This window comes from Coregonus clupeaformis, chromosome 21 (assembly GCF_020615455.1).
Source record: "Coregonus clupeaformis isolate EN_2021a chromosome 21, ASM2061545v1, whole genome shotgun sequence".
Taxonomy (NCBI): domain Eukaryota; kingdom Metazoa; phylum Chordata; class Actinopteri; order Salmoniformes; family Salmonidae; genus Coregonus; species Coregonus clupeaformis.
Genome location: NC_059212.1, coordinates 51,983,757 through 52,262,329, shown reverse-complemented (window position 1 = coordinate 52,262,329; position 278,573 = coordinate 51,983,757). Strand labels below are relative to the sequence as shown.

Genomic DNA, 278,573 nt, shown 5'->3' with positions numbered 1-278,573 from the left:
TCTCTCTCCCTATCCCTTTCTCTCTCCCTATACCTTCTCTCTCTCTCTCTCTCCCTATGCCTTCTCTCTCTCTCTTCTCCTCTCCCTCTCTCTCTCTCTCTATCCTTCCCCCTCCCTATCCTTCTCTCTCTCTCCCTATGCCTTCTCTCTCTCTCTCCTCCCTAATACCTTCTCTCTCTCTCTCTCCTATGCCCTCTCTCTCTCTCTCTCCCTATACCTTCTCTCTCTCTCTCTACCCTCCTCTTCTCTCTCTCTCTCTCTCTATACCTTCTCTCTCTCTCTCCCTATGCCTTCTCTCTCTCTCTCTCCCTTCTCTCTTCTCTCTCATCCTTCTCTCTCTACTCTCCTATCCTTCTTTCTCTCTCCTTCTCTCTCTCTCTCTCCCTATGCCTTCTCTCTCTCTCTCTCTCTCTCTCCCTATCTCTCTCTCTCTCCCTTCCTCTCTCTCTCTCTCTCCCCTCTCATCCTTCTCTCTCTCATCTCTTCCCTATCCTTCTCTCTCTTTCTCTCTCCCTATGCCTTCTTCTCTCCTATGCTCTCTCTCTCCTATCCTTCTCTCTCTCTCTCTCTCTCCTACCCCCTATCTTCTCTCTCTTCTCTCTCTCTCTCCCTATGCCTTCTCTCTCTTTCTCCCTCTCTCCTGTTTTTCTCTCTCTCCATATCTTCTCTCTCTCTCTCTCTCTATTCCATTCTCTCTCTCTCTCTCTCTCTTCTCTCTATCCTTTCTATACTATCATCTCTCTCTCTCTCCCTATCCTTCTCTCTCTCCTCCCCTTCTCTCTCTCTCTCCCTATCCTTCCCCCCTATCCTTCTCTCTCTCTCTCCCCTATACTTTCTCTCTCTCTCCCCCTATCATTCTCTCTCTCTCTCCCCCTCTCCCTTCTCTCTCTCTCCCTATGCCTTCTCTCTCTCTCTCTATGCCTCTCTCTCTCCCTATCCTTCTCTCACTCTCTCTCTCCTTCTTTCCTCTCTCTCTCTCTCCCTATGCCTTCTCTCTCTCTCCCACCCCTATCCTTTTCTCCCCTTCTCTCTCCCCCCTCTCTCTCTCTCCCTCTAATACTTTCTCTCTCTCCCCCACCTCACTCTCTCTCTCTCTCTCTCTCTATGTTATTCTCTCTCTCTCTATACCTTCTCTCTCTCTCTCTCTCTCCCTATGCCTTCTCTCTCTCTCTCCCTATGCCTTCTCTCTCTCTCTCCCCCTCTCTCTCTCTCTCCCCCTCTCTCTCTCCCTCTCTCTCTCTCTCTATGCCTTCTCTCTCTCTCTCTCCCCCTATGCCTTCTCTCTCTCTCTCCCCCTATGCCTTCTCTCTCTCTCTCTCTCCCTATGCCTTCTCTCTCTCTCTCTATGCCTTCTCTCTCTCTCTCTCTCCCCTATCCTTCTCTCTCTCTCTCTCCCCTATTTCTCTCTCTCTCTCTCCTATGCCTTCTCTCTCGCTCTCTCTCTCACTCCCTATTCTCTCTCTCTCTCTCTCCCCCTATCCTTCTCTCTCTCTCTCCCTATCCTTCTCTCTCTCTCTCCTATGCCTTCTCTCTCTCTCTCCATTATATATTCTTTCTCTCCTATACCTTCTCTCTCCCTATCCTCACTCTCTCTCTCTCTCCCCCTATGCCTTCTCTCTCTCTCTCCCTATCCTTCTCTCCCCATCTCTCTCTCTCTCTCTATGCCTTCTCTCTCTACTCTCTCCTATCCTTCTCCTCTCTCTCTCTCTCCCTATCCTTCCCCCTTCTCTCTCCTATGCCTTCTCTCTCTCTCCTATCCTTCTCTCTCTCCCTATCATTTTCTCTCTCTATTTTATTCTCTCTCTTTCTCTCTCCTATCCTTCTCTCTCTTTCCCCCTCTCTCCCTATCCCTTCTTTCTCTCCCCTTCTTTCTCTCTCCTATGCCCTCTCTCTCTCTCTCCCTATGCCTTCTCTCTCTCCTCTCTCCTATCCTTCTCTCTCTCTCTCTCTTTCTCTCCTATCTTCTCTCTCTCCATATTCTTCTCTCTCTCTCTCTCTCTCTATGCCTTCTCTCTCTCTCCTATGCCATTCCCTCTCTCTCTCTCTCTCTCTCCTATGCCTTCTCTCTCTCTCTCTCTCTCCTATACCTTCTCTCTCTCTCTCTCCTATCCTTCTACTCTCTCTCTCTCTCTCCTATACCTGTTCTCTCTCTTTCTCTCTCTCTCTCTCTCTCCTATGCCTTCTCTCTCTCTCCCTCCTTCTCTCTCTCTCTCTCCCCTATTCTCTCTCTCTCTCTCCTCTATCCTTCTCTCTCTCTCTCCCTATGCCCTCTCTCTCTCTCTCTCCTCCCCTCTCTCTATCTCTCTCTCTCTCCCTACCCCTTTCTCTCTCTCTCTCCCCCCTCTATACCCTTTCTCTCTCTCTCCTATACCTTACTCTCTCTCTCTCTCTCCATGCCTTCTCTCTCTCTCTCTCCCTATGCCTTCTCTCTCTCTCCTATCCTTCTCTCTCTCCATACTCCCCCTATCCTTCTCTCTCTCTCCCTGTGCTTCTCTCCCCCCCTATCCTTCTCTCTCTCTCCTCCTAATCTCTCCCCTTCCTTCCCCCTCTCTCTCTCTCTCTCCCTATTTCTCTCTCTCCTTCTCTCTCTCTACTCCCCCTATGCCTTCTCTCTCTCTCTCTACTCTCTCTCTCCTTCTCTCTCTATCTCTCTCCCTATTGTCTTATCTTTCTCTCCCTATGCCTTCTCTCTCTCTCCCCCTATGCCTTCTCTCTCTCTCTCTCTCCCTTCTCTCTCCTTCCTTCTTCCTCTCTCTCTCTCTCCTATGCCTTCTCTCTCTCTTTTTATCTCTCCTATGCCTTTCTCCCCCTTCTCTCTCTCTCCTGCATCTATGCCTTCTTTTCTCTCACCTATAGCTCTTCTCTCTCTCCCTATCCTTCTCTCTCTCCTATTCCCCTAATGCCTTCTCTCTCTCTCTCTAATCCTTCTCTCTCTCTCTCTCTCTCTCTACCTATCTCTTTCTCTCCTAATACCTTCTCTCTCTCTCTCCTCCTTCTCTCTCTTTCTCTCTCTCTATCTCTTCTCTCTCTCTCTCTCTCTCTATGCCTTCTCTCTCTCTCTCTCTCCTATACCTTCTCTCTCTCTCTCCCTATGCCTTCTCTCTCTCTCTCTCTATCCTTCTCTCTCTCTCTCTCTCCCTATCCTTCCTCTCTCTCTCTCTCTCCCTATCCTTCTCTCTCCCCTATGCCTTCTCTCTCTCTCTCTCCCTATCCTTTTCCTCTCTCTCTCTCTCCCTATCCTTTTCTCTTCTCTCTCTCTCTCTCTCCTATGCCTTCTCTCTCTCTCTCTCTCTCCTTCCTTCTCTCTCTCTCCCTATGCCTTCTCTCTCTCTCTCTCTCTCCCTTTCCTCCCCCCCCTCCTTCTCTCTTCTCCTATTGCCCTCTCTCTCTCTCTCTCCCTCCCTCCCTATCCTTCTCTCTCTCTCTCCTTTTCTCTCTCCTATTTCTTTCTCTCTCTCTCTTACCTTCTCTCTCCTCCCTATGTCTTCTCCCTCTCTCTCTCTCTCTATGCCTTCTCTCTCAACTTTTCTCTCTCTTCTCCTATCCTTCTCTCTCTCTCTCTCTCTGATTACTCTCTCTCTCTCTCTCTTCCCTATTCTCCCTCTCTCTTTTCTCTCTCTCTCTCTCTCTCTCTCCCCCTATACCTTCTCTCTCTCTCTCTCTCCCCTATGCCTCTCTCTCTCTCTCCCTCCCTCTCTCTCTCTCTCTCTCCCTCCTCCTTTCTCTCTCCCCTATGCCTTCTCTCTCTCTCTCCCCCTATGTGCCTTCTCTCTCTCTCTCTCTCCTATGCTATTCTCCATTCTTTCTTCTCTCTCTCTCTCCTCTATTTCTCTTCTCCTCTCTTCTCTCTCTCTCTCTCTATGCCTCTCTCTCTCTCTCCCCTATGCCTTCTCTCTCTCTCTCCCTCTCTCTCTCTCTCTCTCTCTCTCTCTCCTATGCCTTCTCTCTCTCTCTAATCTCTCTTTCTCTCTATGCCATTCTCTCCTCTTCTCTCTTTCTTCTCTCTCTCTCTCTCTCCCCTATCCTTCTCTCTCTCTCCCCTATTCTATTTCTCTCTCTCCTTCTTCTCTCTCTCTCTCCTATACCTTCTCTCTCTCTCTCTCATACTCTCTCTCTCCTATATTCTTCCTCCCTAAAATATACCTTCCTATCTACTTTCCTTCTCATCCTCTCTCTCCCCCTTCTCTCTCTATTCTCCACTCTCTATGCCTTCTCTCATAAATCTCTCTCTCCCCTTATCTTTTCTCTCCCTCTCTCTCCTACCTTCTCTCTCTCTCTCCCTATGCCTTCTCTCTCTCTCCTATGCCTTCTCTCTCTCTCTCTCTCTATGTCTTCTCTCTCTTTCTCTCTCCTATCCTTCTCTCTCTCTCCTATACCTTACTCTCTCTCTCTCTCCCTATACCTTCTCTCTCTCTTCTCCTATGCCTTCTCTCTCTCTCTCTCTCCCTATGCCTTCTCTCTCTCTCTCTCCCTCTCTCTCTCTCTCTCTCTCCTATGCCTTCTCTCTCTCTCTCTCTCTCTCTCCCTATCCTTCTCTCTCTCTCTCTCTCCTCTATCCTCTCTCTCTCTCCCCCCTCTCCCCCTTCCTCTCTCTCTCTCTCTCCCTCCCTATGCCTTCTCTCTCTCTCTCTCTCTCTCTCCTATGCCTTTTCTCTCTCCATATGCCTTCTCTCTCTCCCTCTCTCTATGCCTTCTCCCTCTCTCTCTCTCTCTATGCCTTCTCTCTCTATGCCGTTTCTCTCTCTCTCCCTATGCCTTCTCTCTCTCTATCCCTATGCCTTCTCTCTCTCTCTCTCTCTCTCTCCTATGCCTTCTCTCTCTCTCCCTATGCCTTCTCTCTCTCTCTCATCTCTCTCTCTCCCTATCTCTCTCTCTCTCCCTATGCCTTCTCTCTCTCTCTCCCTCTTTTCTCTCTCTCTCTCTCTCCCCCCCCCCCCCCATCCTTCTCTCTCCCTCCTTCCTCTCTCTCTCTCCTATGCCTTCTCTCTCTCTCTCCCCTATGCCTTCTCTCTCTCTCTCCTCTCTCCCTTTTCTCTTTCTTTCTCTCTCTCCCTGTCCATTCTCTCTCTCTCCCCCTCTCCTCTCTCTTGCCTTCTCTCTCTCTCTCTCCTCCTATGCCTTCTCTCTCTCTATGCCTCTCTCTCTCTCCTATCCTTCTCTCTCTCTCTCTCCTTCCTTCTCTCTCTCTCTCCCTTTCTTCTCTCTCTCTTCTCTCTCTATAAATCCTCCTTTATTTATATTCCCTTATTATGTCTGTTATTCTCCTCCCTTCCTTTTATATATATATATATATATATTTGCTCCTGTGTGTTATATCCTTATGTTTCTCTTTATACTCTCTCCTCTATCTTTCTATCCTTCTCTCTCTCTCCTATCCTTCTCTCTCTCTCTCCCTATACCTTCTCTCTCTCTCTCTCTCTCCCTATGCCTTCTCTCTCTCTCTCTCTCCCTATGCTTCTCTCTCTATCTCTTCTTCTTCCTCCCTATCCTTCCTCTCTCTCTCTCTATGCCTTCTCTCTCTATGCCTTCTCTCTCTCTCTATACTCTCTCTCCTCCTTCTCTCTCTCTCTCCCTCCCTTCTCTTCTCATTCCTCCTTCTCCTCCTATCTTTCTCTCTCTCTCCTTCTCTCTCTCTCTCTCCCCTATACCTTCTCTCTCTCTCTTTCTCTCTCCCTCTATCTTCTCTCTCCCCTCTCTTGCCTTCTCTCTCTCTATCTCTCTCCTATGCCTTCTTTCTCTATCTCTCTCCTATACATTCTTTCTCCATCCCCTATCCTTCTCTCTCCTCCTATCCTTCTCTCTCTCCCTATGCCTTCTCTCTCTATCTACTCTCTCTCTCCTCTCCTATTTTCTGCCTCTCTCCTCTCTCTCCCTATACCTTCTCTCTCTCTCTCCCTCCTATTTCTCTTTCTCTCTCCATTTTTCTTTTCTTTCTCTCCTATACATCCTTCTCTCCCTATGCCTCTCTCTCTATCCTTTCTCTCTCTCTCTCTCTCTCTCCTATTTTCTCTCTCTTTCTCTCTATCCTTCTCTCTCTCTCTCTCCCTCTATTCTTCTCTCTCTTTCTCTCTCTCTATCTTTGTCTCTCTCTCTCTCCCTATGCCTTCTCTCTCTCTCTCTCTCTCTTACTATTCTCTCTCTCTCTCCTAATGCCTTCTCTCTCTCTCTATGCCATTCTCTCTCTCTCTCTCTCTTCCTTTCTCTCTCTCTCTCTCTCTCCTATGCCTTCATATCTCTCTCCCTATCACCTTCTCTCTCTCTCCTATGCCTTCTCTCTCTCTCCCTATGCCTTCTCTCTCTCTCTCTCTCCCTATCCTTCTCTCTCTCTCTCTCTCTCTCTCTCTTCTCTTCTTCTCTCTCTCCTCTCTCCCCCTATTCTCTCTCTCTCTCTCCCTACTCTCTCTCTCCCCTATCCTCTCTCTCTCTCTCCCTCTCTCTCTCTCTCTCTCCTCCTCTCTCTCTCTCTCTCCATCCTTCTCTCTCCCTTCTCTCTCTCTCCTCTCTCTTCTCTTCTCTCTCTCTCCCTTCTCTCCTTTTCTCTCTCTCTCCCTATCCTTCTCTCTCTCTCTATCCTTCCTCTCTCTCTCTCTCTCTCTATCCTTCTCTCTCTCCCTTGCCTTCTCTCTCTCTCTCTCCTCTCTATTTTCCCCCCTCTCTCCCTCTCTCTCTCTCTCTCCCTCTCATGCCTTCTCTCTCTCTCCCCTATATGCCTTCTCTCTCTCTCTCCCCCTATGCCTTCTAACTCTCTCTCTCCCCTATGCCTTCTGCTCTCCTCTCTCTCTCTCCCTTTTCTCTTCTATGCCTTTTCTCTCTCTCTCTCTCTCCCCCTATCCACTCCTCTCTCTCTCCCCTTCCTTCTCTCTCTCCCCCTATGCTTTCATCTCTCTCTCTCTATCCTCCTCTCTTTCATCTCTCTCTCTCTCCCCTATCCTCTCTCTCTCTCTCTCCCTTCTCTCTCTCTCCCCTATTTCTCTCTCTCTCTCCCTATCCTTCTTTCATCCTTCTCTCTCTCCTTCTCTCTCTCTCTCTCCCCCTATCCTTCTCTCTCTCTCTCCTATCTTCTCTCTCTCTCTCTCTTTTTTCCCTATCCTTCTCTCTCTCTCTCTCTCTCTCTCTATCCTTCTCTCTCTCTCTCTCTCTTTTTTCTCTCTCTCTCTCCTCTATCTCTTTCCCCTATGCTTCTCTCTCTCTCTCCCTATGCCTCTCTCTCTCTCTTTCTCTTATCTCTCTCTTTCTCTCTTCTCTTCTTCTCTCTCTCTCTCTTTTCCTACATTCTCTCTCTCTCTCTCTCTTCTTCTCTCTTTCCCTTCTCTCTCTCTCTCTCCTTTTCTCTCTCTCTCTCTCTTCTGCTTCTGCTCTCTCTCTCTCCCTATCTTCTCTCTCTCTCTCTCTCTCTTTACCTCTCTCTCTCTCTCCTCTTTCTCTCTCTCTCTTTCTTCTCTCTCTCTTCTCTCTCTCTCTCCTTTCTCTCTCTCTTCTCTCTCTCCCTATCCTTCTCTCCTCTCTCTCTTTCTCTCTCTCTCTTCTTTCTCTCTTTTTTCTCCCTATGCCCTCTCTCTCTCTCTCTCTCCCTATGCCTTCTCTCTCTCTCTCCTATCCCTCTCTCTCTCCTCTCTCTCTCTATGCCCTATGCCCTCTCTCTCTCTCCCTATCACTACCTTCTCTCTCTCTCCCTCCCTCCTATTCCCTTAAATTTCTCTCTCCATATGCTTCTCTCTCTCTCTTCTATGCTTTCTCTCTCTCTCTCTCTCTCTCTCTCCTCTTCCCTCTCTCTCTTCTCTTTTCTCTCTCTCCCTATCCTTACTCTCTCTATCTCTCTCTCGCTCTCTCTCTCTCTCCTATCCTTCTCTCTCTCTACTCCTATGCCTTCTCTCTCTCTCTCTCTCCCTCTCTCTCTCCTCCTTCTTCTCTCTCTCTCCTTTCTCTCTCTTCTCTTCTCTCCTTCTCTCCTTTCTCTCTCTCCTATCCTCCTCTCCTCCTCTCTCTCTCCTATGCCTTCTCTCTCTCTCTCCTCCTATGCCTATCTCCTTTCTCTCCTATCCTTCTCTCTCTCTCTATCCTTCTCTCTCTCTCTATTTTCTCCTTCTCTCTCTCTCTCTATTTTTCTCTCCTCTCCTTCTCTCTCTCCTCTCTCCTTTTCCTCCACTATTTCTCTCTCTCTCTCTTCTTTTTTTTTTCCCTCTCCCCCTATTTCTCTCCTTTCTCTCTCCTATCTCTCTCTCCTTCTCCTGTCCTTCTCCCTCTCCATTTATTCCTCTCTCTCCTATTTCTCTCTCTTCTCTCTCTCTCCTTATCCCTCTCTCTCCCCTAAATTCTCTCTCTCTCTCCTTATTCTTCTCTCTCTCTTTCCCCATGCATATTATTCTCTCTCTCTCTCTTCCCCCTATCCTTACTCTCTCTCTCTCTCTCCCCTATCTTCTCTCTCTCTCTCTCTTCCCTATTAACCTTACTCTCTCTCCTCTCTCTCTTCTCTTTTATGCCTTCTCTCTCTCTCTCTCTTCCCTGTTGCCTTCTCTCTCTCTCTCTCTCTCCTCTCCCTCTCTCTCTCTCTCCCCTATGCTTGTTCTCTCTCTCTCCCCTTTACTTCTCTCTCATTCCATTCTCTAGATCTTCTCTATGCTTCTCTCTCTCTCTCTTCTCTTCTCTCTCTCTCTCCCTATGCCTTTCCTCTCTCTCCTCCTTCCTATCACTTCTCTCTCTCCTGTTTTCTCTCTGCCCTATATTTCTCTCTCTCTCTCTCTCTCTCTCCCCTGTCTTCTCTCTCTCTCTCTCTCCCCTCCTCTTCTCCTATCTTCTCTCTCTCTCTCTCTCCTTGCCTTCCTCTCTCTCTCTCTCTCCCCCTATGCCTTCTCTCTCTCTCTCTCTCTCCCTTCTTTCTCTTCTCTCTCTTCCCTCCTTCTTCTCTCTCTCTCTCTCTATGTTCTCTCTCTCTCCTATCTCCCCCTCTCTCTCTCCCTATTTCTCTTTCATTCTTCTCTCTCCTTCCTCTCTCTCTCCCATGTCTCACTTCCCTCTCTCTCTCTCTTTTCTCTCTCCTCTCTTTTATCTCTCTCTCTCCTATTCTTCTCTCTTTCTCTCTCTCTTCTCTCTCCTTTCTCCTTTTTCCTCTCCTATTTTCCCTTTGCCTCCTCTCTCTCCTCTCTCTCCCTATGCTCTCTCTCTCTCTCTCTCTCTCCTATGCTTCTCTCTCTTCCTCTCTCTCCTATGCCTTCTCTCTCTCTCTCTCTCTCTCCTTATCCTTCTCTCTCCTCTCGTTCTCTCTCTCTCTCCTATCCTTCTCTCTCTCTCTTATCTTCTGTCTCTCTCTCTCCTCCTTCTCTCTCTCTCTCCTATTCTTCTCTCTCTCTCTCCCCCTCTCTCTCTCTCTCTCTCCCCCATGCCTTCTCTCTCTCTCTCCCCTATGCCTTCTCCTCTCTCTCCTATTCCTCTCTCCCCTTTGCCTTCTCTCTCCTATCCTCCTCTCTCTCTCTCCCTATGCCTTCTCTCTCTCTCTCCCCCTCTCTCTCTCTCTCTCTCTCTCCCCCATGCCTTCTCTCTCTCTCTCCCCCTATGCCTTCTCCCTCTCTCCCTATGCCTCCTCTCTCTCCCTTTGCCTCCTCTCTCTCCCTATGCCTCCTCTCTCTCTCTCCCTCTCCCTATGCCTTCTCTCTCTCTCTCTCCCTATGCCTCCTCTCTCTCGCTCTCTCTCCCTATGCCTTCTCTCTCTCTCTCTCTCTCCCTATGCCTCCTCTCTCTCGCTCTCTCTCCCTATGCCTTCTCTCTCTCTCGCTCTCTCTCCCTATGCCTTCTCTCTCTCTCATCTCTCTCCCTATGCCTTATCTCTCTCCCTATGCCTTCTCTCTCTCTCCCTATGCCTTCTTTCTCTCCCTATGCCTTCTTTCTCTCCCTATGCCTTCTCTCTCTCTCTCTCTCCCTATGCCTTCTCTCTCTCTCTCCCTATGCCTTCTCTCTCTCTATGCCTTCTCTCTCTCTCTATGCCTTCTCTATCTCTCTCTCTATCCTTCTCTCTCTCTCTCTCCCTTCCTTCTCTCTCTCTCTCATGTTCTTCTCTCTCTCTCCTATCCTTCTCTCTCTCTCTCTCCCTATCCTTCTCTCTCTCTCTCTCTCCTATCTCTCTCTCTCTCTCTCTCCTCTTCCTTCTCTCTCTCTCTCTCTCCTCCCTCCCTATGCCTTCTCTCTCTCTCTCTCCTATCCTTTCTCTCCTTCCTTCTCTCTCCCTCTCTCCCTTCTCTCTCTCCCTCTCTCTATGCCGTTTCTCTCTCTCTCTCTCCCTATGCCTTCTCTCTCTCTCTCTCTCTCTCTCTCCCTATGCCTTCTCTCTCTCTCTCTCTCTCTCTCTCTCTCTCTCTCTCTCCTATGCCTTCTCTCTCGCTCTCTTCTCTCTCTCTCCTATCCTTCTCTTCTCTCTCCCTATCTTCTCTCTCTCTCTCTCCCTTGCCTCCCCTCTCCCTCTTCTCTCTCTCTCTCTCTCTCCCTATCCTTCTCTCTCTCTCTCCCCCCATCCTTCTCTCTCTCTCTCTATCCTTCTCTCTCTCTCTCCCCCTACCTTCTCTCTCTCTCTCCCCCTATCCTTCTCCCTCTCTCCCTATCCTCCTCTCTCTCCCTTTGCCTCCTCTCTCTCCCTTTGCCTCCTCTCTCTCCCTCTGCCTCCTCTCTCTCTCTCCCTCTCCCTATGCCTTCTCTCTCTCTCTCTCTCCCTATACCTCCTCTCTCTCGCTCTCTCTCCCTATGCCTTCTCTCTCTCTCGTCTCTCCCCCCTTTCTTCTTTCTCTCCCTTCCTTTTTCTCTCCCTATGCTTCTCTCTCTCTCTCTCTCCCTATTTCTCTCTCTCTCTCCCTATCCTTCTCTCTCTCTCTCTCCTTCTCTCTCTCTGTCCTTCTCTCTCTCTCTCCCCCTCTCTCTCCCCCATGCCTTCTCTCTCTCTCTCTCCCCCTATCCTCTCTCTCTCCCCTTCCTTCTCTCTCCTTTCCTCCTCTCTCTCGCTCTCTCTCCTATCCTCCTCTCTCTCTCTCTCTCTCCCTATCCTCCTCTCTCTCCCTATTCTCTCTCTCCTCTCCTTCCTTCTCTCTCTCTCTCTCCCTTTTCCTCCTCTCTCTCCTCTCTCTCCTATACCTCCTCTCTCTCTCTCTCTCTCCCTATGCCTCCTCTCTCTCCTCTCTCTCCCTATGCCTTCTCTCTCTCTCGCGCTCTCTCCCTATGCCTTCTCTCTCTCTCGCGCTCTCTCCCTATGCCTTCTCTCTCTCTCGAGCTCTCTCCCTATGCCTTATCTCTCTCCCTATCCTTCTCTCTCTCTCTCTCCTCTCTCTCTCTCTCTGCCTTCTCTCTCTCTCTGCTCTCTCTCCTATGCCTTCTCCTGCTCTCTCTCTCTCTCCCCCCTCCTTCTCCTCTCTCTCTCCCCCCCATGCCTTTCGTCTCTCTCTCTCCCCCTATTCCTTCTCTCTCTCTCTCCCCCCCATTCCTTCTCTCTCTCTCTCTATCCTTCTCTCTCTTTCGCTCTCTCTCCCTATGCCTTCTCTGTCTCTCTCTCCCTATGCCTTCTCTGTCTCTCTCTCCCTATGCCTTCTCTCTCTCTCTCTCTCTCCCTATGCCTTCTCTCTCTCTCCCTATGCCTTCTCTCTCTCCCCCCACACTTTCCCACAGACCCCCTTTCTTGCAGTTAAAACTCACTCACAGCCAAGAAACTATTTTCTTCATTCATTCTGCCCTTATTTTTTTATTGTATTTCTGGCAAATAGCTAACTGCATTGCAGCAGTGCCAGCCAGGCAGGCAGTGTGGCTGAGGCATTAATATTAATGTCCACCCATTTCACCCAGCGTGGCAAGCCTGTCAATCTAGTCAGACTCATAGAGATGGAAAGAGGGAACACCTATCTTTGCTTTGATGCCTTCTGTGAAAACTCTGGATGGCGCTGCCCATGCAGTGTGCAAGTGCGTCCTCTATCCATCTCTATGGTCCGGCTTGTTGTTACTGGAGCGGCTCGCCTCTCTCGCTCCGCAGTACCACCTAGGAAACAGCAGAGGGCCGGTCTGCTGTCAGGCCCGAGTCACTATAGTGGGAGACTAGAGACACAAGCAGGGCTGTCATAGGTTAGGTTGTCTGTTGAGGGTATTTTTCAAACATCCTAACGGGTTCAAAAAGCTTTGCATGGGACGGTTGCAAGTGGGTCTGGTGAAAACTAGTAGTCATGTTGACTCTTAATGTCACGCTGTAGAAATATATTGGGTTGAGAACATTTGTCTTCTCTCTCAACTCAAATGTCAACACAATCCTGTGGAGTAGAAGTCAATACAGCAGGCAGATTCATTACTCAATTATAAGTTTACTAATTTTGTAAACATTTTGAGGGGAATGATTTGTGTCCCATGTGATCAAAAGATCTACCTAGCAACTACTGTACTATTTCGCAGTGACGTGTTTTGACTGTTTAGGAATGAGGTAGAACCAGAGTTGCAGCTGGTCACATTTAAGCTGCATGCAATGCAGGTGTACCTAAGACATAGCCGCTGTGCGGTGAAAGAGCGAGAGACTGGGGTTCAGTGTGTTCTGCAGCGCAGCACTGTAGTAGTACAGCAGCCAGCTCTGCTCTGTGCAGCTAGGAGGGTATTTTATTACTCTACAGAGAGTGGGAGAGAGAGACTGTGGGTTTATCAGAATCCACCCTGCAGCTAACCAGTACTCCAGAGAGCTCCACCCTGCAGCTAACCAGTACTCCAGAGAGCTCCACCCTGCAGCTAACCAGTACTCCAGAGAGCTCCACCCTGCAGCTAACCAGTACTCCAGAGAGCTCCACCCTGCAGCTAACCAGTACTCCAGAGAGCTCCACCCTGCAGCTAACCAGTACTCCAGAGAGCTCCACCCTGCAGCTAACCAGTGCTCCAGAGGCTCCACCCTGCAGCCTAACCAGTACTCCAGAGAGCTCCACCCTGCAGCTAACCAGTACTCCAGAGAGCTCCACCCTGCAGCTAACCAGTACTCCAGAGAGCTCCACCCTGCAGCTAACCAGTACTCCAGAGAGCTCTGAGCCCCAAAGCCTTCTCTACTCCCAGCGCATGTGTTTATGTGCGCGTCTCTCCTTTTTTTCTTGTTCTATCATTCCCTTTCTTTTTGTTTCACTACTACATGTGTATACGTGCCTAATATCTACCTAGCAACTACTGCACTCTTTTGGTGTGTGTGTGTGCTTGCTCCAGTGCCTTCCCAGAGCTGTTCAGCAGTGTCATAACCCTTGTGAAATTGGCGGCTGCTTTTCTGTCGCCGTTCAAAGATGCAACCTAGGGCTGGCTAAGGTGACAAGCCTCCCCACAGAAAGTCAGTAGACATTAACCTTGATATAGCTGTTTTTAGTCTTTTTTTACAATAGTGACCTGGTTGACTGTAGTAGGTAGGTTAGTGTTGCCTCACTACATGCGGTGGGTGTTGGGATGAGACCCACTGGACTGGTCAGGGGGCTGTTCACTTCTATCCCAGGCTGCTTACCCAGGGCTGGGCAGGGCAGGAGGAGAGGAGACGAGAGATAATGGATGAGTGTTGGGTTGCTGAGGAAGTTGCCATGATGGGACAGAATGGAAGACCCAGTCTGCTCAGCAGGGAGGTTGTTGCCTGCATGTCTTCTACCTCTCTACCCCTCTCTCTCCTTCTACCTCTCTACCCCTCTCTCTCCTTTTACCTCTCTACCCCTCTATCTCTCTCTCTTCTATCTCTCTCTCTTACCTCTCTTCCCCTCTCCTACCTCTCTTCCTCTCTCTCTCCTACCTCTCTTCCCCTCTCCTACCTCTCTTCCTCTCTCTCTCCTACCTCTCTTCCCCTCTCCTACCTCTCTTCCTCTCTCTCTCCTACCTCTCTTCCCCTCTCCTACCTCTCTTCCCCTCTCCTACCTCTCTTCCCCTCTCCTACCTCTCTTCCCCTCTCCTACCTCTCTTCCCCTCTCCTACCTCTCTTCCCCTCTCCTACCTCTCTTCCCCTCTCCTACCTCTCTTCCTCTCTCTCGCTCTCTCTCCTTTTACCTCTCTTTCTCTCTCCTTTTACCTCTTTCTCTCTCTCTCCCCTTTTACCTCTCTCTCTCTCTCTCCTTTTACCTCTCTTTCTCTCTCTCTCATTTTACATTTCTCTCTCTTCCCCTCTCTCTCTCCTTTTACCTCTCTTACCCTCGCTCTCTCTGTTTTCCTCTCCTTTTACCTCTCTTCTCTCTCTCCCTCCCTCCCCTTTGCCTCTCTTCCCCTCTCTCTCTCGCTCTCTCTCTCTTTTTACCTCTCTTACCCTCGCTCTCTCTCCTTTTTCCTCTCCTTTTACCTCTCTTCTCTCTCCCTCCCCTTTACCTCTCTTCCCCTCTCTCTCTCTCTCTCTCGCTCTCTCTCTCCTTTTACCTCTTACCCTCGCTCTCTCTCCTTTTTCCTCTCCTTTTACCTCTTCTCTCTCTCTCCCTCCCCCTTTACCTCTCTTCCTCTCTCTCGCTCACTCTCTCTCTCTCCTTTTACCTCTCTTCCCCTCTCTCCTTCTAACTCTCTACCCTTTCTCACTCTCTACCCCCTCACTCTCCTACCTGTCTCTCTCCCTCCCACGTTCAAATATGTTCTGCCCATATACTATATTGAGGGAGTTTTCCACGATCATTTTGCTCTCTCTGATGTTCTCTCTTTTCCATTGTGGTGTGGCATCATAGTCAGTCAGCTGTCCATTGCGAGTGCTGTGAAGATTGTCAATTAGTTGTATTCCAGTCCCGAGTCAGACACTCTACTCCTTGCCTTCTTCTCATGTCATACAGTTTCCCATGCAGCAGCCATCTCTATAAGGCACGTAGCCTCCAAATGACCTTCAAACAGGAACACAACTACTTGCTGCTGCCTCGCAACACACCACTCTTAAACAACCCTGTTTAAACAATATCACACACACACTTCATGAGAACTGACAATGCAGCTAACTGTGGTGTAATTACCAGTTTGCCTCTCGATAACGGGGGCTTTTGTGCTGCTTCACCAGGGGAAGACGTTCTCCTCTTTAAGTGGGTTTGACTTGAGGACGTGGGTTCTACAATTACACTCAACACTTGTATTTACATTTGACTTTTTAGTCATTTAGCAGACGCTCTTATCCAGAGCGACTTACAGTTAGTGAGTGCATACATTTTTCATACTGCGCCATGACCTTCCTTCCGTCCTAGGTTCCTGTTGTCATGCACCTGCAGTCACCTTCCACTCATCCCTCTCTCCCTCTGTTCCTCCCTCTCTGGGCAGTGCCATGCGTGTGTTGCTGTCCAAGCTGCCGCGGCCCTGGATCGTAGATGAGAAGAAAGATGACGGTTACACCGCCCTGCACCTAGCGGCGCTCAATAACCACGTAGAGGTGGCCGAGCTGCTGGTGCACCAGGTAGAACCCACTCACATTAAGCTAACCACTGACACCACTGGTTTCATACAGATGGTCCGTAGCAGCCCTAGTGTCTCCATCTTGGCTCGCACACACACAGTAAGTGCTGGCCTTATTCTTAATAGTCAATGCTGTATAGGTTTGTGCCAGTATAGGAGAGCAATAACTGCTTTTATTTTTTATTGAATCCATATTGTCCTTTGGGTCCCTAGTGGCTCACAAGCACTGTTAGCCTATAACCTGCTTCGTCATAGGATCATGCTCAGTCTATTTCCCATCTAAGATGACAGTATTGGTGCAGACCTCTCTATCTAACAGGGCCATAATGTAGTAAGTAGCATCCCACCAAGCAGAGCAGGAACTGGGCTAATGAGGCTGCTGTATGGCAACAGTGTGAGAGAAGAGATGTTATTGTAACATTCTAGAAACGTTGTGAGAATACAGGAGGAGGTGCACTGCAGAATGTGTGTTATAGACTACTGCAGAGTTCATACAGGAATATTTGAATGCCAACGCAGTCTCTCTTCTCTCTGTTTTCCCTCGCTTTCCCACTCTCAGGGCAGTGCCAGCCTGGACATCCAGAACGTCAACCAGCAGACAGCCCTGCACCTGGCCGTGGAGAGACAGCACACACAGATAGTCAGGGTCAGTCTCCTCTCCTCACTCCCTCTCTCCTTCCGCTAACTGAAGATGCTATCTGCAGTTATCTCCCCATCTGTCTCTCACTCCTGACAGTGCACTAAAGGCTGTTGAGAAGATGAAGACAGCAACCATGTATGATTTAAAATGGAGGATCTCCTGCAGTAGAATTAACCCGCTAGGGCCAAACTGACGTAGTGCCAAGGAAAGGAGAATGCTTTCTGGAAGAGAAACATGAGAGAAGTAATGGGTGTCCTATCAGGGAAAGGTTGTTACGCTGCCGCCATCTTGTGGAGTGGTGGAGAAGTGCAGCTTCAGAGTGGTGCAGGAACACAGTCAATATACATTTACATTTTAGTCATTTAGCAGACGCTCTTATCCAGAGCGACTTAGTTAGTGAGTGCATACATTTTCATACTGGCCCCCTGTGGGAAATGAACCCACAACGAACCCACAAACCTGGCGTTGCAAGCGCCATGCTCTACCAACTGAGCTACAGGGGACTACAATATGCAGGACCTCTAGCTGTGATGCCATGCTAGACTCATTTGGATGGTGATCGTTAAAAAAATTAAAAATAGTACTGGACTGTTCTGCAAATAAATTCTCATTTTAAATGATCTCTATGTTAATTTGGAATGCTCTGTGTCTGTCTGTCCCCAGCTGCTGGTGCGAGCAGAGGCAAAGCTGGACGTGCAGGACAAGGACGGGGACACTCCTCTCCACGAGGCGCTGCGTCACCACACGCTGTCCCAGCTCCGCCAGCTGCAGGACATGCAAGACGTCAGCAAGGTGGAGCCCTGGGAACCCTCCAAAAACACGGTAGAGAATACACCTTACATATACCTCTAAAACCATCCTAAATCAACTAATATACCTCTAGAACCCTCCACAAACACCTAACATACATACATACCGCTAGAACCCTCCACAAACACCTAACATACATACATACCGCTAGAACCCTCCACAAACACCTAACATACATACATACCTCTAGAACCCTCCACAAACACCTAACATACTGCATACCTCTGGAGACCCTCCACAAACACCTAACATACATACATACTGAGACCCTCCACAAACACCTAACATACATACATGCCGCTGAGACCCCTCCATACACACCTAACATCCATACGGTACCTCTGGAACCCTCCACAAACACCTAACATACATACATGCCGCTGGAGACCCTCCACAACACCTAACATACATACATACCTCTAGAACCCTCCACAAACACCCTAACATACATACATACCGCTAGAACCCTCCACAAACACCTAACATACATCATACTCTAGAGACCCTCACCACACACAATCTACATGCTGAACCCTCCACAAACACCTAACATACATACATACCTCTAGAACCCTCCACAAACACCTAACATACATACATACCGCTAGAACCCTCCACAAACACCTAACATACATACATACCGCTAGAACCCTCCACAAACACCTAACATACATACATACCTCTAGACCCTCCACAACACCTAACATACATACATACCTCTAGAACCCTCCACAAACACCTAACATACATACATACCGCTAGAACCCTCCACAAACACCTAACATACATACATACCTCTAGAACCCTCCACAAACACCTAACATACATACATACCTCTAGAACCCTCCACAAACACCTAACATACATACATACCTCTTGAACCCTCCAAAAACACAGTAGGGGATTAATCCCCCAGTAATTTATCCTGAAATGTCTGATACCCCTTCTAAGTGGTGGCTCTTACATCTGTGCTGAGGGCGGCTAATTCAATTGTCATTTTGTAAAGTGACACTATGGGAGAGTGAGCCAGCCTCAGCCTGTATAGCCCTACACTAAGGCTGGTCGATATAGCCTAAAACTCATATAGAAATATTTTCAAATTTATGGGTGATTCACAATACAGTGAGGGGAAAAAGTATTTGATACCCTGCTGATTTTGTACGTTTGCCCACTGACAAAGACATGATCAGTCTATAATTTTAATGGTAGGTTTATTTGAACAGTGAGAGACAGAATAACAACAACAAAATCCAGAAAAACGCATGTCAAAAAAATTATACATTGATTTGCATTTTAATGAGGGAAATACGTATTTGACCCCCTCTGCAAAACATGACTTAGTACTTGGTGGCAAAACCCCTTTTGTCCCACTCCTCTTTGCAGATCTTCTCCAAGTCATTAAGGTTTCGAGGCTGACGTTTGGCAACTTGAACCTTCAGCTCCCTCCACAGATGTGTTCTTGGGGTCATAGGCAGCATTCCTCCTCCTCCAAACACGGCATCTTTGATGCCAAAGAGCTCGATTTTGGTCTCACTTGACCACAACACTTTCACCCAGTTCTCCTCTGAATCATTCATATGTTCATTGGCAAACTTCAGACGGGCCTGTATATGTGCTTTCTTGAGCAGGGGGACCTTGCGGGCACTGCAGGATTTCAGTCCTTCACGGCGTAGTGTGTTACCAATTGTTTTCTTGGTGACTATGGTCCCAGCTGCCTTGAGATCATTGACAAGATCCTCCCGTGTAGTTCTGGGCTGATTCCTCACCGTTCTCATGATCATTGCAACTCCACGAGGTGAGATCTTGCATGGAGCCCCAGGCCGAGGGGAGATTGACAGTTATTTTGTGTTTCTTCCATTTGCGAATAATCGCACCAACTGTTGTCACCTTCTCACCAAGCTGCTTGGCGATGGTCTTGTAGCCCATTCCAGCCATGTGTAGGTCTACAATCTTGTCCCTGACATCCTTGGAGAGCTCTTTGGTCTTGGCCATTGTGGAGAGTTTGGAATCTGATTGATTGATTGCTTCTGTGGACAGGTGTCTTTTATACAGGTAACAAGTTGAGATTAGGAGCACTCCCTTTAAGAGTGTGCTCCTAATCTCAGCTCGTTACCTGTATAAAAGGCACCTGGGAGCCAGAAATCTTTCTGATTGAGAGGGGGTCAAATACTTATTTCCCTCATTAAAATGCAAATCAATGTATAATTTTTTTGACATGCTTTTTTCTGGATTTGTTGTTGTTGTCTCTCACTGTTCAAATAAACCTACCATTAAAATTATAGACTGATAATTTCTTTGTCAGTGGCAAACGTACAAAATCAGCAGGGGATCAAATACTTTTTTCCTTCACTGTGTGTGTATTATATATTATAATAATAATATTATGCCATTTAGCAGACGCTTTTATCCAAAGCGACTTACAGTCATGCGTGCATACATTTTTGTGTATGGGTGGTCCCGGGGATTGAACCCACTACCTTGGCGTTACAAGCGCCGTGCTCTACCAGCTGAGCTACAGAGGACCACAGTGTGTATATATATATATATATATATATATATATAATCAGTTTTCTCTGAATAAGCTTTGTTGCACAATTAAAGGTCAATTCACCAAATTTCAAACAGTCAGGAATAATCTAATGAATTCAGAGCTTGTGAAATTATACCTAGAATAAATATAAGCCTTACACAACCATAAAACCCACTAGTAATTAAATTATTTTATCAAAATAGTTTAACCTGCTTTTTTTTGCAACAATCACTGATAAGGCTTTCGTCTGTCTATCAAAATGCCCTTTTTGTTACACATTTAAACAGAACCATGCACAATGCACATCCACTAATAATGACCAACTTCTGGTAGCAGGCATTATAGAAATGTAACACCGGTCTCATAAACAATCTCTCAAGCCAAGCCCACGTGCTAGTGAGTAGCCAGCTTCACTTTATATTTCAAGTCTAGCCAACGTGGATCTATTTACTTGCTAACATTAGAACAGTTGAATGTTGAACTGTTATGAATACACCTTCCTGTCTGTCTCCAACTGTTTGAACAACACAGCCTGTTCACTTTGTTTAGATGTTGAAATCACGTGGCCTACCTGGATAAGATGCTTATTTCTCAGAATGAGAACCAGTTGTCAATTTCTTATTTAAATGTGTATTTTTATGCTCATTGCACATTTATTAAACAGACTATACAGCCAGCACATAAGTCTGTGGCTACCTCAAAGTCGTGCGTGACAACTGAGCATTAATTTTCCACAATCATGTTCATTGATACTCTGGTTTTAGGAGGGTCTGCTCTGTTCTTCATTTTGGGAGATGAGACATGAAAAGGGTATCGTTAGAAAGGTAAAACAATGTCTAAGTGTTTCGGTGTCCATGTGACCGATTCTGTTGGACCAAACCTCTAATGCAAATGGCGAGTTTAAACGGCTTGTTGTCAGGGAGGAAGAAGTTATCTTTCTTATTTTGTTGTTATAAGTGGCAAGGGTAGGGGCTTGGTGTCTGTGTACGAGTGGGAAGGTGCACAAAATGCGCGAAGGAGACTAGACCAATAAGACACAGAACGCTCATAAAAACAGGAAAAAAGTTAATCTTGATAAAGGCATTTGGAACATCGCACTAATCTAATGAATTCGATATATCGCCCTACCCTACCTCACACACTGCACACGTCCCAATTACACTGTATGCTCCGCTGCACTCTGCTCTCCTCTGTCTGGTGGAGCTGGGGGAAGAGGGAGAGACAGGGGGAAGAGGGAGAGACAGGGGGAAGAGGGAGAGACAGGGGGAAGAGGGAGAGACAGGGGGAAGAGGGAGAGAGAGAGAGAAAAGGAGACAGAAAGAGAAAGTGTTACTGACTCCTGTGTGTGTTGGTCCTCCACAGCTGATCATGGGCCTGGGCACCCAGGGAGCAGAGAAGAAGAGTGCAGCGTCCATCGCCTGCTTCCTGGCAGCTAACGGAGCAGACCTGACCATGCGCAACAAGAAGGGCCAGTCCCCTCTGGACCTCTGCCCCGACCCCAGCCTCTGTAAGGCCCTGGCCAAGTGCCACAAGGAGAAGAGCAGGTAAGAAACCCGGCCCCAGGTCTAGCCCTCAGCCCAGCCCCTAAACCCATACAATAGGACATGGTTTAGACTATTTTAGATTAATCAGCTGTTGAGCTTCAACTTGTTTTCTCCCCATCTTCCTTTATTATGTCCTTTCTTTTCTTTCTCACAAACTCCCTTTTCTCTCCCCATCCCTCTCTCTCTTCCAGTGGCCAGGTGGGCTCTCGTAGCCCGTCTCTGAACAGCAACAGTGAAACCCTGGAGGAGTGTATGGTCTGTTCTGACATGAAGAGAGACACCCTGTTCGGGCCCTGCGGACACATCGCCACCTGCTCTCTCTGCTCCCCGCGTGTCAAGAAGTGTCTCATCTGCAAGGACCAGGTCCAGTCCAGAACCAAGGTATTGTACCAAACCCAGCCTCGTTGGTTTAAATATAAACGTTTATGGACGGTTTCTCAGAAACAGATTAAATCTAGTCTTGGACTGAAAACTGATGACTCTCCATTGAAATAACTTATTAGTACAGGACTAAACTTAATCTGTGTCCGGTATTCTGATCTGCATGCTTTTCGATCAAGTCTCCCATTGATGTCAATGAATGATTTTAGGCCAACTGTTGTGGTGCCTCTGTAAGTATCAAGTTGTATAAGTTACTAATGAGTTAGTACATTGATAGATGCTTTCCATTGGTTTTGGGTGTAAAGACATCCTCCAATCAGAGGTAGGACTTTCTCTTCTCTTTCCCGTCACTGACATCACATGTTTGTCTCCATTCAGATCGAGGAGTGTGTCGTGTGTTCTGACAAGAAGGCTGCCGTGCTCTTCGAGCCCTGCGGTCACATGTGCGCTTGTGAGAGTAAGTACACAAAACCAACTAAGGTTGCTTCCTCATACGGTATGCCACCTGGCGCGTGCTCAGTAGGGAGAAAACGTTTTGAAGTGGGAAGGTAGCCTACTACCTTTTTTCTCTGTTGCAAAATGTTTTGCTACGGTGTGCCCTACCTACGACCCTGCCTCGTTGCAAGAACTGAACGATTCTCCAGAATCTTTGATGCGTTCTAGTGGGGCCATACTGACCTGTTATTCTGTCTGTGTGTGTTCCCTCCCTCCGTGCAGACTGTGCCGGCCTCATGAAGAAGTGCGTACAGTGCCGGGCTGTTGTGGAACGCCGCACACCCTTCGTCCTTTGTTGTGGAGGGAAAGGTATGGAGGGTGATGCCGCTGATGATGATGATGATGATGAGGATGATGATGAGGACCTTAGTGAGTGAATCTTCCACATGTTCCCTTTTAATTCCCTTTTTATCCTCCTTTCTCTCTCGTTGTCATGACTCCCCACCTCCTCCTTTCCCCCATGATGAACTTGTTGTGTTTTTGTTTGTTTGTGTCGGCTTTGGTTTGTTGATTCACAGCCGTCTTCCTCCTGCATTATTTGAATGTTAATGTTGTCATTGTTTTGTGTATTTCAGTTGAATGTGTCATTTTCCCAGACTTGGAAACAAACCACCCTAGTTGAGGTCATTAATGCAAAATGTATGATCTTTAACTTAATCAGACGAGAACTGGCTTACCTAGTGTGATGGAATGTGTTTTAATCATAACATGCAATTCAATGAAGTCAGTTTTATAACATTTCAGCAGCATGCACTGATTTGATTAACAGAAATTGACCTCCATAACCGGCTATTAATTCTCCCTTACCTGGCAAACTGATTTTAATATCGCCATCAGTCCATTGCTCGATCCAATTTCTCCATCCAATCTGTTAGCTAAGCAGTGATGGTACAATGTTGGGTATTTCAATGTGTGAATGTGTATTTTGGGTTACTTTTACCATCCCTAGTGTTGTCTTTAAGTTAGTCTTTTATCACGTTATTATCCATCCTTTATGACTGCACCTTACACGCACTTCCCTTTATTTAGTTTCCCTTATTATTTTATGTTGAGTTAAAAGGGAGACTGTTGTAAGTTCACTGATTTTATATTGATTTGCCAAAGATTCGCTTGTCGACAGATCTTTGTGTTTCAGTGTGTTGCCACACAAACGCACGCACACACACACACACAGATCTCTTCAAATACAAAGTACATTATGTCAATCACACACATTCCCCTATGTCCCTGGACATTTGGAGAGGGATTCCAGTGCCAACCTAGACGACTCTCCTAGCCCACTGTTAGCTAGTGTTTAGTGGGGAGCACTAATAGTTGTCAGGTTACCTGCTGAGTACTGCTGACCCAAACAGCTTTTGTCCTGGTAGCTTTCGTTCTAGTAATACTACTTAGTGTGAATGTTTTTAGACTTTGAAGGAAGCGGTTGCAGCCATCCACCTTACTCTACCTAGAAGAGACTCCTCTCCCCCACCTCCCACCTAACAACATCTGTTTTAGATCTAATAACCTCATTGTCCTTGCCCTCCTTTGTCTCCAGGCCTTTAGTAGTGAGTAGACTGCTCCTCCTCAGGCCTTGTCTTGTGGAGTTGTATCAGGGGCTCCTGTTATAACACTGTGACTGGTTATTCTCAGCAGGTAACTCTAACTCAGCTCTAATGGCAGGGGGGTCACTGGATCTGCTCCAGCCCAACAATCTGGCGCTAAGTTGGTGTAAGTATCTCATCCTCTTCCCTGGTTCAAAACTCCCCAATAATCCCCAGCGCTGTCTGCCCTGCCTGGCCTATGCCCTGCTGCAGCGATCCTTCGCCCACCCCTCAAAACCACACACAGAATCACACACATACAAATGACAGTGATTTTCACCATTCAGACAGGTTGTGCCCTCGAGCACGGGGCCTCAGACCAGTTTCAGCCAAACACTGCATGGTGTCGAACTCTGAAATCCCTGCTTGTTAAAAAAACGGACTGGGTTAAATGGCCCACATAGACGAGGCTGTATGATTGCTTGATTAGTTTGGCCTTTAGAGCAGCATGTCATTAAAATCTATTCCAATTTTATTGAACACATACACAGAATACAACAGTGAAAGGCTTACTAGTACATGCAATCGTAAAGAGAGGTTTGCATTGACATTGCCACCAACAGAGTGAAAGGCATCTCACCTTCTCTCTCCCACATGCTATCACACTAGGCCGCAATAAATCGGCCACTAGTTTGAGAACCTGCATTTGTTGGTTAGTTTCTCAACGTTGTGTGTGTTTCCCTTCTTCAGCCAGCGGTAACATCCCGGCCATGCAGAGAGACAAAGACAACACCAATGTCAATGCTGACGTTCAGAAACTGCAGCAGCAACTGCAGGACATCAAGGAGCAGGTAAGCATGGTGGTATGTACTAAAGACAACATGGTGGTATGTACTAAAGACAACATGGTGGTATGTACTAAAGACAACGTGGTGGTATGTACTAAAGACAACATGGTGGTATGTACTAAAGACAACATGGTGGTATGTACTAAAGACAACATGGTGGTATGTACTAAAGACAACGTGGTGGTATGTACTAAAGACAACGTGGTGGTATGTACTAAAGACGACGTGGTGGTATGTACTAAAGACGGCGTGGTGGTATGTACTAAAGACGGCGTGGTGGTCTGTACTAAAGACGGCGTGGTGGTATGTACTGAAGACGACGTGCTGGTATGTACTAAAGACGACGTGGTGGTATGTAACGTGGTGGTATGTACTAAAGACGACGTGGTGGTATGTACTAAAGATGACGTGGTGGTATGTACTAAAGACGACGTGGTGGTATGTACTAAAGACAGCGTGGTGGTATGTACTGAAGACGACGTGCTGGTATGTACTAAAGACGACGTGGTGGTATGTAACGTGGTGGTATGTACTAAAGACGACGTGGTGGTATGTACTAAAGACGACGTGGTGGTATGTACTAAAGACGACGTGGTGGTATGTACTAAAGACGACGTGGTGGTCTGTACTAAAGACGACGTGGTGGTATGTACTAAAGACGACGTGGTGGTATGTAACGTGGTGGTATGTACTAAAGACGACGTGGTGGTATGTACTAAAGACGACGTGGTGGTATGTACTAAAGACGACGTGGTGGTATGTAACGTGGTGGTATGTACTAAAGACGACGTGGTGGTATGTAACGTGCTGGTATGTACTAAAGACGACGTGGTGGTATGTACTAAAGACGACGTGGTGGTATGTACTAAAGACGACGTGGTGGTATGTAACGTGGTGGTATGTACTAAAGACGACGTGGTGGTATGTACTAAAGACAGCATGGTGGTATGTACTAAAGACAGCATGGTGGTATGTACTAAAGACAGCATCAAACACCATGCATCATTTGAGTTATATACTTAGTTCAGATTTGGTTGAATTGTAATAAATGTTAACCGTATGTGTGTGCTAGGCACATCCAATAAACATTGAAGATCCAATGCAGCCGTTTTTATCTAAATATCAAATCATTTCTGGGTAACAATTATGTACCTTACTGTGATTTGTTTTAAACTAAAATGGTCAAAAATAAACAAATATAGCTTGTTAGCAAAGAGCATATTCTCAAGCAATAATTGTATTAGGACTGTCTGGGAGTGGTCTGAGTGGGGAGGGTAAAAACAGAAAACTAGCTGTTATTGGCAGAGAGGTTTTTAACTCTTTCTTATTGGTCTATTAACTCATTTACCGCCTGGTGATTACACCATCCCACCAAAACAGGCTGAAATGTAATGCAGTATTTTCAAACTGCTCTTGCACTAAAAGGGCATTATCATAATTTTCACAGTATTATTCCAACCACTAGTGTAAAAATATGTATACAAAATATGTTTAGGAACATAGTGTGTGGATATGAGTCACCTTTTCCTTGCCCTGAGACATGCCTGTAGACTATTTTGGAATCTATAGCCATGTCTCAATCAATAATTTTTCCAATACAATGTGTTTATCAGAATTGGGATGAATCCACTAAGAGATGAGAACTAAGTGTTATTTTGTGTATCTCTCCAGACCATGTGTCCGGTGTGCCTGGACCGGCTAAAGAACATGATCTTCATATGTGGCCACGGCACCTGCCAGCTGTGTGGCGACCGCATGAGCGAGTGCCCCATCTGCCGCAAGGCCATCGAGAAGCGCATCCTTCTGTACTAGAGTCCCAGGCTTCAGTCTCAGCCTACAACACCCCCCATGTCAAGGCCATCGAGAGGCGCATCCTTCTGTACTAGAGTCCCAGGCTTCAGTCTCAGCCTACAACACCCCCCATGTCAAGGCCATCGAGAGGCGCATCCTTCTGTACTAGAGTCCCAGGCTTCAGTCTTGGCCTACTACAATCCCCACCCCCAATCTACAACCAACCACACCAGCTGCTGCTCTCCCATCTATCTCATCCTCACTGCTCCCATCTGTGTCTCTGCCAGCCCAGCCCAGCGTAGGGCGTCTTAACGTCTTACAACCAGAAAAACATAACATGCACTTCAGCATTACCAATGTGGCTTCTTTTAAAAACAGAAACCTTGTTATAGAACAATCAAACATTGTATTGAAAGAGATCCTTGGTGTTTGTAGCTCAGCTGAAAGCCTGTAGTCTCTTGATTCTTTGCTATGCTCCTCAGAATGCCCTTTCGCCTCTCTCTCGTATCTCTCTCTCGCTCTTCTCCTCCCCCTCCCCTCTCTCTCTCTGTTGTTTTCCTGTTTCTGGTGGGGGGGGGGGGCAGTCAGAGCCACTTAGTCCCATCTCCAGGGTCCTATTCATTAGGGCACACTGTAGCAAAATGTTTTGCAACATAAAACGTAACTGGACAAGTTGTGGTAGTCCCTCCCTGTTTCTGTCTGTTTTGTTCTGTTTTGGTGCCTAATAAACAGGACCCCGGTTCTGCTGTGTGTTGTGTACAGCCTGGGAGGTAGAGGGCGTTTGGCTTATCAGCCATCATGTAGTGTTCTCTTCTCCTCATCATCACACTCTCCTCCCCAACGCCTCTCCTGTTTGGAGGGCTGCCTCTCCTGTTTGGAGGGCTGCCTCTCCTGTTTGGAGGGCTGCCTCTCCTGTTTGGAGGGCTGCCTCTCCTGTTTGGAGGGCTGCCTCTCCTGTTTGGAGGGCTGCCTCTCCTGTTTGGAGGGCTGCCTCTCCTGTTGAAGGGCTGCCTCTCCTGTTGAAGGGCTGCCTCTCCTGTTGAACCTAAAGCCCATTTATCATTGATTCTATTATCTTTGTATTTCTTATGCAAACCTATTCGTAATGGAAGCTACTGACGTGGATATTCAGTACTTTTGGAGTTTACTCAACATTTCATGATGATAGCTACAATATGATGACATATTTGTAAACATACTAAAAATGCAATGTCCAGCACTTTTAATAGTTCAACCAGTCTTCTGCTACACGTGCATATTTGAGGTGGGTTGTCGTTGTGACATGTTGGGGATTTTGGCAATGAGGCCCTTTATCTATTTCCCCAGAGTCAGATGAACTCGTGGATACCATTTTTATGTCTCTGTGCAGTTTAAAGGAAGTTGCTAACTAGCGATAGCGCAATTGCTAACTATCGTTAGCGCAGTGACTTGAAGTCTGTGCGTAATCTGCTAGCGTGCTAGCAGATACCAATAGACTTCCAGTCATTGTGCTAACGCTAGTTAGCATTGGCTCGCTAAAACTACCTCTAACTTTCTTCATACTGGACACAGACATAAAAATAGTATCCACGAGTTCATCTGACTCTAGAGAAGTAAACAAAGGTCATCATTGCCAAAATCCCGAAGTATCCGTTTAAGACCTGCACAGGACAGGTTTGCACTAGTTAGCATGCTATCTAGGGAGAAAAACTGCTGATTGAACATAAAGCAAAAGTGCTGTTCTGTTTGTCAAGACTTTGGCTGTCCACCTCCACCTTAACTCTGACTGATAAGGTGGTGATACGGCTGCAGTCCAATCGCCAGCTAACACCTCATCACCTGTACCTTGTTTACCAACCTCTCTCTGGAGAAACACAGGCAGGCCAGGCAATACACGTTTAGCATTGCAACACCTTTGGTCTGCAACTGTTAACTCTTAAGTACAGTAGACCCACTATAGATGCAAGTCAAGACAGTGTTTCATTCAGCCTACTTCCTTCTAAGTGAATAGTATCTATCATGTACCTGCTGGACATTTCTGAGGATTAATTAACATTATTGAGCATTTGTCCAAACAGTATGTCATGTACGTCACAAGTTGCTTTGGAGCTGTTCCAAGACTACAGGTGGTATTACCTGTCTGATATACAACCATCCTATAATTCTTATAAGCATCGCTAATAACCATTGATTATTCCTGTGCCATTGCTTCCAAAAATGATTTGCCTGTTAAATGTTGTTTGGGGTTAAGGTGCTCTTAACCTGGTATTGCTTTAATTTAAATGTATTTGCTTACATTTTTTTATAAACACACATTTATTGAGCTAGAGTGTACAATCTAATAGAAAGCCAAGATGATAAAATGTAGAGTAAATTATTTTGTATTGCTGCCCACAAATAGGATTTAGAGGTATATCTCTTTAAAGCCTTACCTATAATGTAATGTAGCCTCCCACTCTCGCCCACAAATCCTGCTTCAATGTTGAAATGTGTCTTTTAGTTTGATAGACTTAAAGCAAAAAAACACTAAGCATTATTTTGTCTTGTTTTGTCTGCAAGTCAAACATGTTCAGAGTCAATAGTGAGATTGGTGATAAGGGAGACCTTTTTGTCAGGTTCTACATGTATTCTTCTACCAGTGTTTTGGGGATAGGAAAAAATGGTTCCACTGGTAAAGTTGACACTAATACAGCAAATCCCTCTGTGTGGAGCAAATGCTGTTCACCTCAGTATACGCTGACCAGCTTGACAATGTAAACAAGCAATTTTATAGGAAAGAAAGAAAAGTAGCTTCATACTTTTTTACTACTAGTTTTTATTTCACTGATTGCGTTAACATTCTAAAAGCACTAATATTGCTTTATGGTAGTATTGTCTTGTTAGTTGTTATAAAGGCCTATTTTGTACCTTATGTTCAAAACTTATACCTGTCAAGATTTAAAGGTTTCAGTAGTATTCTTTCCTTTTTTTAGGCATGAATGTTTGATGTATGACGTATCATGAAAGCTGGTCACTTAAAAGTGCTTTTAAAACAAACGTATAGCTGAAATAAAGTTCTAAATGAACCTTGGGACCTCTACCCACACCGTCTTGTTTTTATTCCTTTGTTTCTTGTGAATGTAAATTAACTGAAGGACGACATTTGTCAACTTGTTTGTTTATTTTAACATGTTTGGGCAATTAGCATGTTGACTTTCCCCTGCAGTGTAGGCTGGCATCGTTTTGACAAATGTACAAACATTTTAAAGTTATACGGCTGACCGAGCATACCAATATACAAAACAATCAGTCACAAAACAAAATTGAAGGGCTGCAAACTAAGGTACAGTGCCGGGAGACTTGAAAGTATTTCTTTCAAGTCTCCCGAGTGGCGCAGTGGTCTAAGGCACTGCATCGCAGTGCTAGCTGTGCCACTAGAGATCCTGGTTCGAATCCAGGCTCTGCTGTAGCCGGCCGCAACCGGGAGACCAATGGGGTGGCGCACAATTGGCCCAGCGTCGTCCAGGGTAGGGGAGGGAATGGCCGGCAGGGAGGTAGCTCAGTTGGTAGAGCATGGCGTTTGCAACGCCAGGGTTGTGGGTTCGATTCCCACGGGGGGCCAGTATGAAAATAAAAAAGAATAATGTATGCACTAACTGTAAGTCGCTCTGGATAAGAGCGTCTGCTAAATGACGTAAATGTAAATGTATTTGTAGTCCTTGGCTTTTATTCCACATTTTGTGTTACAGCCTGAATTCAATAATGTCATCTACACAATGCCCCATAATCACAGTGAAAACATGTTTTTTGACATTTTTGCTAATTTATTGAAAATGAAATACAGAAATGTCTCATTTACAGAAGTATTCACACCCCTGAGTAAATACATGTTAGAGTTACAGCAATTAGTATTTCTGGGTAAGAATGTAAGAGCTTTGCACACCTGGATTGTACAATATTTGCACATTCTTAAAAAAATTCTTTAAGCTCTCAAGTTGGGTGTTGATCATTGCTAGAAAGCCATTTTCAAGTCCTGCGATAGATTTTCAAGCCGATTTAAGTCAAAACTATACTAGGCCACTCCGGAACATTCAATGTTGTCTTGGTAACCAACTCCAGTGTATATTTGGACCTGTGTTTTAGGTTATTGTCCTGCTGAAAGGTGAATTTGTCTCCCAGTGTCTGTTGGAAAGCAGACTGATCCAGGTTTTCCTTTAGGATTTTGCCTGTGCTTAGCTCTATTCTGTTTCATTTTATCAACAACAAAAAAACTCCCTAGTCCTTGCCGATGACAAGCATACCCATAACATGATGCAGCCACAACTATGCATAAAAATATGAAGAGTGGTACTCTGTGATGGATTTGCCCCAAACCACGCTTTGTATTCAGGACATAAAGTTAATTTCTTCACCACAATTTTTCCAGTTTTACCTTTGTGCCTTATTGCAAACAGGATGCATGTTTTGGAATATTTTTTTATTCTGTACAAGCTTCCTTTTCACTCTGTCATTTAGGTTAGTATTGTGGAGTAACTACAATGTTGTTGATCCATCCTCAGTTTTCTATCACAGCCATTGAACTCTAACTGATTTAAACTTATCATTGGCCTCATGGTGAAATCCCTAAGCAGTTTGTATTTTTGCAGTGACTTGGTGTTTTGATACACCATCCAAAGTGTATTTAATAACTTCACCATACCCAAAGGGATATTTAAAGTCTGCTTTGTTTTATTTGTACCTACAGTATTTACCAATAGGTGCCCTTTGCGAGGCGTTGGAAAACCTCCCTGGTCTTTGTGGTTGAACTGCTCGACTGAGGGACCTTACAATTATCTGTATGTGTGGGGTACAGAGATGAGGTAGTCATTCAAAAATCATGTTAAACACTATTATTGCACACAGTCTGTGAGTCCATGCAACTTGTGACTTGTTAAGCAAATGTTTACTCCTGAACTTATTTATGCTTGCCATAACAATTATTGACTCAAGACATTTCATCTTTTCATTTTTAATTCATTTGTAAAAAAATATATTAAAAAAAACACAATTCCACTTTGACATTATGGGGTGTTATGTGTAGGCCAGTGACACAAAATCTCAGGCTATAAAACAACAAAATGTGGAAAAGGTCAAGGGGTGAGAATACTTTCTGAAGGCTCTGTAAATCATAAGACACTAGGGATGGCTCTATGATCTCCCTCACTGATCACAGCACAGTCTTGAGGGGTCAAAGACGAAGTCAGTGTCCTGGGGTGACACACGTCTCCATCCCTCTCCCCGGGCTGAACTGATGGGCTGCTGTCACTCACACCCAGCAGGGGTTAACTGACAAACTGACCGCCTAGTGGGGGAGCAACAGCCCCTAACCCCTCAAGGCCCAGTCAGCAAACAGCTCTCCCCAGGCAGCTTAGCCAGCCTCCCCAAGCCAGAGGAGATAGTGCTGTCTCCAGCACCCTGACGGGACAGCAGGGCTGCAGACAATCAGTCAGGGTGATGGATGTTGGAATGGACGACTGGGTCCGGCTGGGTCTGAACCATGGTAGGTGATCAGCAAACTGCCTGTCTGGGCCTATCTACTGCTGATCACCCACCCATGGCTCAGGGCAAGGACCAGGGGGGATACTACATAGCAAGATCAATGGCTTGGCCAGTTAACTTGCCTAAATATTATGATCTAATTGACAACAAGCAAAAACACATATCGAAGCTTAGCTTTCTTAATGAACCAGAAAATCAGTAGTTATTTCTGGTTGTTTATCAAAGTTAGCTGGCTCAGCTTGTGTTCAATCTCTCCCCACACTTCCTGAGAGGCAGGGGGATGTGTGGAGGGCGAGGAGCTGTTTCCCCAGTAACGTCAGAACCATCAGCCCCCCTGCTTTGTAGTATACACCTATGGCCGTCTAGGGCTTGCCACAGAACATACATACTGTATAACACAATAGAAACACCAAAGCTAGGTTTAAAGGGATAGGTAATCCAACTGTGAACTATCCCTTTAACCTCACGGTGGTCTGTTTTACCCGGCACAAAAAGGGTCTGTATATATAACTAACTGGTGTCTTTCCCTCCTATCGTCTATAACTAACTTTAGTGTTGTCTTCTTCTCTCATGGCACCCAACACTGAGCTGTCTGCTCTGATCGAGAAGCTGCAGAAGAATGCTGACACTGGTGGAGAAGAACCTCAATAAGGTACAGAACCTCATAGAACATTACAGCGCCTCACCGTTTCCCTTTAAGAAAATGTAGACATTTGGGTGAACTTAATTTTTTGTAAACTTAGATTTCCCTTTCAAGTTTGTGTAAGCAGCACGATGAAGGCTAACCAAGCTAAAATCATATCCTGAATATAATGTATTTTTTGGTTTTGTGTAGAAAATCATTATATTGAAGTTTTCAGTATCCCATCATTTTAAAATGTTGGATTCTATTTTTCTAAACTAAAGAAGGGTGAGAGGAACAATATACACTGAGTGTACAAAACATTAGGAACACCTTCCTAATATTGAGTTGCAGCCCCCCTATTGCCCTCAGAACAGCCTCAATTTGTGGGTTCGTGGACTCTACAAGGTGTCGAAAGCATTCCACAGGGAGGCTAGCCCATGTTGATTTCAATGCTTCCCACGGTTGTGTCAAGTTGGCTGGATGTCCTTTGGGTGGTGGACCATTCTTGATACACGGGAAACTGTTGAGCCTCAAAAACCCAGCAATGTTGCAGTTCTTAACACAAATCGGTGCGCCTGGCACCTACTACCATACCCCGTTCAAAGGCACTTAAATCTTTTGTCTTGCCCATTCACCCTCTGAATGGCACACAAACACAATCCATGTCTCAATTGTCTCAAGGCTTAAAAATCCTTCTTTAACCTGTCTCCTCCCCTTCATCTATACTGATTTAAATGGTTTTAACAAGTGACATCAATAAGGGATCATAGCTTTCACCTGGATTCACCTGGTCAGTCTATGTCATGGAAAGAGCAGGTGTTCTTAATGTTTTGTATCTTCAGTGTAGTTGATGTGCAAATTCCTGAACACACCACAAGGTGGCAGTATATCCAATGCCCAGTCAGTGTATTGGCCTCTTGGACAAAGCTTTCTGAGAGGCTACATGCATCTTGTCCTGCCAAAACATTATGAAGGGAAATCAATTGCAACCATCTTTGAAAATAGTATTTCCCCTAGATATGTTCAGAATAAGTGCTATTTATGTGTTAGTTTCAATTTATTCCTTGTTTTTTTTTTGGGATGTCGACCCATGTCATCCCAATTCCAGATAAGAGTAATGATTTTTTCATAACTGTGTATGTGTGTGTTCAGCAATTGGCAGTGTATGTGCCTGTCTTGAGTCTGAGTGCCGTGTTGGAGGCATTGATCACTCTCCGTCTGAAGGTCCTCTCACGTCATCCAGTTCAGAAGCAGAGCTGTATTTATGGTTGGGGTTTATGGTTGGCCGGGGCAAAGTGCACTCTGTCTGGACAGGTACATCTTGGATCATAGAGTGCCTTATACTGGGTTGGGTTGGGTTGGGTTGGGTTGGGTTGGGGGGGCTGTGTGTGTGTGTGTGCGCGTGTTCATGGAGTTTGGCCGCCCCACCTCCACAGTAAAGTCATAAAGGAGCTATACTGTCTTCCTCACCCCCTAACTGACACACTGATTGCTTTATTGATATTGATCAGGGCAAAGAGTCCTAGCCCTCTCATGTGGGAAACATTTTACACATGTAACATGGAGGGGGATCAAAGGACTGAACAACTCAATGATGTGGTGACTCCTGTTACTCAATTTGTTGTTCGAACGCTGAAGTAACATTTTATTAGCTTACACCTATGGTTGCATGTGCAAGGAGATCATTCAAGATTGATGTCGAAATGTCCTGAGGACATCAGGAAATGCCTTCAAAACCGGTCACTAGGGGCAACAGTGAGCACTATCACCATCAAGTAGGCTTGGGTTTTGCTAGGGCGTGGTGGATGGGCGTAATCCCATGACTCTGGATCAGAAAACTGCGTGTTTGATCCCAGTTGTGGATACATTTTTGTTTTTACCCTATCCCAAACCTTAACCCTTACCTTAACAATTCAGAATGAGTGCCTAAACTTCACCTTTAACTTAGAAATTTGACGTTTGGAGAAATGGAACGATACAGAGCAGCAGGAGCAACAAAAACACTTTGAAATTTGACGTATGGAGCAACTTCTAAATTTGACGTTTGGAGAACGTGGATGAACGTCTAATTCTGCACTGACTGTGAGAGCTTGTTGGCATGTGTCTCCATTGCACCACAATTTAAAAAGTGACGTTAACCTATACATGTACATCATTTAGCAGACGCTCTTATCAATAGCGACTTACAGGAGCAATTAGGGTTAAGTGCCTTGCTCAAGGGCACAGACAGATTTTTCACCTAGTCGGCTCAGGGATTCGAACCAGCAACCTTTCAGTTACTAGCCCAACGCTAACCGCTAGTCTACCTGCCGCCCACTGAATCACATATCTATTCATGCAATACTGCACAGTGTCTGTACAGTTTATATCATACTACAGTATTATTAATACTTATCTTTTGGGGGGAAAGATATCATTGCATTATATATTTATTCACGCTTTGTTATCAATGGCAGATAGCCTGTATTGTTGTCATAGTGTGTGTGTGAATTTCCCTATCGGAATCTTTCTATAGGTTTTTACATTTAATAATGACATCCCAGTAGCCCTCATGAAATGTTCATTATTCCCCATCTTTCAGAGAATACATAATTGGTAACTACCTGGAACCAAATGGTACATAGTGACGTTTGTGTCAATGAATCTCAAAGAACCAAAGTGTAATTACTATGCACTAATTAGGTAGTTACCGTTTTAACAAGTCATTTCGAAGTAACTGCCTGGTAAATACCAGGCTTTAAAATAAGGGTTACCTTTCTCACTTTTCTCTTCAATTTGTAATCCGTTTAAAAAATATATATTTTTACGTATAATATTTCTCACCTCATTATTAATATATTTTTTTGTAGAACTCATGTTGTGAGAGAAATTATATACATTTTGTGAGGAATTGACATAGAAAGTCCACATTGCACCACAAGCTCCCATGCAGCCTCCTCAGCTGTATATATAAGTCCCCACAAAAGGTTGTGTGATTTTTGACCTTATTGATGTGTAGGGCTGTGGCCCACTATATGCACCGTGCTTATCACCACCACAGCCTGATTGGAGCGCTGAGAGCCCAATGCAGGAGCCTGTAGGGTCACATTTACAGTGCAAATGTTATCATTCAGATGACACTTTAAACAGTCTTTATCAATATATAGTCATTCAAGGTTTATGAGCTTTGATAAAATGCCACTAGCACTAGCTAAGCGGGGTCATTACAAAGTGTGGATGGCAGAGGTTTTTACCGTGCCTCTATTGGGTACATTTCATACTCGACAGAAATCAAAACAAACACTCGACCTGAAAGAGGAGAGGACAGTATGGCCTCTGTGGAGAAACAATTGATTTTATTACAGGAAGGGAAATCAGTGTTATAGAGCAAACTACACTACAGTGGGACTTTGGCAGAACCTTATCATTGTATTATCTTTGAAACAGTGGGTTATCATAATTGCTTACTTAATAATTCTATAAAGCTCTAGAAGGGCAACCTTTGGCTGGGTAGTAAACTAAAGAGCCTCAAGTGTTTTTGATGCAGATAGAGATGGAAGAGAGACTTCTGGGAACACAGAGAGGCTGTAAATGCTGTACCACCATGTTATAAACATATTTATACACTGGGTGTACAAACATTAGGAAGACCTTCCTAATATTGAATTGCACACCCTTTTGCCCTCAGAACAGCCTCACTTCGTTGAAAGCTTTCCTCAGGGATACTGGCCCATGTTGACTCCAATGCTTCCCACAGTTGTGTCAACTTGTCTGGATGTATTTTGGGTGATGGACCATTCTTGATAAACACAGGAAACTGTTGAGTGTGAAGAACTCAGCAGCGTTGCAGTTCTTGGCATACTCAAACCGGTGCACCTAGCACCTACTACCATACTACCATATTTTGTCTTGCCCATTCACTCTCTGAATGGCACACATTCACAATCCATGTCTCAATTGTCTCAAGGCTTAAAAATCCTTCTTTAATTTGTCTCCTCCCCTTCATCTACACTGATTTAAGTGGATTTAACAGGTTACATTAATAAGGGATCATAGCTTTCACCTGGTCAGTCTGTCATGGAAAGAGCAGGTGTTCCTAATGTTTTGTACAAATGTTTATGTAAATAAGTATTAGAGAAAATATAATTTATTAAGAAAGGGAATGTAGTTCAATAAAAAAGGTTAAAGAAGTGGGTGTAGTAGGGGAAAATATATTTTCAACACTGCATTTCTCAGGCAAGAGCAGCAACAGAACACGCAGAGTACTGTTGGTAGAATACACATCCCACCTAGGGAAAACAACAAAATAAACTTTAAAATAATAATATTATATTGCAGAACATTTTAGCAAAATCACATTTTTCTGTCACAATGTAAATACAAGCCAGAACAAATAGCTGTGATGTAATCGGGTGATACTGAGACAGAGAGAGTAGCCATCACACAAACCTGTCTGCTCTATCTTTTCCATCGTGGTGATTAGGTCCACTCTGTTGAACAATGGAGGAGTTGTGACTAATCAACATTTGGCTTGAACCAATCATGATGTGCCTCTCAAACAACACATGAAATATACACATGCAGGTTATTAGCACAGTGGTGGTACCGGTACATTGTGTATGTACTTTTAACCCAGAGAAAAGCATTAGCAGGTTAGATAGAATGCACCACATTTTATGTAGCTATGGTCTGCACCAGTTGGATGCAAGATCCATAACTGCACTGTGTTACATCGCGAAACACTAAAACATTTTTGAGGGAGCATCTTTGCATTTATGATGTGTTTATTTTGTGTATTTTATCCCTATATATAACATAGGATGTTATTCATTTTACCATGTGTTTATCTTGTATATTTTACCTCCCAAAAAGTATAAATTATCATGATGTAAATGGCTTCAAATAAGCTTGCACACAATATATTGGAAACAATTCCTGCATTTTTAGCTGTCACCTCACTGCGGCGTCTTAATGTAAAAGTTTGTGTCCCCAGTCTGGCTGGCACAAGATGAGGGATGTCACCTCAACTAAGACCTATTACACCATTAACACAGTCCCTGGTCTGTGTTGGGTCCCTGTGCCCTGGGGATTTGGCTTCCTGATGTGCATTCACTGCCAGGGTATCTGACTGGGAACCAGCAAAGTCTGCTATCAGAGTGGTAATTAATAACCAAATAGATTTTGTTACAGTATTTAAAGGTCCAATGCAGCTGTTTTTGTCACAATATCAAATAATTTCAGGGCAACAACCTTACTGTGATTGTTTTCAATTAAAATGAAACCAAAATTGCTTCTTAGCAAAGAGCAGAACTGTCTGGGAGTGGTTTGAGTGGGGAGGGGAAAACTGAAAATTAGCTGTTGTTAGCAGAGAGGTTTGGAACTCTCTTTCTTATTGGTTAACTAATTTACTGCATGGTGATGTCACCATGGAAGGCCAAAACTCCCTCCTACCAAAACAGGCTGACATTTCAGGCGGTCTTTCCAAACAGCTCTTACACTAAAAGGGCATTATCATAATTTTCACAATTTTACAGTATTATTCCAACCTCATAGTGTGGAAATATATAGAAAACACAGGGGAATCCTTTTTTTTTGTTACTGTACTGGGCCTTTATTTTATAGAGTAAGCTCTGTGGACTATGAATATTTCAACAAATTTGAATCCAATGTTCATGCTTTAGCATTATATTTCACAATGAATAGTATCTATTTCACTGAATAATTTTTCAGTTGAAAACCTTTTAACAATTAAACGCAGCCTACACATGGTGTAATCATGATTCTACTGCATGCTTTGTCTTTCAGGGATTTCTGCCTTCTCTCTTTGAAAGAGAGTTAAACTGTCTGACCTCAATCTGCATTCACACTGTATCAGAGGCCTGTTCTACAAAAGCCTTTTTTTCCAGGTGGTTTAAGGCTGGGGAAATCTCAGGCTCTCGTCATCACCTACCTCTCTATCTCTCTGTCCAGAACACTGAACTCTGAGATATTTGTGCATCGTGTATTGATTCGGGGTACAACCCTTGGCTGTAAAAGAGAGATAAAGAAGTTAGACATTAACTTTATTTTTTCAGGGGTCACAGTGTGGTTTCACATAGACCTACCGACACACACACAAAAACCTGATTCCTCTGATGGACTCTGGAATATTGACTAGTCCTCTCTCCCGTCTCTCTCTCTCTCTCTCTCTCTCACCCACAGAAAAAAAGCCTTTGCGGTCAGTATTTCTCCTCTCAGATAGATAGCGCGGCCGGCAGGCAGCATTCCTGTCTATTCCCTTCAAGGTTACAGTGTGGTGGAGGGGAGAACTCTGAGCACCTGCTGCTGCAGCTGCCTGAGAGGAACTGTTGTTTTGTTTCACACTCAACTGACTGAGTGTCTTTGTTGCATTTGCTTTCTCCACTCTCTCCACTGTTCCTAAGACAACTGAAAGGGAAAACCATAGTGGTTGAGGCAGTTTGTCTCAAGCTCAGATGCCATTACACAGGGAAAAGAGACCATCAGAAGGAACCTGGTGATAACAGGATTGTTGTGTTAATCAATATAAATTAGGTTGTCAGGTGCTTGGAAGATTGTTTTAATATTTCAACTTAAGTGGCAGAAAATCTTACGGCCTCCACTGTCCGTGTGAAATGTAGAAAAGTGTATACAGTTCTATTTTCCAGCGCTGAAGGCCAGTTTGCCCCATACCCTGAGAATACAGCACCTGGTTTAGACAGCAGCACATGTCAGCTTTGCACATTTCCATTGGTGGAATATTTCACCCTTGGCACCGTATAGTTCAGGGGATATTTGGGGGGGAAATGATGGCCCCAAACAATCAAGCTAGGTGGCCCTTACTCGCTCCCCTTTCTCTCTGTCTGAACTGGCTTCCCAAATTGTAGTTAACCTGAGATACGTCACAATCTGTCTGCTAAACTGTATTTCTGTTTGTCAACCTCAAGATAAAAAAAAAACTATTTCTCTTCCAGATAGATACAGTGAGGGAAAAAAGTATTTGCTCCCCTGCTGATTTTGTATGTTTGCCCACTGACAAAGAAATGATCAGTCTATAATTTTAATGGTAGGTTTATTTGAACAGTGAGAGACAGAATAACAACAACAAAATCCAGAAAAACACATGTCAAAAATGTTATAAAATGATTTGCATTTTAATGAGGGAAATAAGTATTTGACCCCTCTACAAAACATGACTTAGTACTTGGTGGAAAAACCCTTGTTGGCAATCACAGAGGTCAGACGTTTCTTGAAGTTGGCCACCAGGTTTGTACACATCTCAGGAGGGATTTTGTCCCACTCCTCTTTGCAGATCTTCTCCAAGTCATTAAGGTTTCGAGGCTGATGTTTGGCAACTCGAACCCTCAGCTCCCTCCACAGATTTTCTATGGGATTAAGGTCTGGAGACTGGCTAGGCCACTCCAGGACCTTAATGTGCTTCTTCTTGAGCCACTCCTTTGTTGCCTTGGCCGTGTGTTTTGGGTCATTGTCATGCTGGAATACCCATCCACGACCCATTTTCAATGCCCTGGCTGAGGGAAGGAGGTTCTCACCCAAGATTTGATGGTACATGGCCCCGTCCATCGTCCCTTTGATGCGGTGAAGTTGTCCTGTCCCCTTAGCAGAAAAACACCCTCAAAGCATAATGATTCCACCTCCATGTTTGACGGTGGGGATGGTGTTCTTGGGGTCATAGGCAGCATTCCTCCTCCTGCAAACACGGCGAGTTGAGTTGATGCCAAAGAGCTCCATTTTGGTCTCATCTCACCACAACACTTTCACCCAGTTCTCCTCTGAATCATTCAGATGTTCATTGGCAAACTTCAGACAGGCATGTATATGTGCTTTCTTGAGCAGGGGGACCTTGCGGGCGCTGCAGGATTTCAGTCCTTCATGGCGTATTGTGTTACCAATTGTTTTCTTGGTGACTATGGTCCCAGCTGCCTTGAGATCATTGACAAGATCCTCCCGTGTAGTTCTGGGCTGATTCCTCACTGTTCTCATGATCATTGCAACTCCACGAGGTGAGATCTTGCATGGAGCCCCAGGCCGAGGGAGATTGACAGTTATTTTGTGTTTCTTCCATTTGTGAATAATCGCACCAACTGTTGTCACCTTCTCACCAAGCTGCTTGGCGATGGTCTTGTAGCCCATTCCAGCCTCATGTAGGTCTACAATCTTGTCCCTGACATCCTTGGAGAGCTCTTTGGTCTTGGCCATGGTCGAGAGTTTGGAATCTGATTGATTGATTGCTTCTGTGGACAGGTGTCTTTTATATAGGTAACAAACTGAGATTAGGAGCACTCCCTTTAAGAGTGTGCTCCTAATCTCAGCTCGTTACCTGTATAAAAGACACCTGGGAGCCAGAAATCTTTCTGATTGAGAGGGGGTCAAATACTTATTTCCCTCATTAAAATGCAAATCCATTTATAACATTTTTGACATGCGTTTTTCTGGATTTTTTTGTTGTTATTCTGTCTCACTGTTCAAATAAACCTACCATTAAAATTATAGACTGATCATTTCTTTGTCAGTGGGCAAACTTACAAAATCAGCAGGGGATCAAATACTTTTTTCCCTCACTGTAACTGGTTGACAACAAAGCTTTAGCTGCTTTAAAACAACTCTGAGAGAGAGAATGAGAATCCACTTAAAATAGGCATCCCCCACTGATAGGGCCTGGCTGTTATCTGTCCAGGTCGCCCTGCCCATCGGGTCCAGGAGACGGATGACGTGAGCCCCTGATAGGCTGTCTCCATGGAGGCGACGAGACGCCAGGCTAGGCTCAGACCAGGCCATGCTGGCTAGGACACAGAGCAGGCCAGGCTAGGGTCCTGGATGACTGGGGCTGGGTGACTGGCGGGGTGGGTCTCTGGCTAGTGCTGACTGGCTGGAACTGACTGGTGGAGGGGGCCCCTTCCCCTTACTGAACCCTGTCTGGGGGGGGGGCAAGACCCATGATGACCACAGACAGACAGCTCTCTGTTGGAAGTCACTATGACAGACAGTTTACTTTACACAAAGCCCCTGGATAGTACAGGCTAGGGGGGCAGCCAGGGGGCAGGGGAGAGTCCAGTCCGCTGCTCTTTAGTCTACAGTAATGCTTAGCATTAGGTCACTGTTTACTGGCATAACTCTAAACCTGCAGACCCACAGACAAAACATTTGCCTTTGGTAATAGTACTATTCCTATAATCTATATAATAATATTCATACTCCTGTAATTGTTATATACAGTGCCTTCAGAAAGTATTCACACCCCTTGACTTTTTCCACATTTAGTTGTGTTACAAAGTGTGATTAAAATGGATTGAATTGTCATTTTTTTGTCAACGATCTACACAAAATGCTCTATGGAATAAAAATTAATTTTGTAAAAAATATATATATATATAAAACACTAATATGCAGTGCATTCGGAAAGTATTCAGACCCTTTGACTTTTTCCCAAAAATAATTACGTTACAGCCTTATTGTAAAATGTATCAAATTAATATTTCCTCATCAATCTACACACAATACCCCATAATGACAACGCGAAAACAGGTTTTTAGTCATTTTAGCATATGTATTAAACATACAGTGGCTTGCAAAAGTATTCACCCCCCTTGGCATTTTTCCTATTTTGTTGCCTTACAACCTGGAATTAAAATGGATTTTTGGGGGGTTTGTATCATTTGATTTACACAACATGCTTACCACTTTGAAGATGCAAAATATTTTTTATTGGGAAACAAACAAGAAATAAGACAAAAAAACAGAAATCTTGAGCGTGCATAACTATTCACCCCACCCCCCCCAAAGTCAAAAGATTGTAGAGCCACCTTTTGCAGCAATTACAGCTGCAAGTCTCTTGGGGTATGTCTCTATAAGCTTGGCACATATAGTCACTGTGATTTTTGCCCATTCTTCAAGGCAAAACTTCTCCAGCTCCTTCAAGTTGGATGGGTTCCGCTGGTGTACAGCAATCTTTAAGTCATACCACAGATTTTCAATTGGATTGAGGTCTGGGCTTTGACTAGGCCATTCCAAGACATTTAAATGTTTCCCCTTAAACCACTCGAGTGTTGCTTTAGCAGTATGTTTAGGGTCATTGTCCTGCTGGAAGGTGAACCTCCATCCCAGTCTCAAATCTCTGGAAGACTGAAACAGGTTTCCCTCAAGAATGTCCCTGTATTTAGCACCATCGATCATTCCTTCAATTCTGACCAGTTTCCCTGTCCCTACCGATGAAAAACATCCCCACAGCATGATGCTGCCACCACCATGTTTCACTGTGAGGATGGTGTTCTCGGGGTGATGAGAGGTGTTGGGTTTGCGGCAGACATACAGTTTTCCTTGATGGCCAAAAAGCTCAATTGTAGTCTCATCTGACCAGAGTACCTTCTTCCATATGTTTGGGGAGTCTCCCACATGCCTTTTGGCTTTTTTCTGGCCACTCTTCCGTAAAGCCCAGCTCTGTGGCGTGTACGGCTTAAAGTGGTCCTATGGACATATACTCCAATCTCTGCTGTGGAGCTTTGCAGCTCCTTCAGGGTTATCTTTGGTCTCTTTGTTGCCTCTCTGATGAATGCCCTCCTTGCCTGGTCCGTGATTTTTGGTGGGCGGCCCTCTCTTGGCAGGTTTGTTGTGGTGCCATATTCTTTAAAATTTTTAAGAATGGATTTAATGGTGCTCCGTGGGATGTTTTTTATAACCCAACCCTGATCTGTACTTCTCCACAACTTTGTCCCTGACCTGTTTGGAGAGCTCCTTTGTCTTCATGGTGCCGCTTGCTTGGTGGTGCCCCTTGCTTAGTGGTGTTGCAGACTCTGGGTCCTTTCAGAACAGGTGTATATATACTGAGATCATGTGACAGATTATGTGACACTTAGATTGCACACAGGTGGACTTTATTTAACTAATTATGTGACTTCTGAAGGTAATTGGTTGCACCATATCTTATTTAGGGGCTTCATCGCAAAGGGGGTGAATACATATGCACGCACCACTTTTCTGTTATTTATTTAGTAATTTTTTTCAATTCACTTCACCAATTTTGACTATTTTGTATATGTCCATTACATGAAATCCAAATAAAAATCCATTTAAATTACAGGTTGTAATGCAACAAAATAGGAAAAACACCAAGGGGGATGAATACTTTTGCAAGGCACTGTAAAAAACAGAAATACCTTATTTACATAAGTATTCAGACCCTTTGCTATGAGACTTGAAATTGAGCTCAGGTGCATCCTGTTTCCATTGATCATCCTTGAGATGTTTCTACAACAAATTAAATTCATTGGACATGATTTGGAAAGGCACACCCCTGTCTATATAAGGTCCCACAGTTGACAGTGCATGTCAGGGCAAAAACTCCATCATTATTAAATGGAAGAAGTTTGGAACCACCAAGACTCTTCCTAGAGCTGGCCGCCCGGCCAAACTGAGGAATCGGGGGAGAAGGGCTTTGGTCAGGGAGCTGACCAAGAACCCAATGGTCACTCTGACAGAGCTCCAGAGTTCTTCTGTGGAGATGGGAGAAAGTTACAGAAGGACAACCATCTCTGCAGCACTCCACCAATCAGGCCTTTATGGTAGAGTGGCCAGACGGAAGCCACTCCTCAGTAAAAGGCACATGACAGCCTGCTTGGAGTTTGCCAAAAGGCACCTAAAGACTCTCAGACCATTATAAACAAGATTCTCTGGTCTGATGAAACCAAGATTGAATTCTTTGGCCTGAATGCCAAGCATCACGTCTGGAGGAAACCTGGACCATCCCTACGGTGAAACATGGTGGTGGCAGCATCATGCTGTGGGGATGTTTTTCAGCGGCAGGGACTGGGAGACTAGTCAGGATCGAGGGAAAGATGAACAGAGAAAAGTATTATTATTATTATTATTATAAAAGTACAGAGAGATCCTTGATGAAAACCTGCTTCAGAGCACTCAGGATCTCAGACTGGGCAAAGGTTCACCTTCCAACAGGACAATGACCATAAACACACAGCCAAGACAACTCAGGAGTGGCTTCGGGAAAGTCTCTGAATGTCCTTGAGTGGCACAGCCAGAGCCCGGACTTGAACCCGATCGAACATCTCTGGAGAGACCTGAAAATAGCTGTGCAGCGACGCTCCCCATCCAACCTGACAGAGCTTGAGAGGATCTGCAGAGAAGAATGGGAGACATTCCCCAAATACAGGTGTGCCAATCTTGTAGCATCATACCCAAGAAGACTCAAGGCTGTAATCGCTGCCAAAGGTGCTTCAACAAAGTACTGAGTAAAGAGTCTGAATACTTATGTAAATGTGATATTTCAGTTTTTTATTTACATTTCTAAAAACCTGTTTTTGCTTTGTCATTATGGTGTATAGTGCGTAGATTGATGAGGGGGGAAAAAAACAATTGAATCAATTTTAGAATAAGGCTGTAAAATGTGGAAAAAGTCAATACTTTCCGAATGCACTGTATCTTGATTAGATAGGTATTCTACCCCCTGAGTGAATACATGTTGGAATCACCTTTGGCAGCGATACAGCTGTGAGTCTTTCTTGGTACGTCTCTAAGAGCTTTGCAAACCTGGATAGTACAATATTTGCCCATTATTTTATTTTTTTAATCTTCAAGCTCTGTCAAGTTTTTTGTTGATCTTTGCTAGACAGCCATTTTCAAGTCTTGCCATAGATTTTCATGCCGATTTAAGTCAAAACTGTAACCATGCACTCAAGAACATTCAATGTCGTCTTGGTAAGTAACTCCAGTGTATATTTGACCTTGCGTTTTAGGTTATTGTCCTGCTGAAAGGTCGATTTGTCTCACAGTGTCTGTTGGAAAGCAGACTGAACTAGGTTTTCCAATATAACTTTGTCTGTGCTTAGCTCTATTCCTTTTCTTTTTATCCTACAAAAACTCCCTAGTCCTTGCCGTTGACAACAATACACATAACATGATGCAGCCACCATCATGCTTGAAAATATGAAGAGTGGTATTCAGTGATGTGTTTTGTTGGATTTCTGTACAGGCTTCCTTCTTTTCACTCTGTAATTTAGGTTAGTATTGTGGAGTAACTACAATTTTTCAGTTTTCTCCTATCAAAGCCATTTAATTCTGTAACTGGTTTAAAATTGACCTAATGGTGAAATCACTGAGCAGTTTCCTTCCTCTCCGTCAACTGAGTTAGCAAGGATGCCTGTATCTTTGTATTGACTTGGTGTATTGATACACCATCCAAAGTGTAATTAATAACTTCACTATGCTCAAAGGGATATTCAATGTCTGTTTATTTTTTTTATTTTTTTTAACCAATTCTTTGCGAGGCATTGGAAAATCTCACTGGTCTTCGTCATTGAAATTCGCTGCTCGACTGAAGGACTTTACAGATAATTGTATGTGTGGGGTACAGAGATGGGCTAGTCATTCAAAAATCATATTAAACACCATTATTGCACACAAAATCCAACTTATTGTTTGAGTCCATGCAACCTATTATTTGACTTGTTAAGCAAATTTGTACTCCTGACGTTATTTAGCCTTGCCATAACAAAGGGGTTGAATACTTATTGACTCAAGACATTTCAGCTTTTCGTTTTTTATTAATTTGTGAAAACATAATTCGACTTTGACATTATGGGGTAATGTGTGTAGATCAGTCTCACACAATTGAAATGTAATCCATTTTAAATTCAGGTTGTAACGCAACAAAATTTGGAAAAAGTCAAGGGGTGTGAATACTTTCTGAAGACACTGTAACTAAGGGCAAGTTATGCATATACAACCAAGTAAGGAGATCTGGTTGTACGTACAGTGAGGGAAAAAAGTATTTGATCCCCTGCTGATTTTGTACGTTTGCCCACTGACAAAGAAATTATCAGTCAATAATTTCAATGGTAGGTTTATTTGAACAGTGAGAGACAGAATAACAACAACAAAAATCCAGAAAAACACATGTTATAAATTGATTTGCATTTTAATGACGGAAATAAGTATTTGACCCCTCTGCAAAACATGACTTAGTACTTGGTGGCAAAACCCTTGTTGGCAATCACAGAGGTCAGACGTTTCTTGTAGTTGGCCACCAGGTTTGCACACATCTCAGGAGAGATTTTGTCCCACTCCTCTTTGCAGATCTTCTCCAAGTCCTTAAGGTTTTGAGGCTGACGTTTGGCAACTCGAACCTTCAGCTCCCTCTACAGATTTTCTATGGGATTAAGGTCTGGAGACTGGCTAGGCCACTCCAGGACCTTAATGTGCTTCTTCTTGAGCCACTCCTTTGTTGCCTTGGCCGTGTCTTTTGGGTCATTGTCATGCTGGAATACCCATCCACGATCCATTTTCAATGCCCTGGCTGAGGGAAGGAGGTTCTCACCCAAAATTTGACAGTACATGGCCACGTCCATCGTCCCTTTGATGCAGTGAAGTTGTCCTGTCCCCTTAGCAGAAAAACACCCCCAAAGCATAATGTTTCCACCTCCATGTTTGACGGTGGGGATGGTGTTCTTGGGGTCATAGGCAGCATTCCTCCTCCTCCAAACACGGTGAGTTGAGTTGATGCCAAATAACTCAATTTTGGTCTCATCTGACCACAACACTTTCACCCAGTTCTCCTCTGAATCATTCAGATGTTCATTAGCAAACTTCAGACGGGCATGTTTATGTGCTCTCTTGAGCAGGGGGACCTTGCGGGCACTGCAGGATTTCAGTCCTTCACTGCGTAGTGTGTTACCAATTGTTTTCTTGGTGACTATGGTCCCAGCTGCCTTGAGATCATTGACAAGATCCTCCCGTGTAGTTCTGGGCTGATTCCTCACCGTTGTCATGATCATTGCAATTCCACGAGGTGAGATCTTGCATGGAGCCCCAGGCCGAGGGAGATTGACAGTTATTTTGTGTACAAACCTGGTGTGTTGCCAGTGATTATTTCAATGTAAGCTCTAGTGTTATTTTGGGGAAGATGTGTTTCCATAGCTAGGGCTGACACAGAGGACTTGTGAAGAGCCCTGTCCCCATTCCATAGACTGTCTGTTTGGGTCTAAATTATGTTGTGCATTCTGTAGACTGGGCCAGCAGCTCTATGCCAGGTGGTCCTATCATTACGTCCCTCTCACTGTTTCTGTTGCTATCGCTCTCTCAGTGTCTGGTACTACAAGGCCTTGTCCTACATATCCATCCTTGAGAAGGGGCTCAATGATGCTGTTAGTCACTATACAGCCTCACCTTAGGTCCAGTGCTTCTTCCCACCACGCTAGGTTGTGTTAACTGTTTCGAGCTACACTTCAAGACACAATTTGGGGTTTTGTTTCACTTTCAGCCCAATGGCTCAACGCCACAACCTTGTGCAATGAGCAAGTCAACGAATGTCAACAAATCCAACGCTGACTATAAAGTACAGATTATAGTTACTCTGCTGATATAGTGAAAGGTCATGTAGCTTCATACTATGAGCTCTGAAAGTGTCGGAAATAATACCCTGTTCTTTTATTTGACCAAAATCACCTATCTACTAAATGTGTCCCAACAAGTCCAGCAGACTCCTAATACAGGCAGTATTGGATTACAGAGTATTTATCGAGATAGCTTCCGCTTTGCAGATAGGATAGTGACAACACTTATCTCTAGATATTCCCTTATCAAAAAACAATTTAGCAGGAGAAAACGACATTAGCCCAGATTTTAGCTGTGCCGAGTGCTTTTTCTTTACCCTCCTGGGTACAAGGGTCTGTTTGCACTGTGCACACACCTCCATCTGGCTGGCTGGCTGCATGGAGACATTCACATTACTTCAACATTGCTTTAACATTTCTTTAGCATTGCTTTAGCGCTCTTTTAATGTTGCAATTATGTTCATATTAAGGCTTTTGGACTTCTGAATCCATTCTGTCTGGCTTCCGAAAGCTTGGATGAAATATATAAATGTATACTAGTGAGGAGGACCGAATGTGCGAACAGTATTGGAGGGAGGGGGTGGAGATGGCCAGGCTTGTCAGGGGGTTGAGGCGGGGTGAGGGGGTGAGGGAGGTCACAACAGGAGATGGAGCCTGTGGGTCACCATGAGGTTATCCTGACCTGCGTTTGGATTCTGACGGCCGTATGTATCAAGCAAAACAAGCTGGGAGGGAGGGAGTTGTGTTTGTGTGTGTGTGTGAGAGCGTGTGTGCATGCGAATGTGCAAGTGTGTTTGTTTCTGTATGTGTATATGATGGTGTAGTAAGACAAGGGGGAGCAGCTCCAGTTCTATGCCGATCAGCATCTAGCAAAGGTGTCTGTCAAGGATTGAGGCTCTTTCTGTGTGGAGCCACAAGGCCGTATGGGGGAGCAGAGCCAGGGGGGAGATAGATCGCCCATACTCATGTTCCTCTGACCCTGGAAGGCTAATAGGCCTGTCTGGATGCCACAGACAACACTTTATATGTGAATACCACAATATAATAAGTCACTGTTGGAGCTGTGTGAATACCACAATTTAATAAGTCACTATTGGAGCTGTGTGAATACCACAATTTAATAAGTCACTATTGGAGCTGTGTGAATACCAGAATATAATAAGTCACTATTGGAGCTGTGTGAATACCACAATATAATAAGTCACTATTGGAGCTGTGTGAATACCACAATTTAATAAGTCACTATTGGAGCTGTGTGAATACCACAATATAATAAGTCACTATTGGAGCTGTGTGAATACCACAATATAATAAGTCACTATTGGAGCTGTGTGAATACCACAGTATAATAAGTCACACTTGGAGCTGTGCGAATACTCGCTCAGTATAAGGCACTAGTAGGACTCCCAAAATTGTATTTCTCAAGGAAATATTTTCTTGTCTTTTGTGATATCTAACGCCTCAACCACCTATTGAGGGGACTGTGGAGTGTGGTTAAAAAATGAAACAAGGTGGTACATGCATTGTTAATGTGTCCAATAAGCATGGAGTATTTGTTTTTGCCCTGGATTATGCCTGTAAAAAGGGTCTGCAGGTGCTTGGACCAGGGACACATGTCTAGGGGCCGTGTTAACTATTAACACAGCCATATAACCACGTTACTGATTGACGCCTCTTGTTCTTGGGACTCTTGCTGACCTGTGCGGCTTGGCATCGGTGGGTCCTCCACACACAGGTTGTGTTATCCAGTAGGAACATCTCCCTACAGGGAGCAGAATTGTACACGCGTAACCTCCCATCTAGGCCTGGACTCTTTTATTCTCTCTTTCTCTGTCTCTCTTTCTCTCTCTTTCTCTCTCTCTCTGTCTCTCTCTCTCTTTCTCTCTCTCATTCTCTCTTTCTCTCTCTCTCTCTCTCTCTCTTATTTTCTCTTCCTCATTTCTCCATACCCTCCTCCTCCCCTCCCCTCTAACCTGTCCTCTGACTCCCTCCATCTTTCCAGTCCTTCACTGACTGGATCCTTTGAGCGACCTTCAAAGTGACCCTTATCCTGTGCACCATAAAACGCTAAGGCGTAAAGATGACATGTGCAAAGTGTAGGAAGCCCTGGTTGACATTTAGTGCCTCTAGTGCTTTCCTCCGGGAAAAAGTATGTTCTCTGGGGAACCTTTGATATATGATACATGACACTGTAGCACATGTATGGAGAGACATGTCCGTGTGAGATGATGAAAGGTTGAAGTAATCGACCGGTAGGCCTATATTCATGTGTCACACAAATATACAGTAGGATCTTAATTTGATCAGTCTTTTGTTGTTGAGAATTTTCCTGCACTGGAGGAAATGAAGATGAGTTTCATGATTCACATAAATTCACTGAAAACCTGCACTAACACATGGTTATATTAACAGTATTGCACTTTTCATGTAGCCTAATTTTGGCCAGCTAATAGCCTAATCACCGCTCAAGCAACATTATAGACTAAACGTTCAAATCCCGTTGGTGCAGGATTATTTTGCTGCGACAATACTAGTCAAATTAAGATCCAACATCTGTACTGTGCATGTGTCATACAGTTGGACTCTATCAAATAATGCACACTTTCTTCTGTGAGCAAAATTAATCAACCTACCTCACTGTGTTGTAATGGACTTGCTACAACATCTAGTCACAAAATATAAGGAGGTTTGTTTGGATATTTGGTTTATTTGCTTCAAGCCATAAGCCATGTGTTTGCTGGTAACCTATATGTAAACCTTCTCTTTATTCTTGGAAGGCATGTCTCTCTTGAATACTAGTGTTGGTACCCTGTAGTGGGACAAACAGGCGCATTCTCAGAACTACCTTCCGTCATTACATCTTTACCCATTGTTCCTAGGTGATGCAGCTTTGAAGTGGGCCAGAGGAGAGAATGTGTTGTTGTTCTAGTCAACATCTCCCAACAGTTGGCTGTGGAGAGAGGTGAGGTCAATGGTTTATTAGCCTATAGCAACCCTGGGAGTTATCAGCCTCACACAGGTGCGGTAGATATAGAAACGTTTCTGCTTGTTGACGTTCTTAGACATTTCAACTACTTACATCACAATTCAACAGGGATTTGTTTGCCATAAACTGCTCCTTTGTAAAATAGCTATCACTTATAGAAAACATAGTTTTAACACTTCAAGCAGATCTCAAGATTAGTGCCTCCAATGTATTTTTTATTCCTGGTCTTTGTAACATTGTAACGATATTTTGATAAAAAATTTATTGCCAGTCATTATTTAATACTAACTTTGAAATTAAGTGTGATTTTGGCCCGCCTTATTATTATCTCAATATGGATAACATTTGATCCAACGTGTTGTGAAGGATATGTCATTATCCTAACTATTATCCAACTTGTTATGGACAGTTTAGACATATAATGACGTCACAGAGCAGCATTTCAGATAAATGCTGTCATTTCCTCCAATCCCATCGGTTCCCATCATTATCAGGGCTTGGTAATCTAGTTCCATGCTGTGTTATTGGAGCTCAGTAGACACGCACACACTCATCGTCCCCAGTGCCTGCAGCATCTTGATGCTCTGTGAGTCTGAACTGTGTGTTCTCTAAACATTTATCTACTGTATACCTGGGTCTATCAAAACAAATCACACACAATGCCCAAGGTTTGTCTTTGTAGAGGGTGGAAGGAGCGGTGGTAGGAGAGTTGGGGGTGATGTGGTGTCAAACAAGAGTCCTGGGTAGTGGATCAGTGGATAAGAGAATATTAATGTAAGTACTCAAAAATACATGTTTTAGAGACGTTGGAACTATAAGGTTCTATCTGCGCAAAGCATAGTTCTGAGATATTGAGCATCAAAGTTTTCACATCCCAGATCTCAGAACTGTTTTGTAGTGAATTCTTCTTTCTTAAAGTGATAGTTCCCTAAAATGAAAAATACACTATAACCTATGGATAACTAGCAACATTGCTAAAGCTTAGCTCTAGATGAGTAAACTGATATATTTTTCTGGTCTCTGATACCCAAAGTCAGTAAACTACTTGCTAGATATCAATAAAATGTGGTAAATTTGTAATTTTTGTGAAATACCCCTCCATGGATGTTTTTGTATTGATATAGAACAAGACAAAAACAGCAATGCCTCTCCCAAGGGCCTTAAACATGCTCTAAGGCACCTGTATTTATTTGTTTTTACCATTAAGAGCTAACATTCTTCTGAAAAAGTGGTGAAAGAAAAAATCTAATTAATTGAAAAAGAGGAACAGAACCTATGATATGAATAATCAAAGACTTGGGACTATAAGGTTCTGTCTGCAAAATGTATAGTTTTGAGATAATTATTATTTTCCATGAGCCAGATCTCAGAACGGTTTTGTGATGTCTTCCTCTTTCGTGACTCAATAAGTATATCACCTTACATACAGTTATTTTTTATTGACAACCCAGCATTGTGTTATTGGATTGCAGATAGAACCTAATGGCACAAAGTTAAAAGGTGTTTGCGCAGATTTAACTTTCAGATTGTTCATATTCTTTATCATAAATATATTTATATTTTATCTCACATGTAAATGACCACCTAAAGAGCAATTCTACATGAATAACTCATTTTTTACCTAAATGTCAAATAGAGCCTTATAGTCCCAAGGTCACGAAATGTCAATTCATTTGCTATTCTGTTCAATCCAGGAAATAAATTAAAATGTATCAAATATTGGCCATGAGGATTATTCTTTATAGCCTTTTTTTTCAAAGAAGTCTGTCTTTACACATACACTACCATGTTTTCCTGACACATTTGCAGGCAGGTAGCCTAGCGGCAAGTAGCCTAGCGGTTAAGTGCGTTGGGCCAGTGCTTCAAGTCTACTTTTTTAAAGTGTTGACTTTGTATGGGATTTCTGTTATGGCTACAGTATATGCGATGAGGCATGTTTTACTGAGGCCCCAGTCCGAACCTTGTGAAATCAGCAGAGAACAGCTTTATAGGGAAGGACTGTGATTTTAAAAATCAATCAGTTACGGTGAAGTGGAAGGGAGGTGACACATTGTTTTTCAGTCTGACCTGGAGTCATTGCATGTCTTTTCTCCTGTAGTGTAGGTAGGGACCATAACCAGGCTGCAGGTATAATGCTCCCACCATGAGCAAACAGTTCCGGACAAACAGAGGGAGCTGTGGGCGCTATGGCTCTGCCTGGTACAGCACACTGAGGACGGAGACGTAGGCACAAAGGAAGGTGCATGATTGGTCTGTTTGATGGAGATCTGATAAAAATTATAATTGGAGCATGTAGAATGCATATGTTGACTGTTGTCAGTCAAACAAAGACTCTGTCACGCCATAAACTGGACTGAACTTGCACCTCAATGTTTTCATTGTCTGGGCAACTGGGGTAAAGTAAAGTGGTTAGGAGGAAGAAACCCTTGCAATCATGTGCACAGTTGGAATGACTGTTTTATATTTTCATGTGTGTGGAAGGATAGACGTGTGTGTGTGTCTCTGAGTGTTTGCATGTGCATGCGTAGGCGCATACACGTGCAAGTGTAGCCGTTTGAGATGTCTGAGACGAGGCGAGGTCATATGGTCATGGAATGACGAGGGGAAACGTTGCCACATGATGGCGGCCATGTTTGGCTGGTTGAACTCCGCTGTCTTTTCAGTAGCAAGATGTTATCAGGTCTGCTGGGCCCCTTATTTGTTCTATACATTCAAACAGCCTCACACATTTGAATACATTTTCCAAGGGAAACAAAGAAAGTGTTACTGTGAATGTCTGTGAAGAAGGTCAAGGCTCTAGGCTAGGGTTGTGCATTTCAACCAAATAGTGAAAGAGGGCAAGACCTTTTGAGTTTTGTAATTTGTTACAATTGGATTGGTCATCAGTGTTTGTAAAATGTCGCCAAAAAGTATTGGCTTGACTCAGCAACTCACAACACCAAAGACCAATTTGGGGCTAGTGTTCTGTTCTGCACAGCCAAAATCAGCTATGGTATTACATACTTTTACTCTTTCAGGCTTTGAGATTCTAAGACTTTTACTCAGCTATTTCAATTGCAACACAAATCTCCATGATCCACCTAACTTAGGTACAGTACAGGTATGCACACTTTCTGCACTAAAACAATTAACAATGGACAAGTGGATAGTTCATTAATCTAACAGGTCTCACTCCCCTCTCATTCAGTATCTCCCTAATGAGCAGTAGATCCACTAGGTATAATACAACACAATGCCCAGGCCTTGATACCAGCCAAGAGGCCTGTGTATGGCAAGGTCTGAATCTGCACCTGTGTCTGTCTGCCTCTGTCTGTCGGCCTATCCACTCTCGACCCCCCCCTCCCCCGCCAAGGCTGCTCTTTTTCTCTGGCGCGCCGAACCTCAAAACAGCTGATTCAGGGAAAGTCACAGTGTGTTCTGAAAACCTGACCTTCTGCTAAGACAAAACATAGAGAGGGACTGGCTCTGGCTGGTGAGCTAACAGGATGGAGATGACGGGGATGTTAACGTGGAAATAATAACACAGCGTTGCTAGGGCTTGGAAAACCAAACCTCATCTATTAGCTGTACTTTCAGAGACCCAATACAACGGTGTTCATTTAAAGGCTCTGTCCAGCTGAAAAATGATTAGTAATTCACAGGTTATTACTGGAAATGATCATTTTTATATGTGATTTCTTAGTTAATATATATTGGTGCTTAGCTACTATGGTATAAAAACTGTAAAATAAAGTGCTGCCCTATCATCTTTGTAGAAGAGGTAACTAATATAAATTGTAGACTGGATCAGCCATTCTGCCATTGTAATCCCCCCTCAAAATTGTAAACCCTCAAAATTACAGTGCTTAAATTCTTATTGCCTTCAATTTGTGCGAGTGTTGAATTATACACCTCAGGCTTATCTGGTTAGGTTGTCTAATGGCTTTTTAAACACTTGAGTCACATGGGTGATGGATGGATGGATGGATGGATGGAGGGCTCATCTGGGGCCCATCCCTGGAGGAGTATCCCAGCAGGAGCTCTCTGGCATGGGATTGTGAGGGACTGGATGACCACGGACCTCCACCACTGGAGCTAGCCTCCCCATACTGACAAGGTTAAGGTATAGAGGGGCAGGAACCAAGACAGAGAGAAAGGTAGAGCTAGAGGAAACACCCCCATATCTGGAGCTGGTATGCCACCATTCAGACCACACTCCCCGAGAAATTCACTTTGCGACAAATATGTGCATGCAACTTGAAATGACTATCTACCATTATAAATCTACACCAATGCATGTCATATTCAATTTGGCCCTCAGTAACCTCTGTCACCATGTCAAGTATTGTCAATGACAAGACCAGTGATTCACATAGGCATATCTAATTGTCTGTCAGACTAGATTTATTTATGTGTGTCATACCCTGTCCCTCTAGCCTCATAATTACCAGACATATTACAAGCTGCGATCAGGCGGCTTGCGAGGCTACTGTCCCTCCTCCAACTATACTGGAAAGATCAATCCCTTGTTTGCTTTATGAGGACTCTTTCAGAATGAGAGGAAATGCAAATATAATGAGTTAAGATGGGCTGACCCAAGAAATGCTGGTTTAGAAAGAAGTCATGGAGAATAGTTTGGCCCCAGTTTAGCCGATTTTGTGACCTCTTTTCAGCTGGTGTAAAATTGACAAAATCATAATTAAGTAAACTAAAATGCAACATCACTTTCTCCATTGAGTTAACATACATTACATAATCAGGTATACCTTTGGAAGTTACACATTATTATAGGCATACAGATGCAGGATCTTATTTTGAGGCATTTTGATACAGCAGAAATGTTTTCCTGCAGCAACAGGAAATTTGAATTATTATGTGGATTATAATTAATGGACATTTTTGTAGTGGTTGATACATTTTTCAAGTCTGACATTTTTAAGTAGAAATGACAAACTTCAGAAGCCTTTTAAAACCTCAAATACACTACAAGTTTTAAATGTCCTGCTACAGGGTGATCAAATTAAGATCCTACATCTGTAAAAGGTCCTGATATAGTTGTATAAAAAGATACTGAACCTCATAATATCATCTACATTGTATCTCATATAGTTGTTGGCTCGTCTGTAACTCCCATCTACCTTGTATGTCATTATTGTGATTATATACAACCCAATTAATAAACAGATCCAAGGTCAAGACATGAGAGGCAACTGGGCCAAACACACGCATGTCACCAACCTGTGACGCCATCACTACGATAGACTGATATGTATGGAGACAGTATTACAGACTGGTTGTCTCCCTCACTGCCTGATGCAAGACTAGTTTGAGTCTGAATTGGAATAGTTCTCCTTTTCCCCTACACACACTCTTAGACATATTCGTAATCGGACAGGTGAGGGTGTTCCGTTTTGTGGGCGAGCCCTGGAAAGCAGCAAGAACGGTTCACACTGTCGAAATGACAAAGGTTGCTTTTACACACCTGCCCTGACTCGCTTAATCATCTACCACTCCAAACAGCCTCCCAGCCCTCAACCTGACGCTCACCCACCACCACATCCCAGCAGCCACTGGGGCAGCCTCCATGGGAGTTGTCACTAACTGGCCAAGCTGCAAAGCCGGAAGTTCTACAATTTCTCTCTTAAAATGTTTATTATAAGAATATCCCTAACCTTAACCACACTGCTAAATGTTTGCCTTATCCTAACTTTAAATTAAGTCCTAAAAGCTACTTTTCATTTCAATACATTTTCACAGACACAGACAGACACACAGACACAGACAGACACACAGACAGACAGACAGACAGACAGACAGACACACACACACACACACACACACACACACACACACACACACACACGACAGTCTCAGGCATAAAACTTAATTGTGCTGTGCCTGCCTTCCATAAAGCAGCATGTGTAAATAGGTCATTTCAGTTTTTTAAAGCCCCAAACCCTGCAGAGGCAGTGAAGAGATTAATCAAATACAGGAAATGACTTTCACAGCCTACATAATGGGACAGAGTTTTATTTGGCTCCCAGAACAAATCACAGCTCTTCCTCCCAAAGTCTAAACTATTTACATCTAGTCAGACCTATACGCTGTGGTAACTGTGAATCTGAATAAGGAAGGGGGATACTATGCTCTCTGTATGTGACATAGGAGGTTAGATATATCCGTTTTAGGCAATGAATTCTCAATGGAGTTATCACACTGCATATTATGTCATCAGGGTCAGGGGTCAGTTCAATAAGAATCAATTATCAGCAATATTCAACGTGCCAATTTAAATTAGATTGTATGTTTCGTTTTATAGTACACACCAGGGCTAAAATATAACGTGAATACATTTAGAAATATGTGGAGGACAATTATTTATTTGTCTTGAGATAACATGATGACACATGAGAAAAATGTAAAGATGGCAGCATAACTTGACAATAACTTGACAATATTTCTAGTCGGAGATATCAATTGGCTTATTAGAACTATCTGTATATCTGCCCCTACCTCAGTCAAGATGCGGGGGAGAACCGGCTGATCACGTGGTATGTCGATCGAATTTATTTTCACTCGTCGTTTTTGCAATATTCAATAGGCTAGTTAGTATAAGGGAAAACAGTTAACCATAATAAGTGGGCATTAGTGATGTCATTTGGATTGAATCAAACCATGGGGTTTTCTTCGTGAAAATATTAACAATTAAATAGCATTTTATTTTCTATTCATGTGGATTATCTCGATTAATGTCCTAAGCCATTTTCTTTACATTAGGCTATGAGTGTGTCATTCTTTGATTGAATGATCTCAATACCAGCAGCAACCTCAAAACTCCCAAAATGCGAGAGAGAAATTGTCCAGTAATTTCAAGAAAGAGGAATTTACAACAAGAAATCCCATTGCTTCCGTTGCTTATCTTCACCTTGTATTTTTATCACCCTTTTGTGAGATTAAATGGACACTCAAAAAGTAATTATAAAATGCTGTGTTACATTTGTTGCATCCACTCTAGATACATGTATCTTATTGTTGTTATAATCATTGTTTTAATAGCATAATAACAATAACAATAATAATAATAATTATTATTATTATTATTATGATAATGTATATGTCTGGATTATCAAATTGAATATTGGCATTATATGATACCTAAAATGTGATAGCATAACAGTCTTGGCAATGACTTGGGATTCAACAAGATTGCTACTAGCAATTAAAATACAATTCTACAAAACTAAGTGCAACATTTTCGTTCAATTTGTGAGCACAGAAAAAACAACTCCACTTGACGATCTAATCAGTCTATTGAGAAGCAATTGAGACAGAGGTAAATAATTGAGTAGGCTAGACTAAATGTCTGAATGCTACAAGGTAGACATGTTTTACAAATCGCTGATTGTTCCTCATTCATCATAAACTCGCACCTTTGTTGACATAATTACACCACAGACTTAATGTATGCCTTCAACGCCATTCATTAATACCATAAATTATTAGAAGGCCTACCCTTGAAAGGTGTTGTGTATGAAACCACCTAAAACTGATGTTAAGGGGGAAGTGCAGTTAAAAACGTGATTTTGCTGTTGTTTTGATGATATTTCCACACTATGAGGTCGAAATAACACTCTGAAATTGTGAAAATTATGATAATGCCCCTTTTGTGTAAGAGCTGTTTGAAAAAAAATGCATGGAATTTCAGCATGTTCATGTGGGATGGAACTTTTGGCCAAATCATAACATCACAATGTGATCTGATTATAATAGACCAATGACTGTTCATCTGGGTAAAGGAATGGCTCTAGACCATCCTATCAACCAATCAGGGATGTGTATGTAAATATCTTCACATTTGTTTCCTAACTCACACATGATCAGACTGAGCATTTCAAGGGCCAAAGGAGGCTCAGGGAAATAAATGATAAAAAAATATATTTCTGAGTTATTTTCATTAAATAAACACACACAGTGATTTATTAGACATACAGTGATGATTTAAAAATAAAATTACAAAGACTGCATGGGGGCTTTAATGAAAGTATAACTTTTACCATTACATGAATAGGCATATTGTATACCCAGTAAATAATAATAAATATAAAGCTAAAGCTGCATATCGAATTGTATTTCTCTGGGGAAGCTGGGGCATTGAGCAAAACATTATACTACAACACTACTGGGCCTATGCACCATGACGCAAAGTAGGAAGGAAGTGTAGGCTCTTTGGCCTGAGATATGCAGTAGGTTTATGGTTAGTTGCCAGAAATAGTTCTCACAATTATGCATCTAAAACCTTTCCATATTAACGTTAAGGAATATAGCTTTCGTTATATATTATTATACATTGATGTAATGAAATGTATGTTCCTTTTTATCGGAATAATTGCATGATTCATCTAATAGGCGAACATAGTTGCTTTATAATAGGAAACTCTGTCTTTCAGTATAATAGAACGCGAGTAGTGGGAGATAAGCATTATCAAGTCAGTACATAAAAGGCAATGACACCTAAAGAAGAGAGGGCGATTATGCAATGAAACAGACAAACATTATTGAGATACGACTGAAGATACGGCCATCTTGAAAATCAATAAAGAAATAAAAATATAAAAAAATGACATTTTATTATCATAGCTAGTACTACCACTACTACAAATAATGGACATTATTTTCAAAAGTTATTATTAAATATTATAAGGTTGTTTAGGTAATCCAAATATATCTAGTCATAATAACAACGCCATTAAAGTATAATAAACCTTAAATTATTCCACATGTGTAGGCTAATGAATGACAGATTAACAAGTAAAGTGACAATAAACTATTCGTTTTAAGTTGCCAAATTAGCTTTATAGACTATTTATTGTTGATTGCAAACGGTCTTCCTGGTCAGCCCCTGTCTGAGCCAGGCCGTCCCTGGACAGTGTGAAGATAGAGAGGCTGAGACTGAGCGGCGTCCTGCCACTTTCCCCGTGGTGATTCGTCACAGGTAACTGTCGGAGAGACACACTTCATGTCATAGCATCACAGCGAAAACACCTAATTCGTCAAGTCGGATTGGAACAGAGAGTAAAACCAGGATTATGTATTCTCGCACCTCCCTGACAACTGCCTGCCTGCCTTGGCCTCCCAATGTACAGCCGAGACAGTAGCAACTGTTTACTCCATGTTCCACTATGCATTTTTATATATTATGTCATTTTTAAAAGTATTTAAATAGCCTAGCCCCTAGAACATAGCTGTTCGTGCTATCCCTTTTACGCACGAGGAGCTTCCAATCAATCCATGGCGCATTAAACCAATAGGCATAGTTCTGATATCTATTTTACAGGTATGAAGTTGCTTACACCTCTCTATTGACAACGTTTCTGATATGCTACCTAGGTTTGCCCTTTGCAAAGCAACGAAAAGTGAAAGGAATGCAAAGAACAAGTGAAGGACAAATAGCTATGGGCTCTGATCTGATAAAATTGGTATTATCGAACTGGGAGTTGGAACACTTATAAATTGTTAAACATCTAAAGTAAAAGAAGAATAGCCATTGTTCGAGCTCAATTTACAAGAGGAGTCAAACAGAGAATAGATAATGTTGCAATGACTCGTGGCTCTCCTCTCTCTGTGCAACGAAATGGTGACCTACAATTTACCCTGAAACGGGTATCGCCTACAAGTGTTATCCAGGCAAAATGTAAATAGAAAGAAATACCAGTTGAATTCTTCCCAGGTTGACGAACGACGGGCCTATTTGTTAACCCCTGGAAGATACAGAAGACTAGTAAATGAATGATTCAATTGACACCTCGTCACTTTTGATCATTTCACTGAGCCAATGTATATTCCAACTGAATGAATCATCACCAGTTCAAAGTAAATCCTCTCTGCAACAACAGATGCGTGCTGAGAGTTTGTGCTTCTTTGAGGCTGAACCCATTTAATCCCAAATGAAGGCGTCTCACTTAAATAAACTAATTAGTGAATGGTCTGCCCTAACATAACTCCGAAAAGGAGAATAAACAAACAAATAAACAAAACAAGCCAATGTTAAAATATAGCTATATTTTCCTATAGGCTACTTCCCCGGGTTTGGATTTTAGGGCAATTTCTAATAATAATAATGTATATCAAACAATGTTAGTTATATTGTGCAGCTGATAAGCTATTCAATATCTCACTTTGTAAATTGTTTCAAATTTTTCTAAATAATATTATTTTTGTAAATTTTTTTTAGATAGTTCTAACATCTTGCATTATTCCAATTTATTGCTGGAACAGATAACCTACTTGTAAACACATTCTGAATAAGATATGTTAGGCTACTTAGATTTATGACGACAACTATCATGATTAAAATTAACCTATCAGAGGCTCACAAATTATAGTAGGACTATCATTCTACATTAGAACAATTAACTATTTTTTACACAATATCCTTTGAAAACAGGTTTGATGTCAATGATGAAAAATTCCCCCTTTTTGCTCTAAATAAAACGCACTTATTATTTTATTTATTTTTATTTTACCTTTATTTAACTAGGCAAGTCTGTTAAGAACAAATTATGATTTACAATGACGGCCTACACCGGCCAAACCCGGACGAAGGGTCATTATGATAGTTATTTCAATACGTTGTGAGTAAACCCAAATGCACTGCCAAAACGAGCTTTCTCTGAATATTTCCCTGAATATACTGTTAGAATATTTCGATTTTATTTAAACAAAAAAAGTCCATATACTACTTTAAAACGTCAAATTGATTGCATTTACAGTTTTAGACATGATCAAATATGTCAAAGGCTATAGCACCCCCATCGAGTTGATCTGTTTGCTCAACTGAAATCCAATCAGAGAACGCCCTCAGATTTCAACTACAGCCTCGAGAAGCGCCTCCTCTCTAAAAACCTCATCACGAGCGCAGTAACACTTTCATTCTTATCTTCCCCGAGACCAGCTACGACCCACACATTTTTGGAAACTTCAAGGAGCGACCGATGGCACAGAACTAGAAGGTACGTGGTGAATATTCGCTCCTCTCCTCTTCTGTTTTCTATTTTTCAGTCCAGTCTTCGTAAAACATCTGGTAAAACATCTGGTTTCCGTGCTCGTGCTCCTGGGTGCCAGCTGCGCAGAACCTAAATCATTTGGATTATTGTTTTGTCACCGTTACCGTGCCTATTGGGCCTTATCTGTTATGCGTCTTATCAAGCGGTTATCTCTTTGCCCCAAAGACAAATTGCGTTTTGTTTCCTATCTGTAACGGTGTGTGTTTTTTTGTAATTATGAAAGGCTAGATCTCGAGAGGGGAGGACAGGGTTTTGACACGGATGGATTCAACTCCTCCCGTCAGAGCGCGCACTGTGGTTACATTGCTAATGGATTAATCCCTTAGATGCTATTACCAAAAATGTCTTATCTATAAGTCCATAACCATCATATCGTTTTCATAGAGAGGATCGAGTCTTGTGTGTTAAGTAGCCTTTAGCCTTTGTATCGTGTTCTCAAAATTACGCCAACACGTTTCAAAATGAAACCAAGCCCCGCATCAAGGGCAATGTTAGGTTTGCGTTGCGTAGTTTCCCAGAGGGTAAGCTATGGAATTGATATGATATTATTATCATGGGAAGGACATATTTCTTGCAAATGAATAGTTTCGCTTGAAAGGGAACACCATGGTTTATGTATATTATGTCATTAAAATGTAGGCTAACTCTTTGGCACAAATCTCTTGGAAGAATAGCTGAGATCGTAATAAGATTTGATTGCCTCGCCTTACAGATCCTTTATGATACCAGATGTAGTTACACTGGAATTATATTTGCATGAAGCCCAGGGGCCTGTTTTAAGTTAACAATTTACAGTATGATAGGCCCTTTTAGCCTACTTGATATTGATGACAATGTCTTCTCTCTCATTCCCAGGGCAGACAACACCCTCACGATTTTCTAGTCCTACTGTGTATGGAAAGTGATCCTGGATGGACCTGGGCGAAAACATCTGGTCCATGGTCAAGCGAGAAGTGTCCAGCAGGCCAGGGTCACCGGCTGAACAGAGCTACTTACACGGCGGGCAGGGCAGGAGGGACGGCAACGCGCACGACTCGGAGGGGCTCAGGTCACCGCTGCCAAGCGATCAACTTGACACAGTGGGACACCGGCGCGCCGAGGGGCCAAGTAGATCATCTCTACACTCCTACGTTCAGTTCGGACACCATCACAGCAACACTGAGGACATCACTCTGTTCACAGATTTAGACCAGGGCAACAAACTCATCATCTCCAGTGGAGCGCACCCGCACCACAAGGGGGGCCTTATCGTTGACCCCAGCGACATGTATCAAACACTAGCCATCGCGGCGGCCCACCAGAGCCAGGCGGGGTATGACTCGCCCTCTGGGGGCTATATGCACTCCAACCCCAACTCTCCAGTGTATGTACCGAGCTCACGGGTGGGACCCATGATACCCAGCCTTCCTTATTTGCAAGCCAGTGGATCGTCTCAGCCCAGCCATGCGGTCACCAGCCACTCAGTCTGGTCGCAGTCTACTCCGGAGAGTCCCTCCTACAGCACCGGGAGTCCTCATACCTCCAACCGTTTCCACTACCCTCCAAGCCCGCCCATGAACAACGGGGTGCCCAGGGATAACGGCTACAGTAATCCGCTGAATGTGACCAGCCGAGACCAGTATGGCCTCTCGCGCCCCCTCAGTGGCTCCTACACCAGCCCCTACTCCCCGTATGTTGGACCACAGCTATCCCAGTTGTCCTCGCCTTGGCCTGGAGGACCATTTGATAACACCATGCTGCACACTTTGCAAAGCAGAGGTGCGCCCTTGACGATTCGAGGACCTAACGGAGGTAGGGCTTCTATTCCAAATATTATCGATGAAAGATGATTAATAATATGGACTTCAATTAGCCTATATGACAACTTTATTTTATATGTGCTGATATTTTTATCTATTGAACAACTGTTTGACGCATGTACGATAATTAAAATAACCATTTAAAAACGTTTAAAAGCAAGGAGGGCTTGGGTGTACATTTGATGATCATTTACGATGACAACAGTTTAGTAGACCTAATGGCCCGAATAAGTTCACATTCAAGTGAGTTAAGGAGATTGTTATCACAGGTAAAATAGGTCTACATTTTTATAGTAATGGTAAGGAATGTTAAATTGCTTCCTTTTAAGAATAGCACATTAATTAGGTTAGATATTATAACTAGGCTATTATCAATTCATTTGTGGCATGAATTGAAGATTAGGCATATCCCTGATATCGAATATTTTATAACGACTTCTAGGCCTATCATATTTTGACATTTTAATTTATGTAAATAAAATAGATTTTTGATTACACCCTCTGACTGCACATAGAAAACTAGTAGGCTATCGAAACATTTGGAGTTTCTAAATGTAACCCAATACGGTAGACATAAATAGCTCAAATAGAGTCAAAAGAGCAGTCTCCTTGTGTATTGAATGTATAGGCCTAATATCACATTCATAGGCCTAGAATAGACCTCATTCGGAAAATAATTCTGAATTATCATCAAAGGATCCAACACATTTTCAATAGACAATCACATATTTGAAGGTATAGACAGGTGCTCAATTAAGCCTACGAAAAATCACGGCTCTTTTATGCCCAAGCACCTCTCTGAAGTGTCATGTAAGTGATTGTCGTATTGCCTGTCTGTTTTTCCCGCAGATATTCTCGATGACCTGGGGGAGAGCAGGGAATGCGTCAACTGCGGCTCCATCTCCACGCCGCTCTGGAGACGCGATGGCACGGGCCACTTTCTCTGCAACGCCTGCGGCCTGTACAGCAAAATGAATGGACTCAGCCGGCCATTAATTAAACCACAGAAGCGGATGGTAAGCAGCACATGCTCAGGGACTACTTAGTCACTAAATTTCCTGTCGATTTATTTAAAACAATGGCTTAAGGTTATCGCCCAAGATCTCTATATACTTCCTAAATAATAGGGATTTTATTTGACCAAAAATTCACTAAAATAGAAGACAATTTTATTGTACCCTCGGTTCGGTCAGCATTCATATATTAACAATATCATTCTGGCTGTCATATAAGTAATTACATTTCTTGACCCTGATTAAATTACCTATGACAGCCAGAATTATCTTGTTAATATGGTCCTCTGTAGCTCAGCTGGTAGAGCACGGCGCTTGTAACGCTAAGGTAGTGGGTTCGATCCCCGGGACCACCCATACACAAAAAAAAATGTATGCACGCATGACTGTAAGTCGCTTTGGATAAAAGCGTCTGCTAAATGGCTTATTATTAATAATATATGAATGCTGGCCGAACGGAGGGTACAATAAAAATGGTCTTCCATTTTAGTGAATTATTGGTCAAATAAAATCCCCATTATTTAGGAAGTATATAGAGATCTTAGGCGATAACCTTAAGCCATTGGCTACGTGAGGAAAAATGTAATGTTCAGACACATTTTCCTGGCGCAATTACGCAGTTATTAGGCTACGCACACGAACAAACGTGTGATGCCTTGATTCCACAAACTCTCTGCCAATGAAATTCATGGAAATAAGCCGAACTTAACTGTCTGTTACTGTAAATGGAGATACATGAATACGACCAATATTATTGTTAGGAAATTAGTGCAGATAACATAAATATAGTCATAAGAGAGGAGAATCCGTGCCCTTCAAATACAAGGATTAATTATAAGTGATTGGATCACAGCCAAAGATTCCATTAGTCACGTAGCCTAGTCTCGACCTGAGACATCTCTGCATCTCACTTTTATAGCTCACCGTTGCTTAATCATAGCTTCATATCTTTATGTACCAGTGTGTTTATCGTTGTTTATGTATTGCCTTTCCCCAGTCATCATCCCGGCGAATCGGCCTCTCCTGTGCCAACTGTCAGACGAGCACAACCACCTTGTGGCGCAGAAACGCAGAGGGAGAACCAGTGTGCAACGCATGTGGGCTCTACACAAAATTACATGGAGTAAGACACAATCTTAACATTATGTCACAAGTTTATGGAACGCCGTTTGGGTCTTTGCTTGTCAAAAAAGTTACAAATAACACTATTTGACGCGTTAAATAAGCTTTTAATTTGACACGTCAAATAACACAATTCTATTATAGAATGTTGTATGTCGCTGAATTTGCACGTGCAAGGCAAACGCCACCACTACTATCAGTAGCACTGTAAAAACTGTCAAAAAATAATAAAAGTCTGCAAACAAGCACACACCGGCCACGAAGGATGTGTTTACAATACCGCGTTGGTAATTGTAAACACAATTACCAACGCGGCAGAGCCTCCGCCGGCCGCGACCGGGAGACTCATGGGCGGCGCACAATTGGCCCAGCGTCGTCCAGGGTAGGGGAGGGAATGGCCGGCAGGGATGTAGCTCAGTTGAAAGAGCATGGCGTTTGCAACGCCAGGGTTGTGGGTTCGATTCCCACGGGGGGCCAGTATAAAAAAAATATATATATGTATTCACTAACTGTAAGTCGCTCTGGATAAGAGCGTCTGCTAAATGACTAAAATGTAAAAATGTAATGTAATGTAAATGTAATAAGGCATTATTTGTTCGACCGCAACTTCTGGGGTAGCTAGCTAGCTTTAGCTTGGTACCTAGCTAGCACCAATGCAACCAGGTTGAAAACAATGACCAGTAGAAACTGCAGTCATTTCCAATATTCTTAGCAATGATTTAGGAATCCTTGTGAGTAAGTATTAGCTAGGTAGCCATTTGTTGTTCGCCTATTGAAATTGAACTTCAGTTCATGAAAATAAATAGCTAGCCAGCTACTTAACCCTGTTGCCCAAAGCCAACGTTATAAGCAGCCAGCTAGCTTCCTGACCGGGGTAATGTGTCGTGAAGCTAGCCACAATAAGAATTAGCCACAATAGTGGAATTTGGGTGTTGCCTTCAAAATAAAAGTACCTATTTGAAAGTGATGCAGAAGGTTACAATTGGTGGAATCATGCCATATTTAAACTAGATAATGTTAAACAAGGTTGGAATGTGTAGCAATTAAATGGGGTATCAGTCTACTCTGTGACACCCACAGAACACAACTGTGAAGAGTTTACGCAAATATTAGCGTTGTAGCTCTTATCGCGGGACTGTGACTGTGTGACCTCCCCAGTCAGCCTATTGTGCGTATTGACATTCATATTGCACTGTACAGCTTTACCTAAGGATTGGGGATCAATGAAATGGGGTATCAGTCTACTCAGTACCCAATAGCTTTTTTCCCAACGTCCTCCTCAGAGTTATCAGACTCCAAAACATCCAGGTTGTATTGTTTTTCCTCTGGAATCGTGTTCAATACACATAGTAGGTTGACAAAAAATGTGTCTCAATTCAGTTGTTTCAGAGTCCCGCAATAAGAGCTACGATGCTAATGTTCTCTGGGTGTCACTGAGTAGACTTGATACCCCATGTCATTGATCCACTATTCATAGGTAAGGCTGTACAGTGAAATAAGTATGTCCCCAATGCAATTCTACAGTCTAATAATAATATAATAATATGCCATTTAGCAGACGCTTTTATCCAAAGCGACTTACAGTCATGCGTGCATACATTTTTGTGTATGGGTGGTCCCGGGGATCGAACCCACTACCTTGGCGTTACAAGCGCCGTGCTCTACCAGCTGAGCTACAGAGGACCACATCTACAGAGTCTACTACATCAAGTGTGATTTCAACAGATTTTTGTCAAATTAACCAATTATTGTCTTTTGTAGATTTTATATAACAACATTCCAACTTTGTTTAGCATGATCTATTCAATTATGGCATAATTCTACTATTTGTATTCATTTGCGTCACTGTCAATGACATACTTTTATTTTGAAGGCTAACCGCAAAATCCACTATCGTGGCTAATCCTTATTGTGGTTAGCTTCACATAGATGGGTCCGACCACCATTAATCAAATAAGAACTGTCTCATAAATTAGGGTTATTTTAGATGATGACACCTAGCTAGATATTTAGCTAGCTAACTATAGCTACTGAAACAGATTATGTAGTTTTGTTATGTTTTTGGGGAAGAACATTGTTTGCATCCATCAGCTAGCTAGCTTTTTTAATGACCAGCACTGTATGTGCGCGAGACAAAACTTTCCCAGCATCATAGCATACGTGTCGATGAATCGTTATGACATATGAAATACGAGTGATAGTGTAATAACAACGTAAAAAAATTATGAACACGTTAAATTGCCGTGCGTAATTGTCCACTGAATATCGAGAGCAATATTAAACAAGCAGTTTATTCAGTGTGCCCAATTAATTATAGTAGTTGTTAATGAAGTATAGATTTAAAGGACAATTTACATGTTTTTCGACATTGACAAAACGTTTAGCCAAATAACAAGACAGAGAACGCCGCCGAACAATTTCATGACAAAGATTCATGTATTCTTTATTTTTGCAGGTACCTCGGCCGCTCGCCATGAAGAAAGAGGGAATTCAGACGAGGAAAAGAAAACCTAAAACTTTGAACAAAACCAAGGGGTCCTCTGGTAAGCAACCTCTGTTTTAACACCTCATGACACACAGTATATCTCTCTCTCCCTCTCTCTCTCTCGTGTTATTGGGTCCTCTTTATAATTAATTTATATAATTTTACCACAGGAAATAGTAATTCAGTCGCCATGACTCCGACGTCCACGTCTTCTTCCAACTCTGAAGACTCGAAGAACAGCTCTCCGAACACGCAGGTGCCAGGGGTAAGAAGATGATTTTAATCATATTCAGGTGTGGGATAGGCGGGCCCCGTATGTTGTAAAAACGGACTCGAGGCCGTTTGAAACTGTTGTCCCATGCAGGCCAACTGACACCTGTCTTGTGTAACAAATGATGCACGGAAATTCTTCGTCCAATTCTCAGTTAGCGTCAAATATAGGTCCACGGTTTTGGTCAAATAGAGGGACGTTGCCTTTCAAACGAAAACATATCTAAAACGTTTTTGAAGAGGCTTTATCGTTTTATTTATTGCACTAATTTATTATTTTGATTGGATATTGTTGACAAATATAGGACATACAGGCAGGCTAATAATAAACCTTAATCTGATATGTTCATAATAGCAATAATATTGGCATAATAGTATTGGATTCATAAGTATTGAGTCATACAGTATGTGGGATGTAAACTACTGTATCTGGTGTCATCAGACGTATTTAAAGGCCTCTACTGGGTTCTGGGAGGTGGCCTGCATTTTTCAGAGATGATGCTCTTTGGAATTGTGTTGTAAAACATTGTAGTCTCTGATTTATTCCATATAAGACACTATTAAAGGCCTACTTCCAACAACTACATTTAATTAATTAAAGGCCAGTAGAGGCCTTTAAATACCTCTGATGACACCAGATACAGTAGATTACATCCCACATACTGTATGACTCTATACTTATGAATCCAATACTATTAGGCCAATATTATTGCTATTATAAACATATCAGATTAAGGGGGCGGCAGGTTGCTTAGTGGTTAAAAGCGTTGTGCCAGTAACCGAGAGGTCGCTGGTTCAAATCCCCGAGCCGACTAGGTGAAAAATCTGTCGATGCAAGGCACGTAACCCTAATTGCTCCTGTAAATCGCTCTGGATAAGAGCTAAATGACTAAAATGTAAATGTAAAATGTTATATCACTTGATAAATGCTCTATAATAATGAGAACATCCACCTTATATACCCATCTTAGCAGTTACAGATTAAGCTTTATCGTTGATAAGCCCTGGCTGTGACTATAGAAAACCTTTGGATAATAGTAATTTCTCCTGAATCTGTGACTAACATTTCTCTGTCCTATTCCAGGTTCAGTCCTCTGTACTGAGTGGCCCAGCGGAGGGCTCAGCTGGCTCTGGTGGCTCTGCCGTGGTCAAGTACCCAGACCAGGACGGCCTCTACACCCGTGTGGGCCTCACCCAGTCTGCAGACGTAGCCGGCTCCGTCAGGGGGGAGCCCTGGTGCCCTATGGCCTTGGCCTGAGTCACCGAGCTGGGGGATGGAACCCACTGCACTAGCCTCTCTCTCTCGCTCTGGATGTCCTGCTGCTGAGTGGTGGAAGTATTCAGTGCCTCGATGGTTGTGGGCCTGTTTCCTACTTCCCAGCTAACAACTGTTGGACAGAGACAGACCTTTCGCCCCTTCACACCCCTGCAATCTTGAAATGTCTGTGGAATATTTGGGATTGATTTCCAGAATGATATGGGAAAACCTTAGTGCCTTAACACAAAGGGAAATATGTGAGAGGCCAGTTGATGCATTCTTGTTAGTCTCCAGTTTAGATGCTTTCTGGACCGACCTGCTGTGTACTCAATATCTCTCTCTCTCAGCCATGGAGGTGGATCAAATGTTCTTTGTTGTCTGAAATGAAGAAACCTTTACATAATGCTATGGATTCCCCCACTCAAGACAAAAGCAGTTAATTGGATATTAGTGCTTGATAAAAGCACTATCCATACAAAGGACATTTTGATAATACATTTTTTTTGCAACTGGAATCAAGCTATCAAGTTACCAAGACAACCTTCCTGAATCAAGAGAAAGTATTTATTAATCTTCCATTGTAGAAAATATGACTATGATTGTTAAATAAAGATATGGATATAGAGTAGAACTGAAAGAAAAACATTTCTTATGTCTTCATTTTAAATATGATTTTTCATTTCTTTCTCTCTTGTTGAGTTCGTAGTTGTTAGTTATAGCAAACATGTTTTTCCACTGATAGCTCTTACTGTAGGCCTATCTGACTGAAACTCTTATGGTTTTCAACAGGGTATCAAAGACTGTGACATCCTATGTCAGTCCATTTTATTTTTAAATTATTTACTCAATTCTTAAATAATCAAATCCTACAGATGAAATTAAAATACTGTTAATTTATGGTACTATTTTTTTAAAAGAAATTGGTAGAAGCTGTTTTTTCTAAGGTGAGGATAAAAAATAGAGAACATGTTCGCAAACTTTTTGACACAGCTAGCTAAAACGGTTTGAACAAATGGCACCCATAATCATTTTATAGATGCATCTTTTTGTTACAATACAAAACTGTAAAAGAGGACTGCTGCAGTATTCTCTGGTTGCAACAAAGACTACCTAACTGATATAAACTGTATACATTTACTGTTGCATACATGCAAGTGATTTTCCTGATAAAATTTGACAGAAATACAATGAAAAGGCTAAATGGCACTGAGGTCAACATATATTAATTTAATGTACAATATGGAGAAATAGAGGTGGAATTAATAAATTGCCCTCAGTTGACCTCCTCTTTTTCAGTTGATAAAAGAGGAATCTTACAGATGCAGGATCTTAATTTGAGCCAGTTTGCCACAGCAGGGAAGTAATCCTGCAGCAATAGGAAATGTGGATTATAATTAATGGACATTTTTGTAGCGGTTTATACATTTTTCGTTAGGGAAAATAATGTCTGAAATGTAAAAGTGGAAATTACAAACTTTAGAATACTGTTTAAAACTCAAATACACTACAAGTTTGCATTTCCTGCTTTGCAGAAAATTCTCAGCAACAAAAGAGTGATCAAATGAAGATCCTACATCTGTACAACCTGTTGTCATAAAACAACATTTGTCAATTTGTGAAATGTCACACATTGGCTCCATGGTGATGAAACTGTAGTTTGAGATGTATTTGAAATGTATGGAGAATAATCTGAAAAGAGTGAAGTATGCCAGTTATGATTCAGTGATGTGAAAAAGTATGTTATGTATGTAGCTGGAAAACAACCTTTCACAGGTTTCAAGACATAATAACCTTATATGACAAATCACTGTTGATTTTGGTCTGATACAATTTGCCCTTGTATTTTTACTCAAAAGGTCTACAGTACATTTTCCTGACTTTCAACGCTCTAAGTAGAATTATGACTTTCCCATTCATTACACAGATCATACTGTACTTCTCCCTCTCCTCCAGTAGGGGTGTGAACGGTGCCTTGCTCTGCAGAACTCTAAGTAGATCCATTTTGAGGCCAGACAAATTCCTCTAGCTCCCTGGGAAATGTCCATTTCAGTGGAATGAATCTGATGAGTAGGTCATTGTGAAACTGCCGTTTAAACTGCATTTCAGTTTCACCATCAGGGTTCTTCAGCTGAAACAGGGCCTGGTAATTGTTTTATTTTCTGGACTTATTTATTTTTTTGAAATATCATGTTTATTAATAGCATTGTTTTCCCTATTTTTCTGTTTGGATATTTGTATTTCTTTGGTTGGTTGTTTTATTCCTGATACAGTTTTTAATGATCTTATTTAAATCTCTTAAATAAATTGTTCTGATGATATCAATGTGAATTTGGAATAATTGCCCCTGTCTTAGAATATTTGAAGGAAATCAACACACTGGGGTTGTCTTTGTGTCATTGTATCACCTTGTTGGTAGTGTATACTGTGCCAGGGTTAGCAGCAAATGGAATTTGAAGGGTTTGAGCGCCATCTTCATGTGCTGTAAAGGTACATATAACCATTTTGAAGTTTTAAAGATAAATATGTTATGATAAGCTGTTGGATAGACAGTAGAAATGGATCCCTGAGGGATTTGAATCTCCAGACAGTTTTTCTAGTTGTTTTCTCATTCTGTTTTAAAGTTAGCCATTCCTCTTACACACAACAACAGTTTATTATGACTTTTCCTTTATATGCACTCAATGTGTGTTTAAACAAAGCTTACCCTTTTACCCAGCACAGAGTGCCTGTCACTGTGTGAAGTATATTTAAGTGAATATAGCCTGGAAAAGATACCATTGGTAGACAGCAACATTTTAGAGATGGCTAGATTTATGCCTGAGCTTTAGGTTATCTGGCTGCACTTTGAGATATTGATGTTGGAGAGTTTATGAGTGTCAGTGTAGCTATGTGCAAGACTTTCTCTGTACTGCACATCAACCAGGTACACCGTTTGGAGACTTTGTTGGTTATCAACATTGTCATTTCAATGTTATTACAATAAAATATCAGTTGGTTTGACCTATGTGTCCCCTTGCATGATACTCGCTTTGAGCAGACCAGTGTAGATTTTTTACAATGATAATCCATTAGTTTGATTATGTCACCAACTTTACACCGCTTGTATTTTATGCCCAAGGAGTTGGCGTGTCTGCAGGCTTCATTTCCCCCCAGTCTTTGTTTAAAGTGTTGTTGTTAAGCATCATTCATGTTAACAGAGACGACCTCACACAAACATTAAGATAGACTCTGCTGCAACCGAGACTAATTATGTAAATCAAACCAAGAGTGAAACCTAAAATAAGAACCAACATTTGTATAGGTCTGTCAATTTATGAAGTGGTCCCAGGCTGGTAATATCTACAAGGTATCCATGGTACTTTGAGGGAGAATTCACAACACATTACATCACTGAGGTCCTCCTCCCATTCGTTCCGCTGTCTGAATTCATATGCATAATAATAATATATAATGGGTGCTGTTTCACACATGTACAAGCATGTATTATACCCATGTGTGAAATGGAAATGTGTTTTTTGCATATCCCAACTCTCCCTGAGACACCCTCGGAGAGTGGGGTCACCGCCAGGGTCTGCCATTATCAATTATGGTTAAGTGCTTTGCTCAAGGGCACATCAACAGATTTGTCACCTTGTCGGCTCGGGGATTAAAACTAGCGACCTTTCGGTTACTGGTCCACCGCTCTTACCGTTAAGTTAAGGTTGGGTGGTATTCATGTGCATGACAACATTCACTCTACGTTATTTCACCATAAATGATCTGTAGCTGAGAAGATCAGTAGTAAAAACTGACAAGTGATACAAAGCAAAGCCTCAAAATTATTTTAGAAGTTTGGTGAATGATGCAATAGGCTGATGTATTTGACACTTAGCAGATACTATAGAGTAACAGAACCTTATCTGTGTTGAACGTGCTGTTCTAAATTGGCAGAGACAGAAAGAGAGAGAGAGATACATATAGGGAGAGAGAGGCAGAGATAGCAAGAGAGCGACACAGACAAACAGCGACTGACGCCTAAAGCTGCTTTATTTAGACAGTGAGTAAGAGAGACAGTGTCACCCTGGAGGGCAGCGCTGCTGAGTTGAAAGTCCTTTGGTGGGAGGGCTGGGGCCAAGGTAAACAGTCAGCAGCACAACAGAGCAGAGCTACATTGGGACATAGAGGCTGCAGGCCTGGGTCATCGTCATTAGGGCACACCGTAGCAAACAGTTTTTCAACAAGCGGTTCTTATTGGACAAATCCAGGTAATTTGTCCCTGTCTTAGTCCGTTTTCTTTCATTTAGTGCCTAATGAATATCACCCCAGCCAGGCCCCAGGCCATGGGGCTGTTTGGGTAGGACTGGGTAGGACAGCACAGTGACTCCCCCAGGAGTTGCCCGTTGATCTTTCCACAGACAGGGTTTTCAAAGGGGAGCTCCCTTCGCTTGGCTCTGCCCTGCCCTGGCCTGGCCTGCCTGGCCCTGTCTGCCTCCGGAAGAGATGGAATCTCTGACTCAGCCCTTTTGGGTTTCCTCAACAGACCCACCAAGAGAGAGAGAGAGAGACAGACAGAGAGAGAAAGACAGACAGAGAAAGGGAGAGAGAATTGAATTGAGAGAGAAAGAGAGAGAGATAATTTAATTTAATTGAATTGAGAGAGAGAGAGCGAGCGAGGGGCATAATTAGAAAATATTAAAAACATTCTGCCTAGTGGTGTTTTGTTGAGTATTTGATACTTCTCATATTCAATGTCATAGCATTCACCACTCTCTCAAGGTATTTGGATCTTTTCAACACTGTTTCAGTGCTGGGAATAACAGTAATAATACAAACAAAACACATAATAAAATCCCTGGAAATACAGTTCCTCTCCATCACCAGTCATTAGTCATACACTCTTACTGACTTACTCACAGGAAGCTGGGACCATACATCAAAGCCAACAATATGGTCTGAAGTCATTAGTATAAAGTTCTCCATATACAATTGTTATTCATCATCCAATCATTTCGCTTGATATTGGAGAAATGCTCCCATTGCATATGGATGACAATAAGTCATGAGATTCACTCTAATTCAAATTCTCTTATCATAGATAGGGATTCTTTATCATATACTTTTTGGAGAGAGATAGCTATACACTATTACTGAGTGTGAGTTGAGTGAAGCTTTTTACTTGACCATAACAGTTTGTTGACAATGACAGTAGAAGCATGAATAACAGAGAGAGGAAAGATGCCAGCGACCCTAGCCCGCCTGATAGTGTTTTCTCTTTTCTGTCTATCTGTTGTTGTTTTTTTCACTCTTTGACTGTGAGGAATGTGAGGAAGTAGTAGGAACCAGTCTTAATGGGAGGAGATGTAGTCGGAGGCTGAGAATGGAGGACGGGCAAGAGAGCAAGCCCTTTCTGCCAGGAGAGAGGAAGAGTGAGGATCAGTCATAACTGACAACCGGGACACCCCTGACCCTGGATACAATGATAGGTGGAAGTGACTCTGAGACTTCCATGAGTATTACAATGCTGTAGTTCTAAAACAGTTGTTTACATATAACATGCTCAAATTGATGCAGTAATTACAAATACTGTATGGGCCAATATGACCACTATATACTGTATATGATGGTTAGGCTTAGGGTTACGGTTGGCTCCACATACCGGCTCAACCCTAATCCTATTCTTAACCCTAACACTAGAATGGTATTCAAATATCCTTACAGCTGTAAAGCTAACTGCAACCCTAACTCTAACCGTAACCCTAATCCTTACCCTAACCCTAGACTCATGTCACAATGCTGGCTCAACCCTAACCCTAACCTCAACCCTATCCTCAAACCTAACCCTAACCTCAACCCTATCCTCAAACCTAACCCTAACCTCAACCCTATCCTCAAACCTAACCCTAACCTCAACCCTATCCTCAAACCTAACCCTAACCTCAACCCTATCCTCAAACCTAACCCTAACCTCAACCCTATCCTCAAACCTAACCCTAACCTCAACCCTATCCTCAAACCTAACCCTAACCTCAACCCTATCCTCAAACCTAACCCTAAAGTATTAGTCAATTAGTAGTATCCTCTTTCAGTTATTCCACCTGTACCTGATTATTTTATCATAAATAAAATCTATTGTGCTGATATACTGTAACACTGAAGGTTAGAGCACCTAAATATAACATGCTTTATTATTGTGTGCTAAGTGCAGCACAGTAGACTAGAAGGTATTTATTTGGACTATCCCTTGCTGCAATAAGCAGGTAAAAGGTCTGTTCTGTTTGAGAACTCAGAGCACAACAATAGGATCTAAAGATTAACTCCTACTTCTAGCAGAGAAGAGATTGGTCATGTTTACCAAGTGTTTGTCCAACTCCAACCCTTTTGTTCTCTCACCAGGTTCCCAAAGAAACTTGTCAATACTGATCTGACATTGCACAGTTGACCACATCAGGTCATTGTGAAGGGTACTTTACTTTCTGGACACAACACATGTTTTTAAATGTAATGAATATGTGATTCAGCTATCCCAACTACTTCTAATGAACATTACGTAAAAAAATTGCGTATGGGCAGATTATGAACCTACCGTTATTTAATTTGCATGTAAAGGGTTTTCCTCCTATTCAGGCAGTTGACCCAGAAGCACAGAGGAATATATCTTTCTGTCCACTGATGCTGCTTCCAAACCAGATCAATTATTGAGCTGAACAGTAAATATTATGTGGTTCACAAAAGAGTGGTAGGTTTCTCTGGCCTCAAAATTGACAAAAGCCTGACAAAATGTGACCGTCAAATGATAATTTATTCCCCCACAACAAAGAAAGTTTTGTCTTAGAGGTCAGAAGCTATCGTTCCTAATGGAAAACTCACTACTAATGGCACAAGCTCTCTGACTGAGTATGTTCTCTTCCCTCTCTCAATAAACAACCTAGCTAGTACTTTGAAACCTATCCACTAAATCATGCAACTCATTTAAGTATTTTCTGTCCTGGGCTATCCAAGAGGAAGGCATAATCCAAGATTCTTCTGAGTTCAGAGTCGGGTCATAGCTATCTCTCCGCTCTCACTAGCTCAACAGTCAGGCTGGCGTCCAAAGGGGTTTAGAATTAAGTTCAGCACTTGTGTCTATGGGAAACCCAACTCGCAGCCAAATGCAATACTTCCCCATGTATTTCTGTCAAAGCCCAGGCCTTTTAAAAACAAAACAATATGAAATCATAACGGAGACATTTTAATCAATTAGCTATGTGTCAACAAACAACATGCAAGTCATTGTTTTAATTGGGGAGATGAATTGTAGTGTGGTGACGAGTGAGCAGGTGTCAATCATACCCTTGAGGTCATTTACAGTGCCTTTGGAAAGTATTCAGACCCCTTGACTTTTTCCACATTTTGTTACGTTACAGCCTTATTCTAAAATGTATTAAATTGTTTTTTTCCCCCTCATCAAAATAAAAACAGGTTTTTAGACATTTTTGCTGTTTAATTTTTTAAATTTTAACGGAAATATAACATTTACATAAGTATTCAGACCCTTTACTCAGTACTTTGTTGAAGCACCTTTGGCAGCGATTACAGCATTGAGTCTTCTTGGGTATGACGCTACAAGCTTGGCACACCTGTATTTGGGGAGTTTCTCCCATTCTTCTCTGCAGATCCTCTCAAGCTCTGTCAGGTTGGATGAGGAGCGTTGCTGCACAGCTATTTTCAGGTCTCTCCAGAGATGTTAGATCGGGTTCAAGTCCAGGCTCTGGCTGGGCCACTCAAGGACTTTCAGAGACTTGTCCCGAAGCCACTCCTGCGTTGTCTTGGCTGTGTGCTTAGGGTCGTTGTCCTGTTGGAAGGTGAACCTTCGCCCCAGTCTGAGGTTCTGAGCCCTCTGGAGCAGGTTTTCATCAAAGATCTCTCTGTACTTTGCTCCGTTCATCTTTGCCTCGATCCTGACTAGTCTCCCAGTCCCTGCCGCTGAAAAACATCCCCACAGCATGATGCTGCCACCACCATGCTTCACTGTAGGGATGGTGCCAGGTTTCCTCCAGACGTGACATTGGCATTCAGGCCAAAGAGTTCAATCTTGGTTTCATCAGACCAGAGAATCTTGTTTCTCATGGTCTGAGAGTCCTTTAGGTGCCTTTTGGCAAACTCCAAGTGGGCTGTCATGTGCATTTTACTGAGGAGTGGCTTCCGTCTGGCCACTCTACCTTAAAGGCCTGATTGGTGGAGTGCTTCAAAGGTTCTCCCATCTCCACAGAGGAACTCTAGAGCTCTGTCAGAGTGACCATCGGGTTCTTGGTCACCTCCCTGGCCAAGGCCCTTCTCCTCTGACTGCTCAGTTTGGCTAGGTGGTCAGCTCTAGGAAGAGTCTTGGTGGTTCCAAACTTCTTCCATTTAAGAATGATGGAGGCCACTGTGTTCTTGAGGACCTTCAATGCTGCAGACATTCTTTGGTACTCTTACCCAGATCTGTGCCTCGACACAATACTTTCTCGGAGCTCGACGGACAATTCCTTCGACCTCTTGGCTTGGTTTTGCTCTGACATGCACTGTCAACTGTGGGACATTATATAGACAGTTGTGTGCCTTTCCAAATCATGTCCAATCAATTGAATTTACCACAGGTGGACTCCAATCAAGTTGTAGAAACATCTCAAGGATAATCAATGGAAACCGGATGCACCTGAGCTCAAGTTCGAGTCTCATAGCAAAGGGTCTGAATACTTATGTAAATAAGGCATTTCTGTTTTTTTTTTTTTTAATAAGGCTGTAACGTAACAAAATGTGGAAAAAGTCAAGGGGTCTGAATATTTTCCAAAGGCATATTGGGACAGTGACACATTTTTTGCCTCAGTAACTTTCTCACTCATCATTATTTACGATTCATTCAGGATTATCTGTAATCATGGTAGCATCCACATTAATGTAGAAGTGTTTAGGAACATATTCTATTCTTATTTACAATGAAAGTGACTCCAAAATGACACAATACATTACTTACCATTCATTTCTATTGGGCACAAAATAATCTGAAACACAACCAAAACAAACAGCAAATGCATCCAAGTTTGTAGAGTCAGAAGCTTGATGTAATCATTGCACGCTAGGAATATGGGACCAAATACAAAACTTTTTACTACTTTAATACACATAAGTGAATTTGTCCCAATACTTTTGGTCCCCTAAAATAGGGGAACTGTGTACAAAAACTGTTGTAATTTCTAAACGGTTCACATGATATGGATGAAGATACCCTCAAATTAACGCTGACAGTCTGCACTTTAACTTCATAGTCATTGTATCATTTCAAATCATTGGAGTACAGAGCCAAAACAACAACAAAATGGTCACTGTCATAATATTTTGGAGCTGACCGTATATAGGCCTACAAGAATGTATAACCCTTTATATAAACACTATTATGTTGACATGTATTCTTAGACTGTTATACACGTTAAGTTATCTAAGTTATGACTTTAAAATGCTCATCTCTTTCAACCTGCCCACAGTTCCACACTCTGACATTCTTTTCCTTTATTACAGTCCAGCATCATGGCTTCATCATGGCTTTCCCATGCTTTCACATCTGACACGTAAATATAGGCATCTTATCTGAACCAGGTCCCGCCAGCAGCAGCGCAAACACACCGTCCGGTGAGAGACAGATAGAGAACAATGTGAGGAGGATAAGTAAGGATGGTCACCCCGTTCCCACGTCTTCACAGTGTGTGTACGTACGTGTGCGTGCATGCATGCATTCACGTGTGTATGTGTCCATAATGTGTATGTGCGTGTGTTTAACCTCATATGAAGTGGCTGGAAAACACATCCCTCTTCCTGGCTGGTATCAGTCCTCTGGCTCCATGTCTCAGTCTGTAGAGATTCTGCATGGAGTCACAGCCCTAGTCATTCAGGTCAAGTACAGGCTACGTAGTCTAGTGGGATACCAGACCCCCCCCCCTTCCTGCTATTAAGCCAATGCAGGGTCTCTCTCTCTCTCTCTCTCTCTCTCTCTCTCTCTCTCTCTCTCTCTCTCTCGCTCTCTCTCTCTTGCTCTCTCTCTCGCTCTCTTGCGCTCTCTCTCTCTCTCTCTCTTGCTCTCTCTCTCTCTCTCTCTCTCTCTCTCTCTCTCTCTCTCTCTCTCTCTCTCTCTCTCTCTCTCTCAATTTAAGGGCTTTATTGGCATTGGAAAAGGATGTCAACATTGCCAAAGCAAGTGAGATAGTAAACAAAACTGAAATAAACAATAAATATTAACAGTAAACATTACACTCAGAAGTTCCAAAAGAATAAAGTCATTTCAAATGTCATATTATGTCTATATACAGTGTTGTAACAATGTGCAAATAGTTAAAGTACAAATGGGAAAATAAATAAACATAAATATGGGTTGTATTTACTGGTTGCCCATTTCTTGTGGCAACAGGTCACAAATCTTGCTGCTGTGATGGCACACTGTGGTATTTCATCCAGTAGATAAGGGAGTTTATCAAAATTGGGTTTGTTTTCAAATTCTTTGTGGATCTCTGTAATCTGAGGGAAATATGTGTCTCTAATATGGTCATACATTTGGCAGGAGGTTAGGAAGTGCAGCTCAGTTTCCACCTCATTTTGTGGGCAGTGTGCACATAGCCTGTCTTCTCTTGAGAGCCAGGTCTGCCTACGGCAGCCTTTCTCAATAGCAAGGCTATGCTCACTGAGTCTGTACATAGTCAAAGCTTTCCTTAGGTTTGGGTCAGTCACAGTGGTCAGGTATTCTGCCACTGTGTACTCTCTGTTTAGGGCCAAATAGCATTCTAGTTTGCTCAGTTTTTTTGTTAATTCTTTCCAATGTGTCAAGTAATTCTCTTTTTTCTCATGATTTGGTTGGGTCTAATTGTGTTGTTGTCCGGGGGCTCTGTGGGGTCTGTTTGTGTTTGTGAACGGAGCCCCAGGACCAGCTTGCTTAGGGGACTCTTCTCCAAGTTAATCTCTCTGTAGGTGATGGCTTTGTTATGGAAGGTTTGGGAATTGCTTCCTTTTAAGTGGTTATAGAATTTAACAGCTCTTTTCTGGATTTTGATAATTAGCGGGGATCGGCCTAATTCTGCTCTGCATGCATTATTTGATGTTTTACATTGTACACTGAGGATATTTTTGCAGAATTCTGCATGCAGAGTCTCAATTTGGTGTTTGTCCCATTTTGTGAATTCTTGGTTGGTGAGCGGACCCCAGACCTCACAACCATAAAGGGCAATGGGTTCATTTACTGATTCAAGTATTTTTAGCCAGATCCTAGTTGGTATGTCGAATTTTATGTTCCTTTTGATGGCATGGAAGGCCTTTCTTGTCTCTCAGATCGTTCACAGCTTTGTGGAAGTTACCTGTGGCGCTGATGTTTAGGCCGATGTATGTATCGTTTTTTGTGTGCTCTACGGCAATGGTGTCTAGATGGAATTAGTACTTGTGGTCCTGGCAACTGGACCTTTTTTGGAACACCATTATTTATGTCTTACTGAGATTTATTGTCAGGGCCCAGGTCTGACAGAATCTGTGCAGAAGATCTAGGTGCTGCTGTAGGCCCTCCTTGGTTGGGGACAGAAGCACCAGATCATCAGCAAACAGTAGACATTTGACTTCAGGTTCTAGTAGGGTGCTGCAGACTGTTCTAGTGCCCTTGCCAATTCATTGATATATATGTTGAAGAGGGTGGCGCTTAAACTGCATCCCTGTCTCACCCCATGGCCCTGTGAAAAAAAAATAGTGTGTTCTTTGCGAATTTTAACCTGTTGTTTGTGTACATGGATTTTACAACGTCGTATGTTTTTCCCCCAACACCACTTTCCATCAATTTGTATAGCAGACCCTCATGCCAAACTTAGTCAAAAGCTTTTTTTTAAATCAATAAAGCATGAGAAGACTTTGACTTTGTTTTGGTTTGTATGTTTGTCAATTAGGGTGTGCAGGGTGAATACGTGGTCTGTCGTACGGTAATTTGGTAAAAAGCCATTTTGACATTTGCTCAGTACATTGTTTTCACTGAGGAAATGTACGAGTCTGCTGTTAATGATAATGCAGAGGATTTTCCCAAGGTTACCGTTGACGCATATCCCACGATAGTTATTGGGGTCAAATTTGTCTCCACTTTTGTGGATTGGGGTGATCAGTCCTTGGTTCCAAATACTGGGGAAGATGCCAGAGCTAAGGATGATGTTAAAGAGTTTAAGTATAGCCAATTGGAATTTGTGGTCTGTATATTTTATCATTTCATTGAGGATACCATCAACACCACAGGCCATTTTGGGTTGGAGGGTTTGTATTTTGTTCTGTAGTTCATTAAATGTAATTGGATAATCCAGTGGGTTCTGGTAGTCTTTAAATGTTGATTCTAAGATTTTGTATTTGATAATGTATATGTTTTTGCTGTTTGTTCTTTGTTATAGGGCCAAAAAAATTGGAGAAGTGGTTTACCCATACATCTCCATTTTGGATAGATAACTTTTCGTGTTCTTGTATGTTTAGTGTTTTCCAATTTTCCAAGAAGTGTTTAGAGTCTATGGATTCTTCAATTACATTGAGCTTATTTCTGACGTGCTGTTCCTTCTTTTTCCGTAGTGTATTTCTGTATTGTTTTAATGATTCACCATAGTTTTCTGGGTCTCTATGTTTTTGGTTGGATAGGTTTCTCAATTTCTTTGTTAGGTTTTTGCATTCTTCATCAAACCATTTGTCATTGTTGTTAATTTTCTTTTGTTTTCTGTTAGAAATGTTTGGATTTGATAGGGAAGCTGAGAGGTCAAATATACTGTTTAAGTTTTTTACTGCCAAGTTTACACCTTCACTATTGCAGTGAAACGTTCTGTCCAGGAAGTTGTCTAAAAGGGATTGAATTTGTTGTTGCCTAATTGTTTTTTGGTAGGTTTCTACACTACTTTCCTTCCATCTATAGCATATCTTAATATTATTCAGTTCCTTTGGCTTTGATGCCTCGTGATTGAGTATTGCTCTGTTCAAGTAGACTGTATTTTGCTGTGATCTGATAGGGGTGTCAGTGGGCTGACTGTGAACGCTCTCAGAGACTCTGGGTTGAGGTCAGTGATAAAGTAGTCTACAGTACTACTGCCAAGAGATGAGCTATAGGTGTACCTACCATAGGAGTCTCCTCGAAGCCTACCATTGACTATGCACATACCCAGCGTGCGACAGAGCTGCAGGAGTTGTGACCCGTTTTTGTTGGTTATGTTGTCGTAGTTGTGCCTAGGGGGGCATATGGGGGAGGGAATGCTGTCACCTCCAGGTATGTGTTTGTTCCCCTGTGTGCTGAGTGTGTCAGGTTCTTGTCCAGTTCTGGCATTTAGGTCGCCACAGACTAGTACATGTCCCTGGGCCTGGAAGTGATTGATTTCCCCCCTCCAGGATGGAGAAGCTGTCTTCATTAAAGTATGGGGATTCTACTGGGGGGATATAGGTAGCACACAAGAGGACATTTTTCACTGTTGAGATGATTTCCTTTTGAATTTCTAGCCAAATGTAAAATGTTCCTGTTTTGATTGATTGAATAGAGTGAGTTAGGTCTGCTCTATACCAAATTAGCATACCCCCTGAGTCCCTTCCCTGTTGCACACCTGGTAGTTTGGTGGATGGGACTACCAGCTCTTTGTAACCTAGAGAGCAACCAGTGGATCCATCTCCTCTATACCATGTTTCTTGTAGGATGACAATGTATGTATTTCTGATTTATTTGGTGATGTCCAAGTTCCTGCTCTTTAGGCCAAAGGCAGATGACCTCAGGCCTTGGATATTCCAGGATGAGATAGTGAAGGCTTTGTGCTCCATAAAGTGTCTAATGTTGTTAGTCGTGTGGTTTGGCCTCAGACCAGTAAGTGTGAGCAGAGCCTGCTGAGCATCTGGTATATGCCATTGTCTTGGGCTAGTGTAAGAGTGGGGGTTGGGCCTGTTTGCCTGCTCACGGCCTGGGCGTATGTGTGACTTTCATGTTAAGGCCTTCTTTGCGGGAGTGGGGGGCATGGGGTAGGTAGGAGGGGCATAGGTCTGATCTGAGGGGGCCTAAATGGGGTGTGGGCATGGTTGACTTGGGGGGGTGTTGATTGGTTGGGGTGGGGGTGTGGATGTGGCTGGTGGTGCTGTGGTGCTGTGGTCTGGATGTATGTCCTTTCGACGTGGGTCCTCTATGTATCTGTTGATGTGTTGCTCCTGTGTGAGGTGTTGGGTCTGCGGTTGAGGGCGATGTCCTTTAGGGTCCGGGCGAAGGTGGGCACTGCTGCCTTGTATAGGTAGACCTGCTTGTAAAGGCTGTTCAAGTCCAGGGTGGAATGGTGGGCCAGGTAGACATTTGGTTTTGAGTCACAGTCACTCTGCTCACTCTGCTCACTCTGCTCACTCTGCTCACTCTGGTCACTCTGCTCACTCTGCTCACTCTGCTCACTCTGGTCACTCTGCTCACTCTGGTCACTCTGCTCACTCTGGTCACTCTGCTCACTCTGCTCACTCTGCTCACTCTGCTCACTCTGGTCACTCTGCTCACTCTGCTCACTCTGCTCACTCTGCTCACTCTGGTCACTCTGCTCACTCTGCTCACTCTGCTCACTCTGGTCACTCTGCTCACTCTGGTCACTCTGCTCACTCTGCTCACTCTGCTCACTCTGCTCACTCTGCTCACTCTGCTCACTGAAGGCTTGAAACGTTCCAGATAGCTGTAGGATGTTGTTGGGGCTCTGAGAGGTGAACCATAGAAGAACCTTGCTGCCCAGGGCCTGAGAGGTGAACCATAGAAGAACCCCGCTGCCCAGGGCCTGAGAGGTGAACCATAGAAATAGAATGACTAAAACTGACATACCCATTCAAATCAACACTCTATTAATTCTATTTCAATTATGTGAAAAACAGTGTCTACTCTGGCAGTAGAGAACACAACTCAACCCTTCCCTTGATCCCTGGAAAGACTGACCAGCGCAGACCCTTTGGCTGGACCTGCCAATTAATTATAGACGTGACTTTAAAGCTTCCTGTTTTTCTCTCTTCAATTAAGCCAATCTGCCCCAGTGCTGGAAACCGAGGAAATACCCTTAAAATAGTCTCTAATTTCAGCACGTTCAATTATTTTGTACCACCCGGTCTGAATCAGATTGCATCAGGTTGTGTTAATGTAAAGATCAACAATGTTTGATCACAGGGAAAATATTTCTGTCATTTCTTCCTGTTTCTAGCCTGCGTAGTGTGGGAATTTGTGAAGAGAAGTCTGGTGCAGCTCATCTGAGATGGCCACTGCCCACTGCCCTATGCCAGGGTTAGCTGGAACATGCCTTAGTCAGGCCCGTCATCCACCATCAATCTCTGACTATGTTTATTGATTTATTCCCTCCTCTGTTACACTTTTCCTGTCCTCTTTTATGAAAACAAAATTCCATTGAATTCTTCCATTATTACCATTAGGCAACCATGATGGCTGGCTCCCTCTCACTCACTGCAAACACAGTGCAGCGCCACAACATAACTTCAGCTAATGCTGAGGGATATGCTGCCTGGTATTCACAACACATTCTGCTCTACTGTAGCTTTGTTGCCAAGTGAGTTTCTGCACAAAGCATTGACTCTCTCCCCATGCAGCCAGCACCTGACAAGTCAACCTTGACAGCAGACACACACTTTGTCTTCCTCTCCTCTTTCTGCTAAAACAGTTCTAATTACAGTAAATCTACAGCGTAGCGTTCAAGAGCAACAAGTCAACTCCAATGTTATCATAAATGCTCTGTAGCCTATTTGCCTGCTGAATACCTGCCAGTGTTTTCCAACGTTACCCTTTTAAACTCTGAACTGAAACTCACCTCCTGGCTGCCTCACCCTCTGTTTTTCACAGGGAAACCGGAAAGGAGGAGAAAGTGAAGACTTAAAGTGCGCCATCCAGGGCAGGGCCAGTTAAAACTGACTTTAATGGAAGATTGAAGCTTCAGAAAGTCTGTATTTTGACCTAATTCCCATGTTAGTTCTACAGTAGGGGGTGACACATTCTTTCAGGCTCTGTATCAGATAAACGCTCTCTATTGTATTAGCCTAATGATATCTATGCTGCAGATCTGTCAGATTGTGTGGTGAAAGTAAATGAAAGTGAGAAGTAAACAACTCATGGTAGAGATAGACAGATAAGACATGTACAAATTTAAAACAGCTTCCCTTGCTCCCAGTCATTTTGCAGTAGATTAAAAAAAATAATAATGGAAAAATAGGCCTACTTGAATGGCAATTTCTTCCTGCATAACTGTACATTTTTAGTGGTTTACATTTTCTCTTTTAAAGCCGAATAGGGATAAATAACAGGTGATAACAGATAGGAATGAGAGTGTTGACAAATGGTGAGATGAGGTCATATGACTAGATATGTCATAGATATTGGGGATGGTATTGGAGTGATTATGAGGAGGAAGGGGGTTGCCTGGAGGATGGGGGTATGGTGGGGGTGAAGGGGGAGGAAACCCGGCAGCCCTCGTATCAGTGGCCCGCTAGCCGGAGGCCCCTCGATAAACAGGACGGTTATCACATCACTAACATGTATTTAACCCTTCTCTCCAGCACAGCACAAAGAGAGAGGACACAGAGAAATAAGGGGGGGCACAACTATAACATTTTCTGAGGCTACTACAACTTAGAGGCGCTTGTCTATCCCTCCACCCTTCCCTTTCTTCCTCCCATCCCTTCTCCTCCTCCATCCGTCCACCCCATCAGCGTTTTCCTTCTCCTCTCCTCCTCCATCCGTCCACCCCATCAGCGTTTTCCTTCTCCTCTCCTCCTCCATCCATCCACCCCATCAGCATTTTCCTTCTCCTCTCCTCCTCCATCCATCCACCCCATCAGCGTTTTCCTTCTCCTCTCCTCCTCCATCCATCCACCCCATCAGCGTTTTCCTTCTCCTCTCCTCCTCCATCCATCCACCCCATCAGCGTTTTCCTTCTCCTTTCCTCCTCCATCCGTCCACCCCATCAGCGTTTTCCTTCTCCTCTCCTCCTCCATCCGTCCACCCCATCAGCGTTTTCCTTCTCCTCTCCTCCTCCATCTGTCCACCCCATCAGCGTTTTCCTTCTCCTCTCCTCCTCCATCCATCCACCCCATCAGCGTTTTCCTTCTCCTCTCCTCCTCCATCCATCCACCCCATCAGCGTTTTCCTTCTCCTCTCCTCCATCCATCCACCCCATCAGCGTTTTCCTTCTCCTCTCCTCCTCCATCCATCCACCCCATCAGCGTTTTCCTTCTCCTCTCCTCCATCCATCCACCCCTTGGGTCATTTCCCTTCCCCTCTCCTCCTCCATCCATTCACCCCTTCAGCTTTGGGACTGAACACACATCTCTCTCCCACACATCCCATGCCAGGCATTCAGGCGGCCAGGCCTCATGTTTTTCTAATTCATTATTCAGAGGAAAGAAAGGCAGTGCAGCGCATTCCAAAATAAATACATGGGGCTTGTTGGATGAAGCTGTGTTTTAGAGTTAGTGAGATAGCTAAAATCGCTAGAATGCAATGTTGTTGTTTTAACCGGAAGAGGATGGAACTCTATCTGTCTCTGGAGTGTGTCTGTCACTCTGTCACACAGCACATCTGTTGATTTACCCTCCAATACACCACTTACAAATGGGAACTTACCCGAACAGCAACTGTTGTTGACATTACAGTACATTACAGTATTGGATGTCATAGCGCTGAAAAATGTTGTATTGAAATTCAGTGGATGACACAAATGTGAGAATTGTGTCAGTAGCGTATCCTAGGGAACAGTAGTGAAATTGCTGTTCTTTGGCTACAGTAGCAGTCAGAGAGCTGTATAACACCAGCCCTAAAGAAGCAGTGGTTCATCTCCTCCTGGTCAGTTAAGGTTAGGGACTTCTCCCTGCACTTACAATGGGGAGCCCATAGGCCAGGGGTCAGCAACAAAAAAGACTGTAAAATCACCAGGAATTCAGCTAAAAATTTGTTTAATATAGGAAATCTGTTCCCAAGTATTCCCACAAATAAAGAAATTGACATACAGTTGAAGTCGGAAGTTTACATACACCTTAGCCAAATACATTTAAACTCAGTTTTTCACAATTCCTGCCATTTAATCCTAGTCACAATTCCCTGTCTTAGGTCAGTTAGGATCACCACTTTATTTTTAGAATGTGAAATGTCAGAATAACAGTAGAGAGAAGGATTTATTTCAGCTTTTATTTCTTTCATCACATACCCAGTGGGTCAGAGGTTTACATACACTTAATTAATATTTGGTAGCATTGCCTTTACATTGTTTAACTTGGGTCACACGTTTCGGGTAGCCTTCCACAAGCTTCCCACAATAAGTTGGGTGAATTTTGGCCCATTCCTCCGGACAGAGCTGGTGTAACTGAGTCAGGTTTGTAGGCCTCCTTGCTAGCACACGCTTTTTAAGTTCTGCCCACAAATGTTCTATAGGATTGAGGTCAGGGCTTTGTGATGGCCACTCCAATACCTTGACTTTGTTGTCTTTAAGCCATTTTGCCACAACTTTGGAAGTATGCTTGGGGTCATTGTCCATTTGGGAGACCCATTTGCGACCAAGCTTTAACTTCCTGACTGATGTCTTGAGATGTTGCTTCAATATATCCACATCATTTTCCTTCCTCATGATGCCATCTATTTTGTGAAGTGCACTAGTCCCTCCTGCAGCAAAGCACCCCCACAGCATGATGCTGCCACCCCCGTGCTTCACGGTTGGGATGGTGTTCTCGTTTTACTGTGGATATAGATACTTTTGTACCTGTTTCCTCCAGCATCTTCACAAGGTCCTTTGCTGTTGTTCTGGGATTGATTTGCCAAAGTTCGTTCATCGCTAGGAGACAGAACGCATCTCCTTCCTGAGCGGTATGACTGCTGCGTGGTTCCATAGTGTTTATACTTGCGTACTATTGTTTGTACAGATGAACGTGGTACCTTCAGGCGTTTGGAAATTGCTCCCAAGGATGAACCAGACTTGTGGAGGTCTACCATTTTTTTTTTGAGGTCTTGGCTTGATTTCTTTTGATTTTCCCATGATGTCAAGCAAAGAGGCACTGAGTTTGAAGGTAGGCCTTGAAATACATCCACAGGTACACCTCCAATTGACTCAAATGATGTCAATTAGCCTATCAGAAGTTTCTAAAGCCATGACATCATTTTCTATAATTTCCCAAGCTGTTTAAAGGCACAGTCAACTTAGTGTACGTAAACTTCTGACCCACTGGAATTGTGATACAGTGAATTATTGTCAGTGTTGCTGTAGGTGGGTGTGGTGGTGGAATCAGGCGCAGGACGCAGAAGCACAGTCCAAAGACTTTAGTGAAAATCACAAGGGAAACGCACCAAACTAGCCCGAAGGCGAAACTCCGCACGCAGGCGAAAAACAAAACGGGCGCACTAAACAGGTGCGCCAAAACGCTCCAACACAGTGGAGAACAGCTCAACCGAGCAATACAATAATTACGTCCAGCAACGCACGACAGAGAAAACAATCACACACAACAATTGACAAACACAACGAGAACTTATAGGACACTAATTACACTAAACGATAACAGGTGTAACAACAATCAGACAAAAGCAAACGAACATAGAAACATGCAACGGTGGCAGCTAGTATTCCGGAGACGACGAACGCCGAAGCCTGCCCGAGCAAGGAAGAGAGGCAGCCTCGGCCGAAACCGTGACAGTACCCCCCCCTTGATGCGCGGCTCCAGACGTGCGCCGACTCCGGCCTCGGGGACGACCAGGAGGACGCGGAGCAGGGCGCGTCGGGTGCCCACGATGGAATTCCGTCAGGAGAGACGGGTCTAAAATGTCTCTCCTCGGCACCCAGCACCGTTCCTCCGGGCCGTACCCCTCCCACTCCACTAGATATTGCCCCATCCGACGTCTCGAATCCAAGATGGACCGCACGGAGTACGCCGGTGCCCCCTCGATGTCCAATGGGGGCGGAGGAGTCTCCAAGATCTCACTTTCTTGGAGTGGGCCAGCTACCACCGGCCTGAGAAGAGACACATGGAACGAGGGGTTAATACTTTTATACTCAACAGGCAGTTGTAATTTGTAACACACCTCGTTCAATCTTCTCAGGACTTTAAATGGCCCTACAAACCGCCGACCCAGTTTCCGGCAGGGCAGGCGGAGGGGCAGGTTTCTGGTAGAGAGCCAGACTCGATCACCAGGTGCGTACACCGGTCCCTCACTGCGGTGGAGATCGGCGCTCGCCTTATGACGACGGAGGGCCCGCTGCAGGTGGACGTGTGCAGCGTTCCATGTCTCCTCCGAGCGCCGCACCCACTCATCCACCGCAGGAGCCTCGATCTGGCTCTGCTGCCAAGGTGCCAGAACCGGCTGGTAACCTAACACACATTGGAAAGGGGTTAGGTTAGTGGAGGAATGGCGTAGGGAATTCTGGGCAATTTCGGCCCAGGGAACGTACCTTGCCCACTCCTCCGGCCGGTCCTGGCAGTATGTTCTGAGAAACCTACCCACATCCTGGTTCACACGTTCCACCTGCCCATTACTCTCCGGGTGGTAACCCGAGGTGAGGCTCACCGAGATCCCCAACCGCTCCATAAAAGCTCTCCAGACTCTGGAGGTAAATTGGGGACCTCGATCAGACACGATATCCTCGGGTACCCCGTAGTGCCGGAACACATGGGTGAATAGTGCTTCGGCAGTTTGCAGGGCAGTAGGAAGGCCCGGCATAGGGAGCAAACGACAGGCCTTAGAAAACCGGTCCACAACGACCAGTATAGTGGTATTCCCCTGTGAAGGAGGAAGGTCAGTGAGGAAATCCACCGAGAGGTGAGACCATGGTCGTTGTGGAACGGGCAGGGGTAGTAACTTACCCCTAGGCAGATGTCTAGGCGCCTTACACTGGGCGCACACCGAGCAGGAGGAAACATAAACCCTCACATCCCTCGCCAACGTGGGCCACCAGTACTTGGCACTAAGACAGTGCACTGTCCGGCCGATACCAGGGTGTCCAGAGGAGGGTGACGTGTGAGCCCAATAGATCAATCGATCCCGAACCTCGAGCGGAACGTACTTCCGACCCTCCGGGCATTGAGGTGGACTAGGGTCGGTGCGTAACGCCCGCTCGAGTTCAGCATCGACCTCCCACACTACCGGTGCCACCAGACACGACTCCGGCAGTATGGGAGTGGGCTCCACGGACCTCTCCTCCGTGTCATACCGCCGAGACAGTGCATCTGCCTTACCGTTCTGTGACCCAGGGATGTACGTGATCTTAAATGTGAACCGGGTCAAAAACATATTCCACCTCACTTGGCGAGGGTTCAGCCTCCTCGCTGCCCGGATGTACTCCAGGTTACGGTGGTCCGTCAAAATGAGGAAAGGGTGTTGAGCCCCCTCAAGCCAGTGCCTCCACACCTTTAGGGCCTGTACCACGGCTAACAGCTCCCTGTCCCCTACATCATAATTTCGCTCCGCCGGACTGAGCTTCTTGGAATAAAAAGCACAGGGGCGGAGTTTAAGTGGCGCGCCGGACCGTTGCGAAAGCACGGCCCCTATACCGGCCTCTGACGCGTCCACCTCTACCTGAAATGGTAAAGAGGGATCCGGATGCGCCAGCACCGGGGCCGAGGTAAACAGGTCCTTCAGCCTCCCAAACGCCCTGTCCGCCTCGGCTGACCACTGCAGACGCACCGGACCCCCCTTCAAAAGAGACGTTATGGGAGCTGCCACCTGTCCAAAACCCCGAATAAACCTCCGGTAGTAATTCGCAAACCCCAAAAACTGCTGCACCTCCTTCACAGTGGTTGGCGTTTGCCAATTACGCACGGCTGACACCCGGTCTACCTCCATCTTCACCCCTGACGCAGACAACTGATACCCCAAAAAGGAGACTGACTCCTGGAAAAACAGACACTTCTCTGCCTTGACATACAGGTCGTGCTCCAACAGCCTCCGCAACACTCGGCGCACCAGGGCCACATGCTCGACTCCGGGTAGGCGAGTACACGAGAATGTCATCTATGTACACGGCCACCCCCTGCCCCTGCATGTCCCTGAAGATCTCATCCACGAATGATTGGAAAACTGAAGGAGCGTTCATCAACCCGTATGGCATGACAAGATACTCGTAATGGCCCGAGGTGGTACTAAAGGCTGTCTTCCATTCATCGCCCTCCCTAATGCGCACCAAGTTGTACGCGCTCCTGAGATCTAATTTAGTGAAGAAACGCGCCCCGTGCAATGACTCCGTCATGGTCGCAATCAGCGGGAGTGGATAACTGTACTTCACCGTGATCTGATTGAGACCACGGTAATCAATGCACGGGCGTAACCCACCATCCTTTTTCTTCACAAAAAAGAAACTTGAGGACGCAGGGGAAGTGGAGGGCCGTATGTATCCTTGTCTCAGAGATTCGTCTATGTAAGTCTCCATAGCTCTCTTCTCCTCCTGAGACAGAGGATACACATGGCTCCGTGGGAGCGCAGCTCCTGCCTGGAGGTCTATCGCACAATCTCCCTGCCTATGGGGAGGCAACTGCGTCGCCCTCGACTTACTGAACACAATAGCCAAATCCCCATACTCAGGGGGAACGTGCAATGCGGGCACCTGGTTTGGACTCTCCACCGAGGTAGCCCCTACGGAAACGCCTAAACATCGACTCCACACACTGGGCAGACCACTCCATCAGAGCCCTCTCCTGCCACGAAATAGATGGGTTATGGGTACTCAACCAGGGCATGCCCAGCACCACCGGATACGCAGGCGAGTCAATCAGAAATAGCTGGATCATCTCCTGATGACCCCCTGCGCACACATCCTAAGTGGCGCCGTGACCTCCTGATCATGCCCGCACCCCAACGGACGGCTATCTAGGGCATGAACGGGGAAGGGGACGTCAACAGGGAGAAGGGGAATCCCTAAGGCTAAACAAAATTTCTTATCAACAAAATTCCCAGCCGCGCCTGAATCTACCAGCGCCTTATGCTGGGAATGAGGTGCTACCTGTGGAAAACGCACAGGTATACAGAAGTGTGCAACAGAGAGCTCTGGGTGAGTGGGGCGCCTACTCACCTGGAAGGACTCCCCCAGTGCGGGACCTGTCGTCTTCTCCCCTAGGAGGCCATCCCCAGCACCTAGCCGCGGTGTGTCCTCCCCGACCACAGTTGGTGCAGGAGATGGACCCCCTCGTAAGCCGACCCCTCCTCTCTCTAGCGCCAGCACCCCCGAGCTCCATGGGGCACGGCTCGGAGGCGCTGGAGGGTGAAATGGACGGACCCCCCTCGGGACGTCCGCGGGTAGCTAGCAGGGTATCCAGCCTGATGGACATGTCGACCAACTGGTCGAACGAGAGACTGGTGTCCCTACAGGCCAGCCCTCTACGGACGTCCTCACGTAGACTACATCGGTAGTGATCGATGAGGGCCCGCTCATTCCACCCTGCATCCGTCGCTAGAGTACGGAATTCCAAGGCGAACTCCTGGGCACTCCTCTTCCCCTGCCGGAGGCAGAACAGACGCTCCCCCGCCGCTTTCCCCTCCGGGGGATGGTCAAACACCGCCCTGAAGCGGCGGGAGAACTCGTCGTACGTAATGGTGTTAGCGTCTATTCTCCTCCACTCCGCGTTGGCCCATTCCAACGCCTTGCCGGAAAGGCAGGAGATCAGGGCGGACACGCTCTCGTGTCCCGAAGGCGCCGGGTGCACGGTGGCCAGGTAAAGCTCCACCTGGAGAAGGAATCCCTGACACCCGGCAGCGGTCCCATCGTAGGCCCTCGGGAGCGAGAGTCGAACTCCTCTGGGTTCCGGAGCGGGAATGGGCTGACTTGCCGATGGTGAGGGCAGGGAAGATGGCGGTGGAGGTGTCCCTCGGGTCTCCCAGCCTCGGATGGTGGTGATCACCTCCTGCAGAGCGGCCCCCATCCGCAGGATCTGGTCATTCTGCTGGAGGACCCTGTCCTCCAGCGTCTCCTGTGCTGATGCGGCTCCTGCTGATTCCATTCGAGCTGGTGTGTGATTCTGTCAGTGTTGCTGTAGGTGGGTGTGGTGGTGGAATCAGGCGCAGGACGCAGAAGCACAGTCCAAAGACTTTAGTGAAAATCACAAGGGAAACGCACCAAACTAGCCCGAAGGCGAAACTCCGCACGCAGGCGAAAAACAAAACGGGCGCACTAAACAGGTGCGCCAAAACGCTCCAACACAGTGGAGAACAGCTCAACCGAGCAATACAATAATTACGTCCAGCAACGCACGACAGAGAAAACAATCACACACAACAATTGACAAACACAACGAGAACTTATAGGACACTAATTACACTAAACGATAACAGGTGTAACAACAATCAGACAAAAGCAAACGAACATAGAAACATGCAACGGTGGCAGCTAGTATTCCGGAGACGACGAACGCCGAAGCCTGCCCGAGCAAGGAAGAGAGGCAGCCTCGGCCGAAACCGTGACAATTATAAGTGAAATAATCTGTCTGTAAACAATTAATAAGCCATTTAGCAGACGCTTTTATCCAAAGCGACTTACAGTCATGTGTACATACATTTTTACGTATGGGTGGTCCCGGGGATCGAACCCACTACCCTGGCATTACAAGCGCCATGCTCTACCAATTGAGCTACAGAGGACCACAATTGTTGGAAAAATTACTTGTGTCATGCACAAAGTAGATGTCCTAACCGACTTGCCAAAACTATAGTTTGTTAACAAGAAATTTGTGGAGTGGTTGAAAAACGAGTATCTGTATCTGATCGTGTCTCAATGTAATCAAGGTATGAAATTATTGATATTTTCAAATACAATCTCTTTTTGGCCTTAGATGTGGTCAATTTGTAGTGTACAAATTATTATGATTATTTTCAGTCCCGCGTGAATCTAGTTGCCTACCCCTGCCTTAGGTACTTACTACTTAGTCTGAGGCTATCTTGCTGCCACTCCACTTCGGCTGAGGTCTGCTAAATGGCCAATTGAACTTTCTGTCAAGCAGAACCCTCCTGTGACCCTAACACACACACACACACACGCATGCACACACACACATACATACACACACACTCCCAAACATTTACTGGGCCTCTGGAACATCAATAGTTTGTTTATAATTAGCCGTGGCATCTCTTGACGACTTAGAGAGTGATTGGTTTTCAAAATGGCCCCAGGGGAACTGTTGACTAATTGGCCCTACGTGGCTGGCTGGCTGGGAGAACGTCGTAGACACACATGCACATACACACAAAAACAGACACACACACACACACTCGTATGCACGAACACACACACACACAGCAGAGCATGGGGCCTGTTACTGGCCTATGGTGGCGGGCCGCATTCCATACAAGCTGCTCTTGGTATCTGACAGCGCACTCCGATAATAGTCTAGCGGGAGACAGACTTCGAGGGCAGTGTGCCTAAACCCTGTATGGAACCACTCAATTAGTGAACCGGGGGGAGATGGTGGGAAAAATTGGTAGAGGGGTGGGGGGGAGAAAGGGGAAAGAGGGAAAGAGGGAAGGAGAGGGGAGAAGGGGGAAAGAGGGAAGGAGAGGGGAGAAGGGGGAAAGAGGGAAGGAGAGGGGAGAAGGGGGAAAGAGGGGGAGAGAAGCTTTACTCTTTAATCCCTTCTGTTCCCGTAACTTAACCCACCCTGATGCCAGAGGAGAGTTGGTAACCTGCCCAGGACCAATTCATAAACAGAGGTGTTTATGCAGAGAAGTATGAGGTAAATACACACTGTGTGGTTCTCTAGTTGATTATGTTGGTGGGACGACTCCTTTGGTGGGGCAAGGTGTGTGTGTGTGCACGTGCATGTGCTTGTGCTTGTGTGTGTTCGTGGGGTGCTTGTATTTGAGCGCACCCTGAACTCATTACTGTTTATAAAGTGTGCCAGCATCCATGGGAACACCTCACAACCACATCTCATATGGGGGGGCGGCGGTTGGCCTGGCGGGTAGGCACGTTGGGCCAGTAACCGAAGGTTGCTGGATCAAATTCCTAAGCTGACAAGGTAAAAATCTGTCGTTCTACCCTTGAGCAAGGCAGTTAACCCACTGTTCCAGATTTTTACCTTGTCAGCTCGGGGATTCGATCCAGCAACCTTTTGGTTACTGGCCCAACGCGCCCACCCGCCAGGCTACCTGCCAGGCTACCCGCCAGGCTACCTGCCGCCCCCCCACACACACACGAGATGTGGCTGTGTGGTGTTTCAATGGATACTGGCACACTGGGCGCCGAAGACGTGGATGTCAATTAAGGCAGCCCTCCTCACCTCTCTGATTCAGAGGGGTTGGGAGGGGTCTGATCCACCCACACCATTCGCCTACCGCTCCCTCCCTCTCCCTTCATCCCCCTCTCTACTTTCCCTCCTTTCCTTAGCCAGCCTGTTTCTGACCTTTCACCTCCCTTTGACCTCTCACCTGCAGGCACCCCCTGCCCTCCTTTGATCCACTGTTTACATGTAGACTATGTACAGTAGGGCTTACACACTCACCTTTGCTGCAGCCCTCGCCGTGTGACGTGGAGATCCATACAATGGGTCTGTTAGCCTTGTGTTGTCTGAAGCCTGAGCCTTGGATTAGAGATTAAAGAAAAGCTAGTCTAGTGTTAGGTAAACATGAGAGGTAAACTATATTTTACCTGCTGTCCCAGTTCAGCGGATGTTGGTGTCAAATGGCTTACTTTGAGGTTGTCATTCGATGTTGACATTTCCATCTGAGGTATTGGAACAGGGGGTGGCTAGACAGAACAGTACAGAACAGAGGTTGGTGGCTAGACAGAACAGTCCAGAACAGATGTTGTTGGCTAGACAGAACAGTCCAGAACAGATGTAGGGGGCTAGACAGAACATTACAGAACAGAGGTTGGTGGCTGGCTGCTTTGAATCAGTGCCAGAAATGTGTTGTGAATGAACTGTATTGGCTCTTTGATACCTACCTGCTTGAGTGGGAACTTGAATAAGACACAATACTGTATTTTAAAAGGAAATTTGACTGAGACATTTAATATGAGTATTGTTCAATTTAAAGGCCTTTTCCCATCGACAGCTTGGTGGTTTTCCCACCAAAGGAATGTGAAAAGCCCAACAGCATATTCTCCCTCCATGTCATAATGGAGTGCTCTCAGTCTCAAAGGACAAAAGGAAAAATGAACATTTTAATCATTGATCATTTAATCTGGGAAACATCCCAAGGTTTTGCCTTAATATTTATTATATCGTGAATTTCTTTGTTACAAAACGGTACTCATTGAAAGACATGTTCAAAAGTACAAGACAAATTGTGGGATATCAAGTTCAGGCCATGCTATTGTTTAAGTCTAAATTGAAACAAAACACTCCCTCAAGAACAGATTAATTCATATTTGCTTATTGAATCTGATATATAATAGCTTTTTTAAAGAAATATACATATTTTCCTTAAAAAGCCCACATTAATTATAATGACAGGGTATACAAATCTAAAATAAAACATAACAGTAGATATTTCCCTGCAGGAAAACATAAATAATAACACAATAATTATGACAACTTCCGGAGGACGTCCTCCAACCTATCAGACCTCTTGCTGCATGAACTGACATGTTGTCCACCCAATCAAAGGATCAGAGAATGAATCTAGTACTGAAAGCATAAGCTACAGCTAGCTAGCACTGCAGTGCATAAAATGTGGTGAGTAGTTGACTCAAAGAGAGAGAAAGACAATAGTTGAACAGTTTTAAATAAATACATTTATTTCAAAATTAAGGAGTAGCAAGAGAACGAGAGCGAGAGAGATAGTATTTCGTAGTATATATATATATATATATATATATATATATATATATATATATATATCACATATTTTTCACTTTCACTTACTTAGCTAGCAAATGCAACTAGCCTACTCAAACACCCCGTTCAAACAGAGAGGGATGCTATGTTACCTTGCTGGCTATGGCTATCCAAAGAGGGAGGGAGGGACGGAACTCTTATTGCCACCGGGCCCGCCGGTCTAACTGCTAAACTGCTTATTGTACACTGTACTGCAGGATTGTAGCGGGTTTACTAACGTGTTAGTTCTAGTAGCCAGTGGTTTAAAGTACCTAAGTAAAAATACTTTAAAGTACTACTTAAATAGTTTTTTTGGGGTATCTGTACTTTACTTTACTCAAAATTTATAATTTTGCCAATGTCAGAGTTGCTGTAGGTAGGTGTGGTGTGGAATCAGGCGCAGGACGCAGAAGTAAAGTCCAAACAAAGTCTTTAGTAGAATCAACACAAAATAATCCAAGAACAGCCCGGAGGCGAGAAAAGCGAGCACAGGCGTAACCAAACGGGCGCACTAAACATGTGCGTAAATCTCTCCTAAAAACAACAAGGAGGCAAACTACTAAATAGCGCACCAAAATAGGTAGCGCAGCAACACGGCAAGAAAACAATTACACACAACACCTAACTAACAACAAGGAACTAAATAGGGTGCTTAATGAGACATAACACAAAACAGGTGTGACAAACAGACAAAACCAATCAAACAAGAAACATAGAACGGTGGCAGCTAGTACTCCGGAGACGACGACCGCCGAAACGAAACCGTGACAGCCAACTTTTACTTTTACTTCACTACATTCCTGAACGGAAGCAAACGGAACAAAACGGGTATAAACATACCTGAATTTGTCCAGTAGAAACTCTTGTTTGCAACTGTTGGACTAATGATTACAACCTAGATCAGCTAGATGCAGGCAATAGTGTGCAAGGTGGTATTGAATATGTCGCTGTCAGTCACCTTGATTACTCAAATTTCACTTGACCTGTACACCTATGTTTTGAACTTTAATTTAGTAGGCTATGTTGTAGCAACCTCATGATGGGTATATTGAAAATTCTAGTAGTAGCCTAAACCTATCGATGTTACATTGACAGCCATCCAATATGCTGCAATAGAAATAAGGCATTGCTCAACAACAACAAAACATAATCGTCCTCCCTCATCTTAAAATGGCACCGACCGCGACTGATAAGTACTGTACCTCAATTGAAGACATACTACAAGGACACTGAGGAATTGGGCCACATATGAACACAGTGAAGAAGAGTGGAAACTCTGACAATGAAAGGTGAATAAAGATGGTTTTGCATCGTGGCTACAATAACAGAATCCCACCGTCTCCAAAAACACTGCAATGGGGCACTGAAAGAGAAGATTCCAGTTTCAAAGAGTAGCACTTATAAACCGTGGAAATGGTAGATGTGGAGGAGTGAGGAGTCATCCCCTGCTTATGATCAAGACTGGTTTCTCTTTGCACAACCTCCTCACTCCCACTGGAATCTGTTACATTTACATTTTACATTTTAGTCATTTAGCAGACACTCTTATCCAGAGCGACTTACAGTTAGTGAATACATTTTTTTTTTTTATACTGGCCCCCCGTGGGAATCGAACCCACAACCCTGGCGTTGCAAACACCATGCTCTATCAACTGAGCTACATCCCTGCCGGCCATTCCCTCCCCTACCCTGGACGACGCTGGGCCAATTGTGCGCCGCCCATGAGTCTCCCGGTCGCGGCCGGCTGCGACAGAGCCTGGATTCGAACCAGGATCTCTAGTGGCACAGTTAGCACTGCGCAGCAGTGCCTTAGACCACTGCGCCACTCAGGAGACTGTTGACAAACTAGGTTTAACCTCCCAGCAGTGAGGAGATGTGCTGCTCCACCACTTCATAACACTCCAGGGTGTGGGAGTTGTATTCTCCATTGAGAGATGGATTGGTACTGTACTGTTCTGTAGTAGCCTCTAGGTTATGATTCAGGGCAAAGGGGGAAAGGGGTATAAAAGTCCAGGACTGTGAGATGATGACTAATGTGAACACCTTGCATCATGTGAGGAGAGGTGCGGGGGATAACGCCTCTCACTACTTACGTGGAAGACAAAGGGTTCAGAAACAGTGAGGCGGGAATTAAATTATAATGCAAATATTTTCTTAACAAAATATGCCTATTGTAAGGAACCGTGCTCACAAGATGAGTAATCTTACTTGAGATCTGAAGACTTTCATCGGCTCCCTAAGCTAATGCCTATAGGCTTTAGCTCAGCAGGTCAACACAGTTTTGTGGCATGAAGGAGATTCAAGTTCGAACCCAGTCGGTCACACCAGTTCAATATCTCTCCATAGCCAGTCAGTCCTCTCTAGATTATGCTCTAAATATACTCTCCTCTCTCTAGAAGAGATAAAACCAGTGAAAGCTGGAAGCTCAATTAGCTGAACTTCAAAGCTGCAGCAGCATTTTCAATACTTCCCTACTGGCATTTCAACTTGTGTCAGTTCATTCATCTCCGCCAGTTAGACGGAGTCTGGAAGTCATTGCCCACTGTGCACAGACTTAATTTCAACGTCCAGTTTTGATTTACATTTGGTTGAGTTGTCAACTAACATGAATTCAAAGTGAAATACCCCCCAAAATTGACCATGACATTGGATTGAGGTTAAAAGTTTTCCACATTGATTCAACATTATCACATATAATTTTTTTGTTGAAATGACATGAAAACAACATTGATTCAACCAGATTTGCCCAGTGGGTGGTATTGCTTGGCATGCTGGGATACTGAGGAACAAGGAGATAGACGGTCCTGTTGGCTAGTCTAGAAGGTAATCACAACACCATATATTTTTTGGCTTGGAATAATCATCTACTCATAGAAATCTTTTTACAGTGCTTCATCCTCTGAAAGGTCATTAAACCTCTGTGAGCAAGGTTACCTCACAGGTTAAATGAGGCCTTGAGTTGCTTCATAAAGGAGTGCATGAAGCCAGCTGTGTAATAGTCTCACCACAAGACAAACTGAAACTTCTAGTGCCATCCGCCATCCTTTCACATGACAAACTATTCATATTTCCACCCCATGAGTTTCCTCCACTCCGCAACTACAGACAAAAGAAAGGGACAAAGTGCTGATTCTGCTTGAAGAAGGCTGTTTTCATAAGTGGTCCGGCGTCGATTCTGTCACAAAGGCTGTCCTGTCACCCTGCCTCAGCTATACATTAGCTTCTGTTGGGGAGAGGAAGTGATCCAGAGGCCTAATTGTGTGTATGGCAGACCTTTGTGTGTGTGTGTGTGTGTGTGTGTGTGTGTGTGTGTGTGTGTGTGTGTGTGTGTGTGTGTGTGTGTGTGTGTGTGTGTGTGTGTGTGTGTGTGTGTGTGTGTGTGCGTGTGAAGCTCCAAAGGAAAGCCCTGGCTCCAGGGGGCCTGTCCTGTCCACCCCCATGGCTCCCCTCTGGGCTGGTGGTGAGACAGGCAGGCAGGACGAGGATGAGGCTGGAGATAGAGGGAGGGTGGGAGTGACAGGGAGAGAGAGAATGAGAGAGAAGGAGGGAAAGAGAGGAGGTGCTGGGCCGACTCTTGCCCTCTCTCTGACAGGATCTGGTCAATGTCCTGCCGCCGAGGGTCGCGGGCCAAAGCTTACACACACACACATACACACACACACACATACACAAACTTATCTGCAGTGCATCTGCCGGGCCGCCTGTGCAGTCAGCCTGTCTCCATGGCGGCCTGCGATCCTTTTCCTGCTCTGGGGAGGGGAGAGGAGGGAGAGAGTGGGGAGGAGGGGGAGGAGGGGAGGGGGCTCAATGGGAAACTGAGTTTTCAGGGCCCTGCCAAGTTGCTGAGCTGAGCTTTATGGAAAACACTAGCCCCCTCCCGGTTAACAGGCCTATGCACTTCTGAATTTCAGACAAACAAAAATAGCTCTCATAACTGGCTGGCCAGTAACTGGCTGGCCAGGACACTCTCTGCCCCCCTAGCCCTCCTCAGTCTTTCTGTCTCTCACTTGAAATTCCCACACGTGTAACAAGCTCACGTGTCGGGCCTACTGCGAGGACAGCTAATTTGTTCTACTGTTAAGAAAAGGAGGGAGAGAAAAATGTAATAACTCTAGTGGAGCCGCGTGTATTTATCATTCCTTCTCTCTGTGGATTGAGATGACCTTGCTGTGACCAATCTGTGGCGCTCGATTCAGGTCCCATTGGCCAGTCATTTCATAATTCAAACAGCATACGCTCCAATTCTCATGACCTAATGCATTGTAGAATGCCTGAAAGCTGCTGCTTATGCTTTCTCTGTTCTCCCCTCCACTCCATCGTCAACAGAACTAGAGAGCCATGACAGATTTTACTGCATGGGGAAAAATGGCAGTTACATTAGAATCGTTCTTCTGACAGAAAAATGGCAGTTACATTTGAATCGTTCTTCTGACAGAAAAATGGCAGTTACATTTGAATCGTTCTTCTGACAGAAAAATTGCAGTTATATTTGAATGATTCTGACAGAGTGATGAAATGGAGATAAATAAAGGGGAATATTATGATGGAGAGCAGTGCTTGTCTGTCTGCTGGTTAGAACTGCCAAGGTCAAGTACCTCAGATCATTGAGAAGTGATTAATTTGAAATAGGGGCATCGTCATAAAAATGATATAACTATTAGAGGCATGTTATACTGTATGTCCCAAGGACATCATATATATACAACTGACATGTTCAACAGTCCAATACTTCTGCAGTAAATATGATTCCTAAAATTATTTTATTTATCCTTCGGTAGAGGTTCTTTAGACTGTATTTTAGTCTGTAGGACAAAGGTATGTCTCAGTTTCACATTTCTGGGGCTGAAAAACAGGGGGTTGATGATGCTGGTAGATCCTATAGTAATCCAGCAGTCTTTAGGACCTGCTGTAGATGATCCTAAACCCTCTCTGACAGTCTACCTGACACTGACACAGGCACAGCCATAAACCTCTAGAGCACAGATTTCCTCATCTGCTCCTCATTGGGAGCACTGTTCCAGTCAGACCTTCAGCACTGCAGCTACAGGTCTGAGTGTTTACATCTCATGACCTCTAACACTAAAATAAAATAATAAAACAGAGAGAGAGAGAGAGAGAGAGAGAGAGAGAGAGAGAGCGAGAGAGAGAGAGAGAGAGAGAGAGAGTTAAAGCACTATGATGTGTCATATGGCTCTCCTGCAGAGAAAAGACAGCAATGTTATAGTAATGGCAGGAGGTATGGTTGCATTTAAGCAGTGTCTTATTTAAATGGTAAGACACTGAAAAAGATGGACATGCTCTCTTTACTCAGTAAGAAACATTAATGGGAGCATAGCAGGTCCACTGGCAGGGCTAGAGTAGAGGTTTTGTCATGCTCTGAGCCGAGTGCTATGCTACATTACCCCATTTCCAAGGGTCACATTATCCACTTTGCTCCCATTGTCACCACTGTAAACATAACAAGAGGAGAGAGGATTATGAGGGAGACCGTGATTTGTCTCCAACTCAGCACAAAGCCTACGTCGTTGAGTGTGTGGAGGAGGGGAGGGAGGGAGGGACTGAAGAACTCTACTTCACACAACAAATGTGATGAAACAGTGAGAAGAAAGAGAGGAGACGTAGAGAGAGAAAGTGAGAAGGAGAGGGGAGGAGAGACAGAAGGGCCTCCCTCCTATTTTACGTAATGTACATTCTGTCTTGGCTGCATTTCTCAAGGCTGCTTGACTAGTGTGTGTGTGTGTGTGTGTGTGTGTGTGTGTGTGTGTGTGTGTGTGTGTGTGTGTGTGTGTGTGTGTGTGTGTGTGTGTGTGTGGGTGCCTGCTGGTGCCAGGCACAGTGAGCGTCTCCTCCAGCCCAGTGTTGACCCTGTATAGTCTGAGTGCCTGGTGATGAATACTTCTCCTACTACTCTGGGCGAGGCTGCACGTACAGTAGACACACACACACACACAAACACAGGCGTGCACACACAGACATACAAAGGCAAGCACTTTAAAAAGCACACAAATGAATGCACAGTCACACTGATACTCACACACACCAAGGGTATGGAGAAGGTGGAGTAGAAGGAAGACAAATGTATTGCCTCGGAGTTCATCATCACAGGTGAACTAGACTAGAGTTTCATGATCCACATGAGGTAAAGGAGGAGGTGGTCAAGGTCATCTCAGGTCACATCTCTGACTTTGATACAGTTGAAGATTGTCCATTCACTAAACCTATTATTGGAATTCTGGGGTAAATGCACTACCTCCCTCCCTCACCTCCTTCCTCTACATGGCCCAATGTTCTTTACTACGGAATTCACTGGTATGTTTCATCTGAAAGATAACAACTCATTATGGAAAATGTATTCTGGTTAAACGGTCTCTGCTCCCTCTTAATGAGAAGTCCACTGGTGTTGCAGATGGTCTGAGTGGACCCATATTGCCCCCCCCACCCCCCCACCCCCCCAGTCAAAATGGTGCCTGGTCCTATCTAGCCACCAGCCTCAACTCCCTCCCTCCCTCTATGTCTTACTCACACCCAGCCGCCTGCAAATGAATACAAATGAGTGTTTTCATTCTGAGCTAGACGGCAAAGTATGTTATCACAAGCCTGAGTTCCTACTCTTAAAACGAACCAATCTCATCCCCATGAAAAATAAATATGATGTGGTGGAACTCTTGAAGATGCAATCGTATTGTGATCAAATTGCTTCTAATGTCCCTTAATGACTGGAGCTGAGGACAGAGGGAGAGCTTGATTGATTCAGTGAGCCAGTAGATTTGATAGATTTGTGAAGTGTTTCGGTCAGGAGTCATTGAGAGGGCATGCTCTATAACGAAACTGAAGAACAGAAAATGTATTGTATTATGATAAACTAGTAGGTTACAGGGGAGTGCTACATATTTATGTTGGATCAGGTGAGCTACTCCCTCAGACAATAGGATTATAGACAGAACACATAGCTATTAATATACTGTTTAAGGGTTGAATTAGTCCCCCCAACCAGTATTAATGCTCCATAAAAGCAATTTCCTCATTACTGTGGAATTCTGAGCGATGCCAGGAACATGTCAGAAATATAGAGGAGGGTTGAATAACTTACAACATGCCTCCGAGTCTGACTCCAACTATTTGCTAATGTATTTATAGTTGATGTTGCTGAAAATGTGCTTTAACCTCACAACTTAGTATATGTATCTATGTACGTGATGATGCAAATAACTATCTATACTACACCTACATTTTGCCAAATCATCCTCAAGTCTCTCAATTCAACAATTTCAGCTGATCGGCTCTAACTTTATGTTTTCCTAATTATTTCTGAAAATATTTTCACACAATGATCCTATTTGGTTAACAATTTGCAGACATACCGATGTGAATTCTCAACATATTGGAGCTGGTCTGGTTAGTATATAGGTTTAGGTGAGGGGACGTCACAAGGGGATGAGCAGGCTACAATGTCTTCTATGTGAAGGCTGCCTCTGTATAAATCTCTCACTCAAAGGCCTGGGTTGACCCTCAGCCTTAGCCTTTGTTTGGCAGACGCCTTGGCCCCCTTTAATCTAGGGAGGAGATAAATCCATTGATGGACCTAGCCTGACTCAGTTGAAAGTGCTGTCTGACCATCTCCATAGATCACCATAACACAGCATGTTTGAAGTTGGGCTGGGGGGCTGTGGTGGGCTGTGCTGCATGGCGTGTGTGGGCCTGGAGAGGGGTGACGGGAGGGGGTGGGGTAGGGCTGGGGGGGCTTCCTCACAACCCAGAACAGAGTAATCAACCTGGGCCATGACCACAGACCCCACCTCCCCCCTCCTCCTCAAACCATATACACTCACACCCAACCAGACCACAACAAAACCATTCCTGCTGTCCTTTTGACCACAGAGCACAAACACCATACAGGACCAGGATGGTAATCTCTCTCTCTTTCTCTCTCTCTGTGTTTCTCTCTCTCTATTCTCTCATCTTTACTAAAAGTGGGTAACACTTTACATTAAGTTGTATTTTTCACAGAGCTTCTACAGGGGTAAAAGGCAATTTAATGTAAAGTGTGACCTAAAAGTGCAATCAAAGCCAATGCAGTTCAGATGGATTTTCCTGAGATTACCCTGAGAGAGCTATCCCTTCTAACACGTACATCACGAGAGTCTATGTGTATATATGTGTCATCCAGAAGTGTATATTAACTGAGGTGAACCACTGGGAGCTCTTTAGATGTTAGCTACTGATAAAATACCTTCTTCACCCCATTACATTACTTCAGGCGCTCACACAGTGGAAGTGCTGCTCTCCCTCCTCACACTCTTATCCTTCATCAATACAGACGCTAATCTGAACACAGGGGCTAATTTTGATAGATTGTTTTAGTCTCCTCAGGGCATGTAAGGAATGACACATCAAAGACAAAAACGACGTATTATATTTCTCATGTTACAGATGTGTTTAGTCCAGTCCAGTTTATTTGTCATATGCACAGGGTACACGTGATACACAGTACAATGAAATGCTTACTTGCAGGTTCACTTTCAACAATGTAATAAAAGGAATAATACAAATAAGCTTAATGGAATAATTGTTATGGCTGTTAGGGATTTACTCGGTTAAGGATTTACTCTATTTTCTGCAGTCTCGATGGGTTGTGTTTTCCAATGCTCATGGGGAAGTCTTGAAGATGAAGGTCTTGTAGGGGCTTTTCCCTGTGGCTGCTGACATATGGAGCAGCTTTCTGCAGGTGTGTGTGTGTTCTAGACATGCAAAGTGTGTCCCTCTCTCAGCAAGCCCAACTAAGGCAAGCGAAAATAACACCCCCTGAAAATAGCTTGACAGGCATGTTAATTGCCATTCCCTGCATTAACTCTAAATGTAACTGGTTCATAAACAATAGATGCAAACTTCCCCAGCACTAGTATTAACAGAAACCTCAACAGTCCTGACTCAGTATTGAAGAAAGTATGCCACATTGATTTATGCCAAGTTAAGGTAATGGATCAAAAGGATCACAAGTCACAACAAAGAATAAAAGATACTCGCCACTGAAGATACTCTTGCTATCTCACCCTCATTGTCACCCTTTTCTGTCTCCTATTTCCTTCTTCTCAGCCTCCTCTTTTTAATTACCCCTATTATTACCATCATACATCAATATACACTACCTCCACTCCATCTTTGTTGCTCAAAACTATTGTCTACACATCATTATCCTGCTGGTAATAATTTATGGTGCTCTAACACTTGACATGTTTTTCCTTAATCAACTCTAAAGTAATAGCAGAGTGATGTGGATCGTGGCTCACACTGAGGTGCCAAATCCCTTCATGTCTAGGAAGCTTCACACAAACACAGGAAGTCCAGTGTTTCAAGGCAACGGCGAGGGGAGTAGGAGTCGGAGCCGTGGCCTGCGTCTCTCTCTCTCTCCTCTGATGGGCAGCTCAGATTAACGGTGGGTGGTAAACCTGCAGCTCATACACCTCATTGTTGCAGTCCAGAAACAACCTAACCTGAGCCCAAGGTCTGCAGTGCACACTGGTTTCATTTTACATCATTGTAATGTATGGCATTGCACAGTAGTGTTCTGCTACTGGAGTGAAATTAAGGTAAACCTTTTTTATTAGGAAGTAATAAAAACAAATGGGCATGGCTCAGGATCTGTGTCAAGAGTTACTCAAAACCAACACAACTGAGAAGTTACTATAGCTAAGGCCAGAGATATACGTTAGCATATGACCTGACCAGGATTGGAAAAATTCCTGGCTCCAATTATAAGGATTAATCTAAAGCAGGGGTATTCAACTCTGACCCTACGAGGTCCGGAGCCTGCTGGTTTTCTGTTTTACCTGATAATTAATTTCACCCACCTGGTGTCCCAGGTCTAAATTAGTCCCTGATTAGAGGGGAACAATTAAAAAATGCAGTGGAACAGGCTTGGAGGTCCAGAGTTGAGTTGGAGGGATCTAAAGCATACCCTCATTTCCCTCTGAATCTATTATTCAATAGTCAATCTAAAACTCAATTGGAATGTGATCTGAGTAGTCATTCACCCCAATGCTTTTTGCTGCTTGTCTTCTCTAAAGAATGTTCAACTTGACCCAAAGAACAACCCTCCTCACTTACTCCTAAACTGCAGGAGTTGCTCGTTTTAGGATGCTTTCTGATAGAATCCACCATGGAAGCCTGGGAGGGTTTTAAAGAAACATAGTGAGATTAGCAGAGCAACAGGGACATCCAGTGGTGAGTAGATGCCTTGTTGTCGTCCTAAACTGTCTGATTAACATAGCTTCCTTGATGTCCTCATATAAATGGACTATATAAATGAAAGGGAAAACTAGTGAAAAAGTATTCGCATAAACAGCTAATGCCACCCAGGTGGAGTACTACACATTGGTGGTGAGTGCAGACTCAGTGAAAATAGCACTATTTTGCATTGGTGTGTATCTGCAGTGTTGTGATATGTATCTAACACCACTAGATGGCATATTTAGTCAAAAAATGTCCAAACCTGACTACTAAACCAGACTAAACCATGTAAAACAGACAGATGGCGCAAATGTTGCAGAAATGCAGACTTGCATATTTGGGAAATACAGCATGTTCCCAATTCCTCAAAAGGTACACAACCCATTGTTGTTTTCAATATCAATGGATGTTCTTCTAAAGATTCCCTAGGTATTTTAGAGACTTACATTGAAGATGAAATAGTTTATGCTTTGAGGTCTTGGTAAATAGCCTAGGGCTATTAGGGTTACCAATTACTTCCGTAATATGAACCCCAAAGCACAATTTCCAAAAAGGATCTTTCCAATTAATTTAACTGCTTTGACATGCAAACGTAACACATGGTTATCCATTAGTTATTTCTGAATGTGGCCAAAATCTGCTATACATGATTACATTTTTATATAATTTTGGATAACCAGTCCAGAAGTCCGAAGAGGGAGGCACCGGAGGAAAATGAAAAAAAATAACCCTTTCGCGTGTGTACCTGAAAGCCTATTGGTCCAATTTTTTCCCCTGCTGACACAATACTGCAGACACGTACCCATCCTGTTTTTAGCCAGTTTAAGCTTGCACTTAAAAAACAAGGCTTTGACATTTGCTACCTACATAAGCACACTTTACACACTTTTAATGTCATCTTGACAAAAACTCTGCTCGCCGATTCAAATCGCTGGAAGTTGACCATGGCGGCTGCCACGAGCAGCAATACATCCACAACCACGATACAGATCAAACATTCCAGTATCGAGCATACGCGGAAACGCATAGACCCTCGGAGGAGACAAGCCGCACTCTCTTTTCTCAGTAACATTTCTTTGGATGGTCGACCGGTGCAAGATGATGCCGACAATCATTTCGAAGAGGATAATTCAATTGAGGAGAGGACTAGACAGAGCCTGGTTTCTGCAGCAGAGCGTCCCCTGTACGCGGCTGGCGGTGGCGCTGGAGGAGCGACCCCCACGGCCGCCCAGGCGCTCGCTATTGCAAACCAGGCTCTGATTGCTAACGCCCGAGACAGTTTTGGGATTGATCCCGCCGCTACAGCTCAAGCGTGTACAGATCCGGAAGGGGATGTTTTCGGCCCTTCGATTTTCAGTTCGCCTTTCTCTGCAGTACCAGCCGCGATTAGAGGCAGGCTTCAGACCTACACTCAGGGAGTTGTGCCTGCTGCCTTCTCTAGGCAGACTTCCCAGGGCTTCTGTTTGGAGGGAGGACAGATAGCCAACTCTGTCCTGGAGCTGCAGAGATCAAGGTAGGGTAATTGTAGATATCTCCATCATGTAGTGTTTACATTCATGACATGTGTGAATGAGATTACTGGTTGCCCATATTGGGATTGGGAATAGTGACACAAGCCCACAGTCAATGTTTGCACTGCACTCTCACAAATTATGCATGTCATAGGCTACCATATTGCAACCCAATAGTGTCAACATTACACTACAGGCTACAGTATTGCAACACTCATATTGCAATAGTCACTGAAAGTAAGGTAAGAGTTATCTTCATGAAGGTCTTTGTTGAGTGAAGCCACCAAACAGGATCCACACAGACCTAGACTAGACTAATGTTTATCATCAATTATCATCTCAGCAATAGCACAGGTTTCTCCAGTCACATTTTGTACTAGGGCTGCTCAAAGGGCATCATCAGTCTTAGTCAGTCAGTATACTGCTAAAGACAAGTTTATACAAAGAGACAGATGACAGCAAAGAGAAAGTGCCCTGGCTTTCTCTCAGATTTGTGAAACTGTATCTATCTCATCAATAAGCAACTTACACACTTGTTTGTCGATATTCATTAATATGCTGCTTACAACTGTACACCAAGACACATGCAGTGGCCCATTTGATTCAGGTGGAATCAGCAGGATTAGGTTGAAAAGGTCAACCATTGTGGAATAATTTCGATTAGCCTGCCTATTAACCAGTATGAAGCATGTGCCCTCAAATAACAGAATTTGTAAAATATGTTATATTAGTGGTAGCACTGAAACCATTTGAGAGATCATACAAGTAAAGGCATGTCCAGCAGGAAGGTGGACTTGTTTCCCCCCCTGTGCAGATGCGGTCCCCCATGCAGATTTTTCCCCATAACCCGTTGGATGACTTTACAAAGCTGTCCTGCACCTGCCACCTTGCCCTCTCACTCTCTCTCTCCACAGCAGGAGAGCTGTCAGGAATCCTGGACTCACTCTGTGTGCAGTAATAGTGTTTAACATGATTTTCGAATGACCACCTCATCTCTGTACCCCACACATACAATTATCTGTAAAGTCCCTCAGTCGAGCAAGAATTTCAAACACAGATTCAACCACAAAGACTAGGGAGGTTTTCCAATGCCTTGCAAAGAAGGGCACCTATTGGTAGATGGGTAAAAATTAGAAATCTATGGCAAGACTTGAAAATGGTTGTCTAGCAATGATCAACAACCAATTTGACAGAGCTGACAGATCTTGAAGAATTTTGAAAATAATAATGGGCAAATGTTGCACAATCCAGGTGTGGAATGCTCTTAGAGACTTACCCAGAAAGACTCACAGCTGTAATCGCTGCCAATGGGGATTCTAACATGTATTGACTCAGGGGGTTGATTACTTATCTAATCAAGATATATGTGTATATTTTTTTTTATTGTATTTTTTCCACTTTGACATTACATATTATTTTGTGTAGATTGTTGACAAAAAATTACAACTTATCCCACTTTGTAACAAAAGTGAAGGGGTGTGAATACTGTCTGAAGGCACTGTACATTACAATGATTTAGTAGCTAAACCCCCCCAGGTTATGGAATGCGGTCGTTCAAAGGAGGAAGCCCATGTAAACTGAATTATAAGCTGTTGAGAAATAACTAAGGCGACCTGTTGAGGGACCCCGGCCATATTCCACAGACACATCATAGATGGGCGTCTCACACAGTGCCTGGTCTGTTTTCCCAGGGCAGCAGCTTGGTGGGAAAGTGGCCAGATCCAGAGAGGGAGCCTTGGCTGGGAAGAGAAAGGCAGGACGCCCAGGCTTTCAGAGACGCTGCCTGGACAGACTCTCCTTTCTCTCTGTTTCTCTCCATCTTCTGTCCTTCACTCCACTTCCTCTCCCAAGGGCACCATACTAGATACTCTTTTTTTTTCTCCCCGACCTCTCCTTTTCTCTCTCTCTTTCTCCTCCCCCCTCGCTCTCCATCGTCCTCCCTTCCCCCTCTCTCTCATGGCCTCCAGTCCTGCTCCCAGCCAGGAAGCCCCAACACTCAGATCAGCTGCCAAAAGATACTCAGAGATCAGCGCTTGGAGCTGCTTTAAAGCCATCCTCTTATTCGGTGTGCATTGATTCTAATGCATGCAGATGATGGTTGGGTCTACATAGGCTGCAGTATTCTACTGCTCAACCTAGGCTCATAAATTATGCTAGAATGTAAAAAGCCATCGAAGGCGCCCACTCTGTCTTGCTGCTACTGTAAAGGTGTCAGCCCAAGGTGTGGATCTGTTTCAACCGCTCTAAAATGAAAACTAAATTTAGCATAGTGAACATTGTTACCACAAAATCAAATTCCAATAAAATGTTATGGATTGACAGTTTTTAATGCAGTAAATTATATTCTGCATTCCAAAGTCTCCCCATGTTTTAAAACAATTTTTCAGAAGTCCTCATTGTGATCAAAAGCCTACTACAGGGAGACTAGGAAGCCAAGGGAAGCAATAGCAGAGAAACCACATGCAGTATAAACCATTACAATGGTCATTTGCAGTTTTGTGCAATTGAGTCATATCCTTTTGGTTAAGAGGTTGATTGTTGTTTGGTGAGGTAATGGTTGGCATAATCACATGATTATGTAAGCTGCATACTTAGGCTAGTTTGCCTCTGAAACCCTTGTGGCTTGAACTGTAAGCGAAATCTCCAAAGCAGCTGCAGGATAGGCCTTTATGGTTAAAACGGCCACCATAATCAAACCATTACTGGTAATGAGTCTCGAGATGAGAAAGATAGACATGATGGTATACTCTTTAGTTCCAAAATGGAATACAAGTTCACTAGTTCAAGTTCCACACTGTTCACCCTAAACAACATGCTATTTAAAGGGAAGGGGGAAGTATGGATTCAGTGTGGTTTTACTGTATGTCAAGCAACCGGCGCAACTAACCACAAGGTTCTGTGTGTCTTGAACAATATAGGTCTATGTGTTGTTGTCCTTTATCCATGTCTGCAGCAGTGTTTGCCCTGTATTATTATTATTATTATATATTTTTTTACAGCAGTGGCAAGAATTTAGCAGCGTTGGGCCATATTTCTGCCCCCCCGCTACCCTTGCCAAACTGCTACAGTAGCAGGAAGGAATTCACTGTTGTTGCAGCATTGTTGGAGAAGAAAGACTGAAGGGGCTGAGAATAGCCTTTGTTGATTTGGATTTTTACCCAAATGATTCAATTTTCTTTGGCTTGGCCTGTAATTGTAAGTAGAAGGCTAGAACATTATATTTACTTCCACTCTGTCACCCGACAGTGGAATGGGAAGACAATGTCCATGGCAAGCTGCCAATGGGCGTGCATGTGAAACAATTTAATCTTCTATGTTGAGCACTACAGCTCCTTAGCCTAAAAAGCGACAAGCATAGCAGTCAGGTTACATACAAATTGTTTTTGAATGTCCTCATAGGACGTCTATAGGAATGTTGTAAAGATTGATTCAATGGACCATGCTTGAAATTCATTGTGAATGTGAACAGTGCTTGAAAACAACCATTTGAGGCAACAAAAACACAGACAGAGGGTGTCTTTCATGGGCAGCTCTACTAACAGAGGCCCATTGTTATTCTTTCAACGTTGAAGGAGGCGATAATCGGAAGTAGCCTGGGCTCTGCTTTAAAGCTTCTGAGTTTGACCAGTCCTTGTTAACGTCAGAATGCTACTGTTCGATTGGAGTTGATTTATCATAGCACGGCCTGTTCACCCCATTAACATCTAGAAGGAGGAGACAGTACAGGTGCATCAAAGCTGTGACTGAGAGACTGATAAACAGCTTCTATCTCCAGGCCATCAGACTGTTAAACAGTCACCTGTACTGCCTCCGCCTAATACCCTACCCTGAACCGTAGTCACTGTTAATAGCTGGCTACCACCCGGTACTCTACCCTGCACCTTAGAGACTGCTTTGCCCTATGTACAGAGTCATTGAAAGCTGGTCACTGCTGTACACACCTTTTCTATTAATATACTGTCCATACTGTCTATACACACCATTAAAAAAATATATATATTTATATATACAAAAGTATGTGGACACCGCTTCAAATTAGTGGATTCGGCTATTTCAGCCACACCCGTTGCTGACAGGTGTATAACATTGAGCACACAGCCATGCAATCTCCATTGGCAGTAGAATGGCCTTACTGAAGAGCTCAAGTGACTTTCAATGTGGCACCGTCATAGGGTGCCACTTTTCCAACAAGTCAGTTGGTCAAATTTCTGCCCTGTTACAGCTGCTCCGGGCAACTGTAAGTGCTGTTATTGTGAAGTGGAAACATCTAGGAGCAACAACGGCTAAGCCACGAAGTGGTATGCCACACAAGCTCACAGAACGGGACCGCTGAAGAGCATAGTGCGTAAAAAATAATCTGTCCTCGGTTGCAACACTCACTGGAAACTGCCTCTGGAAGCAACGTCAGCACAATAACTGCTCGTCGGGAGCTTCATGAAATGGGTTTCCATGGCCGTACAGCTGCACACAAGCCTAAGATCACCATGCGCAATGCCAAGCGTCGGCTGGAGTGGTGTAAATCTCGCCGCCATTGGACTCTGGAGCAGTGGAAACGCGCTCTCTGGAGTGCTGAATCACGCTTCACCATCTGGCAGTCCGACAGACGAATCTGGGTTTGATGGATGTCAAGAGAATGCTACCTGCCCCAATGCACAGTGCCAACTGTAAAGTTTGGTGGAGGAGGAATAATGGTCTGGGACTGTTTTTCATGGTTCGGGCTAGGCCCCTTAGTTCCAGTGAAGGGAGTTCTTAATGCTACAATGACATTCTAGACGATGCTGTGCTTCCAACTTTGTGGCAACAGTTTGGGGAAGGCCCTTTCCTGTTTCAGCATAACAATGGCCCTGTGCACAAAGCGAGGTCCACACAGAAATGGTTTGTCGAGAGCCCTGACCTCAACCCCATCGACCACCTTTGGAATGAATTGGAATGCCGACTGCGAGCCAGGCCTAATCGCCCAACATCCGTGCCCGACCTCACTAATGCTCTTGTGGCTGAATGGAAGCAAGTCCTCACAGCAATGTTCCAACATCTAGTGGAAAGCCTTTCCAGAAGAGTGGAGGCTGTTATAGCAGCAAAGGGGGGACCAACTCCATATTAATGCCCATGATTTTGAAAGAGATGTTTGACGAGCAGGTGTCTGCATACTTTTGGTCATGTATATTCCGGACTCATTATGATATTTCTTCATTTCTTTCTTACTTTTTGGATTATGCGCGTATTTCTAGGTATCATTACTGCACTGTGGGAGCTAGAAACACAAGCATTTCGCTGCACCTACGATAACATCTGAAAATCTGTGGATGCGTCGTGACCAATAAACTTTGATTTGATTTGACACGCAGTTAAACATCAATAGCTGATTGTGTCACAGTCTTGTTTGAAGTGGATGAGTAGTCTGGTCCGTGGTCCGTGTGTTATTGTTTCCACAGTTTGCGCGGGTGTGGAAAACATCCTTTGCACGTCCTGGCTGGCCTGCCGTTGTTCATCTACAGTGTCTGGATCTGAGCATCCTGCTGAACTGTGGAAACTAGTTTTCATGCCAGCTGGATTTTCAAAGGGCTTAGTTCATCAGTACTGTACAAACTGCGAAAGAAAAACCTAGTAGTCAAAATAATACTTTTATTCTGTTCAAAAATGAAATTATTAACCTAATAATGTGTCATGTCAATAGATAGATTAGAGTACCTGGAACGAGATCATGTTATGTTTGTAACACAGTGAGGGCTGTATTTGTTCAGCTGACTGCTACAGGCTAGCTGTTCTGGTTAACTTGTTCTCCAGGGTGAAGGTGGAGAGACATAGCTAAGACATGGGTTTTATTTCAGTTGCTCTGCTCTGTGCAGCTGACGAATGTCTCACCTCACCATCAGGGATGTTAACCTTAGCATGTTAGCCCAGCTATAGCAGGCTAGGAATGTAAGCATGATGGTAGCCATCCTATCCATCACTCAGGGTTCTCACTGGAGGATGTTGCCGGGCCTGACGACCATAAATTACTTGACGATCCATGATCAATCAATCCAATGTATTTTATAAAGCCCTTTTTACATCAGCAGTTGTCACAAAGTGCTATACAGATACTCTTCTGGCTGTGCCAGGTGGCGATTATAAGAGTATATGGCCATTAAGGCCAGATCGTTCATCAAGACGTTCATAGATGACCAGCTGGGTCACATAATAACCACAGTGGTTAGAGAGGGTGCAGCAGTTCAACACCTCGGGAGTAAATGTCAATGATCCATCTCTTTGACCTTCACAGAGATGTTGGTGATGTGATGAGTTCATGTAGGCTACATGCTTTCCTTCATTACTTACTTTCCTGCCATGTTTCTCTCAAAAGAGAGGTTCTCAACTTCAAGAGATTATCCTTTTTAACCAACTTCAAGAGATTATCCTTGTTAAATATAAACATGTAAATTAACAAATTCCTCCATCTCAGTGCAGAGTGGATGTATGCCGTCTAGTTGACCATGTTTACAATTTCTGGCACATCTCAGTGATTGATGTTTTATAACTTATTTCCTTTACGATTGCTGTTTCTAACCACATTCCCTTGTAAACATTATGTAGTCTCACCTACAGTGGGGGAAAAAAGTATTTAGTCAGCCACCAATTGTGCAAGTTCTCCCACTTAAAAAGATGAGAGGCCTGTAATTTTCATCATAGGTACACGTCAACTATGACAGACAAGTTAAGAAAAAATGATCCAGAAAATCACATTGTAGGATTTTTAATGAATGTATTTGCAAATTATGGTGGAAAATAAGTATTTGGTCACCTACAAACAAGCAAGATTTCTGGCTCTCACAGACCTGTAACTTCTTCTTTAAGAGGCTCCTCTGTCCTCCACTCGTTACCTGTATTAATGGCACCTGTTTGAACTTGTTATCAGTATAAAAGACACCTGTCCACAACCTCAAACAGTTACACTCCAAACTCCACTATGGCCAAGACCAAAGAGCTGTCAAAGGACACCAGAAACACAATTGTAGACCTGCACCAGGCTGGGAAGACTGAATCTGCAATAGGTAAGCAGCTTGGTTTGAAGAAATCAACTGTGGGAGCAATTATTAGGAAATGGAAGACATACAAGACCACTGATAATCTCCCTCGATCTGGGGCTCCACGCAAGATCTCACCCCGTGGGGTCAAAATGATCACAAGAACGGTGAGCAAAAATCCCAGAACCACACGGGGGGACCTAGTGAATGACCTGCAGAGAGCTGGGACCAAAGTAACAAAGCCTACCATCAGTAACACACTACGCCGCCAGGGACTCAAATCCTGCAGTGCCAGACGTGTCCCCCTGCTTAAGCCAGTACATGTCCAGGCCCATCTGAAGTTTGCTAGAGTGCATTTGGATGATCCAGAAGAGGATTGGGAGAATGTCATATGGTCAGATGAAACCAAAATAGAACTTTTTGGTAAAAACTCAACTCGTCGTGTTTGGAGGACAAAGAATGCTGAGTTGCATCCAAAGAACACCATACCTACTGTGAAGCATGGGGGTGGAAACATCATGCTTCGGGGCTGTTTTTCTGCAAAGGGAGCAGGACGACTGATCCGTGTAAAGGAAAGAATGAATGGGGCCATGTATCGTCAGATTTTGAGTGAAAACCTCCTTCCATCAGCAAGGGAATTGAAGATGAAACGTGGCTGGGTCTTTCAGCATGACAATGATCCCAAACACACCGCCCGGGCAACGAAGGAGTGGCTTCGTAAGAAGCATTTCAAGGTCCTGGAGTGGCCTAGCCAGTCTCCAGATCTCAACCCCATAGAAAATCTTTGGAGGGAGTTGAAAGTCTGTGTTGCCCAGCGACAGCCCCAAAACATCACTGCTCTAGAGGAGATCTGCATGGAGGAATGGGCCAAAATACCAGCAACAGTGTGTGAAAACCTTGTGAAGACTTACAGAAAACGTTTGACCTGTGTCATTGCCAACAAAGGGTATATAACAAAGTATTGAGAAACTTTTTTTATTGACCAAATACTTATTTTCCACCATAATTAGCAAATAAATTCATTACAATGTGATTTTCAGGAGAAAAAAAATCTCATTTTGTCTGTCATAGTTGACGTGTACCTATGATGAAAATTACAGGCCTCTCTCATATTTTTAAGTGGGAGAACTTGCACAATTGGTGGCTGACTAAATAAAATTGTTCCCCACTGTATGTGGTATAAAGACTATGTTTAATCATCCTCTGTTGGTTTAGGCTTGCTTACTGCTAGGAGTTTGTCAAGGACACAGTCATTTTTAGTTAATTTGTTCTGTAGTTGATTAACCAGCCTGAGGGCATACTCTGTGATCATCAGCTCATTCTTTCTGTCTCACTGAATTAGTCATTGAAGAGGGGACAAGTCAAGTTGAGTGTCATTGAGTCACATTTAAATAAGTGAAAGCTTGGTGACAACTGACAAGCAGGCTGGCAGGAGTTGTGCAATATGTTTTTTCGATAGCAATGGGCTAATAGATTTTGCCTTGGCTGTTGAGTCATGCAACCCAAGTGTGAAAGAAAGGCCTGTCTGTGAGGAAACAGTGTTACGACAAAATGAACCATCCAATGTCTTAATCCTCTTATGGCGTATTTCCATACAGGATTTACCTCAGTGTTTTACCCAACAGGCTCAGACTACTCTGTTTCCATCTATGTGGGCCGGCACCCGTGTCTCACTGGGCCATTGCCACTGGTACTTTTCAGCCTCCATTTACATAACAATTGCTAACTGTGAACTTTAACACCTTCTCACAAAGCAACTGTTTTGATTATGCAGAGGTTGTTGATTCTGCTAGCTATGGCTAACTGTGAACTTTAACACCTTCACACAAAGCAAATGTTTTGATTATGCAGACGTTGTTGATTCTGCTAGCTATGGAAACACAATTTCCTTAGTATAACGTATGTATACACTGATGTTAGTCGAAAAGCAGCATTAGTTACCAACTAAACCAGTGCCTTACTCTAGATTAGAATGTTCTAACCATTCTACATGATCTCACACATAGAGGCTGCTGGTCAGAATTTAGAACACAACAGTGATCATTGACCACAGCAGCCAGCCAGTCACACAGTGCTGATGTCAGTGATTACTTGATTCAATGATTACAGCTCTGCTTTGTAAGTAAGCCACTGTGCCTGACAAGATAGCACAGCACAAAGCCATAGAAGCTTTAGCTATGCTTCACATCAGACTTGGAGGTACTCTACATGGGCCAGATGTAAGAGGTCGAGTTAGTTTAGGCTACTCATTCATTCTCCAGACCGTTAAAGAAGTATGAAAATTATTGTTATGGATGATCGTTGTTGCTTTTAGATCTTCAATGATTTGTGTTCAAAACAGTACAACGTAGACATTTTTTGGAAGGTTTCCCAATACTGATACAATGGAGGTCAACCAGTGGATTTGGGTAGAACTACCTTGCTTGCTGTTAGATAAGGAATGATGTGGTTTATACCATTAATTAGGAAGAAATGTGTTCAGGATTTATCATGAACAAGGAACCTCACTCTATTGACATTTAGGCCTCTTTGCAAAATCCCATGATTAAGAGTGCTATGACCATTTAATTACATCACCACATTTCTTTCTCTGTTATGGTAAGCCAAGGGTTTGAACCTGCATAATCATTACCATAATTTAGCAATCATATTTAGCAAATATCTTGCAATGCAGAATGAATTATTATAAATAGGCCTAATACATATTGTGTCCAGTCTTTCCTATTACAGGGCCAGGTAGAACTGTTTAGCAGCATCGCAAGTTGCTTGTAAACTCAAAACCAGCAACCAGCTCCTTATTTCTCTCTCTCCCTCTTTTCCTCACTCCTTTTCTCCACAGACGGAGGCTCATCTCTCAGCGTTCCTCCTTGGAGACACTGGAAGACATTGAGGAGAACGCTCCTCTACGCAGGTACTGCATAGCAACAACTGTCACAGATCTCACAAGTCGGCACACCACCCAGAAACATACGTTGATTTGCTCATATTCTCCTCTCATTTTAGAGCGGTACTCAAAGTCAATAACAGCTTTGGCCTGGGAAGTATTTTGTTAGATGGTTACATTGGGGGAACTGTAATTTAACTTCAGTTTGCTATATGGAGCCGTTTTGTGTCCTGTGGGGAGGTGGTGGTGGGAACATCAGGCTACACTTGCTGCTGTAATGGCATGGTCTGGCTCAGTCTCTGTGTTTTACAGTTGTTAAAAAGATACACTACCAGTCAAAGGTTTGGACACACCTACTCATTCAAGGGTTTTTCTTTATTTTTACATTTTTTTTTTTACATTGTAGAATAATAGTGAAGACATCAAAACTATGAAATAACACATATGGAATCATGTAGTAACCAAAAAAGTGTTAAACAAATCAAAATAGATGTTATATTTGATATTCTTCAAATAGCCACCCTTTGCCTTGATGACAGCTTTGCACACTCTTGTCATTCTCTCAACCAGCTTCACGAGGTAGTCACCTGGAATGCATTTCAATTAACAGGTGTGCCTTCTTAAATGTTAATTTGTGGAATTTCTTTCCTTAATGCGTTTGAGCCAATCACTTGTGTTGTGACAAGGTAGGGGGGTATACAGAAGATAGCCCTATTTGGTAAAAGACCAAGTCCATATTATGCAAAGAGAAACGACAGTCCGTCATTACTTTAAGACATGAAGGTCAGTCAATACGGAACATTTCAAGAACTTTGAAAGTTTCTTCAAGTGCAGTCGCAAAAACCATCAAGTGCTATGAGGAACACCACAGGAATGGAAGACCCAGAGTTACCTCTGCTGCAGAGGATAAGTTCATTAGAGTTACCAGCCTCAGAAATTGCAGCCCAAATAAATGCTTCAGAGTTCAAGTCACAGACACATCTCAACATCAACTGTTCAGAGGGGACTGTGTGAATCAGGCCTTCATGGCCGAATTGCTGCAAAGAATCCACTACTAAAGGATATCAATAAGAAGAAGAGACCTGCTTGGGCCAAGAAATATGAGCAATTAGACCGGTGGAAATGTGTCCTTTAGTCTGGAGTCCAAATTGGAGATTTTTGGTTCAAACTGCTGTGTCTTTGTGAGACGCGGTGTGGGTGAACGGATGATCTCCGCATGTGTAGTTCCCACCGTAAAGCATGGAGGAGGAGGTGTGGGGGTGCTTTGCTGGTGACACTGCCTGTAATTTATTTAGAATTCAAGGCACACTTAACCAGCATGACTAACACAGCATTCTGCAGCGATACGCCATCCCATCTGGTTTGGGCTTAGTGGGACTATCATTTGATTTTCAACAGGACAATGACCCAACACTACTCCAGGCTGTGTAAGGGCTATTTTACCAAGAAGGAGAGTGATGGAGTGCTCCATCAGATGATCTGGCCTCCACAATCCCCCGACCTCAACCCAATTGAGATGGTTTGGGATGAGTCGGACGGCAGAGTGAAGGAAAAGCAACCAACGAGTGCTCAGCATATGCGGGAACTCTTTCAAGACTGTTGGAAAAGCATTCCAGGTGAAGCTGGTTGAGAGAATGCCAAGAGTGTGCAAAGCTGTCATCAAGACAAATGGTGACTATTTGAAGAATCTCAAATATAACACTTTGTTTTGGTTACTACATGATTCCATGTGTTATTTCATAGTTTTGATGTCTTCACTATTATTCTACAATGTAGAAAATAGTAAAAATAAAGAAAAATCCTTGAATGAGTAGGTGTGTCCAAACTTTTCACTGGTAATGTATGCTTTGGTCTTTTACTGCTCCAAATGGATCCCAATGAATCACATTTGTTTTGATCTGTCTTGAATTTATTTGTTGTGTTTTTAGATGCAGAACCCTCTCAGGTTCACCCCGACCAAAGAGCTTCAAAAAGGTCCACTTCATCAAGAACATGAGGCAACATGATATGCGCAATGGAAGGTATGAATGAAAACAACCCCATCCCTAATTCAATACAAACCTTCAATGGAAAATGGCAGGATGCACAGCAGTTTGAATACCTCTCAGGTTACTGAAATCTACTAGAGATGTAGGTCACTTATTCTAAGCTATTCCTTATTGCTTGGTAGTATAAAACAATTTACTATTGATTGATAAATGATCCTATTGAATTATAAATATGACTGCTCAGCAGTTCATTGAAAGATCTGTTAATTTTCACAGAAATTAATTCTCTCAAATTGAGTTCAGATTTCATATTGTATATATTATTAAAGCTATACATTGACGACCACACCATTGAATCACAAATGAGTCACGAAACACATTACACTATCTCACTTTTATAAACAATGATGCATGCACTTTCACTTAGAAATTCCAGAGCACTGAAGACATTTGGTCACACAGATGTTACAATGATTTTTTTGATGTAGCTAGTGTATAGCAGCTTCTCTCAGTAATAAATACTATAGCCTTTTATGGATATTTCCTGGAATCTAAAAGGAATTGGACGGTTAAACTATTACACAGATTATTCAACTCGGTTTTTATTCTGGATGTTTTGGGCTACAAGCCTCAAGCTTCTTTTACACTTGGGTGTAGCTCAGTTGGTAGAGCATGGCGTTTGCAACACCAGGGTTGTGGGTTCGTTTCCCACGGGGGGCCAGTATGAAAATGTATGCACTCACTAACTGTAAGTCGCTCTGGATAAGAGCGTCTGCTAAATGACTAAAATGTAAAATGTGCCAGACCTATTTATTTTGATGAATTATTATATATCTGTCTTGACAGGTATTTGAATGGGTGCAAAGCCATTATTTTGGCCCAGGAATAAAAAGGAGTGTGATGTTACTAGAATATGATGAGATATTCTGTCTTCTTCATAGTAGCTTTTAATAAAGCTTCTTTCTGGTTTCTAGGTGGTTGAATTTGGACAGCAACTATCCAGTTGTTGTTTTTATTTGCTCTTATCTAGCTTATCATTGTGCCATATACAGCAGTAATGAATTGCTATAAATCCCATTCTGCCAGTGACGTTGATATTGATCAGTGAGTAGGCCTCTTATTGTATGTCATAACTCAAAAAGTATAAATCAGTGATTAAGTTTTATGAAGCAATTTCTCAACAAATTGCAGCAGCAGTTATGCAAACCACTTATTTCGGGAGTGGTTCAACTTTACTGTACTATAGGGGTTTCTACCTCGCGTGCAGCTGCTATTCTGATATTGTAAGATAAACAAGTTTGGTCTTGTTTAGTCTCCAATGCAAGACATGGCTAGTAGCCTCATTTGAAAAGATCTGCATCAGTTTGTCCCCAAACCTCTGACTACATACAACATACTCCACAACACACTCACACAACACATATAAAAAAACCGTATTTCATTTAGTTTTCTAAATCTTGATTGTTTTACTGCTCACGTTTTCCTCCATCTTAACCTTTAAATCTGAGTGTCTTTTTCACATAGTTCATTCTTAATTAGCATATTTCTATCATTTTTGTTTTTATAGGATAGTCCTAATCAGTGGCAGAAGATCCTTGTATAGTGTATTTTCTGTCCTGCCCTATCGAGATTGTAGCCAAGCAGGGTATGTATCCTACAGCATGCCAACCTCAATTTTGCCATCCTTCGTTCCCTGCTTTCCCTCTGTTCTCGCATCCCTTTTGTTTCTGCCGATTATATAACTGGTACTTTATAACATTGGGAAGGGGAAAACATTATTACAATGAACAATGTCCTACACGGGTTGGTTTTGGTGGATGCATTTTTACTACAACAAAATAAATGTTTGTAAGAGAGATGAACAAGTAATCTACTGAATTAATTAACTTAAAAGTAATGGATCACACCCATTGAAGGCTTGTATCCATTTCGCTATGTTTTCATGTAGGCCTGTAGTTTGCTGTTGGCTGTATCTAGGCTATTTGTCTTTGGAAGACGTCATGAAGTTGTTTAGTTTCATTCTAATACGACATCGTTTTGCCCGTTGCAACCATCTCTGGCTTTGCTGTTATCATGTAGGCTGTACCTTTCCTCAATTCCTTGCTGCCCTCAAAGATTCCGTAGCATGCTTTTATCTCAGCACTTTCACTCTTTGCATGCACTTTGCTGCAATTGCATAACACACATTACATTTCGGAGTGGACCCAAATGATCCATCCATAGCAGAGCATTATGTCGTTTCTGTTTGGAGTTTACACATGACATCCCAGTTTGTTGTTGATCATATTGTTTTCCTCCCTGTGCGGTTAGAGATTATATTTCTCCCTGTGCAGTTAGAGATTATATTTATTGGCCCTTGGTTCAGACTCCTTCGTGTTATGGGAACCCATGGTAGTCCTGAACACTCTCCGGCCTGGTATATGGTACTCCTGAGTGGTGCAGTGGTCTAAGGCACTGCATCGCAGTGCTAACTGTGCCACTAGAGATCCTGGTTCGAATCCAGGCTCTGTCGCAGCCGGCCGTGACCGGGAGACTCATGGGCGGCGCACAATTGGCCCAGCGTCGTCCAGGGTAGGGGAGGGAATGGCCGGCAGGGATGTAGCTCAGTTGATAGAGCATGGCGTTTGCAACGCCAGGGTTGTGGGTTCGTTTCCCACGGGGGGCCAGTATATAAAAAAAATATATATATATATTCACTAACTGTAAGTCGCTCTGGATAAGAGCGTCTGCTAAATGACTAAAATGTAAATGTAATGTAAATGTATATAGCTTCCCACCTGGCCTGCCTACTAGCCTCCCTGCCTGCCTGGGGAAAGAGGCAGTGTTGATCTGACCTGGGGCCTGGTGCCCCCTAATGAAAGAGCTTGTTTTGGAGGAAGCGAGAAAGAAAAATAAGTGATTAACACAGAGAATACAATGGACAGAGAGAAAGAAAGCACCATTCAGGAAGCTTAGAGAGGAGCATAACAGGGTAATTTATGCGGCGTAATCTTCCTAAGCCTAGCCATACGACGAGGCGTTAAAGAGCTAATGAAGCCTCTAGTGAATCCAATAGCCCCATTCCTGACTGCCCAATGCTGCTAACTGGCAGTTGAGATTGCTTGGCCGAGTGTCGTTGCAGCAAAATGTACTTTATTGACTATGTAGAGAACTGACCAAGCTAAAATACCATGCCCAGTCTTGTACTCAGAACCATGTAGGCCTAAAATAATAATGATCTAAATGATGTCCATGAGACAGAGAACGAGACTGTGAACAAGCCCAAGCTTCTGTCTTTTAGGACTTTTTCCTGCATTTCCCACTTTCTTGCCCCAATAACTGGGTGATTCAATTGCCTTGTTAATTAGCTCAGTCCTCTGGGGCAATATGGCACTGTGGAATTCTGGGAACATGGAATGCTAGCTTCTCTTAGGTTCTCTATCTGGTCTAATTCCACATTCCTTTTTTTAGAGCTCCCATTTATTTTCTGTGTGATAGAGATAGAGATGCTGAGGTAGAGTCTAGACCCTAGACAGAAGACTGTTTGGCAGGGGGAGTGGGTTTTAGGGGAAGGGGTGTCTAAAGGTTTTGTGCCCCGGCAGGGATGTGAAACTGGAAGGCGGGCGGCAGCGGCACCCCTCGGGCGGGGTCAGTGCCAAGGAGATGGTGATCGGGCTGGAGGGAGTGGAGCTGGGGGCGGATGGAAAGGTGAGAGAGGACGGGAGACATACATCCTTTCCTCCTTACTTTCAGTTACAGATCAGTTATCACCTCAAGAAAGAGAATAGGGAAGGATTGTCTGAGTATGAGGTTTAAACAGAGGTCCGGACAGAGGTTTAAACAGAGGTCCGGACAGAGGTTTAAACAGAGGTCCGGACAGTGGTCCAATAACATGCTGTTAAAATGTGAGTATGTCTCTCTCTCCACAGACTGTGTCGTACACCCAGTTCCTGTACCCCACCAACGCCCTGGGCAGCGGACGCAGGAACACCATCGACTCCACGTCATCCTTCTCTCAGTCTCGTAACGCCAGCCACCGCAGCCTCAGCCTTGGCCGGGCCAACAGCAACCAGAGCAGCATCGACACAGGTCAGTTGTAGGAGTGTGTGGATCCTCTGGAGTAGTTGTGGCATTCATATAGGTCAGTGTGTGGATCCTCCGCCCTGGAGAGAGCCCCTGAATAGGTGTATGTCAGAGTGAGGATGATACATATCACTTTCTCCCATCCACAGTGTGAAGTTTTAGTTTATCAGTTACTTGCTCAACATTGAGGGCTTGACTATGTATTAGAAGAAATGGAAAAACACCATTTTTATTTCTCGGCCCCAAAGTTTGCTTGTCCCTGGCTCATTGTGTGACTGTAATATAGAATAATAATATATGCCATTTAGCAGACGCTTTTAGTCATTTGTGCATAGATTTTACATACGAGTAGTCCCGGGACTGTGACCTTTTTTCCTCTGCAGGGAATGATCTGGGGGACTTGATCCGGGAGTATGACCCCAGTCTGTTGGAAGATCCCCAGTGGCCGTGTGGGAAGCACAAGAGAGTCCTCATCTTCCCCTCCTACATGGTAAGAGACCACTCTACTTACCAGACCTGGGTTCAAACAGTATTTGTTTCCTTTAAAGTACTTAGTGTTTTATTGAGCCTGCCTTTATGCCACATGGACAGGGTTTGTTCTTGGGACAATTCCATTGGTTCCATTGCGCCAGACAACTCAATCTAGCACAGCTAAAGTATTTGAAACCAGATCTGCTGTTTACTATGGCCGTGCATGTTGCTCTCTTCACAACCAGGGATGTTTTTATTTATTCCGGCCTGTCAAGAGTCCACCTTATGTAAGTAAGTGTAATGGGAATTAGGCTATTTGTGGTCAAGGACATTGTATTGTTGAATGGATCCACTATCAGTGGTATTTCTTCCATTCGTTTGTATCAAGTCATGAGATATCTTGCTTGTTTTTCAGATTATTATTATTATTTTATATTTTTCAGAAAAATAACTAAGAGACCAACCAACTCCTATTTATAATCACATACTGCCTCATACTGTATCAACTGAACTCACTGTAAGCCATAAGAGTCTGTTTGACTGACCATTCTAATCAGCAAGGTCATTTGCCCAATCCCTGGCTCAGCTCCCACTCCTACTAGAGTCTGTGGTGTGTGAATACACTCTGTCTTTCTACCCAGTAGCTCTTTAAGCAGCCACCATCATAACAGCTAGGTTGCTTCCGAAATGGCACCCTATTCCCTGTATAGTGCACTACTTTTGACCAGGGCCAATAGGGTGTTGGTCAAAAGTAGTACACTATATAGGGAATAGAGTGCCGTTTCAGGCAAACCTCTAGTGTTGTGTTTCTCCGTTCCTGTTCCTGTGGCCATACCACTGTTAGTTGGTCGGGCGGCAGGTAGCTTAGTGGTTAAGAGCGTTGTGCCAGTAACCGAAAGGTCGCTGGTTCTAATCCCCGAGCCGACTAGGTGAAAAATCTGTCGATGTGCCCTTGAGCAAGGCACTTAACCCTAATTGCTCCTGTAAGTCGCTCTGGATAAGAGCGTCTGCTAAATGACCAATTATTATTTAGTTATTTATTTAATCACTTTCTCATGTCCAGAACTTCGGAAGGGAACGGTAGTTTTATTCTGTTCAAATCAAAGCAACAACAACAGACTCCCAGTTAATTTCTCATTTGGCTCTATTGGTGTTATCTGGACTGACAGAATACACAGACCAGACATGAAGTATTAAGTCAAGGCCAGACTGTGTGGTTTATTCTCTTCCTCACAACAATTCAAGAGCTTGGGACTATAAGGTTCTATCTGCAAAAAGATGATTCAGAGATAATTGGCTTTAAAGTTCCAAACCCTCTTTGATTTTAATGATGTCAGCCATTTTTTATCTTGTATTCTTTTTCACTTAGAAACATGAATTGGGGGTATTTAGAGTACTATATACAGTTGAAGTCGGAAGTTTACATACACTTAGGTTGGAGTCATTAAAACTCGTTTTTTCAACCACTCCACAAATTTCTTGTGAACAAACTATAGTTTTGGCAAGTCGGTTAGGACATCTACTTTATTTACAATTATTTACAGACATATTATTTCACTTATAATTCACTGTATCACAATTCCAGTGGGTCAGAAGTTTACATACACTAAGTTGACTGTGCCTTTAAACAGCTTGGAAAATTCCAGAAAATGATGTCATGGCTTTAGAAGCTTCTGATAGGCTAATTGACATCATTTGAGTCAATTGGAGGTGTACCTGTGGATGTATTTCAAGGCCTACCTTCAAACTCAGTGCCTCTTTGCTTGACATCATGAAAAAAATCAAAAGAAATCAGCCAAGACCTCAGAAAGGACCACGCAGCCTGCTTTGCTGCAGGAGGGACTGGTGCACTTCACAAAATAGATGGCATCATGAGGATGGAAAATTATGTGGATATATTGAAGCAACATCTCAAGACATCAGTCAGGAAGTTAAAGCTTGGTCGCAAATGGGTCTTCCAAATGGACAATGACCCCAAGCATACTTCCAAAGTTGTGGCAAAATGGCTTAAAGACAACAAAGTCAAGGTATTGGAGTGGCCATCACAAAGCCCTGACCTCAATCCTATAGAAAATCTGTGGGCAGAACTGAAAAAGCGTGTGCGAGCAAGGAGGCCTACAATCCTGACTCCGTTACACCAGCTCTGTCAGGGGGAATGGGCCGACATTCACCCAACTTATTGTGGGAAGCTTGTGGAAGGCTACCTGAAACGTTTGACCCAAGTTAAATAATTTAAAGACAATGCTACCAAATACTAATTGAGTGTATGTAAACTTCTGACCCACTGGGAATGTGATGAAAGAAATAAAAGCTGAAATAAATCATTCTCTCTACTATTATTCTGACATTTCACATTCTTAAAATAAAGTGGTGATCCTAACTGATCTAAGACAGGGAATTTTTACTAGGATTAAATGTCAGGAATTGTGAAAAACTGAGTTTAAATGTATTTGGCTAAGGTGTATGTAAACTTCCGACTTCAACTGTAGGTAGAGAACATTGACCAGAACAAGGCTATGTCAATCATTTTTTGGGGACAAAAATGCAGATAGAACCTTATATTCCCAAGCTCTCGATTAGCTATTGTTTACACTCAAGGAATATGACCAGTGGGTTCTGAAAACTACGCTCCACCATCAGTTGCTGTTCTTATCTAAGTACCATTACTTTTTTTCTAGGGCTGTCAAATGATAAAAATATTTAATTGAGTTAATGGCATTAGTGAATTGCAATTTTTTTATTTGCTCAAATTTGGCCCAAAATAAAGCTTTTTTTCATTTAAAAAGCAGTGCATTGAGTTACACTGCTTTGAAACACAAATGATCTACATCAGAATGTTTTAATAGCATTTTCACCATAAACAACACAACATTTACTGTAAAATACAGCTATTAATGCTCCCAATGTTTAGATAGGCCTACTCCCTCTTATCAATGTTCTTGAAGTTTAACACTTGCGCACAACACACACACACACACTCTCTCGTTCACACACGCGCACACACACAGTTTTAAGTACTGTTAAAGCTTCAGGCATTCTAAATGAGTGTGACAAATATAACTGGCTCAATGGATACAAAGAACAAAGAGCTTTTAAACTTGTCCAACAATGTTCTGAAAACGCTGTAACCATCTGTACTGTTCCGATAACTTTACACACATAGGCCTTCACACTTTCCCACCCTCCCACATCCTCTCTCTCTCACAGGGCGAGCTTGTTATGCATGGCCCGGTGCCCAGGGTGGGCGGAGTTTGCACATTTTAGGCCATTCCATTGGTCCTTAGGTGAAATCTCCACCCACCCGGAGCACCAGGCCATTTTATTTATTTTTTTAACCTTTATTTAACTAGGCAAGTCAGTTAAGAACAAATTCTTATTTACAATGACGGCCTACACCGGCCAAACCCGGACGACGCTGGGCTAATTGTGCGCCGCCCTATGGGACTCCCAATCACGGCCAGTTGTGATACAGCCTGGAATCGAACCAGGGGGTCTGTAGTGACACTGCGCCACTCGGTAGCCCATGCCATACAAAACGAACTCATCCACATACTCCCGCTCTCACACATCCTCTACACACCCCACTCTTGCATATGCAGCCTACCTTTTGAAACCTTTATTTGAGTAGCCTATCCCTTTTCAGTTCTTCCTGTGTCATCCAAATGTGTGCATAGACTAGTCAGTGGTCAAGTAATCAGGTTGCTAGCTAGCCACATGGTCTTCAGCACTGTAAAATCGCAAGCATTGACTGTAGCTGTGTTCCGTGTTGTTTTCTGCTCTTAAAAGGGTCCGTGCGGTGAAGAAATGGAGACTCAATTAACGTTATAATAGTTTTTTTGCCGATAAACATGTTATTAATGCGTTAACTTTGACAGCCCTACTTTTTTATCTTTCTTGAACTGATCTTTCAGGTTCTACTTCTAACTGTATCATGAGATGCAAATCATTTTAGTATGTTTAGTTTCCTTTGTGATCAAGTAAATATCTATAAATCACATTCCTTTCGGTTAGAAATGCTCCCTGTAGGTTTCCCATAGTAGCCACAAGTTTGCTGCAGTAGTCAAAGTACTAAGTACTTTGTATTACAAATAGCTGTTGGTATATTTTGAACTCTGATGGGGAGCTGCATGGAGGAATACTATCTATGACCAAAAATACCAAGTTACAAATACTAGTTTGATAAGTCATATTACTGCAAGCTTGAGCAAAGCAAATTACTTGGCATGAGCCAACTTGGGAAATATGCTGTAATTTCATAATTGTTATCTCTCTCTCTTATCACATACCCAGATTTAGTGGGTCAACTGCAGTGCTCCTTCTATCTTCCTAAATAACAGTTGAGCCTCTGACCTGAAATAAAGTTCAATGGCTAAAATACAGTAGGGGAGAGTGGGGTAAGTTTAGCCATTTTGTTAAACATTCGGCATCATTCTGTCAAGGGAAATATAGTATTCTTTCTAACAAAGATATCTACATATATTTCAGGATGTTGTGTATCCCAGGAAATAATCAGTATTCATGTAAACATTACAGCTTGTCACTTTTTTGTCTCTTAATTATTTTAAGCATCTTTTAACACAGGTTTAACACCTAACAAATACTTAGAACTTTATTAAAACACTTTTAACATAGGCCAGGTCCTGTTGTTACCTCATATCCCAGAGTTAATGCCTTGCACAACGCCTGGGAAGAAACTACTTCAACTTGCCATTGGCTCTGCCATTGGCTCAACTTACTCCAAGGCAACCATTTTGACTATATTAGCCCACACAGCTACAACGATGCACTTTAATGCTAGGTTTAGGACCTCATATTGAAGCTTATAGAGACCCCAACTGATGTATAGAACAATCTTAAAAATATCTACATTGGTTTAGATACAAGCATCATGAAACCTCTAACACAATAAATTCATTTGACTTGGTAAAAATCAGTTTTTTGGACCTAACTTGCTTATCACTTTTTCCATGTGGTTTCTTCCTTCACAGACTCCATGAAATGATGACCTCTTCCTAAATATTTGGTCAAATGATACATTTTGTGTATGGTTTCTTAGAAACAAGGGCGGTTCAACTTACCCCACTCTCCCCTACATCAACAGAACATACTGAGCTCGGAAATGTAAAGCGTCATAAACGTTCTATAATATATTATTCTGTCTTTCTGTGGCCCGTGTATGGTGTGCCACCCAATGCCACCTAACTCCAATGTCTCGTGCTCCGACTCTGATACTCAACCACCTTCTCCATAACCCGATGGAACTAGGGTTGGGCGATATGGCCCAAATATCATATCACGGCCGGGAATGTTTTTGGGGACGATATTTGACAGTATTTCTTGTTTTAGAATAATACAAGTTCTAAATTTGCTTTATGAGTAGAGCGTGACCCTAGGGTGGCAACACATACGTTCTAAGTGATTAATGGGTCGTTCTCCATTCTGATTTGTTTTATACTGTTCAATTCAACCAGAAATAATTTTCAGCATTTTCATCACTCATTTGAGATCCCTTCCACTTAGGGCTGCATGATATGGGCAAACCATCTAGGCCTTATTTGTAAATGTTGCAATTGCGATTTGACTTGTGATTTATAGCAAAACACTTTGGTGAACTGTTGGAATCATGGAAATAGAATGATTATTCTAATTATATAGTTAGAATATAATAGTAGGTACTTTAAATACAGTCTTGTTTGACATGATAACGAATGAAAATGGCAGGGAGGAGTTATTGTGACAGGGTAGGAACCAAAGGGTTGATAAGTGTTTGCTAGTGGACCGTATAATCTTTGGCTACATTGAATGTTTTCTCTTAGCTACTTCATGTAGCTAACATATTCATGCTTTGCGTATTCTTCTTTAGTTTAGAAGATACTGTTGCACAAACAACATGCTGATTTAGGTCTACACCATCACTGGTATTATCAGGCTGTATAGCTAATTACGTTTGCTCTGACTCAGTACATTTATTAGCTAGCTAACTAGCTAACCAGCTAACTAGTAATTAGCATTAGTGGCTAACATGATTTAGGCCCAACTTGCTATAAAAAGACAAACTAGCTGTTTGCAGATGTAAGAAACACAAACTAATAGTGTAATTATAGAACGCTAGTGGATTTATATGAAGAAGCAAAGTGAAAACAGCATTGTTGTCATCAACATTGATGCATGTGCTGCATTGACCATGTAGACTGAATGAATGCAAGTGTCTCATGGTCAAGGAGCAACAAATGCGCTCCTTAAGTGACAGGGGCCGGGGCTAGGTCTGTGTGGAAAGCGGCATGGAGAGAGCGAGAGCAGAGAAAGATACCTTTGTGTCCTCTTCCACATATGTATACAATAACGTATAACACTCGCACAAATTCAATACAGAGCCTATCACCTGCACTGTCTGTCTGACACCAATACTTTCATCTTCCTTTCAGACTACAGTCATAGAGTACGTCAAGCCTTCTGACCTCAAGAAGGACATGAACGAGACGTTCAAGGAGAAGTTCCCCCACATACGGCTGACCCTCAGCAAAATCAGGAGGTAGGGACATCTATTCCAAACATATATTGGAGTATGATGTTGAAATGATCAGTTTGTGGCAGCAGTATTTAATCCCTTGTGGTTAATCGTATCAAAAATAGTTTACTGACAGACATTGGCCACACTATGGTACCTTTAAAAAAAAAAAAAGTTTTTTAGCTTTCACCTTTTAGCGTTTGTCTCATCTCCCTGCCTTCACCACCTTCTACCCCCTGCCTCTCTACCACCCCCCTCCATCCCCAGTCTGAAGAGAGAGATCCGTAAGTTGGCCCAGGAAGAGTGTGGCTATGAGGAACCCACCGTAGCCATGGCCTTCGTCTACTTTGAGAAGCTGGTCCTCCAGGGGAAACTCAACAAGCAGAACCGCAAACTCTGCGCCGGCGCCTGCGTCCTGCTCGCCGCCAAGATCGGCGGAGACCTCAAGAAGCACGAGGTCAAGCAGCTCATAGACGTAAGTGTCGTACTTATCTCATCGTGCACTGGGCTTCAGCTCTGAGCAGCCTGGTGGAAACCGTTAGTGCTTTCCTGTCACGCGGACAAACACCGATTTTATAGGATTGTTATATCATATGAATTCATTAAGTGTTTCCTTTAAAGCTGTAATCCTTAGCGGTGAAACTGCCACGTCCGTTTGCGATATTACAACAACAAAGACGTTACTTCAAACAACGAACACTGTTTTTTCCCCCCCTCGGTCATCATTGCACATCATTACACGCGCGATAGAACAGCAGAGTATGCACTACGATTTTTTAATTTTTTACCATGATGCTCATCTCCCCCACAAAAACAACCAGTAGCGGCTGTTTCTCCTTTCGCGGATCCCAGCTTTAATGTTACACACTTTTTCAGATGTTATAAAAATCTGATGATAGGATGGTTATATAATAATAATGTGGTTATTTTACAAGCATTATAAATATCTGCATTTATCTGCATGACAGGAAAGCACCACATGACAGATAGCAAAGTGGCTAGCTCAGGGATTGTAGACAAAGTCGTTTTTTCAGTCACTACATATTATTCACTGGATATATTAAGTAGTACAGTGGTTTAGTTACTGCATCACCTCTCCTCCCTTTTTCTCTGATGTGTAGAAACTGGAGGAGAGGTTTCGTGTGAACAGGAGGGAGCTGATAGCCTTTGAGTTCCCTGTGCTGGTGGCCCTGGAGTTCAACCTGTACCTGCCTGAGCACGAGGTCATGCCCCACTACAGACGCCTCGTCCAGACCTCCTAGCATTAGTGACCCGTCAGGAGGAGCACCTACACCACGACCTCCTGATCCAGGACCAGAATCTACACAACGCCCTCCTCCCCACCCCACATCCCACCACTGGGTGCCACGACCAGGTCTCCTCCCTGCAGCCCGGGGATCCATTATGGACCATGATGTTGGAGCTCCACGACGCTCTACTGCAGGTCACATTCATATGGACATTTTCAGATCGAGACTTGAAAGCAGCCAAAGTGACATATTTCCATACACGTATTCTTACTTCAACATTTTTCTCAGACTTTTAGTCGTACATTCGACACTAGCTACATCTTCAAAAGACTTATGAAAGGGAGAATCCGATCTTCCTCCACTTTGTTGATATTTTTTAGAGTTTGTATGTTTTTCAATCTCTTTTTACATCCTGCTTTACTTTTTCTTTGAGGTTTCATGTTGTCTTTCTAGTTAAAGAGCATTGCAAGATGAAACAGTATTTTTTTGTCAAAGCAAATGATTGTTTTGTGATTGTTACATTTTTCACTATCATCTTTTTTTTTGAGAGAGAGAGAGAGAGAATTGATTTCCTTGGTCCCTCGTTCCTATGTTGAACTTGGTAACCCAAAGTTGGCTAAAGTTGTTCATAACTATTTCCTAATCATTCCTTGGCATGTTTTGGTTGCCTTATGATCATCATAAGAATGAATTGTGCTTCAGATTTTGACAGGATTGTTATCAAAGTGACTCTGTGCTTTTTGAAAGACGTATTCCAGTCTCCTCACTAGAAGTGTACTTTTGAATAATGCAGACATGGATGGCGGTGATTTTCTGAGACTGACTTGCGATGAAACAAATGGATTCTGATCAAGTTCAGTTGACTCAAACCACATAAGGGCAAGTTGATGTAAATTATTCTCCATTTATTTTCTCATCCATTTTCCTTTTTCTGTTTTCTAGCCACCAATCCCACTATCAGCATGACAATTTATCAAAAACGTTTAGATTGCAAAATACACAGATTTAAATACTGTATTTTATTCAGTACATTTAAGTACTCTTCTTGTTTTCTACCTGTGGAGTGCTTGCTTTGGACATTCGGTGACGGGGCCTACTCTCCACACCTCTGATTTAGAGGGGTTGGGTTAAATGCGGAAGGCACATTTCAGTTGAATGCATTCAGTTGTACAACTGACTAGGTATCCCCCTTTCCCTTTCTTATCAGTGTGTAGTCTCCTGTGCTCTATGTTAGAGTGTGTTATCGGTGCGTTTCTCGTGCTATACTAGAGTGGGTGGAAAGGTATTGGAAGCAAGGTATGATGATGCCAATGATACAGGTCTGATATTGAAACTGAACGTCATAATCACAATATCTGTCATGACCACACCAAGTGTTTATATGGCATGGTTTCGGTCATGACCGGACCAAGTGTTTATATGGCATGGTTTCGGTCATGACCGGACCAAGTGTTTATATGGCATGGTAATTGTCATGACCACACCAAGTGTTTGAATGGCATGTTATCTGTCATGACCACACCAAGTGTTTATATGGCGTGGTATCTGTCATGATCGCAATATTGTTGTGCCACCAATCTTTTATGACGAGTGGTTCAAGCTCGAAGATCACCTTTGGAATGGTATGCTAATGCTATTGTTGCGACATCATAGCAGTATTACGAAGAGTTTCTCTTGAAAAACTGAAAAGTATTGTTTATTTTATTAGATTCAACTTTTGTCTTTTGAACACTACTTTGATTGGATCTACAGAAATCAAACATAGACGTTATAGAAATTAGCTTTTTGCTACATGCACATTTCCATGTCTGATGAGAAAGTTTAGGATGCTGAAAATCCTTTTGTCATGCACCTCAGACAGCCACGCCCTCAAATTGCAAAGCTTATTAAATTACCCTTTTCAAATGTGTGTAGCTGTAATATTGACCTGTAATGTTGGGCATATAGTCTCTCAATCTGAAATGAACTATAGAAACTTTGATACAACAACGTAGGTTGATACTGAACTATGTCACTGAGAAACATGGATACATTGTAAAAGTAAACAATGTCTGAATTGCCATGAGTTTGATTCAGGCCTTTTGTATACAACACATTGTTTAATTGAGTGGTGTATAAAAGGGTTGTATAAAAAAGTGTTATTTGACTTTAAACTGATCGCTGTGATTGAGTAATCAGAAAAGATGGATAGTGCTGAAATCGGGGTGAAATACTTTTGGGAGAAGTTCTGCTTCCATTTGTAAGCCCAAAGGTTTTGCCATAGGATGCCCACTTTTAGGCTTTGCCAGAAAGCACGCAAATACACGTGCATATGATTGTAAATTTACTGCTTTGCTTGTTCAATAAAAACAAGATTCCTGAAATGTGTGTCTTCTTCATTTTGTGTTACTCCCTCCTGCTGATGTTGCTGCATTGATTTACTGGCATAACATGAGATCATATTTTTTCACTCTTAAAATTAGTTGCAGAGAACCAATAGCATTTACTACAATTCAAACATGCATGAAGGCAGTGCATGTTTCTCATTATACAAATCCTAAACCCTTGAGAACGTGAGGTTTAGCCCAAGTGTTAAAAAGTCTGTGACACATCAGCACTGTGACGTTGAGTCTATCACCCAACCGGTTGTAATTTAGCCTGAATATGTCCCACATATCCCTTGGCAGTAGAGCAGCAGAAACCACTCCAAGTCAGTGTGAGTTGAGAAGGCCAGTGAGTGGTGGCTCTGTCCTATATGGAGCTCAGTGAACATGCTATGCCCTGCTATGGCTCTGATGCAATCTGAGAGGGGAAAATAGAACAAACGGGCTCTCCCGGTACCGCCTGACACACATCCAAGGTAAACAAGGCTGGCGGGCGGTCACGCCAGTCCCAGTATCGTGCTACCATCAAAACAAACAGTTCCAGGCCTGGCCACACCCACATGGCTTAGCCCTCTCCATTGATACCCCTAATACCCCTCTGAGCCTCATAAAGGGACAATTGACTGCCCTTCCTGGGGTCGGCTCGCACATCAGCCACTGCCATTGTGCCAAATATGTGTTCCATCGTTTGGGGGACAAGCCCCCTGGCCTAGTCTATTGCCCTTCCCACTATTTAAAATAACATTTGGCTGAAACGGCAGTTTGCCCCCCTGGAAGTTGGTAAAGAAGGAAGTGAATGTTGGGAATTGAATGGTGAGTGTTGTGGCCATCAGTGGGAGAGGGACTCCCTGTTTGTCTGGTCAGCAAGGGGGGGAATGGGGTGTATTCAGTGATGTGAAATGTTCTGTATGTTGCAGATAAAAATTGATATAGGGAATGTAATCTATGTGAACGTTGTGTAACGTTACATCCCCCTGAACAGGACCCAGACAGCACTGCAGGTGGACATGTGTGTGAATCTGATCCTCTCCACGTCTGAGATGACTCTCTAGTCCCACTGTTCCACTCAGTCTAGTTTGGTGTCAACTGAGCCTGGCTGTAACAGAAAACCAGTGACTCAAAACAACAGGGCATTAAATGTCTCTCTCACCTTACTTATTAATGGACCCTTTAAAGTGAGTCAGTCCAAGTGAATCAGTCAAGTGGAAAATATGTCCAGTGGCTGGAAATTGAACCCCAAGGAAAATGTTGGCAGCAATTAAGGCCACTCAATGACTTGTTAGGGGTACTTTGGAGAAAGCCAAGGTGTTGACAAGAAGTATGTGTACTTTCATGAACCAGCTTTGAGAGGTGTGGAGGTGTTGCAGAATTTGCTTTGGATTCCGGGTGGGCGACTAGCGAGAGAGCAGGAGATTGTCCTCTGTATGCCCTTATAATCATGTGGCGTGTTGCTTGACTAAGTGTTTTGGAAAGCATATGTCATTGTGACAGTAAGGCATCAAGGCAACGCATGTCAAGCAGTGACCTCATGGCAGCAGGAGCCGTCTGATAATGTGTCAATTTACAGTATGACTTTTCTTTGACTCGCCACTTTAATCTCTACATTATTTCACATTAAATATTTCCTCTGAGGCAAGAAATGCAAAATTACTGGTGTTTTTTATAATAACCTATTACATTTGAGGAATGTACGGTAATAATGTACCATGCCTGTATGGTAACTGGTACTGTACAGTTAGCCTTCTTTCTCTTTGTGTCAGTAGAACATTTACATAACATGCTTTAGTTTAGTGGGCTGCTGCCATTTTAGCCCACATTTCTACTCTGCCTTTTATTAACCATTTTGTGCTCTTAAAAAAAAAAGTTGTGTAATATGGGTTGACTCTCTTTCCTTAGAATAATTACTCTTATTCCAAAGTGCATAATGTACATTGAGGTCAGCAAATCATATTTTATATTTTCATCTATCTATTGCTGGTGACCAATTAATGAGCTCATTCACTCATAAAACCACATAGATTGTTTTATGTTTCAGTCAATAATGATATATCATGAGGCCTCAGAGGGTGAATAAACATATTATTTAGAGGGATTGATAATCCAAGGTCACAGTCATCCAGACCAAACCAGACAGATGGACATAGGTCACAACCGGAACTCAGCCTGCCTGGCTCCCCAGTACAAACTGAATGGATGAAAAATGCTGTACTTGAATACCCGCAGGATACAGCAACCTTGCACCTGATAGATAGTAAACTACAGTATACTGTTCATAAACATTACCTTGATGTTTCACGGCTATATTCATTTCTCATTTATTAAGCTGATTGAGGGACTGATGCTAAAAATAAGCAAAAGCATGATGGTGTAATGTACAGTATCTGACATTCGATAATTCAGTGTATCTGTTTCTATTCAAATAAACAGTTGATATAAATGAATGCAAAGCCTAATCTCTGGCATGTGATTTGCAACCTGGAGGAAACCAGCTGCTGAAATGTCAGCAATGGCAAATAATCTGTACATGACAGCCACATTTTTATTCATATAACAGCAGTGTCTGCTACAATGACAGTGGTGTTATGCAAGCCCTGTGGTGGGCTCAGTTGTAGTGGGGCTCAGATGTATGTGATGGAGCTCTGTTCTCCTCTCTTCCCTGCCCTCCCCTTCCTCTGTTCTCCTCTCTTCCCTGCCCTCCCCTTCCTCGGTTCTCCTATTTTCCCTGCCCTCCCCTTCCCTTCCTCTGTTCCCTGCCCTCCCCTTCCTCGGTTCTCCTCTCTTCCCTGCCCTCCCCTTCCTCTGTCCTCCCCTTCCTCGGTTCTCCTCTCTTCCCTGCCCTCCCCTTCCTCTGTTCCCTGCCCTCCCCTTCCTCGGTTCTCCTCTCTTCCCTGCCCTCCCCTTCCTCTGTCCTCCCCTTCCTCTGTTCTCCTCTCTTCCCTGCCCTCGGTTCTCCTCTCTTCCCTGCCCTCCCCTTCCTCCCTTCCCTGCCCTCCCCTTCCTCGGTTCTCCTCTCTTCCCTGCCCTCCCCTTCCTCTGTCCTCCCCTTCCTCTGTTCTCCTCTCTTCCCTGCCCTCCCCTTCCTCGGTTCTCCTCTCTTCCCTGCCCTCCCCCTTCCTCTGTCCTCCCCTTCCTCGGTTCTCCTCTCTTCCCTGCCCTCCCCTTCCTCTGTCCTCCCCTTCCTCGGTTCTCCTCTCTTCCCTGCCCTCCCCTTCCTCTGTTCCCTGCCCTCCCCTTCCTCGGTTCTCCTCTCTTCCCTGCCCTCCCCTTCCTCTGTTCTCCTCTCTTCCCTGCCCTCGGTTCTCCTCTCTTCCCTGCCCTCCCCTTCCTCCCTTCCCTTCCTCCCCTTCCTCGGTTCTCCTCTCTTCCCTGCCCTCCCCTTCCTCTGTCCTCCCCTTCCTCTGTTCTCCTCTCTTCCCTGCCCTCCCCTTCCTCGGTTCTCCTCTCTTCCCTGCCCTCCCCTTCCTCGGTTCTCCTCTCTTCCCTGCCTTCCCCCATGCCCTCCCCTTCCTCTGTCCTCCCCTTCCTCTGTTCCCTGCCCTCCCCTTCCTCTGTTCCCTGCCCTCCCCTTCCTCTGTTCCCCTCTTCCCTTCCATGCCCTCCCTTTCCTCTGTTCTCCCCTCTTCCCTGCCCTCCCCTTCCTCTGTTCTCCCCTCTTCCCTGCCCTCCCCTTCCTCTGTTCTCCCCTCTTCCCTGCCCTCCCCTTCCTCCTCTCTTCCCTCCCCCCTGCCCTGCCCTCCCCTCCCCTCTTCCCTGCCCTCCCCTTCCTCTGTTCTCCTCTCTTCCCTCCCCTCCCCTCCCCTTCCTCTGTTCCCCTCTCCTACATAGACTAATATGTTCCCCTCCTACCCTAGCCAAGGGGAAATTAATATTTAAATCTCTGACAGATTCAATTAACAGCCCAAACGCTGAGAGAGAAAACTGATGAATAAATGATGAAGTGGCAGTATGTATGACAACAAGGCTGTGCAGCCCCAGCCAAGTCAGGACAGAAAGGAAGTTGACACTGTTACGAACCATCAGTCCTCCTCGGTTTGGCAGCCGATTTCAGTTAGGATATTACGTTCAATGTGGGATATGGAAGTGCACACACTGTGGTTGAAGTTCAAAGTTCATATTGTTAGAAATGGTTGTTGGTTTTAGAAAATACGAAAAATATTAATAAATCTTTAAAATACTCATGTCTCAACCACAAGAAGACAGTAAAAACAAACGTGAGCCCTCAAATTGGCAGTAAATGCAAAGCATTGAAACTACCATGTTAGACCACATCCACCTGAAGTGAGGAAATATTGCATACCAGCCACTATAGCCTTACAGACTGATGAAAAATAGGTCAACACCATTAGTCTGGAGAGGTAGTTTCAGACACTTCAGACAGCGACTATGGTGTCTGGCTCCACAATGTGGTCTCTTTGTAAATAACAACCATCAACCAGGCTGTTTCTTCTGAACATCTATTCTATTGTGTGAGGTTACTCAAATCAGGCACACATGAGATATTAGTAAGTGATTTATTTCCCCCCAAAATCATAGAAATCTATAGTGGTGGATCTTTTCCGCAATACCACTAGGAGGTTCTACTGCACATCAGATTTAATCTGTCAAGACAGAGTTGCAATGCAGTCCACACATTAAAATGGTTAAAAATGAAGATTTTCCATTCAAGACCTGGTTATGATATTACAACATTGTGCATCTCCTTTCCAGCACCAATGTGCAGCATTGTCAACAAGCATGTCTGTGTCTGTTACAAACATTTAGAGCCCCTGGGTGCCCCATAATAACCATTACGTTAATATCTAGGCTCAACCTTACATTCTGAAGTACTACAGACAACTGGACACTACCCTTAACTGTAAGCAAAAACATCACTGCAAAACAGGGAGTCAGCCCAAACTCAGTATAATGTAAAAAAAGAAAAAAAGAACATAACTACTGTACTCCCTGGCCTAGAATACCTCAGCTCTGGGCCCGTATTCACTAATCTAGGATCAGTTCTGCTTTTTCGATCATAATTGAATAGACAAGGGGGCCCTGATCCGAGATCAGCACTCTCACTCTGAGTCACTTTGTGAATACGGACCCTTGGCTATAGGAATACATATTGTTATTATAACATGAACAAAGTTTCCTCAATCCAACTGGTCAAGTGTTCAGTAACTGTGGAACCATAGAAATATAAATTACAGAATTATAGTTATTGTGTTTCTATGTGTGGATCACATCCAACACATGCAAGATACATTTTTTCTTTAAATATTATTATTATTTTGTTTCATTATTAGTTACATTACAATATAATCAGTACAGTATACATCAATGATTCATCATATTAAATAGCTATTCTCAGAGAAGAAAACTTTGCATATATTACTCTTTACATTTTGTACTTTTGAGAAAGAGTAGCATGGGTTTTATTATCTAAACTAGAAGATTGTGGGAGTTGAAGTGTCTCCTACTTTCACACTGCTGACTTCCTGTGTTGAGAGGAAACAGTATACATCATCATATTGCTGCTCATGTTGATTTAGGGGGCTATTCTAGGTTACTGAAATGAGTAGTGTTCACTAGGCACCAAACGGGGAAAAAAGGACAAAAACAGGGAGGGACTACCTGGGCCCATATTCACAAAGCGTCTTCAGAGTAGGAATAGTGATCTAGGACCAGCCCCCCCCGCCCTGTCAACGTAATCATATTCATTGTGATCTAAAAGGCTAAATTGATCCTAAAATCAGTACTTCTACTCAGATGCTTTGTGAATACGGGCCCTGGACTTAAATGCAATTTTTTCATTTTCCGTTGCAAAACGTTTGCCACTGTGTGCACTAATGCATACTACCCAGAATTACCCTTGATAATTAAATAAGCGAAAGGAAGCACTGGACAAGGCCTCTGACAGACACCCCACACTGTTATTCCTGAGTTGCATCCCTGCGTTGCGCTGCGTAGTGAGTTGTTGATGAGTGTGTCAATAATCATAGAAACAGCTGCTCCTGTCGCGCTGTGTCACCCCATACCCACACAGTCTCTCCCAAACCTGACAGGCTGGTTAGTTGGTTCATACCATTGTACTGTCTCTAGTTGAGGAGGCGTTCCCTTTCTGTGCCGGCGTAGCGCTTGTTGGCTGAAAACACTTTGGCCTTGTTGACCGAAGGACCTGAGGTGAGAGACAGACAGATGGTGTCATTTTTTCAAAGGCATAATCGTTTAGGACTTTTTGGAGGCAAACCCCCCCCTCTTCCATGGAGTGTGAACATTGACATACAGACAAACTGGTACTTACTATGAGGCACTACGCAACATATTCAGATGTTAGGCAAATATGAACTTCACACCACACTTCCTTTTGTGGATAGAGGGTGCTAGTGAGCTTACAGAGAGGTGCTATAGCGTGCTGTTAGGAAGGGGAATTATACAGTGGGGAGAACAAGTATTTGATACACTGACGATTTTGCAGGTTTTCCTACTTACAAAGCATGTAGAGGTCTGTAATTTGTATCATAGGTACACTTCAACTGTGAGAGATGGAATCTAAAACAAAAATCCAGAAAATCACATTGTATGATTTTTAAGTAATTAATTTGCTTTTTATTGCATGACATAAGTATTTGATACATCAGAAAAGCAGAACTTAATATTTGGTACAGAAACCTTTGTTTGCAATTACAGAGATCATACGTTTCCTGTAGGTCTTGACCAGGTTTGCACACACTGCAGCAGGGATTTTGGCCCACTCCTCCATACAGACCTTCTCCAGATCCTTCAGGTTTCGGGGCTGACGCTGGGCAATACAGACTTTCAGCTCCCTCCAAAGAGTTTCTATTGGGTTCAGGTCTGGAGAATGGCTAGGCCACTCCAGGACCTTGAGATGCTTCGTACGGAGCCACTCAGTTGCCCTAGCTCTGTATTTCGGGTCGTTGTCATGCTTGAAGACCCAGCCACGACCCATCTTCAATGCTCTTACTGAAGGAAGGAGGTTGTTGGCCAAGATCTCGCGATACATGGCCCCATCCATCCTCCCCTCAATACGGTGCAGTTGTCCTGTCCCCTTTGCAGAAAAGCATCCCCAAAGAATGATGTTTCCACCTCCATGCTTCACTGTTGGGATGGTGTTCTTGGGGTTGTACTCATCCTTCTTCTTCCTCCAAACACGGCGAGTGGAGTTTAGACCAAAAAGCTCAATTTTTGTCTCATCAGACCACATGACCTTCTCCCATTCCTCCTCTGGATCATCCAGATGGTCATTGGCAAACTTCAGACGGGCCTGGACATGCGCTGGCTTGAGCAGGGTGACCTTGCGTGCGCTGCAGGATTTTAATCCATGACGGCGTAGTGTGTTACTAATGGTTTTCTTTGAGACTGTGGTCCCAGCTCTCTTCAGGTCATTGACCAGGTCCTGCCATGTAGTTCTGGGCTGAACCCTCACCTTCCTCATGATCATTGATGCCCCACGAGGTGAGATCTTGCATGGAGCCCCAGACTGAGGGTGATTGACCGTCATCTTGAACTTCTTCCATTTTCAAATAATTGCGCCAACAGTTGTTGCCTTCTCACCAAGCTGCTTGCCTATTGTCCTGTAGCCCATCCCAGCCTTGTGCAGGTCTACAATTTTATCCCTGATGTCCTTACACAGCTCTCTGGTCTTGGCCATTGTGGAGAGGTTGGACTCTGTTTGATTGAGTGTGTGGACAGGTGTCTTTTATACAGGTAACGAGTTCAAACAGGTGCAGTTAATACAGGTAATGAGTGGAGAACAGGAGGGCTTCTTAAAGAAAAACTAACAGGTCTGTGAGAGCCGGAATTCTTACTGGTTGGTAGGTGATCAAATACTTATGTCATGCAATAAAATGCAAATGAATTACTTAAAAATCATACAATGTGATTTTCTGGATTTTTGTTTTAGATTCCGTCTCTCACAGTTGAAGTGTACCTATGATAAAAATTACAGACCTCTACATGCTTTGTAAGTAGGAAAACCTGCAAAATCGGCAGTGTATCAAATACTTGTTCTCCCCACTGTATATGTGATGTGAAAGGCCACACATTTACACACACACACACACACACACACACACTATGTGCACCTGCGTAGCTGAGCAGCACAGGGAGGAAGATGAGTCCGTGCGTGGCCCCCAGCAGCACCATGGCCAGGTACATGCGGAAGTAGAAGATCTGGAAGATCTGGGACTTGGACAGAGCCAGGATCAGGATCCCTCCAAACTTAGTCAGAGTGATGCCACTGAACACCTGGGAGAAGAGGAGCCTGGTTTAGTTACCTTCTGCTGGTCAGCATTCCCTCCAGTCAATAATGAGTCAAATAACCCGTTTCTAAAAACCTGAGTAAAACAAGGAAGTCATTTCTGGGGCGGCAGGTAGCTTAGTGGTTAAGAGCGTTGTGCCAGTAACCGAAAGGTCGCAGGTTCTAATCCCCGAGCCGACTTGGTGAAAGATCTGTCGATGTGCCCTTGAGCAAGGCACTTAACCCTAATTGCTCCTGTAAGTCGCTCTGGATAAGAGCGTCTGCTAAATGACTAAAATGTAAATGTTAGTTTCTACTTTCCTAGATATTTGATTCAAGCCAAGAATTCAATTTCACTCCACAGTTCTTTTTGCGATACTATTTTTACATGTCAGATATACTGATAACAGACAATCATTGGGCAAGGGATGAACCAAATGCTTTTTCCTTAAAAATATTCAGACAGCGTGCTGTTTTTCTGGACAGAAAACAGTGTGCCAGTCTGTGGTGAACTATAAGAGTAGAGCTGGAGTGTATTCATTAGTCAGATTCCGTTGAAAAACATTGTCTGTTGCAACCTAAACAGTTTACTGTTTACTCTAGCAACCAAACGGAAGCAAACAGAACAAAACATGGAGGGACCTACCGGAATTTGTCCTATAGAAACAATAGTTTTAGTTACAAAACGTTTTGCAGACTAAACGTTTTGCAATGGAATCCGACTAATGAATACACCCCTGTACTTACTGAGCTGCCCATGTGGGCCAGAGCCTCCTCAGCCCTCTCCACCCTGGTACTCTTCACACTGATGGAGAAGGCCCTCACTATGTGACTGCAGAACTCCACAGAGATACCACAGCTCTGCAACACACACAAACTATTAATAGACTGGGAATACTGGGCTGTATCCACAACAAGGAGTTTTCTGCATCCTCTTGGTGTCAAAATATGGCAACTAAAAATGACTACCAAAACAACCCAGATATGCCAAGTTATAGGAAGACATGGTTCTGTCTTTATCTGAGATTTTAAAATCAGCTGCTATCAGCCTGTTCCTTCTCTCACCATGACGAGGTTGACGAGGGACACAGCGTTGAGGCTGATGTCCCATAGCCACATGACCCCGAACATGTTGACCAGGATCATGGCGATGGTGAAGCTGACCAGCACTCCTGACCACAGCTCAAAGCCCAGCAGCACCGTGGTAACCACAAAGATGGCCGCCAGCGACACGCCCAGCTGGAAGACCGTGTCGTAGGCGATGGTCAGGTACTGCTCGTAGAACACGTAGAACACACTGAAGACGGAAAAGAACGGTTAGAATTGAAGACTAAACTAATTCAACCTCTGCAACATGACCATATTATAGGATTTAGAAAGCTACATGTTGTGAAGTGTGCATTTAAAAAGGTATAACATGCATTGCCCTAGTGGTGGCCACTGAAGATACTAAACAATTATTTGACCAAGAAGCAAAACAAAAAACAAACAGGGCAGCACTTTTGATTGGTCAGAATACATACAGATGGCATATTTCAGTGCTGGCATTTACCTTACATGCTGTGTTTAAATGTACTATACAACCCCTCTCTAACTCTTAAAACAGGAAGTGTTGTACATGTGAACAGGACCTAGATGTCAAGGTCAAACAATGCCAGAGAAAAACAATATGTTACAAAGGCAGCTATAACAACATGTTATGAGTGTGTGGTTATCTAGGACCGACTAACTTCTCTACCTTTTATGGTTATTTTAAGGAACAAAGACCCTGGACTTTGAGTCCTAAGAGACTACACAATTTAACAGAGCCGGTTCATTTAGCCAGATAATCAGGAACTCAGAAACAGTGTTTTAAGGGAGTATCTATCCCACTAGTGAAGATAATCTCTCCTCATGGTAGAACATTTTAGCAGGTTAGCGTTTGATCACTAGCTAGCACAGCCACAAAGTCATCAAATCTGCTTGCGGTACAGTTTTGGAAGCACAAGGACCTTATTATTCATATCAGTGAGAAATAATAAAAAATACAAGTTAAATTGATACACACCTTTGTAGGGTTAGGGTTCTTACACGGCCATATCTTCATGTTACAGCACAAAACAGAGGCGACCACCTGGGCTAACTAGCTATTTAGCGTACTCCGAACACCTGTGTGTAAACGTAACTGGGGAGGAAGTGTAGCTTGGAGGCACCCATAGCTGTATGGATCTGTGCTAAACTGCTACAGTAAGTTTATTTCTTGCTGATGAAAGATAAGGGCCATATGTTTCGAAAGCCGTATCGCAAGCGATGATTATTGACATTTCTAAACATAACACAGGGACGGGATTGTAGTTCACATGAGCCAGTCGTGGGTGAAGCTGAGGGCTGAAAACTGTAGGGAGAAGGAAGAACGCCGCCTATAGTTTGAGAGCTATGCTAACCCTAATGACTAACCCTAACCTTAAATTTGCAGCTGGTTTATCTAACGGGAAATTGCTCAGTTCTGCCTCCAGGACAAGCCTCATGTCAACAAACGTCAATAAAATGTAAACCTGCAACATTTTACCAGTGACTTTTATAGCAGCAGCTAAGCCAGTCACACTAACTCTTTTTTTTTAAATATAAATGTTTTGTTGTAATTTACCCCCTTTTCCCCCCCAATTTCGATCTTGTCTCGTCGCTGTAACTCCCCAACGGGCTCGGGAGGCAAAGGTCGAGTCATGCGTCCTCCGATACATTACCCGCCAAACCAGCTTCTTAACACCCGCCTGCTTAACCCAGAAGACAGCCGCATCAATGTGTCGGAGGAAACACCGTTCAACTGACGACCGAAGTCAGCCTGCAGGAGCACGGCCCGCCACAAGGAGCCGCTAGAGCGCGATGAGCCAAGTAAAGCCCCCCCTGGCCAAACCCTCCCCTAACCCAGACGACGCTGGGCCAATTGTGCGGCACCCTATGGGAATCCCGATCACGGCCGGTTGTGACACAGCCCGGGAACGAACCCGGGTCTGTAGTGACGCCTCTAGCACTGCGATGCAGTTCCTTAGACCACTACGCCACTTGGGAGGCCCCGCCTCAAACTTTCTTAAGTGAGGGTGATATGGAAACAACAACACTGGAGCAGATAACTCCTATCTGAGTGAGATAACAAGAACCCTTAACTAAAATAGGAGTTAGCCTAGTTTACCTGTAGGGGAAAACTTTGTGTCCCATGGCAGTTGTGATGTTGTCAGCCAGGACACGGGCCATCTTCATGGCGTCTATAAAGTCAGGTGAGTCCTTGAGGATGGAGTGGTAGGTCATGAAGTAGGTGGCCCCCACAGACGTGTCGTTCCCCTTTAGAACCACCGCTGAACTGTAGGCTGCGTGACCACTACAGGACCACAAAGACCAAGTTAGAGGCAGAGAGGGTCATTCAGTTCAAACTAATTTCAATTCCCTTAAACTGAATGAACAAAGAGTTTAAGAGTTCAACAGAGACAATTCTATCAGAGCTGTGGTGAAAAGCAAAAGTGAAAACTAAAGATTCAGATGAGTAGTTTACCGTAAACTCAAACCCGACATCCAATATTTGTCAATACACAATCCATTATGAACTATGCTTGGATTGCCATAGAGAAACAACAATTACCCTTTCCCACACTTGACGTTGGGGTTGTCTGACAGGAACATGGGTAGGAACTTCATGAAGTCCTGTTCCGTAGGCCTCAGCTTCCCGCTCGGGGTCATGGGGCGGCAATGCAAACACGATGCGTCGACCACTGATGAGCGGAGACAAATAGGTACTTTAATACAATATTTTTATAAATTGCAGAAGAGGAGTTGTAATATCTACAGTGTGTTTGTGTTACCTGAGGCATTGCAGAAGGCCCCAGAGGAGTTGTAATATCTACAGTGTGTTTGTGTTACCTGAGGCATTGCAGAAGGCCCCAGAGGAGTTGTAATATCTACAGTGTGTTTGTGTTACCTGAGGCATTGCAGAAGGCCCCAGAGGAGTTGTAATATCTACAACAGGTGGACTGAGGCTTGACCCAGTCAAAGTAATCATCCAGCCACGATGACGGGTTGAATCCTATAGTGGTGCTGGGGGACAATAACATGGAGATTATTTGATCCTTTTCGATTGGAAGATATTCAAGAAAGTCTTAGAATTCCTTTAAACAAGAAGGTATTTGTCAATGAGTTCATTGCTATAACAACTGCAGCTAAACCCAGAGTTCTAGTCACCCCGTTTGAGCTAGACTGACTTCACAGCATAATACTCAACATGCAGTTCAAAGGTAAAAAGAGGGGAGGTTGCTGTTGCTTCACTCACTAGTTGCAGTTAAGGGAGGCGGTGTGTGAGTGCGTGTGTGAGTCTGTGTGTCACTCACTAGTTGCTAATGAGAGATGCTGTGTAGACCTGTTGGATCAGAGAGTTATTGTTGCAGCCCACCCCTCCACACACAGAGTTCTGGCCCTCCAGACTCAGGTAGTCATGGCCGTCCTCCACCACGAAGTAGACCGGAGGACCCGTGTGGAGGTACGCACTCAGGTTCTTAAAGTAGTCCAGCACATACGAGTCCTATAGGATGGGAGATTCAATAGAGAGATGTCCAACATGATCCAAATGTCATTAGCCCACTGAGTGAGACTGGTGGGGTTATACGTACTAAAACATACTTACATCAGGCATGGAGAGCTTCTGGTCCAGTCCAATCTCTACCTTATTGGTGACAGCGATACTGAAGGACAGCATCCCCACAAACACAGACACCTGTCCAAGAAGAGGAGATATTAAAGATACACTATGGACGTTTAGTGGCTAACTGTTTACATCAATTGTTGGCTTGAATGCCGGCTCTATTGTTCATATACATTCAAATCTGAGTATCAGCACTCACCACTATGGGTCTGACCCACTCCTTGAGGATGAAGGGGGCGTAGATATTCTTGAAGAAGCGGAAGAGGAAGCCATCAGTCTTCTTCTCCTGGCCCTCTGGCAGCTTCACACAGCACACAATGTCCAGACGATTCCCCTGGGAACGCAACATGTTCATTCTTGAAACACAAGAGAATGATGTCCAGTCATTGCGCTAACACTAATTAACAACGGCTCCAGAAATTACCTTCAACGTCCTTCAAACTGCACACAGAGACATACAAATTGTATCCATGAGTTACTCAATGAGTTCAAAGCATGTGAATGCATCCAACTGGTATTTACAACTTCACAACTGGTCAATTCCAACCTCCAGCAGCAGAAGGCCCCAAGGACCAATCAGTAAAACAGGTGAGAATTTACTTCCATATTAGACAACTCCAGTGTCTCTCTCTATTAAAAGTGACATCAGTGCACTGCTCATTTGAAGTAGGCCGTGATGTTCATGCTTAGACGGGCACGACATGGTAATAATGGACCAGGGACTTAGTGACATAGAAAGCTGACAGATACTCTAGCAAGCCAATCCTACCCTAGCCCTGTGAGTAATCACCAGTCTTCACCACTAATCACAGTCATCACCAGTCCTCACAGTCATCACCAGTCCTCACAGTCATCACCAGTCCTCTCAGAGGAGCAGCAAATAGTGTGTAGACATTTCTGTTCTTTTAATTCCCAGCCAGACTCACCTCTTAACAAACAGAGGAACAACACTAGCAGCCCAACCAACCCTACACCTTCCCCTTCTGAGTCACCCCCAGCCCCGAACCCTCCTCACCAGGACCTCAGTGTCCGGTCTGGAGCGTGAGGTCACGAGCTCTGCTGGTCGGTTACTGCGTAGCAACCTAGCTGTGCCAAAAGCCCTGGGCTGCCCTAGAAAGCCTATGTAAATTACGATCGCCAGAACGGCCAAACAAAACTTGGAGACGGACGTTTATTATGATCATGTTCACACAGGACCATGTGCTGACACAGACCAATCACGGGCCGGCAGGCTATGAGAACGCTCCCGCCCTCATGCATGCGCATCTAAGGGTGTGTTTTGTGCTATGTGGTGTGGTGTGCTATGCTATGTGGTGTGGTATGCTATGTGGTGTGGAGTGGTATGCTATGTGGTGTGGAGTATGGTGTGGTATGCTATGTGGTGTGGAGTGTGGTATGCTATGTGGTGTGGTGTGATATGTGGTGTGGTGTGGTGTGCTATGTGGTGTGGTATGCTATGTGTTTTGGTGTGCTATGTGTTTTGGTGTGCTATGTGGTGTGGTGTGCTATGTGGTGTGGTATGCTATGTGGTGTGGAGTGTGGTGTGGTATGCTATGTGGTGTGGAGTGTGGTATGCTATGTGGTGTGCTATGTGGTGTGGTGTGCTATGTGGTGTGGTGTGGTGTGCTATGTGGTGTGGTGTGCTATGTGGTTTGGTGTGCTATGTGGTGTGGTGTGCTATGTGGTGTGGTATGCTATGTGGTATGCTAAGTGGTGTGCTATGTGGTGTGGTATGCTATGTGGTGTGGTGTGCTATGTGGTGTGGTGTGCTATGTGGTGTGGTATGCTATGTGGTGTGGTGTGCTATGTGGTGTGGTATGTGGTGTGGTATGTGCTATGTGGTGTGGTGTGCTATGTGGTGTGGTGTGCTATGTGGTGTGGTGTGGTGTGGTGTGGTGTGCTATGCTATGTGGTGTGGTGTGCTATGTGGTGTGGTGTGCTTTTATCCTCTGTCTAGTTCAATTCCTTTGTTAGTCCGTCATCACGTTTAGTGTTCTCTGTGGTTAGTCTGTCCTTATGTTTAGTGTACTTTTATATACTTACTATAATGTGGGATTTTATATATTTTTATCCTGCTGGTTTTCTTGTGTATGTAAAGTGACTTTGGGTTTTGTGAAAAGCTCTTACAATGAAATGTATTATTATCCAGATGAGAGCAGAGTCAACAAGCCTGTCAAGTGATGGAGGGGCTGACCAACGTCTATGGGGATGACAGAGTGGAGAACAGAGGATGACCGAGGATGACAGAGTGGAGAACAGAGGATGACAGGATGAGAGGGTTTAAGTGCCTTTGAACGGGGTATGGTAGGACTCCAGACCAAAGGACACATGTCCACCGGTCTAATGTTCATTGCTCGTGTTTCTTGGCCCAAGCAGGTCTCTTCTTCTTCTTCTTATTGGTGTCCTTTAGTAGTGGTTTCTTTGCAGTAATTCGACCATGAAGGCCTGATTCACACAGTCCCCTCTGAACAGTTGATGTTGAGATGTGTCTGTTACTTGAACTCTGTGAAGCATTTATTTGGGCTGCAATTTCTGAGGCTGGTAACTCTAATGAACTTATCCTCTGCAGCAGAGGTAACTCTGGGTCTTGCATTCCTGTGGTGGTCCTCATGAGAGCCAGTTTCATCATAGTGCTTGATGGTTTTTGCGACTGCACTTGAAGAAACTTTCAAAGTTCTTGAAATGTTCCATATTGACTGGCCTTCATGTCTTAAAGTAATAATGGACTGCCGTTTCTCTTTGCTTATTTTAGCTGTTCTTGCCATAATATGGACTTGGTCTTTTACCAAATAGGGCTATCCTCTGTATACCTTGTCACAACACAAGTGATTGGCTCAAATGCATTAAGAAGGAAATAAATTCCACAAATTAACATTTAAGAAGGCACACCTGTTAATTGAAATACATTCTAGGTGACTACCTCATGAATCTGGTTGAGAGAATGCCAAGAGTGTGCAAAGCTGTCATCAAGGCAAAGGGTGGCTATTTGAAGAATATAAAATATAAAATTTGTTTAACACTTTTTTGGTTACTACATGATTCCATATGTGTTATTTCATAGTTTTGATGTCTTCACTATTATTCTACAATGTTAAACATTTTAAAAATAAAGAAAAACCCTTGAATGAGTAGGTGTGTCCAAACTTTTGACTGGTAGTGTACAATAAAACCAGGTTGACTCTCTCAGGCAGAATGAAAACAACTACGTTAACCATGATCCTTTGCTAGTTACGGACACTTTTTTTGTGTCAGTTAGCCCTATTCAGCAATATGGCGCGCTTCAAATTCAAATACTTCCGGCTTCATGCGCCATCAGGATTTTTCATAGAAATACATGGATGACCTCAGCGCGATCACCATCTACTAGTTTTAATGTCTATGCTCCTCACCTCCTGCCTCTTGGCGTCCAGGCCCAGCAGGCTGACGAAGCAGCTGATCTGTAGCAGGAAGTCAATGAACACAGCTAACCCAGCAAACAGGGAGAAGGTCCGCACCGCTGGCATAGTGGACAGGGCCCCTGGAGAGGAAAATAGTAGGTAACTCATTGACAGAGCTCCGGACTAAAGATTGTGGTTACAAAACATTTGCAGTCAATACTGAAATCCATAGAAATGACCTAGCTGACATCTTCAATTATCTACACCTAGTGTGTTGAGACATACTACTTGGATACATTATACAATATGTTTTGATTGTTGTATAATGTATGATAATTATAATTTGGTGGTTGCTTATATTTGTCCCATTTCACACATGTACAAGTGTGTTTTAATACGCATGTGTGAATTGGAAATGTTTTTTTTATATATATTTTTTATATCCCAACTCCCCCTGAGAAACCCTCAGAGTGGGGTCACAGCCAGGGTCTGCCATTATCAAATAGCGACCATGGAGCAATTAGGGTTAAATGCCTTGCTCAAGGGCACATCAACAGATTTTGCACAGTCAGCTCGGGGATTCGAACTAGTAACATTTCGGTTACTGGCCCAACGCTCTAACGCTAGGCTACCTGCCTTCCTTAGTATGCCAAGTAGTGTGTTAAGGTAGGGCTGTGGCGGTCACATAATTTCATCAGCCGTGATTGTCAAGCAAATAACTGCCGGTCTCACGGTAATTGACCGTTACTTAACATAAACACATTTAGCATCTCCTGGCTTCCACACATATCATACAAGCCACTGATGCAGACCTTTGGAACATCTACATTTAAAAAAGTATAATAAATCCATGTAATATAGCCTACACCTTCACAATAAATCCATTATTCATTTTAGACAGGTCTAACGAAACATGATATGAAGAAAATGTAGTCCATTTCAGAAGAACAGAATAGCATACTCTGAGTTGTCCTTATGTTAGGTCCTGATCTGGCTATGTCATATTGCTGTAGGCTACAATAGTTCATTTAGCAGACAAGATTTGCTTAGAATTTCGTGGCATTATTTTATAGTATTTTATAGTAAGAATACAATTGAACAAAGCTGAATAAAATAGAATGGATATTTTCTCCAAACAACATGCAGCTATTCTGTGTTAAGCGGTTAACAAAGAAACAGGTACTCCTATATGCTTAATTTAGAGTTATTTATGTAACTTTAGTTGCGATACAAACGTTGGGTTATATGTTTTGATTTTTAATACATTCTAAGGCTGCATGATGCGACTAATGATGATTTGAAAAAAGTTGCATGAAAGGCATGAGCTTTCATTTATTTTTTTGTGCAGGCTGTACACACTTCATCAGTCTCTCATTCACAATTTGACAAGCACTTGATAATGCCTCGAATTTGTCGACAGAATCCTCTTTGTGTGGCCGTAATGTCCCCTTAAAAAAAATCCATGCCTTTTACAGCCAGTGGCCGTTGTGCCCTTGGGCTGAATGTAATCATTATAATTCCCTTTTCCCTGCGTGCTGAGTGCTCCGAAGCACCTCTCACTCACATGGCTCTCCGTCAGGTGATCGGGTCTTTCTCACAGGCTACAAGTGAAGACAGACACATCCGGGACGCAACTGCGCGCGTCCTTATCCAATTCCGAGGCGCATATTGAAGATATTGGAAGAACTGTCCACATTTACTTTGTCAGCCAACAAGATGAGTAGGCCTAACGAACAGCAAAAGCACTAGCCTATGTCAATCTACTATTACTCCTGGGTACTCCTGAGTGGTGCAGTGGTCTAAGGCACTGCTTTGCAGTGCTAACTGTGCTACTAGAGATCCTGGTTCGAATCCAGGCTCTGTCGCAGCCGGCCGCGACCGGGAGACTCATGGGCGGCGCACAATTGGCCCAGCGTCGTCCAGGGTAGGGGAGGGAATGGCCGGCAGGGATGTAGCTCAGTTGATAGAGCATGGCGTTTGCAACGCCAGGGTTGTGGGTTTGATTCCCATGGGGGGCCAGTATAAAAAATATATATATATATATGTATTCGCTAACTGTAAGTCGCTCTGGATAAGAGCGTCTGCTAAATGACGTAAATGTAAAATGTAAATGTACTATCCCCAATAATACAAAAATTGACCTATTCTGTGCGAGAAATAAATATTCCAAACATAGTCTGGGACAGTTGTGGGATGCAATAGATCCCAAATAAATACAACCACTAGCATCCAAACAACTTTTTTACACAATGAGGCTGATGCAACAGATCAGAACATTTAGCTTAAAATGTTGATAAACTATTAGGCTATTTCTTCACATTATAAGCGCAGCAATGCGCACACGGCAGTAGGCTTAAAGCGCAAATGATTGTAGAAAGCTGATGGGATCCTCTTTTTAATAGAGGCCATCACTCTGTTTTCTCATGCAATTGCATAGCCTATAGACATTTTGCGCAACATGAGCTCATGGGCTCTCATTAAGTGTTTGATTCGATTTTTTAGAACATTGATGTCAGAGTGATTAGAGGGACAATAGAGTGCTGAGTACCAGGCAGTTAGCAAGTTTGGTAGGATACTAATGACCATCAGCAGCATCAGAGCTTGGAGAAGCCTAATTACCGTGACTAAACGGTCACATGGAACTTGACTGCCTTCATGACTCGTGACCGCCGGTGTGGCGGTAATATGGTCACCGTAATAGCCCTAGTTACAGGTCATTTTCGTACCCAGGAAGAAAGCCACTGTCTCAGAGAAGGAGGAGAGGAACATGCTGGGAGCCACGTCTCCAAGGATACGGCCTATCTGCTGGTGCAGCTCCTCTTGAGGCATCCGCTCATCCCTCTGTTCAACACAACACACACAGGTGGTCAATACAGTGTGTGTATGTGTAAATGTGTGTGTGTGTGTGTGCGTGTGTAACAAACAGAGTTAACACTGGTGTTCACAGCTATGTCCAACAAATCATGGTTAGTGTAGTCAGACAACCATAATGCCTACCTGGTATGTCTGTACGATGATGAAGATGTTGTCGACGCCCACGGCCAGCACCAGGAAGGGGATGACCTCGATGACGATGAGTGTCAGAGGGACGCCAGCGTAGCTGAAGATGCCCAGAGAACAGGCCACTGAGCTCAGCACGATCACGATGCCTGCTATGCCCAGGGAGATCTTAGAGTCCACCTGGGAAGGGACAAAGACAATGACTTGCTCGCATTTGACATTTTAGTCATTTAGCAGACACACTTATCCAGAGCGACTTACAGAAGTGAGTGGATACATTTGCTCATACATTCACTCATATCCTTTTTCTGACGTTTGAGTTCCTGAATGTATTATTCATTCATTATCAATGCTTTCTAAATTAGTTTTACCAACTCACATCGCAAATGAAATGATCTTCGCAAATTAAACAGATATCATGTTACTAAATGAAATGGTGACAAGGTGAACAGCCGGACAATACACTATTGTAAAGTCTGAGTTAGTCGTGTCACCAGTAGGCATCTGAAGCGGTGGATACGCCCCAGAGCCAGGGAGATGTAGACAAACATGATCTTACTAAATTAAAATCAACTATTATAATGTCTGAAGTTAGTTCCTACTAACCAGTACTCTCCTGAAGCTGTGGATGTGTCCTAACGCCAGAGAGATGTAGACGAACATGATAGCATAGCTGACCACGACGGTGCTGAGGTCACTTTCGCTCTCGCGGTTGATCTCGTCCTCGATGCTCCGCTCAGAGTTAAAGGAGATGGTCAGGTTTGGGTTGCTATAGTTCTTCAGGAAGCTGATGAATCTGGAAACAGAGACATGGAGGGTGGTGTTATTGCAATGGCAACTCATGGCACAAAACCAAACCATATTTGACTTGTGAAATATGAAATTCCTTTACTCTATACACTAGAATCTGAAGGTTGATAGCTGACAAAGTATGAGATTATTGCTCACTCTTTCTCCCAGGCCAGAGCTTTCCCCAGCTTGACAGTGTCGTTATGGTAGTTGTTGACAGGGAACGTGATCACTAGAGCTGTGGCGTTGTTGTAGTTGGTGGCTGCAGTGGGGAAGAAAGATGCAAAGATGACATGGTCAGGGAATTTGTGTTGACAGTAGACACATTTCAATAGACAACTACATTAAACCGTATAAAAACTACAATAAACTATAGTAAATCAATAGCGAAGATACTGAAGGATCGCATATTCCAAGGGATAGATTCAAAGCTGCAAACAGTCAGAGACAGCTAATTACATCCAATTATACACAGGTCAATTATCAAATACCTATTTTTTTGGTATTTTTTTTGGTCTCTGCCTAATAAAAACTATAAAATAAAACTATAAAAACATTTGTGTTTAAACTGACTATATAAAAGGAGTTATGCAATAAAGTTAAGCATTTTTAGCACTGACAAGTTTTCCCAATTCAAACATACAAATAATACACTTAAACATACCCACAGAAAAAGCAGCAAAAAATAAATAAATTGTCCACTGACTAGTACATTATATTTATTTGTGTGATGATGTAAACGCATCCCCACTTACCATCATAGCCTCCCAGGACCAGCCAGGGGAAGACGGGGCCTCCGTAGGTGCCCAGGCAGGGATCATGGAGCACACTGGTGTCGTTGAGGGATGCTGGGGCACTACACAGGAGAGACAGAGAGAATGCTTTAAGAACTGAGGTAATATACACAAATCGATGACTACTATTCACCATTTACAGCTATGAGTATTTACTTGCTGAAGGGAAATGAGGAGAAAGAAAGATATTTTTTAAATGTGCAATATCAGAACCAATCTCTCAATGTGAATGATAGAGTTGAGAGTTGGAGAGGAACTCCAACTAGTATAACCTCATGAGTTCAGCTGCATTCCCCAGGTGCAGATGTCACTAGAGAATGTGTTCTGAGGGCCACCCACCTGACGCAGTAGAGGAAGTGTGTGTGGTAGTCTGCGAAGACGTAGAAGTCATCTCCTATGCTACGGTCCAGCTGTTCGTGGCTGTTCTGGAAGTAGTTGAGAACACTGAGGATGGTACAGTTGTCGTTGTAGGGGGCTAGCGGGGCCAAGCAGATATCCTTTAGGGTCACCTTCTGGTCCCCGTATGAGGCCACTATGTTCTCTATGTCCGTCTGGAGATCCAACACCTGAAAGATGAGAGATTGTTTTTCCCTCTAATTCTTCCACAAACTAAAGCTATAAAATGTCACATCAGAACTAAGGCAAGGACCAAAGATTTTTTCCTGAAGAGAAGAGTCTCCACAATTGGTCTACAAGAGCGAATATATTCTTGGCTCTCAGATAGTTTGAAGCAAATGTCCAGAACCCATAATCCCATTCAAAATGCTACAACAATTCCATCTGAAAGTATCAATCACACATCAATCAATCACCACCCAGCCTAGTTCCTCTACCTAACCCACCTGGTGGAGGACGTCCTTGTTCAGGGGGGCTCCAAAGGGCACGTCATCCCCCGAGGGGTACGGGGAGTAGATGGATTTTGACTGCAATGTGGTGGTGATGATGAGCTGCTCTGCCCTGAAGAAGGGTCCAAAGTGGCTGTCAAAGTAGTCTTTCTCCTGCCTGGCCTGGCTGCTGGGCGAGGACCACAGCTCCACGGGGTCTGTGGTGATCTTCATGCAGACCAGGCCCCCTGAGCATGCGGCCACTACGACCAGGCTGCCCAGGATGACCATGAGGGGCTGCCGTACACAAAACGAGCCCCAGCGGGTAAAGAGGTAACGCAGGGCGTTCTCGAAGCGCTCGCCCACTGTCTCGCCACACGATGCATCCACTGAGACAGAGAGAGGGAAGGCAGAAGGTTACAGGTCAGATTGCAGCAAGAGCAGGTTTGTAGGTGTCTCAATATTGAATATTGTGCTTGATTATTTTACAAGATGAGACAGAGTCACAACTCATGTCAAATAAAATAGTACCTTGTTCAATGTTTTCATTGTTCCGAGAGTGAGGGTTATTGCTGTCCAATATTGGGCCATACTCAGACTCTATCGTCCTTTTTCTAAATAAGAAAAATACACAAGCATTACATACTGCTCCAAAACGGCACTGATTAAAAGTGTGACTGAAATCTCAGCATCAGTGCCCCTCAGTCAGCACCTGTAGCACCAGGCGCCGATCACGGTTCCGATGAAGACAAGGAGGAAGGCCATGTAGGAGATCCACATGATGACGACCATAGCGTCTATGCCCAGGATGGTCCATGGTGGTGGCAGGGGAGGGGGGACAGGCTGGGGGCCACAGGCCTGGCTACAGTCCTGGCAGGAGCAGGGACCAGAACCGTCCTCCAGACCCTCTGTACAGCCGTATGTCTTGTTGTCCATGGGGGTCATACCGGACACTGGCACGTCTGGAGAGGTGGGGGTGGTACGAGGATGTTATTTGTTGTGATCATTAAAAAGGAACGAAGAAAGAATTAGACAGCAGTACTCAATATTGTGTTAATGTACGTATTACATACACTGAACAAAAATATAAACGCAACGCAATGTTTAGTGATGGTCCCATGTTTCATGAGATTAAATAAAACATCCCTGAAAGTTTCCATACGCACAAAAAGCTTATTTCTCTAAAATGTTGTGCACAAATTTGTTTACATCCCTGTTAGTGAGCATTCCTCCTTTGCCAAGATAATCCATCCACCTGACAGGTGTGGCATATCAAGAAGCTGATTAAACAGCATGATCATTACACAGGCGCAACTTGTGCTGGGGACAATAAAATGCCACTCTAAAATGTGCAGTTTTGACACAGAACACCACAGATGTCTCAAGTTTTGAGGGAGCGTGCAATTGGCATGCTGACTGCAGGAATGTCCAGCAGAGCTGTTGCCAGATAATTTAATGTTCATTTCTCTACTATAAACCGCCTCCAACGTCATTTTAGAGAATTTGGCAGTACGTCCAACCGGCCTCACAACCACAGACCACGTGTATGGTGTCGTGTGGGCGAGCGGTGTGCTGATGTCAACTTTGTGAACATAGTGCCCCATGGTGGCGGTGGGGTTTTGGTATGGGGAGGCATAAGCTACGGACAACAAACACAACTGCATTTTATCAATGGCAATTTGAATGCACAAAAATACCGTAGAGTTCCTGAGGCCCATTGTGAAGCCCATTGTTTTTTAAGGTATCTGTGACCAACAGATGTATATCTGTATTCCCAGTCATGTGAAATCAATAGATCAGGGCCTAATGAATTTATTTCAATTGACTGATTTCCTCATATGAACTGTAACTCAGTAAAATCAATGAAATTGTTGAATGTTGCATTTCTATTTTTGTTCAGTGTAATTTCACTGAAACCTGCAACATTTTAAAACAGTGAAATTACAGATCTGATGTACCCTTGTCGGGACATCCAAACCTTGTATGTACAAAGTGCAAATATTCTGTGTTTGTCCACATAATTTCACCTGAGAATATAGGGATGATGGGGAAGGGACTCTGTCCATTGTTGATGTTGAACATGTACTCGATCCAGTTGGTGCCGTTGCAGTCACTGGCGTCTTTCCCACAGAGCAGTGACAAGGCCTTCACGTTACTGGAGGGAGCCTGGACATCCTGACAAGCATTGTACATGGCTGCCAAGAAAGAGGACCAGAATTACATTATACACCTTGGCACTGACCGACATCTGTAGCATTATGTCAACAATAGTTATGCTAGCCAAGGGAAGGGATTGTGTTTTTCCACTCTTCACGCTGTGACCGTCAACTGCATTTTGCCAAATACAGCACAACACAGGGGTGTTAATCTGACCCTTAGTAACCCAAAGAATAGCATAATACAAGGAAATTAAGGAGTTTGTAGAAATCTACTTATCAAGATGTTCACTGGCACTGCTACTCAGTCAGCATACACTACATGACCAAAAGTATGTGGACACCTGCTTGTCGAACATCTCATTCCAAAATCATGGGCATTAATATGGAGTTGGTCCCCCCGTCACTGCTATAACAACCTCCACTCTTCTGGGAAGGCTTTCCACTAGATGTTGGAACATTGCTGCGGGGACTTGCTTCCATTCAGCCACAAGAGCATTAGTGAGGTCGGGCACTGATGTTGGGCGATTAGGCCTGGCTCGCAGTCGGCGTTCCAATTCATCCCAAAGGTGTTCGATGGGGATGAGGTCAGGGCTCTGTGCAGGCCAGTCAAGTTCTTCCACACCAATCTTGACAAACATTTCTGTATGGACCTTGCTTTGTGCACAGGGGCATTGTCATGCTGAAACAGGAAAGGGCATTCTCCAAACTGTTGCCACAAAGTTGGAAGCACAGAATCGTCTAGAATGTAATTGTATGCTGTAGCGTTATGATTTCCCTTCACTGGAACTAAGGGGCCTAGCCCGAACCATGAAAAACAGCCCCAGACCATTCTTCCTCCAAATTTATTTTTACAGATGGCACTATGCAACTATGTCCCCGCCAAACCCAGATTCGTCTGTCGGACTGCCAGATGGTGAAGCGTGATTCATCACTCCAGAGAACTCCTTTCCACTGCTCCAGAGTCCAATGGTGGTGAGCTTTACACCTCTCCAGCCGACACTTGGCATTGCACATGGTGATCTTAGGCTTGTGTGCGGCTGCTCGGCCATGGAAACCCAGTTCATGAAGCTCCCGACGACCAGTTATTGTGCCGACGTTGCTTCCAGAGGCAGTTTGGAACTCGGTAGTGAGTGTTGCAACCGAGGAAAGACGATTTTTACGCGCTACGCGCTTCAGCACTCGGCGGTCCCATTATGTGAGCTTGTGTGGCCTACCACTTCGCGGCTGAGCAGCTGTTGCCCCTAGACGTTTCCACTTAACAATAACAGCACATACAGTTGACCGGGGCAGCTCTAGCAGGGCAGAAATTTGCCGAACTGACTTGTTGGAAAGGTGGCATGCTATGACGGTGCCACGTTGAAAGTCACTGAGCTCTTCAGTAAGGCCATTCTACTGCCAGTGTTTGTCTATGGAGATTGCATGGCTGTGTGCTCGATGTTATACACCTGTCAGCAACGGGTGTGGCTGAAATATCCTAATCCATTATTTTAAAGGGGTGTCCATATACTTTTGTATATTTAGTGTAAGTCTCAAACTGTGATCTAGAGACTGTGCCCACTAGCTGGATAACGACCATATGAGTTGGCTCTGACAGCACAAACAGATCTGGGGCCAGGAAATGTGCCCCCTCCCCTCACCATTGGCAAATGTCTGTCCAATGTAGTACTGGACTTCCACCACATTGGTCTCGTTGGCAGCTGTGTCATTAGTGAACTTGGTTCCATTCATAAAGTGACTCTGGTGGGGGCTGCAGGTTAGCTCACAGAACAGGTTCATCAGGTTGAAGAAACAGGCTGGGCATCTGGAGATGGAAAACACAGAGTCAGGATAAATGCACTTATTATCATCATCATCATCATCATTTATAGAGACCTTTAGAAGGATACAGGTGACAATGATAACATGCCAACAAAGCTACCTTACTGCCAAGGCATCTTGCTAAACTAAATTATAGCTATTACGGGGGTCTGTCCAAGTATGACACAAGTCCTTTTTGCAAAACCACCATGGTACATACCGAGAGAGGAACTGTAGGGGCAACTGAAGGCTCCCTTTCAGAGTCTGGAGCTGCTGGACATCACAGCACAGACTCCGGTTCCCATAGTCATAGCCTGGACACAGCTCCTACACACACACAACAAGAATGGTATAATTTCCATTACCTAACCTGGTTTTGCTAAAGTAAAACATGTGAGAGAGAACACATTTGAACGTAAGTCATGTGTCATTTCAGAAGTTCACAGAAGACATCTTGAGAACCAGTTCAAAGAAAATGTCTATGGTCAACCTTACCGTGAGCAGGTCATGGCCCTCTGCTGGAAGTGGGATGGGCGGTCCTGTATAGTTGCAGTTGTACTTCTTCCCCTGGACCTTCTCGGACTCCCCACACTCACCGTACCACACACAGTGCTGGGCTTGAACCTGAGAGGAGATAGGTAGGCTACTTATCGGAACTTCCAATTGGTGTTCTGTAGGCTACATACAGTGGCTTGCGAAAGTATTCACCCCCCTTGGCATTTTTCCTATTGGAATTAAAATAGATTTTTGGGGGGTTTGTCTCATTTGATTTACACAACATGCCTACCACTTTGAAGATGCAAAATATTTTTTCTTGTGAAACAAACAAGAAAGTCAATACTTTGTAGAGCCACCTTTTGCAGCAATTACAGCTGCAAGTCTCTTGGGGTATGTCTCTATAAGCTTGGCACATCTAGCCACTGGGATTTTTGCCCATTCTTCAAGGCAAAACTGCTCCAGCTCCTTCAAGTTGGATGGGTTCCGCTGGTGTACAGCAATATTTAAGTCATACCACAGATTCTCAATTGGATTGAGGTCTGGGCTTTGACTAGGCCATTCCAAGACATTTAAATGTTGCCCCTTAAACCACTCGAGTGTTGCTTTAGTAGTATGCTTAGGGTCATTGTGCTGCTGGAAGGTGAACCTCTGTCCCAGTCTCAAATCTCTGGAAGACTGAAACAGGTTTCCCTCAAGAATTTCCCTGTATTTAGCGCCATCCATCATTCCTTCAATTCTCACCAGCTTCCCAGTCACTGCCGATGATAAACATCCCCACAGCATGATGCTGCCACCACGCTTCACTGTGGGGATGGTGTTCTCGTGGTGTAGAGGTGTTGGGTTTGCGCTAGACATTTTCCTTGATGGCCAAAAAGCTTAACTTTAGTCTCATCTGACCAGAGTACCTTCTTCCATATGTTTGGGGAGTCTCCCGCATGCCATGGACCTGAATGCCAAAACATTCAGCAGATAAAGGTGCTCAAAGTTGACCCATTTTGCATACCCCACCCTACAATGAGACATGTCTTCATCACTGGAAAAGATAAATGGTTGAGTTTGATATAATTGAAAAGCTTACAAAACACGGTTGTCAAATTATTGTATAATTTATTGAAAAAAATGTTTAATAAAAATGTCCTTTCTTACCTTTAGCGTCAATCATCTAAAAACTTGTACAGTGCATTCGGAATGTATTCAGACCCCTTGACTTTTTCCGCATTTTGTTACGTTACAGACTTATTCTAAAATTGATTAAAATAGTTTTTTCCCCAACTCAATCTACACACAATACACCATAATGACAAAGCAAAAACAGTTGATTTTTGCAAATGTATTAATAATAAAAAAACAGAAATATCACATTTACATAAGTATTCAGACCCTTTCCTCAGTACTTTGTTGAAGCACCTTTGGCAGCGATTCCAACCTTGTGTCTTCTTGGGTATGACGCTACAAGCTTGGCACACTTGTATTTGGGGAGTTTCTCCCATTCTTCTCTGCAGATCCTCTCAAGCCCTGTCAGGTTGGATGGGGAGCGTCGCTGCACAGCTATTTTCAGGTCTTTCCAGAGATGTTCGATCAGGTTCAAGTCCGGGCTCTGGCTGGGCCACTCAAGGACATTCAGAGACTTGTCCCAAAGCCACTCCTGCTTTGTCTTGGCTGTGTGCTTAGGGCCGTTGTCCTGTTGGAAGGTGAACCTTCGCCCCAGTCTGAGGTCCTGAGTGCTCTGGAACAGGTTTTCATCAAGGATCTCTCTGCTGCCACCACCATGCTTCACCATAGGGATGTGTCAGGTTTCCTCCAGGCGTGATGCTTGGCATTCAGGCCAAAGAGTTCAATCTTGGTTTCATCAGACAAGAGAATATTGTTTCTCATGGTCAGAGTCCTTTAGGTGCCTTTTGGCAAACTCAAGCGGGGTGTCATGTGCTATTTACTGAAGAGTGGCTTCCGTCTGGCCATAAAGTCTTGATTGGTGGAGTGCTGCAGAGACATTTACATTTTACATTTTAGTCATTTAGCAGACACTCTTATCCAGAGCGACTTACAGTTAGTGAGTGCATACATTTCCATACTGGCCCACCGTGGGAAACGAACCCGCAATCCTGGCGTTGCAAGCGCCATGCTCTACCAACTGAGCTACAGAGACGGTTGTCCCTCTGGAAGGTTCTCCCATCTCCACATTTCTAAAAACCTGTTTTTGCTTTTTCATTATGGGGTATTGTGTGTAGATTGACAGGGACATTTTTTTATTTAATCAATTTTAGAATAAGGCTGTAACGTAACAAAATGTGGAAAAAGGAAAGGGGTCTGAATACTTTCCGAAAGCACTGTATACTTAAAAAAATTCATATTAGCATTCGTTGTAGCTTAGACCCTGTTTCACATCATCTGTTGTGCCTGCCATCAGTTGAGACACAGCTTGCTCTGGAATACAGGGTGGGTGTCATTTAAATCATAGAAATATAATTCATAGATTCAAAGATGGTCGTCAGTCCACCATCAAATTACAATTTAAACGGTCATGTCTATTCTCTATAATTTCAATAGGTTTTCCTATGGAGGATTGACAGTATAATTTAAAACAGATATTCCCATTCAAGTCAACATTCTCTGATGTCTGGACCTACAACCATCTTTGTGGTACCATTTGAAAGTTGAAATTAAAATTATATTCCCATTTTAGTACATTCATCAGCCAAAACGTGACACCCACCCTGTATTCAAGAGCATGTTGTCTCTCAACCAATGACGGGCACAACACACACCTCAGATGACAGAAAATAGGGTCTAAGCTACAACATATACACATTTTTTGATAATTGACATTTAAAGGTTAAATAATGAAATATTGTGTCTTTTAAAAAATGTATCTAGAAATTATTTAATAGTTTGACAACTCTGTTTGTAAGCTTTAAATTATATCAATTTCAACCATTTATCTTTTCCAGTGATGAAGACATGGATGTGTCATGGTATGGTGGGGTATGCAAAAGGAGTCACCATGGAGCACCTTTATCTCTTGAAGGTTTTGGTCACATTCTGAGCACTTCTACTATGGACAAATATGTGTGGAAGGTTTCATTTCATTCAAATCAAAAGGGTTGCTGTCAAAAAGTGATAGAATTCAAATGATTTACCCAAACCCAAATGATATCATTGCTAAATTAAAGCAGAAGCGAGTTGACATCTTGTGCACCTTGGGGTTATCGTCACTATTTTCTCTGTACCACATCTGAGTGTAATATTAACCTACTATGCACCTCGAACGGCCCTGTGTTTCAGATCCTAAAATAAAACCTTCACTTCTGCAAATCAGAGGTCTTCCGCTTTCCAATTTTAATCTACTCTTGACGGTTGACTTCCTAGCACGAATGTATCTTGGTTGTACTGACTGATCATGCATAGTACACACTGCGCCCTGTTCTTTTGCATATGTCACTCGACAAACTTGGTTGGTTCCTTTATTGTCACTGTCCGGTGTTTCATGTGAATCACAGTAACATGCACTCTACGACCAGACTGAACTCACTAATTACATGTTGCTAATGGCATATTACTTCCAACGTGTCTCTCATCAGTTATTACCGAGTGGCGCAGCGGTCTAAGGCACTGCATCTCAGTGCTTGAGGCGTCACTACAGACCCCCTGGTTCGATTCCAGGCTGTATCACAACCGGCCGTGATTGGGAGTCCAATAGGGCAGCGCACAATTGGCCCAGCGTCGTCCGGGTTTGGCCGGTGTAGGCAGTCATTGTAATTAAGGATTTGTTCTTAACTGTCTTGCCTAGTTAAATAAATAAAGGTTAAATAAATAAAGGTTAAATAAATAAATTACACTGGCATTTAAAGAGGGGTGTGTTTGAAGACTTTAATGCACTTATTTTCTGCCTTTTCTGTGACCAGACCTTGTCTGTGCTCCTCCTAGTCTAAAGCCTTGTTCACATTGCTGAGCCTACACCACTGCGTACACACCCCCGTTGCTACTATGACAACTTGCGTAGCCATAGATAGACACAACGAGGCATGTCTTAATGTGACCACGCCTCCGAGTAGGGTACAGCAGTACGAACCCACAACCCATGCTCTACCAACTGAGCTACATCCCTGCCGGCCATTCCCTCCCCTACCCTGGACAATGCTGGGCCAATTGTGCGCCGCCCCATGGGTCTCCCGGTCGCGGCCGGCTACGATAGAGCCTGGATTAGAACCAGGATCTCTAGTGGCACAGCTAGCACTGCGATGCAGTGCCTTAGACCACTGCGCCACTCCTAACCGTCTGTATTCTTTTTTAAAATATTATTCAATAGAAAAATGTGCATATGCTTGGTTGGTCATTTTTAACATTCTTCCATGTCGTCTTAAATCAACAAACTACATACCTAAAAACACTTTTATTCTAAAACGTAAAAATGTTAGCATGATCAGAGACTGTCGCATGGAACCTACATCACGATTATCAGCCAAAGAGCCGAAAAGCTGTGGTGTATTCATTACGGAAACCGTTTACCATTGAAGAACAAAACGGAAGCAAACAGAGCAAAACTAGAGTTTCTATTGTACAAATTCAGGTAGGTCCTTCCCCGTTTCGTTCCATTTCCTTCAGTTTAAGAAACACTTTGCAACAGAATACGTCCCTGTTGCGTACCATTTTTGTTTGAACAATAGTAGGAGAAAAGACCACCAAATTAAGTTTCATCAACTGCTCAAGGACCAGGTTAGACGAACCTCATCGGTTCAGGCTATTACGCCGTGGTGATGGAAAGCTGTGGCCTACAGTTACTCAATAAATTTAGCTACAGTGCATTCGGAAAGTATTCAGACCCCTTTACTTTTTCCACATTTTGTTACGTTACAGCTTTATTCTAAAATGTGTTAAATTGTTTTTTCCCCACTCATCAATCTACACACAATACCCCATAATGACAAAGCAAAAAACAGGTTTAGAAATGTTTGCAAATTTATAATAAAAAACGGAAATATTACATTTACATACAGTAAGTATTCAGACCCTGTACTCAGTACTTTGTTGAAGCACCTTTGGCAGCGATTACAGCCTCGAGTCTTCTTGGCTATGACGCTACAAGCTTGGCACACCTGTATTTGGGGAGCTTCTCTGCAGATATGCCAAATAAGTTAAAAAACTACTTGAGGGCAAATAAATCAGATTTGACCATTCACACAAGTCGCATGGCCTCGAACCATATTTGTATCCGATTTCAAACCACCTACAAAAGTGATTTGAAATGTGGCTTGAAATATCTGATTCCATGTGCTTTTTGGCTGGCTGTCCAGACTGCAGGAAAAATAACAGATTCGAATCTGATATGATTTAGATTTGTATTTGAGTAACTTCAAACTGACAATGTGAACAAGGCTTAAGCCTCTGTTCAGAGTCTGACACATTGTGTTTCTATGTGGGGCGAAGTTCAAAAGTTACCCGCCATCCACCACCAAACCAGCTGCCTAGGAGGAGGATGGCACACGGAACAGGCTAAGTAATGTCAAATGAAATTGTATTGGTCGCGTACACATATTTGCAGATGTTATCGCAGGTGCAGCGAAATGCTTGTGTTTCTAGCTCCAACAGTGCAGTAATACCTAGCGATACAAAACAATACACAAATCCCCCAAATATAAATAAATGTCTGGTTAAAGCAGGGAAATCCCGAAGAGCAACTCCAGTTACTTCCTTGACGATACAGGTCTCCCATTACAGTCGTTTTCAGTATCCAACATTTGTGTATTGCTACCCCATATAGCACTGTAGCCAAACATTCTGTATGTTAAAGTTAATTGCCCTTTTGCTGCATGTTGTTGTGAAGTGTATGGGAAATGATTTGACTATAGGAATGAGGTGGACTGATCAACTTATCTTATGGATGCAAATGACTGCGCGAGTACAAAGATAGCGCTTGTCAATTTAGACAATGGGCTATTGAATTCCATTCCACGAGAGAAAATCTGATCAAAACATGACAGTTGTGTTTGTTGGATTCATGTATTTTTAGCAAAAGTTGTTTTATATTGAAGCAGGAGATGGAGGACGCGCATCAGTGGCTTTGAAGATGTCTCACTCTCACTTGAATCAGAGTACAGATTTTTGCATGTAAGCCCATGTCACGCAAATATTTGATTTGAGATAAACAGAGGTGGTTATTTGCTTTACCTTGCTGAGTAGCTAACGTTAGCTGCATTTGACGAATGAGTTTCGAGCTACATGACAATCCCGTGACAAGTGACGCAAAATATTTCGTAATGTCTGGGCGGTTTGCTTACAAGCTAGCTCAAAGAGCCATAATTAGCTTAGCCAGGAATCTCCTAAACAAGGGTTCCCCAACTGGTGTTTTTACAATCTTATGTCCAACAATAAAAAAGAACAATTTGGTTTTGTTCTTTTTTTAATTGTTGGACATAAGACTGTAAAAACAACAGCAAATCAGCTCCAAGTGACTTTACATTTTGGAAATCAGTTCCAAAGTATTGCCAAACAATAGATATATGTGATCGTATACAAATATAAGCAAGGTTTTAAATTACTATGTTTTAGTCAAATATATATTGCAGTCTACAAATTATTTGTAATCATGTTCCGGTCCCCTGACCATCCGCTCAATAAGAGATCGTCCAACGGCTGAATCTAGTTGATGATCCCTGTCCTAACACGGAGCACGATCACATGATGTCCAAAACTAGCTGCTTGTACAATTTGTAGCTGGGAACTGAATCTAGTTTATTGATGCTACCTAACACTAACTAGCTAGTTACGTTAGCAAGATAATTTACGCTGAACAAACACACCACCTTGTAAACATGAACAGGACTTGCTTTGGGTAAGCGAACTTGCTAGCTTTTTGACACTGATTTAGCTCGCTTGACACACTTTAGTTAGTTATTAGGGGTGTGCCGTAGTAGCGTTAGCGTTACCGGTGAATGAATCAACAAAGCAAGCTAGCAAACGCTTACTGCAAGCAACCGGCAGCTTGCTAACCATACGCAACAAGAAGAGATTAGCTAGCTAGCTAGCTCAAGAAGTCTATAGAAAGCTATTTAATACGTAGGTGGACTTACCCATTTATAATGCCCCTCTGTCAAAATTATGAAGAGGAAAAATAAACATAAATTGCTTCTTTCTGATAAGAGCCCCATCCCTCTTACTGTCACAAATACTTCACTGGCATTCCAACTAATGACTATCGTTATAGTTAGCAATATGAACCCCCAAAAAAATCGGCGTTTCCTGTTATTGCTCTAGTCTTCTTCATTACGACATTGGTGACTGGAGAACAACCATTTGGCACACTGCTGCCACCTAAAGGATTGGAAAGTACGAGCTCTAGTCACATTGAAATGTTTTTTTTTTTTTTACTTTGACACATGTTTTGTTTTTCAACAAGAAACCCTTTAATTATCTTGTTTGTTCAGCTAAATAAAACAGGTTGAAAAACACTCTCAGATGAGCTGTTGAACAGTGTAAATATGTCTTTAAAGAAAACGAGAAATAGTTAAATATAAAAGTTTTATTCATTTTCACTTTGAAATGAAAATTATAGTTCATGAATAAGTGTATATTTATATATAAAGTGGCAAGACCATTTAGATGAGGAATGTTGATAGGATAATTTATAGGTGACCATATTGAGTATATTGTACACAGCATAATCTCACATTTATCTGTACATGTACCTTTGTCGAACAGCAGGCTCTCAAATGTCAAGTAACTATTTCATATATTCCTTTAAAACTAGGAAAGAGATTCATTTTGAAAGTTTGAGTTCCTGCAAGAGTGCAAGACTTTAAAGCTGTTAGAAGATTTACAGATGTAGTGTCAGAACTAAAGACCCAACTGTACAAAACAATAATAAGCACAGATGTACTAATATTGATGCTTTTACACTGGGGCACCAACAGGGGACAGTGTATCTCCCATCTGGCCATATAATAAAGGCTATAGAGCACTCAAATTAAAATCTGGACCTCGAAGCCAGTTTCACTGCTTTTTTCATTATTTCCCTCTAATCAGAGACTGATTTAGACCAGGGACACCAGGTGGATGAAATGAATTATCAGGTAGAACAGAAAACCAGTAGGCTCCCGACCTCAGTGTAAGATTTGAATACCCCTGCTATAGAGCCTTCAGCAGAGTCATCTCTAGCAACATTTGACATTGTTGTGTCCTCATGAACCCCTCCTTCAGAAAGAGTGCCGTCATGATTCAGAAGTTCCTCCATCAATGAACTCCATGGACCAGCCACCATCAGACTGATGAGAGCCTCCTCCTTCCCACTTCTAACACCAACGTTCAGCAACATTTGACTCCAGTGGGTCTCAAACTGCAGGTTCCACACAGAAGAGCCCAGACATCTAACTGTCGTTCTAACAGTTTCCAGCCCTTAAGCTGTGGAAGCTAAATATCCAATAATACTATGTACTCAATACACCAATCCTGTATCAGTGACATCTTTAAGTACCGTTTATGTGTAGGCAAGAAAAGGGTGTGCTGCCACATATAATAGTATTTCTGGAGCATCTGATACCAAGGATTGAAGGATACACTATTTTGTCTAGTAATAGTGTTTCTCCTTTTATACATTCTGATCACAACTTTTCATTGTGCAACATGACAACTCTTATGGGTTTCCGATAGGGGCTACAGTATCTCATAGGCCTAAGGTTTTCTCTTGGTTGTTTGAACACAATGGAGTGGAATACACCCAGACCTAGAGCCTCATTTCTATCACATGATTCACATCTCTATCTGTTCAGACTCAGTTTGAAATGGAAGAGGTTTTGGAATGAGGAGAGTTTCGCAGTACTATACAATACTACAACTGGCGAAACAAAATGGAAAGCTGCACTTATCTCACTTCTGGCTTCTTTAGGCAGGGATAAATACAATGCAAAGTACAATCCAATCCATGGTACTGCTACCCCTCCTAAACAAAGACCTCATGTCTTCTCTCAGTAGGATAGAGAGCCTTATTCCCTGGTGTCTCATTCCCTCCACAGTGGGAGTAGAGGGGATAATAGGACTCAGTTTGGGCCCAGGTACTCTGCGTTCTCTGCGGCCGGGATGTGGGTCTTGATGGAGGGGGTGAAGTCCTGCTGGTAGTCTGGGTTATCTATACTGTTCTGGGGCTGGTATTTCTGGACGCAGTGGAGACCACCATTGGAAGTGGGGGAGAGGCCATTGCAGGTGGGAGAGAGGAGACCATTGGACATGGGGTAATGGCCGTTAGCAGTTGGGTTGAGGCCATTGGAGGTGATGGGGGAGATGCCATTGGAGGTGGTCGGGGAGAGGAGGGGGGGCTGGAGGGTGTTGAGGTACTCAGGCCCAACCGCCCCGTTCTTATAGCAGTTCAGGTACTCTGCCTCTGTGTCGTCTGAGGAGATGGTGGGGAGGAGGGTGCGAGGGGGACCAGGGTGCTGGTATACAGGGTTCATCATGTCCGAAACTCCGTTCTGGTTAATGTAGTCTGTGGGGGCAAAATTACAGGAGTTACTTACTACAGCAGGAAAACAAGCCCTCTGTGTACTAAGTGGACATACAGTGAATGAAACGTTAAATTGTAGTTTTGTAAGCAATGACAGAGGTGCTCTACTTGGAATATGAACTACAGCTATTGCCCAGCAGAGGTCACTCTTCCTTTCAAAATAATACATGACTGTTTTATTTTAAAAGGAAGGTGTATCACTATATTACATTTACCAGACGCTCTTATCCAGAGCGACTTACAGGAGCAATTAGGGTTAAGAGCACATCGACAGATTTTTCACCTAGTCGGCTCGGAGATTAGAACCAGCGACCTTTCGGTTACTGGCACAACGCTCTTAACCACTAAGCTACCTGCCGCCCCATTATATCCAATGACATTAGCCATGTTCTGGGGTTAAGACCCTTTGGGAGGTAAAGGAGGATACTTGCCTGGAGCTGGCTGGAAGGCGTGGTCCAAGAACCTGTCTGTGGGGTCAGCAATGTACCGGAGAACCATGCTCCCTTCTCTGACTGGGAACCCGTTCTAGGTAAAATAAAAATGTTGTTGACCCAAAGCCACACCTTAACTGCAAGTATCCAATGAATTAGAGATCAGTTGTTTTGAATGGTGAAAGACTATGTCAATACTGCAAAGTTTCCTTTTCAATACACCTCAATGTGCATTTGTGATGGTTACTGACTCTCTTACCCCATTTCTGCTGTGGCACAGTCCAATGCTGCTGTTCAATGTGCTGTTCTGGCTCTGAAACACAGATTCACACTCAGGTCAACACTTCCATTTACATCTGAACACACATGGTAAAATCCCACAAAAACACATACTCATTACTGTAGACATACTTCTTATAAGCTCTTGGTAGTTCTTTACAGTAATGTTTCGAAAGGTCAAACCTTTTAATTTCATAAATGTGTATGAAGAAGATGGTAAAATAAAAGCAACCACAATGAATAAATAAAAAGAGTGACAAAACAGCTGAGACATATTTCATTATTTTCGACAGGCTGAATAAGAGGAAATGGGACTAAGTTAAACAGGCGACCATCTGTGTAGTGAACCAAACGCTGCTATTATAAAAATCAGGTTCCTGCACTTGTATTCTGCCAGAAAAATATTTAATAAGTAGGTCTGCCTGCAAAAGTAATCAAAGTTGAAAGCTTATGGAGTAACCAGCCGGCTTTCAGTGGCAGGCATAAGTTCCTAGATATACGGCCAACACTGGACCTCTTGGAGATGAGTCTTAAGACAGACAGAGAAGGAAAGAGAGATGATTTCTCCTCATCTTAAATGCCATTAATCAAGGGGCACCTGGGAGGAAGCAGGGGTGAGGGGGGAGAACAGAAATAGGACGGGGGAAGAAGAAGAGTACCCCTGATGACAATTTAACAGGAAAGATTGGGTGATTGAGGGGAGTCTGGTTCAAGCCAGGTATGACCCGGTATGAACGCCCACGTAAATGTAATTTACTCTGTTTCCTCCCCAGCCTACGTACACCATGATTCAATTTCACCACAATGGCAACAGGGGCTAACTATGAACTTGAACTGGGAGACGCAGTATCAACATGACCTGACCTGGTTTCATCTTGTTAAATACAGGATAAATAAATAAACAAAGAGAATGTTCTAGCCTTTGCAGAAACAATTCACCACAAGGTTGTTGGTTCTAATCCAGGGTGTAGGGAAACCTAAATTGCCTCCAGTAGTCTAAATTGCCCAATTACGTCCATTTTGGAGGTGGATAACAACATTCTGCAGACCCTTCTTTATAAAAGAACAGAGAAGAGCTGTGAGCATAAAAAAGTGAGACATAATGGAATCACTTTTCTTTGATTCAGTGCAATGATGTCATATTATCCAGTTCCTGTAATAGACTAAAAAACTATTCTCTGCGTTAGAAATGAGCGCAGAGACAGAGAGCCAGTGGCTGGTGGAAACCTTTTCTTTGGACTGGTTTACCGGATTCAGACTCCTGGACTTATCCCCATTGAACATGCATTTTAGTCTAGTCGTAGACTATGTCCGGGAAATTGCCTCTTTTTCAGTTACAAGTGTCTGCCACATAGCAGTAGATGATGGCTAGCCTAGTTGATGTGTTATTGTACCATATAATGTAGGAGCTGTGTGCTGAAGGTGCTGAGGTATATATTACTATTATTGTACCATAGAGTATAGGAGCTGGGTACGGGATGTACTGGGGCTACTGAAGAAGCCATGCTGAGGCACCAGGTACTCGTCTGCATCCACAGCATCTTCCATGTCCTCTCCACTGATCAGACTGCGGTAGAACTTGTTGTCGGTGGGGCTGGGGAGGTGCATCCGGTCGTCACCCTGGAAGAGACACACACAACTCACCATCAGTACCAAAAGACCAGTCAGAAAGAATGATAGAGTAGCTAGGTGGTTATTCACTAACCTTACAGTGTCTGAGGGAGTCTAATAGGTTTGTGTTGTGTGTGACTCTACAGTTATTCCTGACAAAGGAGTTAAAATGCTTACCTGGATGACAAGGTAACGTGGGGGATCCCGCGCCATCTTGGAAAACTCCGCTATCAGCTCCCGGAAACGAGGCCTGCTGTCTGCGTCGATCATCCAACATTTGACCATGATCATATAGACGTCTATGGTACAGATGGGAGGCTGGGGCAGCCGCTCCCCTTTCTCCAGCACCCCTGCTATCTCATTGGCTGGGATGCCGTCATAGGGCTTGGTCCCAAACGTCATCAGCTCCCACACGGTCACACCTAAACAGAGGTACAGTGAAACAGATTGAGGCACAATCATTGACATAATCGCAGTTAAAAACATTAATTACTGTCACACTTAATGATAGTGGCACAATCTCAGTTCAAGTTCAATCACTAGGGAAGATGACTGTTTTCATTCCAGAAAAGAGGACAGGCAGATATCAACACAATGTTAAGTTAGTTTCCAAAACATTCCACAGTCAACATCACTAAGTTGGATGTGTCCTTAGGAGTGGGAGTTGTCAAGTTCCGTTGGTGTTGGAGCAGTTTGAAAGGGAAAAGGAGAAGAGGATGGAAAGACAGGAGGAGGAGGGCTGGCTGCTGCTACTGATGTCTTTGCCTTGTAGAACGGAAGACACGATCCAACCTCAGGGGACAGGATCTGGAGACTGGCCCGCCGAGCATGTGTGTGTCTGTGTGCAGGCTTGCGTGTGTCTAAACTAGGGGTGGGGGGTGTGTTGGGGACTTGAGAAAGTTGAGGTTTCAATGTTTTTTTGACAAGACACTGTTTTCTTTGACAAGATACCCGTTTCTCTCATCTCCCAGGCTCTAGCAAACCAATATCCCTATCTGGACCTGATTCTAACAGATCTACATGATCCATAATCATTATTTATGTATCTGGAGTTACACAAGCAATGTAGTTAATTCTGACACGATGCAGCATTGACATGTTAGTGTTTTGGCAGAATGTAAAGGTATTAGTGCATTAATCCTATTAAATAGTGTAAATGTATGTTCTTCTGACTTACCATAGCTCCACACGATGTATGTTCTTCTGACTTACCATAGCTCCACACGATGTATGTTCTTCTGACTTACCATAAATCCACACGATGTATGTTCTTCTGACTTACCATAGCTCCACACGATGTATGTTCTTCTGACTTACCATAGCTCCACATTATGTATGTTCTTCTGACTTACCATAGCTCCACACGATGTATGTTCTCCTGACTTACCATAGCTCCACATTATGTATGTTCTTCTGACTTACCATAGCTCCACACGATGTATGTTCTTCTGACTTACCATAGCTCCACACGATGTATGTTCTCCTGACTTACCATAGCTCCACACCATGTATGTTCTCCTGACTTACCATAGCTCCACACGATGTATGTTCTTCTGACTTACCATAGCTCCACACGATGTATGTTCTCCTGACTTACCATAGCTCCACATTATGTATGTTCTTCTGACTTACCATAGCTCCACACAATGTATGTTCTTCTGACTTACCATAGCTCCACATTATGTATGTTCTTCTGACTTACCATAGCTCCACATTATGTATGTTCTCCTGACTTACCATAGCTCCACACGATGTATGTTCTTCTGACTTACCATAGCTCCACATTATGTATGTTCTTCTGACTTACCATAGCTCCACACGATGTATGTTCTCCTGACTTACCATAGCTCCACATTATGTATGTTCTTCTGACTTACCATAGCTCCACATTATGTACAGTGGGGAAAAAAAGTATTTAGTCAGCCACCAATTGTGCAAGTTCTCCCACTTAAAAAGATGAGAGAGGCCTGTAATTTTCATCATAGGTACACGTCAACTATGACAGACAAAATTAGAAAAACAAATCCAGAAAATCACATTGTAGGATTTTAATGAATTTATTTGCAAATTATGGTGGAAAATAAGTATTTGGTCAATAACACAAGTTTCTCAATACTTTGTTATATACCTTTGTTGGCAATGACACAGGTCAAACGTTTTCTGTAAGTCTTCACAAGGTTTTCACACACTGTTGCTGGTATTTTGGCCCATTCCTCCATGCAGATCTCCTCTAGAGCAGTGATGTTTTGGGGCTGTCGCTGGGCAACACAGACTTTCAACTCCCTCCAAAGATTTTCTATGGGGTTGAGATCTGGAGACTGGCTAGGCCATTCCAGGACCTTGAAATGCTTCTTACGAAGCCACTCCTTCGTTGCCCGGGCGGTGTGTTTGGGATCATTGTCATGCTGAAAGACCCAGCCACGTTTCATCTTCAATGCCCTTGCTGATGGAAGGAGGTTTTCACTCAAAATCTCACAATACATGGCCCCATTCATTCTTTCCTTTACACGGATCAGTCGTCCTGGTCCCTTTGCAGAAAAACAGCCCCAAAGCATGATGTTTCCACCCCCATGCTTCACAGTAGGTATGGTGTTCTTTGGATGCAACTCAGCATTCTTTGTCCTCCAAACACGACGAGTTGAGTTTTTACCAAAAAGTTATATTTTGGTTTCATCTGACCATATGACATTCTCCCAATCCTCTTCTGGATCATCCAAATGCACTCTAGCAAACTTCAGACGGGCCTGGACATGTACTGGCTTAAGCAGGGGGACACGTCTGGCACTGCAGGATTTGAGTCCCTGGCGGCGTAGTGTGTTACTGATGGTAGGCTTTGTTGCTTTGGTCCCAGCTCTCTGCAGGTCATTCACTAGGTCCCCCATGTTGTTCTGGGATTTTTGCTCACCGTTCTTGTGATAATTTTGACCCCACGGGGTGAGATCTTGCGTGGAGCCCCAGATCGAGGGAGATTATCAGTGGTCTTTTATGTCTTCCATTTCCTAATAATTGCTCCCACAGTTGATTTCTTCAAACCAAGCTGCTTACCTATTGCAGATTCAGTCTTCCCAGCCTGGTGCAGGTCTACCATTTTGTTTCTGGTGTCCTTTGACAGCTCTTTGGTCTTGGCCATAGTGGAGTTTGGAGTGTGACTGTTTGAGGATGTGGACAGGTGTCTTTTATACTGATAACAAGTTCAAACAGGTGCCATTAATACAGGTAACGAGTGGAGGACAGAGGAGCCTCTTAAAGAAGAAGTTACAGGTCTGTGAGAGCCAGAAATCTTGCTTGTTTGTAGGTGACCAAATACTTATTTTCCACCATAATTTGCAAATAAATTCATAAAAAATCCTACAATGTGATTTTCCGGATTTTTTTTTTCAATTTGTCTGTCATAATTTATGTGTACCTATGATGAAAATTACAGGCCTCTCTCATCTTTTTAAGTGGGAGAACTTGCACAATTGGTGGCTGACTAAATACTTTTTTTCCCCACTGTATGTTCTTCTGACTTACCATAGCTCCACACGATGTATGTTCTTCTGACTTACCATAGCTCCACACAATGTATGTTCTCCTGACTTACCATAGCTCCACACCATGTATGTTCTCCTGACTTACCATAGCTCCACACGATGTATGTTCTTCTGACTTACCATAGCTCCACACGATGTATGTTCTCCTGACTTACCATAGCTCCACATTATGTATGTTCTTCTGACTTACCATAGCTCCACACAATGTATGTTCTTCTGACTTACCATAGCTCCACATTATGTATGTTCTTCTGACTTACCATAGCTCCACATTATGTATGTTCTCCTGACTTACCATAGCTCCACACAATGTATGTTCTTCTGACTTACCATAGCTCCACATTATGTATGTTCTTCTGACTTACCATAGCTCCACATTATGTATGTTCTCCTGACTTACCATAGCTCCACACGATGTATGTTCTCCTGACTTACCATAGCTCCACACGATGTATGTTCTTCTGACTTACCATAGCTCCACATTATGTATGTTCTTCTGACTTACCATAGCTCCACATTATGTATGTTCTTCTGACTTACCATAGCTCCACATTATGTATGTTCTCCTGACTTACCATAGCTCCACACGATGTATGTTCTTCTGACTTACCATAGCTCCACACGATGTATGTTCTTCTGACTTACCATAGCTCCACACGATGTATGTTCTTCTGACTTACCATAGCTCCACATTATGTATGTTCTTCTGACTTACCATAGCTCCACACCATGTATGTTCTTCTGACTTACCATAGCTCCACATTATGTATGTTCTCCTGACTTACCATAGCTCCACATTATGTATGTTCTTCTGACTTACCATAGCTCCACACCATGTATGTTCTTCTGACTTACCATAGCTCCACATTATGTATGTTCTTCTGACTTACCATAGCTCCACACGATGTATGTTCTTCTGACTTACCATAGCTCCACACCATGTATGTTCTCCTGACTTACCATAGCTCCACATGATGTACTGTATGTTCTCCTGACTTACCATATCTCCACACGATGTATGTTCTTCTGATTTACCATAGTTCCACACCATGTAAGTTCTCCTGACTTACCATAGCTCCACATGATGTACTGTATACATCTACATTTACGTCATTTAGCAGACGCTCTTATCCAGAGCGACTTACAAATTGGTGCATTCACCTTATGATAGCCAGTGGGACAACCACTTTACCATTTTTTAATTCTCCTGACTATGTATGTATGTTCTCCTGACTTACCATAGCTCCACACGTCACTTTGATGTGTATATGTCCGGTGGAGGATGGACTCCAGTGCCATCCATTTGATTGGTACCTGCAGAGAAAGGGTTCTCATGACTTAGGGCTCACTGTGCAAGACAAACCTGAGGTAGTTCTTCCAGATGGCTAATACAACATTAGGTATGTAGGTAAAGTATTGCATCTGTGTTATGGACAGATTATCATAGGTTGGGTAAGGGATGGAGATAATGACAACAACATAGATTATCACTATCATACTATCATACTATCATACTATCATACTATCATACTATCATAGTCAAAAGGGGATTATAATATCATATTTACGCTACAAAAAATGTGTTTCTTGTGTTACATTACTTCACAGTAATTCAATTAAAATCAAACTATTTTCTTTACAGTAATGACAAGAATGAGGAGATTGGGCAGACCTTTCCTCCTTCTGCGTGGTACTCCTTCTCGTCAGCATTGAGGAGTTTGGCCAGGCCGAAGTCAGTGATCTTGACATGCTGAGGGGTCTTCACCAGGACATTCCTCGCTGCCAGGTCACGATGCACCAGGTGATGCTCCTCCAGGTAGCTCATCCCCTGGGATCAACCACAGGTGAAAGGTCAAATGAGGAGGTAGAAGTCTACGTCCATACATGGGGCCTGTTCGATTACTACTGAAAATTAAGGAAGCATTCTAACAGTATTCACATTTTTGAATGACTCGTTGTTTGATTAGGTTTTAAAGAGGTCAACAAGAGGTCAAATGAGGTTTGAACTGTAGGGGTCTATAGGAGTCTATACATGGCCATACCAGACGTTCCAATGAATCCTGTTTGATTAAATACCATACACTGTGACTCATGGGTAGTCAGAAATGAGGGTCAGGAAAACTCAGGGCCTCATCATAGTCTGGGTGCCATTCATCAGTAAGTTGGATGTGTCCTTAGGAGTGGGAGTTGTCAAGTTCCATTAGTGTTCGAGCAGTTTGAAAGGGAAAAGGAGGATGAGGAAGTACGTGAAAATGACTTCAACCAGGAGGTGAACCCAGCATTTTGTGGTTTGAAATTCCAAATGTAACCGTAACAGGAGTAAATAAGAACACATATTTTCACAAACTCACACCCTTTCATTCATTTTATTTTGGTTAGTTGGAAAATGAAAACTGCGTCTTGGAAAATCACTGCAATTAAAAAAACACTTTCCGGTCGATGACTGTTTAAATGCAACTTAGTCTTACCTTGGCTATCTGTACACACCAGTTGAGGAGGTACTGGGATCCTATGTTGTCCTTGTTCTCCTTGACATAGTCCAGCAGACAGCCGTAGGGCATGAGCTGGGTGACCAGCTGGACTGTGGAGGTCAGGCAGATGCCCAGTAGACGACAAACATGGGGGTGGTCCACACTGGCCATCACATAGGCCTCCTACAGTCAGATAGATACAGTACCAACATTTACTACAGGCCAAGAAGGAGGGCATCACTACTCTGCTCCACACTAGTAATCACATTATAGGCTTTCTACAAAACACACAAACAGTACAGTACAGTACAGTATACAGTACAGTACACAGTACAGTATAGTATACAGTACAGTACAGTGCAGTACAGTACAGTATACAGTACAGTATACAGTACACAGTACAGTATAGTATACAGTGCAGTACAGTGCAGTACAGTACAGTATACAGTACAGTATACAGTACACAGTACAGTATAGTATACAGTGCAGTACAGTGCAGTACAGTACAGTGCAGTACAGTACAGTATACAGTACAGTATACAGTGCAGTACAGTGCAGTACACAGCATTTAGGGCTAGGGATGGTGGCATCATTCAACTGTGAGTTCATAAAACCAACATCCAGTAGTGATATCTAAACACAACATGAGCATTTCATAACAACTCACAGCTTAAAAGACATTGACACTGATCAGAAAAATATGTCAAAACTTAGTGAATACTTTAAAGAGAGCTCTTGACCTTATGACAAGAGGTCAAGCACAACATCACTGCAAAACCTCAGCTGTCCACGCGCTCCATGAAGTCTGACACTGAATATTCACATGACTGTGTCAGACCTGGGTTCAAAAAGCATTTTCAATCATACAAATACTTAAGAGCGTTTACGTGAGCCTGGCTGGAGTGCCAGGTGGGTGGAGTTTGAGCTTTTGGGAATATTATATTGGTTCAACAATGCCAGGAAAGCTAAATCAAGCCCAGCCAAAGTATTTGAAAGATTTCCAATACTATTTGAACCCAGGTCTGGATTGTGTTTTTTAACTGTGGTTACTGGAAGAGATTCTAAATTCCTTTCCAGAACACCTTAACCTTGAATTAGTATCCTCCTCCCACGCCCAACCCTGGACCAAAGCTTCTCAATGAGTTAATCCCATTTCCTACGCCCCCATCAAGAGGTCGCTGACTAGAAACCTGACACCATTTTCAAGCTAAATGTTGTCATTATTTCAGCTTCTTCCTAAATGGAAGAGCATGTGCTTGGAATTAGACTATTAGAGGAAACGTGACACCTAAATTGGCCAGTAACATGCAATAATACTGAGTGTATTATGCCGCTAAATTAGGTCAAAATACTAATTTGTCAAAGAATTGTTTAGTTTGAAAGTACATGTACAGTATGGTATGGATAACCATCAATGACAGTATGATACCATACTGTGCCTAACAGCACTAACTTAGATTCTACTGTAAATTAGATATAGAATGTCTTTATATTTGGAAGATAACAGTTTCTAACTCCCATGAACAAACATCTTAGAGTGAAGTGATATAGAGTGATATAACTCACGTCCAAGATCTCCTTGTTGGCTTTAGGTGATGTGGCTTCTCTTAAAACCTTGATGGCCACAGGGATCTTCACATCCTCTCCTTCAGGGACCCACAGACCCTGGACAGGACAGATAGTAGGGTTTTTTAACAGGCTAACATGAGATATATGTGTCAGTGTGTGTACTTTGAACATTTCTTGAAATATTTTATTGTTACAGTAGAATGTGGGAATGGTAAAATAACTAATAATGACTGGAGGGTGAGAGTGGATTGATGCATGATGTGGTGTGTTAAATATGTGGCTGTTAATTGAAAAACTGACAACAGATGTAGATGTGTCTAAAGGTGTTGGTTTATATTCAGTCTGAACACACATTCCCCATAAGTTCCTTAAGTACAGTACCACAGTACAATCCATGAAACTGGAGTTCCAGAATGAAACCTAGAAAACGTGAGCATTTGTATTTACCTTGTAGACAGTGCCGAAGGCCCCTGATCCCAACACTTTGATCTTCTTAAACTCGGTCTCCTTCAGAATACGGAGCAGAGCCTGGTTGGGCGCCTCACCACTGGGAGTCAGCGGTTCAACTAACTGTAGATGCGGATAAGGATTGTTTACTTTCGGTTCACTTTGATGCACTATCTCAGGTGATTGAATTCCAGCCCTAGAAAGCCCTTGAGACTCAGCAGTTCAGTTTCTGCCTCTCACCTCTCTCTCCTGGAGGAGTCTTCGCAGGGTCCTCTTCTTCTTGATGTGGCGTCGTCGTAGCAACACAAAGACGGACAGGCCCATGATGAGGAAGGCCAGCATCCCGCCCACCACGCCAGCTGCAATCACTGATAGGCCAGAGTTACTGAATGGGGAACAGATGGTAACCAATCAATGCAAAGAAAATACTTCATACAAATGATAAAATGTTAATTAGCTTAGTGAGCTTAGTGTTTCTACGTTTATGTTAAATTTGAACAGTATGTTTGTAAGTTACTGTTCATGACTAGAGTAATTTGCTTACCCTTTAGACTGACAGCCTTTCAGACCAGGACCAGTACATCTGTAAAGATATTAGCACATATATGAATAGATCTGCTGAATTTATTTGTATATCTTATTGTTTTGTTATTGTGTCTGTATTTGAGTATTTGTGAATTATTAATGTAAACTGCTCAAAAAAATAAAGGGAACACTTAAACAACACAATGTAACTCCAAGTCAATCACACTTCTGTGGTTTGGCAGGTGGTGGTTTGGCAGGTGGTGACCACAGACCACTTCTCAGTTCCTATGCTTCCTGGCTGATGTTTTGGTAACTTTTGAATGCTGGCGGTGCTTTCACTCTAGTGGTAGCATGAGACGGAGTCTACAACCCACACAAGTGGCTCAGGTAGTGCAGCTCATCCAGGATGGCACATCAATGCGAGCTGTGGCAAGAAGGTTTGCTGTGTCTGTCAGCGTAGTGTCCAGAGCATGGAGGCGCTACCAGGAGACAGGCCAGTACATCAGGAGACGTGGAGGAGGCCGTAGGAGGGCAACAACCCAGCAGCAGGACTGCTACCTCCGCCTTTGTGCAAGGAGGAGCAGGAGGAGCACTGCCAGAGCCCTGCAAAATGACCTCCAGCATGCCACAAATGTGCATGTGTCTGCTCAAACGGTCAGAAACAGACTCCATGAGGGTGGTATGAGGGCCCGACGTCCACAGGTGGGGGTTGTGCTTACAGCCCAACACCGTGCAGGACGTTTGGTATTTGCCAGAGAACACCAAGATTGGCAAATTCGCCACATTGGCGGTGGGTCAGTCATGGTGTGGGGTGGCATTTCTTTGGGGGGCCGCACAGCCCTCCATGTGCTCGCCAGAGGTAGCCTGACTGCCATTAGGTACCGAGATGAGATCCTCAGACCCCTTGTGAGACCATATGCTGGTGCGGTTGGCCCTGGGTTCCTCCTAATGCAAGACAATGCTAGACCTCATGTGGCTGGAGTGTGTCAGCAGTTCCTGCAAGAGGAAGGCATTGATGCTATGGACTGGCCCGCCCGTTCCCCAGACCTGAATCCAATTGAGCACATCTGGGACATCATGTCTTGCTCCATCCACCAACGCCACGTTGCACCACAGACTGTCCAGGAGTTGGCGGATGCTTTAGTCCAGGTCTGGGAGGAGATCCCTCAGGAGACCATCCGCCACCTCATCAGGAGCATGCCCAGGCGTTGTAGGGAGGTCATACAGGCACGTGGAGGCCACACACACTACTGAGCCTCAATTTGACTTGTTTAAGGACATTACATCAAAGTTGGATCAGCCTGTAGTGTGGTTTTCCACTTTAATTTTGAGGGTGACTCCAAATCCAGACCTCCATGGGTTGATAGATTTGATTTCCATTGATAATTTTTGTGTGATTTTGTTGTCAGCACATTCAACTATGTAAAGAAAAAAGTATTTAATAAGATTATTTCATTCATTCAGATCTAGGATGTGTTATTTTAGTGTTCCCTTTATTTTTTTGAGCAGTGTATTTATGTGGTTGTGACAGATGCCCTTACTTACCCCTCGGTACAGTTCTGGTGGCACAGCTGGCACACCTTCATCTTATCTGCGTATTTCCAGATGAAGGTGTTCTTGCCCCCTGCCACCCCTGGCACCCCTCTAGGGCACAACGGGACACAGTTGTCGCCATCTTTGAAGTTGGCACACTGGGTACACTGCTCATGGCCCTGAAAGAGAGAGAAGAGGATAGCAACATTCTAAGGAAACAGCCCTACTGTGTTGAGACATAGAATATTGAACAGACACAACCACACAAGCACCCTGGGACTAAAAATTGTCAAAGACTCCAGCCACCCTAGTCATAGACTTTTCTCTCTGCTACCGCACGGCAAGCGGTACCGGAGCCGTGTCTAGGTCCAAGAGGCTTCCAAGAGGCTTCTAAATAGCTTCTACCCCCAAGCCATAAGACTCCTGAACATCTAATCAAATGGCTACCCAGACTATTTGCATTGACCCCCCCCCCCTACATAGTATATCATAGAGAGACACATACTGCTATATATTATATTATAGAGACACATACTGCTACATAGTATATTATAGAGACACATACTGCTACATAATATATTATAGAGACACATACTGCTACATAGTATATTATAGAGACACATACTGCTACATAATATATTATAGAGACACATACTGCTACATAGTATATTATAGAGACACATACTGCTACATAATATATTATAGAGACACATACTGCTACATAGTATATTATAGAGACACATACTGCTACATAATATATTATAGAGACACATACTGCTACATAGTATATTATAGAGACACATACTGCTACATAGTATATTATAGAGACACATACTGCTACATAGTATATTACAGAGATACATACTGCTACATATTATAGAGACACATACTGCTACATAGTATATTATAGAGACACATACTGCTACATAGTATACAGTGCCTTGCAAAAGTATTCACCCCCCTTGGCATTTTTCTTATTTTGTTGCATTACAACCTGTAATTTAAATGGATTTTTATTTGGATTTCATGTAATGGACATACACAAAATAGTCAAAATTGGTGAAGTGAAATTAAACAAATAACTTGTTTCCAAAAATTCTAAAAAATAAATAACGGAAAAGTGGTGCGTGCATATGTATTCACCCCCTTTGCTATGAAGCCCCTAAATACGATCTGGTGCAACCAATTACCTTCAGAAGTCACATAATTACTTAAATAAAGTCCACCTGTGTGCAATCTAAGTGTCACATGATCTGTCACATGATCTCAGTATATATACACCTGTTCTGAAAGGCCCCAGAGTCTGCAACACCACTAAGCAAGGGGCACCACTAAGCAAGCGACACCATGAAGACCAAGGAGCTCTCCAACCAGGTCAGGGACAAAGTTGTGGAGAAGTACAGATCAGGGTTGGGTTATAAAAAAATATCAGAAACTTTGAACATCCCACAGAGCACCATTAAATCCATTATAAAAAAATGGAAAGAATACGGCACCACAACAAACCTGCCAAGAGAGGGCCGCCCACCAAAACTCACAGACCAGGCAAGGAGGGCATTAATCAGAGAGGCAACAAAAAGACCAAAGATAACCCTGAAGGAGCTGCAGAGCTCCACAGTGGAGATTGGAGTATCTGTCCATAGGACCACTTTAAGCCGTACACTCCACAGACCTGGGCTTTATGGAAGAGTGGCCAGAAAAAACCTATTGCTTAAAGAAAAAAATAAGCAAACACGTTTGGTGTTCGCCAAAAGGCATGTGGGAGACTCCCCAAACATATGGAAGAAGGTACTCTGGTCAGATGAGGCTAAAATTGAGCTTTTTGGGCATAAAGGAAAACGCTATGTCTGGCGCAAACCCAACACCTCTCATCACCCCGAAAACACCATCCCCACAGTGAGGCATGATGGTGGCAGCATCATGCTGTGGGGATGTTTTTCATTGGCAGGGACTGGGAAACTGGTCAGAATTGAAGGAATGATGGATGCCGCTAAATACAGGGAAATTCTTGAGGGAAACCTGTTTCAGTCTTCCAGAGATTTGAGACTTGGACGGAGGTTCACCTTCCAGAAGGACAATGACCCTAAGCATACTGCTAAAGCAACACTCGAGTGGTTTAAGGGGAAACATTTAAATGTCTTGGAATGGCCTAGTCAAACCCCAGACCTCAATCCAACTGAGAATCTGTGGTATGACTTAAAGATTGCTGTACACCAGCGGGACCCATCCAACTTGAAGGAGCTGGAGCAGTTTTGCCTTGAAGAATGGGCAATAATCCCAGTGGCTAGATGTGCCAAGCTTATAGAGACATACCCCAAGAGACTTGCAGCTGTAATTGCTGCAAAAGGTAGCTCTACAAAGTATTGACTTTGGGGGGGTGAATAGTTATGCACGCTCAAGTTTTCAGTTTTTTTGTCTTATTTCTTGTTTGTTTCAAAGTGGTAGGCATGTTTTGTAAATCAACTGATACAAACCCCCCAAAATATTTTTTTATTCCAGTTTGTAAGGCAACAAAATAGGAAAAATGCCAAGGGGGATGGATACTTTCGCAAGCCACTGTATTACAGAGACACATACTACTTCATAGTATATTATATCGACACATACTACTTCATAGTATATTATAGAGACACTTACTACTTCATAGTATATTATAGAGACACATACTACTTCATAGTATATTATAGAGACACATACTGTACTTAGGACGTAGCATATATAAGAGGCACACATACTGGTCCAGAGCAGGACTGGGTTCCGTTGAGGAGCTGACACTCAAGGTGACACTCCACACACGTCTTATTCACTTCAGTCTCACGTGGCTCCCTGCAACAATTAGGACACATGTTAGCATGTAGCATATTTTCACTAGCCTGGTCCCAGATCTGTTGGTGCCGTCTTGCCAACTCCTCTAGTCGTTGTCCCATAGGAGTTGGTAAGACAGCACAAACAGATCTGGGACCAGGCTATATTTCTATTGGTTTAACATTTAATTTCAGATGGTTGCATTTGCAGTGAAATACTTGATCCTGTTCCTCATAGCAGTAGTTAAGGCACTGCATCGCAGTGCTAACTGTCCCACTAGAGATCCTGGTTCGAATCCAGGCTCTGTCGCAGCCGGCCGCGACCGGGAGACTCATGGGCGGCGCACAATTGGCCCAGCGTCGTCCAGGGTAGGGGAGGGAATGGCCGGCAGGGATGTAGCTCAGTTGATAGAGCATGGCGTTTGCAACGCCAGGGTTGTGGGTTCGTTTCCCAGGGGGGGCCAGTATAAAAAAAAATATATATATATATATATATATATGTATTCACTAACTGTAAGTCGCTCTGGATAAGAGCGTCTGCTAAATGACTAAAATGTAAATGTAAATGTTAAATTGTAAGCAAGTTTGATACTCAATGTTTGATAGAGGAGAGGACTGCCAAAGTTAAACAGCTATTAGTTCATTGAGTTCATTACCAAAAGTGACCAATTCTACTGTATAGTACTGTCTTACTGCCTTCCTTAGATGTACTGTCTGTTTTTACTGTTAAATTCCATGCAACATCGTTTCTTGCTAAATACACGTTTAATTGATAGCTTCAGTTACCAACAGTTTTTCTTTGCCAAGTGTACAAAAAGTTACTTTCACTCTTCTTCAATACTTCAGCTGCAGAATCACATTACAATGGCTCCTATCTCACCCCTCCAGTAGGTTTCAATGGCTCCTATCTCACCCCTCCAGTAGGTTACAATGGGGAACAGAAAGGGGCTCCTATCTCACCCCTCCAGTAGGTTAAAATGGGGAACAGAAAGGGGCTCCTATCTCACCCCTCCAGTAGGTTAAAATGGGAAACAGAAAGGGGCTCCTATCTCACCCCTTCAGTAGGTTACAATGGGGAACAGAAAGGGGCTCCTATCTCACCCCTCCAGTAGGTTAAAATGGGGAACAGAAAGGGGCTCCTATCTCACCCTCCAGTAGGTTAAAATGGGGAACAGAAAGGGGCTCCTATCTCACTCCTTCAGTAGGTTACAATGGGGAACAGAAAGGGGCTCCTATCTCACCCCTTCAGTAGGTTACAATGGGGAACAGAAAGGGGCTCCTATCTCACCCCTCCAGTAGGTAAAAATGGGGAACAGAAAGGGGCTCCTATCTCACCCCTCCAGTAGGTTAAAATGGGGAACAGAAAGGGGCTCCTATCTCACTCCTTCAGTAGGTTACAACGGGGAACAGAAAGGGGCTCCTATCTCACCCCTTCAGTAGGTTAAAATGGGAAACAGAAAGGGGCTCCTATCTCACCCCTTCAGTAGGTTACAATGGGGAACAGAAAGGGGCTCCTATCTCACCCCTTCAGTAGGTTACAATGGGGAACAGAAAGGGGCTCCTATCTCACCCCTCCAGTAGGTAAAAATGGGGAACAGAAAGGGGCTCCTATCTCACCCCTCCAGTAGGTTAAAATGGGGAACAGAAAGGGGCTCCTATCTCACTCCTTCAGTAGGTTACAATGGGGAACAGAAAGGGGCTCCTATCTCACCCCTTCAGTAGGTTACAATGGGGAACAGAAAGGGGCTCCTATCTCACCCCTCCAGTAGGTAAAAATGGGGAACAGAAAGGGGCTCCTATCTCACCCCTCCAGTAGGTTAAAATGGGGAACAGAAAGGGGCTCCTATCTCACTCCTTCAGTAGGTTACAATGGGGAACAGAAAGGGGCTCCTATCTCACCCCTTCAGTAGGTTACAATGGGGAACAGAAAGGGGCTCCTATCTCACCCCTTCAGTAGGTTACAATGGGAAACAGAAAGGGGCTCCTATCTCACCCCTCCAGTAGGTTGCAGGAGTCCACACAGCTTCCTGCTCGGCTGTAGTCCTGACAGGCGAAACACATGGTGGGTCCAGCGCCCCAGCAGCCATATCTGGTACACATCCTGTCACACGTGTTGTTCTGCATCCCTGCAAACACACACATACAGACACATACTGTAGATAGGCCCAAGAAATTGTCAAAGACTCCAGTCACCCAAGTCATAGACTGTTCTCTCTGCTACCGCACAGCAAGCGGTACCGGAGCGCCAAGTCTAGGTCCAAAAGGCTCCTTAACAGCTTCTATCCCCAAGCCATAAGACTGCTGAACAATTAATCAAATGGCCACCCGGACTAATTACATTGACCCCCCCCCTTTTAATTTTACACTGCTGCTACTCGCTGTTTATTATCTATGCATAGTCACTTTACCCCTACCTACATGTACAGTGAGGGAAAAAAAGTATTTGATCCCCTGCTGATTTTGTACGTTTGCCCACTGACAAAGAAATTATCAGTCTATAATTTTAATGGTAGGTTTATTTGAACAGTGAGAGACAGAATAACAACAAAAAAATCCAGAAAAATGCATGTTAAAAATGTTATAAATTGATTTGCATTTTAATGAGGGTAATAAGTATTTGACCCCCTCTCAATCAGAAAGATTTCTGGCTCCCAGGTGTCTTTTATACAGGTAACGAGCTGAGATTAGGAGCATACTCTTAAAGGGAGTGCTGCTAATCTCAGCTTGTTACCTGTATAAAATACACCTGTCCACAGAAGCATTATTCGCAAATGGAAGAAACAAAAAAGAACTGTCAATCTCCCTTGGCCTGGGGCTCCATGCAAGATCTCACCTCGTGGAGTTGCAATGATCATGAGAACGGTGAGGAATCAGCCCAGAACTACAAGGGAGGATCTTGTCAATGATCTCAAGGCAGCTGGGACCATAGTCACCAAGGAAACAATTGGTAACACACTACGCCGTGAAGGACTGAAATTCTGCAGCGCCCGCAAGGTCCCCCTGCTCAAGAAAGCACATATACAGGCCTGTCTGAAGTTCGCCAATGAACATCTGAATGATTCAGAGGAGAACTGGGTGAAAGTGTTGTGGTCAGATGAGACCAAAATCGAGCTCTTTGCCATCAACTCAACTCGCCGTGTTTGGAGGAGGAGGAATGCTGCCTATGACCCCAAGAACACCATCCCCACCGTCAAACATGGAGGTAGAAACATTATGCTTTGGGGGTGTTTTTCTGCTAAGGGGACAGGACAACTTCACCGCATCAAAGGGACGATGGACGGGGCCATGTACCGTCAAATCTTGGGTGAGAACCTCCTTCCCTCAGCCAGGGCATTGAAAATGGGTCGTGGATGGGTATTCCAGCATGACAATGACCCAAAACACACGGCCAAGGCAACAAAGGAGTGGCTCAAGAAGAAGCACATTAAGGTCCTGGAGTGGCCTAGCCAGTCTCCAGATCTTAATCCCATAGAAAATCTGTGGAGGGAGCTGAAGGTTCGAGTTGCCAAACGTCAGCCTCGAAACCTTAATGACTTGGAGAAGATCTGCAAAGAGGAGTGGGACAAAATCCCTCCTGAGATGTGTGCAAACCTGGTGGCCAACTACAAGAAACATCTGACCTCTGTGATTGCCAACAAGGGTTTTGCCACCAAGTACTAAGTCATGTTTTGCAGAGGGGTCAAATACTTATTTCCCTCATTAAAATGCAAATCAATTTATAACATTTTTGACATGAATTTATTTGGATTTTGTTGTTGTTATTCTGTCTCTTATTCTGTTACCAATTGTTTTCTTGGTGACTATGGTCCCAGCTGCCTTGAGATCATTGACAAGATCCTCCCGTGTAGTTCTGGGCTGATTCCTCACCGTTCTCATGATCATTGCAACTCCACGAGGTGAGATCTTGCATGGAGCCCCAGGCCAAGGGAGATTGACAGTTATTTTGTGTTTCTTCCATTTGCGAATAATACTTCTGTGGACAGGTGTCTTTTATACAGGTAACAAGCTGAGATTAGGAGCACTCCCTTTAAGAGTGTGCTCCTAATCTCAGCTCGTTACCTGTATAAAAGACACCTGGGAGCCAGAAATCTTTCTGATTGAGAGGGGGTCAAATACTTATTACCCTCATTAAAATGCAAATCAATTTATAACATTTTTGACATGCGTTTTTCTGGATTTTGTTGTTGTTATTCTGTCTCTCACTGTTCAAATAAACCTACCATTAAAATTATAGACTGATCATGTCTTTGTCAGTGGGCAAACGTACAAAATCAGCAGGGGATCAAATACTTTTTTCCCTCACTGTACATATTACCTTGACTAACCTGTAATCCCCACATTGACTCAGTACCGGTACCCCCTGTATACTACTCTACTACTCTACTGTATCTTAGTCCATGCCGCTCTAACATCGCTTGTCCATATATGTATATATTCTTAATTAATTCCTTACTTAGATTTGTGTGTATTGGGTATATGCTGTGAAACTGTTAGATATTACTTGTTAGATATTACTGCACTGTCAGAGCTAGAAGCACAAGCATTTCGCTACACCCACAATAGCATCGGCTAAACACGTGTATGTGACCAATAACATTTGATTTGATTTGATTTGATATAGCCTCAGTATTGTTATTATTCTATTGTGTTACTTTTTATTTCATTTTTTACTTTTGTTTATTTAGTAAATATTTTATTAACTCTATTTCTTGAACTGCATTGTTGGTTAAGGGCTTGTAAGTAAGCATTTCACGATAAGGTTTATACCTGTTGTATTCGGCGCATGTGACAAATAGAATATGATTTGATTTGATATCAATACAAAATAATAGTTTTAACCCAGACCAATATAAAACTTTTCTCTTTTCACACAACACCGTACAAGCAACAGGCTAGCGTTAATTTCCTCTTTCTCCCACAATACTCCATCATCATTGTATTATGTATCTATCACAGTTTTATGACCACAACAATAGAGGGTAAATATTAATCTCGGAACCACTCATATCCCAGTGTAACCTTTGTTTTAGTAAGCACCGAACATCATGTTATCTCTAATTTGTCATGGGCTTGAGCTGACATTATGGTGTTGACTCCTGGTGTTTGTTGTATATCTCCTGTTTGTTGGTGTTCCTTTTTTTCTGTTATGTGACCACAAAAATCTATAAAGATGTTCATCATAAAAAAAAGACTGATTGATTTACCGCATACGGCTGCGTCGGCGTTGTTCTCCAGCCGAGCGGTCTGCGTGTCAGACTTGAACAGATGTTTCCAGTGGTGATTCTTGGTGTAGCAGAGGTTGGGGTTTTTTGCGATGACCACGTCTCCGTCACTGATCTCCTTCAGGTTGCGCAGGCCCAGGTGGGTGATGGTTAACTGGGTTACGGCCAAGCTCACCAGAACACTGAGAACAGAGAGAGGGGAGGGGAAATGGCGAGAAAGAGAGAGAGAGGAGTTAAAGGGATATTGGATGAGTCACATCCATTTACTGTCAGTGGCACCCTGTAGTAGAGGCTGAGGTTTAGAGAGTTAGGCCAGGGACAGTACTCTTACCGCTTGGTCCGTCCACGGATGATCTCCAGGTTCTCAAAGGGACTGAGGGACGTCATGTCCTCAGGCCAGTTCTGAATCAGCAAGTACCCTGGAAGATGAATAGATTTGTTTTAATAATTGTGAAAAGTGCTCTTTTGTCTGATCTGAACTGCCATGGCTCTTTTCTTACCGGTAATTTCTCTGACCGTCTTGAAAACGTCTAGCTTGGCCGGATCCATCTTAGGTGTTTTGGTGAATGTGTCCCTGTGAATAGTAATAACAACTGTGACATGTATCTGTCATATTCATGAAATGCACAATACAAAGGTTATAAATTATCTATGATGTTTCTACAATTTCAAAAAACCTTAATGCGCTCACTACTTACCCATGGATAGACGTGTAGATAATAGCAATGTTCCCATTGATTTTGGTACAGTTTTTGAATGTGTCAATGTTGGTGGCATTAATGGACAGAATATTGGTAAGTTTCCCCATTCCAAGTCCATTGCAAACTGTGAAAATTAGTAACATATTAATAAAAACAAACGTGGCTACTAATGTCTTGCCACACGGAAAAGTTAGTTTGAGAAATCACAAGCCCCCCCCCAAAAACAGAAGACTAGTGCAGTACAGCAGGTTAAAATACATTTTTATTCAAGAAGTATCATTCAAAAATCTGAAAATCCTTTATTGGAAATAAAATGGTATTGAACACAACCCTACATTGCATCTTTGGGGAATAACACTGTGGGGTGAACTTTCCATGTTACAGAGAGGCACATTCATGCAGTATTATCATGAGTGCTATAATCCCTGCCATCAGAATGTACAGTAGGAGTTGTGGTAGTATCAACTCTACCTTTGGGACACAGTCCATCACACTTCTTGCACTTCCTGACCCCTCCCTCGTCCACTTCGTATGTGTCACCACTGCACGTCCGAACGCACGCTCCATGGTCCGTCACCACATAGTTATCTGAGGGGAAAAAAACATAAAATATCATTATATTCTAAGAGTACACAATCAGCACTCATTAATCATATAAATCTGGTTCTAATATCAAGTCAAATACATTTTTTTTATTTTTTATCTACCAAGTTGTCATTTTCTTCAAAGGAATAAAAATAAGAGAATATACAGTTGAAGTCGGAAGTTTACATACACTTAGGTGGGAGTCATTAAAACTTGTTTTTCAACCACTCCACACATTTCTTGTTAACAAACTATAGTTTTGGCAAGTCGGTTAGGACATCTACTTTGTGCATGACACAAGTAATTTTTCCAACAATTGTTTACAGACAGATTATTTCACTTATAATTCACTGTATCACAATTCCAGTGGGTCAGAAGTTTACATACAATCAGTTGACTGTGCCTTTAATCAGCTTGGAAAATTTCAGAAAATGATGTCATGGCTTTAGAAGGTTCTGATAGGCTAATTGACATCATTTGAGTCAATTGGAGGTGTACCTGAGGATGTATTTCAAGGCCTACCTTCAAACTCAGTGCCTCTTTGCTTGACATCATGGGAAAATCAAAAGAAATCAGCCAAGACCTCATAAAAAACATTGTTGACCTCCACAAGTCTGGTTCATCCTTGGGAGCAATTTCCAAACGCCTGAAGGTACCACGTTCATCTGTACAAACAATAGTACGCAAGTATAAACACCATGGGACCACGCAGCCGTCATACTGCTCAGGAAGGAGACGTGTTCTGTCTCCTAGAGATGAATGTACTTTGGTGCGAAAAGTGCAAATCAATCCTAGAACAACAGCAAAGGACCTTGTGAAGATGCTGGAGGAAACAGGTACAAAAGTATCTATATCCACAGTAAAACGAGTCCTATATCGACATAACCTGAAAGGACGCTCAGCAAAGAAGAAGCCACTGCTCCAAAACCGCCATAAAAAAGCCTGACTACAGTTTGCAACTGCACATGGGGACAAAGATCTTACTTTTTGGAGAAATGTCCTCTGGACTGATGAAACAAAAATAGAACTGTTTGGCCATAATGACAATTGTTATCTTTGGAGGAAAAAGGGGGTGCTTGCAAGCCGAAGAACACCATCCCAACCGTGAAGCACGGGGGTTGCAGCATCATGCTGTGGGGGTGCTTTGCTGCAGGAGGGACTGGTCCACTTCACAAAATAGATGGCATCATGAGGAAGGAAAACTATGTGGATATATTGAAGCAACATCTCAAGACATCAGTCAGGAAGTTAAAGCTTGGTCGCAAAGGGTCCTCCAAATGGACAATGACCCCAAGCATACTTCCAAAGTTGTGGCAAAATGGCTTAAGGACAACAAAGTCAAGGTATTGGAGTGGCCATCACAAAGCCCTGACCTCAATCCTATAGAACATTTGTGGGCAGAACTTAAAAAGCGTGTGCAAGCAAGGAGGCCTACAAACCTGACTCAGTTACACCAGCTCTGTCAGAAGAAATGGGCCAAAATTCACCCAACTTATTGTGGGAAGCTTGTGGAAGGCTACCCGAACCGTTTGACCCAAGTTAAACAATTTAAAGGCAATGCTACCAAATACTAATTGAGTGTATGTAAACTTCTGACCCACTGGGAATGTGATGAAAGAAATAAAAGCTGAAATAAATCATTCTCTCTCCTATTATTCTGACATTTCCCATTCTTAAAATAAAGTGGTGATCCTAACTGACCTAAGACAGTGAATTTTTACTAGGATTAAATGTCAGGAGTAGTGAAAAACTGAGTTTAAATGTATTTAGCTAAGGTATATGTAAACTTCCAACTGTATAATAAACCTATATAATGCATTGTGTCCTGTGCAGGACAGTATTGTATGCATGCCAGTGTTTCAGAGCTGATTCTAACAAAAAGTGGAAGCTGCTGCATTAAAACACCCTGAAACTAAATCATTTTCATTTCCTCGTTCATGCAGTTTATGATTAAACTCAGAGTCTGTCACAGACTGACTGACACTAACACCAGGCTAGAGGGACCATGTGGCCCCTTGTTCAGCATACCAGCATACAATTTCTGAACGTTTCACATCACTGAGACTCCTCTGTAGACTTGGTTGAAGCCCCCTCTGTGTACAAATCTTCTAAACCAGGGCTGCCCAATCCTGGTCCTTATTTTGTGTGTGATTGTAAAATAATCAGTTCAAGGAGATACAGTTGGTGTATTTGAAGCAATTATTCGTATCATGATTGTCTTCTAATATTTTATTTATTTACACGAAGATTGACCACGAATATTTCCAATTTTCCATTCACTATAATGGGGGATCCTGTTTTCTGCTAACAATGCCTGCTGTACCGCGGTCAGCCTTGAACCTCCGTGGCTTCAATGAGATGGGGGAGTCGTTTTCCCCTGGTCCCAGGTCTGAATTAGTCCCTGATTAGGAGAGGATGAAAACCACAAGTGTTTGGGCCCTCCATGACCAGGATGGGGCAGCCACGTTCTAAACAATCCTTATATAATTTATTATATACTGTTGCCTCATAGAGGAGGTCATGGGGGGACATGGAGGGGACATGGAGGGACATGGAGGGGACATGGAGGGACACAGAAGGGACATGGAGGGACACAGAAGGGACATGGAGGGACATGTAGGGGACACGGAGGGGACATGGAGCGGCACGGAGGGGACACGGTGGGACACCGAAGGGACATGGAGGGGACACGGAGGGACATGGATGGACATGGGGGTTTTCTTACGAGGGCAGGTCTTGACGCAGGTGGCTCCGAAGTTGTACTTTCCGTCTGGGTTGTTGACCAGTTGGTGAAGGTTGCGGTCGTAGAGCAGGAGGCGGGGACACGAGTCTTTACACATCCCATCATCCTGAAAGTCCCGGCAAGCCTACGACATCAAACAGGGTTGTGTTCATTAGGCACCAAACAGAAGAAAACAGACTGAAACCGGGAGGGACAACCTGAACCTGAAACGCTTGTTTTCACTTTCCATTGCAAGATGTTTTAAATGTCCTAATCACAGTGCTTGACTTGGACAAATAGGTTTGGGTACTCATTTTGGGTGCCGGCACTGTTAATATTTAGGTGCAGGAGCTCCTCAATCCTCTTGAGCTAATCTTCTATAAGAGGAACAGGAGCTCAAGCAGTAGAACATTTGAGGTGCCGGTACTCAGCTCCGGTGAGCTCCTGCCCAAGTCAAGCACTGCCTAATCATGAATACGACCCAGCCTTCACTGACAGAGAGCACTAGGACCATATAACAGAGCCGTATACTCAGATCATAACACTGCATTTCTATTTCACGCCTTAGCTTAGCTTAGCCAGAGAGGAATATGTGACGCTGGCTTAGCTCCCAGCTGGGGGCCAAGCCTGATTCTCAAGGCACTGTCAAAAAGCAGGGTTTAACCAGTGATAGAATGGGTCACTGGATGCAAGAGCAACACAATGTGGTTTCAATCATAAAGTGGATAGAAAACACTGTTACGGGTCAGTGTATGGTTGGTCATGAGCCAGTAAGTCACAAGGGAGCCTCATAAGAGATAAATAATAACGTGTGAAATGCAATGTGGGTCTGTTTCCTCAAACCCTTAACTCTTGAGTGATGACACTTTTATTGGGTGAAGAAATAACTAGAAATAATACATAATAGCTTATGTGAGAGATGCAAGTGTCCTCCCTTATGGAGTCACTCCTGGCCTCTCTCCCTATAACCTCTGACCCAAGTACAATGTGAAGGTGGCTTCAGAAGGTGGTAAAATCACATGACATGGTGAGGTAATAATCCTGACCCCAGTACAGTGTGTGAAGGTGGTGTATCTGTCTGTATGTCTGTCAGTCTGTCAGTCTCTCACCAGATGATCTAGGTCTGGGTCCAGTACAGTGTTAAGGTGGGTTATGGTTATGGTTAGGGTTATGGTTAGGGTCTCTCACCAGACAGTCTGTAGGTCTGGGTCCAGTGCAGCCTGCAGCACAGTGTTCGTTGCAGCAGTCGATGGGGGACGGACCCTTACATCTCTTAGAGCACTGCTGGGCACAGTTCAGCTTCGTCACTATAAAGAGAGGAAATGTCAAATCAAATTTTATTAGTCACATGCTTCGTAAACAACAAGTGTAGACTAACAGTGAAATGCTGACTTACGGCCCTTCCCAACAATGCAGGGAGAAAGAAAATAGAGAAACAATAGAAAAGTAAAACACATAATAATACTGTAAAAGTAATAATAAATACACAATGAGAAATTATAACTTGGCTATATACATGGTGTACCAGTACCGAGTCGATGTGCAGGAGTAAGAGGTAACTGAGGTAAATATGTACATATACAATAACTAGGAAAGAAGTAACTAGGCAACAGGATAGATAATAAACAGTAGCAGCAGCATATGTGATTGGTCAAAAAAGATAGTGCAAAAAGGGTCAATACAGATAGTTGGCAGGGTAGCCTAGCGGTTAACAGCGTTGGGCCAGTAACTGAAAGGTTGCTGGTTTGAATCCCTGAGCCAACTAGGTGAAAAGTATGTCAATGTGCCCTTGAGCAAGGCACTTAACCCTAATTGCTCCTGTAAGTCACTCTGGATAAGAGCGTCTGCTAAACAACTCAAACGTTGTTTAGCAGACTCAAAGACTTACATGTCTGGCAGTGTTCTGGGCCGGGCGCCCAACATGAACCATTGAAGCATCCAGGATCACATCTTTTACCTACAAAACATAGATCCAAATAAAAGTTTAGCAAAGCTTAACTTCAAAACTGTTACTTTAATGTTTAATCAAATAAAGTTGGAATATTTGACAGTTGAAGGTGAAACATTACTAAACTGTTGGCTAAACTTGTTGAAGCAGCTTCCTGTTAATATCTTACAACATGAACCAATCTAGCTTCAAGGGTGTATAAAAACACAAAACTTTGAATGGGATTATGGTATGTACATTTATATGATGCAATGTTTAATGTGATGTAACAGGAGCTCCTTACAGAGCCGATTGCTGCTGGGTTCAGGTAACTGCATGTTGGGTTTGCTGTTACTGTTTACAATGTCCAACCACTGGATGGTCTCCACGTTACACAGCTGGTTGTCTGAGAACTTCACTCCTCCTTTCAAGATCTCTGGAAAATGGAGAGAGATGTGTTTATTTTCAGGTGGAAGCTAAATATTGGTTTAAATTAATCAATGTAATAAAGCTGTGCAGATGAAATACAACAAACTACTGAATCTCCAGATTCAGATGCAACCCTAACTTCAACCCTACCCTCATTCCTAATCTCAGCTTCATAACCCTAACTTCAACCCTAACCTCAGCTTCATGACCTCATCCTGGTTCAACCTTAACCCTCAACTCTAACCTCAGCTTCATGACCTCATCCTGGTTCAACCTTAACCCTCAACCCTAACCTCAGCTTCATGTCACATCCTGGTTCAACTCTAACCCTAACCCTCAACCCTAAACATAGCTTCATGTCCACATCCTGGTTCAACCCTAACCCTAACCCTAGCCTCAACCCTAACCCTAGATTCCTGGTTCAATCCTAACTGTAGCCTTAACCATAACCCTAGCTTCGTGTCCACATCCTGGTTCAACTCTAACCCTAACCCTAGCCTCAACCCTAATCCTAGATTCCTGGTTCAACCCTAACTGTAGCCTTAACCATAACCCTAGCTTCGTGTCCACATCCTGGTTCAACCCTAACCCTAACCCTAGCCTCAACCCTAAACATAGCTTCATGTCCACATCCTGGTTCAACTCTAACCCTAACCCTAGCCTCAACCCTAACCCTAGATTCCTGGTTCAACCCTAACTGTAGCCTTAACCATAACCCTAGCTTTGTGTCCCTAACTGTAGCCTTAACCATAACCCTAGCTTCGTGTCCACATCCTGGTTCAACCCTAACCTTAGCCTTAACCATAACTCTAGCTTCGTGTCCACATCCCGGGTTAACCCTAATCCTAACTCTAACCATAGTTTATAGCTTATAACTAGGGCTCAGTTTCCCTGGTTTGGCTCTAGTATGTGAGAAGGCCCTCAGTGACTAGTCATTATGAGGCTGGGTTTATAACTGCCTGGGCAGAGCAGGGACAGGCCTAGAGACTGACCTGTGAGGCTGGTCAGAGGCAGCTCAGTGGTGCCTTCTCCCATGGACTTGTTATAGTTCAGCATCACAGCCAGGGCAAAGCCACTGTCGTAGAGAGTGTGGCCTCGGATGATGCGCAGGTTGTCCAGGGGAATCCTATTAGCTGTGTTGAGGGCGATCAGAACGTAGCCACCCACCTCCTGGATGGACTGGAGACAAACAAGGAAAGGTTTGGTATAAGCTGGTCTTCACACGCGATGCCAGGGGTGAACAACTCCAGACCTACATGGTCCAGCTCCAGTCCTGCTGGTTTTCGCATCAGCCTGTCTATATCCTCATAGCTAGACAAGGTTCACACAAGGGTACTTCCAGTAACCCACTGATCCTATTCAGCATTATAAACTCAACCTAAGACTATTTCAACTGAAGCAACAACGCTCTAATGAGGCTTCAAGTGTTTTGGACACTTTGGACCATGTCTGTAGGTTAAAGCAAGCTTATTAGATGTTTTTAGGAGCTGTTATGTTTTTATCCAGTATTGCTTTCTTCAGACAAAGGTGTTCCTGACCTGTAGCCTGGTCTCTCCTATGGTCATTGTCCATAGGACTTGGCAAGACAGCACAAACAGATCTGGGACCAGGCTAGCATTCCTTTATCTTACCCTGAGGAAAGACAGATCATGGTAGTCCTCCATGTATGTGACCTCCAGGTTCTCCAGGACCACGGTGCAGTTGCTGTAGGTCTTGACCATGTTCAGGTAGTGGTCCTCTTTTGACCCCAGCAGGTTGAACCGGTTGGTGACGCCCTGGCACACTGTGGAGGAAGAGTGAGGAGATGATGATCCAGGAAAGTAGAAGAGAGAACATCAGAGCGTAAACTTGAAGTTGGTGAGCTGGCCAGAGCAAATATGGCTGTTCTCAAAAAACTGCTGCCTTGATCTACACTGAGTGTACAAAACACCTGCTCTTTCCATGACATAGACTGACCAGGTGAAAGCTATGATCCCTTATTGATGTCACTTGTTAAATCCACTTCAATCAGTGTATATGAAGGAGAGAAGACAGGTTAAAGAAGGATTTTGAAGCCTTGAGACAATTGAGACATGGATTGTGTATGTGTGCCATTCAGAGGCAGAATGGGAAAGACAAAATATTTAAGTGCCTTTGAACGGGGAATGGTAGTAGGTGCCAGGCGCTCCGGTTTGAGTGTGTCAAGAACTGCAACGCTGCTGGGTTTTTCACGCTCAACAGTTTTCCGTGTGTATCAAGAATGGTCCACCACCCAAAGGACATCCAGCCAACTTGACACAACTGTGGGAAGCATTATAGTCAACATGGGCCAGCATCCCTGTGGAATGCTTTTGACACCTTGTAGAGTCCATGCCCCAACAATTTGAGTCTGTTCTGAGGGCAAAAGGGGTGCAACTCAATATTAGGAAGGTGTTCCTAATGTTTTGTACACTCAGTGTAGACAGGAAATATCTAAGCTACCAAGCCCAGTTACATGGATCATGCAGTCTCTGTTCAAATTCATATTGGCATACCCAAGACAACAAAGGACACCACTCTCTGTTTCCCTTTGGCTTCTCTTCACATAGGTATCACAGTTGTTTAGTATATTTGTTTGTAAGTGTGCACAGTCATCATTTGGCTCATTCAGATGCATTAAATAACTGATCTGGATTCAATCTAGAATGAGAACTCGATCCCTACAATGCTAGTGCTTACTCATGAGTCGCAGTGAGCTCTGAGCTGGCTGGCCCTATTTATCTTGGCTGAGACTCTTTCCACTGCTCTTCAGGCTAGTTAAAACAAACACCTACCGACTCTGCGCCATGTCATCTTTGTGTAGAAATGTTGGAGTTATTATTCACACACACATTATTCATGGGGGCTATTATCTATTCCACTCATCTCCCTGTCACTAGGAGGAATAATGGCAGCATTAACGTTATCGGTCCACGAATACTGCATCTTCTGAAGTTTATGAACAGACAGGTTTTCGAGTTAGATAACGAGGATTATTTAAGGATTTCCTAGAAATTATAGCCGGAGCCATTTTGAGTGATAACTCCCATTCTTGGCACGAATCAACAAACCTCTAAGGATCTTCCAAGTGTTGATGATGTATGTATGTAACAACAACTATAGAGCCATTGAGCGAGCCAGTAAAACAAACGCCTACGATCAAATCACATTTTATTTGTCACATGCGCCGAATACAACAGGTGTAGACCTTACAGTGAAATGCTTACTTACAAGCCCTTAACCAACAATGCAGTTTTAAGAAAAATAAGTTTTAAGTAAAAAATAGATAACAAAAAAATTAAAATAACAAATAATAATGAAAGAGCAGCAGTAAAATAACAGTAGGGAGGCTATATACAGGGGGTACCGGTACAGAGTCAATGTGCGGGGGCACAGGTTAGTCGAGGTAATTGAGGTAATATGTACATGTAGTTAGAGGGGGACAATGCAAATAGTCTGGGTAGCCATTTGATTAGATGTCCAGGAGTCTTATGGCTTGGGGGTAGAAGCTGTTAAGAAGCCTCTTGGACCTAGACTTGGTGCTCCGGTACCGATTGCCGTGCAGTAGCAGAGAGAACAGTCTATGACAATAGTCTGGGTAGCCATTTGATTAGATGTCCAGGAGTCTTATGGCTTGGGGGTAGAAGCTGTTAAGAAGCCTCTTGGACCTAGACTTGGTGCTCCGGTACCGCTTGCCGTGCAGTAGCAGAGAGAACAGTCTATGACAATAGTCTGGGTAGCCATTTGATTAGATGTTCAGGAGTCTTATGGCTTGGGGGTAGAAGCTGTTAAGAAGCCTCTTGGACCTAGACTTGGTGCTCTGGTACCGCTTGCCGTGCAGTAGCAGAGAGAACAGTCTATGACTAAGGTGGCTGGAGTCTTTGACAATTTTTAGGGCCTTCCTCTGACACCACCTGGTATAGAGGTCCTGGATGGCAGGAAGCTTGGCCCCAGTGATGTACTGGGCCGTACGCACTACCCTCTGTAGTGCCTTAATGTGAAAAATTACTATTTTATGAATATCACTAGCTGCAACAGAATAGCATCGTGGATAACATTTTTATGTCTCTGCGTCCAGTATGAAGGAAGTTAGAGGTAGTTTCACAAGCCAATGCTAACTAGCGTTAGTGCAATGACTGGAAGTCCACAGGAACAGTTAGCAAGCTAGCTGTTCCTGTTCATCCGACTCTGGGGAAGTAGATCAATGGCTTCATGGCCAAAATCTCTAACTATCCCTTTAATATGGAAGAAATTACAGTCATTGGAGCTAATTACAGGGTTTTTTTCTGTATAGAAAATTCTTAGGCGGGATGGAAAAACAGTTTCAGTGTCAACTTAAAAGACCAAAGCCAGATAGAGAAGAGAAGATATTGAACAATATATATATTTTTTATAATACAATCTTTGAGAACTAACAATCAAATAAAAGCTAGACAATCAGGGAGAATCGAAACATTTTAATGTGTAGAATTGCAGAAAATTAGCTTTACAACAGCAACATTTTCTCTACACCACCAAGATACCTTTCTAGCTAATAGACTATGTTAGAGTTTACACTTCCTCTTCCAATGAACAGTTGGATGGTCAAAATAATTAAAATATATCTACAAAATCTATTCATTTTTAAAATGTTGATTACTTCTTCTTGCCATTATCATTCACCTGATAAGACGAGACGTGATTATTTTCTGGGGAAGAAAAGATTGAAAACCCCTGCTCTAATCTACGATTACAAAAACGTGTTTGAATAAGTCAATGCAGAGAGACACTATTGAAGATACAGAGGAAGACAAGAGGATCCTTTACAGAGTAGTAGAGGCTGACTGAGGAGACCTGGAGGAAACAGGTCACTTTACTGACTTCCTGTTCAGTATGTCTGTCCCTTGAGCTGGTCTGACAGGTTGTTGTGACTGACACTGTGATACTGTGAAGCAGGGGCACATCAAATCAAATTGTATTTGTCACATGCTTCGTAAAGAACAGGTGTAGACTAACAGAATGCTTACTTATGGGTCCTTTTCCAACAATGCAGAATTAAAGATAAAGAAGATTTTTTTCAAATAGAAATTGTGACATGAAGAATAAATACACAGTGAATAATAAATAACAATAAAGAGTAAAAATAACATGGCTATATACAGGGAGTACCAGTACCGAGTCGATGTACAGGGGTACGAGGTACTTGAGGTAGCTATGTATAGTAGGGGTAAAGTCACTAGGCAACAGGAAAGATGCATGACGTCTGGTTTCCCAAGAACCATCCATCACACACTAAAGACCACAGACAGAAAGGGATCGTATATAAGCACAGTAAAGAGTTAAATGTGTGAACAAATTCTATTTACTTTCACTGTAACAAAGTAGCTTGGGCTCGAACCAGGGATCTTCTGCACAACAACTAGTCTCTCACGGACAGACGAAACATAGAGATTTGGTTCTGCATTGCTGAGATTACACAACACTCACTAAAGCAGCCTTCTACCAAATCACTCTGCCAAACTATGGTCTTGGTTGAGCAAGAGTGACACTGCCTCACTTTAAATTCTGGTGATTTTGTCCCTGGTGTCAGAGTAAGAGCTTTGGGACAAACAGGGGATTTCTCTTCCTCCTATTTCAGTCGGTCTTGTTGTTGTATTATTCCTAGGAATACAGTACATTCCTAAACATGCCTGGTCTAGACAGCAAAGCCAGAACAGCTCCACAACTCAAGCAGTTGCCTCAGCATAAAACAAACCTTTTGCTGTCGTACACTGACCTTTTCATTTCCAAGAATGGAGGAAATAAACATGTCACCAGGATTATTTTCCTATCAAAGGTTGTCCTCTTTCAAAGTTCTTTTTTTTATGGCATTTTTTTTTGTGGTCTTTGTTCTTCTATTGAACAATAAAACAAAATAAGTGATGAAATCAATTTAAAAAATAAGTGAAAGTAGATTCCTATACCATAGCTGTAAAGACTGACAATTTTTTTGGGAATGATGCCATTGAACTTGATAATGAAACTGGCAACACAAATGTCAAAGTACAATCAAATCTGTTTATTTATGGTACACTTCAATTGTCTGTTATTGCTCCCACTCATGATCAGTTGAGATGGGCTAGCCAGGTCCCAGATCTGTTTATGCTTTTTTTTCAATTAATCTGGTCATTGTCTCACTAAAAAAATAAGAGCTGGCAAGACAGCACAAACAGATCTTGGACCAGGATAGAGATGGGCCCAATCAGAGAGAGCGTATAGGACATGAACAGCTGTGTTCTTCTGTGAAGACATTAAGTTCTTGTCCTCATTAACATGTCCCTGAGGGGACACCCTGACATGAACCCTTACCATCCAAACCACTGGCCTGACTAAGGATGCCACCCAAATGGCACCCTATTCCCTTTATAGTGCACTAATATGGTCAAAAGTAGGGCACTAAATACAGGGAATAGAGTGTTATTTGGGACACAACTTAATTAACGCCGTGACACCGTGGCAACAGAGGCAGACTTAGGATGTTACTGCAGCAAGCTGCCTCTTCTTTTATAATTAGGAGAGGCATGATGTGAGATTTAATTAATTTAATCAACTGAATTAAGACTCTGACGTAAAGGCTGAAAAGGAATAAACAAAATATATAATTACAACCTGTCTATATACAGTAAGTGGAAATTGTATAAACATATTATCTAATTTGACATCATATAATATATCGTCACAGGGAGGGATAACATATTGATCCCAGTCGCGTGGCATAAGCATTATTTACTATATCAAACTACACGTTCAGCTACAAATCAGGCCTACAACATGACCCTGTGTCTTATCAATGTAACCTTTCTTTCAGTGAGAGGTTATCTATTGAAGAATTAAAATGAAAGATGAGCAAAGGTCAAAAGTTATTGTTTACAATAACACAACTGAGGCCTGGCTGACTAGCTGTACAGTGGCACATTCAGTCTGAAGAAAACACTACATAAGGCAGTTGCACAATAAGCCATGTTAAACATTGTACTGTATCTGGCTGCGTGTGTGTGTGTGTGTATATATATATATATATATATATATATATATATATATATAGAGTTGAAGTCGGAAGTTTACATACACTTAGGTTGGAGTCATTAAAACTAGTTCTTCAACCCCTCCACAAATGTCTTGTTAACAAACTATAGTTTTGGCAAGTCAGTTAGTTTACATACACTAAGTTGACTGTGCCTTTAAACAGATGTCATGGCTTAAGAAGCTTCTGATAGGCTAACTGACATCATTTGAATCAGTTGGAGGTGTACCTGTGGATGTATTTCAAGGCCTACCTTCAAACTTAGTGCCTCTTTGCTTGACATCATGGGAAAATCAAAAGAAATCAGCCAAGACTTCAGAAAAAAAATTGTAGACCTCCACAAGTCTGGTTCATCCTTGGGAGCAATTTCTAAACATCTGAAGGTACCACATTCATCTGTACAAACAATAGTACGCAAGTATAAACACCATGGGACCACGCAGCCGTCATACCGCTCAAGAAGGAGACGCATTGTCTCCTAGAGATGAACGTACTTTGGTGCGAAAAGTGCAAATCAATCCCAGAACAACAGACATTTTAGTCATTTAGCAGACACTCTTATCCAGAGCGACTTACAGTTAGTGAGTGCATACATTTTCATACTGGCCCCCCGTGGGAATCAAACCCACAACCCTGGCGTTGCAAGTGCAATGCTCTACCAACTGAGCTACAGGGATACAACAAAGGACCTTGTGAAGATGCTGGAGGAAACAGGTACAAAAGTATCTATATCCACAGTAAAACCAGTCCCATATCGACATAACCTGAAAGGCCGCTCAGCAAGGAAGAAGCCACTGCTCCAAAACCGCCATAAAAAAGCCAGACTACAGTTTGCAACTGCACATGGGGACAAAGATCGTACTTTTTGGAGAAATGTCCTTTGGTCTGATGAAACAAAAATAGAACTGTTTGCCCATAATGACCATCGTTATGTTTGGAGGAAAAAGGGGGTGCTTGCAAGCCGAAGAAAACCATCCCAACCGTGAAGAACGGGGGTGTCAGCATCATGCTGTGGGGGTGCTTTGCTGCAGGAGGGACTGGTGCACTTCACAAAATAGATGGCATCATGAGGAAGGAAGATTATGTGGATATATTGAAGCAACACCTCAAGACATCAGTCAGGAAGTTAAAGCGTGGTCCTCTGTAGCTCAATTGGTAGAGCATGGGGCTTGTAACGCCAGGGTAGTGGGTTCGATCCCCGGGACCACCCATACGTAAAAATGTATGCACACATGACTGTAAGTCACTTTGGATAAAAGCGTCTGCTAAATGGCATATTATTATTATTAAATGGGTCTTCCAAATGGACAATGACCCCAAGCATACTTCCAAAGTTGTGGCAAAATGGCTTAAGGACAACAAAGTCAAGGTATTGGAGTGGCCATTACAAAGCCCTGACCTCAATCCTATACAAAATTTGTGGGCAGAACTGAAAAAGCGTGTGCGAGCAAGGAGGCCTACAAACCTGACTCAGTTACACCAGCTCTGTCAGGAGGAATGGGCCAGAATTCACCCAACTTATTGTGGGAAGCTTGTGGAAGGCTACCCGAAACGTTTGACCCAAGTTAAACAATTTAAAGGCAATGCTACCAAATACTAATTGAGTGTATGTAAACTTCTGACCCACTGGGAATGTGATGAAAGAAATAAAAGCTGAAATAAATCATTCTCTCTCCTATTATTCTGACATTTCACTTTCTTAAAATAAAGTGGTGATCCTAACTGACCTAAGGAATTTTTACTAGTATTACATGTCAGGAATTGTGAAAAACTGAGTTTAAATGTATTTGGCTAAGGTGTATGTAAACTTCTGACTTCAACTGTATATATAGTACCAGTCAAACTTTAAGACATGAAGGTCAGTCAATACGGAAAATGTCAAGAACTTTCTACGTTTCTTCAAGTGCAGTCGCAAAAACCATCAAGCGCTACGATGAAACTGGCTCTCATGAGGACCGACACAGGAAAGGAAGACCTAGAGTTACCTCTGCTGCAGAGGATAAGTTCATTAGACTTACCAGCCTCAGAAATCGGCAATTAACTGCACCTCAGATTGCGGACCAAATAAATGCTTCACAGAGTTCAAGTAACAGACACATCTCAACATCAACTGTTCAGAGGAGACTGCGTGAATCAGGCCTTCATGGTCGAATTGCTGCAAAGAAAGGAGGAGGTGTGATGGTGTGGGGGTGCTTTGCTGGTGACACTGTCAGTGATTTATTTTGAATTCAAGTCACACTTAACCAGCATGGCTACCACAGCAATCTGCAGCGATACGCCATCCCATCTGGTTCGTGCTTAGTGGGACTATCGTTTGTTTGTCAACAGGACAATGACCCAAAACACACCTCCAAGCTGTGTAAGGGCTATTTGACCAAGAAGGAGAGTGATGGAGTGCTGCATCAGATGACCTGGCCTCCACAATCACCCGACCTCAAACCAGTTGAGATGGTTTGGGATGAGTTGGACCGCAGAGTGAAGAAAAAGCAGCCAACAAGTGCTCAGCATATGTGGGAACTCCTTCAAGACTGTTGGAAAAGCATTCATCATGAAGCTGGTTGAGAGAATGCCAAGAGTGTGCAAAGCTGTCATCAAGGCAAAGGGTGGCTACTGGAACACAGGACTGATGGTTCCTGAAAATGGGCCTCTGTACGCCTATGTAGATATTCCATTAAAAATCAGCCGTTTCCAGCTACAATAGCCATTTACAACATTAACAATGTCTACACTGTATTTCTGATGAATTTGATGTTATTTTAATGGACCAAAAAATTGATTTTCTTTCGAAAACAAGGACATTTCTAAGTGACCCCAAACTTTTGAACGGTACTGTGTATACAGTGGGGAAAATATATATAACTGTGGGAGCAATTATTAGGAAATGGAAGACATACAAGACCACTGATAATCTCCCTCGATCTGGGGCTCCACGCAAGATCTCACCACGTGGGGTCAAAATGATCACAAGAACGGTGAGCAAAAATCCCAGAACCACACGGGGGGACCTAGTGAATGACCTGCAGAGAGCTGGGACCAAAGTAACAAAGCCTACCATCAGTAACACACTACGCCGCCAGGGACTCAAATCCTGCAGTGCCAGACGTGTCCCCCTGCTTACGCCAGTACATGTCCAGGCCCGTCTGAAGTTTGCTAGAGTGCATTTGGATGATCCAGAAGAGGATTGGGAGAATGTCATATGGTCAGATGAAACCAAAATAGAACTTTTTGGTAAAAACTCAACTCGTCGTGTTTGGAGGACAATTGGAGTTGCATCCAAATAACACCATACCTACTGTGAAGCATGGGGGTGGAAACTTCATGCTTTGGGGCTGTTTTTCTGCAAAGGGACCAGGACGACTGATCCGTGTAAAGAAAAGAATGAATGGGGCCATGTATCGTGAGATTTTGAGTGAAAACCTCCTTCCATCAGCAAGGGCATTGAAGATGAAACGTGGCTGGGTCTTTCAGCATGACAATGATCCCAAACACACCGCCCGGGCAACGAAGGAGTGGCTTCGTAAGAAGCATTTCAAGGTCCTGGAGTGGCCTAGCCAGTCTCCAGATCTCAACCCCAAAGAAAATCTTTGGAGGGAGTTGAAAGTCCGTGTTGCCCATCTACAGCCCCAAAACATCACTGCTCTAGAGGAGATCTGCATGGAGGAATGGGCCAAAATACCAGCAACAGTGTGTGAAAACCTTGTGAAGACTTACAGAAAACGTTTGACCTGTGTCATTGCTAACAAAGGGTATATAACAAAGTATTGAGAAACTTTTGTTATTGACCAAATACTTATTTTCCACCATAATTTACAAATAAATTCATAAAAAATCCTACAATGTGATTTTCTGGATTTTTTTTCTCATTTTGTCTGTCATAGTTGACGTGTACCTATGATGAAAATTACAGGCCTCTCTCATCTTTTTAAGTGGGAGAACTTGCACAATTGGTGGCTGACTAAATACTTTTTCCCCCCACTGTATATATATATACATACATACACCTACATATATATATATATATATATATATATATATATATACACACACACACATATATATTATATATATATACATACATACACATACACATATATATACAGTGGGGCAAAAAGTATTTAGTCAGCCACCAATTGTGCAAGTTCTCCCACTTAAAAAGATGAGAGAGGCCTGTAATTTTCATCATAGGTACACGTCAACTATGACAGACAAATTGAGAAAAAAATCCAGAAAATCCCCATTGTAGGATTTTTAATGAATTTATTTGCAAATTATGGTGGAAAATAAGTATTTGGTCACCTACAAACAAGCAAGATTTCTGGCTCTCACAGACCTGTAACTTCTTCTTTAAGAGGCTCCTCTGTCCTCCACTCGTTACCTTTATTAATGGCACCTGTTTGAACTTGTTATCAGTATAAAAGACACCTGTCCACAACCTCAAACAGTCACACTCCAAACTTCACAATGGCCAAGACCAAAGAGCTGTCAAAGGACACCAAAAACAAAATTGTAGACCTGCACCAGGCTGGGAAGACTGAATCTGCAACAGGTAAGCAGCTTGGTTTGAAGAAATCAACTGTGGGAGCAATTATTAGGAAATGGAAGACATACAAGACCACTGATAATCTCCCCTCGATCTGGGGCTCCATGCAAGATCTCACCCCGTGGGGTCAAAAAGATCACAAGAACGGTGAGCAAAAATCCCAGAACCACACGGGGGGACCTAGTGAATGACCTGCTGAGAGCTGGGACCAAAGTAACAAAGCCAACCATCAGTAACACACTACGCCGCCAGGGACTCAAATCCTGCAGTGAGAGACGTGTCCCCCTGCTTAAGCCAGTACATGTCCAGGCCCGTCTGAAGTGCATTTGGATGATCCAGAAGAGGATTGGGAGAATGTCATATGGTCAGATGAAACCAAAATATAACTTTTTGGTAAAAACTCAACTCGTCATGTTTGGAGGACAAAGAATGCTGAGTTGCATCCAAAGAACACCATACCTACTGTGAAGCATGGGGTTGGAAACATCATGCTTTGGGGCTGTTTTTCTGCAAAGGGACCAGGACGACTGATCCGTGTAAAGGAAAGAATGAATGGGGCCATGTATCGTGAGATTTTGAGTGAAACCCTCCTTCCATCAGCAAGGGCATTGAAGATGAAACGTGGCTGGGTCTTTCAGCATGACAATGATCCCAAACACACCGCCCGGGCAACGAAGGAGTGGCTTCGTAAGAAGCATTTCAAGGTCCTGGAGTGGCCTAGCCAGTCTCCAGATCTCAACCCCATAGAAAATATTTGGAGGGAGTTGAAAGTCTGTGTTGCCCAGCGACAGCCCCAAAACATCACTGCTCTAGAGGAGATCTGCATGGAGGAATGGGCCAAAATACCAGCAACAGTGTGTGAAAACCTTGTGAAGACTTACAGAAAACGTTTGACCTGTGTCATTGCCAACAAAGGGTATATAACAAAGTATTGAGAAACTTTTGTTATTGACCAAATACTTATTTTCCACCATCATATGCCAATAAATTCATAAAAAATCCTACAATGTGATTTTCTGGATTTTTTTTTCTATTTTTGTCTGTCATAGTTGACGTTTACCTATGATGAAAATTACAGGCCTCTCTCATCTTTTTAAGTGGGAGAACTTGCACAATTGGTGGCTGACTAAATACTTTTTTTCCCCACTGTATATATATATACACATACAGTGGGGAGAACAAGTATTTGATACACTGCCGATTTTGCAGGTTTCCCTACTTACAAAGCATGTAGAGGTCTGTAATTTTTATCATAGGTACACTTCCAAAATCCAGAAAATCACATTGTATGATTTTTAAGTAATTAATTTTCATTTTATTGCATGACATAAGTATTTGATACATCAGAAAAGCAGAACTTAATATTTGGTACAGAAACCTTTGTTTGCAATTACAGAGATCATACGTTTCCTGTAGGTCTTGACCAGGTTTGCACACACTGCAGCAGGGATTTTGGCCCACTCCTCCATACAGACCTTCTCCAGATCCTTCAGGTTTCGGGGCTGTCGCTGGGAAATACGGACTTTCAGCTCCCTCCAAAGATGTTCTATTGGGTTCAGGTCTGGAGACTGGCTAGGCCACTCCAGGACCTTGAGATGCTTCTTACGGAGCCACTCCTTAGTTGCCCTGGCTGTGTGTTTCGGGTCATTGTCATGCTGGAAGACCCAGCCACGACCCATCTTCAATGCTCTTACTGAGGGAAGGAGGTTGTTGGCCAAGATCTCGCGATACATGGCCCCATCCATCCTCCCCTCAATACGGTGCAGTCGTCCTGTCCCCTTTGCAGAAAAGCATCCCCAAAGAATGATGTTTCCACCTCCATGCTTCATGGTTGGGATGGTGTTCTTGGGGTTGTACTCATCCTTCTTCTTCCTCCAAACACGGCGAGTGGAGTTTAGACCAAAAAGCTCTATTTATGTCTCATCAGACCACATGACCTTCTCCCATTCCTCCTCTGGATCATCCAGATGGTCATTGGCAAACTTCAGACGGGCCTGGACATGCGCTGGCTTGAGCAGGGGGACCTTGCGTGCGCTGCAGAATTTTAATCCATGATGGCGTAGTGTGTTACTAATGGTTTTCTTTGAGACTGTGGTCCCAGCTCTCTTCAGGTCATTGACCAGGTCCTGCCGTGTAGTTCTGGGCTGATCCCTCACCTTCCTCATGATCATTGATGCCCCACGAGGTGAGATCTTGCATGGAGCCCCAGACCCAGGGTGATTGACCGTCATCTTGAACTTCTTCCATTTTCTAATAATTGCGATAACAGTTGTTGCCTTCTCACCAAGCTGCTTGCCTATTGTCCTGTAGCCCATCCCAGCCTTGTGCAGGTATACAATTTATCCCTGATGTCCTTACACAGCTCTCTGGTCTTGGCCATTGTGGAGAGGTTGGAGTCTGTTTGATTGAGTGTGTGGACAGGTGTCTTTTATACAGGTAACGAGTTCAAACAGGTGCAGTTAATACAGGAAATTAGTGGAGAACAGGAGGGCTTCTTAAAGAAAAACTAACAGGTTTGTGAGAGCCGGAATTCTTACTGGTTGGTAGGTGATCAAATACTTATGTCATGCAATAAAATGAAAATTAATTACTTAAAAATCATACAATGTGATTTTCTTGATTTTTGTTTTAGATTCCGTCTCTCACAGTTGAAGTGTACCTATGATAAAAATTACAGACCTCTACATCCTTTGTAAGTAGGAAAACCTGCAAAATCGGCAGTGTATCAAATACTTGTTCTCCCCACTGTATATATATATATATATATATATAAATGTGTGTGTGTGTACAAGCTATTGTAAACATTGCACTGTATTTGATTTAATCAATAGTTTTATGGCAGTCAGACCCAGGCTCAGCGGTGCTCTAAAATACCTGATATTACACTGTGCTACGACAAGGAGAAACAAAATTAAGGTGCGTATGAAATGGCACCCTATCCCCTATATAGAGCACTTCTTTTGACCAGGTTCTATAGGGTTCTAGTCAAAAGTAGTGCACTATACTGGTTAACAGTAGTGTACTTCATAGGAAATATCATGCCCTTTCAGATGTAGCCTTAGTCCTTTTAGTGGCCTGGTTGTTGAAGTTAGAATAACAGCAACACAGAACCGGCATGCACACACTCATATTTCACAGAGATCATACGATTTTTAATGAATAACAGATCCTCATTGAAAAATGGTATTTGTGCAAGTGCTTTTTCCTTTTTGTACACGCATCTGAGAACCATTAAAATACGTTGGACACAGCCCTAGTTGGATATTATTCCATTACAATCCTTCATGAGAACTGATTGAGGAAATAGCTTATCAAGAACCCACAAGTAGCAATGAGGTTCCCATAAAAAAACAAAAAAAACCTGATAGGAAATGTCAATGGAAACTGCAACTCAAACCTGATAATCCATATCTTCAGTCACACCTGATGCTCTTTTGACTCATCAAGAAAGACAGTACTGTCACTCTACATAAGATACACAGGAAGTGGTTAATTAGTAAGTCAATGGGACGAGTGAGGAGAGTTTGTGAGATTGTTAAAATGCTTCAGTGATTGCTTCACTTCCTCTCTCCCAGCTGTGGTGGCGTCACTAAGTATGTCCAGAAGCCAAGGAGAAGGACGCAGGGTGTGGCGGCTCTGGCAAGTCTCCACAACCTCTACCTCGTTGTGTGTGTGTGTGTGTGTGTGTGTGTGTGTGTGTGTGAGAGATGCAGTCAGGTAGGTGACACCCTGTTTCAGAGGCCCAGGTAGGTGTACAGAACATTCCCTGCAGAGCCCTGTACTGCAATGCATACGGGTGCGTGCCTGCACACACACACACACACACACACACACACACACACAAACACACGCACGCGCACACACACGCACACACACACACATACACACACAGCGTAGACTAACCTGATCATTAGTCATCTGAGCTTGTTGCAATGTGCGGTCAGATATCTGCCTTTTGATGTTTGCTCACTGGACTAGTGTTAGAACTCAAGGGTGTGAGAACAGGTTTCTGTTTCTGGAGGCATCAGATCTTTAAGCTGCAGGAAATGGAATGAGGTCCCTACTTCATCTCCAAAAGTGAGCATATGTATTACATTGTTTTTAAAAGCTGTTACTAAAGAGTGTTTACAGGGAACCTATGTAGGCCTATTAGGGTGAGGAATTTGTCCAAGTTTAATTTTGTATCAAGAATTGCTCTCATTTCACCAAAGCAAACTGTAAACAATATTCATATTATGCCAACTGGGTTGTACTAATGTATCTATAACCTATCTTCACTAAAGGTCATGATGATTGAAAGCCTACTGGGGACAATAGAAATGATCCAACAACCTTGTTCCCTTCCCCTCATTTACTACCTACAATTCAATTACACTGCAGCCAGAGTCTGATCATTCTATTAGTTCAGTTTTACTCATCATTAAAGGGAAGTGGCTATGTTAATTGATACTCTTGTTAATATTTCCCCCATGAAGAAAGAATCCCAGCAAAGCATTGTGTATAACCCAACCACCAGTGTTTTCCTCTTGTCAGGGCGTGTTGTAGGTGTAATGTAGGAATCAAACGCAGGACTCAGACTGAATGTTCCAAAGGCTGTATTACTGGCCAAACTAAGGCAACAGGACAACTTAGCCCGAAAGCGAAAAAAACACGCACGAAGGCGAAAGGTAAATTGCGCACAAACAGGTGCGACAAAATGTAACTGTGCACACACAGGTGCGAAAATGCTCCAGCGCAGTGGAGAATAAGCTCAACCGAGCAAAACACAATACTGACGGAAATAATTACACACAACACTAGACAAACACAACGAGAAACTTATAGGACACTAATTACGCCAAAACAGAAACAGGTGTGGAAACAAACAGACAAAAGCAAACGAACATGAAACATACAGCGGTGGCAGCTAGAATTCCGGAGACGACGAACGCCGAAACCTGCCCGAACAAGGGAGAGAGGCAGCCTCGGCCGAAACCGTGACAGTACCCCCCCCTTGACGCGCGGCTCCAGACGTGCGCCGACTCCGGCCTCGGGGACGACCAGGAGGACGCGGAGCAGGGCGCGTCGGATGCCCCGATGGAATTCCGTCAGGAGCGACGGGTCCAAAACGTCTCTCCTCGGCACCCAGCACCGCTCCTCCGGACCGTACCCCTCCCACTCCACTAGATACTGGAGACCCCCCATCCGACGTCTCGAATCCAAGATGGATCTCACGGAGTACGCCGGTGCCCCTCGATGTCCAACGGGGCGGAGGAGTCTCCAAGATCTCATCTTCTTGGAGTGGGCCCGCTACCACCGGCCTGAGAAGGGACACATGGAACGAGGGGTTAATACACTTATACTCCACAGGTAGCTGTAATCTATAACATACCTCGTTCAACCTTCTCAGGACTTTAAATGGCCCTACAAACCGCCGACCCAGTTTCCGACAGGGCAGGCGGAGGGGCAGGTTTCTGGTAGAGAGCCAGACTCGATCACCAGGTGCGTACACCGGTGCCTCACTGCGGTGGAGATCAGCGCTCGCCTTCTGACGCCGGAGGGCCCGCTGCAGGTGGACGTGTGCAGCGTTCCAAGTCTCCTCCGAGCGCCGCGCCCACTCATCCACCGCAGGAGCCTCGATCTGGCTCTGCTGCCAGGGTGCCAGAACCGGCTGGTAACCTAACACACATTGAAATGGAGTTAGGTTAGTGGAGGAATGGCGTAGGGAATTCTGGGCCATCTCGGCCCAGGGAACGTACCTTGACCACTCCTCCGGCCGGTCCTGGCAGTATGTTCTGAGAAACCTACCCACATCCTGGTTTACGCTGTTCCACCTGCCCATTACTCTCCGGGTGGTAACCCGAGGTGAGGCTCACCGAGACCCCCAACCGCTCCATAAACGCTCTCCAGACTCTGGAGGTGAATTGGGGACCCCGATCAGCCACAATGTCCTCGGGTACCCCGTAGTGCCGGAACACATGGGTAAACAGTGCCTCGGCAGTTTGTAGGGCAGTAGGAAGACCCGGCATGGGGAGCAAACGACAGGCCTTCGAGAACCGGTCCACAACGACCAGGATGGTAGTATTCCCTTGGGAGAGGGGAAGGTCTGTTATAAAGTCCACTGAGAGGTGGGACCATGGTCGTTGTGGAACGGGCAGGGGTAGCAACTTACCCCTAGGTAGATGTCTAGGCGCCTTACACTGGGCGCACACCGAGCAGGAGGAAACATAAACCCTCACATCCCTTGCCAACGTGGGCCACCAGTACTTGGCACTAAGACAGTGCACTGTCCGGCCGATACCCGGATGTCCAGAGGAGGGTGACGTGTGAGCCCAATAGATCAATCGATCCCGAACCTCGAGCGGAACGTACTTCCGACCCTCCGGGCACTGTGGTGGACTAGGGTCGGTGCGTAACGCCCGCTCGAGTTCAGCATCGACCTCCCACACTACCGGTGCCACCAGACACGACTCAGGCAGTATGGGAGTGGGCTCCACGGACCTCTCCTCCGTGTCATACCGCCGAGACAGCGCATCTGCCTTGCCATTCTGTGACCCAGGGATGTACGTGATCTTAAAAGTAAACCTGGTCAAGAACATACTCCATCTTGCCTGGCGAGGGTTCAGCCTCCTCGCCGCCCGGATGTACTCCAGGTTACGGTGGTCCGTCAAAATGAGGAAAGGGTGTTGAGCCCCCTCAAGCCAGTGCCTCCACACCTTGAGAGCCTGTACCACGGCTAACAGCTCCCTGTCCCCTACGTCATAGTTCCGCTCCGCCGGACTGAGCTTCTTAGAATAAAAAGCACAGGGGCGGAGTTTAGGTGGCGCGCCAGACCGTTGGGAAAGCACGGCTCCTAAACCGGCCTCCGACGCGTCCACCTCTACCTGGAACGGCAAAGAGGGATCCGGATGCGCCAGCACCGGGGCCGAGGTAAACAGGTCCTTCAGCCTCCCAAAAGCCCTGTCCGCCTCGGCCGACCACTGCAGACGCACCGGACCCCCCTTCAACAGAGACGTGATGGGAGCTGCCACCTGTCCAAAACCCCGGATAAACCTCCTGTAGTAATTTGCAAACCCCAAAAACTGCTGCACCTCCTTCACAGTGGTTGGTGTTCGCCAATTACGCACGGCCGACACCCGGTCTACCTCCATCTTCACCCCTGACGCAGACAACTGATAACCCAAAAAGGAGACCGACTCCTGGAAAAACAGACACTTCTCTGCCTTCACATACAGGTCGTGCTCCACCAGCCTCCGCAACACTCTGCGCACCAGGGCCACATGCTCGACACGGGTAGGTGAGTACACGAGAATGTCATCAATGTACACCACCACCCCCTGCCCCTGCATGTCCCTGAAGATCTCATCCACAAATGATTGGAAAACTGACGGAGCGTTCATCAACCCGTATGGCATGACCAGATACTCGTAATGGCCCGAGGTGGTACTAAAGGCTGTTTTCCATTCATCACCCTCCCTGATGCGCACCAAGTTGTACGCGCTCCTGAGATCTAATTTCGTGAAGAAACGCGCCCCATGCAACGACTCAGTCATGGTCGCAATCAGCGGGAGTGGATAACTATACTTCACCGTAATCTGATTGAGACCACGGTAATCGATGCACGGGCGCAAACCACCATCCTTTTTCTTCACGAAAAAGAAACTGGAGGACGCGGGGAAGTGGAAGGCCGTATGTATCCTTGTCTCAGCGATTCGTCTATGTAAATCTCCATAGCTTTCTTCTCCTCCTGAGACAGAGGATACACATGGCTCCGTGGGAGCGCAGCTCCTGCCTGGAGGTCTATCGCACAATCCCCCCTGCCTATGGGGTGGCAACCGCGTCGCCCTCGCCTTACTAAACGCAATAGCCAAATCCCCATACTCAGGTGGAACGTGCAATGCGGGCACCTGGTTTGGACTCTCCACCGAGGTAGCCCCCTACGGAAACGCCCAAACATCTACCCACACACTGAGCAGACCACTCCATCAGAGCCCTCTCCTGCCACGAAATAGCTGGGTTATGGGTACTCAACCAGGGCATGCCCAGCACCACCGGATACGCAGGAGAGTCAATCAGGAACAGCTGAATCATCTCCTGATGATCCCCCTGCGCACACATCCTAAGTGGCGCCGTGACCTCCCTGATTAAGCCCGTACCCAACGGACGACTATCTAGGGCGTGAACGGGAAAAGGAACATCAACAGGAATGAGGGGAATCCCTAACTCTAAACAAAACTTTTTATCAATAAAATTCCCAGCCGCGCCTGAATCTACCAGCGCCTTATGCTGGGAATGAGGTGCTACCTGTGGAAAACGTACAGGCATACAAAAATGGGCAACAGTGAGCTCTGGGTGAGTGGGGCGCCTACTCACCTGGAGGGAATCCCCAGTGCGGGACCTGTCGTCATCTCCCCTAGGAGGCCATCCCCAGCACCTAGCCGCGGTGTGTCCTCCCCGACCACAGTTGGTGCAGTGGATGGACCCCCTAGCCTGCCGACTCCTCCTCTCTCTAGCGCCAGCGCCCCGAGCTCCATAGGACACGGCTCGGAGGCGCTGGAGGGTGAAATGGGCGGACCCTCCGCAGGACGTCCGCGGGTAGCCAGTAGGTTATCCAGCCTGATGGACATGTCAACCAGCTGGTCGAAGGAGAGGCTGGTGTCCCTACAAGCCAGCTCCCGACGGACGTCCTCTCGTAGGCTACATCTGTACAGATCGATGAGGGCCCGATCATTCCACCCTGCATCTGCCGCTAGCGTACGGAATTCGAGCGCGAATTCCTGGGCACTTCTCCTCCCCTGCCGGAGGAAGACCAGACGCTCCCCGCCGCTTTCCCCTCCGGGGGATGGTCAAACACCGCCCTGAAGCGGCGGGAGAACTTGTGGTAAGTAATCGTCGTGGCGTCGATCTTCCTCCACTCCGCGTTGGCCCACTCCAACGCCTTTCCCGGCCAGGCAGGAGATCAGGGCGGACACGCTCTCATGCCCTGAAGGTGCCGGGTGCACTGTGGCCAGGTATAGCTCCACCTGGAGTAGGAATCCCTGACACCCAGCCGCGGCTCCGTCGTAGGCCCTCGGGAGAGATAGTCGGACTCCTCGAGGTTCCGGCGCTGGAATGGGCGGGCTGGCCGATGGTGCTGGCAGGGCGGGAGGCGGTGGAGGCGGACCCCAGCCTCGGATGGTGGAAATCACCTCCTGCAGGGCGGTCCCCATCTGCAGGAGCTGATCTTGCTGGTCCCGAACCTGGGCCTCCAGTCTCGTCTGGGCTGCTTCGGCTCCTGCTGATTCCATAGATGGTGTGTAATTCTGTCAGGGCGTGTTGTAGGTGTAATGTAGGAATCAAACGCAGGACTCAGACTGAATGTTCCAAAGGCTGTATTACTGGCCAAACTAAGGCAACAGGACAACTTAGCCCGAAAGCGAAAAAAACACGCACGAAGGCGAAAGGTAAATTGCGCACAAACAGGTGCGACAAAATGTAACTGTGCACACACAGGTGCGAAAATGCTCCAGCGCAGTGGAGAATAAGCTCAACCGAGCAAAACACAATACTGACGGAAATAATTACACACAACACTAGACAAACACAACGAGAAACTTATAGGACACTAATTACGCCAAAACAGAAACAGGTGTGGAAACAAACAGACAAAAGCAAACGAACATGAAACATACAGCGGTGGCAGCTAGAATTCCGGAGACGACGAACGCCGAAACCTGCCCGAACAAGGGAGAGAGGCAGCCTCGGCCGAAACCGTGACACCTCTCTTCATTACAAATCACTGCCAAACGAATGTCCTTAGTAAGACTTAGGCTACATTTCTATTAATGCAGAAATATAGTATCATCAATATAAAATTAAATATATTTAATAAATTGTGTCAGAGTCAGAAAAGTTTAATAAAAATAATCATCTATTTCCTTTACAACAATCAATCTCCTAAACGCAAAGACACCATGCTTCTGAGGGGAAAAACAGATGCATTGTGTAGCAGTTCTTCTGCTTTCCTTGGGTGCAGTGCACTGCCTCAAATTTTCATCCAGACCCCCAGCCTCCATACTTCCTTTGCTTTGAGCACACACTTCCTCCTCTCCTCCTTTCTGATTGGCTGATGTTGACGAGGGGGTGAGAGATTAAGTCCCGATTTCACAATATGATTCTAAAGATAATACTTTGGTTTACCAGTTACCAATGCAGTTAACATACATAGGTATGGGATCATAATTTAAAACCTTAATTCTAAGTACCCTGCGTAGGCCTACTGTGCATGAGTAAAGACATGCAGTTTGAGAAACCCTCCTCCTAACCTCCTGTTATTTTTACTGTGAGGCCAGAGGGACACTCCATTTTCCTCTACGTGAGAAATGCATGCAGCATCAATCCCTTTGAGAAAACAACTTCTCTCAGAAGAAAAGGGCCCACAAGGGGAGTGGAGGGGGGGCGGATATCCCTCCTCCATACACACACACACACACACACACACATACAGAATGGATGGATGCAACTACACAGCAGGCCCCTCTGACTTGTCTCAGGAAATGTCTTCTTTGCATGGGGTCAGTCCCGTCAGAGAGAGCTATGCTGAGATATGAGCTACAAAGCTATGCTAACCCAGATGCTGCCTGGATTGTTGTCTCAGGGGGGCAAGGAGAATGTTCTAGATCTGAGCTATAGAGAAAGGAAGGTGATTTAACCAACCCAGCCAGATGTTGAAGAGCCACTGTGCCTGAAGCTGTGTTGCATACTTTAATGAGAGAGAGGGATATCTTTAGGCCTCATCCTTGATAGAGGAAAATAAAATGGCTGCCTGTATCCCTTAGGGTTGCATAGAGGACAAAACACCAGCCCAGCTGTGGAGCACAAGGCAAGCAAACACTAGTGACTGCTGTGAATGACCGATTATCCTTCCAAACTGTGTTCACTTTAAATGACGTACGTCTATCTGGAGAGCAGATTGAGTCTTCTGTTAGAAGACAACTCCATGACTTCTCACTGGGAGAGCTCTAACAGTTTGAGCTGAAAGTAAACGCCTTTGAAAATGGAGTCTTCTTAGCGGCTTGGTCCTTTAGAAGCTGAAGGAAAAGAGACCAAATAAAGGCCGAAAGGCTCATGTTTATCCCAGTTGGAGAGGGTTTCTGTGCTAACAGAGGGTTCTCTAACATCATTGAGACACTCCAGATATCTGCAGCAGGAATGGTCAGTCGTGTATTTACTCTGTGACCTTGTGGTGGAATGCTGGATGTAAGTTCCTTACAAACACACAGGAATAGACCCAGTCACTCTGCACTCCGGCACACAGCACACACAACGTTGCTCGTAAGTCGCAACAATAACCAAGGGGCTCCTGATTGTATATCTACCCCCCTCCCCCCAAACATTCTCCCTACGAAGCCACAACGTCATCAGATAGTTTCAAACATGTCAGTGCCTCTCTCGGCTATGACTTAACTGGGGAAGCTTGCCAATAGACATGTAGGCTTGGCTTATACAGAGCTGCAGTTTGATATTGAGTAAGCATGTATCAATCATGTAATGACTGAACATATAAGAAGCTCTTTTCATGGCATTGAAGTCGGTGATCCCTTGAATTGCCACAGTGATCCCTGGTCACACAACAGACATACTATTCATTAATTTATTTCAACTATCAATGGTGCATTCACTGCTCTTAATGATGCCCCTTTGTGGTCACAGAAAGAGATATTATAGATATGTAAATAACCAAGTACAAGTGTCAATTTAACACAGAAACAATGTATTTTAGCTTGCCAATCTTCATACATATCTGCACCAGTTTCACTCCACACAGCTGTCCCATATACAGTAGAACAGCACTATAGAAACTGGGCCTTATAATCATTAAACACCCACGTCATAAACAAAGCCATACTTGGCACTATCTGTATGTGCTATCAATTTCTCTGTTGACCTTTTTCAAATCACACTGCATCCCACCAGTCACCCAACACTCAAAACTCCTATTCCCCAACCTCCTATCCTCTGTCCCCTTTAGCGTCCAATAATCTACCCACCAGCCTCCTTAAACATTCAACAGTCTGCCCACTCCTCCTTTCACTCCAGACATTCTCCCCATTGTCCCACTTTAAACTCAATACATTTTACCCCGTCTCCCCACTCCTCTCCCCCATCTCCCCCATCCACTGCTAACACTATCCTCCTCTTCAGAAATCCCACAGGAAGTCAGTTAGAGGAAGACTGGAGAGAGTGGGCGGTTCGGCTGGCAGAGAGGCCAGCAAGACAAACTCACTGCTGCCTGCTAACGCACGCACGCACACACACACACACACACACACACACACACACACACACACACACACACACACACACACACACACACACACACACACACACACACACACACACACACACACACACACACACACACACACACACAGAGGTAGAGGTTGGTCTCCTTTTATTTACAAATGCTCTTAGAGAACTATGCCTGTCAAAGGAGGGGGGAAAAGACAACCACAGGTAGAAAAAACAACACATTTCACACATCATTCCAGCAGGAAAAAGCCGCAGTGATTCAGGATTACCCTATAGGTTGGTTTGAGCAGCATTCCCAAAGCCGTACCGGCTCAGAGTGGAGCAGTACACAGCACAGATAAGGAGGCTGAGCTCTCCCTCCTTAACAGAATCTGAGGACACAGGAGATAAAGACATTGGTTGCCACTTTTCAACCCTACACTGAAAGCTACAGTTAAGTCATGGTAGTCAGTCAGTGCTACAGGTGTAGGATCTTAATTTGAGCCAGTTTGCTACAGCAGGAAAATAATCCTGCAGCAACAGGAAATGTTAATTATTATGTGGATTATAGTTAATGGACATTTTTGTAGGGGTTGATACATTTTTCGTAAGTCAAAGTCAATTTCAAAGTGGAAATTACAAACTTCAGAAGCCTTTTTAAACCTCAAATACACCGTTTTAAAATGTCCTGCATTGCAGGAAGGTTATCCTGCAACAGGGTGATCAAATGAAGATCCTACACCATCTGTAGTGAGTAGAACCTGAACTTTCTCAACTTTTAAATGGGACAGAGTAGTCTGAAAACAGTCTATACTAGGGATGCTTGGAGGGTGGCGATATCAAGGATCACATTGAATTTCTTCCAGTACTGTTCCTGTGTGATTCCAACTACTGCCTTAGTCATTTCCCTATTAACTCACCCTATGCCGCTCTGGACTCACACATCAGTCAGTTGCCCTACAAGGGTTCCCATAAAAATACATAGGCCTTTTCTAAAAGAGACTGAGGTTTTAGTCCGTAAGTTGCATTGTGTTGCTCAGCTCTTACTCACCGTCAGTTTCCCCCCTGGTTAAGGCATTAAACAGACTGAGACTGGGGGCTTCTCCTATAACCTCCTACTAGTGATGAAGAGTTTCCTTCTCATTCAGTCGCACACACACACACACACTGAGGGTAGCTGGCTACTAGCTATGTGACTCAATACAATGACTGCAAGGTCTTTAGCGACTTAGCCTAGCAGAATTAGCCTAGCTGTCTAAGGAGCCCTCAGAATTAACGACACTAAGAAAGGGGGATTTGGTTACATTGTGTCTTGTTTTGGCCCATAGTGTGACCAATTACATTTTCACCGTGAAGCTCAACAGAATTTAGCCATGACTTGCAGATGACACATCAAACTGAAATGCCAGAAATGTGAAAGAGGTGCCAAGAGCTGGAGCTTGGGGTATAATAAAGTAGATTATTCAGCTTGTTAATAATCCTTAGAGTATTTAGAAAACAATCCCCTTCTCTGGAAATGGAGTGAACAATATGACATGACACCTGACTGACATTAAACGCTGTAACACTTCCTTAATGTGAAAAACCACTCTCTCACAGAAACGGCAGCTCATATGGCTTCTATTGTTAGATCCGGGGTGTGTGATGATCCTCTGTGTGACAAAAATACATATCACACATGGATGGTAACGGAAGCCAAAACAATGCCATTGGTTGTTTGAAGTGATCATGGCTGCAGTGCAGAGCGGGGGACAGTTGTTTCAAAGCCGCCCCCTCATCTCACTGGATACAAAGCAGTGCTCTTGGCAGGCACCTCTGGACCTCAGTGCTGAGCGCTGGCTGTCTTGCGTCAGTCATCAAAGGGTCTGGGGCTTTGCGGCCAGGGAATCTTTCCCCTATCAGGGTGCACTGCACTCACTTCTGAGCACTAAGGCCCTGGCTCACAGTCAGTATGGGTGAGACATGCTCTATACTACAGACATACACACAGACCGCTTATAGGAGTGAGTAGCTAGGGAGAAGATATGAAGAACTTGGTCCTATGTCACAATTGTTTGGCTAAAACGGCTAACACGCAGTCCAACCAATGGCATCACAGCATTCTTATTGAGAGATGTGAGTTTTGGATCTAACTCCTCTCAGCAGATGCAATGATGTTTCTTGTTAAAAATGTTGGATGTCTTTAACTTTCCATGTCTTTTCCAGTCCTAGGTTTTGTTGGTGCCAAAACTTCACAACACAGAACTAGGGGTAATTTGACCTGGGAGAACATCACATCCTTTCGCTAAATGCCTGAGATCTAAAGGCTATCCATTGCTTGCAAATCCATTGTTTGCCTCATACAGACAGAGTTGAAAACGAAACAGGGGAAAATGACCCACATACTACCATGACCCAACGGAGTGTTCCCCCTTCGCTGCCAATGGAGATAGCAGCTTGGCTTTCTTCACATGCCTCATGTGTGACTATTTGAAAGCAATTTAACTTGCTTGTGTTGCTCTTTGACCCCCTAAACCAATTCAAGCTTATTCTAATCTTTGGGGCAATATTCTGTGTGGGCGATTATTACTGTGTATGCCCACGGTGGATAATACCTTAATAATACCCAGTGTGACAAGTGCATCCATATTACAAATTCAGAGACTCTCTAGCATAATCAGTTCAGAGTGAGATGGTTGGTACAGTAAACAGAAGTATACTGGGCTTATCCTATTGGAATCAGTCCAACTTTTCACTCCATCTATCATGGAAACCACCATAAACCTCCATTCGTTCCCTAGAACGAATCGTTTCCACTAGACTGAGAGCAGATGAGTTTCCAATAATACCTCTGCTCCAGATGACTCATTATGCTATAATGTCATGCCATGTATGGGATGAAATACACATGGCCTAATATGCTAATGTCAACCAGGTCTCTCTTAAATAGATTCTATCTCAACAAGACTAACCTGGATAAATACAGGTTTAATTGGAAGTAGCCTAACATTGTACGGTCAAAAAATGAGAAATTGAATCATGCCCTGCTCTACAGACGGGAAAATGATGTTCTTTTTATAGGCTTCTGGCTCCTATTATGACATGTGGTCATTAAGTAATTCCGCCTTTTAAAGACCCCCCTCTCTCGGTCTCCCACCAGGAAATTAATTTTAAGTGCAATGAGGCCTCAGTTGGTTGAATCAACAAGACAAGACAGTTAAAAAGGTGGGAGACGGGCAATCGTAATGACACTGACCGGTATCTATTCTCTAACATCAAGTTAGAGACATCAAGAGATAAACTTCACCATGCTATTGATAGTTAATGCAATACCAGTATCTCAAGTTAAACAGACAAAAAACAAATCACAGATCATCTTTATGCTACTGATAGTAAACGATGATACCCACTAGATATCAACAAGCAGATCCTCCCTGTAGTAAAGAACTGTGGATGATAAAACATTGTTCCATAGTCGAGATGCCTCCCCACTGGGCACAGACGTCAATTCAACGCCTATTCCATGTTGGTTCAACGTAATTTCATTGAAATGACGTGGAAAAAACATTGATGTGAGCTTGTAAAGGCTGAACTGGAGGTTGCCTAAACATCAAACTGTTACCATGGTTACCCCATGGTAATTCTGTTTTATATTTTCCCAAATTATGTTTTCTCAGTTTCATTTTTCCTGGTTTTAGATTTTTTTGGTTTTTCACAACTGTTCATAGAGAAACAACTAAATTAGATGTTCTGAATTAGTCTGCAATATTTAGATTTGAGTGTTATTCCCCTTTAAATGCCCATCTGGCCCATTAATTGCATATCTAGTGTGCCGTCTAATGTGCCGGTCTAGTGATGGTTCTGTACTGCTGCTGCTCACTTCATGGCAAAGTTTACAAATAACAAATAATTGATACAAATTATATAGTTACTCATGATATACTTCTGCCAGGTAAGCCTACTTTGCAGTAACATTTAACTGTGAAGGTTTTGGGGAAAGCATTTCTGTCAACCCACAAGACTGTTATCACATCAACTGGCTACTAGTGTTGGGCATTCAAATCAAATCAAATCAAATTTTATTGGCCACATGCGCCGAATACAACAGGTGCAGACATTACAGTGAAATGCTTACTTACAGCCCTTAACCAACAGTGCATTTATTTTTAATAAAAAAAGTAGAATAAAACAACAAAAAAGTGTTGAGAAAAAAAGAGCAGAAGTAAAATAAAATAACAGTAGGGAGGCTATATATACAGGGGGGTACCGGTGCAGAGTCAAGGTGCGAGGGCACCGGCTAGTTGAGGTAGTTGAAGTAATATGTACATGTGGGTAGAGTTAAAGTGACTATGCATAAATAATTAACAGAGTAGCAGCAGCGTAAAAAGATGGGGTGGGGGGGGCAGTGCAAATAGTCCGGGTAGCCATGATTAGCTGTTCAGGAGTCTTATGGCTTGGGAGTAGAAGCTGTTGAGAAGTCTTTTGGACCTAGACTTGGCACTCCGGTACCGCTTGCCGTGCTGTAGCAGAGAGAACAGTCTATGACTAGGGTGGCTGGAGTCTTTGACAATTTTGAGGGCCTTCCTCTGACACCGCCTGGTATAGAGGTCTTGGATGGCAGGAAGCTTGGCCCCAGTGACGTACTGGGCCATACGCACTACCCTCTGTAGTGCCTTGCGGTCGGAGGCCAAGCAGTTGCCATACCAGGCGGTGATGCAACCAGTCAGGATGCTCTCGATGGTGCAGCTGTATCATTTTTTGAGGATCTGAGGACCCATGCCAAATCTTTTCAGTCTCCTGAGGGGGAATAGGCTTTGTCGTGCCCTCTTCACGACTGTCTTGGTGTGTTTGGACCATGATAGTTTGTTGGTGATGTGGACACCAAGGAACTTGAAGCTCTCAACCTGTTCCACTACAGCCCCGTCGATGAGAATGGGGGCGTGCTCAGTCCTCTTTTTTTTCCTGTAGTCCACAATCATCTCCTTTGTCTTGGTCACGTTGAAGGAGAGGTTGTTATCCTGGCACCACACGGCCAGGTCTCTGACCTCCTCCCTATAGGCTGTCTCATTGTTGTCGGTGATCAGGCCTACCACTGTTGTGTCGTCGGCAAACTTAATGATGGTGTTGGAGTCGTGCCTGGCCATGCAGTCATGGGTGAACAGGGAGTACAGGAGGGGACTGAGCACGCACCCCTGAGGGGCCCCCGTGTTGAGGATCAGTGTGGCAGATGTGTTGTTACCTACTCTTACCACCTGGGGGCGGCCCGTCAGGAAGTCCAGGATCCAGTTGCAGAGGGAGGTGTTTAGTCCCAGGATCCTTAGCTTAGTGATGAGCTTTGAGGGCACTATGGTGCATTCCGAGTCTTTTCTGTGAGCCGGAGCATTTTGCTCCGTTCACCTAAAAGAGCCGTTCATTTGGTTCCCAAATGGCTCTTCGCTCAGTAATGCTTCGAAATTGACCTAAAACCATGATTTAAAAAAATTATTAAAGCCTAAAAAGTCAGATCGTGAAATGTGAGTTGAAATACATTTTTACCTGACCAAATTATTAGATGCCCTGCAAAATAAAATGAAGACTGAATGAGGCTCTCTCCTCACTATATTGTTCCTGCACTGAGGAATTACTATCTTCAGAGAATGTTTTTTATAACTTATCTGCAGATAATTGATATCTGGAGCTCAATAGCAATAGTAAAAGTATGCAAATCAGGGAGCCAAATGAACGGCTCTTTCACATATGCGATTCGGTTCCTGACTTTCACCAAAAAGAGCCTTTCAAAAAGAGCCGTTCATTCACGAACGACCCATCACTACTTTCTAACCAGGGGTGAGATAATGTCAATGTTGCGTCGGCTAGATAGTAGCTGGAAGCTTGCGGTGTCTGATACATTTCTTTATGCCAGTTTGCGGTGCAACACTTGAAAATTGCATGTACTTTCAGAATTGTTTGGTGAGCACCTCATAGGTGGTCTGCGAGCTACTGGTAGCTCATGATCGACCTGTTGGAGACCCCTGCTCTACAAGCCAGAATGTTAAATAAAATGATATTTAGACTTACTTTACCAGGTGTCTGTGCTGTTGGTCCTTTTGACGGTAGGAGGTGGAGATAGTTAAACAACACCTTCCTGTGGATACCCTTACTTTTTGCGGCGCCGGTAGGTTCTGTCACTTGTATTTTCAATGTCCAGACGCATTGCACGTGATGCACAATATGTAAACAATAGCCGAATGTAACCAAACGTAGTCGACCGAATCATGTTTCCTCGCAATCAGCTGGAAGTGTTTGTGAAATTTGCCAGCTGATTGTGTGGGACAATGCTTGGTTTGTGGTTCGGTTAGGCTTAGCCATATTGTGCAAGCGAAAAAGCTATATACAGACAAGTGTACTGAAGGTCAGGTTATAACGCTTCTCTGTGGATATTTTGTCTCAAATTACCTCCAACAAGGGAATAAAACAGTGAAAGTAAGTTGAAATGAAGTTTGTTCAACATTCTGACTTGTAATTGGACTATTCGGGAATGCTGAGCAAAGCGTCAATACAGGACTAAGATTTAATCCTACTACACCGGCTCCGACGCTCGTCGGATGTGGCATGGCTTGCAAACTATTACGGACCTCAAAGGGAAACCCAGCCACGAGCTGCCCAGTGACGCGAGCCTACCAGACTAGCTAAATGCCTTTTATGCTCGCTTCGAGCAACACTGAAGCGTGCATGAGAGCACCAGCTGTTCCGGACGACTGTGTGATCATGCTCTCCGTAGCCGATGTGAGCAAGACCTTTAAACAGGTCAACATTCACAAGGCCGCGGGGCCAGACGGATTACCAGGACGTGTAATCAGAGCATGCACGGCCCAACTGGCAAGTGTCTTCACTGACATTTTCAACCTCTACCTGACCAGGTCTGTAATACCTACATGTTTCAAGCAGACCACCATCGTCCCTGTGCCCAAGAAAGCGAAGGTAACCTGCCTAAATGACTACCGGCCCGTAGCACTCAAGTCGGTAGCCATGAAGTGTTTTGAAAGGCTGGTCATGGCTCACATTAACACCATCATCCTGGAAACCATAGACCCACTCCAATTCGCATACCGCCCCAACAGATCCACAGATGACGCCATTTCACTCCACACTGCAATTTCCCACCTGGACACAAGGAACACCTATGTGAGAATGCTGTTAATTGACTACAGCTCAGCGTTCAACACCATAGTGCCCACAAACCTTATCATTAAGCTAATGACCCTGGGACTAAACACCTCCCTCTGAAACTGGATCCTGGACTTCCTGACGGGCCGCCCCCAGGTGGTAAGGGTAGGCAATAACACATCTGCCACGCTGATCCTTAACACTGGGGCCCCTCAGGGGTGCGTGCTCAGTCCCCTCCTGTACTCCCTGTTCACCCACGACTGCGTAGCCAACACCATCATTAAGTTTGCTGACGATACAACAGTGATAGGCCTGATCACCGACAACAATGAAACAGCCTATAGGGAGGAGGTCAGAGACCTGGCAGTGTGGTGCCAGGACAACAACCTCTCCCTCAATGTGAGCATGACAAAGGAGCTGATCGTGGACTACAGGAAAAGGAGAACAGGCCCCCATTAACATCGATGGGGCTGTAGTGGAGTGGGTCGAGAGTTTCAAGTTCCTTGGTGTCCACATCACCAACAAACTATCATGGTCCAAACACACCAACACAGTCGTGAAGAGGGCACAACAACACCTTTTTCCCCTCAGGAGACTGAAAAGATTTGGCATGGGTCCCCAGATCCTCAAAATGTTCTACAGCTGCACCATCGAGAGCATCCTGACCGGTTGCATCACCGCCTGGTATGGCAACTGCTCGGCATCCGACCATAAGGCACTACAGAGGGTAGTGCGTACAGCCCAGTACATCTCTGGGGCCAGGACCTATATACTAGGTGGTGTCAGAGGAAGGCCCAAAGTGCTGCTAGTCTGGCTATGATGTGCTGCTAGCCTGGCTATGACGTGCTGCTAGCCTGGCTATGACGTGCTGCTAGTCTGGCTAGTATTGCCTGCTACCCTATCATCATGTCTGTAACTCAAACAGGGATAGGCACTATGTCATCAGGTGCAATGTCTGTAATTTCCTCCCCAGTAACGTATAGTACACGTAGGTAGGGTTTACCAGTTCCCTCCAACAAATGTTGTACTCATATTGTAGTTTTAACATCATGTACCTGCACACTAGTTAGCCTACACTATAACTGCCTATATAAATACTATGTTAATACAAAGCTTTACTGACACAATGTAAAATTGGACTAGTTGCTTTCTTTATGCCTAAATGTTTTATCAGAGAGGTACATCAGCTAAAATCTGGATTATCTTATTATCTGAAAGATTGACCCATCTAAGTGCATTCTCTGGTGCCCATAAATATCAGTCAAGAAACTGGCCTTTCTCCCTGTGTTGACATAGAGCTAAATCACAATGTGTCTAAATGTCATGTCTACTTAGCCATTAACACCCCAGAAGACAGACAAGCCAGTGTCACAGCAGACACCAAAGCGGTGGAGAAAGAACCTTTTGTCCAACGGGGTTGGTGTTTCCACAGAGATGGAGCTATCCATTCAGGGTCGGTCTGTATTTTTGGATCAGAGGCTGGATACAGTTAGCACTCCCTCTCCCTCTCTAGCATATAATAAGTTCATCAGAACATGTAACAACCAAACAGGACAGCACTCAATCTGTAGATGTTACAGACAGACCAGCCGGCCCGTTGAGTAAAGATTGTAGATGTTACAGACAGACCAGCCGGCCCGTTGAGTAAAGATTGTAGATGTTACAGACAGACCAGCCGGCCCGTTGAGTAAAGCTTGTAGATGTTACAGACAAACCAGCCGGCCCGTTGAGTAAAGCTTGTAGATGTTACAGACAGACCAGCCGGCCCGTTGAGTAAAGCTTGTAGATGTTACAGACAGACCAGCCGGCCCGTTGAGTAAAGCTTGTAGATGTTACAGACAGACCAGCCGGCCCATTGAGTAAAGCTCCTGTTGAGTAAAGCTCTTGGGACCATGTGTGTGTTTAGTGAATCCAGCCCTCAGAACGAGTCATGTCAAAGGAGGCTGTTGATCAGGAGCCAGGGGGATAACACACATAGCCTACACACACACAAATCGCCATTGCTCTGTCTGTAGGCCTAAAGCATGCATTTACATTTTAGTCATTTAGCAGACACTCTTATCCAGAGGGACTTACAGTTAGTGAGTGCATACATTTTCATACTGGCCCCCCTGGCCCCCCGTGGGAATCAAACCCACAACCCTGGCGTTGCAAGCGCCATGCTCTACCAACTGAGCTACACGGGGCCATGACTTCAGAATGTAGTCAAAGGCCCATGCTTTCAGATTTTAGCTCCCTTGTCAACATTATTCAGACCTGTATTTATTGACAGAAGGGTTTTGACTGAATGAAGCTGGGTGGGGGAGTTACATGTATCACTTGATGGTTGTTCTGTTTAGGCTCTTCTCTTCTCATTACAGGAAGTATCACAGGAACTATCACAAGGAACTATCAAAAGGAACTATCACAGGAACTGACTGTCACAGGAACTATCACAGGAACTGTCTTTCACAGGAACTGTAACAGGAACTGTCACAGGAACACTGACTGTACAGTGAAAATAAATTATAGGGATTTTCTGACTGATTAGGCAGATCGATGGGGGTATAAAATACAAAGTTGTCCAGCTGAAAGTCTCCACAACTCCTGTTCTGTTAGTGTTGGTATTCTGGTAAGATAAATATATTTGCAGTAGAAACAGTAGAATTTCTGAGGGCAATTATATCACGTTATTGGCTCAGGTTTTTTCTTCGGCCATGGCCTTGCAGGAAGCACAATCAGTTGTACTTAAAATGGTGGCACGTTTAGACCAAACAATGGCTGTTCATCTGTAAACAGTCTCTATGCACTGTAAGTAACATTCAAGTAGATAATGGAAAGCTATATAGGCTTTGATCAAAATTTTTACCACACCCATTGAAAGAGAACATGCAATGCCATCATGGGGAAAGATAACATGCCGTACTGCAGTTACATGTCGTCAAGTGATGAAAAGTCACTGACAAGCCATGAATCAACTGTTTGCTCACTCGGTTTTGTAAGACATTTGAGTTCTCCTTACCAAGTTGAGGCAATACAGGCAAGTTAAAATGTGCAGTTTTGTCACACAACAATGCTACAGATGTCACAAGTTTTGAGGGAGCGTGCAATTGGCATGCTGACTGCAGGAATGTCCACTAGAGCTGTTGCCAGAGAATTGAATGTTAATTTCTCTACCATAAGCCATCTCCACTGTCATTTTAGAGAATTTGGCTGTACGTCCAACTGGCCTCACAACTGCAGACCACGTGTATGGCGTTGTATGTGCGAGCGGTTTGCTGATATCAACTTTGTGAACATAGTGCCCGATGGTGGCGGTGGGGTTATGGTACGGACAATGAACACAATTGCATTTTATCGATGGCAATTTGAATGCACAGGGATAACGTGACGAGATCCGGAGGCCTATTCGTGCCATTCATCTGCCGCCATCATCTCATGTTTCAGCATGATAATGCACGGCCCCATGTTGCAAGGGTCTGTACAAAATTCCTGGAAGCTGAACATTTCCAAGTTCTTCCATGGCCTGCATACTTACCAGACATGTCACCCATTGAGCATGTTTGGGATGCTCTGGATCTACGTGTACGACAGTGTGTTCCAGTTCCCGCCAATATCAAGAAACTTCGCACAGCCATTGAAGAGGAGTGGGACAACATTCCACAGGCCACAATCAACAGCCTGATCAACTCTATGCGAAGGAGATGTATCGCGCTGCATGAGGCAAATGGTGGTCACACCAAATACTGACTGGTTAACCTTTTTATTAAGGTATATGTGACCAACAGATGCATATCTATATTCCCAGTCATGTGAAATCCATAGATTAGGGCCTAATGAATTTATTTCAATTGACTGATTTCCTTATATGAACTGTAACTGTTTATTTTTTGTTCAGTAAACTAACCCTAGCCTTAACCCTTATCCTAACCCTAACTCTTATTCTAAACCTAACCTTAGCAAGCAGTTTCTTATCAACAGATAGTTTGTTGATAGTATGACAATCTGTAGAGAATCTACAGAAGGACTATTCAGACTATCCAAATAAAGTGTGACTAATATTTCCAGGGGGCAGAAATTGAACCACAGACAGACAGACATATGGCTCTAGCCAAAAGCAGAGCATTATATAGGGGGGAATTTCTCTCTAAGCGTATTCTGACCTTGAACTTAAGCATGAGAATAGCATGCTATTCACCCGCTATTCATTCGGGTAAAGATCGAATAAATGAAGGTGTGGCGGAGGTGTGTCTACAGATACACCATATTCTGACCTTGACTTCATTCCCTCATAATTCCACCACCTTTACGTGCGAGGAAACCATGAATAAGGTCTAGCGAACCTACCAGTTCCAAGTCGCAAAAGCATTTACAGTACTTTATTTTTTCTTTATTTTAAAGAAATAACACCATTCTCCATGCACTGTAATTTACAACTTGATAAGCGCTATTGATTAGAGCTAGGTAAATGAGTAATCCGTTTGGATAAGTGAATTATAAATATAAATGACACTTGTTTTAGATATATTTGACCTTATAATAACTGGAGACAAAATTGAAACCAGTCATATGGCAGTAAACTGACGCAGTAAAGTTTATGAAATGCTGTGCCATTATGCAGAATTTAAATTGTATGGCCTTTTAACTTGCAGGGATGGGCACTCTCAAATGTCTTAATTATAGGCTACCCTGACTTTCTCTGTCTCCTTTATCTATTATGTTAGATATCAGTATTGACCATCAGTAGGCCTAATAACCACACATATTCAACTGCCAATTTACTGTTTGTTCCCTTCAGTAGGTACAGTTGAAGTCGGAAGTTTACATACACCTTAGCCAAATAAATTTAAACTCAGTTTTTCACAATTCCTGACATTTAATCCTAGTAAAAATTCCCTGTCTTAGGTCAGTTAGGATCACCACTTTATTTTAAGAATGTGAAATGTCAGAATAATAGTAGAGATAATTATTTATTTCAGCTTTTATTTATTTCATCACATTCCCAGTGGGTCAGGAGTTAACATACACTCAATTAGTATTTGGTAGCATTGCCTTTAAATTGTTTAACTTGGGTCAAATGTTTTGGGTAGCCTTCCACAAGCTTCCCACAATAAGTTGGGTGAATTGTGGCCCATTCCTCCTGACAGAGCTGGTGTAACGGAGTCAGGTTTGTAGGCCTCCTTTTATTTTATTTATTTTATTTTATTTTTAGGGGGTAGATCAGCTTTAATATTGCAGATACAGTGAGGGAAAAAAGTATTTGATCCCCTGCTGATTTTGTACGTTTGCCCACTGACAAAGACATGATCAGTCTATCATTTTAATGGTAGGTTTATTTGAACAGTGAGAGACTGAATAACAACAAAAAAATCCAGAAAAACGCATGTCAAAAATGTTATAAATTGATTTGCATTTTAATGAGGGAAATAAGTATTTGACCCCTCTGCAAAACATGACTTAGTACTTGGTGGCAAAACCCTTGTTGGCAATCACAGAGGTCAGACGTTTCTTGTAGTTGGCCACCAGGTTTGCACACATCTCAGGAGGGATTTTGTCACACTCCTCTTTGCAGATCTTCTCCAAGTCATTAAGGTTTCGAGGCTGACGTTTGGCAACTCGAACCTTCAGCTCCCTCCACAGATTTTCTATGGGATTAAGGTCCGGAGACTGGCTAGGCCACTCCAGGAACTTAATGTGCTTCTTCTTGAGCCACTTCTTTGTTGCCTTGGCCGTGTGTTTTGGGTCATTGTCATGCTGGAATACCCATCCACGACCCATTTTCAATGCCCTGGCTGAGGGAAGGAGGTTCTCACCCAAGATTTGACGGTACATGGCCCCGTCCATCGTCCCTTTGATGCGGTGAAATTGTCCTGTCCCCTTAGCAGAAAAACACCCCCAAAGCATAATGTTTCCACCTCCATGTTTGACGGTGGGGATGGTGTTCTTGGGGTCATAGGCAGCATTCCTCCTCCTCCAAACACGGTGAGTTGAGTTGATGCCAAACAGCTCGATTTTGGTCTCATCTGACCACAACACTTTCACCCAGTTCTCCTCTGAATCATTCAGATGTTCATTAGCAAACTTCAGATGGGCATGTATATGTGCTTTCTAGAGCAGGGGGACCTTGCGGGCGCTGCAGAATTTCAGTCCTTCACGGCGTAGTGTGTTACCAATTGTTTTCTTGGTGACTATGGTCCCAGCTGCCATGAGATCATTGACAAGATCCTCCCGTGTAGTTCTGGGCTGATTCCTCACCGTTCTCATGATCATTGCAACTCCACGAGGTGAGATCTTGCATGGAGCCCCAGGCCAAGGGAGATTGACAGTTATTTTGTGTTTCTTCCATTTGCGAATAATCGCACCAACTGTTGTCACCTTCTCACCAAGCTGCTTGGCGATGGTCTTGTAGCCCATTCCAGCCTTGTGTAGGTCTACAATCTTGTCCCTGACATCCTTAGAGAGCTCTTTGGTCTTGGCCATGGTGGAGAGATTTTTTCCCTCACTGTAGATTGTAACTTCCATCAATGTAATTGTCTGCATCACTTCCAATCCCCCATATGTTTTTTTTTCGTTTTTTTCGCATATATATATATATATATATATATATATATATATATATATATATATATATATATACAGTTAGGGAAAAAGGTATTTGAGCCCCTGCTGATTTTGTACGTTTGCCCACTGACAAAGAAATGATCAGTCTATAATTTTAATGGTAGGTTTATTTGAACAGTGAGACACAGAATAACAACAAAATAATCCAGAAAAACGCATGTAAAAATTTTTATAAATTGATTTGCATTTTAATGAGGGAAATAAGTATTTGACCCCCTTTCAATCAGAAAGATTTCTGGCTCCCAGGTGTCTTTTATACAGGTAACGAGCTGAGATTAGGAGCACACTCTTAAAGGGAGTGCTCCTAATCTCAGTTTGTTACCTGTATAAAAGACACCTGTCCACAGAAGCAATCAATCAATCAGATTCCAAACTCTCCACCATGGCCAAGACTAAAGTGCTCTCCAAGGATGTCAGGGACAAGATTGTAGATCTACACAAGGCTGAAATGGGCTACAAGACCATCGCCAAGCAGCTTGGTGAGAAGGTGACAACAGTTGGTGCGATTATTCGCAAATGGAAGAAACACAAAAGAACTGTCAATCTCCCTCTGCCTGGGGCTCCATGCAAGATCTCACCTCGTGGAGATGCAATGATCATAAGAACAGTGAGGAATCAACCCAGAACTACACGGGAGGATCTTGTCAATGATCTCAAGGCAGCTGGGACCATAGTCACCAAGAAAACAATTGGTAACACAATACGCTGTGAAGGACTGAAATCCTGCAGCGCCCGCAAGGTCCCCCTGCTCAAGAAAGCACATATACAGGCCTGTCTGAAGTTTGCCAATGAACATCTGAATGATTCAGAGGAGAATTGGGTGAAAGTGTTGTGGTCAGATGAGACCAAAATCGAGCTCTTTGGCATCAACTCAACTCGTCGTGTTTGGAGGAGGAGGAATGCTGCCTATGACCCCAAGAACACCATCCCCACCATCAAACATGGAGGTGGAAACATTATGCTTTGGGGGTGTTTTTCTGCTAAGGGGACAGGACAATTTCACCGCATCAAATGGACGATGGACGGGGCCATGTACCGTCAAATCTTGGGTGAGAACCTCCTTCCCTCAGCCAGGGCATTGAAAATGGGTCGTGGATGGGTATTCCAGCATGACAATGACCCAAAACACACGGCCAAGGCAACAAAGGAGTGGCTCAAGAAGAAGCACATTAGGGTCCTGGAGTGGCCTCGCCAAAAAGGGACTTTGCAATTAATTGTAATTCATCTGATCACTCTTCATAACATTCTGGAGTATTCGGCGGTGCCGGGTGTAGCACGAAGCTAGCTAGCTAGCTAACTCACCTCCTGGACTAGCTGGCGAGTAGCTATTAGCAACGGTAGCAACTAAATACAATATCCTTTTAGCCAGCTACAATTGTTCGCAGCGCCGCCGTTATTCAAACAAAGTCAACACAGCAGCCATTGCTAGCTAGCCAACACGACCAGCTAGCTGTACTGTAGCAGCTAAATACAATATATTTGTGCTAGCTAGCCAACGTTTAATTATTGCTGCGTTATGAAAGGAACTAGACACGGACACGAATTATCTGTTTAGTGTGTTAACACACTATTGGTAGTTTGTTGTAACCAAGTATTGGTGCTAAACTGTGTGTTATTGGATGCTAGCATGCTAGTTAGCTATAGCGTCATAGTTAGCTAGCTGAATAAAGTAAGTTGAATCTATTCCTTGAAACATTGAACCGCTGTAGTTCACAACAATTCTAATTTCTAAAGTGGAAGTTGGGAGAGTTTTATTCGGGTGGTTCAGTGAAACAATTATAGTTTCTGAGGTGAAGTTGGGAGAGTTATATTTGGGAGTTTTGGTTTTTACTCACTCCTTTCCCAGATGTTTAGTTCATTTCATTCCGATCTCCTCTGCATTATTGTAGCCATTTGCTACAGCCTGTCAACTATGCCTCTGCCTATCCCTGTTCTCTCCTCTCCGCACAGGCTACACAAACGCCTCACACCGCGTGGCTGCTGCCTCTCTAACCTGGTGGTCCCTGCACGCACCCCACACCTGGAGTTCCAGGTCTCAGGCAGCCTCTGGAACTGCCGTTCTGCTGCCAACAAGGCTGACTTCATCCCAGCCTATGCTACCCTCCAGTCCCTCGACTTCCTGGCGCTGACGGAAACATGGATTACCACTGAAAACACTGCTACTCCTACTGCTCTCTCCTCGTCTGACCATGTGTTCTCGCATACCCTGAGAGCATCTGGTCAGAGGGGTGGTGGCACAGGAATCCTCATCTCTCCCAAGTGGACATTCTCAATTTTTCCCTAACCCATCTGTCTATCTCCTCATTTGAATTCCATGCTGTCACAGTCACTAGCCCATTTAAGCTTAATATCCTTGTCATCTATCGCCCTCCAGGTTCCCTTGGAGAGTTCATCAATGAGCTTGACGCCTTGATAAGTTCCTTTCCTGAGGATGGCTCACCCCTCACAGTTTTGGGGGATTTCAACCTCCCTACGTCTACATTTGACTCATTTCTCTCTGCCTCCTTCTTTCCACTCCTCTCCTCTTTTGACCTCACCCTCTCACCGTCCCCCTACTCACAAGGCAGGCAATACGCTTGACCTCATCTTTACTAGATGCTGCTCTTCTACTAATCTCACTGCAACTCCCCTCCATGTCTCCGACCACTACTTTGTATCCTTTTCTCTCTCGCTCTCCTCCAACACTACTCACTCTGCCCCTACACAGATGGTAATGCGCCGCCGCAACCTTCTCTCTCTCTCTCCCACTACTCTATCCTCTTCCATCCTATCATCTCTTCCCTCTGCTCAATCCTTCTCCCTCCAATCTCCTGATTCTGCCTCCTCAACCCTCCTCTCCTCCCTTTCTGCATCCTTTGACTCTCTGTGTCCCCTATCCTCCCGGCCGGCTCGGTCCTCCCCTCCAGCTCCGTGGCTTGATGACTCATTGCGAGCTCACAGAACAGAGCTCCGGGCAGCGGAGCGGAAATGGAAGAAAACTAAACTCCCTGCCGACCTGGCATCTTTTCACTCCCTCCTCGCTACATTTTCTTCATCTGTTTCTGCTGCTAAGGCCACTTTCTACCACTCTAAATTCCAAGCATCTGCCTCTAACCCTAGGAAGCTCTTTGCCACATTCTCCTCCCTGCTGAATCCACCCCCCCCTCCTCTCTCTCTGTGGATGACTTCGTCAACCACTTTGAAAAAGAAGGTTGACGACATCCGATCCTCGTTTGTTAAGTCTAATGACACTGCTGGTCCTGCTCACACTGCCCTACCCTATGCTTTGACTTCTTTCTCCCCTCTCTCCCAGATAAAATCTTGCGACTTGTGACTGCAGGCCGCCCAACAACCTGCCCGCTTGACCCCATCCCCTCCTCTCTTCTCCAGACCATCTCCGGTGACCTTCTCCCCTACCTCACCTCGCTGATCAACTCATCCTTGACCGCTGGCTATGTCCCTTCCGTCTTCAAGAGAGCGAGAGTTGCACCCCTTCTCAAACAACCAACACTCGATCCCACTGATGTCAACAACTACAGACCAGTATCCCTTCTTTCTTTTCTTTCCAAAACTATTGAGCGTGCCGTCTTTAGCCAACTCTCTTGCTATCTCTCTCAGAATGACCTTGTTGATCCAAACCAGTCAGGTTTCAGGACTGGTCATTCAACTGAGACTGCTCTTCTCTGTGTCACGGAGGCTCTCCGCACTGCTAAAGCTAACTCTCTCTCCTCTGCTCTTGTCCTTCTAGACCTGTCTGCTGCCTTTGATACTGTGAACCATCAGATCCTCCTCTCCACCCTCTCCGAGCTGGGCATCTCCGGCGCGGCTCACTCCTGGATCGCGTCCTACCTGACCGGTCGCTCCTACCAAGTGGCGTGGCGAAGCTGTCTCCGCACCCACGTGCTCTCACCACTGGTGTCCCCCAGGGCTCAGTTCTAGGCCCTCTCCTATTCTCCCTATACACCAAGTCACTTGGCTCTGTCATATCCTCACATGGCCTCTCCTATCATTGCTACGCTGACGATACACAACTAATCTTCTCCTTTCCCCCTTCTGATAACCAGGTGGCGAATCGCATCTCTGCATGTCTGGCAGACATATCAGTATGGATGACGGATCACCACCTCAAGCTGAACCTTGGCAAGACGGAGCTGCTCTTCCTCCCGGGGAAGGACTGCCCGTTCCATGATCTCGCCATCACGGTTGACAACTCCATTGTGTCCTCCTCCCAGAGTGCGAAGAGCCTTGGCGTGACCCTGGACAACACCCTGTCGTTCTCCGCTAACATCAAGGCGGTGACCCGATCCTGCAGGTTCATGCTCTACAACATTCGGAGAGTACGACCCTGCCTTACACAGGAAGCGGCACAGGTCCTAATCCAGGCACTTGTCATCTCCCGTCTGGATTACTGCAACTCGCTGTTGGCTGGGCTCCCTGCCTGCGCCATTAAACCCCTACAACTCATCCAGAATGCCGCAGCCCGTCTGGTGTTCAACCTTCCCAAGTTCTCTCACGTCACCCCGCTCCTCCGCACACTCCACTGGCTTCCAGTTGAAGCTCGCATCTGTTACAAGACCATGGTGCTTGCCTATGGAGCTGTGAGGGGATCGGCACCTCTGTACCTTCAGGCTCTGATCAGTCCCTACATCCAAACGAGGGCATTGCGTTCATCCACCTCTGGCCTGCTGGCTCCCTTCCTCTGCGGAAGCATAGTTCCCGCTCAGCCCAGTCAAAACTGTTCGCTGCTCTGGCACCCCAATGGTGGAACAAGCTCCCTCACGACGCCAGGACAGCGGAGTCACTCACCACCTTCCGGAGACATTTGAAACCCCACCTCTTTAAGGAATACCTGGGATAGGATAAAGTAATCCTTAAAATAAAAGATATTGTAAAGTGGTTATCCCACTGGCTATAGGGTGAATGCACCTATTTGTAAGTCGCTCTGGATAAGAGCGTCTGCTAAATGACGTAAATGTAATGTAATGTAAATGTATATGCAAATTGCCATCATAAAAACTGAAGCAGCAGACTTTGTGAAAATTAATATTTGTGTCATTCTCAAAACTTTTGACCACGACTGTACATTATCATTCCATTTAATGACATTGTTTCCTTTACCTTCATTTTTCCTCCTCTTTAAACGCCGACACGGCCGTGTGGTTGTTGTTGAGGATCATTAGAAACAGTTAATAATATACAGTGCATTTGGAAAGTATACAGACCCCCTGACTTTTTTATTCTAAAATGATTTAAATTGTTTTTTTCTCCCCCTCATCAATCTATACACAATACCCCATAACAACAAGGCAAAAACAGGTTTTTATAATTTTTTGCAAAGGTATTAAAAATGCAAAACGGACATATTACATTTTCATAAGTATTCAGACCCTTTACTTATTACTTTATTGAAGCACCTTTGGCAGTGATTACAGCCTCGAGTCTTCTTGGGTATGACGGTACAAGCTTAGCATACCTGTATTTGGGGAGTTTCTCCCATTCTTCTCTGCAGATCCTCTCAAGCTCTGTCAGGTTGGATGGGGAGCATCGCTGCACAGCTATTTTCAGGTCTCTCCAGAGATGTTTGATCGGGTTCAAGTCCGGGCTCTGGCTGGGCCACTCAAGGACATTCAGAGACTTGTCCCGAAGCCACTCCTGTGTTGTCTTGGCTGTGTGCTTAGGGTCGTTGTCCTGTTGGAAGGTGAACCTTTGCCCCAGTCTGAGGTCCTGAGCGCTCTGGAGCAGGTTTTCATCAATGATCTCTCTGTACTTTGCGCCGTTCATCTTTCCCTCGATCCTGACTAGTCTCCCAGTCCCTGCCGCTGAAAAACATCCCCACAGTAAGATGCTGCCACCACCATGCTTCACCGTAGGGATGGTGCCAGGTTTCCTCAAGACGTGACGCTTGGCATTCAGGCCAAAGAGTTCAATCTTGGTTTCATCAGACAAGAGAATCTTGTATCTCATGATCTGAGAGTCCTTTAGGTGCTTTTGGCAAACTCCAAGCGGGCTGTCATGTGCCTTTTACTGAGGAGTGGCTTCCGTCTGGCCACTCTACCATAAAGGCCTGATTGGTGGAGTGCTGCAGAGATGGTTGTCCTTCTGGAAGGTTCTCCCATCTCCACAGAGGAACTCTGGAGCTCTCTCAGAGTGACCATCAGGTTCTTGGTCACCTCCCTGACCAAGGCCCTTCTCCCCTGTGTCACGGTTTCGGCCGAGGCTGCTCCTCCTCCTTGTTCGGGCAGGCTTCGGCGGTCGTCGTCTCCGGAGTACTAGCTGCCACCGTTCAATGTTTCATGTTCGTTTGGTTTTGTCTGTTTGTAACACCTGTCCCTTGTTAGTGTTTGATTGTGTTCCCTATCTAATTTCGTTATTTTGGGTCAGGTGTTATGTGTGATTGTTTTTGTCAGCTGTTCGTGTTCTTGGTATTTTGACTCTCTTCCTGTGTATTTCGAGAGTCCGCACTGCGTGCGCTTTTTTCCTTGTTTTACGCACTGTGTTGTGTGCGTATTTGTCGTTCTCGCCTCCCGGTTGGGTTGGCTATTTTCTCCTGTTTGGAGTTGTTTTGCACCACTAAAGACTGTTGACGTACTCTTGTGTGCCTGCGCTTGATTCCCTACACCACATCCACACTCAGCGTTCGTGACAGAATCACACATCACCCATGGAATCAGCAGGAGCGACCGCGCCAACAGCAAGCATGGAGGAACGTCTTCGTGGGCAGGAGGACCGGATTAACCAGGTCTGTCATGCCCTGGAGGGGGTGATGAACACTCTCCACCGATGGGAAACCAGCGGGGTACCCACGACCCCACCTACCGAACCATCCCCATCGGTCAGTCCTCCTGTCCCATTTCCGGAACCCAGTGGGATTCGGCTCGCCTCCCGAGGGCGTACGACGGCTCCGCTGCCGGGTGTCAAGGGTTCCTGCTGCAAGTGGAGCTCTACCTCGCCACCGTACACCCGGCGCCCTCGGGACACGAGAGCGTCTCAGCCCTCATCTCCTGTCTCACCGGCAAGGCGTTGGAGTGGGCCAACGCCGAATGGAGGAGAATGGAAGCCGCTACCACTACCTATGCGGAGTTCTCCCGCCGCTTCCGTGCTGTGTTTGACCATCCACCGGAAGGGAAGGCGGCGGGGGAGCGTCTGTTCTACCTCCGACAGGGGATGAGGAGCGCCCAGGACTTTGCTTTGGAATTCCGGACTCTAGCGGCCGATGCAGGGTGGAATGAGCGGGCCCTTATAGATCACTTCCGTTGCAGCCTCCGGGAGGACGTCCAGAGAGAGTTGGCGTGCAGGGACACCTCGTTGACGTTTGACCAACTTGTCGACATGGCCATTCGGCTGGATACCCTGCTCGCCACCCGTGGACGTCCCGGGTGGGGTTCGCCCATTTCACCCTCCAGCACCTCCGAGCCGAGCCCTATGGAGCTCGGGGGTGCTGGCGCTAGAGAACGGAGGAGTAGGAACCTGAGGGGGGCCGTTCCCTGCACTAACTGTGGCCGTGGAGGGCACACCGCGGCTAGGTGTTGGGGAGGGTCCCCGGTGGAGGAGAAGGCAGGTCACGCATTGGGGGGTCCCCCCAGGTGAGTAGGCGCCCTACTTACCCAGAGCTTTCTGTCGTTCACCTAACCTTGCCTGTTTGTTTTCCACAGGTTGCACCTCGTTCCCAGCATAAGGCGCTGGTAGATTCAGGCGCAGCTGGGAATTTTGTAGATCGCCAGTTCTGTGTAGAGTTAGGGATTCCCCTCCTTCACGTTGATAAGCCTTTCCCTGTTCATGCCCTAGATAGCCGTCCGTTAGGGTCTGGGTTGATTAGGGAGGTCACGGCACCCCCTTAAGATGATGGCGCAGGAGGGTCATGAGAGACGATTCAGCTCTATCTGATTGACTCTCCTGCGTATCCGGTAGTGCTGGGCCTTCCCTGGTTGATGACCCATGACCCTACTATTTTGTGGCGAGAGAAAGCTCTTAAAGGGTGGTCTGCCCAGTGTGAGGGGCGGTGTCTGGGTGTTTCCATAGGGGCGACCTCGGTGGAAAGTCCGAATCTAATGCCAGCACTGCATATTCCCCCCGAGTATGAGGATTTGAAAGTGGTGTTTAGTAAAACTAGGGCGGCGCAGCTGCCGCCTCATAGACAGGAGGATTGTGCGATAGATCTCCAGTCAGGAGCAGCTCTCCCAGGAGCCATGTGTATCCCTTGTCTCAAGAGGAGAGGAAGGCAATGGAGACGTACATCGCTGAGTCTCTGAGACAGGGATACATACGGGCCTCCACTTCACCCGCTTCCTCGAGTTTCTTTTTTGTGAAGAAAAAGGATGGAGGTCTGCGCCCGTTGTATTGATTACCGCGGTCTCAATCAGATTACGGTGAAGTACAGCTATCCACTTCCTCTGATTGCGACTATGACGGAGTCATTGCACGGTGCGCAGTTCTTTACAAAATTGGATCTCAGGAGCGCATATAACTTGGTGCGCATTAGAGAGGGCGATGAATGGAAGACAGCGTTTAGCACGACTTCCGGACACTACGAGTATCTAGTCATGCCATATGGGTTAATGAATGCTCCCTCAGTCTTCCAATCCTTCGTCGATGAGATTTTCCGGGACATGCAGGGACAGGGAGTAGTCGTATACATCGACTGATATTCTGGTGTACAGTCCTACCCGATCAGAGCATGTAACCCTGGTGCGCCGAGTATTGAGGAGGCTGTTGGAGCATGACCTATATGTCAAGGCAGAGAAATGTCTGTTCTTTCAGAAGTCGGTCTCCTTTCTGGGTTATCAGTTGTCTGCGTCAGGGGTGAAGATGGAGGTAGACCGGGTGTCAGCTGTGCGTAATTGGCAGACCCCAACCACTGTGAAGGAGGTGCAACAGTTCTTGGGTTTTGCAAATTATTACCGGAGGTTTATCCGGGGTTTTGGACAGGTGGCAGCTCCCATAACGTCTCTGTTGAAGGGGGGTCCGGTGCGCTTGCGGTGGTCAGCTGAGGCGGACAGGGCTTTTGGGAAACTGAAGGACCTGTTTACCTCGGCGCCGGTGTTGGCGCATCCGGATCCCTCTTTACCTTTCCAGGTAGAGGTGGACGCGTCAGAGGCCGGTATAGGGGCCGTTCTTTCCCAACGTTCTGGCACACCACCTAAACTCCGTCCCTGTGCGTTTTATTCTAAAAAGCTCAGTCCGGCGGAGCGGAATTATGACGTAGGAGACAGGGAGCTGTTAGCCGTGGTACAGGCCCTAAAGGTGTGGCGGCATTGGCTTGAGGGGGCTCAACACCCTTTCCTCATTCTAACTGACCATCGTAACCTGGAATACATCCGGGCAGCTAGGAGACTGAATCCTCGCCAGGCCCGCTGGACTATGTTTCTAGCCCGGTTTGTGTTTAAAATTACTTACATCCCTGGGTCCCAGAACGGGAAGGCAGATGCTCTGTCTCGGCGGTATGACGCGGAGGAGAGGTCCATTGAGCCCACTCCCATACTACCAGAGTCCTGTCTGGTTGCACCGGTGGTGTGGGAGGTTGATGCCGAGATCGAGCGGGCGTTACGCACCGACCCAAGTCCTCCACAGTGTCCAGTGGGTCGGACGTACGTTCCGCTCGAGGTACGCGATCGCCTCATTTATTGGGCTCATACGTCCCCCTCCTCTGGACATCCGGGTATCGGCCGGACAGTTCACTGCCTTAGCACGAAGTACTGGTGGCCAACGTTAGCTAGGGATGTGAGGATTTATGTCTCCTCCTGTTCGGTGTGTGCCCAGTGTAAGGCGCCCAGACATTTGCCCAGGGGTAAGCTACAACCCCTGCCCGTTCCACAACGACCCTGGTCCCACCTCTCGGTGGATTTTGTTACCGACCTTCCCCCCTCACAGGGGAATACTACCATCCTGGTCGTTGTGGATCGGTTCTCGAAGGCCTGTCGTCTCCTTCCCATGCCGGGTCTACCCACTGCCCTACAGACCGCTGAGGCTCTGTTTACCCATGTCTTCCGGCATTACGGAGTACCCGAGGATATAGTGTCTGATCGAGGCCCCCAGTTCACCTCCAGAGTGTGGAGAGCGTTTATGGAACGGTTGGGGGTTTTCGGTAAGCCTTACCTCGGGTTACCATCCGGAGAGTAATGGGCAGGTTGAACGTGTTAACCAGGAGGTGGGTAGGTTTCTGAGGTCTTATTGCCAGGGCCGGCCGGAGGAGTGGGCGAGATACGTTCCTTGGGCCGAGATGGCACAGAACTCTCTCCGCCACTCCTCCACCCAACTAACCCCTTTCCAGTGTGTGTTAGGGTACCAGCCGGTTCTGGCACCTTGGCACGAGAGCCAGATCGAGGCCCCTGCGGTGGATGAATGGTTGCGGCGCTCGGAGGAAACATGGAACACTGCCCACGTACATCTGCAGCGGGCCATCCGTCGGCAGATAACGAGCGCCGATCTCCACCGCAGTGAGGGGCCTGTGTACGCACCTGGAGATCGAGTCTGGCTCTCGACCAGAAACCTGCCCCTCCGCCTGCCCTGCCGGAAGCTGGGTCGGCGGTTTGTGGGGGCCATTTAAAGTCCTGAGGAGGTTGAACGAGGTGTGTTACAGGTTAGAACTGCCTATTGACTATAGGAATATTAACCCCTCGTTCCATGTGTCTCTCCTCAGGCCGGTGGTAGCTGGTCCACTCCAGGAGTATGAGATAGAGGAGACTCCTCCGCCCCCGTTGGACATCGAGGGGCTCCGGCGCACACTGTGAGGTCCATCCTTGATTCGAGACGCCGGATGGGGGGTCTTCAATATCTCGTGGAGTGGGAGGGGTACGGCCCGGAGGAGCAGTGCTGGGTGCCAAGGAGGGACATATTGGACCAGTCCCTGCTGACCGAGTTCCATCGGGGTCATCCTACGCGCCCTGCTCCGCGTCGTCCGGGTCGTCCCGAGCCCAGGGGTCGGCGCTACGGCTGGAGCCGCGCGTCAAGGGGGTACTGTCACGGTTTCGGCCGAGGCTGCTCCTCCTCCTTGTTCGGGCAGGCTTCGGCGGTCGTCGTCTCCGGAGTACTAGCTGCCACCGTTCAATGTTTCATGTTCGTTTGGTTTTGTCTGTTTGTAACACCTGTCCCTTGTTAGTGTTTGATTGTGTTCCCTATTTAGTTTCGTTATTTTGGGTCAGGTGTTATGTGTGATTGTTTTTGTCAGCTGTACGTGTTCTTGGTATTTTGACTCTCTTCCTGTGTATTTCGAGAGTCCGCACTGCGTGCGCTTTTTCCTTGTTTTACGCACTGTGTTGTGTGCGTATTTGTCGTTCTCGCCTCCCGGTTGGGTTGGCTATTTTCTCCTGTTTGGAGTTGTTTTGCACCACTAAAGACTGTTGACGTACTCTTGTGTGCCTGCGCTTGATTCCCTACACCACATCCACACTCAGCGTTCGTGACACCCTGATTACTCAGTTTGGCCGGGTGGCCAGCTCTAGGAAGAGTGTTGGTGGTTCCAAACTTCTTCCATTTAAGAATGATGTAGGACACTGTGTTCTTGGGGAACTTCAATGCTGCAGAAATGTTTTGGTACCCTTCCCCAGATCTGTGCCTCGACACAATCCTGTCTCGGAGCTATATGGACAATTCCTTTGACCTCATGGCTTGGTTTTTGCTCTGACATGCACTGTCAACTGTGGGACCTTATATAGACATGTGTGTACCTTTCCAAATAATTTCCAATCAATTGAATTTACCACAGGTGAAAACCACATACTGTATTTTCATCTTCTTCTCTGTTTTGTTAACTTCCTGTTCTTCGACGGACTCTGGCTGGACTGAAGACAACGCAAAGTTAGAACAATTTTAAAGTATGCAGTGTCTGTCTCGCAACGGAGCCTTCAACTGTAAAGGAGCATTGCGTTTTCACTCTGTTGTGGACGTCTCAATTGAAATGTTGCATTACATCCTACGCAACATAACGGAGTGCTTATGGGTAATGTGAATGAGGCTATATGGCTTGGTCTGCGCACCATAATGATTTATTTAGCCTACTTTTTTTTTTATACGATCAACTTTTACAAACGATCCTCAGAAACAATCACATGACCGTGACGCCGTTTACAGAGGAAACAAATTAGGTAAGGTAAACTAAATAATGTAATTAAATGGAATAATAATGCAGGCTATACCTACTGAAGGGAAATTGGAAGTTTAATGTGTGTGGTTATTAGGCCTACTGAAGGTCGAGACTGATATTTAACATGACAGAAAAAGGAGACAGAGTTCAGGGTAGCCTATAATTAAGACATTTGAGAATGCATAAGCATTTCATCAACTTTAATGCTTCAGTTTCCTGCAATATGACTGGTTTCACATTTGTCTCCAGTGATAAGGTAGAATATATCTAAAACAAGTGTCATTTATATTGACAATTTCCTTATCCATTCGGATTTCTCATTTACCTAAATCTCTTATCAAGTTGTAAATTACAGTGCATTGAGAATGGTGTTATTTCTATGGGAACTAGATGCTTTTTCCACTTGGAACTGGTAGGTTCGCTTGACCTTATTCATGGTTTCCTTGCGAGGTAAGGTGGTGGAATTATCAGGGAATGAAGTCAAGGTCAGAATACGGGCATATCTGTAGACACACCTTTGCCACACATTCATTTATTCGATTTCCACCCCAAACAAATTGCGGGTGAATAGCATGCCACTATCATGCTTATGTTCAAGGTCAGAATACGCTAGAGAGAAAAGTGCATATAAAAGGGAATTACGTTCCATTTACGCGCGCTTAAGTCAGGTCAGAATTGGGGCCAGAGTGAATAGGGATTCCTCATAATCAAGATATCATAAAACAAGCAGCAAACCTAGAACTAGAACCGGAAGGGAAATTAGAAGGGAAACATTCCGAATCTCAATCTAGATTCAGAACAGATGGGAGAATGAATTTACATATAAAAGTGTACAGTGCATTCAGAAAGTATTTGACTTTTTCCACATTTTATTACATTACAGCCTTATTCTAAAATGTATTACATAATTTTTTCCCCTCATCAATCTACATTTCATTACAGTCATTTAGCAGACGCTCTTATCCAGAGCGACTTACAGGAGCAATTAGTGTTAAGTGCCTTGCTCAAGGGCACATCGACCGATTTTTCACCTAGTCGGCTCGGGGATTAGAACCAGCGACCTTTCGGTTACTGGCACAACGCTCTTACCCACTAAGCTACCTGCCACCCATGACACTTCAGAGAGGTGCTTGGGCATAAAAGAGCCGTGATTTTTCGTAGGCTTAATTGAGCACCTGTCTATACCTTCAAATATGTAATTGTCTATTGAAAATGTGTTGGATCCTTTGATGATAATTCAGAATTACGCAGGAGTGGCTTCGGGACAAGTCTCTGAATGTCCTTGAGTGGCCCAGCCAGAGCCCGGACTTGAACCCGATCGAACATCTCTGGAGAGAGCTGAAAATAGCTCTGCAAAAACACTTTCCGAATGCACTGTAGGCTATGTGAACTAATGGAGCAGGTCAGGATAGGACCCATCACAAACATGATAAATGAATGACAAACATGAGACTCATGTAGAGATTTCATATAACCATGTAGTTTATTAGACCGATGGCAGGACCACACAGGAACACACTAAATGGTATTAGGAAAGCGCACCCATTATTGAAATCAAACAACCACCTCCCTTGATCCAGCCCTGAGGAAGGTTTGGAGAAGGGAAGACACTTTGTTTGGTTAGTGGAACCATTGTTCTCTTGCCAATGGGGATTCCCTTTTTGTGCAAGCCATATTCCACAGAAATGTTCTGGTTAAAGACCCAAGAGTAGGCTTGTAACTAAAGTTGCCACACCTAGAGTGATGAGAAAATTAGAAATTCCAGACTGTGGTATCGAAATGTGATATATGTTAGGGAGTGAATAAAGTTGACTGACTATGATAGGCAACTGTGGGATGGCAAGGAAATAAAGTCAAGAATCCGTAGCCTGGCTGACAAGTAACCCACGTAGAGAGGCTGATGTTAGCAAGACAAAAAAATATGACCCTGTCTTTCTGAAATTTGTGCATCTTTGATTTTCCTGTTTTTATTCTATGATTCTCTCCTTGATCTGTTCATCTTGTCTATCTCTCTGTCATCTTTCAACAACACACATAATTTGTATAACCATACGCAAATGAATATGCACAATAACAAAAAGGTATGAATATTTATATCCTTTGCAAACCACCGTAGGGTAAATGTGCATTGTATTTTTAGGTGATCAAATCTTCCTTTTTTGGTCAAAAGAGAAGAAAGATGAGTCACTTATTCAGCTGTTGAAGACGAAGGTTTAGTTGTGAGATGAGTCAAGATGAGAAAGAGCGAGAGAGAGAGAGAGCGAAAGAGAGAAAGAGAGAGAGAGGGTGAGAGACCCACAGGAAAGGCCTAAGCCACAATGGAAAATGCATTTATTTGCCACTTTCCATCTTTACGTACTACTTCTGTTTGGATAAACCATTTCAGTGCTTTCAGCCAACCAAGCAGACAAAAAACAAGCAGGGGAACTGGAAGTTGCTTTTTCAATTAGCTGACATCAATATGGTATTATTGGCATACAACCCCTTTTGCACTTATGGCTCTGGTCTCGTCTCTTTTACAACACAGAGGGACAACTGCCAATGTTTGTGCCATTATTGCTGTTCAATATTTGAATAGCTGTTTGCTGCTGTATATTGATGCAGGCCTACTGTTATGCCACATTTATAGATCATGCAACAACATATACAAATATTGTAAGTTATCTGTGTGTTGTATTAATGGATATTGGGAGTGCTTTTGCTTATGGGGAAGACAACATTTATATTCAGTCAAAGCATTCAATTCACAATCTGTATTATCTGATAAACTTTGTTATTGGTAAAATATGGCTTAAATGCAATAATTATAAGAAGAACTCAAGTGAACAGTGGGCTGTTTTCCTGGTACACCAGACTGGCTGCACCTGTTGAGATGGTAAGATAGCAGCAGGTCCTTCAGCTAGTTTTTCCAGCCTAAATTAATGCGTCTCTTTCCACTGGAGCCTCTCACACAGCCACAGGTGACCCACTGGATCATGGAAAGGCTGAAAAAGAACTCCATGACTCTGTTACCATGTACAAACAAAGAAATCAGCTCAATGAGTAACTACATGCAGACAAAGTCACTTTTCCCATGCATATCTTCAGCATTCTACATTGGTGATGACATAGTAGTCTACCTAGGGATACAAACAGTGTATTTATTGATAATCAACTGTAAGTGTGTCTGTGTGAGAGAGGGACAGGGACTTTGTTCAATAATTTCCATCACTGAAATCACTATTGACCATCTGCTATGCCTAACAGCACAGGAACTGCTTATCATGACATGTATTGATTCATTTCCATGACAGCAAACATGAACAGAAGCCAGATTAATGATAACAAGCTGGCATTAATGATGTCCTAATGACAGAATGGAAATCAAGAATTACAATGGGGCTCCTATAGCTTCAGTTTATGATAGTGCTGAGCGATTAACTAAAAATCCCGTTGTTTTTTTTGAAACAACTAATTGACCTTTTGGTGAGCTCAATGCGCACATTGCACAGTTTCTCTAGAGATAAATCAGATCCAGCCCGAACTGTGCGATGTAGTAGGGAATTGTAGTTTCCAACAGGCCAATATTCTACATACACTGAACAAACATATAAATGCAACATGCAACAATTTCAAAGATTTTACTGAGTTACAGATCATATAAAGAATTCAGACAATTGAAATAAATTCATTAGGACCTAATCTATGGATTTCACATGACTGGGAATACAGATATGCATCTGTTGGTCACAGATACCTTAAAAAAAAGGTAGGGGTGTGGACCAGAAATCCAGTTAGTATCTGGTGTGACCACCATTTGCCTCATGCAGCGCAGCATCTCCTTTGAATAGAGTTGATCAGGCTGTTGATTGTGGCCTGTGGAATTGTCACGATCGTCTTCAAAAGGAGCAGACCAATACGCAGCGCGTTGAGCGAACATGACTTTATTAAATTAACGTACTCACTACAAAAACAACAAACAATGACGAAACGTGAAGTCCTCCGTTACAATGACTGACAAGGAACAAAAACCCACAACACTAGGGTGAACACTGACAGTTTAAATATGGCTCCCAATCAGAGATAACGAGCCGACAGCTGACACTCGTTACCACTGATTGGGAGTCACACGACCAAACAATGAAACACAACCAAATACAACACAACCAAATGAACACACCCTGGCTCAAAATACACAGTCCCGAGCCAGAGCGTGACAGTACCCCCTAAAGGCGCGGACTCCGACCGCGCCTACACCCCAAATAGGGAAGGGCTGGGTGGGTATTGCTCCTCGGAGGCGGCTCCGGCTCGGGCTTGACCACCACCCTACTACAATCCCCCCGCAGTGTCCCCAGTCCGATCTGACCCAGTTAGCTGGATCAGGACTGCCGACGCGCACCCCCTGGCTTAGCGCGTGAGGCAGGAATGGACCGGACCTGGCAGACGATACGCACCCTTTGCATGGTAGCGTGGAGCCGAACAGGCCTCACCAGGCTGAAGACTCGCATCCCTGGCTTGGTGCGAGTAGCAGGAATGGGCTGAATCCGGCTGACGACTGCACCCTTGGCTTGGTGCGAGTAGCAGGAATGGGCTGAATCTGGCTGACGACTCGCACCCTTGGCTTGTGCGAGTAGCAGGAATGGGCTGAATCCGGCTGACGACTCGCACCCTTGGCTTGGTGCGAGTAGCAGGAATGGGCTGAATCCGGCTGACGACTCGCACCCTTGGCTTGGTGCGAGTAGCAGGAATGGGCTGAATCCGGCTGACGACTCGCACCCTTGGCTTGTTGCGAGTAGCAGGAATGGGCCGGACTGGGCTGGCGACGTGCACCACAGACCTGGTGCGGAGAGCAGGAACGGGCAGAGCCGGGCATACGACGCACACCACTGGCTTGGTGCGGGAAGCTTGGATGGGCCGGACTGTACTGGGGACACACACCACTGGTCCTACACCGGGATCTGGAACGGGCCGGACCGGACTGGCAACACACGCCAGTACCTCTCGCCGTGCCTCTACTTCCTCCATCCCCTCTTCGACCAGTGGCCCCCGTAACCCGGCGGCCTTCTCCGGCAACCCACTGGGCCGCTCTATCGCGGCCTCCCGCTGGTCCGACGTCGTGAGCCCCCCTAAAAATTTTCGGGGCGTCTCTCCTACCCGTGGACCAGGTCTCCATGTCCCTCGCCAGCCTCTCGCCCTTCTGCCATAATGTCAAGCCCCTTCTCTTCCTCACTCGGCTTGACCCAGTCCAGGAGGCGAAGGAGATCTGTGAGGGATCTCCCTGGCGATGGCTCCTGGACACGCTGCTTGGTCCCATCTTGGTGGGTTTTTCTGTCACGATCGTCTTCAAAAGGAGCAGACCAATACGCAGCGCGTTGAGCGAACATGACTTTATTAAATTAACGTACTCACTACAAAAACAACAAACAATGACGAAACGTGAAGTCCTCCGTTACAATGACTGACAAGGAACAAAAACCCACAACACTAAGGTGAACACTGACAGTTTAAATATGGCTCCCAATCAGAGATAACGAGCCGACAGCTGACACTCGTTACCACTGATTGGGAGTCACACGACCAAACAATGAAACACAACCAAATACAACACAACCAAATGAACACACCCTGGCTCAAAATACACAGTCCCGGAGCCAGAGCGTGACAGGAATGTTGTACCACTCCTCTTCAATGGCTGTGCAAAGTTGCTGTATATTGGCAGGAACTGGGACATGCTGTCGTACTTGTCGATCCAGAGCATTCCAAACATGCTCAATGGGTGACATGTCTGGTGAGTATGCAGGCCATGAAAGAACTGGGACATTTTCAGCTTCCAGGAATTGTGAACAGATCCTTGCGACATGGGGCTGTGCATTATCATGCTGCAACATGAGGTGATGACGGCGACAATGGGCCTCAGGATCTCGTCACGGTATCTCTGTGAATTCAAATTGCCATCGATAAAATACAACTGTGTTCGTTCTCCATAGCTTATGCCTGCCTATACCATAACCACCATAGGGCACTCTGTTCACAACGTTGACATCAGCAAACCGCTCGCCCACATGACGCCATCTGCCTGGTACAGTTGAAACCGAGATTAATCCGTGAAGAGCACACTTCTCCAGCGTGCCAGTGGCTATAGAAGGTGAGCATTTGCCCACTGAAGTCGGTTACGACGCCGAACTGCAGTCAGGTCAAGACCCTGGTGAGGACGACGAGCATGCAGATGAGCTTCCTGAGTTTGTGCAGAAATTATTCAGTTGTGCAAACCCAGTTTCATTAGCTGTCCGAGTGGCTGGTCTCAGACGATCCCGCAGGTGAAGAAGCCGGATGTGGAGGTCCTGGGCTGGCGTGGTTACACGTGGTCTGCGATTGTGAGGCCGGTGGATGTACTTCCAAATGATCTAAAATGACGTTGGAGGTGGCTTATGGTAGAGAAATTAACATTAAATTCTCTGGCAACAGCTCTGGTGGATATTACTGCAGTCAACATGCCAATTGCACGCTCTCTCAAAACATCAGACATCTGTGGCATTGTGTTGTGTGACAAAACTGCACATTTTAGAGTGGCCTTGTATTGCCCCCAGCACAAGGTGCACCTGTGTAATGATAATGCTGTATAATCAGCTTCTTGATATGCCACACATCAGGTGGATGGATTATTTTGGCAAAAGAGAAATGCTCACTAACAGGGATGTTAGAGAAATAAGCTTTTGTGCATATGGAACATTTCTGGGATCTTTTATTTCAGCTCATGAAACATGGGACCAACACTTTACATGTTGTGTTTGTATTTTTGTTGAGTATAGTTAGCGCTAATTGATCCGAACTCAAACAGCACTAATCGCTCAGCACTAGCTTATGAACACATCAGTGGAGGCTGCTGAGGGGAGGACGGCTCATAATAATGGCCAGAACGGAGCAAATGGAATGTCATCAAACACATGGAAACCATGTGTTTGATGTATTTGATACCATTCCCCCTATTCCGCTCCAGTCATTACCACGAGCCCATCCTCCCCAATTAAGGTGCCACCAACCTCCTGTGGAACACATACAGTGATATTTCTAACAGCACTTCAAGACCAGATATGGCCTAGAACTAGGGCTGTGATGATACCAGTATCGCAATATGTTTTGAAAAACACGAAGCAGATCAACTCTTTGGTCCTTTAAAAACCTGCTGTATGTAAAATATTGTGTGCTATAGCTTGGAAAATAAATACATGTGACTCTGGCTGACAACATAATGATGTTTGTTTCCAACATTAGTTAAATCTGTTTTTTTTCCCGTTTCCTTGCCACGATACTAACGAGTATCGTGACACTGGTATCGTCCCGGCCCTACCTAGAACCACAGCTGGGTGCCCCTGCTCATGTCGGCCATAGATCACAGTGCTCACCAGAGGTATATAGGTGTTGCTTCCTGGATACCTGCAATCTACAGAGACACCATTGTCCCTCTGTGAAACCGTACTCCAAATGTAATCTCTCTCTGCCACTGAGGTTGGGTAGTTTATCAAAGAGAGTAGCAGAAACAGAGAGTGAGTTTTCCCCCAGCAGCCAGCCAGCAGTTAGCTCTCATGGCCACGCTCCAGAAGCCATATCCACAACAATGGCTTGAGAAATCTGGGAAGGTCATCAGAAAACACACTTGGGTTCAAATGGTGTTTGTTTTCTTTCAAACGCTTTAGCTGCCCTTGAATGAGCTTGGCCTGGCGCAATTGAAACAATGGGGTAGTCCCGAAAGTGCAATCCCCTCACATCTGGCACTCTAAGCAGGGCTCAATCAAACACTCAAAAGTATTTGAAAGAAAACCAATACTGTTTGAACTCAGGTCTGTCCGAGAGGCTACAATAACCAGGCAAGCACCCCCTAGATTCTACTGAACAGCACGGCTGAGATTCTAGTGTTACTGAAGTATTGTAACCTATATTTCACATCTGATCCTACAGAGTGGGCCTTAATGAAAATAAAATCCAATGTTTTTTCTGAAATGATGGAAAACAATAGATGATGGATGGAGAGAATAGAGAGATGTTGGTTGGTTGGATTGCAACAGAGAACATGAAGTGTTATGGAAGATTATAAGGTTTCTGGTATGGTGTAGTGTAGTGGCACTGAGGTATGATCATATAAGGTGTGCAAGAAGGCCAGTGGTAAAAAAAAAAGGCTAGTAAGCACAATGCAATCTATGCTTTAATGACAATATTTTATCCCTTAGGTCTTCATCAGGTCAGACCTGAACATAGTCTTTGACCTCCAGCACCTGCTGTGCCAATATGTAATATTATCTTATACAAGAATAGGAGAGATACATTAGTCTGAATATACGATACTATTCACACAGCTTCATTAAAAGATAGCAGTTTGGCTGTGGCACTTTCACTGGACATTTACCTACACGTCTCACATGCTCTCACTCAACCAGACCTACAGTCATACAAGAGCTCCAGTAATCTATTAACTGGGAATAGCAGAATATTGCAGCATATTGATACAAGCGGGTTTGGTAAGTTGTTCCCACGCAGGCCTTGCTTTTCAGGCAGCCTGATTAAGGATTTAGCTGCAAACATGTCCCTATGATTAGACTGATCTGTCACAGGTCATCTTTTATTATCTCTAGACCCACAGAGACAGATAGAAAGGCCCTGAGGGGACCTCTTCCTACTCCATATCTCTTCTCTCTCTGACAGCTTGGCATGGGGAGAGATGTGATGAGATGACACATCAAAAAGATAGGATACATTTTTAGGACTGCCTGCAATAAGAAAAATGTCAGCTATCTGCAAATTCAATGTGTTATCTCTACCCATCAAAAAACGGAATTTTGGGGTGACTGCAACAAGAACCATCTCAACCATCTCCGAATTCTCCAAATAGAGATCCACTGGAAGACACATTGACTGAAATGCATTCGAGCCCAGTAATGTATAATTGCTGGAGTGATTGCTTCTGGGTGGATGATGAGGATCATTATATGGGTTATATTAGCGTCCTCTCAGAAGATAACAGTTTATCATCATTGATACCAATGACGTGCAGTAAGAAACATCAGATAATCTCTCAGATCTTTCAGAATATTATTTTTTACCTTATATTGTAGGCAGGCCCTTGGCTAGAGTCCATGGATATTGATTTAGGGACCCCGCCAGTGAAAAACTATCTAGGGGAAACTCTGTGCCAACGTAGCCTGTTTGGCATGACGATGACAGCAATGGAGTTGGCAAGACAGTGCAAACAGATCTGGGACCAGGTCAGGACCAACTTGCAGGAAGAAACATTGGACGATGTCCCTCAACACTAGTTCTACCTAAATCCCACCACCAGCAGCACTAAATGGGGTGCCGGGCCCAGGCTGTCACAGTAGGACTGGCAGAACTGACAGGGCCCCCTTCCTGTGGGAGATGGGTAATTGCTGCTAAATGCATTATCAACATCTCCCATTCATCTCAAATATGGAATAAGGAGCACAGCAGCCCACTGCCTCGCCTTGATGTCTTCCCCAGAGCATACAGGATAACAACCTCTACTAAATACATTCAGATACCCAGTGCAAACTCAGGCACGACTTTCAGTTCTTATTGTCACTCATTTAGGAAGAACAGTACTGTGGAGGTTTGTTAGTGTTTTTCTCCCACCAGTTCAACACTGACATTTATCCCCAGGAGAGAAATAAAATAGTCTATCTAGAATTGTAGTGAAATCCACTAGTTTTGAGTACATTTCAAAAGAGGAGTTGAATGGGAAAGACAAGGTACAACCTGAACCTCATTAACATATTGTGACATTCTTCTCTCTCTACTGAGTAACTCACATCACTTTATGTGTAACCACCAACACTCATCTTTGCAATCCGAACTTCTCAGCTACTTTTATCACACATACAGGAGCTGAAACATTTCAGATTGTTGTTTTGACATCAGCCAAAATGAGGAGAATTATGTAAAATTAACAGACTATAACATACTGTAATTTTGCAACATGTTCACACTGGATTTAATATTTTGGAAATTGTGAGTGTGTGTCATTAAAAAGTTGTGCGTAAAATAAACATCTGTCACAGCCCGTGGCCAAAGAACAAAAACAAAACCATTTTTGCCTTCATCCTCTTAAACCATATGTCAGGACTTGAACTTCTGTGAAATTCTATGTAACACCAGCTTTCTAAACGTATGTTCTATGTACTGAAACTTAAAAAGACAACTTCTCCAGTCCAGTGACTATTTCTTTGGTTTTCTCTCTTTTTATTGACTCTCTAAAAGCCTAATTTAGGGTCCTTTCACAACAGGGGCCCAATGTGCGCTGTCCGGTTTGTTTAGCTGCTCTGAAATATTTAGGAAATCTGTCTTTTGGCTCACAAACACGCCTGCCTTGTTATGATTCTGTGAACACCGGCTGGGACTGGGAGAGGAGAGGATCTTAATTACTGATGGGGGGATCGATACAGTTACATATCGGGATATTATTTTTGACGATATATCATATTGTTTTGACAATATCGCAATATAATTGTTTTTTTTGTTGCCAGTACCTTTACCAAAATTATTTTTTCCTCCAAAACTTGTTCTCGATCTTCTTTTTAAATAGGGAGCCAATTTATTTTTACGCTTTTATTTCCCTGACTGATGATCAAAACTAGTTTTCTCATGCTCTCTCTTGTCTCTCTGAGGCAGACATATGGTGAGCAATATGTTTAAAACATCGAATCGCAAAAAAATCCCAGTATCGTATCGCAATACATATAGAATCGTGAGAATCGCAATACATATTGTATCGGCACCCAAGTATCGTGATAATATCATATGGTGAGGTTCCTGGCAATTCCCAGCCCTAAACTTAGTAGAACCGGCTGATGAAACCGGTTGCAATTGGGACTAGTCAGGAACTATGTTTTTTTGCCACCTAGTTTGAGTGCATTTATTGTAAATCGCTCTAAATAAGAACATCCGCTAGCTAACCTACATGACTCAAATGAAACATAAATGTTTTGATCTCAATAAAGATTTTTTTCCACGATATTGCCACCACAAAAGAATCAATTTGCCTTCTTGTCAGCTGAGGGATAACATGTACTTCACTGGATGTTTGTCTTATTGCCTCCTGGTTTACTCTGGTTTATTCTGGTTTACTCTGGTTTATTCTGCCTCAAAGCTTCTGTTTACTTAGTCTATTCAGGCTTACTGAGAATGCAAAATAAATGGTGGCAGAAGTCATACATGTTGTATAGAGAAAGTCCCACCAACCAAAACACCTTTAATGTGACATGTAACTAAACTAATTTGTCTACTTTAGAATCATTACAATGGTATTGTAGTGAACTTGTGTTTATAAGCGCAGATATCGACTCTGCCGCATGCTTTTGTGGAAGCACGCTGGGCTACGGGCCAGAAGGTTGGGGGTTTGAATACCACCGCGGACAAGCTCACTCTCCCTGCTTGTTTCATTACACACTGGTGTCCGAAGTGGTTAAAAGTAAATCTATAATGGTTGAAGAATACAGACAAAGAACATTGTTTAGAGGAGCATCCATAACAGCTCCACTTGTCTCTAGTTTGAAAAATAATAGGCTACGTTCATTTTAATGACCTTTAAAACAAGGCCATGAGAAAGTATCTACTTCAAAAGACCTTCACTGCTTTCTCTACAGTAAACCTGATTCCTCCATAAATGTAATATATTCTTTGATGTTTATTAATAGAAGCAGAAAAAGCTGTTGACTTGTCAGTGTTTAATTCAGATAAAGGCTATTTAAAACAGAAGATGTTCTGAGGTGTGTACAGTGGCTGAAAATGCATATGAGGTGTCAAAAGTACATAGTAGGGAGAGCAATAAATACCCAAAGATAAGAAAATGTTAACGTCAAGTCTAAAATGTGAAGTCCAAAGAACAGGAGAGAAGAGTGGTCAAATGGCAACTGACTGAGTAAAGCAGAACAATCACCACCTGGAGTTTCTCAAAGCTAATGCACAAATCATCCAGCAAGTAAAGTCAGTGGCATACTGGCATACTCAAACAACCACATCTGATGAATATGTGTCTATGGAGATTGCATGGCTGTGTGTTCGATTTTATACACCTGTCAGCAACGGGTGTGGCTGAAATAGGAGAATCCACTAATTTGAAGGGGTGTCCACATACTTTTGTATATATAGTGTATGTTTGATGGGACATCACTCAATCTACCATAGGTCACCAGAGGATGCTGCAGCAATGGTCAAAATAAAAAACCTACACTACCAGTCAAAAGTTTGGACACACCTACTCATTCAAGGGTGTTTTTTTAAACCTTTATTTAACTAGGCAAGTCAGTTAAGAACAAATTCTTATTTACAATGACGGCCTACACATATGGAGCCATGTAGTAAACAAAAAAGTGTTAAACAAATCAAAATATATTTTATATTTGAGATTCTTCAAATAGCCACCCTTTGCCTTGATGACAGCTTTGCACACTATTGGCATTCTCTCAACCAGCTTCACCTGGAATGCTTGTCCAACAGTCTTGAAGGAGTTCCCACATATGCTCAGCACTTGTTGGCTGCTTTTCCTTCACTCTGCCGTCCGACTCATCCCAAACCATCTCAAATTTTCCGTATTGACTGACCTTCACGTCTTAAAGTAATGATGGACTGTCGTTTCTCTTTGCTTATTTGAGATGTTCTTGCCATAATATGGACTTGGTCTTTTACCAAATAGGGCTATCTTCTGTCACAACACAACTGATTGGCTCAAACATATTAACGTTTAAGAAGGCACACCTGTTAAATGAAATGCATTCCAGGTGATTATTATTATTATACTACCTCATGAAGCTGGTTGAGAGAATGCCAAGAGTGTGCAAAGCTGTGATCAAGGCAAAGGGCGGCTATTTGAAAAATCAAAAATATATTTTGATTTGTTTAACACTTTTTTGGTTACTACATGATTCCATATGTGTTATTTCATAGTTTTGATGTCTTCACTATTATTCTACAATGTAAAAAATAGTAAAAATAAAGAAAAACCCTTGAATGAGTAGGTGTGTCCAAACTTTTGACTGGTACTGTATGTCAATTAAGTATGCACAAAAACATATTCTCCAACATACACTATATATACAAAAGTATGTGGACACCCCTTCAAATGAGTGGATTTGGCTATTTCAGTCCCACCCGTTGCTGACAGGTGTACAAAATCGAGCACACAGCCATGCAATCTCCATAGACAAACATTGGCAGTAGAATGGCCTTACTGAAGAGCTCAGTGACTTTCAACGTGGCACCGTCATAGGATGCCACCTTTCCAACAAGTCAGTTTGTCAAAAGTATGCCCTGCTAGAGCTGCCCTGGTCAACTGTAAGTGCTGTTTTGTTAAGTGGAAACCTCTACGAGCAACAGCTGCTCAGCCGCGAAGTGGTAGGCCACACAAGCTCACAGAACAGGACCGCCGAGTGCTGAAGCGCGTAAAAATCGTCTGTCCTCGGTTGCAACACTCACTACCGAGTTCCAAACTGCCTCTGGAAGCAACGTCAGCACAATAACTGTTCTTAGGGAGCTTCATGAAATGGGTTTCCATGACCGAGCAGCCGCACACAAGCCTAAGATCACCATGCGCAATGCAAAGCGTCGGCTGGAGTGGTGTAAAGCTCGCCGCCATTGGACTCTGGAGCAGTGGAAACGCGTTCTCTGGAGTGATGAATCACGCTTCACCATCTGGCAATCCGACGGACGAATCTGGATTTGACGGATGCCAGGAGAATGCTACCTGCCCCAATGCATAGTGCCACCTGTACATTTTGGTGGAGGAGTAATAATGATCTGGGGCAGTTTTTCATGATTCAGGCTAGGCCCCTTAGTTCCAGTGTAGGGAAATCTTAACGCTACAGCATACAATGACATTCTAGACAATTCTGTTCTTCCAACTTTGTGGCAACAGTTTGGGGAAGGCCCTTTCCTGTTTCAGCATGACAATGCCCCCGTGTACAGAGCGAGGTCCATACAGAAATTGTTTGTGGGTGTGGAAGAACTTGACACGCCTGCACAGAGCCCTGACCTCAACCCCATGGAATTGGAACGCCAACTGTGAGCCAGGCCTAATCGCCCAACATCAGTGCCCGACCTCACTAATGCTTTAGTGGCTGAATGTAAGCAAGTCCCCGCAGCAATGTTCCAACATCTAGTGGAAAGCCTTCCCAGAAGAATGGAGGCTGTTATAGCATCAAATGGGGGGGCCAACTCCATATTAATGCCCATGATTTTGGAATGAGATGTTCGACAAGCAGGTGTCCACATACACTACATGACCAAAAGTATGTTGCAATGCAAAGTGTTGTACCGTGGAAGTCATTGCAAAACAACTCTCCTCCCTTTCTAGGGCATCATCAATAGAGAGAATATTCTGGTGCGTTGCCTAATGCTGCATTCCTAACCAAGTGGGAAGGTGGTAATTACCAGTTGTGAAGTCGTAAAGACCAGTTGGATGCATTCACGTGCTTTGAACTTGTTAAGAAACTAATAGCCAACAAGCTGTGTCAACCATAAACTAAAAGTACAGCTACCATGCTTGTAAATAAATTATAGTATTCAATAAACATATGAATAGATTGCTTTTTATAAATAATGTTTTGTTGTTGCATTTAACTGCTGAAAATGCTGTTATTGAGGTCATTTCCTTAGTAGGTGACATCAGAGGTCAGCATGTGGGAGAAGTCGGAACTCAGGGATGATAGACAAGTTTCCCGCTAGTAATTACCAGTTTGAGGGGGGTTCAAGTGGATTTTTCCCATTCTTATGTGGTAAATACCACCTTCCCACTTGGTTATGAACGCAGTATACGTTCTTCGTTTCGCATGGGATGCGTACTGTAGTTGCGCTATAGTGGTCTATTGGTCCATGTTTGTGTTTGTGTTCCTTGGCACCTCAAACAGGACCTACTATGACAGTCTATCATCGAACTTTCTTTACATTTAGGCAATCATAATATATCTTGAGTTAACTATTTTTCACAAGTGGGCTACATAGTCCCAGACAAGTAATAACCAGGAAGAGTTCTTCACTACAGGATTCTTTCCCGTGCTGGTTGTCTGGAGTTTCTAAATGAAATATAAGCACATTAAAGTTCGTTGTCTTACCTTTCTTTTCCGGCAAAGCATATGAGCCCAAGGATACCAAAGAGGTGAAAATGATCCAGATTTGAAACTGTGTAGCCATGGTATTTTTTAAACTCGTCTTCATTCTTCCTCCCCGAATGTATGAAAACATGTCAGTCCATACTAATTCTGCATAAAATTCAACTAACTTTACATTAAAACTGTGAGGTGGCGTCAACTGAAGGACTTTTCTTTACTTGTAAGTTTGACAGCTCCTTCTCCTCCTGTATATCCCAACAGTACGAGGCGTTCGAAGGAAAGCAAGAGAAACCGAAGGGATTTCTGACGTCATCGGCAGGGAGGAACATTGGTGTAAATTCTCATGTATCCTCTCAGGTAAGCGGGTCACCAGATAAGAAATCCCTTTCCAATTTTAAGGGTCCCTTTCCAATTTTTCTATATGAAGCTACATATTCTAATGTAATTTGCATGATTAACGAAAATAAGACTTATAATTAATTTGATAGTCTATATAAATGGTTCACTACAATTTACATGCATAAGCCTTTAGTTAGATAGAGGCATAGCTTCTTCTAATGCATTATGAAGAGGGTATTCATAGGAAGTGTTCCTTTGACTAAAACCATATCAACAATATATTGCAATCTTATCACCCTCAGTCTTCCTCACTTATTTTTTCAACATAAAACAAAACAACTGATTACAGTAACACAGTCAGGGGCTGACAAGTTAATGGACAATTAATAGCATGTGCAGACAATTGTTGGTCAGCCGGGTCAAAGTGATCTAAATGGTGGGGGGTTTGTTTTTCTATACACAGAGCAGACTCTATGGGGACAGGAGTGATAGAAAACATTTGTCACATCAGTCGTTATCTAATTATGCTGGAGTCTAATGGCTCTGCAAATTGTCTTTGGTTGCAGGACGGAGGAGGAAGAGGATATCATGTTTATTGGTGAAGTTATTACCATTTCCACACTCCTCACAGTGTGAATAGGTAGTGTTTAATTTTTTATGCTATGTTGAGAATGTGGATGTGTGTTGCAACTGTTTCTTAGGAAAAAGGAATCCTTATTTTTTTAAATATTTTTTTTACACAGTCCGTATTGACCCTGTTCTGGGTCCAGATCCGGACCGCGGTCCACCTGTTGAGTATGGCTGGTCTATGGCATATGGGGTTTGTAGTTTATGGCAGCCTACCCTGAACACAATTGAACCTGATATGAGAGGTCAGGACTCACCTTGCTGTGTTGGACCTCTGTAACCTTCAGTTTCTCCTGGATCTGCTGTTGCCTTCACATTCTTCAGCTGTGGACAGAGAGGAACATCAAATCAAATGAAATCATATTGTATTTGTGACATGCGCTGAATACAACAGGTGTAGACCTAACAGTGAAATGCTTACAAGCCCTTAACCAACAATGCAGTTTAAAAAAAATAAGTGTTAAGTAAAAAATAGATAAGTAAAAATAAAAAAGAAGAAAAATAGAGAAATAACAAATAATTAAAGAGCAGCAGTAAAATATCAGTAGTGAGGCTATATACAGGGGGTACCAGTACAGAGTCAATGTGTGGGGGCACAGGTTAGTCGAGGTAATTGAGGTAATATGTACATGTAGGTAGAGTTAAAGTGACTATGCATAGATAATAAACAGAGAGTAGCAGCAGCGTAAAAAAGGGGATGGGGGGTGGGAACAATGCAAATAGTCTGGGTAGCCATTTGATTAGCTGTTCAGGAGTCTTATGGCTTGGGGGGTAGAAGCTGTTAAGAAGTCTTTTGGACCTAGACTTGGCGCTCCGGTACCGCTTGCCATGTGGTAGCAGAGAAAACAGTCTATGACTAGGGTGGCTGGAGTCTTTGGCAATTTTTAGGGCCTTCCTCTGACACCGCCTGGTATAGAGGTCCTGGATGGCAGGAAGCTTGGCCTCAGTGATGTACTGGGCTGTACGCACTACCCTCTGTAGTGCCTTGCGGTCGGAGGCCGAGCAGTTGCCATACCAGGCGGTGATGAAACCAGTCAGGATGCTCTCGATGGTGCAGCTGTAGAACTTTTTGAGGATCTGAGGACACATGTCAAATCTTTTTAGTCTCCTGAGGGGAAATAGGCTTTGTCGTGCCCTCTTCACGACTGTCTTGGTGTGTTTGGACCATGATAGTTTGTTGGTGATGTGGACACCAAGGAACTTGAAGCTCTCAACCTGCTCCACTACAGCCCTGTCGATGAGAATGGGGGCGTGCTCGGTCCTCCTTTTCCTGTAGTCCCAAATCATCTCCTTTGTCTTGATCACGTTGAGGGAGAGGTTGTTATCCTGGCACCACACGGCCAGGTCTCTGACCTCCTCCCTAAAGGCTGTCTCATCGTTGTCGGAGATCAGGCCTACCGCTGTTGTGTCATCGGCAAACTTAATGATGGTGTTGGAGTCGTGCTTGGCCATGCAGTCATGGGTGAACAGGGAGTACAGGAGTGGACTGAGCACGCACCCCTGAGATGTGTTGTTACCTACCCTTACCACCTGGGGGCAGCCTGTCAGGAAGTCCAGGATCCAGTTGCAGAGGGAGGTGTTTAGTCCCAGGGTCCTTAGCTTAGTGATGAGCTTTGAGGGCACTATGGTGTTGAACGCTGAGCTGTAGTCAATGAATAGCATTCTCACGTAGGTGTTCCTTTTGTCCAGGTGGGAAAGGGCAGTGTGGAGTGCAATAGAGATTGCATCGTCTGTGGATCTGTTGGGGCGGTATGCAAATTGGATTGGGTCTAAGGTTTATGGGATAATGGTGTTGATGTGAGCCATGACCAGCCTTTCAAAGCACTTCATGACTACAGACTTGAGTGCTATGGGTCGGTAGTCATTTAGGCAGGTGACCTTAGTGTTCTTGAGCACAGGGACTATGGTGTTCTGCTTGAAACATGTTGGTATTACAGACTCAGTCAGGGACAGGTTGAAAATGTCAATGAAGACACTTGCCAGTTGGTCAGCGCATGCGCGGACTACACGTCCTGGTAATCCTTGTGAATGTTGACCTGTTTAAAGGTCTTACTCACATCGGCTACGGAGAGAGTGATCACACAGTCGTCCGGAACAGCTGATGCTCTCATGCATGCTTCAGGGTTGCTTGCCTCGAAGCAAGCATAGAAGTAATTTAGCTCGTCTGGTAGGCTTGTGTCACTGGGCAGCTCGCGGCTGTGCTTCCCTTTGTAGTCCGTAATAGTCTTTCGAGTGGACTACACTCCAACTACTTGTTTTATAGGAAGGTACTTATTGTTGCACAGGAGGTTGGTGGCACCTTAATTGGGAGGACGGGCTCGTGGTAATGGCTGGAGCGGAATCAGTAGAATGGTATCAAATGTAGGTTACAGCCTTATTCTAAAATTGATTCAATTGTTTTTTTCCCTCATCAATCTACATACAATCCCCCATAATGACAAAGCAAAAACAGGATTTTAGAAATGTTATCTAAATTATTAAAAATAAAAAACTGAAATATCACATTTACATAAGTATTCAGACCCTTTACTCAGTACTTTGTTGAAGCACCTTTGGCAGCGTTTACAGCCTCGAGTCTTCTTGGGTATGATGCTACAAGCTTGGCAAACCTGTATTTGGGGAGTTTCTCCCATTCTTCTCTGCAGATCCTCTCAAGCTCTGTCAGGTTGGATGGGGAGTGTTGCTGCACAGCTATTTTCAGGTCTCTCCAGAGATATTCGATCAGGTTCAAGTCCGGGCTCTGGTTGGGCCACTCAAGTGGGCTGTCATGTTCCTTTTACTGAGGAGTGGCTTCAGTCTGGCCACTCTACCATAAAGGCCTGATTGGTGGAGTGCTGCAGAGATGGTTGTCCTTCTGGAAGGTTCTCCCATCTCCACAGAGGAACTCTAGAGCTCTGTCAGATTGACCATCGGGTTCTTGGTCACCTCCCTGACAAAGGCCCTTCTCCCCCGATTGCTCAGTTTGGCCGGGCGGCCAGCTCTAGGAAGAGTCTTGGTGGTTCCGAACTTCTTCCATTTAAGAATGATGGAGACCACTGTGTTCTTGGGGACCTTCAATGCTGCAGAAATGTTTTGGTACCCTTCCCCAGATCTGTGCCTCGACCCAATCCTGTCTCGGCGCTCTATGGACAACTCCTTCGGCCTCATGGCTTGGTTTTTTCTCTGACATACACTCTCTCTGTGGGATCTTATATAGACAGGTGTGTACTTTTCCAAATCATATCCAATCAATTGAATTAACGACAGGTGGACTCTAATCAAGTTGTAGAAACATCTCAAGGATGATCAATGGAACCAGGATGCACCTGAGCTCAATTTCGAGTCTCATAGCAAATGGTCTGAATACTTATGTAAATAAGGTATTTCAGTTTTTTATTTTGTATAAATTTGCAAAAATGTCTAAAAACCTGTTTTCACTTTGTCATTATGAGGTATTATGTGTAGATTGATGAGGATTTTTTTTTTTAAATCAATTTTAGTATAAGGCTGTAACGTAACAAAATGTGGAAAAAGTCAAGGGGTCTGAATACTTTCCGAATGTACTGTAAATGTATGGCCATATTGAAAACATGTTGTTGTGACAGGTCCTTCTAATCAACCTGTCATAAACCCCCTTACTATGTTAACCCTTTATCAGAGCACGCCCCAACATTCCCTATCTGGTACCCTACACTGCTCTGCTCTCCCTCAGGCTGCTGTTGTGGTGTAGACCCTACTGTAATCTACTCAGAGCCCCAGCCCCAGCCCTATACAACAGCTGTCAGCCAAGCAGAAACTCCAAACAAACACAACATAATGACCAGCTAGTCTACTGGGGATTCCTCTGAAAGGGAGAGGGTGGCTGAATGAAGGTAGTGGCTGGTCATCCCTTCTTGCTTTCACTCATCAACTTTCAATTTAGCCCCTCCTCAGGTATTCAAGACCTGCTCCTCAGGGAATGACCTGTTGGAGGAGAAACACGTTTTTCATATAAAGGAGGGAGACGTTGTTAAGGAGCAGGTCTATAGCCTACACACAAAGTCGACTGAAGAAGGTATTAGCAGCATCTACAGTAACTAAAAGAGAAGCAACCCAACTATGATAGCTACCTGTCCATCAAGGAAAATGTAACACCTAATTATTAAACAATAACCGGACAAAGAAGTCAAACCAATTAAGTGGTTCATTGAAGCAGAGCGAGAAGTGATGTGACTGTGTCCGTGATGTGAGGGAGGTACCCTCCAGGTCTCAGGGCTCTGCTCTGCATCACAGGAAACATCTGGACCAGGGGCCTCTCTCATCTCACTAGGTTATTCATTTAATGTACCAAAACACTTTAAACCCTAATAATACACAGAGTCCCCTCCCCAATCCTCCTCAGAGAGAGAAGTATCTTGGAGGAGGTGGGTGGAGACAGGCACATAGAGGAGGAGGAGGAGATACTGTACAGTACCGTAAACACCATATGGTATATCATATATGAGGATCCTGTGTCAGTTTGAGGCTATATACAGTGAGGGAAAAAAGTATTTGATCCCCTGCTGATTTTGTACGTTTGCCCACTGACAAAGACATGATCAGTCTATAATTTGAATGGTAGGTTTATTTGAACAGTGAGAGACAGAATAACAACGAAAGAATCCAGAAAAACGCATGTCAAAAATGTTATGAATTTATTTGCATTTTAATGAGGGAAATAAGTATTTGACCCCTCTGCAAAACATGATTTAGTATTTGGTGGCAAAACACTTGTTGGCAATCACAGAGGTCAGACGTTTCTTGTAGTTGGCCACCAGGTTTGCACACATCTCAGGAGGGATTTTGTTCCACTCCTCTTTGCAGATCTTCTCCAAGTCATTAAGGTTTCGAGGCTGACGTTTGGCAACTTGAACCTTCAGCTCCCTCCACAGATTTTCTATGGTATTAAGGTCTGGAGACTTGCTAGGCCACTCCAGGACCTTAATGTGCTTATTCTTGAGCCACTCCTTTGTTGCCTTGGCCGTGTGTTTTGGGTCATTGTCATGCTGGAATACCCATCCACGACTCATTTTCAATGCCCTGGCTGAGGGAAGGAGGTTCTCACCCAAGATTTGACGGTACATGGCCCTGTCCATCGTCCCTTTGATGCGGTGAAATTGTCCTGTCCCCTTAGCAGAAAAACACCCCCAAAGCATAATGTTTCCACCTCCATGTTTGACGGTGGGGATGGTGTTCTTGTGGTCATAGGCAGCATTCCTCCTCCTCCAAACACAGCGAGTTGAGTTGATGCCAAAGAGCTCGATTTTGGTCTAATCTGACCACAACACTTTCACCCAGTTCTCCTCTGAATCATTCAGATGTTCATTGGCAAACTTCAGACGGGCCTGTATATGTGCTTTCTTGAGCAGGGGGACCTTGCGGGCGCTGCAGGATTTCAGTCCTTCACGGCGTAGTGGATTACCAATTGTTTTCTTGGTGACTATGGTCCCAGCTGCCTTGAGATCATTGACAAGATCCTCCCGTGTAGTTCTGGGCTGATTCTCATGATCATTGCAACTCCACGAGGTGAGATCTTGCATGGAGCCCCAGGCCGAGGGAGATTGACAGTTATTTTGTGTTTCTTCCATTTGCGAATAATAGCACCAACTGTTGTCACCTTCTCACCAAGCTGCTTGGCGATGGTCTTGTAGCCCATTCCAGCCTTGTGTAGGTCTACAATCTTGTCCCTGACATCCTTGGAGAGCTCTTTGGTCTTGGCCATGGTGGAGAGTTTGGAATCTGATTGATTGATTGCTTCTGTGGACAGGTGTCGTTTATACAGGTAACAAGCTGAGATTAGGAGCACTCCCTTTAAGAGTGTGCTCCTAATCTCAGCTCGTTACCTGTATAAAAGACACCTGGGAGCCAGAAATCTTTCTGATTGAGAGGGGGTCAAATACTTATTTCCCTCATTAAAATGCAAATCAATTTATAAATTTTTTTACATGCGTTTTTCTGGATTATTTTGTTGTTATTCCGTCTCTCACTGTTCAAATAAACCTACCATTAAAATTATAGACTGATAATTTCTTTGTCAGTGGGCAAACGTACAAAATCAGCAGGAGATCAAATACTTTTTTCCCTCACTGTAGCATCTGGCAGATTGACCCATCAATCCATTAAAGTAACTGTCTAGTGAAAATCTCACTTTTAAAAGTTCATATTCTGTTAACACATACCGAAATAATATCGTTGACTCGTCCTGTGCTCGTATTTGTGGCCAAAGCATAAATTGGACAAGAAACACTTCAAAAAACCCACCTCAAATGTGTATCTCAAACAGACCGTTTCAAAAATGCTTGCTATTTCCTCATAGAGTATGATGCCATAAAAAAAAAAGAATCAACAATAGCCCACATTAATAGCCCTCATTAACATATGTAGCCTAAGAAACAATGTTCATGAAATTGATAACTTGTTAGTAACAGATAACATTAATATACTGCCAATCTCTGAAATTCACTTAGATAATACCGTTTGATGATACAGTGGTAGCAATACATGGTTACAACATCTATAGAAAAGACAGAAATGCCAATGGGGATCGTGTTGCGGTTTATATTCAGAAAGTATATTCATGTAAAGCTTAGAGAGGATCTCATGTCAAATGCTGAGGAAATATTATGGCTACAGGTTCACCTGGCTCACCTAAAGCCCGATCTTGTGGGATGTTGCTATAGACCACCAAGGACCAACAGTCAGTATCTGGATACTGTAATATGTGTGAAATTCTTGATAATGTATTTGATATCAACAGAGAGGTATATTTTCTGGGTGACCTAAATATTGACTGGCTTTCTTAAAGCTGCCCACTCAAAAAAAAGCTTCAAAGTGTACCCAGTGCCTGCAACCTGGTTCAGGTTATCAGTCAACCTACCAAGGTATTTACAAACAGCACAGGAATTAAATTATCCACATGTATTTACTAATTCTGCAGAAATCTGCTCTAAAGCAGTATACACATCCATTGAATGTAGTGATCATAATATAGTAGCCATATCTAGGAAAACCAAAGTTTCAAAGGATGGGCCTAATATAGTGTATAAGAGGTCATACAAGAGGTTTTGTAGTGTCACGACTTCCGCAGAGGCTGCCTCCCCTCCTTGTTCGGGCAGGTTTCAGCGTTCGTCGTGGAGCTGGGTGGAGCCGCCGGCCGAGAGAGTGGAGGAGGACAACGACAGTGCCACTCTGGTGGCACGAAGGGACAATCCACCACACGTCGTAGTCAACGTTCTTTTGGGCCTGGAGGCGGCAGGCAGGGCACTCACGCATCACCCCAGGTATCGAACACCCACACTTGTTCAGAGCCCTCTGTTGCGCACTGTACCCTATCTATTCACTTTCCCGATCACATGGTAGTTCCCCAGTGTAAGGCGCTAGTCGATTCAGGCACAGCTGGGAACTTTAAGGATAGGGCATTCACACGCCGTTAAGCCATTTCATTGGTTCCCCTCTCCATTCCACGTCCCCTCAGAGCACTCGATAGTCGACCATTAGGGTCCGGATTTGTTATGGAAGTCACTATACTAGTCACCATGATCACCCAGGAGAATCATTTTAAGCATGTGATTTTTTCGATTATTGAATCTCCTGCTTTCCCTGTGGTATTAGGTATCCCTTGGTTAGCACTCCACAACCCCACCTTCTCATGGCCGCAGAGGGCTCTCACGGGGTGGTCGCGTGAGTGTCAGGGTAGGTGTCTGGATGTTTCCGTTGGTGCAACCACGGTGGAAAGTCCAGATAGTACCTCCACTGTGCGCATTCCCCCTGAATACCGTGATCTGGCACAAGCGTTCTCTAAAACGCAGGCGACTAAGTTACCACCTCACCGGGCGGGGGATTGCGCGATAAACCTCAGGGTAGACGCTGTACCTCCCAGGAGTCATATATACCCTCTGTCACAGGCGGAAACGGTGGCTATGGAGACATATGTCACTGAGTCCCTGAGTCAGGGGTATATACGTCCCTCCACTTCATCTGCCTCCTTGAGTTTCTTCTTTGTGAAGAAGAAGGATGGAGGTCTGCGCCCGTGCATTGATTATCGACCACTGAACAGGGAGACGATAAGATTTAGTTATCCTCTCCCCCTCATTCCTTCAGTGATTGAATCAATGCATGGGGCGCGCTTCTTCACCAAATTAGATCTCAGGAGTGCATACAACCTGGTGCGTATCCGAGAGGGAGATGAGTGGAAGACAGCATTCAGCACAACCACGGGGCATTATGAATACCTGGTGATGCCCTATGGTTTGATGAATGCTCCCTCAGTTTTCCAGTCCTTTGTGAACGAGGTATTTCGGTGACATCCTGGTGTATTCCGCTACGCGTGCCGAGCATGTGTCCCTGGTTCGCAAGGTGCTGGCCCGACTGTTGGAAAATGACCTTTATGCTAAGGCAGAGAAGTGTATGTTTTTTACCAGCAGTCCGTCTCCCTCCTTGGATACCGCATTTCCACCTCAGGTGTGGAGATGGAGGGAGATTGCATTTCAGCCGTGCGTAATTGGCTGACTCCAACCACGGTTAAGGAGGTGCAGCGCTTCCTTGGCTTTGCCAACTACTATCGGAGGTTTATACGGGGCTTTGGCAAGGTCGCAGCTCCCATTACCTCCCTGTTGAAGGGTGGGCTGTCCCGGCTCCGCTGGTCTGCTGAGGCTGACCTGGCCTTCAGCAAACTGCGGGGTCTGTTCACCTCAACCCCAGTACTGGCCCACCACGATTCATCACTACCGTTCGTAGTGGAGGTGGATGCGTCTGAGGTTGGGATAGGAGCTGTTCTGTCTCAACACTCGGGTACGCCACCCAAGCTCCGCCCCTGTGCATTCTTCTTGAAGAAGCTCAGCCCGGCGGAGCAGAACTACGCCGTTGGTGATCGGGAGCTGTTGGCTGTTGTCCGAGCCTTGACCGTGTGGAGGCATTGGCTACAGCGAGCAAAACACCCTTTCCTCGTCTGGACGGACCACCGTAACCTGGAGTACATCCGGGCAGCGAGGAGGCTGAATCCTCGCCAGGCCAGGTGGGCCCTATTCTTCACCCGGTTTGATTTTACATTGTCATTCATTCCGGGTACGAAAAACGTGAAGGCAGACGCACTGTCCCGGCTGTATGACACAGAGGAGAGGCCCAGAGACAACACCCCCATACTCCCGTCCTCCTGCATTGTGGCGCCGGTAGTATGGGCAATGGACGCGGATACAGAGCGGGCATTACGCACAGATCCATCTCCACCGCAGTGTCCAGCTGGGCTGCAGTACGTGCCTGCTCTTATCCGTGATCGTCTGATCTTCTGGGCACACACGTTACCCTCCTCTGGTCACCCAGGTATCGGTCGTACAGTGCGCTGCCTGAGCGGAAAGTACTGGTGGTCTACCTTGGCTAAGGACGTGAGGGTGTACGTCTCCTCCTGCTCGGTGTGCGCCCAGAGTAAGGCACCTAGGCACCTCCCAGCGGGTAAGCTACAACCGTTACCAGTTCCACAACGACCATGGTCTCAACTTAGCATTGATTTTCTGACTGATCTTCCCCTCTCCCAAGGTAACACCACCATCCTGGTCGTTGTGGACTGCTTCTCAAAGTCCTGCCGCCTCCTTCCTCTGCCCGGTCTCCCCACGGCCCTGCAGACTGCGGAGGCCCTGTTTACTCACGTCTTCCGGCACTATGGGGTACCAGAGGATATAGTGTCTGACCGAAGTCCCCAGTTCACGTCCAAGGTCTGGAAGGCGTTCATGGAACGTCTGGGGTTCTCGGTCAGCCTGACCTCTGGTGGAACAGGTAAATCAGGACGTGGGTAGGTTCCTGCGGTCTTACTGCCAGGACTGGCCGGGGGAGTGGTCGGTGTTCTTGCCATGGGCAGAATATGCCCAGAACTCTCTCCACCACTCCTCCACTAACCTAACGCCTTTCCAGTGTGTTCTAGGTTACCAACCGGTTCTGGCACCGTGGCACCAGAGCCAGACTGAGGCTCCTGCGGTGGATGACTGGTTTCGGCGCGCGGAGGAGACGTGGGATGCTGCCCACGTTCACCTCCAATGCGCCGTGCGTCGTCAGAAGGCCAACGTGACCGCCACCGCAGTGAGGCCCCCGTCTTTGTACCGGGGGATCGGGTCTGGCTCTCGACCCGGAATCTGCCCCTCCGCCTGCCCTGCCGGAAGCTGAGCCCGTGGTTTGTGGGGCCGTTCAAAGGAGGGGGTACTGTCACGACTTCCGCCGAGGCTGCCTCCCCTCCTTGTTCGGGCAGGTTTCGGCGTTCGTCGTCACCGGCTTACTAGCTGCTGCCGATCCATTTATCATCACTCCACTTGTCTTGTCTAATTAATCATACACACCTGGTCCATATCCCCAATTAGTCATTGTATAAGTGTTCCCTCTGCTTCCTTGTCTGTGTGGGTGATTGTTTGTAGTGAGCTGTGTGTAGCTCGGTTGAGCTACCCTTACCTTGTTGTTGCCAGGGTAGATATTTCCCCTGTGCCTGAGTTTTGTTGTCGCATGCTTGCGCAACTGTTTATCGACGGAATAAACTCTTTGGATGCGTATTACTCTCCTGCGCCTGACTCCTTCTATCACACGCATCACATGTAGTGATTCCTATGTTGAAGATGTAAATAATATTTGCTGGTCTGTGGTGTGTAATGAGGAGCAACTAGATGCTGCACTTGACACATTTATGACATTGCTAATTCCAGTTACTAATAAGCATGCACCCATTAAGAAAATTACTGTAAAAACTGTTAAATCCCTGTGTATTGATGAGGAATTGGAAAATGTATGGTTGAGAGGGATGAGGCAAAAGGAATGGCAAATAAGTCTGGCTGCACAGCCGATTGGCAAATGAAATCATGTGACTATTCATGTGACTAAATTGAACAAAAAGAAGAAGAAACTGCACTATGAAACAAAGATAAATTATATAAAGGATAATAGTAAAAAGCTTTGGAGCGCCTTAAATTACATTTTGGGCAAAAAGGAGAACTCGGCTCCATCATTCATTGATTCAGAAGGCTCATTCATTCATCACAAAACCCACTGATATTGCCACTACTTTAATACTTTTTTTCATTGGCAAAATTAGCATGACATGCGAACAACAAACTCTGAACCTACACATCCATGCATAACTGACCAAATTATGAAAGACAAGCATTGTAATTTTGAAGAGGTTAATTGTTTTTTTTCTGTCAACAATGACAAGCCACCTGGGTCTGACAACTTTGGTGGAAAATTACTGAGAATGATAGCAGACTATATTGCCACTCCTACAGTATTTGCCATCTCTTCAATATAAGCTTACAGGAAAGTGTGTGCCCTCAGGCCTGGAGGGAAGCAAAAGTCATTCCGCTGCGCAAGAATAGTAAAGCACCCTTTACTGGCTCAAACAGCCAAACAATCAGCCTGTTACCAACCCTTAGTAAACCTTTTGAAAAAATTGTGTTTGGCCAGATATAATGCTATTTCGCAGTAAACAAATGAACAACAGACTTTCAGCATGCTTATAGGGAAGGGCATTAAACATGTACGGCACTTACACAAATGACCGATGATTGGCTGAGAGAAATTGATAATAATAAGATTGTGGGAGCTGTTTTGTTAGACTTCCGTGCAGCTTTTGACGTCATCGATCATAATCTGCTGCTGGAAAAACATATGTGTTATGGCTTTACATCCCCTGTTATATTGTGGATCGAGACATACCTGTCTAACAGACCACAGAGGGTGTTCTTTAATGGAAGCCTCTCCAACATAATCCAGGTAGTCAGGCATTCCCCAGGGCCCCTTACCTTTTTCAATCTTTACTAATGACCTGCCACTGGCACTGAGTAAAGCCTTTGTGTCTATGTATGCTGATGAATCAACACTCTATACGTCAGCTACCACAGCAAGTGAAGTCACTGCAACACTTAACAAAGAGCTGCAGTCAGTTTCAGAATGCATGGAAAGAAATAAGCTAGTCCTAAATATTTTTTCAAAACTAAAATAATTGTATTTGGGACAAATCTTTCACTAAACCCTAAACCTCAACTAAATCTTGTAATGAATAATGTGGAAATTGAGCAAGTTGAGGAGACTAAAATGCTTGGTGTAACCCTGGATTGTAAACTGTCATGGTCAAAACATATTGATGCAACGGTAGCTAAGATGGGGAGAGGTCTGTCCGTAATAAAGCGCTGCTCTGCTTTCTTGGCATCGCTATCAACAAAATAAGTCCTACAGGCCCTAGTTTTGTCGCACCTGGACTACTGTCCAGTCCAGTGGAGGCTGCTGAGGGGAGGATGGCTCATAATAATGGCTGGAATGGAGTGTTATGGCTGGAATGGAGTGAATGGAATGGTATCAAACACATGGTACCGTTCCATTTACTTAATTCCAGACATTATTATGAGCCTCCTACACTCAGCAGCCTCCACTGCTCCAGTCATATGGTCAAGTGCCACAAAGAGGGCTATTTACAATTGGCCCAGAACAGAGCAGCACAGCTGGCCCTTAAAGGTACACAAAGCTAACATTAATAATGTGCATGTGACTCAAAGTAGAGGAGAGATTGACTTCATCACTACTTGTATTTGTGAGAAGTATTGACATGTTGAATGCACCGAGCTGTCTGTTTAAGTGACTAGCACACAGCTCAGACACCCATGAATACCCCACAAGACAATGCTGCAGAGGTCTCTTCACAGTCCCCGAGCCCAGAACAGACTATGGGAAACGTACAGTACTACATAGAGCCATGACTACAGGTAACTCATGCAAGCAGTCAAATCAGATTTAAAAAGCAGATAAAACTACACGTTATGGAACAGTGTGGATTGTGAAGAGAGGCACACAAGCACAGGCACTATGTTGTAGTAATATGTAATGATGCGTTGTGAAGTGTAATGTTTTAACTGTATGTAAATTGCCTTAATATTGCTGGACTCCAGGAGGAGTAGCTTCTGCCTTTGGCATCAGCTAATGGGGATCCATAATAAAAAATAAAAAATAAATACCCCTGAGGAGGATGAGCTGGCCAATCAGCAGTCTAGAGGAGGATGAGCTGGCCAATCAGCAGTCTAGAGGAGGATGAGCTGGCCAATCAGCGGTCTAGAGGAGGATGAGCTGGCCAATCAGCAGTCTACAGGAGGATGAGCTGGCCAATCAGCAGTCTAGAGGAGGATGAGCTGGCCAATCAGCAGTCTAGAGGAGGATGAGCTGGCCAATCAGCAGTCTAGAGGAGGATGAGCTGGCCAATCAGCGGTCTAGAGGAGGATGAGCTGGCCAATCAGCTGTCTACTTGCGTGAATATTTTTAATGACCGGTATACAGGGGGAGAGGTACGTTGGCTTACGCCCACACAATTCCAACACAGAAAAGCTGCTTACCATTTTTTGAAAGGAAAACTATTTCACTCATACAGTGAGGGAAAAAGGTATTTGATCCCCTGCTGATTTTGTATGTTTGCCCACTGACAAAGACATGATCAGTCTATAATTTTAATGGTAGGTTTATTTGAACAGTGAGAGACAGAATAACAACAAAAAAATCCAGAAAAACGCATGTCAAAAATGTTATAAATTGATTTGCATTTTAATGAGGGAAATAAGTATTTGACCCCTCTGCAAAACATTATTTAGTACTTGGTGGCAAAACCCTTGCTCGCAATCACAGAGGTCAGACGTTTCTTGTAGTTGGCCACCAGGTTTGCGCACATCTCAGGAGGGATTTTGTCCCACTCCTCTTTGCAGATCTTCTCCAAGTCATTAAGGTTTAGAGGCTGACGTTTGGAACTCGAACCTTCAGCTGCCTCCACAGATTTTCTATGGGATTAAGGTCTGGAGACTTGCTAGCCCACTCCATGACCTTAATGTGCTTCTTCTTGAGCCACTCCTTTGTTGCCTTGGCCGTGTGTTTTTGGTCATTGTCATGCTGGAATACCCATCCACAACCCATTTTCAATGCCCTGGCTGAGGGGAGGAGGTTCTCACCCAAGATTTGACAGTACATGGCCCCGTCCATCGTCCCTTTGATGCGGTGAAGTTGACCTGTCTCCTTAGCAGAAAAACACCTGTTTGACGGTGGGGAGGGTGTTCTTGGGGTCTTAGGCAGCATTCCTCCTCCTCCAAACACGGCGAGTTGAGTTGATGCCAAAGAGCTCCATTTTGGTCTCATCTGACCACAACACTTTCACCCAGTTCTCCTCTGAATCATTCAGATGTTCATTGGCAAACTTCAGACGGGCATGTACAGTGGGGGGAAAAAGTATTTAGTCAGCCACCAATTGTGCAAGTTCTCCCACTTAAAAAGATGAGAGAGGCCTGTAATTTTCATCATAGGTACATGTCAACTATGACAGACAAAATGAGGAAAAAAATTCCAGAAAATCACATTGTAGGATTTTTTATGAATTTATTTGCAAATTATGGTGGAAAATAAGTATTTGGTCAATAACAAAAGTTTCTCAATACTTTGTTATATACCCTTTGTTGGCAATGACACAGGTCAAACGTTTTCTGTAAGTCTTCACAAGGTTTTCACACACTGTTGCTGGTATTTTGGCCCATTCCTCCATGCAGATCTCCTCTAGAGCAGTGATGTTTTGGGGCTGTCGCTGGGCAACACAGACTTTCAACTCCCTCCAAAGATTTCCTATGGGGTTGAGATCTGGAGACTGGCTAGGCCACTCCAGGACCTTGAAATGCTTCTTACGAAGCCACTCCTTCGTTGCCCGGGCGGTGTGTTTGGGATCATTGTCATGCTGAAAGACCCAGCCACGTTTCATCTTCAATGCCCTTGCTGATGGAAGGAGCTTTTCACTCAAAATCTCACGATACATGGCCCCATTCATTCTTTCCTTTACGCGGATCAGTCGTCCTGGTCCCTTTGCAGAAAAACAGCCCCAAAGCATGATGTTTCCACCCCCCATGCTTCACAGTAGGTATGGTGTTCTTTGGATGCAACTCAGCATTCTTTGTCCTCCAAACACGACGAGTTGAGTTTTTACCAAAAAGTTCTATTTTGGTTTCATCTGACCATATGACATTCTCCCAATCCTCTTCTGGATCATCCAAATGCACTCTAGCAAACTTCAGACGGGCCTGGACATGTACTGGCTTAAGCAGGGGGACACGT

At 44.1% G+C, this 278,573-nt stretch overlaps 5 protein-coding genes and 1 long non-coding RNA gene across 12 annotated transcripts in view; 3 read left to right on the top strand and 3 right to left on the bottom strand.

Annotated features, from left to right (window-relative positions):
• Positions 1 to 27,468, top strand: part of LOC121535373 (E3 ubiquitin-protein ligase mib1-like) — a 117,634-nt gene extending 90,166 nt beyond the window's left edge. The window contains exons 13-23 of one of the 5 annotated variants that reach the window (XM_045205966.1): positions 15,235 to 15,367; positions 15,926 to 16,012; positions 16,670 to 16,828; positions 20,709 to 20,890; positions 21,082 to 21,271; positions 21,650 to 21,728; positions 21,989 to 22,135; positions 23,399 to 23,476; positions 24,040 to 24,152; positions 25,809 to 25,930; positions 26,005 to 27,468. In XM_045205966.1, the coding sequence (XP_045061901.1) occupies positions 15,235 to 15,367; positions 15,926 to 16,012; positions 16,670 to 16,828; positions 20,709 to 20,890; positions 21,082 to 21,271; positions 21,650 to 21,728; positions 21,989 to 22,135; positions 23,399 to 23,476; positions 24,040 to 24,152; positions 25,809 to 25,930; positions 26,005 to 26,023 (1,309 nt within the window). In that variant the 3' untranslated portion in view covers positions 26,024 to 27,468. Of the gene's footprint in view, positions 1 to 15,234; positions 15,368 to 15,925; positions 16,013 to 16,669; positions 16,829 to 20,708; positions 20,891 to 21,081; positions 21,272 to 21,649; positions 21,729 to 21,988; positions 22,136 to 23,398; positions 23,477 to 24,039; positions 24,153 to 25,808 lie in introns of all 5 variants that reach the window. The other 4 variants (XM_045205969.1, XM_045205967.1, XM_045205968.1 and 1 more) reach the window with 4 other exon arrangements.
• A 33,786-nt stretch (positions 27,469 to 61,254) lies between these two features.
• Positions 61,255 to 70,755, top strand: LOC121535554 (GATA-binding factor 6-B). The gene is made up of 7 exons (XM_041842739.2): positions 61,255 to 61,361; positions 62,271 to 63,206; positions 64,064 to 64,230; positions 65,225 to 65,350; positions 67,805 to 67,892; positions 68,005 to 68,099; positions 69,189 to 70,755. Exons 2-7 carry the CDS (start codon positions 62,327 to 62,329, stop codon positions 69,360 to 69,362), a joined length of 1,530 nt encoding a protein of 509 aa, XP_041698673.1. The 5' UTR covers positions 61,255 to 61,361; positions 62,271 to 62,326; the 3' UTR covers positions 69,363 to 70,755.
• A 2,612-nt stretch (positions 70,756 to 73,367) lies between these two features.
• Positions 73,368 to 79,210, bottom strand: LOC121534698. Its single transcript, XR_005994659.2, has 2 exons — positions 79,135 to 79,210; positions 73,368 to 73,861 (listed from the first exon to the last, which is right to left on the bottom strand). It is a non-coding gene; the product is annotated as an uncharacterized LOC121534698 (long non-coding RNA).
• Positions 79,211 to 108,120: 28,910 nt separating this feature from the next.
• Positions 108,121 to 135,392, top strand: LOC121535555 (CDK5 and ABL1 enzyme substrate 1). Of its 3 annotated transcripts, none has more exons than XM_041842740.2 (10): positions 108,121 to 108,864; positions 118,706 to 118,777; positions 120,679 to 120,771; positions 122,306 to 122,383; positions 124,320 to 124,425; positions 124,647 to 124,806; positions 125,184 to 125,290; positions 131,697 to 131,803; positions 132,047 to 132,254; positions 132,901 to 135,392. In XM_041842740.2, the coding sequence occupies exons 1-10, from the start codon at positions 108,296 to 108,298 to the stop codon at positions 133,039 to 133,041; spliced, it is 1,641 nt and encodes a 546-aa protein (XP_041698674.1). In that variant the 5' UTR covers positions 108,121 to 108,295; the 3' UTR covers positions 133,042 to 135,392. The 3 variants fall into 3 exon arrangements, with proteins under 3 accessions (XP_041698674.1, XP_041698675.1, XP_041698676.1); XM_041842742.2 differs by lacking the exon at positions 108,121 to 108,864 and adding an exon at positions 116,991 to 117,556; XM_041842741.2 differs by lacking the exon at positions 122,306 to 122,383 and having other exon boundaries at positions 108,129 to 108,864.
• Positions 135,393 to 141,066: 5,674 nt separating this feature from the next.
• On the bottom strand, positions 141,067 to 168,774 carry npc1 (Niemann-Pick disease, type C1). Its single transcript, XM_041842744.2, has 25 exons — positions 168,603 to 168,774; positions 161,533 to 161,661; positions 161,258 to 161,364; positions 160,878 to 161,041; positions 159,109 to 159,276; positions 157,794 to 158,043; positions 157,613 to 157,695; positions 157,100 to 157,470; positions 156,597 to 156,823; positions 156,219 to 156,319; positions 155,623 to 155,725; positions 155,281 to 155,470; positions 154,672 to 154,854; positions 154,401 to 154,515; positions 151,687 to 151,814; positions 148,497 to 148,631; positions 148,280 to 148,369; positions 147,987 to 148,177; positions 147,581 to 147,696; positions 147,245 to 147,374; positions 146,801 to 146,986; positions 144,697 to 144,928; positions 144,379 to 144,492; positions 143,477 to 143,639; positions 141,067 to 141,549 (listed from the first exon to the last, which is right to left on the bottom strand). Exons 1-25 carry the CDS (start codon positions 168,678 to 168,680, stop codon positions 141,470 to 141,472), a joined length of 3,834 nt encoding a protein of 1,277 aa, XP_041698678.1. The 5' UTR covers positions 168,681 to 168,774; the 3' UTR covers positions 141,067 to 141,469.
• Positions 168,775 to 169,036: 262 nt separating this feature from the next.
• Positions 169,037 to 262,782, bottom strand: LOC121535557 (epidermal growth factor receptor). Its single transcript, XM_041842745.2, has 27 exons — positions 262,518 to 262,782; positions 199,446 to 199,597; positions 198,807 to 198,993; positions 197,690 to 197,821; positions 197,347 to 197,415; positions 196,647 to 196,765; positions 195,462 to 195,603; positions 192,623 to 192,739; positions 192,149 to 192,275; positions 191,951 to 192,024; positions 191,782 to 191,869; positions 191,433 to 191,632; positions 188,222 to 188,354; positions 186,160 to 186,250; positions 183,437 to 183,603; positions 181,911 to 181,949; positions 181,607 to 181,751; positions 181,367 to 181,489; positions 180,917 to 181,015; positions 179,348 to 179,533; positions 178,552 to 178,707; positions 178,118 to 178,193; positions 173,524 to 173,768; positions 173,188 to 173,355; positions 171,716 to 171,769; positions 171,457 to 171,550; positions 169,037 to 171,007 (listed from the first exon to the last, which is right to left on the bottom strand). Exons 1-27 carry the CDS (start codon positions 262,645 to 262,647, stop codon positions 170,565 to 170,567), a joined length of 3,756 nt encoding a protein of 1,251 aa, XP_041698679.1. The 5' UTR covers positions 262,648 to 262,782; the 3' UTR covers positions 169,037 to 170,564.
• Positions 262,783 to 278,573: the final 15,791 nt, after the last annotated feature.

Excerpts from the sequence above, each read along its gene's own strand:
- LOC121535554 (XM_041842739.2), top strand. The coding sequence starts at position 62,327 with ATGGACCTGGGCGAAAACATCTGGTCCATGGTCAAGCGAGAAGTGTCC. Across the intron at positions 64,231-65,224 it reads TTAAACCACAGAAGCGGATG|TCATCATCCCGGCGAATCGG; the intron begins GTAAGCAGCACA and ends GCCTTTCCCCAG. Across the intron at positions 65,351-67,804 it reads TCTACACAAAATTACATGGA|GTACCTCGGCCGCTCGCCAT; the intron begins GTAAGACACAAT and ends TTATTTTTGCAG.
- LOC121535555 (XM_041842740.2), top strand. The coding sequence starts at position 108,296 with ATGGCGGCTGCCACGAGCAGCAATACATCCACAACCACGATACAGATC. Across the intron at positions 108,865-118,705 it reads CTGGAGCTGCAGAGATCAAG|ACGGAGGCTCATCTCTCAGC; the intron begins GTAGGGTAATTG and ends TTTTCTCCACAG. Across the intron at positions 120,772-122,305 it reads CATGATATGCGCAATGGAAG|GATAGTCCTAATCAGTGGCA; the intron begins GTATGAATGAAA and ends TTGTTTTTATAG.
- npc1 (XM_041842744.2), bottom strand. The coding sequence starts at position 168,680 with ATGGGGCTCTTATCAGAAAGAAGCAATTTATGTTTATTTTTCCTCTTC. Across the intron at positions 161,662-168,602 it reads CAGAGGGGCATTATAAATGG|GTTCAAGCCCAGCACTGTGT; the intron begins GTAAGTCCACCT and ends ATCTCCTCTCAG. Across the intron at positions 148,632-151,686 it reads TGGACGCCAAGAGGCAGGAG|GGGAATCGTCTGGACATTGT; the intron begins GTGAGGAGCATA and ends TTGCGTTCCCAG.
- LOC121535557 (XM_041842745.2), bottom strand. The coding sequence starts at position 262,647 with ATGTTTTCATACATTCGGGGAGGAAGAATGAAGACGAGTTTAAAAAAT. Across the intron at positions 199,598-262,517 it reads TGCTTTGCCGGAAAAGAAAG|TGTGCCAGGGCGTCACCAAC; the intron begins GTAAGACAACGA and ends CTTCCTCCACAG. Across the intron at positions 197,416-197,689 it reads ACCCAGCAGCAATCGGCTCT|GTAAAAGATGTGATCCTGGA; the intron begins GTAAGGAGCTCC and ends TATGTTTTGTAG.